General features: G+C 29.6%; 3 protein-coding genes and 1 long non-coding RNA gene across 19 annotated transcripts; 1 reads left to right on the top strand and 3 right to left on the bottom strand.

The window, feature by feature from the left end:
• Nucleotides 1–12,649: 12,649 nt before the first annotated feature.
• On the bottom strand, nt 12,650–87,917 carry LOC109604802 (uncharacterized). 4 transcript variants are annotated; one of them, XR_007547331.1, is made up of 7 exons: nt 87,778–87,917; nt 61,325–61,371; nt 52,429–52,453; nt 37,927–38,027; nt 20,697–20,730; nt 16,679–16,774; nt 12,650–13,537 (listed from the first exon to the last, which is right to left on the bottom strand). It is a non-coding gene; the product is annotated as an uncharacterized LOC109604802 (long non-coding RNA). The 4 variants fall into 4 exon arrangements; XR_007547330.1 differs by lacking the exon at nt 87,778–87,917 and adding an exon at nt 74,690–74,826; XR_007547332.1 differs by lacking the exons at nt 52,429–52,453; nt 87,778–87,917 and adding an exon at nt 74,690–74,831.
• Nucleotides 87,918–107,589: 19,672 nt separating this feature from the next.
• LOC109604458 (zinc transporter ZIP11) lies at nt 107,590–195,448 on the bottom strand. Of its 3 annotated transcripts, none has more exons than XM_049963841.1 (8): nt 195,309–195,448; nt 194,759–195,021; nt 194,470–194,704; nt 194,292–194,420; nt 192,731–192,953; nt 122,641–122,739; nt 116,309–116,467; nt 107,590–108,036 (listed from the first exon to the last, which is right to left on the bottom strand). In XM_049963841.1, exons 2-8 carry the CDS (start codon nt 194,864–194,866, stop codon nt 107,958–107,960), a joined length of 1,032 nt encoding a protein of 343 aa, XP_049819798.1. In that variant the 5' UTR covers nt 194,867–195,021; nt 195,309–195,448; the 3' UTR covers nt 107,590–107,957. The 3 variants fall into 3 exon arrangements, with proteins under 3 accessions (XP_049819798.1, XP_049819801.1, XP_049819800.1); XM_049963844.1 differs by having other exon boundaries at nt 192,731–192,898; nt 194,294–194,420; XM_049963843.1 differs by lacking the exon at nt 195,309–195,448 and having other exon boundaries at nt 194,759–195,229.
• On the top strand, nt 149,364–155,629 carry LOC109604457 (excitatory amino acid transporter 1). The gene is made up of 6 exons (XM_020020985.2): nt 149,364–150,314; nt 151,447–151,489; nt 151,545–151,581; nt 151,701–152,115; nt 154,493–154,822; nt 155,199–155,629. The coding sequence occupies exons 1-6, from the start codon at nt 149,839–149,841 to the stop codon at nt 155,380–155,382; spliced, it is 1,485 nt and encodes a 494-aa protein (XP_019876544.1). The 5' UTR covers nt 149,364–149,838; the 3' UTR covers nt 155,383–155,629.
• Nucleotides 195,449–196,066: 618 nt separating the features above from the next.
• LOC109604459 (sodium/hydrogen exchanger 3) lies at nt 196,067–229,362 on the bottom strand. 11 transcript variants are annotated; one of them, XM_049963832.1, is made up of 16 exons: nt 228,704–229,359; nt 219,729–219,995; nt 217,008–217,461; nt 214,960–215,177; nt 214,462–214,754; nt 212,580–212,650; nt 209,214–209,450; nt 206,780–206,924; nt 206,323–206,466; nt 205,039–205,108; nt 204,826–204,924; nt 203,892–204,041; nt 202,836–202,889; nt 200,404–200,568; nt 199,866–200,205; nt 196,067–197,985 (listed from the first exon to the last, which is right to left on the bottom strand). In XM_049963832.1, exons 1-16 carry the CDS (start codon nt 229,089–229,091, stop codon nt 197,766–197,768), a joined length of 3,315 nt encoding a protein of 1,104 aa, XP_049819789.1. In that variant the 5' UTR covers nt 229,092–229,359; the 3' UTR covers nt 196,067–197,765. The 11 variants fall into 11 exon arrangements, with proteins under 11 accessions (XP_049819789.1, XP_049819788.1, XP_049819787.1 ...); XM_049963831.1 differs by having other exon boundaries at nt 202,836–202,895; nt 206,786–206,924; XM_049963830.1 differs by having other exon boundaries at nt 202,836–202,895; nt 228,704–229,357.
• Between the last annotated feature and the right edge of the window lie 15,926 nt (nt 229,363–245,288).

Below are 245,288 nucleotides of genomic sequence, written 5' to 3'. Positions count from 1 at the left end.
GTCACTAATAAAGAAGCCCTCTGGTTCTTGGTGGAGAAAGCGAGAAATTGAATTCCCCAGGAAAGAGTTGATAGACTCGATGCCTCGTCGATGTTTGGCAATTATTAAAAATAGAAACTTAGCTCTTTTATTAATAGCGTTGCCATATTTGGCCTCAGCTAGGTACTTATCATACGACCCTCGTATTTTCGACGTTCATTAATTGAACAAAAATGCTTAAAATAAACGCAAATTGTTGCAGCCAACATCCTGATTACACGGTTCCCGAGTTCTCGAAACAATGCATCCCTTTACGATGATCGAATCCGCACCAAAAAAAAGTCCTACCATCCTGTGGCACGATCGCAGATCGAGCCGATTGCCTAATTAGACTCGTGCCCTTTCCGAAAATCTGCACTTAATTATAACTGACACAGATTTTGAGGAAAATCATGACAAATATTCTATGGAATTAATATACGAGATGAAAAAATAAAATAAAAAAAAAGTAAAAATGAAAAAGTTAAGAGTTGACACACGGCGACTGGCAAGCGTCCGAAGCAGCGTCCGCTGCTCGGGCACAGTGGCCGCCTGTTTTCGCTCAATGCCCCGTGAAAATTGCACAGCTTTGATGATAGCTCACCAAATCTAATTGCTCTGCGTTGATTTGTAAACCGTGTTTGCACCATTTCGCTTCCATTCGATGAACTAACCGCTACCTTATTACCGCGCTTTAGCCACTGAATTAGGCACAGCACATTTGTCATGTTAGACCAAACACTTAAATTATGTGTGACATTTTTAGTTAACAATTTATGATAATGTTTGCTAAAATTTAAATGGGTTTAAAAATGTTGACCGGTGAATATTAAAACATAGGAATTATTGGATTCAAGTGAATTTCTATTTTAATTGCGGAAGTGACGTGGAATATAATGCTTCTAAAGAACATTTTTCTCTCATTTGTAAGATTATATATCATATTCGATTTTAAAAAATTTTATTTCATCATGACAAGTTTATATAGAAAAAAATATGGTTAACATATCTATATTATTTGTCAAATATAAATTTGAAGACTAGAATATAAAATTATGAATCGAATGCAAAAATTTTACTTTTCAATTTGAACACGCCACTTAAATTAGGAAAAATACTAGTACCCTATGTAATTTTTGGGAATATTATTAATGACTTTTGATAGAATACTCTTTTGTTAACGTGTTTACCAAGTTTGAATTTTTCATCTTTACAATTTTTGATAATACAGTCGTTTTAGTTACTCTGTTTGATTTTTTTTTAAAATTTAATATGTATTTGGTTTAGGAAAAATCAAACGGAAATATTAAATAACCTGTATAATCTTTGGAATATTGTTAATAATTTTTGATAGAATACTCTTTTGTTAACGTATCCACCAAGTTTGAATTTTTCAACTTTACAATTTTTGATAATACAGGCGTTTTAGTCACTCTGTTAGATTTTTCTTTTAAATTGAAGATAGTAATCGATTCAAAAAGCAAAAAGTTCAGAATTTTAAGAAAAATAAAACTGTAATTATCCTGTATAATTTTTTGGAATACTGTTAATGATTTTTGATAGAATACTCTTTTGTTAACATGTCCACCAAGTTTGAATTTTTCAACTTTACAATTTTTGATAATACAGGCATTTTAGTCACTCTGTTAGATTTTTTTTTAAATTTTAATATGTATATATAAAATAATTGAAGATAGAAATCGATTCAAAAAGCAAAAAGTTCAGAATTTTAAGAAAAATAAAAATGTAATTATCCTGTATAATTTTTTGGAATACTGTTAATGATTTTTGATAGAATACCTGTACAATTTTTGATAATACAGGAGTCTAAGTCATCCTGTCTAAAATTTTTTGAAAAAATTATATATCTATAAAATAATATTTTTATTTTGAATAGAATTTCAATTGCAAAAACGAAATTAATGTCATTCCTGGGTGAATTCAATGCATTGAAGATAATTTAGAAATGTTCTCAATTCGGTGAATCACCCTGTATATACTTATAAATAGACAAACCCCAAACACTGGTACAAAAGCAAACGAAATGTCGCAAATTAAAATTATTTAGGAATTTTATAACACACAAGCACAACTTTTAGTAAATCCAAAGTAAATTAATATATGGTGACAATTCATATTACTGGTGTAGACTCCTTTTAACTAAAATCTATAGTTATAGTTAGGCATTAGAAGGAATACATTGTATGTTTTTTTTGTATTTTAAACCATTCAAACATTTTAATTAGTTTGTTTATGTTTCTGTTTTGTTGATTGGTAACAATGCAAAAATTTATGTCATTAGTTGATAATATACATGATTTGGCACACAAATTTAACTGATCATTGAAAACTACTACAAAATATTTTACACAACAAATAATGTAATAAACAAAATTTTATGCCATATCATGTATATTGGTAACAGGGGTTAAGTTTTACGATCGTGGGACCTGTTGCATGTGATACTTTAACAGCTTTACGGCTTTTGATTTGCCATAAAAATGTTTCAAAACCAATTAGCTACGAGACAGATTTATTTACCCAAGCCGTTTTAATAGGTTCATGTAGAACGCAGAAATTGAAGTTTATTTCATAGGCAGGTGGTTTGTGGAGACGCGCACGTGTGCAAAGCAAACAGTCAAATAGAATTTTATCTTGACAAAATTCTTTACTCAGCTTGCTTGAAGAAACACGGAAAATAGCCGTTTTCCACTGATTGTTTATAAATGTACAAACACGTAACTGGCGAAATAATTCTATTTTTAATGTTATTTGTACAAATTCAGCCGTCTTAACTATATTATCTACACTTAGGTGTTGCCATTAGAAACTCGTAAAAAACGACTGAAATAACGGTACATTCCGTTTCTAATTAACACTATGATCCAACACGTGTTAATTTTCTAAATATATAAATTTCACCATAAAAATATGTAACAGTGAGTAATATTCAGTATTGTTTCACGCGGCGTTTCAGTCTAATTTAAAATAATTAACAAATTAGTGTAAATTAATGAAGTGTTTTACGGTGATTTAAATAAATAACCGCGATGTGCACTATGGCAAACGGAAAAATTGTTTGTTTTTATGTCGGACCATTCCAAATAAATAACACGAATTTCAAAAGTTGGATCTATAAAAATTTTAGTGGGCATTTCCCTTTCAATCGTCAGTGGAACGAACGACAGTCGTAAAATCGAGCTGCAGCCGCCTTGTTGTCAACTTTATAAAACTTTACGGCCGATTTAAGAAAAGCTTTATGCACTTGACTTCCTCTGCCCATTCGTAAATATTTACACTATTTAAATAGGCGTTTAAATATTTTATGCGGCGTAATATAATTTGTGTTATCTGTTTTAGACAGATTTGAAAAAAAGTGGTTCTTAAAATTCAATACGACGGTATTCTGGGAAGGATCTAACTTGTTGCTACTGTGAAACTCGAACCAAGAGAAAAAAAAATTACGTTTTTAATATATTTTTTTAAATGTCGATATTTTTTTAGTTTAATAGCTTATTGTTAAAAAAATTTAATAATTGATTTTAATGAAATATCATTTATTTAGAAATTGATAACGAATAAATTAGTTATAGCCGCATTTAGCATGTTTTCAATTAATTTTTCTTGACACATGAAATGTTTAATTTAGAAGAAATTAGATGGATACTACAAAATCTTTTTATACAGTGGTGGCCAGAAAAATAACACAAGATTTAAAATCAAATATTTTGTCAGAGATTTTATAAAAATATTTAATTCAAATTGTGTCCAGTCATATAAAATATAAAAAATATTTGAAATTTTTTTCACATCTTATAAACGTCGGAGATATTACTTTAAAAATAGTCTGATTTGGTTGACGTATTTGTTAGAATTTATTCTTAACAGGATCTATAATATTTTATTAAATAAATTCACTTCCAGTGAGATGAAAGAGAGGAAGAAAATAATAATTAACATAAACGTCTAAACATTGCTGATATTAAAAACTTATGATGCTTCCGAAAAATGGTTTACAATGCTTATTGAAGAACACACTCAATTGAAAATACAATGTGAAAATGTCCTAACAAAAAACAACTCCTTTTATTGACAGACAAATTGGAAATCCTTCGTTGCCCTAAAATAAATAAAAATAAATTAAAAATAATTAATTGAGTCATAAAATATCATTGTGTCTAGTAGAACAATCAGACGTCAACTGGATGTACAAAGCACTTGCAAGAATATATTTTAGTAAATAAACCTTTGGAATCAAAAGAGAATATTTGAACAAAACTAAAAGTTTGTTTAAAAATGTATTAATTATCCTTTAGAAATTTAATAAAAAATACAGGGTAAATTGGGAAAAAGTACATTCATCGTCTTGTTTATAAAAGTTTGGATCCTAGATACCCTACAAAAACTTTCAATCACGTTGAACGTGTATTCAAATTTGTCCAAAGTTGTTTTAAAGATAAAAATGTTGAGATTCTCGATTGGCCAGCGTTCGGGATTAAATGCAATTTAAAACTTGTGGAACTACATGTAATCTCAATTAAAACCCCAAAAAGCAAATTTAGATGAATTGTGGTTATTAATTGAAGAATCGTTAAATTTAACGGTACTAAATAAAATATTCATAAAATATAATAATAGAAAAAAATATATTTCAAGTCTGTTACTTCTGTAATAAGTGACATTTCCCATTTATTTTGTTTAAAATTTAATTTAAGTAGAAATTATTTTGATTTATGTACAAACTGAATAATGGGAGAAAAAATATATTGTAATTATTTTGAATAAAATATTAAATATTTTGATTTAATTAGAGGTGTACATTTCCGAATTAACGTTAGTAATTAACATGTCTGTAATTAATTCTCAAAGAGAATAAATTAGTAGATGAATATTGGTACTGTTGACTAAGCAAACTAATATTATAAATTAAAATTTTCATTATATTATTCTGAAAAATTTTTGAGTGTAATTAAAATTTATAAATTTCTTTTTGAGTCTCTGTCATAGAATTCAGATAATAAAATAATTAAAATTTGTATAATAAAACAAAATGTATTAGAAAAATATTCAATTTAATATAAAATATTTTAATTTAATATAAAATTGTTATAATTATTTAAAAGAAAAATAAATTCATAATTTTTATTAAAAAATTATAAATTTATTGGATGTCTCTTTTAGTTCCTTATAAACATCATATATCAGTTTGAATTCTCAGTTAATAATGTTACCAATTAAAAAATTTAAGCCTTAATAAAAACACTTAATAATTTGTTTATACTAATTATGGAATCACATATTAGGTATAACATTTTATTTTGAGGTAATTTTACAAAAAATGTACTAACTATTTACACTCCTGGACAAAAGGTTGGAAACATTAAAATTGAATTGCTTATTATTCGTATAGTGAATGATTTAAATTAAATTACTGTTTTATCTCTGTTCTAGAAATTATTAAGATATTATAATGTAAAATAGAATTTTCAAACAAAATAACCATTAATATTCTGATGATTAACCATCAGCTTGTATGATTGCTGCACAATTTTTGTTCATGGAAACAACCAATTGTTTTGTAAATTCTGGAGATATTTTTTGCCAATGCATTTGAAGTCTTTTCAGTAGCTCTGTCTTATTTTTATTGCGTGCTGCCACATATTCCGTTCCAAATAATCCCAAAAATATTCTATAAGGTTTAGATCCGATGATTGTGAAGGTCATGGCAAAACTTACTTACTTACTCTGGAACAATCTGAAACAGATCTACAAGTGTCAAATTTATTCACAAAGTCTACAGTTTAATTTGTTTTTGTAAGGCCATTGGGATTTGCTTTCGCTTTGGCATGATTAAAACTAATATTTTTAATTCGCACACTACAATGAGAAGCTAAACAATACTGGTAGATGGTAAAAATAAATTAAATTTAAGGAATTTCCAAATTTATGTCTTGGTAAAAAACTGGGTCTTTGTCTACTTCTTATAATATTTTTTATAATACCGAAATAATACACTGTGTATTATTATTATTTTATATTTTAATATAAAGAGCGTTTATTTTAATATTATTGTTTATTACGATTTTAAACAATTATATCTTAGGGTTTCCAAATATTTGTCCCGGTGTGTATGTATTATAATTTTGGTTAAATAATTAAGATTACTTAAAACATCTGAAAATGTGTTATTAAGAATTCAAACGGTCTTATTAATCATATTTTTAAACGATTCTTGGAGTCCATTTGCAACAAACAGAAAATGTCGCTAATGATGAAATTTCCTGTTGTCGCATCGCACCGTATCAGCAATCTCGGAATCCGGCTCTGATTTTCGCATGCAGCCATCTTAATTGCAATTTTTCCGTATCTGCCTCGACCATCGGAGTGGACATGCACCGGCCTCGGCATATGAGCAAAACAAATTACGCGATAATTAAAGCCAGGCAATCAAGCCGGCGCGCGAAGATCTACCGAACGCGGCCTCCGGAATGATAGGCGGCGCGAGTTCACAGAATGCTTATCTGACGCACTTCCGGTCAGATGGAAAAATCGTACGGAGCAATTTTGCTGACCGAAGGCGATCGCATTACCTTCTTAACTTTGTAATTTTTTTTTAGTGGTTGGGGCACATTGTGTCCGCGTACATCTGTACACTGCTGACTTCCTTTACCATTATCATCTATGTAGGTTGTTTGTCGCATGCAGGTGTTGATTGCACTATCTGGGTTTATTAGGAGAGGAAGCGGGACTTTTAGCTGAGGTGGAAATTGTCTTGTTTACTTACTTAAGATGGGGAATATGACACATAGCTCATTGCAATTGATTTATTGTTTCAAAATAATGAAGGAAATAGAAAATTTGATTAATTATTTTTGTTACTTGTTAGTTTGAATCAAAATATCGTTGGTTTATATATACTACCTTTTGAAAATCATATTAATTGGTCTTCATTAGAATATTCTACCTAGATATTGAGAAATTCATCATTTTATTTAATTAATAATATCTTTCTATTAAAACCTAACCTAACTGAAAATATTACATTTCTAATCCCTAGCTTATCTTATTACTAATATTCAACGCCTAAGATTAAGATCGACAAAAGAAATAAAAATATTGTGACAGGAAGAAAACAGTGTTTGTTGGTAAATATCATTATGTTTCATATTTCTATAATTTAAATTATATACAATAAGGTCCGTTTAAAATTATACATAATTTTTTTGTCCGATTTTAATAAACTTTTTTTCAATTGTAAAGTATGTGGTTATAGACAAAATATCACTATTTTTGGCCCAAAACCAAAACCTACTGAGTAATTAATTTAGCCATAAAAATTGAAAAAATCGTACTTGCAAATTTTTTATAGAAAATATATAAATACACCATTGGATGTCTGGAAAAATGTACTGTAGACAAAATTTCACGTTTTTTGGGTAAAAACCAAAATATGGTAATTTTTATACTATACTTCTATTAAAACTGTTAAATATCAAATTTACTTGTGGCTTTTCCGTGGTAGAATTATTGAATAGTGTGTGCAAATTACCCCAAAAAAATTTATTGGGAAAACACCATCTTGGTGGAGGTAAAAAAATGGGTATTAAGAGTATTAATGTAAATATTGTATTGCTAATATAATATTCCAATATTGATAAAAAATAAGATAATTCTGATTGATTTAATTTTGATATTTTTGACAGTCTATTCCAAGTATTTAATTGATAAAAAAGATATAAATTCATAAAAATAATAAAGATTTTCAATTTTTTTCAGAATTATGAATAAGCATAATTTGTTTATGAGTTTTGGTGCAAAAAGCATGAAATATTGTTTATAAGTTTATTGTTTATTCATGCTTTACAATTGAAAAGAAAAAAATATCAAAATCGAACAAATTTTATGAGGGTGTCCAAGGTTTTGGCCATTTTGGACGCGCAGGTTTTAGTTGACACTCGTTTTTGTTAAAATCACCTATCTTATGGGGTGCTTCATGCAATGCACAGTCTCATATCAAAATTATTTAGTAATTTTTGATCTTAGCCAAAAAACGAGACCTCTTACATATGTATTAGTATTTTTATGCTTTAGAATTGAAAAAAGGTTTGACAAAATCGGACAAAAAATTTTATGAGGGTGTCTCGCTTTCAAAAGGGGTACGTTGTATATGTAAAACAAAAATTTCTACATTTTTGCTATAAACTAGTGTAAGATGTCCTTTTTCTTCTGTCACGAACACTAATTGGACCCGAATGTTTACCTCCAAACTACACTTAAGAAATAATACGTAAAAGTAGTCGTTATCACAATCCCTTCAGCTTAACGATTATGTTCTTGGTCGTGTTTAGAGAAAATTTTATGATTCAAAGGGCAAGTCGTAAAACTAAGTGTAGGTCTAGCACCAGACGTTACTTGTATGATTCTCGAGCATATTCCTACTGGTCTGGTGCGTGATTTATGGGTTCTTTTAATTTTATTATCAATATTAGTTTTAATGATCACCTCACAATTTATGTTTATATTATAGTCGATAAGATTGCATTGAAACCAGCTAAACGGTAGTCAAGTGTGCTTTTTAACTGCACCAGTTGCCCGTTGACCGATTTAACCACCCAAGAAGACCATAAAATTTCAGTAAAAAAGTCTCGCCACTTTTTCTAGATTAAATCCAATTAAAACGATTAAAACAACGACATATAAATTAGTAATTATTGGTTTTGTTAATTCTAAATTGATAATTATACGTCAATATCACATTTCATTCATTATCCTTCACTTCACATTAGTAAACAAATAATTTCGACCGCTTTCAATACCAAAAGTTGCAAGTCAGCCAAAAAAAAACTCTCTGACTCGACGTGATGTCATTTTTTTTATTTCATCCGAGATGAAATCGAATCACAATGGCATTTGATTTCTGTACCATCGCCGAAATGGTTTATTAATTGGCCGCGCTAAGGACAAACGGAATATACGCCCAAACACGATTGTTTTAGCGGCGTAACTAAAATTGTGTTAAGTGTGACCTCCAGATTAACGTTTCGTAACAACAATTTGGAAACAAATCTAATCCTTGGCGAATAATTGAAAATTCTGTTTGTGAAGTGCATCGTGCATCGAAACTGTCGAATTTGAATTGGAGCCAGAGTCAATGGCATCCCAATAAACGTTGGATGCAGGGTTTTCACCACATCGTTAACCTTGCCTACGAATCAATTGTGACTGGGTCTCATATTTATTTACCGAAAGATTCGGTTAACGTGTTTTGTCATCGCAATCGATGAAGAACGGAGAAAATGGTGGAGGCGTTGGATGATTGACAGTGGAGGATCTGGGGTCACACAAGTACTTTTTACCTCGAACAACTTTACAAATGTCCAAATCAAAATTATATAATTTATAGGTTTCCGAAACGTTGTTTATTTTCGTGTAAAAACTACATATCTTTGAACCTTTTAGAGTCGTTTGATGGATTAAATCAAATCACGATATGGAGTGTCTCGAAATTAACAGCACTTGAGTTTAATCTCCACCAAATGCTCAAGTAATGGGGAGTAGAATTACACTGAGAAACTTGCCGATACTCAAACTACTACGCACATATGCTTGCTACTGCAGCGGTTTCATTGTTCTTGACTTAAATTTCCTTTATCGGATAAGAAAATAACATTCTTCATTACAAAAATAATACTGATAATAAAATTATATCTAGTATTATTCTTAAACATTTGAAAGGTTCAAGTTTCCTATTTATATATTTATAAAGAGTAATTTTAAAAAGTAACGTGTGAATTTGATTTAAAGGTTTATCGTGAACATAAATTAATTTATATAAATTATCCTCCAGAATTTTGGCAAAGTGTACTTTGAAGAGATGAATCCATGTTCAATAGAACAAGATCAGATGATAAAAAATACGTTCATCGCCCTCGTAATAGTATAATAAGTTTGGGTCCCAGATACACTTGAGATACAATGGAGGAAATGTTTTGGTTTGGATTTCCTTTCCTTGGCATGGTAAAGGGCCGTCACAATAAATTATTAGTAAAATGGCCGTTGTCGTATACCGATAGAGATATCATGAGAAATGTAATGGAATTATTTGCCAACGATAATTTATCAATTAATACAAAGTTGTTGGATATTGGTTAAAAGATAAAAATCTTGATGTTCTCAATTGGCCAGTGTAAAATTCGAATCTAAATATGATACAATTGAAAACTTGTAGAACCACATGTAATCTCTATTAAAACACCAAAGAGCATAAAATTTATATAAATTGTGGTGATTAATTGAAGAGTCGTGAATTTTAATTTCAAACGACTATTGTCGATATTTCCTTGAATCTTTGCCTGACCGTTTACAGTGGTTATAGCTAACAAAGGGTATTCAACAATATATTAAAATTATTTTTTTTAAAAGTGTGCAATATCTGTAACGAACCACAATTCGCATAAGACTTAAATAGAAATTATTTTGACTTTGAATATTGTGTAATTATTTCGAATAGATTTTAAAGTATTTTCAATGCATTTAGTTAAAGGTGTTCGTTTCCTAACTAACGTTAATATACTGATGTGTGCTATTTCTAAGGCCACCACCGCAGATAATGAGATAATTTTGAGATAATTTAATAATCGAAACATTTTGGAAAGCTCAATTTTTGACAAACATTTTAAAGGCAAATTAAAATTATGGTTTCAATATAAAATATTATAACATATTATCTTATCCTAAATTTTAAATCAGCTGAATATCAATTTTCATATACATTTCGGAAACTGTGGGAGATCAAAATGAAATTGATAAAAGTTAAAAAATGAGCTCTGGTAATTTCCAATCAGTCTGGAAATATTCGTAATAGCCAAAGTCAACAGATTTGGGAGACCTAATATTTTATACATATATTAATTGTGTAAAAATGGAAAACAAGAAACCATTATAAAATTAGTTTCATCACAAATTTATTTTTGTTGATATGCACATGCTAAGTTACTAAATATTTCTTTGTGTATATATCGTAAATATCGTTTTGAAAAAATCTAAGATAATTTTATGAATGGATTTGTGTATGTTAATACACGTGTATTAGTACACGTTTAATACACATTATTGCAAAATATATTGCACAATTGTTTTAAAATTAAAAGTATTCATTAAATTGCACAGATACCATAATATTTGAAATTATTATTTACAGAAATATATTTTTAAAAATTTGATAAATGATTTGCAATAATTAATCATAAATCAGTTATTGCTATTAATTAGTCTCAGATTATGAAGACTAAACAAGACAATCAGAAAATATTTTTCATTACTGCCCTGCTTTCTACCTGACACCCTAGACAAGGAAAGAGTCTATCATTCTTGATACCAAATATACTATATGCAACCAAGTTTACAAATATATATAGTATTAGTGAAAAAATAAATTAACCACTTTAAATTTAAATATATTTATTTAAAAAATAAACATAACATTTGTATTATTTTTTACTTTATATTACAATTTTCTTAATATCTTAAATCAATATTAATTTTTATATACTTGATACTTCACAATTTGAAAAAGGATTTGAATTGTTTCCAAACGTTTGAAGTAGAATTATTAAAAAGTATAAATTAAAATCAATATGTGTTGATAAATTTTACACCATTTAACATTTAGCCAGGAACACTACAACCCTGATTATTTATTGTCATTGATTAATTACGCTACAGGTATAATGTTTTAAATACTTCTCACACAACTGAGATAAAATATTATTTTATTGAAAATTAGGCAAGAAAATAATAATTTTAAGTAGAAAATTAACAATATTTTCATGCTTGGTTCCTACCATCTAATATTTACACATAAATTACAGTTTTTGTGTTTATACTGGATTGATATTTTTATTTTGAAATAATTATTAAACGAATTAAAAAAATGCGAATGATTCTCTGTATTTATCGAAAAATTATTTAAAAGAATTGACATTTTATTTTTAAATCAAAATATAGTCTATTAGACTATATTTAATAAGTTTTTTGACATTGACTACAACTAACTTATATGTTAATTTATTTATTAATAACTATATTGACTGGCAAATAAAGTACATTTAAATTTAATCACAAAACCAGCTGCTGCAGTAACCAGTAATTCATTCATTTATACGTCCCTGTATGTTCTCATGTGATTCATTATTAAACGGTTGATTATATCTCCTTTCAAACTTATGGAAAATTCAAATATATACCTGGGATAATATTATATAATGTTGAATGATAAGAAATAATTGTAATCAGAATTATAGATTGCAAATTTTAGATAAACAAATTAGTTCATAATGCAAATTTCATATTAATGATTTTAGAAAATGTTACTCTAGCCTATGTAGCAGAAATTGTTTTAGAAAATATGTAACTGAACTTTATTATTTTTGATTAAGTAATTTATACTGTTACGATCTGTGAAGCAGATTAAAGGGATTGTTTGTTTCATTACTATTTTATGCAAATTGTAATATAATTTTAATTATTCAAAGTAAAATTATATAAAAAATAAATATAATATTCTTATTACCATCATATTATTTAAATAATAAAAATATTAATACATACAAATTTAAGAAAAAGAAACACATCAATTAAAAAATTTTTATTAAAACATTTTTACATACCATTCATACGACATACATAAAACACGACATAAAGCAAACACAATAAATTAAGTCGAAAGTAAAATATAAAATTTTTTATATTAATTTAATATTAATTTTATTATACCTAGATAACAGCCACATTAATAATTATACAAATAGTATGTGACTTAATTACAATGTTTAAATAAATCCTAGTAATTTTTTATGAATTAAATTAGTATAAAGTTAAGCCTAAACAATTTTTGTAGTCCTTGCTGGTTTAATTCTTCATTTCGTTGTGATGACAAAGCGATAACAAAATCAGCTTTCACAATGATCTCATAAATAAATAAAATTATAAAATCACTGTGAAAACCAATTTCGTCTGAAAATCCCACGCAGATCCTCCACCAATTTTCGCCGTCCTGCACATGCAACAAAGAAAAATAATTAGACATCTACAATCATTAAAATGTAGTTGAACATTTTTGTCAAACCTGTATACATATGAAAAACGATCCGCGATTAACACCTGTCAAACGATTAACGAATTGATTTTATCTTCACAATAACCAATTGAACTTATCACGGTATTTTTAACAAGTTGCTTATATAATTAGGAGATTTTTGGACAATTTTGCGTGCCTCACGGTGTGGTTGTGTTACACGTGCGACCACCGATGTTCAACTACATTAAAACAGCCAAATAATGTGATATTTAAAAAATGATAAGAAAAAAGTTATCAATTTAAGGTTCCTTGTAATTTTTATAGAGGACGTAAAAATGCCTGTGTGTCGCCGATCCGCAGGTGTTTTTTACTTCATTTATAATATGCCGACGTCATTCGATGTACTCTTCATTAAATTCATCGTCATTATTCGCAATTGATCTGAAAAATAAATAAAATATATTATTAATTGTTGCCAAAAATATAGTTAATTGGAACATAATTTATGGCATTTATTGTCAGGGCACGTGTACAGAACTTTTATTATTTTTTAACCGTAATATTAGGAGAAGGCCCAGAAACCCACAGTTTCTTGTTAGTTGTACAATCAATTAAAACTGCTTTCTCTTAAAAAGTTATCATTTGTATTATTTATTACAACTTGTTATTTTTGTTGTCGTAACCGTATTATTGGACTGGAATTTGAACCTTGATACCTTTTATTGCAACTTGTTCGACAAGCATTTAAACTATTTAAACGATAAAGAGCGTTCAATAAATTTCTCCAACCGCAACAGAGGATGTTCCGAACATAACTTCCGGTCGAGTGCCATTGAGTTAGAACTGCGGATGTGTGAATTGGAAAAAAAAGTGGGTCACCACCTATCGACTGAACGTTATTATAAATTCAAATTACGAGTATCAATCATTTCGTTAATTGACACTAGATAAATATTAGACGAAACAATGTAACTTGGAACTTGTACTTTGCATTGCAAACTCATTCATAACGCACATTTAACATACAAAATAGCTGACACCTCGTCACTGATAGTTACTTCCGGCTAAAGTAATTCAGACGTTTCCACGAAACTTACTTAAATATTAATGGGGCAGATAAACGAAATCAGAAAAAAAAATATTAACAAAGTGCAAGAACCCACACAAAACTACACATTCATTCACTGTTTATGCTGGCCATTGAATGAATGAACAGAGTCGAGTTGAAATTTTTTATCAATATTGACCAATAAACGCGATTACCATATCAACAGCGTTGGTCAAGAGCTATTTTGGGCCATTCGATAATCACGTTTGGCCGGTGTGACGCAGGGTGCCGTTCTGCAAATGTAGAGAGGATGTGGTCAGGATAAAAGCTAGGAAAAGCATTGGACGGCTAGCCAAACGCTCTTTGTCTGGCCACTAACGGTTTTATATCAGCGCCATTCTTATAACCACCGTGTTTATAAATATAATTATTTTTACCATGGTGATTTAAAATCAGCGTATTCCAGTTAAGTTAGAATCATCTACTGCATGTTAGCAATATTATTGGGGTTACATAGTAATAATTTAACACCAAAAATAACTTTAATAATAACTTAATATACGTACTTCCTTATCAGTGACGATAACTGACAAAATGCTTTTCGGTTTTTTTTTGAGAAATAGACAGTTTTATTTAATATTTTTTGATTGCATAAAACTTTTTTTCAGAATCCTTTAGTTTATTTCTTATTATTTTTTAATTTGATATGTTAATGCATTGAAAAATTTAAACAATTAAATATTGTTCTTGTGTAATGTAACACTCTCGACTGACAAAATGTTTCTTTTTGTTTCGAGATATGAACTCAAAGTTCAATTCAAAAAGTGTTTAATCCCTTTGATGGTATTAAAATTGTAACTTAACCTTGATAATTGTTTATTAAAATTAAATATTTTTTTGTGTTAAAACTTCCTTGTCAGTTTATTTTGAGATATGTGATCTCAAATTTTATTTTAAATTTTTTAATTACTCTAAAGTATATTATTTTATAATGATTTATTAAAATTATATAATTAAATGTTTCTATCAGTCCCAACCAACAAAATATTTTTCATTTTTTTTTAATTTGTCTTCGATTGTAAAGTATGAAAATATGGTATAATATTCTAAATTATTGAAGTATAAGATAATTTATTTTATTTTTGACAGTCTACTTAATTATATAAAAAAATTTTATAAAAAATTTACTAGTACTATTTCTTCAATTTTCATGCCTAAAAATTAATTACCCTGTAAGTTTTGGTTTTTGGACAAAACACGTGAAAGTTTATTTAAAAGTACATATTTTCATGTTTTACAATGCAATAAGAAGATTTAAATTTTCATTGCATAAAACTATACTTCTTTTGACGATTTGTCAGATTTTATTACACAAAAATATATTAGTATAAAGAAAATATTACATACCCCGCTATACAAGTTAATTGTTCATCACAAAATAATCGTTATCTTAGTGTCACAAGTTAAAGATGAATATAAAAATTCATCCATTTATTCAAACATAGCATGTTGAGATTATATTGGCGCCACTAGTAAATAGTGTTCGAAGAAAACACGGTCGTTCTACTACTAACTGATAACTTGATAATATAAAATTCCGAGACGATGTTATCTAATCGAAAACGCACGACTAACGTTCATAAAACTATTATTTAGAACAATTTTGAAGAATAAATCGTACTCCATACTTTCTCATTCGAATCAAGAATACACCATTTCATAACTTATCCAAACAAATGTCGCAAAGATAAATATGTAATAACCGTTTCCTGTTATTAAATTACAAAGATACAATGTCACATCATTAGCTGTTTCGCTCTAGATCAGCTGACAATCCGGGAAGCACGGAATACGGTACAAATAAGGTTGTAGGTCATCAAATCTAACTTATCGCATTCCATACATATTAGCAATAGCCCATCTTTGGTCACCCTGTAGTTTCGAATACGATTTTAATTAATTCAGCGTCATCTACTGAGGCCACACCGAAACCGTAAGCATATTGCAGGAATCTGGCAGTTGATAATCGCGCTTAACGGCACCGATGAACAGATGGCGCCGACGGCACTGTTTCTACAATCCATTTAAACGGGCAACTGTAAGCCGATTTCACGACGCCAATTGATCGGAATGTGGACAATAAGCTATTTATAATACAGGATATTGCGTTACCATGACATAATAATATCCGGAGTTGACATACACACGCTGGGACAACAATGTACTCGTGAGAAAGTTCGGCGGAGGTCGCAGAAATGCAAACGCTGCAACTGCGGTGGTTCCCCTGTGTTACTAACTCAAAAATATTTCATGTAATCTTTATAAAACAAATTGTAGTAAATTTTATTGTTAATTTTAAAGCTTCTAATAGTTTTATTCGATTGTCGCAGATGTGTGACGGAAGTTCTCAAGAAAAGTATACCGACTTCGTCAGCTAATTTACAGTTCGCATTCCTTACTTTGACCTTTGCAGTGACCCAACAAATGTCAATTTATCTATAAATGCTCTTCCTCGAAAATCAGTCTATATTTACCATTGGCGTTCTTCTATTATCCACATTAAAATTCCTCCTTCCCGTGCATTGTTTGACTAACGATTTTCGGTTACGTCTTGGTCTGCGCTCAGGAATCTGCAACAAAACAAAAAACGGTGCGTTAATGACGGACACGAAACGAAACACAAAAAGAAAAAAAAACCGTCCGATAAATTCTTCGCGGAACCGACAGACAACTGTTGTAACAATATCGGCTTTCACAACAACCGTATTGTTTTAATCGGGCGAAGCTTGAATGAACCGAGAGAGCGGCTCTTTAAAAAGAGAAGCGTTTTACAGTTACAGTCGAAATTCGTTATTTAAACAAATAGCGCTTGAGCGGTTGAATGAATTCGAAATAGGGCAAAGACCTAGACCCCGAGTAGCTGTTGACTCGCACGCATTCCTCCGTTGGTCGGTTTGTCAATGGGACCACTCTCTCGAAATCGGACCGACACCGAAAAATCATCCGTTACAGTGCAAACAATGTCCCAATTCGTTTTGTTGTTTTGATCAATTCGTATTTGTGTTTGTTTCTAACAGAATGGATGATCAAGAATGTATTAATTACTTGAATGAATTGGTTGGAATACCATCGAGATTTAGAAAGTCTTAATAATTTTAACGGAATATTTGGTATTAAATCCGTAAATAAAATGTTTGGAAAGAAGTTATAATTTCGTCCATCGATGAATTTTAATAAGTCTGTGTTCAAAAAAATGAAAAAATCTTTCTGATAACATCAGAAATTAAAATCAGAAAGTTAACATCAGAAATTTTGTTTGTATAGTGATATCAGTTTCTAAATGCTGATATAAAAAAGATATAGATGAAAATTCTTTCTTTGAAGTATAATCTGTTTTAATGTTTAACATGATATCATAGCTTTATTTTAAGAGATTATAATAAAAAATATGGTAAATATTGTCATGATAAATAATCAAATGCATCAAAAGAACCATTAACTGATAAATTAGAAAGAAAAATTGATTTTTTTTATGCTAATGGTGAGTTTCTAACATCGCAATGTTTGACAGTGTTTATATACTGTTGCCTCTTTCAAAATTATACTAGATAATAATTTTTTAATACTTTTGTTACCCATTCAAGGAATTTTTAAATAATGATTTTCTCATTGAGTATAATTATAACAAACATAAAATGGTCGTCAAGACAAACAAGTAACAACAGAGCATAAACCTAAATAAAGCGAAGAACATAAATGTTGGAAGATGCTGTAATTTCTCGGAGCAGTTTATTACATAAGCCCGAGAGTTAGTTCAGCGAGAACCCGTTCTGGAAAAAGATAAGTCGAAGAATGCTTGGAATGTCTCATACAGCTTTATACAAATATTTACCTTATAACAATAATCAGGTACATCAACTGTACCAAACAAGAAATAGTTTAGTTGAATACCACTTGTTTGACTGCATTGCATGCGCACATGCGAGTAAATTTTACTAATTACGCTTATTGGTGCGGAATGAACGACTATTGATTGATTTTAACACGGGAAATCGTGAGAAAACATCGACCAAGAAATATTCGCAGATGTTAACCTTGTGGGCAAACAATAGCACGGTGGTAATTTCTTTCCTGACCAACAATGCTCGTGTACGCGCATCTCAATTGTGCGATAAAACCTATTACATCTTTTATAAGAAAACACAACGGCAATGCTGAGGAGGAAGCTTTCATTAAATTGTTGCTAGCACGAAATACCAGAGCCAAAGTCGGTCAAGGTTGGTTTATGTGACCGCATTCCTCGTATTTGTCGTACATTTTTTAAGAAGGCAATTCTATTTGTACTAATCAGACGATAATGCAAATCCGAGCCCACGACCGACGCAAATAAGCGAACGACATTATAAAAACTTAAATAATGAAGTTGTTGTTCTGTTTCGTAACGACCAGTGCTGGGAATAAACACGACGATAAATTGCAGAAGCATATTTCTCGGTTTTTCAGAGGTCGCAAATTGCGAAATTCTTCGCCCGGAAACCGAGCCACCTTTTTGTTCCGGTTTCCAGTTCTGTTTGCGCCGGCACCGGACCTAAACAAGGTTGCAGCATGCCTAGACCGAACGGACTGTGGTGAGCTACGGTAAGGTGCCGCATCACATTTCCCAGAGTGATCGGTGGAAAAAGTGGCTCGGCACCGCCGCGAGGCTCTCCACCCAAATAATCCGGTGTGAGGCAGGAATGCGGCGGGCGCAGCAGTAGGTGGCATCCCCCCGAATCGGTCGCCTCTGATGTTACCGCACACCTTCACACACACACACACACACGGGCCCCCACAACTGCCTTCACCGCACACCGCAGTCGGTGAGAACTAATCACGGCAGGACCGGATTTGGGACCAACATGAATCGTGCCGAATTTTACTCGAATGCTTTGTTAAAACTTGCTTTTCATAAAGAATTGTTTACTATTATACGGTATTTTACCTCGTAATAAGATTATAACAGTATTGTTATAAAAATTATATGAGGTAAATTTTGTTGAAAACTTTAATTTAATTCAGAATTAATTTCGGTGCGTGCTACAAATAAAAAATTTACGCTTATTATTTATTCTTGTAATTAATTAATTAATTATTGTAATTAATTTTAACCGTTTCTTAATATAATTGAATAAGTTTTTTACGTCTTACATAAAGTGGTGCAAAAAAAGTATGAATTATTTAAAAAAAATGGATTTCTGTTCCCTGGGATAACAAGACAGGACGTTCACGAAAAACCACTTCCAAGGGAGACAAAATTAAAAAAGGCTCTCCCTCAAAGATTCAATTTAATCTATGATAATAACAGAACAGTGGGATATTGATGGCCAAGTTGCAGTGAAAAAAACCACTGCTATCATAGAAAAACGGAGCGTCCCGTCAAGTGAAGGGTAAAATGGATTGTTTTCACCACAGAAATTCACTGGAAAACACCATGTTTTCAACAGACAACTACCCCAAACATACGTCTAAAATTATAAAAGAGTAGTTTCTAATGAAACCACCAACCGTGTTTGAATGTCTGTCTTAGCCCACGATTTAAATCCTATTGAGCACTTTCTTCAAACTTCTTTAAACCACACAGGAGCAGTAGAAACAAATTTCTGTAGCAGAGATTGGTATATTCTATGCCTAAAATATGCCAAGCAGTAATAGATGACAAAATAATGAAATATTTGGATTATTGTAAAGACTTTATGAATATTAATAAAATATTCCATACTTTTTCCAACACTGAATGTGTGTATAATCAAATTTTGGTCATAAAAAAAAGTTTAATATATTTTATCTTAATATCCTTGACTACAACAGTCACAAATGTCTCTTAGGTTAAGGTCAGCAAAAAGGTTGCAATAAATTAAATTTATTCGTTGCGGAAACCATTTCGGAATCCGGCAATATCCATATTGCGTTACAACATATTTTTTGAGAAGGCAATATTTTTAATGCTGTACATAAAATCCGTCAACTTTGCCGCATCTAAAAGCCCCAAATACCATTAATTATGAATTGAAATTTGTGTCGAAGTATTTTGGTTACAAGATGCACGTAAATAGTCAATCAACCCCTGAATAGGACCAACACTCACACTAACGAAACACCCGGAATCCGGAGCGATACGCAATGTGGATCCGATAGACCTGATGTTTAATTTATAAACATTAATTGAGACCACACAATATGCCTCCACGGTCGATAACTTGGACCGGTATCTGTAACAGCGGCGATAAACATCATCGCACGACTTTTTTTTTTATTTTGTGCCGGACGCATTTTTTTCCTCTTGGCCGCTAATTAAATTGTTCGAAGGCTGTTTTAGGACTGTTGTGTTGCATAAAATTAGATACGCGACTTCTGAAACGGGTACGCTTAGTTTTAGATATCAGTTATTAAAATTAGTTTAAATTAACGAAGAACAAGCGAAAATCTTTAATTAAGCAGATGTTGAGACGGTTGTCTGTCTGGATTCCGAAGAATAGACGAACTGGCGCATTCGCCATTTTATTGACAACTTACCAGTGTACGTTTATTTTGAAGTTCCAAAAATCATCTGCAACAAAAATGACGTGAAATATTAGTAAAGTAGTAAGAAATGAATGAAATTTAAATATGGGGCAGAATCACAAGAACAAGAACACGTGATCATTGACCTTAACTTAATAAAACTCGATTATTTTAATAACCTAATCAACCAAATTATGTTCACTTTAATTCAATTAATCATTACACTCCCTCCTATCTATAAAGTTCCATATTCATACGTCAAATAATAGAAAATTATCGTTTACAATAATTAAAATTCACGATAAGGATAACAGATTATGTTTGAGCATTACGGTTTTTCGTTCTAAATTAAAATAATGGCAGTAGAAACATTACTAAATGCATAATGCATGCCTACCTAATTATTTTTACACAAATTTACTTTTTATCTTGAATAATTATGAAACAACAAATATTTAAATTACACATTCAAAATGCAATATACCTCAGGCGCCAACTTTAAATATTTATGGCTTCTGTTGCCGTTTTTTGCTTAACAAATCAAGGCATCATTCGTAGAAAACAATATTCAGACTACATTACGATATCAGATATTAAAATAGGCGTCGTCGTTTGTAATGTTCTTGGCATGAGTAGAGTTTTATGTAATTTCAATGTACCCACGACGTTTGTGTTAATAGGAAGACATTCTAATTAAGTAAAAGGTAAAATGTCATCAATCACGAAAAATTTTAACGTTCAGGGTGGGCATCACAACAGTTGCGCACCACAGAATATAAATAACGATCGGTCCTGACAGCCGAATTATTTCATTTCCGAGGAGAAAGCCACATTTCATTAATGTTAATTTTATTAATTTAAGATAAAATCGGAATTTATGGTATTCTGTTTCGATCAAAAACAAACAGGTTCGGCTTTTCCTATCAAAGACCCCGAAGTAACTTCGGTTTTAACAGTATTTTTTTTTAATTTAATGAGCTTTAATATGTTGTTTGAAAGGAACGGAATTCCAGATATCGTACCGAGGAGTGAGCAGCCCAACGAAAATAACGGTGCCGCACGAGACGAGCGTGAAACTCGACTTTTACACACAAAACATTTCGACATTTCGTCAAAAACGACAATGGGTGGTGCGACTGAAATGTACACAATTTCCCCCCTCGAATAAAATTGTAAATTTATATCTCGTCGCCGGTGGAATGCGACGCGTTACTTCTGACCGCCGCGCGTACGGTTTGTCTTCGGCGATTTACGAAGCACCGCTCGAGGAATGCGCTATTAAGAAATAACATGTCCAAAATATTAAATGCCCGACGATAATCTACTTCGTACGTGAAGGAAATACTTGTAGGATCGCTCTTGGCCGCATAAATATTTATGTAGGCTGGCTGCGAAGTACAACGAAAATTTTACTCTGGGTCTCATGCTGCCGCTGCGGTCTAAAAATAATTAATTTGTGTGTGTAATTTGTTTAAATGACATAACTTACTACGAATTTGCTGTGTACAAATAAGTGTTTTAAGAAGATTGAAAAACAAATATTTCCACTAAATTGTTAAATTTCTTTACGATATTATATATAAAGTCTGTATTTTTTTGTTATATGTATATACCGCGTGACAACGAATCCATAAGACAAGGCATAACTTCTAGGGTACTCGGTATGTCAAAATGAGATACCTATACCAGGTATATGGGATGGAGGGAGGTGAGTTTTCGCATTTTTCATCTTTCGGTCGTCCAAAAATGTAAAAATATACTGGGTATTTCTAGTAAAACCATTTTGATATATTGAATGTCCCAAAAGTTTTGTCTTGTAATAATTATTAATGGTTATAAATTATTAAATTTATGAATAAACGGAATTAGTAACAAATTAACAATGTCTAATTTATGTAGTTGTAATGAAAATATTTGAAACAATGATTTTAACATTGACAACATATTTTTAAAAATAATAATTAACAAAATTTTAATTAATTTATATATAATATTAAACAATTATTATAAAAAAATATATTTTTAATAAAATTTGTTTTGATAAATATTTTCCAAACTTCCAAATGTGAAAATAAATAATTATAATACAATATTGAATAATTATTATAAAAATATTTATTTTAGTAAAAAAATTTAATAGTTGAAAGTAAAAAATACTTTTTCTAAAAGAAATTGTGTATAAATATAAAAAAAATATTTTATTTTTTATTTGATTTCAAATATTTTGTGATAATATAATTAATAACTTGGTTTATTTTTATTAAATTTAAAAAATATATTAATATTTTGTAAAATATTGAAATTTCTAATTTATTATGTTGTTTTTAAAAAAGTTAATTTTAATTATTATTTACAAAATCTGTTAAAACTAATTTTAATATTTACGAATTAAACTCCTGAAGTTTAATTTATGATAACATACTACGTCAAATTTAAGTGAGATTTTTTTAGCAACAACCCTCAAAAATAAGATATCCACAGATACACACATAAAATTCTATTAAATTAGTGAATGACCAAGTGAGTGGTTTTGCTGCATTCTTCACATCCACCGTATAAATATTTAAACGGCCGATGGCCTCAATTGCCAACCTTGCGGTACATTTTATTGTCGCCTTCCTAAAAACTGCATAAATTGCCTTTTTCGGTTCGTATAATTAAAACCGACTAGTTAATTTATTATTTGTGAGGGAAACGGACATTCGGACGTAAAACTTATTTAAATCTAACGCATTGAATATTTTAGAATGGTTTGTAAGTAGATGAATAATAATAGGACCTTGTGTATAAATTAAACAAATAGGCATCGGGAGGGAACCTTGACTCGGTACTTGTGTGTAATGTTATTTATTTATGTACGATTTTTGGAAGAAATTAGGAACAGTGGTTGCATTTAAAAGTGGCTAAATAAATATTTACATTGATATGAAGCAAAAGTACGGAAACGATGTACGATGTCGTATCTCTTGTGTCGAGAATTCCTTAAATTCTACGTGATATTTAATAACATTTGAACAAGATACAACCATTTAGTCGACCATTTGTCATAGGTGCAGTAAATTTCTACTAAGTAAATTTATGACCGATAGACAAATGTATTAAATTCTTGTGTTCCACACATTCCTCAACAGTTTCCCAAGAATATTTCACTGAAGCAACATTTATTTTAAGATGAATAATTATCGAGGGACTTACAAATACCTCTATCTACAACCACCACCAGAAACTAGATCAAGCCGTTTCGATATTTAGCAATAGGAAATTGTTGCGCATCGAAAATAATAGGTCCGGAATGTGGACGGTGTGCGTTAAGCAGCGGTCCATCAAGGATTTCGTGTTAAAAAGTTAGAGCCGGCAAGTGCAATGATCCGAAGAATGGCCTGCGAAGAATGCAGCCTGCTGAAGAATGCAAAATCAACAGAAAGATAACTAAGACTCGTTCGAACTAATGTGCCGTCAGCAATAAACCATTCGAAGTACCGATCATGTGTCTTGGCTAATATCACTTCAAACAGCCAAATGGCAATCAAACCGTTCTAAAATCTAAATAATCGCCATTTTTATTGCGCAACGTGGATTCTTGACGACCGGCTTTTGCGAGAGAGAAACCGACGATGGAGTTCTTGTGGTCAACGCTTAAAATTGCTTGGGTTATTGGCTGGAAACTAATCACTATTGGAAAATGCTTATATTGACTAATCATAATAGCAACATTCATTTTCGCATTAATTCTAAATAATAAAAAATAACTTAAGACATATTTCATGTGAGAATTTATGGCTGTTACAAATTTTGAAACATAACAGAAACGTCCATAAAAATCATTTTAATTACTCAATCTCAATTCAAATACTTCTCAAAAATAATGATTTCTATACAAGAATATGAAGTAGTGACATCTGAAATAATCAATATAAAAACTGAAATTAGAATTTTATTAACTTTAAAAATGAAGTTATATTTTTACTTATTTGAACAACAAAAATAAGGAATAATTTTGTGATAATTACTGTAACCATGTCGAAAAACGAGACTTTGTGACTTTTGAAAATGATCAATATGCCAATTGTTATTTTAAAATTATTGCCTTTTAAACTATGATTTCAAGAAATGATCAAGAAACAAATTATAATTAAAAAAAAAATCAAAAAAAAAAACTCGAATTTTATTAAATTATAAAGGGAAACTGTATTCTTAATTATTTAAAAAACAAAAGCATATAATAGTTTAATGAAAAACATTTTGTGAATGATGAGTAGAAGAAATGATTAATATACAAATTATTAATTATTGAATTGTATTAAATTTAAGTAAAGCTTTTGTGATAATTCAATGATATTACTCTGTGACTTCTAGAAATTATCAAAATACAAAGTGTTATTGAAACATTATTGACTTTTTAAACTAGAATGTTATTCAATTAAAAAAATATGTAATAGTTTTGGGACAATCGCAATAATGAAGTTAACAGTCTATATAAATTCTAGAAATGATCAAGATTATAATAGTTTACTGAAAAAGACATTATGAAAATTCCAGAAATGATTAATATACAAATTATTAACTTATTATTAAATTAGAATTTTATTAAATGAAAAAGTGAAGCTATATTTTAAACTAAAATAAGTAATAACTTTGTGATTATAACAGTAATTATAATGAAAAAAGAGACTTTGTGATTTCTGGAAATAATTAAAATACAAATTATTATTGAAAATTTTATTTTTTAAACTATAATTTTATTTAATTATAAAGGGAGACTATTTATCTCAATTATTTTAACTTTGTGAATCCTAAATAGCATTAATTATTCATTTTTCTAACTACAATTTAATTAAACTAAGAGTTAAGAAAGCAAAATTAAATAATAGAATAGTTAATTTTTCTTGTAGGCAATTCTTCGTTTCCATATTTGTGTTTATGAACAACGAACTGCAGTAAATGAAGTTCTGGAACCATTAAACTAATTAGACGATTAGAATAAGCGGAACGATAACATAGTGACAATAAAATTTTCGAGTTAAATTCGTTAGTGCTCAAGTAGAGTTTCCCATTAGCGTCCAAACTTCAAAAAGACACTCATAACGATTATTACGGAGTATTTCCTTTCCCTTGTTTAGAGTCCTTAATTGCGGCGCGTTTCCCGTATCTAAATTACTAAGAAATGCACGTTCCTGCGCTATATTTTTACATTAACGTCTCATTTAAGTGGTAATTAGATTTTAGTTCGTTTCGACTATGTTATTAACCTAGGCTATTGACTGAAATGGTTTAATTTGTTTCAGACATTCGCCTCTATGAATAAACATAGTTTCCTAAAAGTCAACACTTAACGTAGATGTACAACTTATCCGTCTGTTATCACTAATTCCATTTACATAATTCGGTTACCTGGCGAAATCCTGACACTCAATTATTTTTAATTTATTCAATATTTACTGAAATCGTTGTTCGTACCGACAGCGTGACATCAATAGCCACTTTCTCAATAGAAAATTATTGTAACCTAATTGTCGCACTGTTTACAATTGCTAAATATAATTTATTAATGGTTTAATCAACTTAATTATATTGCGAACTTGTTTCTTGTGTTACATTGTGTGCAAACTGGTTATTATATTATTCATGTAAAGTTGTACAACAGATGAACAGTTGTAAAACACGTTGTGCGTCACTGTTACTTCAAATCGCAATGAGACGACAAAAGGAATTGACTGTAAAAACTTGAGATTCGCCGTCTACTAAAAATAATTATAATAATACATTTTATGGTAACACGTCTGGTCAGAAGTTTTTTAACCTCTTGTCCTTTATTTAGACAGGAAGATTAAAGATATCCGACTGAAAGATATTCAAATAATTAGTTTTTTTAGAATCTAGCATTTGTTATTAAATATTTATTATCAGGTAACGAAAGGTATTTCTTGCCTTTTACATTGTATTAAATTAAGATTTTACAAAATTTTATATTGTAGATAAAATTCAGTTTTTCCAGTAAGCAATATCAAAAAATCAGAACATAGTCGCTTGTGTTAAAAGGAGGAGGAGAAGGGTTTGATGTTCGGCGATTGGGGGGCCCGTCGGCGGCAGATCCGTCCCTGTTCCGTACGAAAGTCTGCGAGAAGGCGATTGTGTGGCCCCCGATATCTGGAGATATTTCGGAGATCGGGCGGCGCGCGTGCGCACGGACCGTGCGACTTTTTCACCGGCTCTTGTCCCACGGTCAGTGCTGCTCTCTCGGATCTCCCGCAATTTCTTCTTCGTCGGTGCCGCCGCGGCACATTCTGCCTCCTCCACCTCTTCGTCGGGGCCGAGCTCTCGCGATACTCTCATTCACTTTTCGACGGCGCCCCGTTGCCGCATCGCCCGCAAGGATTTCCCCGGCGGACTTTTAAATTCACCAGTCACGATGGATTTTGAGATATAATTTTTAATGTCTCCACGTGTTTGTACTAACTAGATTGTAAGCCAATACTGATCTGCAAATTAATATGCTCCACTTTCAGTTTAATTTCTTTGTTTTATACCGTTTATATTCTTTTAAGAAATACATTAAAGATGTTCTTCTATTTTAATATTATTTAGTTAGTTTATTTCTGGGACATTCTTAAAAATTGTTTTTTTCAGGATTTTTCATATCTGTTGTAATGGTAAACGCAATGTGACGTGGTAAAAACATTAAATATTACTTAGAGATTTTGATTTCTAATGAAAAACTTAACTGCACTTGAATGGCCGTCTCAGTCTCCCGATCTAAATCCCATTGAGCACGTCTGGGAAGTATTAGATCGTCACATCTGGACAAAAAACATCAAAAACAAACAAAAATTTTTTTAAATCATACAGGAGCAGTGGCAAAAAATTCCTGTTGACACATTCTTGAGACTGATAGATTCTATGCCTAAAAGATGCCAAACAAGGTTATGCCACAAAATATTCAAATATTTGAGTTATTGTTAATTTTTTATGAATATTAATAAAATATTCTATATTTTGATTTTGATAAATTGATTTTTTATTAAAAAAAAGGAAAAAATCTGTGAATATAATGATCATTATGATTAATTGACCAATGTTGCAGTAAATTAGATTTGTTCAGATTAGGGAAAACATTTGTAACAAATAAATAAATATTCTATACTTTTTTCCACTACTATATATACCTAAAAATCTTTTGAGCACACGATATTATAAAATGACATTTTAACTGTATCATATGGTCATTACTAATTATAAATATAAGTATTTTTATTGCTTATTCAATTTAGCTTATAATCTTCGACAAAAAATTATTAAAATTAATGAATTTAAAATTTTTTAATCTCCCACCGTTTTTTAACAAAAACTGAAAAGCTAATTTTATATTGTTTTAAAATTGTTTTTGTTTATACGTGTATAATTATAGATAATACTGTGTATGTAATTTTCGTAATTTATTGTGTATTTATATTTTTAATACGTATAGAGACACCAATTTATTTCTCAAAATATATATAAATCAACTTTTAATTCATGTTATATTTAGGAATTAATTTATTTTTTAATTTTAGTAAATTAATATTTAAAAATAACATTTTTTCTCTTTTTAACACTAAATAAATTTATTGATTATTACATCAAAATTTTTATATATATATTTTTTTAATTAATAAACTTACCTTTATGTAAGCTAATAATAATTATCAATTTACAACTTATAATAGTAATATGTATGTGTTGTAATATTTATGTCACACCATTAAAATTTACAATCACACAAAATACTTTTAAATCTTGATAAGGAAAGTAAAGGCTGGAAAAGTTAATCATAATTAGAATCCATTGTTTATCCTGGTATAAATTACATAAAGTTTTCTACACATAATCTAAAATTGTCGACCATTATTTGTGAATCCATCACTTTTTATCAGTCAGTCACTCAACTGCCAACCCATTCCCCCAAGTTCCTTGATCCCACGTCGGACCACGAACATCGACAACGCCGCATCGATAATTTTTTCATCGCCCACTTGAACCGGGCCGCCGCATGCCCGACTTTAATTATCGGCGAGTCCTGTTCTTCTTCTGGCACGACCGGCAAACCAGCGCGGCCAGAAACAACAATGCCACACTCGGCGTTTCCGCATTCTGGCGGACGGATCGCGGCGGCGACCCGTTGGCCACGCGAATTGGAGAACGGTTTTTCGGTCGGTGTTCTCGGTTGGCCGAAACCGGCCGCGGTGCGTTTCACCATTCATAAATTTTTGCGCGGAATGTGCAAGGGGGGACGGCGACGTCTTGAGCGTTCCGACCGAAATTTTGACGTGGATTAGAAAACGGTCCAATCGTAAATCGGAAGGAATAATTGTCCGATTAGCAAAAATGGCGAAGGAGCCGAACCTTTTGCGACACGAAAATAATTAAATAATTTATATAAATTGACAAATTCATGAGTCACATACGATTTTCTAGTATTAATTTACAAATTTGCGTCACCTATCAATAATGTCGCCACTATTATTGACGTGATAGAGTTGCTTAAACGGCGACTTTTAGTTTTTATCATTAAATAATTAATTACAATTTTTGTTGTTAAAAAACATGCACGGGTGATCTTTAAACTGTATCTAAAATATAATAATAAATACATTGGAAGTGTAAATGATGTAAATATTATAATTGTTTCATACGATATCTTTATTAAATTTTATTTCTATGAATCATACACTAATTAAATACATTAACTGACGTTTTTTCTTGATGTTGTTTGGTAATTGTGTTTACTATACAAATATTTTCTATAAATTTAAATCTTTTAATTGCCGATTTATTTATGAAAATATACACATTTCTTATCTGTGTCATGAAAACTGCCAGTTGTAAAAAGAAATTAATTTAATTTGTGATTTTAAACCTGGAACATTGGTTCCATGATTTTATAAAAAATAAACCTACTTTTAATATATAATTTTTGAATATATTTTTGATAACATTTTTTAATTTTCAATCTTATTTTATGAAAATATGTACATTTCTTATCTATGACGGAAAATTGCCAGTTATAAAAAAATTAGTTTAAATTATGATTTAGGATTCCTTTATTTTGCAAAAAATAAACATAATTCTAATAAATCATTTTAAAAAACAATAAATTTTTGTTAATATTCTAAATGTTTTAGTCCTTCAAACTGTTTATTTTTTATGAAAATGAATAAATTTCTTACCTATGTCATAAAATTGCTAGGTTTAAAAAAATATTTGGTGTAAGTTTTAATTTAGAATTTTTTTACTTTGGATTATAATTTTATTAAAAACGAATCATTATTTTAATAAATCGTTTTGAAAACCAATGAATTTCTGTTAATATTCATTCAACTATTAATCCTTAAACTGTTGATTTTTTATGAAAATGTATAAATTTCTTACTTATGTCAAAATATTGCCAGTTTTAAAAAATATTTGGTTCAAATTATAATTTAGAATTCTTTTACATATTAAAAATGAATCATTATTTTAATAAATAATTTTTAAAGTGCTCAAAAAAGTCTCTTTAAATTAGAAAAAGTCTCTAGAAAGAGAACTTTTAAATAAAATTATATTGGAATTTGGCAATACGCCTAAAAACCATCCTTCGTAATGTATCACGATAAATTTCTAAAAAATAAACTTTTTCGTTTATATAATTTCATGTTGCGTCTAGGAATGTTAAAAATAATTTCGGTACAAAGAACTTTGCAGTAAAATTGTTTTTCATCACTGAATTGAATACTGTTACTATAACTAGTCTTACTTTAAAATTGAACACTTCTAACTAAAAAATTGATCCAAAAATCATTGTTTAAATTAATATTTTTTACAAACATCAGAATTTTTTAATACATTATTTTTTTAATATAAAAAATATTTTATTGAGATAGAAAAATGTTTTTTATTACTTTAAAATATTGGATACTGCCTTAATATATTTAGCCGTACTTTAAAATTGAACACTTCTAACAAAAAGGATCCAAAAATCATTCGAAAAATCGACATTTTTTTATAAGTATAAGAATTTCTTAAATAAATTATTATAGAACATTTAAATCGACATTTTTGTTGTAACATTTCAGTTTTTAAATAAAAAAAAAATAAATGTCTTGGTGGGTAACTTGCAAAAATTCGTGATCACCGAACACCAAAGAAAAAAAAAAACAGTAAAAATCGTGTAAAACTTACGTCTTTATTGGATCCGTTGCACAAAATAAATAATAGGAAAAAATAGAAAATCTTCCCATCACTGCGAATATATAAATTTTCACTGCGCATTTACCGAACTGCGACTATCCAAAGCGATTTCCGCGTAGTAAAAAGTCCCGTCTGCTGGCACCAACACCACAAAAGCACACGTTCCCCGTACGGGTCGCGAACCGCCCGCATCGTCGCCGCCTAATAATTCCGAACCGGGGTAGCTGATGGTCGTGCCGTCCGGAGCGTCCGAAAAACGACGGCCGAGAGAGCCACCGCCGTCCGAGGCGACCGCTGGCTGCTCAACGATTTCCGTCTCTGCGTTCGGAGTTGGCGGAAACGAAATGCCCGAGACGGCGGACCCGGTTCGGTCCGGAATGCCACCGCCGACAGTCGGCCGCCGAATGATTGGCCGCCGGTCCGTTGGACTCGGCCGACCACTGATCCACTGCGCAACTGTGACGTGTGTATGTGTGTGTGAGTGTGTGTGTGTGGTGTGGTGTGGCGAGGGGGCGCGCACAGCTGATTCGCACGCATTGCCCACCGTCAGTCCACTACGCTCCGTGGATGCGGTCCATACTCTACGGTCGGATCGATTCATTAAGTTAAAAACAAAAAAAATGATAATAAAATATAAAGAATAATGCACGGCGACGGTCCAATGTGTTCGGGCCGACGTCGATTATATGTTTGGTAGCGAGAAGAAGGGGGACGTACACGGACTCGTGTCCAGCACTTCGGTGTCTCATCGTGCGACGTGGATCTCCTCTCCCGAGACCACACACCGGTGCTTTTCTGGGAGGCTGTAGGAAAAATTCCTGCGTCTGAACGAACAGTCTTTTGAATTTTGTTACGAAGGAACGATGATTTACAACTTGTTCATAAATGAATGGCCAATTTTATTTTTATTATTTTCTTAAAACTGATAGAAATTTGTAGCAAAAATATTTCTTTTCTAACAAAATCTAACAAGATTATTGTCAAAAAATAGTTTAAACCCATTTATATTTTATTTAAATAATAGATACTATTTTACTAATTAATAAGATAATTGTAATATATCAATATTGGAAAACGGCAAATCGAAAATTTTTAGACAATTTATAATGTTAAAAACTATAACAACAAAAAATGTAATCCATTTTTATATATAAGTAAATAAATATACAATCTGGTAGAACCTCTCTAGACATTTCAGATGTATTTGTCACTACTATCCATTGTGATCTAAACAAATCTTTTCTATTCTCTCTTAAAAGTTATTATTTTGATGTTCTAAAATTTATTTATTTAAAACATTCCCTTTCAATATTTATAATAAACTGCATTTTTTTAGTCGAATATAACTATAACCCTTCAAGAACTTAACTAGTTTTTCCAATTAGATGAGTCTACTACTCACTGAGGATTACCTAGTTTTATTAAAATTTCAACATACTTAATTTTTTTACGTCAGAGGAGGTAACCCCGTAAAGAAATATTTAATGAGGATGCTCATTAAAAATTTATGTTATAATTATTTTTTGATGAAATCAATTCTATTTTGTTCAGGTACATTTGTCAATACTCTTTATTATGGCTAAAGCTCTTTAATTTTTCTTTACGAAATTGTCCTTTCGAAAAAGATTTTGTGCTGTAATAATAACAAGCAATTGAAGTTTTCCCAAATAGATGTATCTCTAATATTCATTGTGGTCATTAAAACTCAAAAATTTTGCTCACTGGAGCACATTAAGACTCCTTCAATATTTATTATTATTAATTTTTTTGCTTAGAATATAAGCTAACCTAATCTAATTCCTCCAAATAGATGTGTCATCATCATTCAATATGACTCCGCTAAAGATTTTACTCATATATGTAATATATGCCATATATTTAAAAAATAATATTTAAAAATTTAATATTACTAATTAACAATTTAAAAACTATGAAAACGTAAGACATTAAAATTTAATTTCATTTTTTAATTTATAAAATCAATAAAAATGAAAGATAATTTGATAAATTCAGAAAATAAAAATTAGACATGAACGCTGCAATAATTTATCAAATAAAAATCAATTCAATATATGATTTATTTTAAACTTAAATTTTTATATAATATAAATCAGATTATTTATAAAATTTCTAAATATTTCTATTAAAATGTGTTCTCGATTGTTCAACACAAGTCAAAATTTTTATTTTTTTTATTTTATGTTTATTATAGATTTTAATTTCAATTAATATTAGATCGCCCAAAAGATAAATTTCTAAATATCCTAAAAATATCAATAGAAAAGTAATAAAAATCACGTGTATAATTGATAATAATAATAATAATTTTTTTTTAGCAAAAGTGGTGATTTTTTAATTACATTTTATTTTAATATGTCAATAACAATTAGAAATTAATTAATTAAAAATAAGTCCCCGTTAACGGAATTTCTGTAAATGCGACAAAAAAAAACAAAATAATAAAAATTGAACACGTTAAAATTTTTTGTTTTTTTTTATTTTACAAAGTAAAAAACAATTATGAAATAATTCGATTAATTTAAAAGTCAAAAAATATTAAACGAAAATCTATTTCATTTTTTAATGAGGTTCCCATATAAAATGTGAAATTGTTAGTAAGAAAATCAATCTCTTATTGAATTTAAAAATTTAAATGATCTTACAAATATCTTGTTTTCAAATACTTATACATGAAATCAAATAAAAAAATATAATTCTCATGAAAACCACCTGCATTTAATCCATAACAGTAAGGAAAACTATACAGTTACCAATTACTGCATTAACTAACCATACCCAATCCAGCTATATTAAACGTTCACTCCACTCGAAATAACGCGAAATATGAAAACCACATCAAAATGATAATCTGTATCGAACAATAAAATAACACATTTATCCATAATTCATCGTCGTGGGAACGTCCATTTACACAGATTGATACTATTTGGGTCGTTTTCTGTAACAATTGGATCGTGTTATTCATGTAATGATAAATATTTATGGCAGGGCAGTGATATCAGAAACATAACAAATAAGGGTTGTCAAACCTAAACAGGTATATTGTTTTTGCGTGCGTTTTATTATCAGATTGTAGCATTGTTTGGAAGCGGACAATTTTCATTCTGAATGACCGCCAGAAATGACGTATTGTCCACGTAGAAAAATGGACATTATATATGAATTAATTCATACAATGCACGTTTTATTAAATCGAGTAATCAGTTATTCTGTAACAACAATAACTGTGTGGCGCCAGTCGCCAGTTTCCGGTAAGTGCGTTATTTGTGTATAAATTGTGAAACACATTTCTATTACATAAGTATTATATTTACGATCGAGATTGATAAAGAATAATCTCACGTGCATCATCGATACGTTCACGTGTGAAATGGATGAGTTCATCACACTCGGACGTGTGTAATTTTCCGCAAACACAGGAACTGAAGTTTATAGAAGCGGTGATTAGTTATCGGTGCGATTTTGAGGCACAAGGACGCGCGCAAAATCCTTTTCAAGCGACGTGTAAATTTGCATAAATTACGTGCAAATTTAATCAGAAATAAAGGAATACCTGTCTACGTAAAAATTCGAAGTGTTTTCCCATCGCAACCCGATATTTCCGTCCGAGGTTTACTAGGAATTCTTAAAATAGTAGATTGTGATTTGTCAACAAATATTCATTCCCATGTAAATGCATTTATTCAAATATCTACAACGTCATCTGATACGATTCGGTGGTCAATGTATCTTGTTGTGTCGCTGCCTGTTTGGTCACTGACTCTTCGACTGTTCATCTTATCTCGTTGGAAAAATGATGATTCAGTTTGAATTTATCTCGGATTCAGAAGAAGGGCATTTACTTCAACGAGCCAACCATAATTACTTAATTGTGACTCATTTCCAATTGACTTGGCCCGAGAATGTCACTATTGTCATCCGGGACATTCCGATTTGCGGAAATGTGCAATTATTGATCTTTCTATCGTTACACATAAATATATTAATATTCAATTCTAAAGTTATTACTGTACGGGGAATTTGAATCATCAACCGTTTGATTTGTGGTGGAGTTTTTCCAACGTCCAACATTCTTCGCCGCATCGTTGGAGTTAATCAATACGGCTTCAACTTCTCTTCTCAGAGTTTCGCCCGATTCGAACTTTGTTGTCTTTCCCATAAACCTAGTTTACAACATCGTTAACATCTAACATTGTTCGTTATTAAGTGGGTCGGGCAACAAACAACAAACGACATTAATCTGCACATAGCGCCAATATATCGTAAACACTTTGTTGGCTTCCTCCATTCAGATAGGAAAAGGTGTGGAATGCATATCGGATTGGCTAACAACAGCAAAACAGCAACTAATCCACTAACGATTATGTTTACAGAGAACGAAACAATCCAATTTTTATCGCACATGACCGACAATAACTGGCAACAAATCAATCTCCGATTATTCACATGTCGGGAATGTGCCTAACTGTTGTTCCCGGACGCAAACGTTCCAGGAAAAACGTGGAAAGTTGTCGGGGGTTTGCTAATGAGGTATTGTTTGATTAAATGATGCGTGAACGTACTGCTGAAACGTATCGTTCGGAAACAATTAAGATTCCATTATTTCGAACCTTTGCAATGTTTAATCACTGACCATGACAGGGTTTCGGTTACACAAACCGAAGGATTGATCTGATCGTTTCCGCGTTCAAGAGCAAAACGAGAACTGGCCCAATGAAACCTTTTTTACCATTTCCTTTATTTGTTTTTAATAGACCATTTTTTGAGAAGATGAGACTAGAACTGATCTGATTTCTACATACAGAGTTATAAGAACTATCAATTATAACCAAGTTAAAACTATTTAACAATTTCTTCCTTTTTAACTTTTTTAGACTAAAAGGAGATATTAAATCAATAATTATAACTTTTTGCATTTATTTTGGAGAACATAACTATAATTCGAAAAGAACTGACAGTTTCTTCAGATAGATTTTTCACCATTTATCATCTATTATCCATTGTAACCCAACTGAACTTTTTCTTTCATTCTTAAAAAATGTCTTCATTAGTTGATTTTAAGAATGTAAAGGGATATTTAAAACATTTTGCTTTAATAATTATTAGTTTCTGCAGACTGATTTATCACTACTACTTATATTGTAACCCAACTAAAGCTCTATCTCATTTTTTCTTAAAAAATGTGCCCATTAGAAAATTTTAAGAGTGTAAAGAGTGTATATAAAACATTCTTCAATAATATCATATTACAGCAGAGAAATATAATTATAATTCATGAGTTTTTCCAGATATATTTAACAATTGAAGACCAGTTAAAGCTTTTTTAATATTTCTTTCTTAAAACGTCATAAAACATCCTCATTCAATAATTATCACATTTTGCGTTTTTTTAGAGGAATATAGCTATAACTCAAGAAGAATGGACAGTTTCTTCAGATTGATTTATCATTACTATCCATTTTACTTCAGCCAAATCTTTTTGACATTTTCTTTCTTTCCTAAATAACGTATTCATTAAAATATTTTACGAACGTAAAGAAATATTAAAACATACCACCTTTAATAATTATTACATTTTGCATGTCTTATGAATAAAGCTCAAGAACAACTAATAGTTTCTTCAGATAGATTTATCACTACTATCTATTGTAGTCCAGTTAAAGTTCTTTTAACATTTCCTTTTTTCTTAAAAAATGAGTCCATTAGAAGATGTTAAGAGTGTTATAACAGAAAGTTATACAGATATATTTAACATTTGCAGATTAGTAAAAATTTTTTTTCTTTCTTAAAAAATATGTTCATTAAAAGATTTTAACACTGTAAAGAAATATTTAAAACATTCAATGATTATCACATTTTGCATTATTTTGAGGAATATAATTATAACTCGCGAAGTACAGATACATTTAATAATACTATTCATTGTAGTCCAGCTAAAGCTTTTTGAAGATTTCTTTTCTTACTTAAAAATTATGCTCATTGAATGATTTGAACGCTGTAAAGAGACATTTAAAATATTATCCTTCAATAATTATCATAACTATCTGAAGAACTGATAGATTCTTCAGATAATTTATCACTACTATATATTGTGACACAACTAACGTTATTTTAACTTTTCCTTTCTTTCTTAAAAAGTGTGTTTATTAGAACATTTTAAGACTGAAAATATTTATCATATACTGCAACTTTATGAGGAATATAAATTTGTCACAACTATGCATTGTGACCCAGATAAAGCTCTTATTCATTGTTCATTAGAGAAGATTTTAAGACTATAAACAAAAATTTATTCATTCTTCTTCAAAATGTATATATTCGCAATTTTTCGCGAGTATAATTCGACAAGAATTGTTCTAGATACTCCACTTAGATTTGTCACAACTATCCATTGTGCAACACTCAGTTTTGAAAAGCATCGTTCTCCGGATATTTTTTTTCTTTTATCGCCGCAAACCTAAGGTCAAAGTTATCTATTCGGCAGATGAATTATGGCCTGTTTTTTGTCAAAACTGTATCTTGAAGCGCGATATATTTAGAACGGGATCGTTTGGAAATAACCCCGGGACACCTACTGAAGAGGCCCAAATTAAGGTTCGATTGACAGAAGGATTCGGCGTACGCGAGATGGAAAAAATTTTAATAATTGGCTCCTATTAATAGATTCCGAAATATCGTCGATAATATGTGTTAGCGGTTTGAACTGTGACCCCGTGTCCATTCAAATGTTGTAATTAATTCTTCGATAAACGACCATTACAAATTCCATTTGTAATTGATGTCATGTTTAGATTGCTGGTGTGAAAACTACACGTTCCGTTGTGTATTTCGTGAAATTATCAATTTGTTTATCAACTTTGACCATACCTTGCTTGTCTATTTTATAATGTGTATAATGTAATCGAGCCTGAGCGTCTTACGCAAGACTGAATTACAGATATTCACGTGTAACCGAATAACATCACAAACGCAATAATAAAACGATGTAACAAAAGCACTATCCGAAAAGTGTACGTACCTCTTTTAAAAAGTTATTCCGCCAGGTTCTAGATTAACGGGACAGTCTCACATGCTCGGCTGAAACTCGTGGTCTGGTAGAGCGGGCAGGTGAGCAGACAGCTGCAAAATAAGAAGTCAAATCTTAGATACTGCCCGTGATTCTACATCGTGCTTGCACAGGGGGAAAGCTGATAACTTGCATTACATGTTTTTATGGCATACTGATATTTTCATGTAATAAATATTATACAAATTTTTTACCTTTTTGAATATTATTAATGTTAAATTTTATTTGATGGAACATTTCGATTTATGCAATAAAATAATATTTTTAATAGTTTAATATTTTGGTTATATATTAACTAATTTAAAAAAATATATAAAAAACTATTTTTTTAGAAAGTTGTACTTTTTAATACATTCTTAAAATTAATTGGATAATGTTTGTACAGAATTATTAAATAAAATTAATTATTTTACAAAGTTATAAAAGAAACTTAAGTAAGAGTTAACAAAAAAATTAAAAAAAACTCTTAATGTTGATAATATTAAACACAAAACACTTTCGTAATGTTTAATATTTTAATAATGAAAATTAAAATTACGTATATTAATTAAGTAGTTTCTAAATGAAAAAGTATTATTATCTTATTTAAAAAAATATTAACTAACTATATTAAGAGTTTTTACTATAGTTCTAAAATGAATATAATAACTTTTGTAACATCAATAAAAGATGTCTAAGTTTGTATAAGAAATCTCGGGGTTCGTTTTGACATCAAATAATAATAATTCAGACGCATTTTCGGCTCACTACCTTAAAGGATTCTTGAGCTTTTTGGAAAAATCTCTTCATTCGTTTTTATTATTAGAATATGAATCTCAGGTGCATAAAAGATATTAAAGAATAGAAACAAAACTGAAATAAATTTTTTGATTTTTTTATGTCCACCGTCAAATTTTGTCGGAAAATGGTTTTTATACCACTTTACATTCAGGATTTTTTAATTTTTTGTAATTTTGTGGTTTTGTTTTTATTTAGTAACATTGTGAAAAAATTGCCAATAGTACACAAAAATTATACCATTTTTATTTCAATGAATTTTTGCATAAAAAATATTTTAAAGTAAATTAAATTCTCATTTTTGCTAAATATATTTACGAGTAAGTTGTATATTTTTAGTTGAAGCAGCAAAAGTTTTTGAAAAAACAAATATTGTTTTAATTTTTTTTCATACTGTTCCACAAAAAAAATGAAATGAATTTGGTGAACATTTTCTAAAAACGCATCCAAAAAATTTATTTTAGTTTTATTTCTGAGGTTTCCTCGAGGATTAATATTTAAATAAAGAAACTAAAAGAATACAATTTATAGTTTAAATCAATATTATTAAAAAAATAAAATATTAATACATATAATTTTAATAAGTATATAAAAATACATATTTATAAAAATTATTGTTTTTCCAGATATATAAAATAATTTAAAAACAATATAAAAAGTATGTATTTTTGGAGCTTTTCAAAATTGTTTTACATATATTATATACATATATTCTAGAAATTGAATAAAATATCCCTTTATATAAATTAAAAATATTTAAAGTTAAAGAAAAAATTGAAATTGCGCACTATTGCATCAAAGATCGGATGAAAACACCTTTCGATGCAAAGTTCATGTACGTAAACTTCACATTTTTGTAGTTTGCACATTTCCATACGCTAGTTGCAATTGTTGCTATGACAACGGCTTTTGCAATTGTTTATTAGAAACGACCAAGGCCAAGTGTTTATCAACACCTCCTCGAGTTACTACAACCAAAATACGAAATGAAAATGTCGCGCCATTTGCCATTATTTTTTCTATCCTCCCGATTTTCGATTTCTCTGACCCAAAACGCCGGTACCGAATTGAATAATATTAGTTACATACACGTCCCCCACTTCCCACCTGCACTTCCAAGACCCGTAATAATTGTACTTCCTTCCTCACAATATTCGACTGCACGAGGCATTTAAAAAACAAATTGTTTTAGAATAAATTACTGTGTAATTTAAATATCACCGTTAGCTTTGCATTCCGGCTCGGGCAAAAAAATACAAAACGACCGTATGGCAAAAAGCCCGAACAGGAAACTAATAATGACAACCCCACGGTTGTCACATTCCTTGAGATTATCCTCGGAATTACGCGAACGGCACGACGACAACGTAACCTATATATGTGACACTTTGATACCACGTAATTTAGCCTGCGCGCAATTTATGATTGCCTACCATTAAGCGAACGTAAAAATTACGATGTTCGGAATTCATTTCCTAGGATGACAATTCCAATGTCCACCGAAATGGTCTGCAATTAAAATCAGATTAACATCTCGGCAATGCAACGACGACGATGACTACGACCCTAGGCGAAATCGTTGCAGGTTTTATTTGCTTGTCGTCGCAAGAACATTCGCCGCCGCGAAAACTAAGAATGTCGAATGGAAGTCCAGTACGCCTTTTTTTCTAAATATACGTAGGTATATTAATCGAATTTTGGTCGATATATGGGTCGGAAGTGGGTCAGGATTTTGATATTCTATATTGTTCACTTATAACGTCTATTTACACTTTACTCGAAACGATACAATATTTAATTCTGTAACCAAAATGATATCGACAAAACGAAAATGTGTCCGTAGACCGCGACGATCAATTTCTAACTACCTCATCATTTCTTCACTGACGCACTTTTCTAAGAGCCATTCCATTATCCGGCCCACGGCTACATTCGGCTACCCATTGGTGCCTTCGTTTGGCTTAGTTTATTTATTATTTGTCTTAATACTAATTCTTCGACTCGGCCATTCAGACATAACACGCGTTCTCGAATGCCTCTAAAATATAAAACATAACATCTGTTACAAGACAGATACAGATAAAATAATCATTACATGTTTTACAACAAACTCTTTCCCAAAACAAGACACCCAATTCCCCCCAACACAGGTACTGTTTAGATCGATTTCAAAACATTCAAACATGAACATTGATAATGATTCAAATGCCTTTGTTTCTATTCAAAAGTAAACACAACACACAACGTCTCTACATTGCCGCATCATGATCAAAATCATCTAGTTTTGCACTTGTAGTTACAGATCGACACATGTAAGACAATACAGTCTCACTACTGGGATTCTACATACTGACGTCTCTTTCATCGCCTTCACAATATATGACGTCTCTTTCAACGCCTTCACAATCTATGACGTCTCTTTCAACACCTTCACAACCTATCACGTCTCCTTCAACACCTTCACAACCTGTGACATCTCTTTCAACGCCTTCATTTCCACTAACGTCTCTTTCAACCTTTTCAAGTTCACCTGGAATATAACTTTCAGGCATTTTCCACAAATTCTCATGGACTTAATGACTTCAAAGTATATCGATCACCATCCAATACCTCCGTTACCAAGAAAGGGCCTCCAAACTTGGGATCAAGTTTTGTTTGGTTCATTGGGACTGAGATGATAAGGTCTTCTTTGAACTGTTTTGTTTTGATCTGTTAGCCGAATTTTCAACTTACCTGTCGGAACACGTGGACACGGAATATGGTTTATAAACTTATTAGACGAGATTTTTTCTCTTTAACTACGTCAGTATCAATATTATTTAGATTAACAGAGGACTTTATTTTGCTTTCACTACATAAATTAACAGATGGATCTTTTGAAATATTAACACCCTTATTTGTTATGGCTATCTCAAATCCCTGACTTAGAATCCCACGACCAATAATAACATCATATTTTAAACAAATATTCGGTACTATATGAAACAAAATCTCGATTACGTTTCCATTTATTATCACTTGAGACAATATTAGCATTGTACTGCTAATAGAAGCGTTTCCTATGCCCCTTAATTTGACGACGTTATTTATTCTTTTTCCAGAAAATTTTGCAGATGTTTCCTCAACAATGGGAGAATACCCTTTTTTTATTTTGCACTTCCTTTCCTGATTGGACAACTCCGTTCTTGGTACATCCAGTCGAAATATGCCTAAATTCACCACACTTAAAACAGGTGACTGAAATCCTCTGCTTGTCGGTTGTTTGGGCACGTAAATTTCCTGGCATTTTTTCATCTCTTTTTAATCGGCAATCGACGATTTTATGGTCATGTTTCCCACAGTAATGACACTTGACTGTAGACGATTTCCATTTTTTTGTACCACCATTTTCCGATAATTCTGGTATCTTTCTTTTTCCAAATGAATAGGCTTTCAGTTCTCTTTGTAACTGAGCCATTGTTGTGATCTTTGTGGTAAAAGATGTACGTTGCAATCTTGTATCAAACTGTGCAATATGAGCCAAAACTGTTGCTACAACAATTTCTTCAGTATTTAGAGACTTTCATCTGATCATTAATCGAGTATCATAGGCGAAAAGGTATTCTCTCTCTTTTGGTTTACAATTAAGAACAGACGACAATGTCGCATCAGGGGTATGGCAGTGCTTGGATGAGTGCAATAATGAGTGCACTACCCTCTAGTAGATTTTCTTCCATACACATATCTACTGTTGCACAACAAGATACCGGATCATTTCCAAACATGTCAGGGTTAAACTTTGACAACGACACTTTTTGAGTTTGTTGGACTGGTCTCACTGCTTTAATCAGGTCTAATATATTTTTATTTTGTATATCCATCATTGCACGTCACATTGTTATTTGCACGTCAGATCCCACTTCTGATGTCGGGAAAGGGTCAGGATTTTGAGATTCCATATTGTTAATTTATAACGTCTATTTACACGATACACTATTTAATTCTGTATTACTAATTAACAATAATGATATCGACAAAACGAAAATATGTCTGTGGACCGCGACGATCAATTTCTAACTAACTCATCATTTCTTTACTGACGCACTTTTCTCAGAGCGATTCGATTATCCGGCCCACGGATACATTCGGCTACCCATTGGTGTCTTCGTTTTGCTTATTTTATTTGTTATTCGTCTTAATACTAATTCTCCGACATATATATTAAAAATCTTCCTAAAAAACATTAATTTATAAAAATTGGTTATTTTATAAATTCTTATACTTTATAAATGACGTCGACTTTAGTGTCCACAACGTAATTAACTAATAGAAATAGAAATAGAAGTTTATTAAAATATGCAATAAAAAATTTTCATGAATTTTAATTATTTTCCTTTAAAAATAATTTATAATTTTATAAGTTTATAAAAATATGCAATATATAAACACTTTTTATAAATTATTTTAAATTAAAAAAAAAAAAGAAATAATTTTTCGTCGATATATTCTAAAAAAAAAAAATAAATAATGAATAGTGGTAATAGTAATTAATATTAAAAACTTTGTCAGGTTCTTTTTACGTTAAAACATCTGTATTTTTTGCGTTTTTCTGATTACTAATATTAATTAAAAATTTATAAGAAATAATTTAATAGTTTTTCATAAATTTTAATTACCTAGGTTCATAAAATTATACAGTTATATAAAAATTAGAATGCAAATTAAAAATTTTTTGCAATTTATAAATTATTTGTAAAAAAAATTACTTATTCTTTATAAATTAATTTAAATTTTAAAAATGATTTTTGTTATATTAATTAAGAAAAATATGAATAAATAATAAACAATGAAAAATTTATTTATGTTTTTTAAAATATGAAATAATGTAAATAATGTAGACTGGGGAATAAATTGTTAAAAAATAGCGCAATTTATCTTTCAACAATATTGGAATATTATACTATACTTAGGTATACTAATATTCGTAATATTGCTCCATTAATTAGTACATTAATTAATGATTCACTGAATGAACAATTTTAAATAAAATAAAAATTCTTGAAATCAAATTTTTATTATTATAATCTAAAATATTTTCATTTAAATAAATAATTATAATAATATAGTAAAATTGTTGCACAATTTTTTTATTTATAAAATTAAAAACTTATAATTCTTTTGTTACTTGTATTAAAAACAAAATAATAAATGAACATTTATTTTTAAAATAAATTTGTCGTTATAATTAGAAATATTCTGAATATTTTTAAATTATAAAAATAATTTTCATATTTAAATCTTTTTATTTAATAAAATATAAGTTAAATAATAAGTAAATACTTATTATACAATTTTTTAAAATTTCATAACAAATAAAACTTCATCAACTTTTCTATAATTTTTCCAACCAAAGTAAAGAATATATAAAGCAGTCCAAAATCATAGATAACAAGATTGTAAATATTTATATTATTCAAAATTTTTCACAAACACACATTAGTTACACAAAGCCCCATTTAACTGCTGTTGACAAACTTAACACTAGTTAAAAGTTTCCCCATGGCAGCAAATGTCCAAAGCACGATAAGATACAGTTCAACTTAATTCTATACAACATTTATCTGTGACTGAAACAACCGGGACTTGACAGGCCCCGATTCCATTTATCTTTTTACACCTCATCGCTGCGATACATGCGAAACGCACTCTGTACGAAAATGTCGCGCCCTCCGTTAATTGCGTTAAGACTTTTCGAAAAATTATCTAGTCGTCGGGCACATGACACTGGAGTGACATTAATCATTCATACTCGAACGCCTCCGGTTATCCTAATGTTGTTTCCCATTCGGACAAGTGTATTCAATTAACGTTTACGTATCCCGTAAGCCGAAATGCGTCGGATTCACCAACCGGTACGTTCAATTATTTTGGGATTTTTTGCTTTTTTGATTAATGGAATTTCGTCCGTCGACGCCTTTTTCTGGTACCCGAAAACAATACTGTCACGGTACGTTCCAAGTGCCGGCGAAAACGTCCAGGATTAATTAATAATACAATGTAAGGTTGTCTTGCGTGGTGGAAACCTAGTCCGGCGCCTCGGAAATAGATTTATGGGGCTTCTACGGTGATCAATCAATAATTATGAAAAGCTGTCAAATAATCCTGTTTAGGATATCCCAGTAACGAAATTAGGTTTTCTATATTTAGTATTGATATTGTTATACACTTTTTGACGTTGCCATAAAATAGGAAATGTGCCCATGACCGACAATTAGTTAAAAGAATGATAAATAATTCTCGCAATCATCTACTTTTACAATTAGTGTAAAACTATCATTAGTCTCGATAAATAGCAATGTGAAAAATGTCAGAGCCATTTTTTTCTGTTAATTGGAAATAGCTGTACGAGTCAAGATAGACGTTACCAAGTCGGAAGTGAAGATTTATTACGTACGCAATTACCCACTTTTTTTACAGACATTTTATGTGTTGGTTATCTCAGATAAACATACTTGCGTCTAGCCTTCTTTCAATTTACATACTTGAGTATCAACTCCATTATATTCCTTTAAATTAAATCAATTATTACATGCATTACATTCTTGTCAATTTTGAATAGTACACTTGTAACTCATCATGATAACCTGGAGAACTCTTCTTCCACATCACAGTCCACTTCCAGCACATTTTCTGGTTCAAATCTTTTTAATTCTTCGCCATTTTTCGACCATCCAACTTCTGTTTCGGGTTAAACAGTAACCTCCGTTAGTTGACAGCGAGACCAGAGGACGATCTCGCAGTGAAGGCCCACCTGTCATCGAACATCTGTCCTGGGCGCGTGTCTTTTCCACCTTGCACCTTGCCATCCTGATTGGTAACGGAGTTCGGGCCTTTCGGTTCACCTGTTCCGTAATGAAACGCTGTTTTCCTCTAATTATGCCTCGTTAAGTGTTCTCCTGCTTTCGGCAGGAATCTGGCCGGTGGAATCGCAGCAGGAAACGATTGTGCAAGAAGAAGCTATATCATTTTTTCTTTACCTTGTATTTAGTTTGTGAGATTTTCTTTATTCACAATTCCCGGACTGATAAAGTTTAGTATTAAATCGGCAATTTATCATCCCTTAAAGATCGTTATTAACAAAAAGGAAAACACAATTTAAAAACAATTTCTTGTGCGAGTTGCGTCGTAACAAATAAGTTGACGGTCACGAGCAAACGACGCCGTTAAGATGTGAATTCCTAATTGTTCCTTTATGGTGTTTATGATGTTTATTTTGATTTAATGTGGGTAGTAATAGCTCTATTACAGACCCCCATATAATTCAATATGATTACCTACCACTTTTCACCCTTCCCTCCTTTAAATTAATGTTCTTTATCCGCCCCTATAATTATAATTTGTATTGTTGCCGTTTTGTGGCTAGTTGTCGACGGTTTCTGGTTATTTATCGCTGTCGATATCACAATGTCACTATCGATGCCCTTCTAATGTTAATAAATTATGCGTATTAATGTGATAGTCATTAGGATAACACAAATGAATTTTTCTTGAATTATTCATGCCACTTGCTGTGGGAAAAACACCACTTCGACCTAAATAAGATTATTAAAAGCGATAGTTAACCTTTAATTCCTGATGGCATTTTGTCCAAGAATTTCTTTGGAGCGTCTATTATCATAGAAGTCTTATTTTTATTTTATTTGAAACAACTAAATTGGGTTTTTAACCGTTAAATATTCGTACAAATTTTAATGAAAACTGGCGTCAATTTCGTCCAGTGATGGTACCCCCATTTTTAACAGATAAGTTTAAAAATTAATTACTCCTGGGAAACGGTTGAATTTCGTTGTTTGAACAATTCTCTGCAATTAGTCGCTGCAATTTAAAAATTAATTCGTCTAATATATAAATTAGATAATTGATATAATAATAAAATGGTGTAATTTTCTAAAAGAAGTATTAACGAAATGAAGAGAAAATAAAACAATGCACCGAGAATTACACGAAATTACATAAACTACTGCATTTACAAAATTACAGGTTGCGAACAATGTAAAATACATGGAAACACACGTTAATCTAACATTGTGTAATGCCCGTTATAACATAAAATGTTGTGCTTATCACCCGGCAACTACAAATGATGGGAAATTAAAACATAATTTTTCAACGCTTTATAACATACATATTGAATTAAATATTTGTGTTGAAACATCCACTATTGATACGAAGTTGCAACGATCAAATTTATTAAATAACAGCAAGTCGCGTCAAAAAAAAAATCTGAAATATGTAAAAAGATAACAAACGATCTGTTAATTGAGAATCAAGACGTAATTATTTATTGACAGTGAAGAGAACATATTAATAGCACAAAAGGACCAACGATAATTGCTGATGAAAAAGGTGTAATAACGTGTTAATAAGACTTAAGTAAATTGATATTCATGCTCAGAGCAAATCTGTCTCAGATATGAAGACCTCCCTGGTATATTGCTCAATTGCACCACTAGAGGCATCGAAGGAATCCAAAAAAGTAACGTTACACCACACATTTTATTACGTATAATTTCCTAGCAGATACACATCCTCCAGCGTATCGTAAATGTACCATTAGTGAGTGGCTTTTTGCTGCGATCGTGTCATTACCTTGCATGTTATGCAATGCATAAAATAATGAAGGATGCGTTGTTGCGGCTCGCAACACATTATCCAATTTATATTGTCATATCTTCAACCGTTCTCGTGACATCCTGAAATTTCAACGTCACTTCCGATACCGGATTGGGCAGTCTCTTTTCATTTTTTAGTGAATCAACCCCTTGCTCACCCGTGTTGTGGTCGTTATCTGGCCAGATGTTGCACCTGAAATTGTCGTTCGGCCGGTCCGTTACTTGGGGGGTTGTTGCACTTGCAACCCCACAAGGACCAGAAGCACCGAAAAGCCCATCGAGAAATTAAATTAGGGGCCGAACGGCCGCCGTGTTCTAATAATAGTGATGAGTAAAAATATTATTCCGATTCAAATTTAGATTTCACACTTTTGTATCTCATTTTGCATTCTTCACTGTAGTTAGGAAGTAATAAAATAGCCATTACGTATTTGACGGCTTATGACGTAATGACGCGCCGGTCTATTCTGAGCCGCGACGCTGCCTCACAAAAGGGGAATAACTTTCATTGACCCCGCTTTTCCGACCGTCTGCCGCGACCGATCACCTAAATATCGCCGCGACGCCTTGGATACGGACGTCTTGGGCTAATTGGACGGGCCAAATCGAACCGAAACTGTGACACACACGGAAACGTGCCGAAGTGACACAGAGACGGACGGAATCGTGTTAAGTAATTTACGAGGTCACCACGGTCAACAGGAAGTATGAAATTAGGGTTGTATTCCGGCCCAATACAAAGGGGTTTATTGATTTACGAGGGCCGTGTCATAATGACTGTCATTTCAGACACGTTCCCAATACGGGAAGACAACGAAGCCAACTTGCAGGTCTTTAAATTTCCACTTCAGAGCGGACAAATTGTACTAGTGACGAATGGAACATGGTACTATTAATAACGACTTAAAATGTGGCCTGTACAGTTAGTACTAGATGCTGTGATCTGTGTTACTATTATTTCTATAGTTCTCTGTTAAAACAATAGTAACAGGAGGAGATCTGAATTTTCTTAGAAACAGACAAGCCACTTATACACTAAAAAGTACGAAACCATCAGCGACGAAAGACGTCTCGTTAACCAATTCATTATTCCACAGGTATGTTTCCGATAAGCATGCTTGTCGAGAAGATGACCTATTTAAATAGAGCGAGAACGTGATATGTCCCCTTTAGACGGTACAACAAAGACATATAGGCCGGATGGAAGGCAGACAGCTGTTATGATGGAAGATAAAACACTGATTCTGCTTATTATTCAGTGTACTCGTACCACGCTGATACACATACATACACTCAAGTCCATTCAACGACTTCGTGAACTGCAAAAACCCTTCTACCTTGCAAACCAACAAAGTGTTCGCCTTAAAACCATTGTTTTAAACAATTTGGTTTGATAAAGCAATAAATAATTTCTGTAACCAAGACACCGTTAGGGATATTTAGTCGGTGATCCGGCACATTCATCACCGCTGAACTGATTCGGTTTTGAGAATGATCTCAATACAAGTTGTTACATTATAGTCCACTCCCATATATCCTTGAATGACAACGAGCTTTTTCCAATGATGAACTCATCTTTTTTAAGCTGTGTATTTCGCCAAAAACACACTCACTCCACATAAAATTAATTGGTATCGGATCGTCTGGATCTGAACACCTGTTGATTCGATTATTAATTCCGTGTTGATTAAAACTGATTCGGTCTTAGTGTGGGGAGTTTTTCCTTTAGTCCGGCAAATCCATTTCAGAAGCGGCGTTAAATTTTAAGTAGTTAATTAGAAAAATGCGTTTGATTTGTTTTGGGAAATTTACCGTGACCACAAACAAAAAAAAATCGTGTCGAAATTTGCAAATTTGTGACCCGTTAATCGAGGTGTGGCTAGTACGTCTCTGTCGCAGATAATAAACATTGTGGTTGCTAATGTTCTTTAAAAGTCCTGTATAAGTTGAATGACCTCCTATTAATGGCTAGACACGTGTGGAACGTATTTCATTCATACTTAGGCGAAACTCCATTCAGTACTCTGTTCAGTAAAGTTTCGATTTTTTTTATCGGCGATGATACTGGGCGATAACGTGCCCTAGATCAGTAGCGTGGTGTAGAACATTTTTTGAGCTGTGACGAATAGGACGGATTAAAGTTCGCGATGATTTTGGGTGTCGTGCGTGCGCCACTGCGATCAGAGATCAATTTCCAAAGGCAAGCGGAAATTACAATCTCATTGCCATGTGTGCGGTAATATATTGTGGGCAAAAGTTTTTTAAAACGTCCTATGTTTTTCCCACCCTACTGCGACCTACTTACTCGGGCCGCGGAGTGTGGGCAATTCGCTTTTGCTTTCATTAATGAATCTCTCCGCTAGTTCCTGCACTGTGCGGTGCCCATCCGACATCTGATTATCGTTTGTCATTCATTGAGTTTTTTGTAGTTTTAAACGCCGATTTACAATTTTAAACGATTCTAAAATCTATTCGAATTTAAAGAAGATTTGAACTTGAGAAATAGTTTTGACATCAAATAATTCAGCCAAATTTTGAGCCCTTTAACTTAAAAGGTTTTTGAGTTTTTCCAAATTTTTAATTTTGTTTAATTTTTTTTTAATAGTCAAAAGGTCAAAATTAATGGATGGTGATTTTTTTCTCAACTCTAAAAATAAAAAACAAAAAAAAATATTTTTAAAACGACTTTCAGAAGGATAACCGAATTTAAAGAAATAGAACTTAAATTAATTTTAAGACCCCTTTACATTTAAGATTTTTTTCTATTTATTTTTAAGTACGAAATATAGAGAAAACAATTTTTAATTAATAATACACAACACACTCTTAAAAATATTTAGAAAATCTCAATGATTTTTATTTTCTCTAGAAATTTATTAAACCTCGTTCACTCATATCATCTACTGGAACTTTCAGATACCTATTGTTAAAAAAATTAACGACCAGATCTTTACAACAATCCTTCCTCACCAGCACGTATCTATTTATGGTGGATGAAAATTTGACTGGCGATTTACGTTTGGTGTAACTTACAATAAAGCATTTCTTTACATTTCGCTGGAGGTTGTTACTCTAGCTACAAAAGTGTCAATACCACTAGAATAAGGGCTTGTACAATACTGTCGACTTGATAATATAGCGTCAGATTATCAGCATAGGTAAGACTACAGCATAAAAACAAACTCGACAAGTCGTTGATGAATAAAAGGAATAATAGGGGTCCCAAGTTAGACCCTTGCGGTACGCCAGTGGATGCAGTGTAAGTGTGAGATATAAATCCGTTGTAGTTGACGTAATAAGTTCTGTTTCGCACATAACTCTCAATTAAATTAATAAGACTACCGCTAAGACCAAAAGTATCAAGTTTGTTCAACAATATAAACAATGGTTTGAATGCACGCAAAAAGTATGTATAAATGATGTCCATCTGACTTTTACAATCTATTGATCTATTATATCATGAGTCATACATATAAAATTAGTGGTGGTGGTCCTGCCTAACTTACTGGGGTAATTTTGGCAGTTCCATATAGATGGGAAGGTATTAAGTTTATAGGGACAAATCATACTTCGCAGTTTTTTTGTTGGCCAACTTTTCGATACTATTTACTTTTGTCAAACTCATTTACTTCATTAAGTTGAACACACTGATGATTAGAAAACGCAAATTCAACGCGACGATTAGACTTACCACATTTATAAGTAAGAAATATTAAACATTTTTTGCGTAAAAAGTATTTATATTTATTTATAAAAAATATTATTTTTAATATAATAATAGTTTGCTTAGTTCAATATTTAATATTTGTTTATCTACAAACTTCTTAAGCAAAACTGAAATGGATAATTTTATAATGTTTTAAAATTGTTTTACCTGTAAAGGTAATACAAGTGTATTTTAATCAATTTCATGAAAATTATGTGAAATAATAGTTTGCGCATTTTATTGTACATTTATATTTTTAATTCATATGGAAGTATTAATTTTTCGAAAATATTTATTTAATAAAATTATGAAATAGTTACGTAGAATAAGTATATTTCCTAATTTATTGGCTATTTTAATTTTTAATTTTAATGTTAGGTATGTATTTTGTAATTTTAATACATAAATCTATAAACTTAGAGATAACATATATAAAAAATTAAAATTGGCAATAAATTACAAAAAATAAATATTTAACTTTTTGTAATCAATAATAATGCCTGTCTTTAAAACACCCACAGTAAATAATTTTATGAGTAGGTTGTGTATTTTTAGTTGAAAACTTATTTTCTACATACAGTCAAATTTCAACAACTCGAACCATGATTTGCCACAAAAAAATTCTAGTTATTAAATATGGAAAAATACATACATAGAAAATTATAATTGTGTATTTATCATGTAAGTGTGCTTTAATCTATGTACTACAAAAGATACTGAAGTACACACTTATCAAAAATAACATTTTGAAACCTATCAAATATGTAGTACTTAATACAATCATTATTATTATTATGTATTATATTATGTAAAGTTTTTATTTGAATGCAAAAAAAGTCAGATATTTTTATTTTCATTTTTATAAAAAGCTCCAATTAGATCATTACGAATAACTTTGTCGATTTTATCATATACAGGTTTTCTCATAAGAAGAAGTAAATTGTAAAAGTTTCCGGCATTATTATAATCAATCGATAATTAGTCTTAGAATTGTTGCCGACAGGGAATGTCGTTGGAGCATAAGGTATTATCGGAAAAGAAATACATCGAGAAAAGTTATTAAGATATTCGAGTAATCGCCATCTAATTTGCTTCGAGTTACCAAAATTTTGAGTTATCGAAGTTCGATATATAGAAGTTTGACTGAATCTCTATCAACAAACGAGTTTTGGCGCAATTAAACGAAATATTTTGAAAAAAATGAAAAATGTCGTGAAATGAGTGAAGGGGTCTAAAAACATTTTCTGACAAAATTTAAATATCCACTCCAAAATTGCTCCAGAGCAAACAATGTGTAAAACACTGATGGTTCGTATTTACCTGTTCGGACCGACGTTTCGATTATCTGGAAAAAATAAAAGAACGACGATTAGTTCCTACCATTCACACATTGAGGAAAACATGAACACAAACATGAACCATTTACCCGATTCGAAAATTGCCATCATTAGGTCATAATGACCGAGAAGTTACAAAACCCAAGACGCATGCAAATGTGTCTTTTAATACACGGCACTTTAAATGCCTTTATGGCGCGCTAATAGAGTAATAATAGAAACAATTTTTTTTTTCGCCAGCAACGATAAACATTCCAACTCGGGCCGCCATTAAGCGCGATAATCATCAAAACATTCAATTATTCTGGGTCCATGAACTGAAATCATTAGAATAACCTGTTGAACCTTAGATCGGGGGGAATAAATGGTTGCGAGCAATAAATTCATGTGTCTCCGGCATATCTATAATTTCTCTAATGATGTTATTATTGGATATTATCATATAATGGGATTATTAACAACCATACAATGTACACCTAACTCGATAACTATACATTAGCACATCCCCATTTTACATTAGTAGTTATGTACATTAATAGTTCCACAATGATGTTTGATTAATGTACCTAATTGGACGATGCACGCCTGTCCGAAAAATTTAAGTGTGCTAAATAATTGCCAGGCACCTCGACAAGGCCTCCGAAAAAAGGAAGGAACGAATGGGATTTGATTTAGCAGGATTTCCTGTCTTTGATTCATCTGATGAATGCATATTAAGCACTACTGGTGATTACTTCCTCGTCTTTACTGTATGGCCCGTTTTATTTGAGAACAGATAATCACTGTGAGACTGTACATTTTTTTTAAATTTTTTACGTAGACTTCGTTCAATTATTAAAATTATGTTTCGAGCAATCAAGTGCTTTATATGCAGACAAAAACTTCTTTTAGGTGAATAATTTTACGGACAATAACTTCGAAGCGGTTGTTGTCCATACCTCTTACATTTTCTTTCGGCGTTACAAAGTTATTACTAGAATTACAAAAAATAACTAGTGTCAATAAAGGTGCACATGCCATGACAGTATGAGGCTTGATTGATCACAAATTCTAGTTATTAATTGTTCTAATGATGTGCATTTACTGTCCGGAAGGGAATAAGTGCAGTTAAATTGAAAATGTATGTAAGATGTCCACTATTTTGTTATATTATTAACAAACAAATAACAATTATGGTTGTGGTGATAGAGTAAGTACACGTAACTGACGGTCACATATCAATTTAAAATATAAATGAAACATCTTCGTCCCGCTAGAGTTGAAGCGGTATTGTACCTAAAGTAATTATGTACGTCCCTTCGAAAAAAGGCGATGATAAATTGTGAATTTTCAGGAAAAAAATGCAAAATTAATCGTTCACAAATAATTAAGTGATTGATATATGGCGTTGGTTTTTTGTAAGAAAACCGTGGTTCCCAAGCCTGGGTGGGCGAGACCCTCGAAATTAACCCTCTTCTCGGAAACGCTCCGAAAACGGGACGCGACAAATTCCGAGAAATATTCGGCACAAGGACCCTTTAAAGATAGTCGTTTATTGAAAAAATTGTTTGCTTTGAATTTCCTGTTCAAATAATAAATCTTTCGGGCGAACGATAATGTCTTGCGCCTCAGATACGACCGATTTCACAAGAACTGTTGGCAAGATACCGATTAATCAGGCAAACGTCGAATATGCATCGAGTGCGATATTCGAAAAATATGACTTAAAAGTCGAGTACCGCGAGCCGCACACACAATGGAATTGTCAATTGGACCACGTTTTCTTTGAAATGTCCCTCGAAAACGTCAACTGTTCGTTTTATTCAATATCACACACAACCGTTTGAATTCACTTTCTTTATATTACCATATTTGTTATTCAGCATTGTTACCGGATTATAAATATTTAATTGCTTCTTGGGGAATGCTCGGTTTGATGTTCCTTTGTTATTTATTTCGAATGACCGACTGAATTCGAAACGCACACTTCCGCATACAAATTATTCGACGTGGTATTTCCAAAACTGTTCGCGACGTCTCGTAGGGTTGGTTAGCTGTTAAACTACAAGCGAACGTCCATAAACATTTTTTACGACACGTGATAATGTTTTATTTCGATGGCGACCTTAACACACGCATACTCTGAACTTCATTAAGAAAAAAACTATTTTCTGGTTTTTAAATACGGAATGAAATGAAAATGAAAAATAATTTATGGATTGTTCCAAAGTGGAATGAAAATTTATTCCTTTGTTGTTCTATTTAATTAACATAACAACTTTTGATGGCGATGGAAAACATCTGTTTTGAATGTGATTAGAAGATTTTTAATTAACTAAAATTAATGATAATTTTTTTAATAATAATTTTTTTGTTCTATTACAAAAATAATTAAATATGATGCAAGCAGCAACTTCTTTATTTCCGAAATTTCAACATTAATCTGAAGTAGTTTTCTAGTTAATCTTCACTTACTTCACTACTAAACTATTTTACAGTTTCTGAACAAAATATGAAAAAATATTTATAAATTGTTCTAAAAAGTAATCAAAAGTCATTTCTTTGTGCAATTTAATTAAGATTAAGATAACTCTTGATGGCGAGGATTTAAATCTGTCTGGAATGAAATTCAAAGGCGACTTTTGAACAATAAAAATTAGTATTTATTTACTTTTTCTGTTAGAAAAAGAAGCATCAAGCAGTAGAATCTTCATTATTCCTGAAGATTCAACATTAATCTACAGTTGTTTTCTGCTTAATTATAATACATATTCACATACTTCTTTTGTAGTCCTTCATTTTCACACATTATGAATATAGTTTACAATTTGTGATGTCGATTAATGACAAAATCCTACATTTAAGAAAAAAATTATTTTAAAGTTTCTGAACAAAAAATGAAAAGATTTCTGAATTGTTCATTTCTTTGTACAATTCAATTAAGATAACAACTCTTGATAGCGAGGATTTAAATCTGTTCTGAATGAAATTCAAACAAGACTTTTGAACAATAAAAATTTAATTAATTTAACAACTTAATTAAGTTAACAACTCTTAATGGCGAGGATTTAAATATGTTCTAAATGAAATTCAAAGAAGACTTTTGAACAATAAAAATTAGGACTTACTTATTTTTTTGTTATAAAAAGGCGCATCAAATATGATGCAAGCAGCAACTTCCGTATTCCCGAAGTTTCAACGTTAATCTACAATAGTTTTCTGCTTAATTTTAATTATACTTCATTTACTCCTTTATAGTCCTTCGTTTTGATGCATTATGAAAATAGTATACAAGTGGTCATGAGGTAGATTAAGAATAAAATCCTATATGTAAGAAAAAATGTATACAACTTGAAATGATTGTTCCAAAAAATGATCAAAACGCATTCCTTTGTACAATATAATTAAGAGAACAACTCTTGATGGCGAGGACTTCAATATGTTCTGAATGAAATTCAAAGAAGTCTTTTGAATAATAAAAATTAATAGTTAATTATTTTTTTTGTCATAAAGACACATCAAATATGATGCAAACAGCAACTTCTGTATTTCCGAAGTTTCATCGTTAATCTACAATAGTTTTCTGCTTAATTTTAATCATCCTTCATTTACTTCTTTATATTTCTTCGTTTTGATGCATTATGAATACAGTTTATAAGTGGTGATGAGGTAGATTAAGAGTAAAATACTATATGTGAGAAAAAATTTATAAAACGTGAAATGATTTATGGATTGTTCCTAAAAGTGATCAAAATTCATTCCTTCCTAGAACAACTCTAAATGAGTATTTAGATGCGTTCTGAATAGCATTCAAAGCAGATTTTTGAAATTACTTAAAGAGCCATCAAATATGATGCAATAAACAACTGCCTCATTCCTGAATATTGAACCGTGAACCTACAGAATTTTTTGCCAGCACATAAACTCCGTACGATTAACGTAAACGAACAGGTTGTCCGAAAAACGGTTGATCGAAACGCTACCGCATCTTGACAACAGACACAAACGGATCCCCGAAACGAGATCGAAAACCCGGTCCTTTCAATCCGACGACCATTGTTTGTCGCGAAAAGAAACACACGATGAGAAAAGCAAAAAAAAAAAAGAAATGTAACAGCTCACACTGGACCGGTAACAATGGCACGGAGCGGCAACAATGCGGACGTTACGCAAAATAAAACTGGTGCACAGGTAATCAGTGAGTGTGTATGTGCGTGTCGCACACTGAGCGAAACCCTTAAAAAGTGGACTGGTTTCGTTTGGGGTTCAGAACTTTATTTGGATTCTCTAAAATCATCCACAGAGAAGATTCATTAATATTATTATTGAACAATCATTTAAAATTTACGAGATAAATTTATTAGTCGATATGCTAAAATCAAAGAGAGGAGTAGAGGTTTTTTGGTTTTTGCATGGGGTGCGGCGTCGGCGGGCGCATTGGTCGCGCCGGACCCCAATTTCCGAGAACAGAATTCCGTTCCTGAGGGAACCCGACCGACATCGATGGGAAGATACCGTGGGAAGAAGCTGAGCGCCGCGCAGACACACTCGCACTCACACACACTCACACATCGGCACAAGGCTAAGTTCACAACAAATTACGGCGGAGTTCGCTCCTCTCGCACATACTCACGTATCGTGCTCGAGATGTTTTATGCATTATCTGGGATTTGATGAACAGATTGCCACCGCTCGGTTACGTTTTGGGACGTTCTCGTGTGAATGTGACACTATTAATAAATTCGATTGTTTGGCTGGCAAAATCCGTAATAATCGAAGGGGGGTGACTTTTGTTAGGTCATTCAGGATTGGGCCAAAGGTTCATGATTGTAGTTATGTATAATAAAACTAAAAGTCATATGATGACTTTCCACTTAAGAAAATTTCCAATTTAAATAAAATTAAAAATAATTTTTTTTTCGTCATTTTTTCTATCTAATGTTTTTGATTCTATGGAGTATACTAATAAATTTATTAAAGAAACCAGAACAATAATATTTAGATGTTTAAATAAAAATTTCATAAATAATTGTTCTTTAAAAGTTTTTTTAAAACAAATCAAATAAAATTTGTAAATTTTTTTAAAACAATATTTTAGAAAGTAAAATTTCAAATTGTTTTTTAAGAAATTAGATTAATAGTTATTTATTTTTAATTTTTGTATTATTCTTCCTTGTATATAAATAACCTATTAAAAATTCAAATATTTTAAACACATTCGCAAAAATTCTTCCTAAAATTGATTTATAAAACATAATTGACAACTAAAAGTGAAAGAATCGAAGAAAATATTAAATATCATAATAGCTTTGAATATTTAATAATTGTTAAAATTAAAATATTGGCCATTTATTTTAAATTTCTGTGTTATTCTCTAATTAAAAATTGATTTCTTAATATGTATATAAATAAGCCATTAAAAATTCAAAAAAATTAAAAATATTTGGAAAATTGATTGAAAAATAGTAACATAATTGTCAACTGAAAAAGGAAGAATTATAGAATATATGAAATATCATAATAGTAATCTCACCACTATAAGGAAAATTCAAATGGTTTTAAATAAATTAAAATATTGGTTATTAATTTGTAATTTCTGGTTAGTTCCACATTAAAAATTGATGTGCAATAAAAGTATAAAAAATATTTTAAAAATATTTGCAAATGTAATAACATAATTGTCAACTAAAAGTGGAAGAATCGAAGAAAATATTAAAGCTTATACATAATACATTTGAATTGTTTTGTTTTTGTTTTAAAGAAATTAAAATATTGTTTATTTATTTTAAATTTCTGTGTTATTCTCTCATTAAAATTGATTTCTAATATGTAAGCCATTAAAAATTCAAAATTTTTAAGAACATTTGCGAAAATCAAAAAATATAATAAAGATCATAATAGTAATCACACCACTATAAGCAAAATTACAAATTGTTTTAAAGAAATTAAAATATTGGTTATTAATTTGTAATTTCTGAGTTATTCTCCCTCTAAAAATTGATTTATAATAAATAAGTTATTTATAATTATTATTTAATATTTTAAAAGCATTTGCAAAAATTCTTCTTAAAATTGATAGAAAAATAAAAACATACCGATATAGACCGATAAACATTGAGTAATTTTTAAAAAAGAAGTACTTAATTAGATAAATAAATAAAAACTAAAGGAAATAATTAAAAATCATAACTGTAGTTGCTACAAAGAAAAAACTAACTTCATTTTCCATTTCATAAACCAAGTAATGGCAATTATATCATACTGTTACATATTTATAATTCTTTCCCTTTGTGTATCTCTTATTTTATAATAATTTATTGTTTAAAAGTTTTTAAAGTTTCGCTTTATCGTGTGGAAAAATAATCACAAAAAAAACATCCGAGTTTGTTATTAATAGTTCAATTTGCAATAATGTCACGAGTGTTACGCTTCTAATTTCAGTAATTCAATCCGATTTCGTAAAAATTTAATTGGGGACATTATCATTTCTCCTACTCTCCATCTAATGATGATTAATGACTTGAAGAAATTTGAGAAATTGGACAGCAATTACCTGTGTCTTTGTGCCACATTACGTAATTGTTGGTGTTTTAAAATGTGTTTTCTCACAAACAATTGTTTCATTATACTTTTATTATTCTCTTAAGAACGCCGTTTAACCGGCGACTTTTTGTAGAGGAAGTGGATTTTAAATATTAAATGCCACTTTATGCTAATGCGAACATTATACGCACTGAAATGGATACGCGGACCTTTCAAGTTTTTCCGCAATTAAAATATTTTCGGCATCCAATTTTATCAAATAAATTAGGGCAATCTTTATTATAATCTATGCAAAAAACAATTAAAGTAGATTTTGAATAATTCTTTGAATATTCCGTAGTGCAACATTGTATCTAGTCATTGAACAGTTGGTAGGATATCCTCTTACCAAATTAGACGAGGAACTTGGGTCATGTTTTATAATTTTATTATTTCCTTTGTTTTAATTAACGGTTCATGTATGGTACATAGTCATTTCGTTCCTATCTGATCGTACTAAATGTTGGAATTAATATCTCTATAATTAGGAGCTTTTTTAAGCGAGATTATTTAATTGGACATTCGGACATAATTAAGATCTACAATGGATAATTTTTATAAGACACATGAATTCAAATTATCCAAGTTGACTGGACACGTTTACTTCATCCGCACAATTATTAATTATATCGCTTTGATAAATGATCTGGTTAGTTTGGTGAACTGCAATTGTGGCATAAATCGCTGAATGTATCAGTTACAAATTACCGCAACGGACAATAATGTATTGCCTGTTGTAAATGTGTTGCTTTGATTAAATGGCCAATTAAATATGTCGGCGTAGTGACGAAAAATTAATCTAACTTTAGTTAACGAGCAATTAGTTTAGCAAATCCTCAATTAACCATGTGTTTTCTTCCCTCATGTCGTTCCAGTTTTGCGACGTATCGATTCCAGCGTTTTACTAAACAGGTACAAGTTTGCACGTTTTACTGGCTTTGTCGTGTAACCAAATAGTTTCCTTTTTATCTGATTTCACAAGTCGGAATTGTCATACTATATTGGATTACGTTCCCACAGATGAATTCGCTCGTTATTTTTTTTTATGTTAGGCGAATGTTCGATTTTGTTGTAGTGAAGGCGAAGTAATTATTAGATTCTGGTCCAATTGTGCGGAAAGTGGTTTGGGTAGTTATGATAAATTATAGTATATTAAATTAAAAGAAACAGTTTATGAATACATAATAAAACAATTCAATAAAAAGTTAAAATATGATTAACATCTTCCATTGTTTTGAGAATAAATATATTATAACAATATTTATTCTCAAAAGTATTTAAAAAATATTTTCAAAATTTACAGTTCATATATGTTCAATAGTTATAAATTGATAGATGATTTCGTTAAGATACAATCAACAACTTCAATTGTTTTGAAAATAAATTTAATATAAAAATAATTTTATTTTTTTTTTTTTTTTTCATTTGGAACTCAAAAAATGTAAAAATCTAATGTGTTGTAGATTGAAAATATATAATAAATTAAATTTGGAAACAAACTAAAACAAAACTATTTAAAAAATACTATAAAATGCAATAGACAATTTTTACGTTTAAATTTTATATAATTAATAATATATTTTCTGATTTTGAACTCAAAAAGTATACGTGATATATTACACTGTATTGGTTTATAAATATATGATAAATTAAATTTAAAAACCTACTAAAACAAAAGTATTTTTAAAAAATCCCTTTCAACTAATCACATTTAAAGTTTTAAAAAAAGTATCTATAAACTTAAAAATACGTTTATTCTTTCATAGGTTTGCTATGGCAGTTTGTAAATATATAAATTAAATATGTCAATCTTCTAAAACAAAACAAAAGTATTTTCAAAATGCCAGTTTAATAAATTAATTTTGAAGTTTCAAAAACAACTTGATATATAGTGTGTTGTTATGTTAAAACACAATCAACAATTCCATTGTTTTTTTAAAAATTCGTAGTATAAATATATAAATTATATCGTTCTTTTATATTTCACTTAAAAATTTTAAGTGATTTTGAGTCCTATCATTGCTACAAAATTTATATTTCGTCTTATTCACACTGTTTATTGTACACGTATTAAAAACAGGCTGAATCATATGTTTCGAACAAATAACATTCCGAGAGTGTTCTGCTGACTAAATGCGAATTCGATATTATTATTTTTCGCGATTCGACCGATAAATCCATTCACTTGCAATCCGACACGCCGATTGTGTCTTGTTGTGTGTGGTACACGTTGTGCAATAACCGATTAAGTCATATGCACGAATGGAATTTAAACCGATGGAATGAGCTAAATAAATTTAAATTTAATCAATACTCACTGCCGCGTAATGGGATCGGAATGCCATCGGGTCCATCGCCGAGATATCTGCAAAAAAAGACCAAAATATTCATTACAAATGCCAATTACGCAGATAATGTGGCGGAGTGCACCGGATTAATGAGTGGCCGCGACAGTGATTATTGTCGGTGATTTTGTCGGGATATGGTACGCAGTACCGAAGGGATTTTCGAGCCGGGGCGGCGATCCGTTGGCGGCAACCCCGACGGCGACGGAACGCGCGGCTCCCACGCCAATAAGTATTATTGTGTCATCGGCGGTTTATGTAGGCTAGAATCTAGAGATCAAGAGAGCCGTGGTATGCGGCTAGGTGGGTGTAAGTAAGGAGAGAGACTGCCGGAGAGTCTCGACCCCGCGCTGCCACGGCTTTGGACCTTATATGGCCTAGCGCCGCACACACAACGCAAGAACCGGCGCTATCGCCGGCTCCGGCTCCCGATCTAACCACATCGTACACATTTTTGGTTTTTTAAATATTTGAGTTCATTAAAAATCTAAAGGAAATTGAGTTAAACCTCTAAATATGTAAAAAATTCCATTAATCAGCATAGTAATTCATTCTTCAGTATCCTTGTTTAAAATATCATAAATGACTTTAATTTTAAATAAAACGTTATGCAAAAGATTATTAAAAAAGCATTTTTTTACCTATTAATATAGTAGAAGAATAATTAAACAGTTAATTTAACAATTATTTACTTATTAATCGATGATCTTTTACAAAATGTTCGAGCCTCTTACTGAAACTGTATCAATATTGAGAACTTGAACATTTTTATTAATCTATGAAATCTTTTACAGAATGTTCAAAAAATTCTTTGAGCATCTTTGAATTTTTAATTGATAGATGCTAAATTAATTTAAATCTAAAAAAACAACTTTTTTACAGTTTTTCTCCGATTTAAATAAGTTTCTTTTGAGTGTTATGTATTTTCAAAAACTTTTATTGTAATTCAAAAAATCAAAGAATGGAACAAAAAATAGGTTTATTGATTCTTTCTAAGGTGTTTAAGTGACATTAAATACTTTCTAAAACCTGAAAGAATCTTCTGAGAATCTTTAATTTTTTAATTAGTAGTTATTGGAATAAATTGAAACTGAGAAACGAACTAATTTTTATAATTTTTTTCTAAATACTCTGATGTGTTAACATAATTAAAATACATTTTTAAAAATTTTGAATAATATTTAATATTACATATCAAAAAAATCAGAATTATACATTTGCATATACTTGTTGTGCAACAAAAAATGAAAAAAAATACATTATCAGTAAAACTTCTAAAAAATTAAAAAAATAGTAAAGCTTATTATTTTTTGTAATACATTTCTAAAAACAAAAATTATGAAATATAAAAATAAATTAACGTTTAAGTTGCTTAAATTTCTGAGAATTTGAGAAGTGATTTTCATTATAATGATTTGAAAAAATATATAAACTGATAAAAGAACTAATACTACAGTTTTTCTCCAATATAAATGAGTCAACAATAACCGACCGACGAGACTTTTCTGTATCAGTAATTTAGAAATGAAAAATATTCTGATTAAATACGTTTTTAAATATTTTACTTATAAAGATGTCCATTTGCACTCGACTATTAAAAATTGCATTTAACATTTAAGCAACATTTAAAAATGTAAACACATAAATTATTTGAATTTAATTTGGTATAAACCCATTCAGAGGGTGCTTAATCTAGTGGTGTCATTATGTTAATAAGTACATATGTTTTATTCTTTAGAAATGAAAAAAAAAATTTAAAAGTAAATTTGTAAAAATCGCACAAAATATACAAATTATATAAGGGTGTCACAGAGAAATATATTTTTTACAAAAACTAATTCCTCATAAAACTAGAAAAAATAATCAAAAATAAATTAATATTTAGTTAGTTATTTTTTTTTACGAAACTCTTTCAGTCTTTTGCACTTCCAAGTAATAATTTCTATGTTTCTTCTATGGTTTGAACAAACAAAGTGTAACTTCTGGAGTCTTATTCTATAAAAATATTATATATATATATATATATATATATTATTCTGAATTGAGCTGGATATAAATATATCTACTTTAATTTTTTAAATTATTAAATCTCTATTATTTAACTTAATATTTATACTTTGTCCTTTTTGTTTTATAAATAATTAATGATAAGTTCATTTAAAATGTAATATTTGGTCAAATATGCGTATGTCCAATTCAAAATTGATAAAAAAATAATATTTCTGCATCTATGCATAATTGGATATACAGTACATTAAGAGTTTGATCCATCTGAATCCTGAAAGAGACATCCTGTGCAATAGAGAGAGGAAGTCTCCCATCATGGGATAGACTGTCTCTGTCATGCATGATGTCTTTCTCTAAATTCAAACGGGTCAATCGCTTTTCCTACTGTATAATTAGCATTGACGATTAACATGAGTATTATAATTATTAATTTAACAAAATGTTATTTAATATAGTTACCTTTACTGGACAAGAGACATAAGACTCATCAATTACAATTTGAATCAGCATTCAAAATATGAATAAATCTATACTTAAGACACAAAATTTCAATTCATGGCTTTTGACAATTAGTTTTCATTTAATGTTTGGGTTCCAAATAAAAAAATGAGGTCAAATTTTTCTCAAATAGTTGAGTGTTAGTGTATGTAGAATCTTATTAGCTAGGGCACTAAATAATTAAACCTAATTGGAATTCACAAGAAATTTATTCATAAATAAATTTCCTTAACAATATTTTATTATTTGATACACAATCAGATTGTTAGAGAGCAAGTGAGGGGATCGAATTGTGTATAAAACAAAGGTCCGAGTTTAATCCTGCGTATAGACAATTTGGTTATTTTAATCTCGATCCCCGTCTATTCTAAAACAGTGTTTGACCTAAAATACGGCATGGCAACAAGTTGCTTTGAGCATTGCGAATAATTTAGTCCGGCATTTGAATACAATAAAAAGAGAGAGAATCATGCACCTTAACAAAATGACTTGGTACTTTTGAACCCGACGGTTTGTTTCAACCGTAATTAAAACAAATGTGAAATTGCCTCATAATTGTGTGTTCAAAGTGCATAAAAAGACGGTAATTAATTATGGGCTTTAATCGTATTTTGTCGGAACCATAACCAACTGCTTTTTTGTGTGTTTCGTGGCTAATTTAATTGTCTGTCAAATTTCTTTCGTAACACAATACAATTTTGGTCGGGTTGCGCAGCCCGTTTCCCAAAACAAATCCGAAGGAAGTTCGTGCCTCCTTTCGATACATCCGTATCACCTACATTTTCGTTATGTAAAATAGGCATGTGGGTTGTCTATTTTGGCGCACCGTATGAATTTATAATTTATTGAAAAAAAATTGCGGTGCCACCCAAACAAAAAATGTACACACACATGTCTGTGTTGCTAACCAAATTAACAAACCAAATCAATAACATAACAAACCCTGCGTGTGTTTTGAAAAATATTAATTACTGCAATTTCAAACCGTAGAAATTGTGTACATTCAAAAGATCTACGTTAAATTTGAAATACATTTCGGTCCCGTTTGAAGATCATCGCTGTGACGAATTGTAACAATTGCCTTTTACGTGCACTCGTTTATTCGTCACAAAAACATTGGTTAAGCCGATTAGAATCTGGCCGATGTGCATCATATTGTTTCGGCGTTCTCGGAAATGGCAAATTAATTCTTTTCGACCGCATCAAAAAGGTAGAAACGGACACGGACGGAGTTGAATGGGCGAGAGAGCCCGAGATAAGTAATGTCCGCAATTTCGCAATGTGTAGGTGCCCGACAGCATCCGTTTGAAAACTGGACTAATTCAAGTCATTACTTCGTGGAACCGACCGATGGAATGGAGCTCTACGCCATTTATGGATATCTAGAAATAGATCATTTTCTAGTCCGCAAACACGTCTTCTATTTTTATCATGACCTTAAGGGGCGAAAACGCACGGTCGCTAAATAAATTGCGGACGGATCGGTCTCGGAAAGCGCATCGCCCATTTTGTCAACGTGTCGCGAAACAATTAACTTGCCCCGCTGATTTATCCGTTCGTCCCTTTTTTGGTCGCGGAGTGGCTCTATTCCTCTTGTGGTCAAACGCCGGAATAGCCGGATCAGCTGTATTAGCTTAAATTTTATTAAACAATATTAGGAAATTTTACTGGTCAAATAATTTTAGAAACTCATTGCCAATTCAAGAAAATGTTTTCATTTGAAACGTTAATATATTTTTTAAATAAATGTGTTCTTAATCGATTTGTTACGTTTTTAATTAAATTTTAAAGAACGAAACAATGTATGGGAGATAATACTCATTTTTAAATTGAGCACCATGATAATCATCATAATTCTGAATAAAATGTCTTTGAACAAAAAAGGAATGTACAACGCCCTCACAATCTATAACTTCATTTAATCGAGTGAAATTTAGACTAGACTAGACTTAATCTACTATACATAAAATATCTCATTTCTGAATAAAATGTCATACAGTTTGAACGAAAAAGTAGTGTACAACACCGTCATAATTTATAATTTCATTTATTCAAATGATATTTGAACCAGACTTGTTTTAACTAAACATAAAGATACGCATAAATGGGGAAACATTATTTTTCAACAATTTTTAAATAGGACATCATGTTAATCATCCCAATTCTGAATAAAATGTCATACAATTAAAACGAATAAGTAGTGCATATCGCTGTTACAATCTATAAGTTTGTTTAATCGATTGAAATTTGAAGCAGACTTGATCCAACCATACATAAAAATAAGCATAAATTGGGAAACGTTATTTTTAAACAATTTTTAAATAGAGCACCATGTTAATCATCCCATTTCTGAATAAAATGTCATACAATTAGAACGAAAAAGTAAATGTACAACGCTGTCATAATCTATAAATTCATTTAATCAAGTGAAATTTAAACCAGACTGGATCTAACTATACATAACTATATACATAAATGGAAAAATATTATTTCTAAATAATTTTTATATAAGGTTAATCACCTCAATTCTGAAAAAATGTCATACAATTTGAACGAAAATGTAATGTAAAACGATTTCGTGATCTAGCATCAATCAATCAAATGAAATTTGGATTAGAATTGTCCTAATTGTATACTCAATTATGCATAAATGCAGAAACATATTTTTTGCACTGTTCTGGATAAAATGTCTTACAATTTGAATGTAAAAGTAGTTTTCAATCATTCAATCGAGTGAAATTTGAACCAAAATTGTTCCAATTATGTATAAAGCAGATATTTCAGATAAATGAAGCAACAGCTGAAAAAATATTGTAAAATCAATCAAATATTGTTAAAAAACTGGCGTAAATCAGGAATTCTTTTGTACATGACTGTGGTCAGCTCAAGTAGTGAATATTAATGAACGTAATATAAATTATTATTCCTGTCGCGTATAACTCTAAATGCAGGAATTTAAAGAATTAAAACAAAATTAAAATTTATATAAAAGGTTACACTCCTGGAAACTTCAAGTTAGTTTCTTTCATAATTGTCCTCAGTTAACAGAAACACAATATTATATTCTTCTACAAAGTTGGTCTTTGAGACGGTGACGGAGGCGTATAATTATCAAAAAATTATATAATAGTGCGTCCATTCATAAATATCAGTTATTTACCTAATGTTGTACGTTTATTGGGGTCTTTTCTAAGCTAAACCGCCTTCAATATACCTACGACTTTCATTAGAATAGCTCGTTGTCGCCATTCTGTTTAATTTACACCTGCTATGAACCTACTCAACGTCTCTGATTACGAAATTATTAATGAATACCTTTTCGTATAAGTGTAATTTCATGAAATTTATGCTAAAGATAAAATAGTACATAATAAATAAATACATAATTTAATTCATTACCTTAGTTTTCTTCTCGTCAATTTCGAAAAGAGCAAATTCATCGATTCACGTACGAAACTTCAATCTCTTGTACACAAAGGGAAAATCCAAATACCATTGTTTACAATTAAAATACGTAAAACAAGGTACACTTCATCGAATGCCATAAACAAACTTTTCGTCCAGTCTAGACCACGTTTAGGTATTATTTTTATTGTTCGTAACGTCATTTGCGCACGTCATGTTCGTTTAAATCACGTTTGCACCTACTACGCGCACAAATACCATAATTGTACAAATATTATCCTTAATAACAAACGGGGCGACGATCTAAATTAAAACTGACGAATCCACACGCGGATGTGAACGATTCCTATAAATCTATGGTAATTGTGGACAAAAATTTCGGCAGCCGTTTAGTGTGTGTTTACTTTCGTAATTCATGGCATTATTCAAATAAGTTCCGGCCGAATTTATTTAACTGTTAAAATGTCGGACGTGCCCGGACACTGTCATCAAACGGAAAATGCATCTCCACTTTTCGTTGATTTATCGTTTTATTTCGAACAATGGTTTCGAAGGCGTGTATCAAGCAACTTTTTATTCTGGCGGTATGAATAAATCACATATCGGTTATCGATAAAATTCGATGTGTATTATGGGATAAGTAATTATTGGGTGGTACACAAGATTAATATTCGAGTACAAAGACAATATTGTTGAGTTTGGGAGTACACATAAAGAAAATTTAAACAACATAGTTTTTAAAAATATATGTATAGTATAAAGCGATGTAGAAAGGAGTGAATATATAAAATTTTAAACAAACAGTATCAAAGTTAAAACCAAATTTTTTATCTTTACAATAAATTTATTTTTATAATTCATTTAAATTTCGAGTAATACGACAAAGTTTGTAACGTAAATAAATATAAATTTGCTTTAATTTACTTTCTTTTTAAGATAAAATATTTTAATCTACAAAGTTTCAATTTACATATAACGATTAATCTGACACTTACAACTTTAAACATTAATTACTACATATTATTGTGAAATTTTAATCACTTTTATGCTAGTAAAAGATACAAACAATCTTGCTTATATATTTAGTTATTATAAAAAATGTGTATGTATTCAAGTTCAAAATTTATTAAAAATTTTTGTAATAAATTAAATTGTTAAATATAATCTTTCGGACAAATATGTCTCACAATATTCATATTAAGTAAATAATATGTAAAGAAATAAAGATTAAATACCATATTTTGGAAATATTTTTTTTTTAATTTCACGAGAGTAAAAAAGTATCTAGAATTTGAGGGAAACTTTGTAAATGATTAAATTTAATTTTAATTACTAAAATAGAATGAAAGTTCAGAGGATTTAATGGTTTTGTCTTTAATTATTATTTTAAGCTTTATATCTAGATTTGTACATAATTTGTAAGGAAATAATGTATAATTTCTATATTTTGAAAGTAATCCTAAAGCTTTAACCTTTTAATTAAACATTTATAATTTTTTTTGTTATATATAAACAAACATTTTTTTTAATATGCTAATACTCAGTTGATTTTATTTTTATTGACTATTGAATGAGTATTGCTTTAATTACTAAAATATAATGAAAATTTAGAAAATTTAATGGTTTTGTCAAACTAATTATTATTTTAAAATTTAGATTTGGAAATAATTTCTGAGGAAATAAGGTTTAATTTGTATATTTTGAAAGTAATCCTAAAGTTTTAACCTTTTAAAATTCTATAAACAAAAATAATACGTTATGATTAAAAAGAAATTAAATTAAGAAAATAAAGTGAAATTAACAAAGTTTTTCAATTTTTCAAAAACTTAAAAGGCGATTAAACATTTATAATTTTTTTTATTATATATAAACTAATATATTTTAATATACTAATAGACAGTTGATTTTATGTATATAGGTATTTAAAATTTCGAGGAAATTTTGTAAATGATTAAATTTATAGAACATAATACAATGTACTGTATTTTAATATTTCTTTTATTAGTTAAATATTTCAGAATATTCTCAAATATGTATTTACGTTCTTGAATTTATTAAGTTTTTAAAATTTTTGATAATTTTCGTTATAAATGAAATTGTTAAATATAATTTTGACAAATGTTTTTCACAATATTCTTAAGAATGTCTTTAATTCATCCCCTCAATTAATAAAACTAATTAATTAAGTTAAAAATATTATTATGGATGCTACAATTACTTTAATTAATTGTTATTTATATAAAAATAATATTGTATCATAATAATCAAATAATATTTTGGACGTAACTGTCTGTCTCAAATTACAAAGTAACGCCAAAAAATTTTTATTTTATAGAGTTTTTCAAATTGAACTAAAAAACATTTCGACTAATTTCAATATTTACTCTTTCTGACAAATATGTTTTTCAGAATTTCATTTTAGAATGTCAAATGCTTATTAAGCTTTCTGAATTATCAGTAAATATTTTGGATATAATTATCTGTTTCATGTCACAAAGTAAAGTTTGACATTTTATATTTCAGAGTTTTCTCAAGTAATCTTTAGTAGGTAGGTTTATTTAATACTTTCGAAACTCTTTAAACATTAAACAGTAATTAATATACGTCTGTGGTATATTAATATAATAAAATGATTAGATAAAATTTCTTTTGCTCAACATTAGTGGAATTTGCACAATATTTCAATCAATCATGCGACTTTGAACGTCATTCATTTACATGTGATGGTGCAACCCCGTCATATGATCGACATGTTTATCACTGATACTGTAACTCTGAATCACCATTCAATTTTTCAACAGCCAGTAGCAAACAATGTTGTGTTATTATTGATGTTAAAACGATAAGTATGGTAAGTTGATTCATCCCTGATCACGTCGTCACGCGACCGAAATTGTGCGTCGCCGATAAAACCGAATCGCAATCGAGGAAATTGCCAATACGTCGCGCTCCCCACATGCAAATGGAAGCAGATGAAGCAGATGCCATAAATGGTGGGCTTTTAAAATTTAAATGGCCAAGCGACGTCACAAAGCAGACGTAACTAACCTATATAGACCATGATGAATCGTCGCGATCGCCTCTTATGTTTGTTTGGTGCTAAATGATTTTTTCGCCTTGATCGGCATCGGCAACACTAACACATCAAACGCGCCCGATGTAAATTGATTGTCGGGTGCCAAGATGAAAATCTTACCTTCCTATACGCATATATACAGATTAAAATTGTTTATGTTTGTGCTATAAGGAAATATTTTCGAACGATCAATATTTGAGGCACGTTTTAATTACGACGACGACTGATCCTCGCTTTCTGATTCGATTTTATACGATATTTAGTAAAATCATCGCACTTCCATTATTTCATGTTTATTTTTAACTCGTATTTACATCATCAATGTTTATTGGAATAAGTATTGGTAAAATTGTATGATGATTAGGTTTATTTATGGTAACGTTCTTGGAGATTTATATTAGGAAATGTTGCGTAGATACAAAAACTTTTATCGGAACTATCGAGAATAAAAACAATGGACGAGAAATGTTCTGTTTACTATCTCGCAAAACCTTTCAATATTGGGATACGTCAAAGTAGTTGCTGGTAAAATTGGTTTATCTCAAAAATCTAAAAAAAACAATATAATTTAATTAATTCATACACTCATTTTAGAAAGTAGTTAATATTGGTCATTAAAATGCATTTTAATAACCGTTTCTTGAAGAATATTTTAGTAAATATTATTAATTCTATTAGAAATTTTTTAAATGATAATTATTATTAAAAAATTTTGATGTCGTTAATTGCTTTAGCTTTGGCTTTTATTTATATAAATATTTTTTACATTCAAACAGAATATCTTAATTTATTAATAGACTTATTTTAAATGAATATTTAAAATTAGTGAGAAAATATCTTTAACTTTAGATGATGCAAACACTCTTTTAACTATTAAAAAGTAATAAGTTGAATCAGGAAAAATAATTTTTAACTTATCTATTAATATGTATTCCCTTGTTAATAATAATTTGTGACGAAACCAACGCACATTCAAAGTATTTTGTGAAAAAATCTTATTTTAAAATTTTATAATAATAAGTAGTAAATTTTGACTATGTAAATTTAATTAAGAAAATAATCTTAATTTAATATTATTATAGCAACTTGTTTTATTAATAAGCAATTACTGTTCGTTGAAAATTTGGTAAAAAAGTAAATTTAATTTTAATTTAATTGAAAACAAAGAAACATATTTTCCCTATTGCTTTGACTTTAACGCTATAATTAAACTTGATGGTTTAATTGTTTTATCATACTTTAATCAGATATAATATTTGCTAAATTATATATTTATATCTAGGTATGTAAATAACTTGAGGAAATAAACTTTAATATTGTATTTTAGAAGCAATCTTAAAGCTTAACTTTTTAAAATTCTATAGAAAAAATAATACATTAGGATTAAATAATCTAAACAAGTTTTCTGATTTTACGAATATTTAAAATAAGAAAAACCGATTAAATACATTTTAGAAACAGTCCTAAAGTTCTAAATTGATTGATATATATTTAATTTTATTTAAATAAGTATTTACAATTTGGGGGAAAAAGTGTAAATGATTAAATTCAATTTTAATTGCTTAAAAAACAGAAAACAAAGTGTGTTTTAATATTGTTCTAATTATTAAAATATTTCAGATTGTTCTGAAATATGAAATTGAATTTATTAAAAGATTTTAAAATTTTTCGAAATTTGGGAAATGTAATAATTTTGTCAATCTTTAATTAGAAATTTATTTTTTAATATTTATATGTAAATTAATTGTGAGGAAATTAAGTTTAAATATTGTATTTTGGAAGCAATTCTCTTTAAATTTTATACACAAAAATTGATTAAAGAAACTAAATTAATAAAATAACCTGAAATTAATAAAACTTTTTTTTATTTCACGAGAATTTAAAAAAAATTGTAAATGAATAATTCAATTTAAATTGTTTAAAGAATGGAAAACAATGTAATGTGCTTTTAATATTGGTCTAATTATTTAAACATAATTAACATTTAGGGGATTTTTTATGATTTTATTAAACTTCAATTATTATTTTTATAATTATGCAGATATGTAAATAATACGTAAGGAAATCATAAGATTATAATATAGTATTTTGAAACCAATCCTAAAATTTTAAAATTTTCGAACAAAAATAGTAATTTTTTTAGTAAATTAATGAAAAAACGAGTAACTAAGAGTTTTTTGATTAAAAAAATTAAAACAATAAAAATCGATTAAACACTAGTACGTTATATATTGTTTTATTAAATACTGATAAAAATATTTCAATATATTAATTAAGAAACAATTTGTATTTAATTTAGTAATTAGAATTTGTGGAAAACATCGTAAAAGAATAAATTTAATTTTAATTATTTACAGAACAAAAAAGTAATGGGTTTATTATTAAAAAATAATTAAATAATGTTTAGTTTTGTCAAACTGAAATAAGATAAAATTTTTGCCATACCCATGTAATTATTTAAGAAATTTGTGATGAAAATATGGATGTCAAGTATTTCAAAGGATCTTTTAAACTTTAAAATTTCTAAAAAGTTATATACATAATTGAAAATTGAGCTCAAAATAACATAAAATTCGATATAAATTTGTAATTAGGTTAAACCATAAATTGTTCCTTGCACTTTTTGATTAAAAATCGGCGTCCATTTTTTCGGCTGTCCAGCCTTAAATAGAGCAATTGGAATCGGCTTATTTATGTGTGGCAAGTCCTAGACAGCAATAAGGTTCAACGACCTCGCGTGCATGCACATTCTTATTGATACTTCGCTTCTAATATCATTTAAATATTTGTACTGGCCTTAACTTAATTAATCCGATCTGAACGTTTTATAAAATCGTTTACTTAACGTTAATTTATCGCCTAATTAATGTTTGAATCGCGGTGTGTGCAAAGGAAAAACAAAAATTAATTGCCGACATTGTTGGCACGATTATTAATAACTTGTGGACGAATTCCCCCGTTACCACCACCAACGCGAAAACATAAACGCCACCGGTAAATCCCCCATTTTCAAAAAACAGGACGTTTTTTGTGCGGCCCCTTCACGAGTCAATTATTGCCGCAAGTAATTGGAATGGGTGGATTTTTATTTATAGCGATGCATAATTTGTATGTTTCTGAATCATCTTCTGTTCTGCATTCCTTTATTACCGTGTGACAGGACGATAAGTCGTCTTATTTGAAACTGGTTTGTGGCCGGGTATAAATCAAGGCGCTAAAGAAAATGCAGTTTTCCGTGGCTCGTGACCTTGACGTACCATTTTACATATTGATGATATTGGATTGGTTTGGTTATTTGTGGTGTTTTGTTATTTTTTCACGTTGTGAAACGATGATAGTAATATTAATAGTAATGATAATGGTGTTAATGAAGGGTGGAACGTGGTAATTAATGATTTGGTCGTGAGGTACATATTTGAATAATGTTTTCGACGCATAAACGGATACATACATAAAACGTTATCGTAATCTATGTCCTAAATTCCTAACAATGTGCGACTATCAACGTTAAGTTTGATTTTTTCCTTGAATATTATTTTATATTAATAATTAATGTAAATCGAATGCAAAGGCTCCGGATTTGTGTAAATATAAATTAACAACTACCACGTTACATAAGAATCGTCTGATATAAATAATGAATGAACCTGATCGGCTGTTTTGAAATAAACTTTAACAGTTTAGTGAACTGCTCGGCAACAAAAAATTTGCGAATGAATTCGGCAGTCAGACAGCTCCTAAAGTGAGCCCCAGGAGGCTAGACTATCCCCCCACATAGACACAATTATACAGTTTCAAATTTCTGCACTCGAACCATTCAATTTTATTGGATGACATGGCCGAAGCCGGCCTGCAATTACCTCATTATATTCTTGCTAATTAATTCGCCACCTCTTTCACCTAGTCGCACACCATTTCTGCGATCTACGAAAAATTAAAATAATTTAACCTCCGCTCGTCGACTAGTCGACTCGTCGTCATTAACGTACCTTCGAATTCACCATGGAACCAGCCAAGCAAAAAATATTAAATTAAACCACCACGTAATTAGTGGATATGAAGATGTTAATTGCACTAATAAGGCAGGAACACGGGCAGAAATTGTGCCAACGTCTCGATAGTCCAGTTCGACGATAGTGTCTACGAGTCGGCGATAAAATTTAAAACGCTTTTTATGTACCGTACGACTGTTACGCAAAAATGATTACGGACGGGAGTGGAGACGAAAAGCCCAATACATAATAAGTTGACACAGTTCACATGCAAACGGCCACCCTCTCGCTGTACACACCAGCCATCCATCCATCCACCGAGACCTTCGTGCAAATCAGAATGATAATTTCGGAACTTACTCTGTGGCAACCCCCTGAGTGTCCTCCTGCGTCAACATGCCAACCGCCCTCGCCTCAACCACCGCAACATTCGGCTATTGAAAAACACAACACATCTTATTCCCATACTTTACGCGACTAAGTCGTATCTTCTGGAGTTGTTCGGCCGGCGTTAAAACCACGACGGACGTCCGCGGTACGTACGTGCAACGGGTGCGACGCAGACGGAGCTATCGGCCGGCTGACGTCAGCGCACAAGCGCAATCCGCCCGGCACACAAGAAATACGGTCCGCAACCCCTTCAATGGAATTCCACCCCTGCGTTTCGGTGCGGACGCACACCTGACTGGGTCCATTCAAAATTACGCACCGTTTTCGTGCACCGTTTTCCATTGAAAACGTGCGAAAATCGCGGTGCAACGTGCCAATGTCGGAGACGGGCGGACGTAAGGGGGGTCGATTAGCAAAATGGCTGCTATCTTGTGTGCGAAATGCGATGAAATTTCGTCGATTTTTCGACGATACGGTGTCGTTTTTGCGTTGTTTCTTCGATTGATGCGGGTTATTGGGTTAAGGATTCGACGAATCGATTTTAAATGTTAACTTTATTCAAGTGTTGATCGTGTATTAATTGTCATTCACGTTCTTCGCATACATCCCTTAAATTAAGTGGTTTTTATTTGATTTTTTGTTGAATTTTTGTTATTTATGTATTTATAAAATTGTATTGAACGTTTTAACGTATTTTAAATTTTATTTTTTATCTATAAATTGGCTAAATAATTAATTTTAATTTTGATACAATAATTTTGTAAAATTTGTTATAATCCATCAAGATATATTTTTATAAATAATCTTTAAATGTTTGTTTAGATTTTAAATTAGATCTTAAATAAATATATAAAATTTTATTTACAATCAATTTAGATTTCAGGGTTGTGTTTCATAAAAAGAAGATTTCAAAAATGAAAATAAATTTATAAATTCTAAAAAATAGTATTAGATTTTTGTATAGTATAAAATTTATAATAAACTCGTTCTTGTAAAAGAATTAAATAAAATAACTAAAAATCGTTTGCAAACATTTGTACTTAAATTTTCAATGATCTTGTGAATTCTGAAGGGGAAAAATTTTTATAAAACCAATAAATTCTAGTAAGTCTAGTAAGTTTATAAAGAAATATAAATTAAATTTTATATGTACAATTTGATTTGTATTGGATTACTTTCAATTTCATTTACAATTTTTCAATTGAATCGTATGAAACGCCACTTCTTCACAAAAGTATTATACCATCTACTCAAAAATGAAAATAACTCAATTTAAAACAACTTTAAAATAACATTCAAAATGTAGCCTTTGTTTATTTTAGATCAAGCAAAAAATTTATTTTAATATCAAAAAATGAATTAAAAATAATTCCAAAGTGTAGTATTAATTTTTTGTAAGCACAAAATTTCATGGATAAAATTTGTAATAAATACATTCTTGTCAAATAAAATAATTAAAAATCACTTGCAAGCATTTTCAATAGTCTTATATTTTTTGTAAGATGAATTACAAGAAACCAAAAATTTTGAAGGGAAAAAAAGTTTTATAAATCCGAAAAATACTCTAAATCTTAACGACAACCCAATTACTATTTCTAGTTTATTAAGTTTATTAAAAAATACAAATTAAATTCTAAATGTACAATTACTTTCAAAATGTAATTTTTCTAATATATAGTTCAGTACGTACAACTTTCAAAATGTAGCTTTTATATATTTTAGTACTAGTAAATTTAATATTTTATTTTAAATAAAAATAATTTAAAATCTCTTTTAAGCACTTGAATTTAGTTATTAAACATAATTATTACCAAAATTTTAATTTTCTTCTTAGGTAATACATAAAATCATAAAAATTGATCCTTTACTTGAAAAAGTAAAGTAATTTAAAGAAAAAAGTTTAATTGAATTATAATCCAACACTAGTTCCAACAGAAAACATCTTCAACATTCAAATTCTAGATCTTATTAGACATCAAGATTTCAATAAATGAAATATACTTAAAAAGTTGATGAATAATACACTAAAATGTATTTATTACTTTCGTTAGATATTTTTATAAAAATTAAAATTATTTAATTTTGTTTAAAAATATATCAAAAATTAAAAAAAAATAACAATCATTTAAGATAACATATTTAATATTTATTATAGTTACTAATTTGAACTAAAAATTTATACTTTTAAAATAGTAAAAAAAATTCACACAGACAATCTAAATAGTATCTATTAATTTTGTTAAGGGCTTGTTAAGAAATAAAAATTAAATATAGAGTTTAATTATTATTTAATAAGTTTAATGTTTTATGATACTATATTTGTATAAAACATCATTTCTTACAAAACTGAAAATTTTATTTATTTTAATGTCAGTTTTTTCAGGATTACATATATAACAAATTTTATTCCAAACATTTTTTTAAAAGTAACTTAAAATCATTTTCAAGCATTAAATAAAAAAACTAAAAATATATATTTCTAAAACAAAAAAATATATATATATATATATATATATATATATATATATATATATATATATATATATATATATATATATATAAAATTAATAAACATTTTACATTGAAGTCCATTCAATAAGTATTTTTAGTATTTATTAAGGGATTATTAAAAAGTACAGTACAGAACAAACCAAATTTTAAATTTTTATTATACAGACATTAAAAATATAAAAATTAATTGTTACTTAACAAAATTTTCTTGTTTAAATTTACAATAAGTAGGTTTTTATAATAGTATTAAAAAATTAATTTAATATCACTTTCAAGCACTTGCATTTGAAATTATTAAACTTATTATGTTTTGTTTTTTAGATAAATTACATAAATAAGAATTGATAGGATCAAAATGTTCTTTAATTTAATATTTAATAAAATATTTTATATTTTCGGGAATCTTTTGAGACGTTAAGATTTCGATGAATAAAAAAAGTATTAATGATGAAAATATAATTAAAACTTTTTAAAAAGCTATTATTATTTAAAAATATATTTAGAATTATAATTTGACAACATCTTAAAATAATATTCATACATTACGATAATAAATACTTAATGCGCCTCATTAATCCATTTCTTTTCACCCCATTTTATTAACACACATAAAAATACATAAAACCGTTTTATTTATATTATATGTACAAAACGTGTGTAAAATGTCCTCGTTATTTCAGGACCGATTTTATGAAAAGGTTATAAAATTTAATATACTAGATATAGACTTTTCCACAGATTAATTTTAAGCTTTAGTGCCACATTAAGATCAACATTACAATAATGACAATAGTAAAACTATTAATATTAAGATTATAACAAACTTAAAAATAATTATCAATCATTTAGAAGGAAGAAATATGCATTTATGAATAAATTACTTCATTTTTCACCCGATTAGTATCTTCCATTGACAAATTGATTGTTTCTTAAACCAAACATTTTTACAAATTTTGTGAGATAAATATCGTGTTAAATTTTGTCAAATACTATCAGTATCAATAACACACAAACTTAAAATATTTCAATTCGCTATTTCAAATTTAAAGTACATGTTTTATTTGGTTGACACATAAAGCATTCTGACAGACGTTATGAAAGTATTTAAAGTGTCAACAACTCTTAGAAACATTTTTAAACAACATGAAACAAGTGTGAAAGAATTTTAAACGATTGGATCTATAAAAACCTTGTATGACCACACTAGTAAGTAAACCGAATATTTTAAGTAATTAAATAAAATTGATTGAAATTTTTTAATTATTTATAAAATAGTAAATGATCCACGAAGTGATATGCGTGGAATTTAGTTCGTTGTCAGATAAATAAACTAAATAATCCCAGAAAACTTTATCTTTGAATAATTATAATAACACAAGTTAAACAACCGGATGTCTTGCAATGTTTACCATTTTATCTCGAAGACATGATATGCAAAAGAAGCCAAACTAGGAGGATTACATTATATGATAATTAATTGAATTTTTAAAATTATGAATGTACAGTTTTTTCGTTTCATCTTTCCGGAATCGATCGGACAAAGTGGTGAATACGCAAAATCGAACAAAATCAATTTACCGCTTAATCAAGTGATATTCCATAAAATTTTACGACGCAAAACGCAACAAATAAATGCGTTAAGATGTAACAAGTTGACAGAAAATCCTTGAATTGATCCATCCAGAAGACGAACTCCTCCAATTGATATTTACTGAACAATTTCCAACAGTGGGATCAGATCGTAAACGGGTTATTAAACAAATTTATTACAATGAAAATGCATTTAACCTAATGCGTACGTACAAATATCTAAAGTGCACGGCCATTTCGAGCCTATTTACAACGCTGTGGTAAACATCAAAAAATAACAATAAATCTAAATAGAATGCTTCTAAATGGCGCCTGAGCTTATGCGAGGCAGCTTCGTCGTTTTGTCGTTTTTATAAATAGCTTTTGGCCTTATCGCTGTAATAATTAACAACGGAGATAAGATAATGATCTTCTTGAGTTCAATTCTGTAGTCTTGTATAAAAAAATCTATATATGTATAAGAGATTTATGTCGTTTGTTTATAAACAGTGTGAACCGCATGAAGGTACTATCAACTTTCAATGTATCATATAAAAATTAATTAAGGAAGTTATAATTTAGTTTTTTAAACCAACTACATTCCCCCTCGAACTGCAAATGGAATAAATAATTAATTATAGATACGACCAGTACAGTTAAATCAGATAATTAGCTGAAAAATACGGGTACATAATTTTCAACTAACTAAATTCGAGTAAGATACGTTGATTTACATAATTGTCGACAATTAATAATTGATTAATGAGGGATTATATTGGTCAATAAATTACGGTGCTTGCGATATTAACTTTCTTGGGAAAAGTGCGCTTTTCCAATGAAAAATAGTTCGTTCAACCAACAATCATGTGGCTATCATGTTGTTATGTACAGAATATGTAATTTTCAATGTTACGAGCTTTAAACTTAAATTTATTTACTCCTAAATGGATTTTAAATAAGCTGATATAAAATTTCCAGACAATAAAATATAAATTGGATAATAAAATCAAGGAAAACTAAAATTAATCTATTTTTATAAATAGTACCTTATTTATGTTTATTTTATTATTTGTAAAATTTTACAAAATAAAATTAAATGCTTTAATTAAGAATTATTACATATAAAATGTATAAGTATAAATATTTATTTATAATTATTATAATTATTAAATAAATGCTCTTGATAGGTAATTATAATAACTGTGTTTTGATTTAATAATTTCTTTTTAATTTATATTAATAGTTTTTATTATTCTCGGGCATATATTTTTTATTTAATCTAATTTTTATATGACCTTATAAATAATTACATTTTTAAAGTATAATTTTAGAATTGTTATTTTGGGAATTATTGCTTTTAAGTTATGAAAATCAACAAATTTAAATTCTAAATTTTTAATTTATTAAATACAGTAATACGAAAGAAATATAAGATCTTTTTTTTCAGAAAGAAGTATGTCTTTATAATACTTACTACTTAATACTGGATTGTAATTATAATAACTATTTAATTATTTTAGAAAAATTTTAGTTATTGAATTTCTAATATAAAATAATGTTATATTCAATTCAGAGAAAATCGATAGTTGGATACATTAAAATTATTAAAATTTTAGAATTAGAATAAATATAAAATTTATTATTAAAATTTTAGAATAAATATAATTTATTTTATAATAATATTATTCTTTAAAACAAACTATAGTTATGCCATTTCTGAAAATTAACAAAAATCATTACATATTTTCAATTTTAAATTATATGTATATATAGAAAAATAAAATATTAATATTTTTTTCAAAAAGAATTATGATTATTCATAAATTTTTCAAAATCTTTTATTAATTATTATTATTATTTTATTAAAAATTTAAAATATATTCTGTGTACGTAATTATATTAACTATTTTTAATAAAATCTATATTATTTCTTTTGTTTAATACATTAATTTTCTTTATATAAATTTTTACGAACATATTTAAAAAAATTAGTTTAATTTCATAATAATATATGATAAAAATTATTTAAAAATTATTTCTGAATCTCATCAAATTTAGAGAGACTTAAAGAATCAAATATAATTAAATAATCTGATCAATTAAACAAACTATCTAGAATATTGTGGGAATATTGAGTATTCGAGAAACTGGTATAGAGAAAAGCTTTTATTCTTAAAATAAAAAGCGGTCTTATAATAGATTTGGCTTTATCGTGTTGGATTTAATTTCCACATTCTTGTTGTCGCCGTTCCAAGCCCCGTCCGTTCCTTTTTTCACATCGCCCCCCCTAAAGACAGATCCGTAATGGAATGAGGAAGTACCCACAACAAATAAACAAAATGTCGTATTTTTAGATTTTTATGTCCTAACCTTAATTCAACAAGTAGGCAGGCAAAAGTTATATATAGCGCCAACTAGACGGGCCGTTCTTAATTTAGTTTATCGGGGCAATAAATCACTCAATTAATGGAAACACGCATCACAAAGGGGAAAAAAACGAATGGAAATTTGAATGTCATTAATCCAATTAATTTCGTGACACATGTGTGATGGGTGTCCAACTGTTTTCGCCATGACCATTGAGTTATTAATATTAGAGAAAAATCTCGTCTGGCTGAATACATCGTTTGAGGTGGCCGTGGTGTGGGTGTAGGTACAATGAAACTTATCGTATTTCGTCTGGAATCGACCAGAATGACTCAAACATATTTTATATATTTATAGCGGGATTATGATATTCTGTTCAGAAATAGTTGTCTGGCCAAGAGATGCCTAGACACAAACTCAACTGCATTGACATTTGGCCAACTTCTCCGGTTGTGTATGTACACATTTTTCACACCTCTATTACAAAAAAATAAAAATAGACGGGCTTGATGTTCAATTCTGTTTTTTTTTTTATAAATACACTTCCAGACTGTTTTATTGCAAACATAAATAAACACGAGACGGCACGGGAATGGTCCGTGTCATTTTCCCGATCCGTCCGACTAAATGGCGAATACCCTGTTAACACAAACGCTTAACCGTTAATTAAAATCTAATAACTAGCAAACGGACTAACCGCGCACCAACAACTGTACTGGGTCGGTGCAAACTTCCTGCACACACCAATTTCGCCATGCCGTTTCCGTTAATCAATTAAATGTGTGCTTAACTGCAATCATTGGTCTTTTTTCTAATATAATGTTTTAAAACAATTAAACTGATTACAATGATTAGATTCTGAAGCTTAATGAACTTCTGTCATGTATTAACTTTACTCACATGTGGCGACAACTGACACCTCTCGTTTAAGAATTGTTCTGTTTCATTACATTATTTTAGATTAATGTTTCATATTAAACACCTTAACCAATATAAAACTAGGAGTGGTTAATTGAAGCTTGAATGCAAGTTGAATTATACACATGCCTTCGTTTTAAAAACGAAAAGTTTTTAATATCCAGTTCCTGAATTTTTCATTTACTGGCTTTCTTATTCATGCTTTTACTTTGTCTTAATATTTAACAAATTCTTTCAGATGGTGTATAAAAAATAACAACAATAACACAAGTAATAACATGGTTGCATGTTGAATAATACACATTTCCTTCAAATTTTAGACAAACTAGTTTTGTTTCTGAGTATTTCAACATTTGAATTTCTTAATTCCTTTACTTTATACTAAGATTTGATGAATTCTAATAAGTAGTATGTACCAAATATAATTAGGAGTAGCCTATTGAATAATGGTTGCATATTGAATCATATATCTTCCCATGATTAAACTGTCTAATTTGTTTCATCATTTAAAGGCTCTCCTATGAATTCTTTTACTTTAGTAAAAGAAGTAGTATAACCCAAATATCACTTAGAAGTGGCCAATTGAAATATGTTTGTATGTTGAATCACCAACTTCTATCTACATAATTTTTTATCACATCTGAGGTCTTTATTATTAAATCATTAAAGGAGAAGCCAGTTGTAACTTTCTTGTTGAATCTTAAATGTTCCCTTTAAATTGAACACTTAGACTAATATATATTAGTTTTGTTTTAATTGATGTTTCCGCAAACGTTGCGGTGCCGGGGCATCGAATGATACAGTTGAGCGGAACGGAGAAAGAAGAAAGAGACACGTGTGGATGTGCAGGAAAGAAGTAAGGAAGGAAGGAAGAGTAGGCAAGGGTCCGTTCTTCGGAGATGATGACCGTAATAATATCGCGGGACGGATAGCGCCATGGATGGGCGCTCAAGCGCGCGCTTCAGACGCGCCAACGACCCCAGCACCACGCCAATACGTTCTTGAATCCCTGACATACACTCGCTACTCATTCCATGTGGAATATTTCCATCGCGCTCGTCGTCTTCGGTTTATAACAGTCACTCATCTCGTTTAGGTCGCCTTCCGTTTTCCATTTATTCGTTCATACATTATGTACTAAATTAGTGCAACGAATTGATTATTGAACAACATTATAATCGTATTAGACGGTAAATTGAAGAAGTGAATTTTTTCCATCGCCGTCAAGACAATAAACATAAAGAGATTGCATGTTGAAGGTCGGACAGATGAAAAAGTCGCACATAAAGATAACAGAGATTTAAAGATTGCGGATGAAGACAAGTGTGCATGCTTTGAAAACTTTAACTGTTAAGTGAAAGGCTCCTTCAGTTTTTCAGGAGGCTAGATTTATTTGATCTCTCTGCCATTTTTGTTGCCTGGCTTCCATTTACTGGTTTTCACAGTTTTGTTATATGGAAAAATCATTTTATTTATTCGATGTCTGGAAAATAATTGTATAAATTAATATATGTTAATAATAATATACATATATATATATATATATATATATATATATATATATATATATATATATATATATATATATATAACTATTTAGTGAAAATAAAACTAATTGAATTTTATGAATATTTTTAAAAATAAAGTAGATATTTAAATATAGGAAGAATATTCAAATGTCAGGTTTGATCTGTTGTAATTAAAACTTTATAATTAAGTAAATAAATTTAAAATGTATATTAGAATGTAAAGTAAAAATTAATATTAATATTATTTATTTTATTTATATTAAATTCAAAGGTTTTTCCACATTTAGAAACATTATCCATATATGAAATTATATTTTGTTTAATATAAACATTTAGATAAATTCTGTTTATAAATAATTGAATTATAAAGTTTATATTTAGAATGAAATGATACACTTTATTTAAGTAATAATATGTTTACAAATGATCTCAGTTTGACATTTTTCTTTATTGTTATTTCGTAGCCAGTATAAACAAATAAAACCAATTTATAAATATATAACTTATATAGAAACTTTTATATTATTATATTTATCATTAAACAACACCATTAGGTATATTGATATTGAAAATGAAAGATGGACGATTGCCATTAAAGAGAATAAAGAATGGAGCTTTTATGTAAATTTCATTTTATGAAGACAACATTTCCAATTTCTGCAAACTCTAATGGACAATAATACAGCCATTATCAATATTTTTACTGTTGGAACTTGTTTCATAAAAATGCTGTCACATCGTAAATGCATAGTAACATCTGATAGAGTGCATAAATTGAATACTAACGAGTCATTGGTTTCAATTAATTAACAGTATTTGCAAAATACCGTCAAACATTTTGATATTGCAATTAGAATGATTAAATTTATACGTAATGGACGTGATCAGAAATTAATGTGTAATTAAATATGGCAATTATTCATGAAACCCGCAACTATACCTGTCCGCTAATTGCTAATTAAATAAAACGGTTCTTTCCATGTCTAGAAAATATGAAAGACACGGGGTGCCCCTCACTCTTACTAAATGGTGATTAATGAAGGCGGCAATTAAATGGGAGATTTCCTGTTTTAACCCACTTAATCCAATTACCGCGGAATAACACAAAAGTCGATATATCTGGAAACCTGAGCTTCCAATTAATTTTTACATTCGTGTGTGTACACATCGCCAGCAACATGTGCCGTTTTCGAAACCGTAAAAACAAATTGTATGACCGACTGGAATCGATGAACCGTTCCGAGAAATATTACCAAAACGCCAGAGATAAATCACCTCTTCCTGTCTGGGTCGGAAGTACATTAAACAAAAGATTACGGCCTCCTTTTATGCACGTCCGTGTTTTAACCAGTGGCAAAAAGAGCCAAAATGAAACAAATAATCCGTCGATAAGATCCAGATGAAACGAACAATCCGTTCGGACGATGGTGCGACGAATCGTTTACAATTTCCCCTTATTAGAATTAATAAGGTGGACGATGTAATATTAAAACAAAAACCCACACAAAACGTTACGGTAAATAGAACACTAATCTAATTACCGATCCAATCTGCTTCTCATTAACGATTTTAGAACACGCTGTTTACGGGGGACGTCACTGAATCGCATTAAATCTAAATCCGTGCAACAACTTTATTTACCACAGACTCACGCATAAATTTGTTTATGCCCGATACGTTCTCGGCGATTTATGGCAAATAAGCGAAAAGTACGATACGATTCAGAAAAACGGTACGAACGATTTATTTGTTTCCTCCGTGTGTTTTGAATTCCATCCCGTTCGAGATTAGATTACGGGACGAATGTGCTTAGTGGAGAGACTCTCCGGTATTTTACCTACTTCGGTTTTAAAAGCCTTAGTTCCGAGAAGGTTTATTTTTAAACAAGGAGCTTTTCGATGTGGCTTAACCAAACACCTTCGTACCTGGTGTTTCAGATTCCCGTGTGTGTTTGTGTGTGTGTGTGTGTGACATAATAAAAGTGTAAAAATTTCTTCACATGATCTGAAACTGGTCGCCGAGCCGTATATTTTTAAGCTATTGCCATTATATTTAAATAAGCAATTTCTGTGAAGTCCCAAGTATTTTGTTAAGTAACCTTGATGCGTACTATCCCACATAGTTTAGCAATTTACTCTTTTATTAGAACGACACCTTGTGGGAGGCGAACGGTGTCAGGAATGTTGTCAAAATCCCAGAGAAAAATTAAAAATCCATCGCCGTGGAGCTAAGCAAATATATGCACGACATTGAATAAACAATTTTTCATCGAGTGTAAGATAGTGGAAATGGATTCACATCAAAACACAGACTTTGTTGTAAAAGATTAAGTTATGAGAATTGTATGTAAATATAAAGAGGAATTGTCTGCGACAGCATTTAGAAAAAACAGGTGTTTCATATAGATTTATAAACATTTAAATGTCTCGTACACCTGCTTGGGAAAGTACAAAACATCCTGCGAACTCACTAAACGAACCTTTTACCACATAATTTAAATTAGAATATTAATTTAAATATTCAAATTATACTATACAGGAAGATAAAAGTATATAATTTTATTGCTGGAAAATTAAATTATTCGATATTAAGCTCAGATAATATGTATAAGCGTATTATACGCCTTACTTCGACATAAAATATACGTTGACGAATTTAATTTAATTAAATTGTTGGCATTAATCAAAACATATTTGCAATAGATTCGTTATTAAATTATTTTCATGATAATTGAATATTTAATGTGTCCTCACACTTATAAGTAAAATAAATACATGATAATAATAATATTTTTATGTATGAATTATTTGAATTAATAGAATTTCATCGTGGCAATTTTTGATTGAACAAGAAGTAATTAATTCGTTACGTATTTAAAAGGAGTCGTAATTATAAGTTTAAATATACAGTGTGGTCCATTTGAAAGCGGGATATTCTTATAAAATGCATTTTTTTCGAATTATTTTTTTTTTTCAATTGTAAACCTTGAAAATTTGTGTTTATAGTCATTTTTTGACCCAAAACGAAAGCCTACTACTTTTTAGGCATGAAAGTTGAATAAATTATACCACCAAAACTTTTATAGGAAATCTCACTAGATTAAGCACCCCCTGAGATAGATACATACCAAAAAATTATGCATTTATTTTTAGTTTAGTAGTGTGTGAAATAAATAGTTAAAAATAATAGAAATTATTATTACAATATTTATTCTAATACTCTTAATACCTCAATTTTATTTACTTCTATAAATCCATCGTTCAATTTAAGGTATTTATTATATCATTTTCATAAGTTTCTGGTTATCTTTCTCAATTGTTCTGTGGTAATGTCTGTATATGATTCATTAAATTTCAGATATAACATATAATATTCCAATATTGTTGAAAAATAAGATAATTTTTGATATTTTTTGTAGTTTATTACATAGACTACTTAATTATAAAAATAAATCCAGAATAAGATTGTCATTTTTAGTTTTTCCTAAAAATTATGTATATGGTTCCAAATGGTTCCTAAAAAAGAATTGATCAATTTAATTGATAAATCATTAATTAATAGATGTATGGGTTCCTCATTTTAAATATTTAACTCTTTACATATTTTCATATCAAAAAGTTGTTCATTTTAACATAGTAAAATTCATTGGTATTTGTTCATATCTTATTGCAATTAATTCACTATAAAATTAGTTAGATAGAAATAGTAATGCGATATGAAGAATCAATTAAATATTTAAAGTCTACCAAAAATTTAAACCATAATATTCTTATGGAATGACGAATTAGTAAATTTAATTCATTAAAAATTTTGATAATCGAGAAGGGGGATTGTTCAAGAAGCAAACCCACCCGCTAAAATGTAGTTTTTAGGTAAAATTACCATGTAAGTACTTTCACTAAAAATGTAGAAACATTAGTGAATAATTACACATTATGTTAAGTTAGCCAGTCCGCCATAAAAGGCTGTAAAACAATTTAATTTCCACTCAATAATTAATACTGCGAGCAATAACTAATACCATCGGCATTTAATAACTCAATAAACGAGCACTGCATCGTAAATTCTCCCGACCGGTGCCATTTAGCGATTTAAAATTCCCCATCGGAGGAATTTCCAGGGAGCGACTGCACCAACTCTATCTGGTTTTCTACATTGACTTACCGAATGCGAACCACCAAATAATCTGAAGCATGCATGCACTAAACCACTTCACAGTTCACATGGGGCACAGTGACGCTGGGGTCAGTGGCAGAGTGGTGGATGGGACTCGATTTAAAAATAATAAATTGACTTAAATTCGCCCCGATGTGAAACGAATCGGTGGATGGGTTATGAATGTTTTTTTTTGTTTTGGTTGGAGGATGCATTGCAACAAAGCGCACTGCCACTATGCCCAGTGCCTCTGTTCAACTGGCCGTGCATGTAGGAGAGTATCGTATGAAGGTATGCCATTGAAGAATTCGACTTCTTGGAGAGGGAAACGCAAGAAGTCGATTTCGTTCTCTGCTGCTCTTCATTCACGTCTAAAATTGTCTAGGCTGTTACGGGTTTTATTTTTAGGCGGCGGACGTAACATTTATTTTTACGTGGATTGCACAAAGTTTATTGTGGGGTGATATGTCGCTATTTTTAGAAGGGAATATCTTTTAACGTAAATAAAATTGTCCTTGTTGGTTGTAAGATGTCATTATAGAATGGTCTACTGGAATCAAGGATAAATCTTAACAGGAATCAAATAATACAATGTACAATAGCAATGAAAAGTTTCCATTGAAAACTCTTGATATTTAAATTACAAGTACACGAGACAAAAAGTTATTTAATTCAATAATATACCTTTCAATTTTTTAATTATTTAAGCTTAAAATCATGAAAGTGCATATTTCAAGAGAAAATATTGAACACAAATATATATAAAAATATTTTGTAAAAAAATCAATAAAATGTCCAATTTTATTAGGACATTGATCATATAGAAGATTTAAAGTACCATATATGTATTTAAAGAATATTGAAATGTACTTATAATTTTGAAAAAAATTAACGAATTAATTACTCTTCAATTTACAACCATGATTCTTCCACAAAATTATTATTTTTTATATTTTATGGCCACTTTTTTGTTTGGTATTTATCAACTATATTTCCTAGAAACCCAAATTAGAACAGAAATGTATTTGTGTCAATAGACATTTGTAGAAACTAGTTTTATACTTATGATTTCGAAAAATTTTAAAGAATTAATTACTTCTTCAATTTGAAGTTCATTTATAACCATGAATATGTATATTTATTAATCCAAAATGATTCATCCATAATTAATTTATTTTTTTTTAAATTTATGGCTTCATTTTGGATTGGCATTTATCAATTTTTTTTCCTAGAATTTAGATTTAGAAGAGAAATATATTTATGTCAATGTACATTTTGAGATTTGCTTTAAATTGTACATCTTTATATTTAAACTAGTTTTATACTTGTGATTATGAATAACTTTAACCATATACCTCTATTAATTCAAATGATTCATGTACAACATTATTTTTCATATTTTATGGTTAATTTTTTGATTGGTATTTATCAACTCTTTTTCTCAGAAACCGCAATTTAAACAGAAATATATTTTGGTCGATGAACGTTGGAAAAATTTTACTTTTTTAATAAAAAATCAATTTGGTGTAAAAAAAAATTTGGAAAATTTATTAATATTCATAAAAATTAACAATGACTTAAATATTTCAATATTTTGTGGTGTAACATTTGGTTTCTATCACTGTTTGGCATATTTTTGGTATATAATTATCAGTCTGTACAATGTATCAACAGAAATTTGTTGCCACTGCTCTTGTATAATTTGAAGAAATTTTTGTTTGATGATTACTGTTCATATGTGACGGTCTAATTCTTCCAAAGCTGCTCAATAGGATTTAAATTGGGAGATTGAGACGGCCATTCAAGCACAGCCAAGTTTTTCATTAGATCGGGATCGTTGTCTTGTTGAAATATTCAACGAAATGGCATCTTTTCTTCGGAAAATGAAAACATGGTGCTTTCAAGTATGTCCTTGTACTGAAAACGATCTATTTTACTCTGTACTTAAATCAAGTATCCAATTTGGATCGAGAAAAGCATCCCCATACCATAATGCTTCCACCTCTATGTTTAATCATTGGAATTTGGAATTTAAAATGGTATCGTTGCTCCACTGGCCTTCTCACAAATGTTCTACCATCCTACTTAAACAAATTAAATTTACTTTCGTCACCTCAAAGGACGAGGATTTTGTAAATGCCAGACGGGACGCCATTTTTTTTTTTGATAACAGTGGTTTTTTAACTGGAACTTGGCTATGTATCTCCGCATCAATAAGGCGCTTTCTCACTGTTCTGCTAATAACGTCTGGATTAAATTGTGTCGAAATTTCCTCCGTGATTTACCTTGATATTTTGCGAGAATATTTGAAGGAGATACTTTTTATAATTTTGTCGATATTGGAAGTGGTTTTTGATGGACGTCCCGGTTTGCGTCAATTTTTAACACTATCTTGGGTACTGAATTTACACAAATTCTTCGGAACACTCTAAGTAATACTTAATGTTTTTGCCACGTTACATTACATTCTCACAAAGTTCAACTATTTTTTTAAATTGAATATATTATATTTATATAGTGTTAAAATTGTAATTATTAAATGAATAGAAAATTATTAATTTAATTTGTTTTATTGGATAGAATAATTTTTATATCTTATACGTAATATAGTGACATAAGAAAATACAAACTTTAAACAATTTTTTTTTTAAATTTTATTAGTTTGATATTCTTAAAATTTGCAAACTAACTTTAACTAAAATTTACTTTATTAAAAAATAAATAAATTAAAACTAAAACGTAATATAAATAACGTAAAAATGAATATGTAAAAGAAATATTTTCTGTTCTTTTGTTAATTTAAAATGTAACTAAATCAAATTCCACATCTAATCAAAAATAGAGCATCGCGATTTCGAAATGGTAGAAAAGAAGATTGCCCATAAGTCATAACGAAAAAATTCCCATTAAACAATTCACATCACGTCCGGGAATGTCTTGATGATACGTCATAATTAGACAATACGTATGCCTCCATGTGGCCATATATTTCTAACGGATAACTATCAGTTTTTAATTCGTGTAGTTCAGGTCCTTGGGATCGTTTTCTTTCGCGTAATTAAATATTTAGAACGGCTCCGCGATGCAACCGAACGATCCCAATTGATTCCAAGTGCAGTAGCTCATCTAGAACACGTGACAAATAAAAATAAATTAGTTGTGCAAATGTCCCTCCTTTCGTACTTCATAATTATGTAATTATAATTTTTATCGGGCGCGTATTATCTAATACAACGAAATTCCATTAGAAGACGATGTCGCGTTCTTTTTATAAGTTTATTACCCATTACACTCCATTATTGGCGATTTTTTTACTATGGCAATTTGCCCGTGCAATTGCAAAATTTATCGATACGTCTTAAGGCGCCAGTTAAATAAAAACATCGGTCGAAAAAACGAATTTACATCGTGTCGTTTTTAAATAAATTATTTCTGATACTTTATATAGTGCAATTTTCGTTTATTTTTACACTCATGTAATTAAATTCTCAATAAATTATTTTAATTGATTGTCTTTAAGGAACGTTTTCAATATATTTGTTAACAAAATATTGCCTTAAACATGATTTGAACATATTTAAAATTATGTTATTCTTAATTACATTTCTAAACATCGTAACATTTTTTTTATAAAAATATATTGTTTAAAGATAATATTGATAAAGACATAATATTGGAGATTTAATTTTAAACGTATTTTTAAATTTTCTGATCATCATAAAAATATGTTTTAATTTTTTTTATAAAAATATATTGCTATAGATAATGTTGATAAATATGTATGTATGTATTTTAATCATATTTTTTAAATTTAAATTTTAAAATAAAGAAACTATTTCTTTTGTATAAAAGTACTAATATAAAAAATCATAATATAATACATAAAATACATTTTAATTTAGTTTTTTAATTTTAAAATATATAATAATATAATTAGATAAATAACAATGTATATATGTAAATAATATATAATTTATAAAATATTTGCTACGTAGAATAAGTTTCAGAAGAATTTCATTGATTATACTGTATAAATTTAATTGTTATATATTATATTTAATTATAAAAAATTATATATTTAAATTTATTGGTATAAAATTTAAAAAATATGATTAAAATAATTTAATTAAAATTCCCTGAAATTATGTCTTTATCAATATTATCTATAGCAATATATTCTTACATAAAAAATTTAAAACGTATTTTTATGATGTTCAGAAAATTTAAAAAATAAATTTTAAAACGTATTTTTATGATGTTTAGAAATGTAATTAAGAATAACATAATTTTTAAAATATGTTCAAATCAATCAAATTTATTTAAAAATTATTCCTTTTAAATCAAATATATAACTTATTATATATTTTTTATAAAATTCAGTTTTATAGGCAAGTTTTAACATTTTAAATTGTAACTTTAATGACATAATTTTAATAATATGTTAACTGTAATTTTGATTTCACAATTTTTCACTTTATGTTATTATAGATATCAAAATAACAAACAAGTGCATCAACAAATCAGATTTTTCATAAAATACAAAATTAAAATGTAGATATTTATTTCAAAAATAATATTTTAAATAAAAAAAAAATTTTTAAATAAGTAAATTTGTTTATATAATAGTTGTATTTGTTTCCATATTTTAGGAATATGAATCTTAAAAATTTTGTTTAAATTTCTGTTATTGACTTACAGTTCATTTAATAATTGTTATTTTACTGACACTATTTTAGATGTAACTTTTTATTTTTATCATTGGTCATAATTTCTCAATATTTTTTTAATATAATTTTAACAATATTAATAAAATTCGCATTCTTCATAATTTTATAATATTTAATTTCAACGATTGGATCAGGTATTTGACAAAAATAAAGAAATAAATATTTTTTTACTTATTATTGTGAATTATTTATTTATTTTGTTTTTGTTTCTAATTTTATTATATGTATATATTAAGTAATAAAATATTATCTAAAAATATTTGAATAAGGTATAATTTTATTCAATAGTGATAACCTTATTTGTTTACTGTAATTTTAAGTTTATGTTTTTGCTACAACGTGAAAAATGTTTTTATGCCATATATGCCACAAAATAAAACATATAAGCTACATTGAGCCACTCAGAACTAAATTTTTTTAAATTTATTCCATCGTCTAAAAGACATGAGAGCATTGTATTCCACACGACAGAACGTTATTTTTGAGTTGAAAAATTTTTTTCGGTTCACATTGTACCAAATAACCCGGACAAGATTGTCGGGCGAGCGTCGCGGCGTGGGCGCCTTGCCGATGCGTGGCCAGCGTCGCGGACTCGGCCGGTGGCGTCGCGGCGCGAGAGCGAGACGCAAAGCGGAAATTGGCGGAGTTCGCAGGGGATCCGAGGGTCCGGCGCCTGTATACCGTCCGTCGTCCACCTAAAATTAGTGCGCGATAAAATAGACGCGACCTTTTACACAATCTCCGTCTGCATAGCTTGTCGGACGCGATGTGACGCTCGCCGTCCCGACGCACCGTGAACGGCCGCCCAGCCATCCACCCTAAATGGTTACACGCGATTTTTCTTTAAGTTTCACATTCTTATTTATAATTATATTTAGAAATATATTATTGAACGCAAATTACAATTTGCGTTGTTGTAACATGTTTTTAGTGTTATTACTTGATGTGTATTTGTTTCTTTATTGCTTTTCGATAAATTTAATGAAATCATTAGTTTTAAATAGTTTATATACTTTTCATTATTAAATTTTAATTTTTTAGCAAATTTCACTGTTTGTCAAAATACAAACCACTCAAAAATTTTTATTATACTTTATCTATCATCTTAAATATTTGTGCACTTTATTGTTTCTTTATTTTTTTCAAACTTTTGGCATTTTCTAGTTTCTTCATCTAATTTTATTTTTTACTACTTTTAAGTTAATTAATTTTGAGGATATTATAATTTTTTTTTAATATATTTACTAATAACTTTTACATACTTTTTTCTATTAATTGAATATTTAACAAATTTAAATATCATCTTTTCAACATTTTTATAATTTTTAAAACATTTTATTTAATATCGTACAGTTTTTTTATTAATAAACTCTTTTTTTATTTTTTAATTATTTTAAAGGAATTTATCTTATTAAAGTATTTAATATTTTTTAAAGCTCTTTAACATTTTTTTTAAAATTTGCATACTTTTTTTCTACTAATTGAATATTTAACAAATTTAAATCATCATCTTTTAAAATAAATTGAAAACTTAAAACGTTTTTATAATTTTTATAACATTTTTATTTCAACATCTTGAAAATGAAAGAATATATATAATATAATAGTTTTTTTATTAATAAACTCATTATTTAAAATATCTAACAAATTTGAATAATTACTCCGTTTTTAATTTTTTAATTATTTTAAAGGAATTTATCTTATTAAAATATTTAATATTTTTTATAATTTTTTAACATTTTTTTAAATTTATTTTCTATCAATTAAGACATTATTTAAATTATTTAACATATTTTAATTTTCATTTTTTCACTATTTCAGGTTATTGTAAATTTATAAAATACATTTTCATAACATATTTTTATTAATTAATTAATTATATTATTTAAAATTTTTAACAAACAAGTATTAAACTGTAAACTTTTTTAATTATTTTAAAAGAATTTATCATAATAATATGTTCAACGCTTTTATAATTTTTCTTCAACTTCAACATTTTGTAAATTTGTAAAAATATTTTTATACAATTACTTTATATTAATAAAGGCATCATTCAAATTATATAATAAATTTTAAAAATTATTCCTTTTTTATTTTTTAACTATTTTAAATGAATTAATTATAACTCTTTAACATATTCACTTCAGCAGTAACATTTTGTAAATTTATAAAATATATTTTTGTATAATTTTTTTATTAATTATTTAAAAATTTTGTCAAACAATTATAATCTTCTTTTATTTTTTAATTATTTTAGAAGAAGAATTTACCATATTAATATGTTCAATATTTTTATATACTTAAACATTTTGTAAATTTGTAAAAAATATTTTAATAAATTTCATTTCTATTAATAAAGACGTTATTATGTTTTTCTTTTTTATTTATTGTAATATTTTTTTTTATAATTTTTTAACATATTTACTTAAGCTTCAACATTTTGTAAATTACATTTTAATTGAAGCATTGTTTTTTACTAGTTTTTATTATTAAATTCATAATAAATGAAATAAAATAGCCATAACATATTTGTTATATATTAAAAAGTTACTTCTTCTTGGTTGTTTTAAACTTGGACATTAGTAACTCCGTATTAATAGGAATAAGTTTTCTTCCATATCCAGCAGGATTTTGTAATACACGCCATTGATTAAATGTGACCGTATAAGTACGTTTCAGTGTAGTTATTGTCTTGAACGTATCAATTCCTAATAAATATTATAGCTCGGTTAGACAGATTTATAATTGATTGTATAATTAAGCAGTTTGCATGATACATTTTATTGATTTATATTCATAATAATGTCAGTTCAATTGGTATGTGCGATTTGATCTGGCGTGTATCCAGGCTAGATCCATTCCTTTTGTGACATTGGAAAGATACTTTTATTTATTTTATGCAACACATTGTTCTAATTGCACGTAAATCCCAGTATTATGTGCATGCATCACAAATAGTGATTGTGGATGTTATTCACACAGTGCGACGGTTTCGCATGCTCTATTTCCACCAAAAATTCACGACAATTGTCACAATAAACGACAAACCATTACGTAGGACGAATAATATTTACCGCAAAATACGTGAGCTCATTATGTAGGCGCCGCCGTTTCGATTTCATTTTTAATCATCGATTACGTTTTCTATCGGTGCATTCAAAATTATCTTTAATTGCATCTCGTTCGACGCATTCAAATTCTACCGAATGCATTAACCAGTTAACAGAAACAATTTTCGGACGGACGCCAGTATTTGCGTCAACGATATATATTTTTCTTTTTTTTTTCGTGTGCAACAACGTTGCTTGATATGATATGCACACACACATCATTCTACATGTAATTGTAGTAAGTCATACGGCAAACACAGTGTGCGAGTCAGAAAAGAAATAGAGGAAAGGTAAATGGCACTCCGGGTAGTAACTGTAATTCGAAGAACCGGCAGACCGAAGTTTGCCGTTTGGCGAATAACCAGACAATTAAATGGAGATTATGAACGCTTTTCGGCGCTTGATTTATATATACCACTCGCCAATTATTAACGTGATTTTATTTGTGTTACTATTATTTACTCTATATTACTTATTTTTAATCAATTGTTGGGTGACAGGAAGGCAATAAGTGTTGATTACAGCTACCAAATCTAATCAACAGTCTACATAAGCTTAACAAATTTTTCAAATACCATTTGAGTAAAAGTAATAATTTGAACGTAACAATATTATAAATTAACTGTGTTTATACAGTGTGACCTATTCAAGATGGAAAACCCCATTTTATTATTATTAATGTTTCAGTTAATGTTATCTCAAAAGATAAATCAAAATAAAAAACTTTACGCACTAACCATATTTATTTAATCATATTTTCTCCCATTTATGGAGTATTGTGAATCACAGCACCCACCGGCGCCAGTTCATGAGCTGGAACTTGTTCATCCTTGAGTTAATTTAAAATTTTTGCAGGGTAAACCAACTATAATATGTAAACAATATAATATAAATAATAAATAGTAGATTTAGGGTGTAAGTCGAGACCAATTCCACATTACTGTGGCACGTGGCATCCGATATGTGTATGAATATTTCCAACCATATCAAAATGTGAAAATGTGAAAAATGTCTGTCAGCCTCTAACTTGAAGGATTAGTTTTCACAACAATCAGATTAGTGCTATTATTAGCATTATTATTTTAATTAAAATAATGTCATAAATCTATAACCGAGTGGTGTCAGAGACCAAACTGAAACCCTTGTTAAGATTTAAATAATTGTGAGAATTAAAACGTTTAGTTTCTCTTTGATATTCCTCGATGGTTTGAGAAGGAATAAATTCATGAGAAATATTTGATTTTTAATTTTACCACCGACTTATTAACATATAATATATATTTAGAGTCATTATTTATTTATATCTTATACTTGTATAAAATGATATATAATAATATAATCCTGCATTTTAATACATTTTTATATACTTTTTATAACATTTGTACTTCAACATTTGTAAAAAGATATTTCCATACAGTTGTTTTTCTAGTTATAAATGCATTATAGTAGTTTTTTAAATTATAAAAGAGTTAATCGAATTAAAGTCGGTACCTAATGTTTTTTAACATTTTTTCTTCAGCTTCAACAGTTGTAAAATACATTTTCATACATTTTTTTTATTAATTAAGATTATTTAAACAAATAATGATAATCCTGTTTGTAATTATATATTCATATTTCTTTTCTATTAATAAACGCATAATTTAATAAATATTAATGTTTATTCTCTTTTTTAACTATATTTATTTATCTATTTATATAGATAAGTCTAAATGTAAAATACTGTTGCTGAAATTCTTAAAATAAAATAATAAAATGGTGAATTATGATAATTTTTAACAAATTTTAATGATTATCTATATTTTTAAATCTACTTTTATTTTTTTAATAATATTTTAATGTGATTTAATAATTTACAGGGTTTCAATGTTTTTTTATGTAATTTTTTAATATTTTTACTTTAGTTTCAATAATATTGTATTTATGTACAATAATTTTATACAAATTATTAAAAAGGAAATTCATGACAAATATTTGATTTTAATTTTGCCACCGACTTATTAATATATAGTATATGGAATGTGTGTTACACTGTCTAAAATGTCATTTGAAGGTGGGAATTTAAACAATTTATTTATAATTCTGCACTTGCAATTTTGCCGATGCGTTTTCTGTCTACTTCTTGTTGCTATTACTTCTATTGCTAGTATTACTTCTTGAACCTCTAACAATTTTTATTATAATATATTTTTTTATTTCAAATTTGCTTTACACCCTTTTTGATAGATGTCATATTCAATGATTTCATATTTAAATGTCTCCTGAGCTATTATTGATTAAAGTCGATTTATAAATAAAAAGTTTCGAAGATTGTACATCTTACACTGAATAAATTTTCATTTGGAAGTTGGAATTTAAACATTTTTTTTTATATTATATAATACTAATTCTATTCTTTCTTCTGCTACTAGTATTTCTACTACTTTTACTCATTCTTTTACTACTATTGCTGCTACTACTTGAACGTCTTGCAATTTTTATAGCAAATGTAATGTTGCCAATTATTCTACCATTTCCTATGATTTTTAATTTTACCACAGACTGACAATATTCAATATTTTTTTATCAAATTTGATATTAACCATATTGAAAGGTGACAAATTTATTAATTTTACATCTTTTGAGCTATTACTCTTTTAAAATCGAATTATAAGTATGTGTGTCACAGTATAAAACGTTCTACTACTGCTATTACAATACTTCTACTACTTTTTGAACGTCTTGATTTTTAATTTAGCTAATTTAAACAATTTCTTATAATCTTGTAGTTGTAATTTTGTCGCAGATTACTACTATTTCTAGTAGTACTACTATTTTTTGAAAGTTTTGAATAGTTTTAACTATATTTAGTACCTGTCGTTTTTATGCAATTTTAAGGATAGCCTATTTACTTGCTGCATTCATAAATATAGATTCAGACATGGTGATTTATATTCATTATTTCTATTTGTAAATAATAAGTGAATTCAAGAAGCGCATTGGATGTAAATATTGCAATAATTATGTAAAGTGGTACTGATATTCATGAGACATGTGCAACCTATTTAAACCAAAAAATCGTAATGCCAATAAGTAGTTGTACAGCACAACCCGTTACAGTGTATTATGTTAAACGCATTTTAAAACAATCTAATTTATTATGAATTATATACATAAATAGAAATGTGAACGTCAAATACACGGCATATATTTTATTATAGATTAATATTAGTTTAATAAATGTAATTAGTACCCAACACCCAGTTGTTCCATTAGTATCAAAGTAATTTATAACTACTGAGAACTGCTAAGGAACTCGTTTCCACAATCCAGTAAAATATTGAAAACACATAAATTAAACTTTATATTATTTACATGTGCAGTTAAAACTTTTTAATGTGTTCCACCATACAAATATTGCAGCAAACGTATTTATATTTTAATGAGATGTTGTTTACTCAGTTTCAATGCAGATGAAGCAATATCTTTATGGACAAAGCTCGAAAGCGATATTAAAAAGCGGAGGAAACTATAAAGCAGCATTCAATATTTAGTGTTTTATGGATATTTTGGCCTAGTCATAATAAATACCATGACATAAAGTTCGCAGTGGCATTTAACTGAACTGAAAACTACGACCTAGTTTCTAACGGTACTGCATTTTAAATTAAATTTTCTTCTTATTAATCATCACTTACATAATGGATATACGTTTTATAGAACGCATGAATGAAAGGGCTCAGTTGCAAGGCTAAACTGCTAACAAACAGCGTTCGATGATGTGTTAAGATATACCTGTCTCACGTAATGCAAAAGCTAATTGATAAAATAAAATCAAATTGTTAGCAATTAAGGTCAGATATGTTTTAATGCAATCGATATTAATGTAATTGCAATTGCGATTGTTCTCGATAAATTAATGCAATTTATGAATGACACGTACAATCGCCCTTGATTTGAATAAAATGCACGGCTCATTTGCCATTTTAACTTTCAGTAATCAACGGGTTAAAAAAATGTTCATTCTGCATGAATGTGTTTACAACCTATTTTTTGAAAATATGCAGTCAGTGTTGGTGTATTATAGTTCCTAAAATAAAATTTTGGCAAATGATATTCCCGCCCCGAAGACACATTCATTTGGCGAATACACTCGGTTGGCTCTCGCATGAAATTTTAATCTCGTCAAGAGGAAGCACGTATAATCCTGGAAATCCCATATAGACCGTAGGGACTACTGTTGGGTATTAAGTAGTTGGAGGCTCATCGCCGTGGCGCACACAGGTCCCTGACTCCAAGGAGAGAAGGCCTCGCCCACCGACACCGAGATCTATTGCGAGGCACGTGTGTGTGTGCGTGTGTCATATTTCGTGAGTTCGTTGCGAATTCGCCACCACTTTGGACGTGATTTACGGCTATGGCGGTGACTGCGGACGAAATGTGAAAAGGTGGCGCTCGACCAATTATAATTTTAGATGAAAAGATTCCCGTTTTATCACCGATTTGTTGTTGCACCAACGACATCGATTTTTGGGACGCTCCACACAATTTGCGGAGGATCCCTCATTTCTTGAACGAAAAAAAAACAGATCCAGATTTAGATTGGAGAAAACTTGTTGCGAATTCCATCACGTCATTTCATCTGACGACTGATACGTAAATGTATTATTTTATGCATTTTACGGTTTTCGAAATGTTTCTGTGTGATGGACGATTACATCTAATGACTTTCAAGCTCCTTATCTTAACGCAAAAGTAACTTGTTTTTTAAAATCTTTATTAAATCTTCTTTTCCAAGTTTCGTTCTCGTGAATCAGAGGAAACATTATCGCTTTATCGTTCTGTTAAATTGCTTTCTGTGCGAGATTATAAAAATGTTTTAAACGAGTCTTTTGCCAAACAAATTCCCAACAGTTTTATTAAATTGTACTAATATGAGATCCATGTATTTTTATATTTTTTGTCATGACAGTGTTTTAGCTATATTTTGTCTCTAGATGGGAAATATAAAATTTCATGTTTTTTTTTCTAATTCACACTGCATTCCCCTTCTTATGCTCCTGATTTTCAGAGAAATCTGAATGATAAAATCAATGTTTATACTTATGACAAACCCGAAGGACAACTTTTTATTTATAGTCCTGTCCTGTGATAACAGCATCAGGTCCTAATGAAAGCAGGCCGGTCTTTAAACTATTTTAAATTAAATTGCAACAAAAAGTTGAACAAATAGATTCTAAATTAAGTGAGGATAACTAAATTAGAGGTTTGCCAATTCCCTTCTTGCATACAACGCAAATGAGCCTTTTATTGATCGTATTGTTCATTTCTCACTAGTTTGAATACAGTGTTATCTGGTTACTGTTGAAATGTATTTAAGAAAGATTTTGCTCAATGTATGATTATTTTAATATTAATCGTTAAAAAGGTAAATTAATGTTATACTGTTACTTAATATCTCGAATTTGGTTATTCAAAGAGACATTTACTTAAAGATTTTCCTCTAAAAAATTGGACAAGATATTTTCTTAAAAATATATATATAAAATATACCAATATATATTATAGAAAAGTTATAATGATCTTAAAGTTCCTTTTCACTATCACACATTCACATTCAGTTAAATTAATTTAATAAAAGTTGTTGCACAAAGTGTTATTTTTGGGTTGTGTACTCATATTTATCAAACTGTTTCTACTTCAGAAAGATGAAGCAGTGATAGACCAATCAAAACTACCTCAAATGAAGACTAGTATTCGCAATCTGGGACTAGTCCTGAACGGTTTTCGTTCACGTGCACAACTATGCACAAGGCTTGGATTTGACACAAGACCATAAGCATTAATTATTATAATGGGCAATGTCCATTCTACCATCTCTCACTTGATATTAATCTATATTTTTCATACATGAAAATAGAATTCAGTTCTATATTGCAGATAATCGAGTGCGAGTTTGATCCAGACGAAGTGTTCCACGATATCGTCGAATAACCAATACCCACTTTAAAGGAGTTCCATTATGAAATGGGAAGAAATTTGTTATAATGACCGACAGAGCTATACACATACATACATACTGTTAATGGTATACTAGTAATTTTTAAGTTGCTCATCTGCCTCGCTTAAGAACTGTACTCTAAAGACTCGACACGCAAGGTATTGAGACCTTACAAGTTCTCCCGAGGTCACCTGACCTAAATCCTATCGAACATGTATAGGATATGTTAAAACAGGCTTTCAACCCCTCCCTAATACTCTTCCAGATCTTCTAACTATAATAACATTGGTCAATATATCTCAAGAAGGTTCGAATAATCTCATAGAAAGTAAGCAGAAGAGGTGTCAAGCAATAATTGCCAATGGAGGATATATAATATACTTGTTGTGTTCATTTTTATTGAAATATTTTTTTTTCACTTTTAATTAAAAAATTGTAAAACAAAACAACTAAAAAGTCAATGAATTTTACATACTTTTTTCAATATCCTTAACTTGAAAATGAGTTTATTTTAAATATAAATACGTAAATTACTTTTTCTGCTATTTATTATTTTATTTGACATGTTTCCAAAAGCAGTTTTCAGCTACTAAATTCCCAAAATCTTCTTCCCTTTTTTATCGCAACCCTTTGGTTTGCACTATCAAAAAAGTTATGATTTTCGGATCGATACCCAGAGACGGGTTTTTAGTCGGTGGGAATCCGACACTGCCTCCAAATTCCAAATCAACATCTTTATTAAAAAAATATTAGTTTATAGAAGTTATAATAAAGTCGAATTTTGCATGAGATAAATTATTAACAAAATAAAATTCAAAATAAGGCAAAATTTGGCTGCAGCTGCTTTCATGAACTACACAATTACACAAGATTTTGCAGAAAATAAATGCATAATTGTTAAATAATTTATCTAGATCATACAGATAGAAATTTATATACATTTTAAATCGGAAACGGTAGAACACAAAACGGTGCAGGTCTCATGAATGGACACGGCATTGGCACCCGGCAATTCCCCGGAAACGCGTCATGCAGGAAACGGAAAACTTCGGTGATTACGGTGCTTAAAAGCGAACTTAATGAAGGTTGCTATCGGCATAGTAAGCTGATAGATTATCGTTGGTTTTTAGTTTTGCGGGGCGAAAATTGTGGTATGGCCCTTATCAATGGGCCGTTTTTATTAGTCGCAGATAACCGGATAATCTATGCATATTCGCTGTTGTGCCATTTCTCCGTACGGTTTCGTAAGTTGGGAAAAGTGTACGAGTCGTGCAACGTGTCGGTTGGCCGTAAAGCTCGCCGACTGCTGCACGCTAATTAAAACGTTCATAATCAATCGACCCTTCTCTTCTATAATTAAAATAGATAGTGTGTTTTATTCTAAAAATAAACACGAATTGCATAATCCGTGTGTGCGTGGAATTTTCTTCATTCATAACAATAATCAATGTCATCCAGTTTATTAAACATGAATGAATGTACATTTGAAAGGATATGCAATTGTGTGGAGCCGTAAATAGGAAGTTTGTTTTGTTCGCTTGTTAATGGATTCCTATCTGGTGATTTCATGAATGTACAAAAACAATGCTGAAATTGCCTCTTCTTCATTGCCACATTATCGCAAACGATGTTTTGATGTGATTTTCTTGGATTTAATAATATGCCTGTTGATAAATAGAGTTTATTGTAAATGTACAGTTTCTATTTTATTATTTACTTCTTTTATTTTATAATTGTTTTCACACTTCTAATTTATTATTTTTTTTTCTAAACTTTTAGATACAAGTAAGTGGCACACAAGTTTCTATTTTTCTGATATGGAACTTTCAAATATTTCGAGTAAAGAGCACTCTAGGAAAAACGATCCATAATTAATAGTACTAAATTAGTACTATTTCTCCTTCTCACAGGTGGAGTAGGTGGTGACTTTGAAATCTTAAATATAAACTTAAATCGATAAAATTTATTTATCCCCGTTTACTCCCGTTCTTCCGCCTTATCATTTTCCAACCACAAGATAGATCCACCTCGTCATGGTCCTTGGACTCATTACTACTCCACAATCCAGTGGCGGTGGGAAGCCTGATTGTGGAGCCTGTAAGGGCACTGGCGCCTGCTCTGTTTTTCGTCCTCTGAGTTCAACGTACTTATATATGCTCTGCATGCTTATGAAAGAGGGATACCTATAAAAAAATTTATTATTATTATTTGTCCGAATTTGACAAACTTTTCAAATGTAAAAATTATAGAAAAAATGTCACGTTTTTTAGACTTATACTTAAAACTAGATTTAGTTCTTCAAACTGAACATTTTTAAATTATTATAGATATGTCCAGTGAAAGTCACTGAACATTTGAAAAAATAGTTTTACTAGTTAATGGGTTTACTCTTATCTATATAAATTATAACAAAACAAGTAACAGTTCAGTTGGCATTTGAAAGATTTTGAAAAACAGTCGATAATATTTTAATATGCAATTATTTAAATACTTATGGAAATTTAATAGTTAATTAATTTCTCTTGTCAGGAAATTCACATATTTTTTTGTTTCTTGCAGCTGGAAACTATTTATGGAATTTTACAAAAAGGGGATTATTTAATTCCAATTACAATGTACATAATTGTAGTATAAATGAACTAAATACCATGGCATATATTAGAATGGTATGCACAATTGTTCAGTAGTTAATTTTAAACGACTCTTAAAGACAAATATTAGCGAGGAATGTAAATTGTAACAACTGTTTTTTAGAAATGGTGTTAGCGTTACGTTCTTACAACTTTGTCATTCTTGTTAATATTGTTATAACATAGTTTTCAGATATTTTTCAACAGTTGGTGCGTGTTTAACATTTTTTGACTTGACTTTGAAAAAATTGTTTGGAAATGTTGTGATCAATTAAAATTTTTAAAGCGAGCCAATTAACAATCTACATTCTTAAATAGTTTTGAATTCAGAGTCTGTTGGTTATTATTAGTTTCTAGAAACTTTAAGTACTTAATTTAAATAATTAATAATAGGAAAAAATTAGAATGTAGAAAATTCCATGCAGTCATAATTTAATTATTAATAGATTACTCATTTAAAGTATTTAAACAATTTTATGCATTTTTAATGAAGGTTACTTATTTCAGTGGGTTTGTGATTCATTGATAAAGTCATTTTCGAAAATATTTTTCTGTGTAAAAATTAATCATAGTTTTTTCATTGTTTCTCATTTGTATTCTGATAAAACTACCTACATATTAAAATTCAGATTTATGGTAATTAAAATCAATCAGTATAACCTATGTATGATTTTTTAGTGAAAATGAATGATTTTCCTGTGGAACTAATGCATGATTTTCATAAATTTCAAATTTTACTCATTTTAAAGGTTTTTGTTTGAGTTTTCATAAAAAAACACAGATAAAAAGCAGGAATTAGAACTATGACATTAAGCTAAATACAATAATTAATTCATAAAAAATAATTATATGTAGGTATTTTATGAATAAATAAAGCACAGGTTATATTAATAAGCTTAAAAATTGTCTGTAACTAATTTAATTATTCAGTAATTTATTGTGTGTAAAAAAACTGTAACAAAACTTAATAAAGGTAGATTTTTACCTGCAATTAAAATTCGATTATTTGCACTTAATGAGATTCCCTGGTAATTCTCCGTGACACTTAATATGCACGTCCTCGGAACCTGTTAAATTCTATAGTCTTCTAGGAATGTCGCGATATCCAACTTTTCAATTAATTACTGAAGAGAATGGGAGAATGGACAAAATCACTTAGTAATATGCACAAGAGACGCACCTTAGCACTGACTCACATGTGTAATATTAATGCCTCAATATCGTGTAATAAGCATGCAATTTAACTAACTAAAGACATATTTAACATAAATTTGCCGCAATCAGTTAATCTGTTTGCGGGTGTGACATACATACACGTCATATTAACATTTTGTTGTTGATAATTAATGGTGCAGAAATCTTTACCTCTGGCTGAGAATGGGAAATAAATGCAGATAAAGTCGGCGCAAATTTATCTTTATTATTATTCCTAAATTGTGCCATAAAGGAGCTTATTTACTACGCAATTTGACTGGGTATTGGATTTTATACAAATCGTCGATTGTGTCAATCTTCATTTGTTCCATGTTAAAACTCATTATATGTTTGTATCCAATACCTTCATAATTTGGTCACACCGCTTTGTTTTATTGCTTATTGGGTGTTGACGTCTTGATTTTGTAACACAAAATGAAATTTACCTAACACATCCATAAATTTCTTTAAAGTACAATGTAATTTTTCATCTTTATGCTGTGACGCTTTTTCCAAGGAGCCGTCAAAAATTTCAGGACGTAAATAAAGCAGATTTATATCTGCTTATTTATAATGTGACGTGTCACAATAAAGAAGACGAGATTTAAAATACAAAACACACCTAGTATGACTCATTAAAAAATAATAAGCGCTCTCGATTCTTTTATCTTTATCATTTTAATAAATTCACACTTAACATCGTTATTTCGCTCTACATAATTAATGAGAAAATTTCATTATTTACGGAACACAAATTGTTTTAGTAATTATGTTACACAATCTGAGTATTATAAGTGAGCAGTTTGTTAGTTCCTGAAACGTCGGTGGATTGTGTCTTTATTTGGCCAAATTCCAGATTTCTATTGATTTTACTGTCACTTATAATTTACGGTTCCAACATTGATCTTCTGGAGTGGATGTACAAAAATTTCAATCTAGATACGTATGGACTATTTGCAGGTCGTAAATTACTTTCTGTTTATCATAAATAGAAAAATGATAACAGTTCCTTCTTTAAAAATTTATAGTTTTATTTAGAGATTGTTTTTATATTTAAAGAAATAAAACATTTAAAAACTTATCGTAATTATTTGTACATTTCTGGTATTAATATATAAACAAAAATTTCAATAAATTTATATTTATTTTAAAATAAAATAAATTTGGTATCGTGTTTTACAATTTTCTTAATAAATGTTTTTAGATAGTACGTACTTATTTTAATTTTTTTAATCCTTCTAAAATTTTAAACATAAATATTTAATTTTAATTATTGCCTATATATTAAACACATTTATTTAAAATTTCTTAGTTATTTTACATTTCTAGTGTACTAATATACAGTTTATTTTACTTTAAACAAAAACCTTATTAAATTTATTTATTTCCTTTAGAATAAAATAAATTTGGAAGTCTAAATGTTTTTAAATGATACTTTTTTTATTTTAAACATAAATATAATTAATTTAATTTTAATTAATTATATAAAGTAATTAAAAATCATAGCCATTTTTAAGAATTATTTAAAATATCGTAGTTATTTGTATATCTTTTACTTTAAACAAAAATAAAAATAAATTTATTTATTTATTTTAAAATAAAATAAATTGGAAATAAAATCTTACAATTAATATACATATATTCTACAAAATGTTTTTATATCTTACTTACCTTAACTTTTGTATTATTTATAAAATTTTAAACTTAATTAATGTTGAATAAAGGTTCGATAATAAAAGTCGTATTCTGATTAAAAATAAAATTTCAAAGAATTCATTTATTTACTTTAAAATAAAGTAAATTTGAAATAAAATCATACAATTAGTATAAATATATTCTAAAAAATGTTTTTATATCTTACTCACCTTAACTTATATATTATATATAAAATTTTAAACTTAATTATTTTTGAATTAACATTACCTACTTAAATTTTTTTAAAAATAAAGGTTCCAAAAAAAGGCCATGTCTTGATTAAAAATAAAATTTCATAGAATTTATTTATTTATTTTAAGTAAAGTAAATTGGAAATAAAATTTTACAATTATTATAAATATTCTAAAAAATGTTTTTATATCTTACTCACCTTAACTTTTTTATTACTTAAACTTAAATTAATATTTAATTAACATTATACATACCTACTTACTTACATAAGGGTTCAATAAAAAAAAGTCGTGTCTTGATTAAAAATTTAATTATTTCTTAATTACAATTATATTCTATCACAGCAGTAGTTGCTAGGAAATTGAACTGATGAATGTTCTGACATGATTATGTACAATTTTACAATGCACGGTCGATCTAAGTACTATTAGAAAAAATGTAAGGTAAGAAACATAAAGTATCTTGAAAATAAAATTTAAGTACAACTACTAAACTGCATATCAATTAATATTAAATAAATAACGTAAACGTCTTTATGTACAGGAACAATACGTAGAATACTGTATACATTTTTTTAAAAAAATTTACTTATCGTTAACAAAATGTCGAATTGATAAAAAATCTCAAAAAATTGACTAATATCAGTTTCAGACATTAAACACTATCCAAGTCCTACATCCAGAGTCATCATCACCAGAAATCCAAGGACGGCACCCCAAGTGGCCAGTTTTCCGTTGCCACTGAAAAAGAGAAATAAAAAACCATTAACATTAATTTCCAATTGGTATCTCGAGTCCTTGATTTGTGTCACGTTGACCGAGACCTTTTCGAACGATCCCGAAAATCAACAAACTGATAAAAAGTTGAACAGGCCGTTTAACCACGTATGCTTGTATCTTAATAGTTTTCATTCATAAATATGGTCGTGTTAACGCCCACTGAAATATTTCTCTGGTAAATTGTGTATACGAGATGTATATGGATTTTCTGGTGTACCGGCATCACACCCAATCCTGATTGATATCGTTGTTTTAATATCGATTTTTTTTTCACTACAACATAACGATGTGGCGTGCACTACAAAATTCCATGTTATGTCAGTGAAAAGGGGGGGTTTTTAATGAATGCGAAATTCATCGCGTTTTGCGGTTTCGAAGGTCGTTTGTGGTTTTCCAAACTATTCGTTTTGTTGCGGGAATGTAGAAACTGAAATACCGCTAACTATTCGAAAATTGTCATTATGCTAAAATAGAGTCGTCAACGAAACACCGGCACGGTTTCTTTAAACTGGACCAAAAATGGAATTAATTAATGGGCGAATTTTTCCACATGCAAATATTTCGGCAAATTAAAATAAATTAAACTGTAATATTTGTGGTTTTTGAAATTTATTTGTTTAGTACGTCTACTTAAATTACATCTTTATAATTTCTAAATATTTCAAAATGTATAAGTAATATAGTTATCTTAACAAAAAATAACTTAATATATCACATATTTATGTTTTCAAAAACTAAATTTTATATCCAAACATATTCAAGCAAAAATGTTATCATAATTATTAATTTTCAACGACATCGATCATTAAGGTTTATCAAATATCATATTTACTAGCCCTTATTTAATCATTCATGAAAAATATTGTTTTCCGTATGTTGTATAGGCAACAATATTAAGTATTTCAAAATTTATCAGAAATATCATCATAACTTAATAAAAAATAAGTTAGTATATCACATATTTATGTTTTTAAATCTAAATTTTATATTCAGACATATTCATGCAAAAATTGTTCCATGATTACTAATTTTCAATGAAATTTTAGATATTTAAGATACATTAAATTTGTCAAATATCATATTTAATAGCTATTATTTAGTCAACCATGAAAAATAGTATTTTCCATATATTTTATATGCAACAATATTAAATATCTCAAAATTTATCATAAATATCGTCATAACAACAAAATATAAGTTAATATATCACATATTTGTTTTTAAAAAACTAAATTTTATGTCCAAACATATTCAAGCAAAAGTGTTATTATAATTATTAATTTTCAACGAAATTATCGATGATTAAGATACGTTAACTTTGTTAAATATCATATTAGCTTTAATATATCATCTATGAAAAAATACATATGTTTCATACTCAACAATATAAAATATCTCAAAATTTGCTAGATACATTGTTATATTTCAGTTGAAGATAATTTAATACATCACAAGTAATATATTTTTTTCGAAAGTTTAAAGGAAGTCAGTTAATTCCAATATATGTAAACAAAAAGTAAATAATTAAATAAATAACTACGTCAAATGTTACTTTTAACAAATATCAGACATGGTCAAAATCAATTAATCAATTCAATAAAAAGGTCTTTATCTGGTTTGAAAATACTCGTAACAGCCAAAGACAATTAATTTTGGGACACCCTGTATACACATTTTTAGATCAAGCAACAACAGTTTTGTCACTACATATTCTAAAAGTATATTTATTGTTGACTTCGTACAAAATTATATTTCATAGCGTTTTATTTAATTACAATTAAAAGAAATTCAAATTAACAAGTTCTTTAATAGATAACCAAATTGGGCACACAAAATTGCACTAATCTTAAACGTTGAACGAAATTGTTCAATTAAAAACCCCGCATTTAGTGTAGGAAGTTTTGAGTTACAATGGAGTTGCTCATAATTGCGCCATATTGATCGCACATTGGCAATTTTCCGAAACGGTGAGTCACGGTTTCCCTTTTAGCGCATCGTTGCAATTCCGAAATTTGTTTTTATGCGACAGGACCCGCGTGTGTTGATTCATATTTGCCGTTGGACTTTGTACAGTTCATTCATAACAACAAAGATTACTGCGAAACGTTAAATAAGATGCAAGGCTATCTTGTTTTCGAATTGTAACTGGTACAGATTGGCTTGGCGTTCACGTTTTAGTGACTTTCCGGGAAAATACGCTTAACAAATAGTTTTGGGATTAATGTAGAGGAAATGATTTCAGTAAATGACATTTGATATGAATCAATGACAAGGTCTTTGCAACCAGATTTAGTTATGTGGAAAAGTATGCGTGTGAGTCAGACATCTTAAATTATATTGCAGTAAACATTGATTCATCGATTATTCATATTGATAGTTTTCTTTCAATCTATTTGGTATGAATTGAGCGTGATCCAAGGAAGTGTCGGCCAACAAGACAACAAGATTATTGGCCTTCCGGTGGAATTCGTATCGAGACCCTCTAATAACCATTCTATAAATACAGTTAGGCTAAAGTTAATTGGGCAATTTTCGGTCGGAATCCATGGCTCATTAGACATGTATCGATTCGATTTATGTGATTAATATAATATACAGTTTAGATGCAATTAAGATTCTAATAAGGCTCTAAAGTTAAAAACTTAAAAAATAAATGTTCATACCGATTTGGATTTTAAATATTAATGAACCTAGTTTTAATTAAATCATAAGAATACATTAATAAATTTTGATTTTACCAAAAAACTTTCGACATTAAAACAATAAATTAAATTATGTGATACGAAGTTGGGGAGAGAGAAATAAAAAAATGTGAATTTTTAGAAATAAAATAATACACATAATTAAACTTTTCACTAAAATAATATTTCTAAAGTATTTAATTTATAAGTATTTTTAGACAAAAATTAAATGTATGAAATAAACATTAAACTTTAATAAACTATTAACTCTCAGAACATTGAATTCTTAATACTATTAATTTTGTCTTTTTCAGTTATGAAAAACGAAAAAAATAAGTCAAAATTAATGCGATGTGAGTGCGGTTAAATATTTTTTAAAACATTCATTGAATTTCTTATTTGACTTTTCCCTTCTCAAATAATTATTTGAAATTAAAATTTAACTTAAATAACTTTTGTCATTTTTTATTTTTGTGTTTTAGTAACAACTCAAATTTTCAGTATAATTCATATTTCTATTTAATTTTGAATTTTGATAGTTGCTATGTTCATCATTTTATTTTAAGAGATGTAGCAAAAAGAATTTGATAAAAATATGGTAAAATTTGCCAATCAAATATCTTAAATGCCTTTAATTGGTAAAGTAAAAAGAGAAATCGATCACTGATGTCAGTGATGTTAAACCCTCTAGCGGCCATATTAAAAACCAAAAAATAATTTCAGCTCTTTTCAGGACCACTTTTATTAATAGTATATCTTTACACCTATTCTATTAACAATTTCTAAAATATATATCCCATATCGAAGTTATCGAAGTTCAACTGTATGTAAAAAGTAGTTATTTTAATAAAATGATCAAAACTCTTGTTAAAAATATGAAATCAATATTGAATATATCAGAAAAAAATGTGTGCCAGAATTACTTTCACAATGTAGTAAGAATTTTGATCATAAATTTAATATAAAATGAAATCAAATCTATTTAATTTTTTATAGGGACTATGTTGGATGAATTTTGTCAGCCACAAAAAGTATGCATTATGTAAAATTTCAAAATTTCAGTTTGACTTCATAACTATAATATTTATTAATTATTTACTCCGAATTTGAATAACTAATTAAGTAATTTGAAGTATTGATATTTGAGTTTGTCAGTTATTAACATTCATTTGATAAATATGAGTCAAAACTAAGTACGATTAAATATTTTTTTAAATTACTGATTTTTTTGTCAAGAACTGTCAATTGATTGATTAAATAATATTTAGCTCCACAAAAAGAAGATGTGCCAAAAAATTATTCTAATAAAGTATTATTGTGCAAAATTTGGCCTCAAACATAACAAAATAAACCTAAAACACATTCCGATTTCTTTTAGATTTATGATTTATTTCTTCAAAGAATATCCAATAATAAAAAAATCTAGACCAAACAAAACACCTCCACCAAAATAGTTCGGTCAACTAGCCGCCATCTCCTTTAATTAATACATTCCATTTTATTAGATCATTATTGTTCGACGTCGAACGCAATATCCCACATCATTATTCCAATCGTAAATTGTTGATGTTTACATTACGGTTGACCAATGGGAAACGGTCGGTGTGTCAGAAATAGTTTTTCCTTGGTAGAACGATTTGGAAGCACGCCTATTTTTCCAAACGTCTGTTTCAAGATTAATTATTATTTACGTGGAGGTCGAACGCCAATTTTGAGACGCGTAAAAAACCTCATCCAATAACAACCAAGATGGAAGTTCAATTTTTTCCGTCTTTATCCAATGTACACACACTTACGGTTACTAAAATTTCTGGCACTGCGTTTCGGCGTTGCTTTGACGAGCCACGTCTTGAGAACAAAAGCGTAACGTGACAGTTTCTGTGACGTGAATTGTTTCGTGAAAATGGGATCGAAATCGGTCGGGCAATTTTCATCGGCATCACGGAGTGTGAATGAATTTCAAGTTGGTCCGGTGAAGCGTGCTTCGGACCATTGTACTAGATTAATCCAATAATGAAGTGCCGTTTACACTTCCCTTCCCAAACAGACGAAATCGTATGATAATAACGACCAGTTCTGGTCAAGAACCGAGGCCCTTTGTCGTACGTCAGATAGAAAGAAAACATGTGTCGAAAGGGCGGCGATTAGCCGCGTCACATAAAATACAGAATGATATCTTAACTGCAACCGATAAGTTTCATTCAACGGGTTCAGAGATTCATTAACGATATGGCGTTTACGTCGAGAATGCCTGATTATAACACATTTAGTCGCAGGAAACGCGATATCCGTTCCGATAGGCACACTCCATATTCCCATTACAATTCGCTTCCACCAAAGCAGAAAAAATCAACAACAACAGCAACAACGAAAAGTTCGCGATTAAATCAATTTGTATGTTAGGTTCTGGATCTCCGGCAGCATCCGAGACAACAACAATCGGCCGTACCGCTCGCAGGGCCCACCCAACGAGACGCTCATTGCGAAATTATAAACCGACGCGTAAAAACGAACCGCATTCCGGTCGGTTTTTCCTGGGCGATTTTCGTGCGGTTCGCAACGACGTGGAAACGTGCTTTCCCATTTGCTCTCGGCCCGGCACCCGGGGAGGAGTCTGTCCGTCGATACGTCGCGGATTTCTCGTTGTTTCGCAACCGCGATGCAATTATCAATTAGGCACGAGCGAATTGCCGCCTAATTACGCACACACCGCCATCGGTGTGGCGGTCAAAGTTCCCCCTGCGACGTCGCTTTTTCCACCAATAAGAGCTTTCGTGTCTATTGATTTAATATTTAATAATGAAGTGGACATTAATATAATATAAAAACAGTTTATAAAAATTTCAGTGTCCATTTAAGATGGAAACTTTTTTAATTATTAAACCCCTTTTTATAATAGAAAAACTATAGAAATGTCATAAAAAATGTTTTCTGTATCATTCGGTATAAAAAAAGTTTTTAAAATATGTTAGGTGATCAAAATTTAAATTTCAAAGATTGTTTTTTTTTCATATTTTCGACACCTTTGATACAATCAGGTTTAAATTTCGTTTGTTTTATCTTAAAATAAATACCTACTTTTTCCATATTCATATGGTAGCTTAGATTCTTGAGGGTTCCACTCTGTATCTCGTTCCATCTTTTATGTCACTGAATACTTTTTAAAATTGTTAAGCTCTTCATATTCTTGGTACAATTTAGCATTATTTGAGCTTTAATTCAAATTTATTATTTACCAAAGCACATTTAATTTTACGCCTCAGACAATTTTTATTTATGATTTTTTATTGCCTACGTTTTAACCCTTTGCACTCGTATATATGTCCTTTTCTGAGTATACTGTACTCGGACTGTTATTTTATCCACTTATCTGCGTAATCGCTGAGTAATATTCAAAACGCAAAAATGGTGCACATGTGAACTGAAATGTCCTCAACGAAGGTTCAAGAAAACAATTAGGAATATTAGAAATGAGCTTAGGGGATGATAGACCGGCCAACCCGCTGTAATGATAAGACATGGTGTGCCGCCTATACGGCGACATACGAGCGCAACGGTAAAACGCATCTTGCCGCTCATACGGCAACATACGAGTGCAAAAGGTTAATATTCATTAAAATCGAAGTATTATAAAACATATTGTTGTTTGAGAATAATTTGAAATTTTTATAGTCAACTTTTTTTGTCATTTAAATTTAAATATGAATAAAAATTTAGAGTGTTATTTCTATCTTCAATTGGCTCCACTATATATAGTTTTTATAATTATTATTATTTCAGTTTTAATTCAAATTTGTAAGCATTCACCAAAAAAGAAACATTCTTAATTTTTAACATACAACTACAGAAAAACTTCAATATTTTTATAGATCGAATGTAATTGGTAATAGCTTCAAGAACGAGATTTAAGTTAAATTTTTGACTTAATACAATTCGAGTATATGTTACTGGTCAGAAACAAAATACATGAACACCATGTATTATGATGTATTAATAAAAGATCAAAACTTTTAGTTTTACTTTACAGTTGCAACATGAACAATTATTAAAGTAAGATAAATTACATTTTTGATAATATTTCAATTGTGAAAGTTTATATGATAAAAACAAAAATGTATCTAAACCCTGAAGCCCTGATTGAATAAATTCATATAAAAATATGAATTTTAGTTGTTCAAATTAATAATGTACAATATTTTTTATTTTAAATATGTGAAATATACGAAATTCAAAAAAATTCTCTACTCAATTTTTCCTCATTTTTATCTGTAAAAATGTTATAAAAACATTTTTTTATGATATATATAAAATTTGTCTACTTTTAATATATACTAAAATTGAATAATAAATAAAATTTGATTTTTTGTGGTCGAAGACAATGTATATGAAAGAAACATAAAAATATATTTAACTTATAGTTTTATTTCACAGATTTCTTTCAGTTATGAAGGTTTATTTGACAAAAACAAACATATGTCAACAAACGTACTGTTATTTAAAATGTTCGTTGAATTTCTTGTTTGATTTTTTCCCTTCCCAAAGAATTATATTAACAATGAGCTAAAACTTTTTGATGATGTTTGTAGGAATAATATTCATGTCATAAACAAAATACGTCGAACTTCGATAACTCGAATAGTAAATTGAACAAAATATTTGAAACTAAATTAGATAAGTCATTTTTTTGTAGGGACTATGGATTTTGAGGGCATCCACTTCATCCACTTCTGTTCAGTCAAATTGAAGTTTTATGTTTCATCTTTTACAGTATTTAACGTGTTACCATCACTTTATTTTAACTTTACAGCTACAATAATAAAACAATATGGCAAATGTCCTTAAGACAAATAACATAATGTCTTTTTATTTGGTAATTTAGAAAGAACAAATGATTTTTCTGATGTCATTGATATTAGCCCCTGGTGGCCATTTTGGAAATAGTATTTTCTTTATTTTTTAGGACAATTAGATAAAAAATTTAATTAATTCAAAAAATTATTTAATAATAATTATATAATTATTTGTAAAATAGAAAATTTAAATAAAACGAATATTTCTAATTTTAGTTTTTAAAATTTTGAAATAATTTTCGTATTAAAACTATTTAATTACTTATGAATCCTTACTTATATTTATAAAAATATGCATTAATATAACTTAATTTTATTAATCATGTACTGGTGATTTAACACTAAAAACAATACATACGTATAGGAAAATACGATTTTAATTGGCTTTTAAACTGAGATGAATCACACACGCATTAAGATTAATCTCGGGTTTTCCAGCTAAAAAAACGATGGCAATCAGGCGTTTGCAATGTGATAATTGCACAGTATTAATAGATTACAATAAATGGTTATAATATTGTTTCCAGGATAGTGACTTAATCTATTCCATTATAATAATAATAACAATGGTATGAAAATAATCTTGAACACCTTGACTGAAAATAATTAACCAGTTTCGTGCTTAATCGAGATGGCTTACTTGAAATAACTGGACAGCAAAATTTTATTATTCACCGATGTACCTGCAAAAAAGCAACTTACTTCGTATTCGCTTCTGGTATGATGTCGTCGACGACGACGTAAATCATCGCACCCGCCGCGAACGACAGGGCGTAAGGCAGGGCTGGCTGGGCCAAACCGACGGCCAAGGCACCAAGAACTCCGAATATTGGTTCCACCATACCACTAAGTTGTCCATACCTGAAACATGCAAAAATTTGGGGTGAATGTAAGCGCGGAGGACGAGGAAGTGATCGAGGCTGTGCAAGAGTATCTTAATAAGTCCGGCCGAGATACATCATACCGTATATGTACAGTCACGACAATGGCAAGTGAACGGTTGCCGGTTTGACGGCGTTGCCGATGGTGAAATGTCATAAAAACCTTGATATGGGGGTGGCAATTACATGTGAGTGGTTTGACTAATCGGTACGTAGGTGTCGTGTAAAAGAGACGTTGGGGAAAGTATAAATTTGTTGTTTCTTTGTCATTTTTCAAATTTCTTAGCTAATCTATGTGGCGTAAATCATTTATGATGAAATTTGACCAAAAATAAATGCAAAAATATAAGATTTTTTCAATGAATCTTTTTTAACACAAAAACCTTTATATGAGGTGGTAATTACTTGTGAGTAGTATGACTAATACATATGAAGGTGTCTTTAAAAGAACTGTTTGGATAATTGGTATTTCCTTATCATTTTCCAAATCTCTCAGTAAGAGAAAATGTATATATATACAAGGTGTTTCACAACTTATCCGCAAAATTTTAACCACATACTCACTGTTACATAAGAAGTCCATTTAAGAAAAATATTTGATACTATGCGATCACTTATGCAACAATGAGTATGTGGTTAAAATTTGTCGGATAAGTTGTGAAACACCCTATACAGAAGGTTAAAAAGGTCGGTGTGCTAAAATTGTATTGAATTATTTTTTATCTCGTTTCCTGTTTCTCTATTATAATTTTTTTAATGGACTTCTTAGGTAACAGTGAGTATGTGGTTAAAATTTTTTGAATAAGTTGTAAATCACATTGTATAACATATAATTCATCATTTTTTCAAAATTGATCAAAACTAAAATTGTAATAGAGAAAAAATTGGTACTTATTTCACAATATTTTTTTGTAAAAATGAGATAAAATTGATACATATTGGTTGATTTGGTAGACTATTTATTTTTCAGTAATAATTCGATTAAATTGTCATATTGGTGTTTTGTGGTTGAAACTCAAACTTATATCAATTATACTTATTGGTAATTCGTTTCATTGTTCTTTATGTATCCCCATTTTATTATATATTTAATTTTTTACAGATGTTGGAAAGAAAATACACAGCAGGACTAAACAATTCCCAACAAATGATTGTTCCGCGTTGGTACGGCAACAACGTGTTGTTCGGACAGAGGCGGCCGACGAAGAGGGGCACCTAATGATCTGGGAACGACCTTGCAGGGTCGCAAATACCAGCGACCATGTGTTGCAACACTCTCGCCGGGGTACTCGGTTCTCTTATTATGATTGATAATTTCTAATTGTCGATTTACATGTGTGCGGCGCAAAAGAATCGCCGATTGAGTTTGAGGCCACGCCGATCGTACCGAATGTCCGATGGACTCCGGTCGAACGGCCTGAAATGAATGTGGAATTCGGCGCTGCAAACAATGAGGTTTTGTTCTGTTCTATTTCAAAACAAGGCCAAGTTTCATTTACTATCTTCCAGAATATTAAAAATTCTGTTTTATTAAGATAATTGTTTAGCATTTAATATATAATAACAATATTTCCTTTAAATTTATAATAGGTTTGTTTTCTTAATTAATTAAAATATAGTATAAAAATATCAAAATTAATATCTCTTTTTTCGAAAAATGGAAAATTCTTTGGACAGAAAACTTCTGAAGTTATTCAGTTAAGAATTCATAATTTTTCAAAAATATTTTCTAATAGATACAGGAAAAAGTAATTTACATTATTGGTTCATGATTTGTTTTAATAAATCTTTATATTAAATTTTCATATGTTTGTTGTAAAATGTATATCATTTTAAAGCTCTTTTCGTGCCCTTTATAACTAAGCTAACTAACTTTTTTTCCGAAGATGAATAATGTCAATGTCATTCAGAAACTGGTACCAACGGACAAATTAAGCAATACCTCGTGCAATATGCTTGAAGAGAAGCCAGTCAATAAATTGCAATAAGTCAATCATTAGAAAGGGACTCCACCTAAGAAAGATTTTAGTGACTGTACAATGGATGGAATTTTACACATTAACAACCTACCAAAAGTGCAAACGATCAAGACAGCTCATGAAAAATTTATTCAAAGACGAGTTTTTTTAATCAATAGTATTCTTCAAGACAACAGACCATATTATATTGTTATTATTGATTATTATTTATTTTTTGTCATCGTCGAAGATTTTGTGTAGAAATCGGTTTATTTCTAAGGAAATTAAAATCTTTTCTTCAGTTCCAAAAACCAATTTTTTTCTCAGGCTTGTTTGTAGAACAAAATTTTGCCAATTTTATTGCTGATTACTTTGTTGAATAAAAGTTATTTTAAAGATAGTTTTTTTGTTTTAAACTTAAACGTTGAAAACGTAAATTGTAAAATTAATTAATTGTAAATATTTTATAGTCCTTAAAGAACAATTATGTATTAAGTATTTATTTAACGAGTTAATTAACGTAAAACACATAAACGATTTTATAACAAATTAATGAGAATTAAAAACGCATCATTAATTTTGTTAATAATTAACATCTCTGATCCGTAAGGTTGACAAGTCTTTAAATAGGAAAACCTCGATATTTATAATTAATTCTATTTATTGTTAATGTTTGAATAACAATAAAAGAACATTGAACATTTACAATATTTTAAAGAAAAAAGCTTAATAAAAAATAATAATTTCCTAGTATAATGTGTTTATTAATACGTTTTATAATTATGTATTTACGTTTATATTATTGATAATAAAAAATCGTGTGCATTTAAAAATTGAATATCAAACACGTGCGAAACGCAAGTGATCATCAGAAAAATGGCAATAGTCAAATAGAAATTGTGTCGTCATTAATTTAATGATCATCTTAATGAATTATGTAAATAAAAAATGAATGAAATGTTTGAATAAATTATTCGCCTTCATAATTTTTTTAATGAATAAACTTCAATAATTCGTAACCGGACATTCCGAGAATTTATTGTCGAAATGTAGGTTTTCTAATAAAGTTAATACATTACGGTCTATTGATAATTCGTAATTAATTGTCACTACAATAAATTTCTATCTTTATTATGAACAGGTGCAATGTTAAAAAAAGCAATCACTAGAGTCAACGGCCATAACCGCCGAATTAAGCGATACCACGTGGAAATGTTGCTGTACCATTTCACAATGTTTAAAAAATTGTGACACGATTTACAGTTTAGTGGTACCTACGACTTTCCCGTGGGAGAGCGCCGACTTAATTACCGATCGATACTTTATTGAGTCTGATTAATACTTGCTTTGAACGCCGAACAATGTTTTTAATCTGTGAATTCCTTTTACCGATTCGAATTCATGACTGTATTGTCAGATTTGGACACAAGATCTCAGAGGCGCATACATCATATGAACCACGTCGTACAACAATGACCAACTGTTAGAAATAAACGGTTTTATTAGATATTTTTGTTGTGTTAATTTAACAGTTTTTATATTTTTTGCAATGTGTCGAAATTAATTACTGATTAAAATAACTCGGAGCGTATTAAAAGAAGCGTTTCCTTGAATTTCTATGTTGATTGTGGGAACCAAATGTTCAATTATTTGAGGTTTCTTCAAGCTTCAATACATTTTTATAAATTTTTTATATTTCTTTATAAAGTTGTTTTAACTAATTCTTTCCATAAAGTTTTAGAGGGATACGAATTGAATTTTTGTCATTAATGGTATCAAATTTGCCATATTTTAAGAAAATTTACATATTTTTGTAATTTCAATTTTTTTTCTCTTTAATACAAATAATAATTAATATATTTAAAAATAGTTAAAATAATTATTTTTTTAAAAATATCACGTTGAATTGTGGGAATTAATTATTCAATTATTTGAGGTTTCTTCAGGTTTCGATAATGAAATTTGGCATATTTTTATAAACTTCTTATATTTCTTTGTAAATTTTTTAAATTAAATCTTTTCATTAAGTTCTAGCGTTATTTGAATTAAAATATTGCATTAGTAATACCAAATTTGCCATATTTTATGAAAATTTATATCTTTTTGTGGAGTTATATTTTTTTTCCTAAATATACATTAATACATTTAAAATAATTAAAAGAATTATTTTTGTAAAAATTTTACGTTGAATTGTGAGAACCATTTGTTCAATTATTTGAGGTTTCTTCAGGTTTCGATAATGAAATTTGACATATTTTCCTAAATTTCTTATATTTCTTTATAAATGTTTTTTAAATTAATTCTTTTAATAATATTCTCTACTAAGTAGTAGTTATTTTTATTAAGTTTTAGTGTGGTAAGAATTGAAATATTGCATTAATAGTACCAAATTTGCCATACTTTATGAAAATTTACATATTTCTTTAGATTTATATTTTTTCTCTTAGATACATATGTTAATATATTAACATAATTAAATCTTTCAATATAAATTAAATATTATTTATTACACATTAGATTTAGGAACGTAGAAGTATGTAGAAAAGAATAAATGAAAAAATGACCTTGTCTTGAGTAGCACTTCAATTAGTCTCAACACAAAATTCATAAAGATATCAGAAGTTGCAAAAAACATGAATTGATTCTTGAAAAAAAGCAGGAAATGTTGCAAAGAAACTTCGTCGATATCATCGGAATGTTGTGAAACACAGTTCTATAAGAAAGCATTCAGGAATGCGGCCATCGATATGTTGTTGCCTTTACAGATTCTTTATCTAAATAAACTAACCGGTCGACAATTGAAAAAGTATTTTGTGGTTCTAATAACTTAATACACCATTATCTAAGGACATTCTTTACTTTCAGCTTTGGGTAACACCTTTTAATTTAGTTCAGGCTTAATTACAATTTTTAAATGAACATAAAAGTTTTTCTAAATAGCAATAAAATTGTAGCCACAGTTGAAAATTACATCGCATCTTACTTATTAAGCATAAAACGCAATAAAAAATAGAAAACGCGGTGCCAAAATACAACAACGGAGCGATCGAGTGGGCAAACGTCTGGGAAAAATGTATGGCACGTGTGTTATCAGTGATAACGTCATCGGCATGTGACCTGGAAATTCAGGTCAATGGCTTTGTTTTTAAATAGTCGCCAGGCTAGAAACGCCGATACTGTTTCTAAATTTATGTTTCACTTGAAATATTTATTCATTTTCTATCGGTAATACCTCTCGGTTTTAAAACTTATTCGAACGATAACCGCCTAACTCGCCAATTTAATTAATTTAAAACAAAATGAGTAATATGATGCCTATAATCAGAAAATGGTAAATATTATTTTAGTTTATTTGACATGAAATGATATGAAAATATTTATGCGTAGTACGTGATGAGTCAAAGATTTTTTTGTGGGTACATATTTAATTAATTTCAACAGAAATACTACACCAATAAAATAATATTTCCAGGTTAAAGTTACTTAAATAGCAAATCTACACGATATTATAAGCATGTCCAAGTAATAAATGTAATAATTCGTGTAGGAATCCATTCTAATTGTCGCGTGGTGTATGTTGATGTAGTTAAATAACTAAACATATATGTAAGACGCACCGAAAGAATTTATTATCTACTTCCGGTACTTTCTTTTAAATCTTATAGCTCCAAGAAAGTTTCCATTCATAAGAAGTCCATTCATAAAAGTCGAGGCGCAGTCGTGTACGCAAAAACAGATGCGTACACATGCCCGACACACATTGCCGCGTTTTTAAAAACATTTCGGTCCCGCACTGTGAAGAAAACGCACTGCGGTTTACACCATTCCGTCAATCACGGGGGAAAACAACCGCGTGTTTGTATCGCCGGGTGTATGCTGGGTGCACGTATGCGTGAAAAGATAGTCTGTGCGTGATAATCGCAGTTTGATTAGGGTCAAATTGTCGTAAACAATTTCGGATAAATTTTCTTTTCTTGTTAACCGTCACGTACAAATGAAATTAACTGCTCCAGGAAGACATAAAAGAAAAAAATTATGAAGTGGTTGATTGTCGAAAAAGGTGTGCAGGTTCATCTGAAGGACCTTTTTTAATCTTTAATATGAAACGAACGAAACAAATTTAATTAAAGCGATTAATAAATGTCAATGGGGAATTTAATTTTCGCGTGACTTCCTTACGAATAAAATAACTCACCATAAACTTCTTAAAGTGGAGAAACCGGCCGCCTGCAGGGGTAAACTCACGGCCAATCCCTCAGGAAAGTTTTGGATTCCTATGCCGATGGCCAAGTTTCTGAAACAATTAAAGGAAGGGTTAATTTACCGGAAACTCTTTTAGAAGCATTAAGATATATATTTTTTAATATATCTTTTACGGCATAAATTTTATTAAACACATTATAATAAAAAAGTAAATAATTTTTTTTGATACGTGATGACTTCTATTAAATTTTTCCATGGGGAAAGGTTTTGTGATTTTAAATACAATAAAGAAGACTTACCAACTTTTTTATTTTATAAACGCATTTATAATATTTTTATATAAACAAAAAATATTTCTAAATATTTATTTACGTTTTCATATTTATATGTTTACCTTTATATTTTTTATAATAATATACTTAAAAATTACATATTAAACGTCAAAATTGTGTGAAATGAAAATAATTTTCAGCAAAACTGAATAATAACTATTTAATTTTTTTTAATCTAACAATATTTTGTCATAAAGTTGACATGTGCCAATTATTAAAATTCAAACTTCTATGAAAACCAAATAATTTTCAGAAAAATTGATTAAAAACCACTTAAAATTTTGTTTATCTAAGTAAATTTTGTCATAAAGCTGACATGAGCTATTTATTAAATTTCAAAATTCTATATAAAGCAAATCATTTTTAGAAAAATTAAAAACCATATAAACTTTTATTAAGTTAATTATTAAAATTCAAAATTCTGTAGGAAGGCAAATAATTTTCAGATAAAAATTGATTGATTGAAGACCATTTAATTTTTTTTTAATCTAACTAAATTTAATTATAAAGTTGACCTGAACTTATTATTAATGAGAATTTAAAAATTTTGTTGATGTAATTAATTTTGTCTCTAAGTTGACATGAGTTAAGTGATCCCATACCTCAAGTACTTTTGAGTGGACAGTGTAATTTTCCAAGTAAAATTTATTTATTTATATATTTTATAATTATATATTTATATATTTTATAATTATATATATATATATATATATATATATATATATATATTTATATATTTTATAATTATATATTTAAAAAATTTGTATATATTTATAAATTGCTTATTTGCTTATATTATTAAACATCAAAATTTTGTGAAAGGAAAGTTATTTCCAAAAAAAGTATATATATAGACATCGAATAAAAATTTCTTAAAATTTTGTCAAATAGGATGAGAATTATTATTATTATTAACGCTTCATTATTGGTTTGACAAAATTCAAGTTTTTTATTATTATTTTTAAAAGTTCGTTTCTTTAAGTAAAAAAGAGATAATATACAATCCATATATAATATATTCAAATATGTATTAGAAATAGAATTGATATAAAAATGTTAAAATTTATATGTCTTAAATTGATAATAAAATAAAGTACAGCATAAATAGTTTTCAGTTAGTAAAAGTTTATTGTCCAATAAATATAAGAATCTATTAATTATACAAGTTATTTAAACAGAAGTAACTTTTTAATGTGAATTTAATACGTGCATTCTACAAGAAACGTAAATTCAAATACTAAATATGAATCTATAAATAAATAAATAAATAAATAAATTTCCTGTAAGCATTTTGAACTTTAAATGCAACCTGGATAATTCAGCTAGGACAGTTGTTTTATTAGTAGTGAATTATTAAATTATTAGACTTTACTGCTTCCTATCGACAATAAAGTTTCAATATTATTTTATTACATTCATTAACAGAAGTGTAAAATTAATCGGGTATCGCGATCTTTGACTGGCCTCTTTGTAACAATATAATTAGTTGCTGTTTGTTATTAAATGGCAAGTTAGTAAACAAATTAAGTTTCTTTGTGGTATGCAGGCATAACATTGGAATTTACTACAGCCAATTAAATTTTCATATTTCAGTTGGGAATTTATTGTTATGTAAAATAACGATAAATCTGTTTGAAGTCCGATAAGAAACTTGTTCCCAAGACTAAGTAATAGAAGCCAGGGGCGTCAAAATACTTAATTGTTTAAGGTACGAAACGTGTCTTTACAATATGGATGTTTGTTAAACAAACTGCAAACAAAAATAATGTGTATCTACCCTTCAGGAAGACAACAGTATTTCACACGGCAGACTCCGAGTCACGTAGGCGCCAAAATGTAATTAAATAAAAACTTACTGTTAACATGTGTTTCAAATGTCGAAAATGTAACAGTGTCATTAGGCAATGAATGAATTTAAGTTGTAGTTTAATGTGTGAATGACTGAGACGCTTCCTGTACAATATTATGACTAATTGCAAGTCGGCGAAAATTTCATACAAGATATGCAAAACAAACAAACCTAATTAAGTACGTGCTTTAATATTAATATTGACATGCTGACGACTGGACATCGATAAAAAATTGGTAAATAATCCGGTCGGTATTTTAGACGAGCGACGCCTATGTGAGAGCTCGTGTGGGTGGCGCCAAGTTAATCTCCACGAAAGCAATCATTTTATTATTGATATGTGGTTATTGCTTTAACCTATTCACTTTATTACGAATATTGAAAATTGTATGGCATTTCGTGGACTTTTATCTTTCATACATATAAACCGCTTCGGCCCTTCAGGATAGTCTTATTCGTCAGTTGTTTTGAATGACGAGAAAAAAAGTCAGGAAATGATTTGAATTAGAAGATTAAAAGATTTATTCAAAAATTTCAAATTCTAATAAAAGTATAAGTATTTTATTATAAATTAAATAATTCACCTGTTCTTAAATTATGATAACATAGAAATAATATGTACGTACGTAATTAATTTAGAAACTTCAATTTCAATAATACTTACTCCACTGTAAATGAACAATATAGCGAATGTTTAAGATGCTATCTAATTCACCAATTTCATACACAAATATTACTGTATTCAAAAGCTTCAGTACAAATAAGGAAATACATTTTTTATTAAATATACAAACGGTATTAAAAAGTTTTATTTATTTAGTTAAAAAAGTAATCTACTGCTTCAATTTAAAAGAATGGTTAAAGTTGAGATTCTATCTATTGTCTTGTTTTCAAGATTTGATTGACGTAGAAGAAAATATCTTGGAATCATTATTCAGATTAAAGTTTAAAAAATAACTTCGTACAAACATATTAGTTAATTTAAAAATTTCAATTCTAATAAGACAATAGGCATTTTATTAAATGTATTAATTCATATAAAAAATTTAGATAAAGATGTACTCTACTGTTATATATTTTAAGATACTAGCCAATTTATTAATTCTTAGAATATAATTGGTAGAGAAAAAACATGAAAACAACATTTTGAGATTTGATTTAAAGTTTAAAAAGTGACTTCATGAGCAAACATTACTCTATTGAAGAACTTCAGTATATAAAAGAATAAATATTTTATTAAATATACAAACTTATTATAAAGATTCATTTAGATAGTTAAAGAAGTAATTTACTGCTTCATTTTAAAAGAATGATGAAAGGTTAAGATATTACCTATTACACTAGTTTTCAAGATATCATTGATGTAATTTAAAAATTCCTACATAGAAATTACCCTTATTTAGTCAGACGTATTCTACTTCTTTTAAATTAAAAGGATAACTAAAATTTAAGATACTAGCTAATTCATTAGTATTATGATTGGTGTAGAATAAAAAAATAAAAGTCATAGACACTGTCGATAGAAGTAAAAACTTAGAACGTATTAAAACTTGAAATTTCATAATGTTTGAATTAAAATTATCAACATCAATCTGGTTTTCACATCTATTGACACTCCAAACAACAATTTTATCCATATTTATGTGGTTTTTTATTATTTAAATATATTATGGGCTCTACAAGATCATGACAAAATATACAATTAATATACAATCATATTATTTATGGATATTATTTGTATTTACTTAAATTTCAATGTACTTGATTTTTAATATTATTTTAATTGTTTGCATCATTGTCATCATTAATTTCAACAATACTTAGACTTTTTGTACTCTCAATTATTTCATTTTGTTCTAAAAAAGATATGATAGGCTTATGGTATAGTAAAAAATGAAAATGTTTCATTCAAATTTATCTAAGTATAGCGTAAAAGCGGCATCGATTGTCGTTTTATATTTTGTAGTACTGAGTGTTCGATGATTGGAAATGGTCATTCAACTAATAATCACACAAAACAATGCACAGTATATAAATAAATATTGAACTTTTCACTAAATCCATTCAATTTCACTTATAAGATATACACAGCCCTATACGTCAGCTGTATAGCAACAGAAATACTGGTATAAGCATGTCGGTGACGCGAACCCATAATATTTTCCCCTACCAAAAAGTGTCCAAAGTGGCAAAAGAAGTTTTCACTTCAAAAACATTAAAAATATTAAGAACTATAAAGATTAAAAAATAACTTCACTCACAAATATTGTATTCAAAAACACATCAGAGAACAAATATTTTATAAAATATAGAAATTCATATTAAAAACTATTTAGGTTAAGTCTTCTAATATGTACTTAATGTAATAGCAAAGTTTAAGATATTATTCATCTGTTGCTAGGATTGCTGCAGAAAAATGTGTGGAGCTTTCAGATGTTAATTAAAGACTAAAAATTAATTTTATACATATTTATAAATTCAAAAATTTCAGTATAAATAAGGGAACAAGTATTTGTTAATTATTAATTAAGAAGTTGATTTTATTTAGTCAAAGAAATAATCGTATGAAATCTTAACAGAATAGTTAAGGTTTAAGAAAAATAATTTAAAAACTTAATTTCTAATAATTAACTAGGTTTTTATTAAAATTTATTTTTATTAAAAATTATTTAGTTTAAGAATTACTCTAATGTTGAACTTAATAAAATAAAACAATAAAGTTTAAGATATTATTGGGAGTGAGGAAGGACCAAATTTTATCGCAGTTTATCGAAACGAGTTTCCGCCGGGCACGTACTTCAAACACACACACACGAACTGAAAATTGCGGAATGCAAGAGATCGGGGTCCCAGACGACAGACGAATTGCAGACGGCGGTGACGCTGTCCACCCACCGCCCCCGCCAGACCGGGAAACTGCAGCGATTCGGCGACCCACTGACCTGGATCCGGGCGGCCGTTTCGGCGCACACTGACACACGAATCGACGATTTTACGTTGGGGTATCAAAAAGTATTAAAATCTAGTACGATTTTGACATAAAAAGAAAAATTAGTAGGAATTATTTAAACCATGCTAAAAAGTTTAACGTGGCATGTCTTTATAAATTATTAAACATTTCCAGCAAAATCGAGTCGTTCGAGGAAGCCAGGAATTATATCCTATGTAAAATTCCAGTACACTAAATACACGTAACTAATTGCTGATATCGATGTAAACCTGAAAATTTTTTCTGTTCACGAACACGGTGCGTGTGGACGAGTTTGTCAGGCACGTCGCGAACAGCTGATCCGAATTGGAATTTTCAGGCGAGCCGCGACGTCGACGTTCGCCCATATATACACACATGCATAGGTTTTTTTTTACATTATTCACGCTGGCCGTAGGAAGAACATCCGCGTGGGGTCGCTCCGTCAATTAGGAAGGACACTTCCCGAGGAAGTGGCTCTAAACCGCCACATCCTTAGTTAGATGTGCGGTTACGGTAACTGTGCGGCCGGTTTGTTTGCTAATCGAGTGTTTCCCCAAAATGTTTATCCATATTCGGAGTCTGATATCAACGCCAATTCTTTAACGTTCTTTATTAAGTAAAAGTTAAATAAAAAATCAATATACATATTACGTTGCATCCATTACTGAACATCAAACTATTTTTTTTAATTTAGTAAAAAATATTATAGTCTTAATATAATGTTAAATATAATCAGATCAGGTTAATTTAGTTTAATTCTGTAGGATGGTTTCACTATTCTTCTCTTTTAAACACCTTAAGCATTATTATATATAAATTTTTATACTATTTTCCAGAGTTGAAACTAAAAATATAGAATTTATGTTGCAACAAAAGTAGAATTAAATGTGTGTTTCAACTATGATGATTTATGTAAAGTTTTTTTTTTTTTTGGAACAGAGAGGAGAAAATGTGCCCTCTCCGGGCACCGATCCGGAGATCATAAGATCAAAATGCTTCTCATATGCGATTACACACATATGGGGAAAACAGGGCGTATATTTGCATATACGGGTTTACTGAACCAGAAGACGCGGGACTGACAATGATGCCAGCCCCCTGTCAACTGGGTTCGGAAGAACAAGTCCAATCTGAGCAAGATTCAAGATCTTCCTGGGTATGGATTGGACTTGCAGTTAGATCCGTTGGCTTCCCACCACCACTGGCTTGTGAAGCGGTACTGAGCACCAGGACCACGACAAGGTGGATCCATCCTGGTGCTATGTAAAGCAACTTGTGATTTATCTTCAATCCTGATCCATGGCAGAAAATCAGTGACTTTTTAAAAAATGATAAGTATAACTTTACATATTTCTGTAATTTTATCATCAAACCTGGTTAATTTAATTTAATTCTGTAAGATGGCTCCACTGTTCTTCTCTTTTAAACACCTTAAATGTGTATGTAAATTTTTATATTATTTTCCAGAGTTGAAAGTAAAAATATAGGGTTTATGTTGCAACAAAAGTGGAATTAAATGTCTTTCAATAATGATGGTCTATATAAAGGAACCTGTGATTTATCTTTGTTTCTGATTCACTGCAATTAATCAGTGATTTTTTAAAAAATATTAAGTGTAACTTTACACATTTCTGTAATTTTATCATCAAACCAGGTTAATTTAATTTAATTCTGTAGGATGGCTCCACTATCCTTCTCTTTTAAACACCTTAATCATATTATATCTATATCTTTATATTATTTTCCAGAGTTGAAAGTAAAAATATGTGGTTTATGATGCAACAAAAGTAGAATTAAATGTGTGTTTTAACAATGATGATTTATGTAAATGAACATGTGATTTATTTTCAATCCTGATCCACTGCAGTTAATCAATAACTTTTTAAAAAATGTTAAGTGTAACTTTACATATTTCTGTAATTTTATTATCAAACCAGGTGAATTAAATTTAATTTTGTAGGATGGCATAGATGTTTTTCTCTTTGAAATATCATAATCATATTATATGTAAATTTTTATATTATTCTCTGGGGTTGAAAATAAAAACATGAGGTTTATGTTGCCATAAAAACAGAATTAGTATGTGTTTCAACAATGGTAGTCTATGTAAAGTGACTTCTGATTTATCTTCAATTTTGATTCACTGTATATATGCAGTGACTTTGTAAAAAAACGTTAAGTACTTAATTTTAGATATTTCTGTAATTTCATTATTAAACCATGTTAATCTAATTTAATTCTGCAGGATAGATCCACTGTTCTTCTCTTTTATACAACATAATATTATTATCAAGAAATTAATTTTGTACAATGGCGCCACCGTACTATTTTTTAGTCATCATAATTATATATATATATGCAAATATTTACATAAATTTTCAGTATTAAAAATATAAAATAGGTTTAAAAAGAAGCAAATTGTGGTTTATAATTAATATTAATTCAGTAATATTTTTAAAAAATATGACATACCCTTTATAAATTTTAATTAAGTTCATAAGAATAAGAACATAATTCTTTTTTTTTTTTTTTTTTTTTGGGTGACAGAGAGGGGAAAGTGTAAACCCCCCTCCGGGCACCGATCCGGAGATCATTGGAAACCATATGTGCTAGCACATATGGGGGAAAGGGCGTGTATATACATACACGGGTGAAGTTGAACCAGAAGACGGGACTGACAAAGATGCCAGCCCCCTGTCAACTGGTTCCCGGAAGAACAAGCCCAATCTGAGGAAGGTCCTAGAACCTCCCTGGGTAAGGATTGGGCTTGCAGTTGATCCGTCGGCCTCCCGCCACCACTGGCTTGTGGAGCGGGACTGCCCGAGAGATATAATTCTTCAATGTTGAAAGTAAAAATAAAGGCGAGCAAGTGTATCAATAGTGGTGAATTAATTAAAGCAAATTATGATTTATCATATACCCTAATTCAATGAGTTATTTCTAGTATTCACTACGAAATAATCGTTTTAATTTTAGTACAACGAGATGGGACTAATAAATATTTAAGTCGGTCCAAAGGGCATAAATCACGGCGGGTCAGGCGTCCCCTATGTACATCCTTAGCTCATATAAATCTTGATATACTTGAAGACGTTATTCGACTAAAGGAAACACTAAATTGTGGGACCATACCAAATGTTAAATTAACTTTACAAGGAGTGATTATTTAAGTTATTTTGGAATTATATGATAAATTATATCGTTAACGATACCTACACGATCGTGCGTCCAAACGAATACTTTGGATTCTCTACTTTATTACCGAGATTGATGTTTCTGATGTGTTTGATAATTATATACAGAATTACATTAAGATAAATGTAAACATTATGATCGTAAATTTCTTAAAAGTTTCAAACGCGTAAATACGAAACACACAATATATAGGATTTCAAACTATTTTTGGTTTATGAACATTCCAGGCTAGAGTATTCATAAACCAGCTGAATTTTCCATTAACCATGAACGAAAAAGTATTTGCATCTTAATTAATTTAATAATTCATAGACGTAACAAAAGAACCATGTAACATTAAATATCCAATTGTGAAGAGTTAGTTCGGAACGCGTGGACGGGACCGGAAGTAACTAACCAAATTGCCGGCACATGAAAAAGTGCCTAATGAATATATTTATAATCACATTACACGCCGGCGTTTATTGTGCCGTTTTCAATTCCGACATCGAATTCTTGGAAATTGGCCCTGTTTTTTCGGAGATTTACCATCGTACCGTCTAATTATCGAGTCACAACAACGGACGGGATTTATTGTTTCGTAATGTTTTTGTTTAAAAAGCTCCGGGTGGGTGCACTGTCATTTCGTCCGGTGCGCGTTTCTCATGGAAATAGTACGGGTGTCGTTAATGGGTGAAATCTAACGAACTGAAACTAGACGATACAGTTTCGAAATGCATTAGAATTGTAATGGGAACGGGTCCCTGTTCCGTGGTACCTTGCAAGTAAATTAATTAACGTCTGTGTTTTTTTGCTATTGCCCGAGTTACATGGTTATTGAAAGAAAAAAAATTACACCTGCAGTTTAATGACTTATTTTGACTGGGGAATAAAGCTTGGAACGGATAAAAAAATCAATTGCTTACGAATCATGATTGGAACGATCAAACAAAGCAATAAACAAATTTATTAAGAAACCGCCGAATTAGAAATTTTAATTTTTTGTAACACGTCGTAAAGATTATAACGGTTCGCGTCAAGGATTTTTTTTCGGTAATGATAAAATTTGATAATGGCTTTCTATAAACACGTGGGTGTTTTGTAAGTATTGTTTTCCATTACGCAAACTGTAAATTGAGATAGGACAAACAATAATAGGTTTTGGGGTTTTTAGGAAAAACACGTAGTGGTGTAGTGTGGAAATTTTAAAAATTGTAATAAAACTCAAATATTATACTTTTAGTATTATGTCAATAGAATTTTTCAATAATAATATAGAAAATTATTTTAAATGTTTATAAATATAATATTTTATAAGAAATTAATCATATCAAAGTAATTGAAGAAAATATATAATTATACATATAGCAAAATAGTGGTAAAACCAGTTTTGGTAAAAAACAAAATGTATAATTGTTAGAAATAAATGGTGTTATTTATGATTCATTGACTACATAAAAAAATTTAAATGGATCAATTATTAATAAAATGATTGACGAAAAAACTAAAAAAAGGTATAATTAAATAAAAAAAATCGACCTATGTGTGATTGTTTGTTTAGTACCATTTGGAAAATGCATAATTAATAAATAAATCGATGAAAATGTTTAAATATTTGGAATTAATTAGAATTACGGTAAAAAATCGTTATCTCTTACGTTAACATAACAAAATTGAAAGAAATAAAAAAATAAATAAATAAATTTTTAAATCAGAAATTTTAAAAATTTACAAATATTTTTTAATAATATATTAAACAATAGGTTTTGTTATTTGGATAGTTGTCAGAATCAAGTGGCTTTACTTTTAGTTTATAAAATTATGAAAAAAACTAATTTTTTCCATGATGCCACAAAATGTCAACAAATTGTAATAAAAATTAAGAATCATCATTTTTTCTGTTTTGTTAACAAACAAATTGAATGAATTAGAAAAAGAAATTACTTTCTTTAAAAATACACCAATAAATATTTTGTAATTAAATATTAAATGGTACCTTTTGTTACTTTAAAATGTTATTATTAAAATTAATAATTTTCAGAAATATATTGTTTTAATTATACTTGCGTTTATAAAACTTATACGAATATATACATATTGCAATTTTGGAGGTAGAAAATCTTTTTTACAGGTTAACAATAAATTGAAAAAGGCAGAATAAATAGTATTTCTTAGTTCCTAATTTTCTTTGAAAATCAGCTTACAAATAATTTGTTTATTATATAAAATGCATTATACAAATTATCATTATGGAAATCTTAACAAACAAATGAAAGAATAAAAAATGTAATTTTTAGGCTTTGAATTTCTTTAGAATTATACAAACAAATATTTTGTAATGAAATATTAAATGGCACTTTTTGTTACTTGCTTTTTACTTATTTGAAATGCATAATATTCAGAAAGTTGTTGTTTGTTTACAAACAAGTGGAAGAATAAATAAAAGTGTATTTTGTTAGGTTGTGCATTTTTTAGAATTATACAAACAAATATTTTATTTCATAATATTAAACAATATATATTGTTTTTTAATACTGTTAATTTGATAATAAAATATTACAATATTTTGTTATCTTAATTCTCTTTATTAATTTTCGGAAATAATATTTTTCACAATTCATAGAAAATTATTTTTCCAAAAAACACTATAAAAAAGATCCGGTTTGATCTACAAAATTTTTTTACATGATAAGAATGAACAATTAAAATATATAAAATATTACAAAAGTTACCAATGTTAACGTTTATTCAGTATCAAGAATGATAATAAAATTTTACAATCGCTAAAAATATTTAAAAAATAAATTTAAATTGTAATAAAAAAATCTTTTTTTAGGTGTTGTTAATTGGAAGATCCTTAATTACTCCAGAAATCAATAAAAAAAGTATTTTGTAATAGATTATGAAACAACACATCTAGTATCATTTAAATAATATTGTAGCCACCATTTATTCTTATCAAAGTAAGGGAAGGATTCTTCAGTGTTAATTAATTGGTTAATTAAAATTAGCTTTATCCAGAAGCATTAAATTTTCAATTTTAAAAAGTTCTTGCGTTTCTTACGGAAAGCCCAGAACACCATACCAATGCGCTGATTACAAAGTAACATTTTCTGCTGTAAGGAACCCATACCGTCCGCATAATAACACAAAACCAATTCCACGCATCGATTTGACATAGACGCATGCATGTCAGGAGCGTTTTCACGGCGGGTTTTGTGGCCGCGATGTCGCACCGGTACGAGTTCAGTAATGTGTCTAGCCCGTAAAACAGTGTGTGTGAAAATATGCAACAGGATGTTGTCGCTGCCTATTTGCATGGTACTATTGTTTTCCTCGGCTCTGACATAATACCGTACTGAAAACAGCCGTAAACCAAGGCATTCCGACCTCTTGTTTGTCTTCTTGTGTGTGTGTGCTTTTTACCAGTAGCGGCACCCGAACCTTTCACCACCCGCACCCATCCTTGAACACCTTTAACATTGGCAATCAGGTCGAAAGTATCGCCCCTATATAATTTTTAGCAAGTCGGTCCTCGGATCGTCCTGCAACAGGAGCCGGGAGTGCTGTGCTATGCGACAGAAGCCAGAGGCGTAGGGGGTCGTCGACCGCGGACATGTCATTCTAACTGTCCGCAAATCTACACTGCGGCTTCTGGGAACCGAACCCCACACTTCGCCACGGCGCATTCCACGCATTCCTGCGCCCGTCCCCGAGTCGTCCATGGTCTTGGGCGTTACCCGCAAACGGGGGCAGTTGCCAACCGCCACTTTCATCCCATTTAATGCAAACATTCCCTCTCTTTCAATCAAACACTTGTTAAAACAATTTAACAATTAACTAACAATTATCCCATTAAATTCTGATAACGAAATATTCGAATAGCCGAGATTTTTCTTAAAATTTTACAATTTATTATTAAAATGAATGTATGTATGTAATGCATTTATGCTTTTAATATTTGTCAAATAAATCTGCACTCATTTTTCTACTTAATAAAAAGCTAGGTAAAACAATATTATAAACTATTTTACATAATTAATGTTTATCCAATTAAATTCTGATAACAGAATATAAGAAATAATTAAGAATTTTTTTACATTTGATTAAAATTATTCATTTTTATTAAAATAAAAGTTATACTTAAGGCATTATTTTGCAGCCATTCCTTTTCTATTTCATATTGAAACCAGAAACATTTTATTGTCCTTAATTTTATTTAATTTATGTTTTATAAATTATATAAAAATTTAAATAATTTTTTTTTTTCAATTTAAAACAAAGGCTCTGCCTCAAAGGCTTGTTGAAACTTTATTATAAAATTCAATTAACATGTATCCCTTTAAAATTCGGATAATAAGGTATAGGAAATATACAGTTCTTTTCTAATTGATAAATATTTAATGAAACTCATTTTTTTATATTAGCATTCATTATTCATTATTCCATTTCCCACTGAACATCAAAGCATTTTACTGCCTGCTGATAATTTATTTAATTTTTTTTTTTAATTTTATAGGACTCTTGTGCCTCAATCAGAGGCATATTAAAACTTTATTTTAAAGTTTTTTACTCAATAAACATTTATCCCATTAAATTCTGATAATGAAGTATAAAAATTAATTAAGATTTTTATACAATTGATTAAAATTGATCACTTTTATTATAATAAATTTTATATTGCAATTTTTTTACTTTCACAATTTTTTACGACCCAATTAAACCTGCATCTTTTGCTCTTCTGTTTATTACACTTATTAATTAATTAAGATATTTCTTATACTCGACTAAAATTAATAATTTTTGTGTATTTTTATTTCAGTAAAATTTATACTTTACAATATTTTTGCGAGTTAATTATAATATATAATTATATATAATTATATTCCTCTTTGTTTAAAATTTGTAAAACAAAAACATAAAACAAACAAGATGTGAAATGAGAAATATTTTATTTTATATATACATACATAGTGTGTGCATATATACATAGTGTGGACCATATAAAAAGCCGGACACCCCCATATAATTTGTATTTTTTGTCCGATTTTAACTTTTTTTTCAATTGTGTAGTATGAATATATGTACAAAATATCACGTTTGTTGGCTCAAAATCAGAACTTACATGGAAATTATTATTAGAACTAAAATTTAAAGAATTAGAATTTTTTATAGAAAATCTAACTACACTACTGGATTCAGCAGCCTTTAAAATGAACATAAACGAATTCTCACAAAAAAATAAGCATATTCATAATATTATTCCTATTTTTTCAATCAAGTGGTCTATTGAATAAATTACCAATAGCACAAATTATTCTATATTTTAAGAATGTCGGGATATTATGGAATTAATATTGGACATTTAATACCCCAATTTCATTTGCTTCCACTAAACTACAGTTCAATGCGTTCATTTATTATATTTATTTTCGTAAGTTCTTGGTTATCTTTCTCAATTGTTCTTTAGTAATTTGTCACATGAAAATTTGAGTTTTAAGAGTAACAGTATATCATAATTAGTGTAGGTATTACAATATTTCAACGTTCGATAAGGTAATTTGTGTTATTATTGACAGTTTATTCCAAAGAATTATGAATATACATTTTTTTTTATAAAATTTGATATATACTCGTTTCAGGGGGTGCTTTATCTATTGAGTGTAGTTAGTTTTGCTATAAAAAAATTTGTATTTTATTAAATTCATCGTATTTAATTCTGTGTCCCAATAGAAATACTATTTTTTAAAGTATTTTAGTCTATTGATAATAATATATTTAAATTTAATATGTTCTATTATGTTTATTTAATTTACACTAGATATTTTTTTACTTTCAATATTATGTATTTTTTCGATGACATTTAAATCATCTCCTACTTTTTATTTAATTTTCCTTATAATTTTATTGGAAATTTCTGGAATGCATTAAAAATATTGTCAGTGTGTAACAACATTAAAATTTACAAGACAAATAAAATAAATGTTAAACACACACTTAAACACAAATGTAATAAAAATGATGAGATCATTGAAAACAAGTCGCGGTACGAAAATCCTTTACGAGTTTCGCTTGCACAAAATAACTCTTAAATAATCTCTGAAAATCATCGAACCAGAAGTCGAAGCTTGAAAGCGTTTGAAAGCTCGGCACTTTCCAATTAATTAATGGCGCGCCGCTCATAAACTCCGTGCGATATCATTGAAGGCAACGCGCCTAGGAGTTATGCCGAGATATGGCAAATGTTGATAAGAAAACACGTACATGTACACAGTTTTGCCTATATTAAACGTCGACCCCGATAAAGTAGCGCCGGCAAACTAGTTAATGGCATTTCGGTGTCTGATACGATGCGACAATGCGAGACGTGTCCCACAATTCCGGATCGAGGCACGAGCAGCTACCCCGAAAAGCTTCCACGCACAACAGGGCATACGCCGACAGCCGAAACGGGTACCCAGTTTACACAAAAATTAAGCGGTTCGTAGAAAAATCCGTGTCACGTTAATTAACACCCCGTGAAATTGCGTTCGAAAGAATAAAAGAAGAAAAGGAAGAGGCGAATAGACGCGCACGTGCGTCTCATTCATGTCGCTTGTTTGTCCGGCAAACATTTTAACAAGGATTTTTTGAACACCTCTCTCTCTTTCACCCGATCGTGTTTGCACAAATCGTTTGGTTCGGTATGTCAGAAATTCTTCGCTCTAATAGAAGCTCGGTCCACCGAACGGAATAATACTGTTAACTCGGTAGAAATAATTCAACGACTTAAAAGTACACGGCGGTTTTCAGAGAGAGAGAAAACCGAACGTAAGGCCGGAGAAAAATTTGTTTCGGACACAATACGCACCGAGCCGTTATTTATTGCGTACCGCTTTTTTTATTGAGTTTCAATAATATAATAATAATTTATCATCGATTTTAATTTATTTTTATTCTCTTTGAATATTGTCGGCTACTATCACGATTTCAGTGTTATTGTACTTTTATTGTACGAATATAATTTTATGGCAGATGGTATTTTTATTAAACAATACGCGATGTAATAATGTAAACTAATAAAAATATTAAACTTAATCAGTTCACACAATATAACCAGGGCAAATAAATCTGAATTTATTATCAAACCAATTAACTTATGTCTAATATTTAAAAAGCCTAGATAGGAAATTAATATATCAACTTCAAGTGAATTGAGTGTATTCGAATCATGTTTTCGGTTTTTACTAATTCATTACATGTGTGTTATTCATCGATTCAATAATTATTCAGCTGGTTTTTATGGACATCCGTAGCAATTACACATTCTAGATCAACACTAATTAAATTAAAAGGAAATTAAATGCCATTTTTAATTATAATTGCTTAAAAAATAAAATGGAAAATTCAATTTTATTTGAGTTAAAATAATCTTTTTGCTTTCAGTTTATTAGATCAAATTTTTAAAATCTAAAGTGATTTTTTGAATTAACTTCTGTCAAATTAATACTTTATAAAACAAAAATATAAGTTTTCAAAAATTAAAAATATTAAAATATTTTGTGGAAAATTAAGGAATTAATTAATTATAAAAAAATGGTTTGATTTCATATTGTGTGATTTTAGTTCATCAGATGTTCAAAATTTAATATGAAAACATAAACGTTCCAAAAATTAAAAATATTTTATGAAAATAATAATAATAACAATAATAATAATAATAGTAATAATAGTAATAAGAGTAATCAGAGTAATAATAGTAATGATAATTACAAACAGTAAAAATTAAGTAAATTAAAAGAAAATGGCATTTTTAATTACAATTTTGTAAAAAAAATGGAAAATTCAATTTTAATCGATTATAATTGTTGAAGTGGTTTTACTAATTTCAGGTTGTTGCCGAGTGTATAATTATTTTATCATATCTAATATTTAAAATCTAAAATCGTTTTTATATATCATAAATTAAAAATAGAAATGGATTCAAAAATTAAAATTATTAAAATTATGGAAAAAGAGAAAAAATGTATTAATTAGTTAGAAATAGAAAAATTGATTAAACTGTCACTGTTGAAATTAAAAGAAAATAAAATGGCATTTTTAATTTCAATGTTATAAAATATAAAAAGGGAAATTATATATTAGTTTTAACTGTTAAAAGGTCTTATTTGTTTGAAATTGTTAATAAATATTTAATTATTTTATTATGTCAAATTCAAAATTATTTTTGTGAAACTGCTTAAAGAAATTTCATATAAATTTTTGGAAAGATACATTTTATAAGATAAAATTTTCCTTAGAGTTGAAAATTGTTGGTATATTTATTTTTAAGTTAAGCTATTATTTTTGAAATAACTGAAATATTCACATAATGGTGGAATAAAAATTTCCATCTTTAATTATTTTTAGGGGTGTAGTACATAGTAATTTTAAAAGTTGTAAATTTTTAACAATTTTAACACAATTATCAACCATCTTGTTTCCGAAAAAAGAACTGAAGAACTACCTTAAATTACATACATAAATATGTCATTTTTCTGCATCAACTTACAGATTTAAGAGTTTTTAAATAAACGTACTTTAACACTTTCCAAAGATAGTTTCGGAAAAAATGTCATGGACATTTAAACTTTTTAATTTGACTGGGATTTATATGGGGATAATATAACATCTACTTACTTCGATGGGACCTGAATTAACATCATCATTTGTTTCAAATTGTTAATAAGTATTTAATTATTTTATTATATCAAATATTTAAAATTATTTTAGTGACACAACAGTGTCACATTTTTTAATTTTAAATTTTATAAAATGAAAATACAAATCGTACAAAAAATTGAAAATATTTAAATATTTTATAAAAAATGAAATAATTTTTTGTGAATTAATTAGAAATGGGAAAAATTAATTAATTAAATTAATTATTTATCACAGATTTAATTTCTTATTAATTATTTGTGAGTTCTAATGTTAATTATTGTTGTGGTGGTTTTAAAATGAATAAAATTGATCATCCCACAGTGCGACATAGACTGAAATCCTGAAACTGGCTTGGTCGCACACACACACAAACACATAGCGATAAAGAGAGAAAGAGAGAAGGGCGAAGAGAGAAGAATCTCCACGGCTCCCCATTATTTCTTTTCACTAATGGAATGCAGCATGCAGCATGCAGCAGTGCGAGTCCGTTCGCTCAATGGACCCGCGGTCGTCTCATCGCCTCATCGCCTCCTCTCCTTCTTCAACAACAGTACGAGATCTATTTGTCGGACTGTTTGACAATACGTGGAATTCGGCTGTTGAACAAATAGCCTACAACATAGAGTGTTGCACGCTCTTTCATATTGTTTACTTTGTAAAGTGATTTAACGGTAATAAAAATCGTTTCATTCCGCAAATAGCACGAGTCACGCGGATATATTTTCAAAGAGTGCTCGCTTAATGGTATTTATCTTTATATTATCCGTTTAATAGACGGCTGCGTACTCTGTACGGGATGAATAGGAAAATTATTTTAATGAAGTACGCCCGTTTTCTGATGGAAATGCATTCCTGCCATCGTCACATTTCGAATGCCACCGATACTATTCATTTGTTAACAAATGCAAATGAACGATCTTCCATCACTTTATATGATCCCAGGATTGTAATTTCATGAGATTGTTTGAAATTTATGTTTTGACTTTAATAAAAGCAATTTGATTTGTTTGTTTTTCAATTTTTAAATTATAGATTGGCTTGAAACAATTGATCTATTTATGATTTTAATTGTAAATGAGATCTTATAAAGTTTTCTTCGAAAGAAAAGTTAAATGAAATTCACACAATACTCTATTGTTATGAATTATATTTTTACAAAACTTAATTAGTAAGTTTTTTATTCCTGTCCAACAAAACTGAGTCCAATTCTAAATTAGAGCTAATAAAGTAGGTGATATATCCCAGAAAATGTTTGATGGTCTCTCATATCTTTGGCAGATCTAAGACTGTGTTGAATCTTCCTCGTTGGTATAAAAACAGTATGGCTGTTATATTTTAATAAGATTTTTCCAATTCCAAAGATAGAAGAGCCCATCAAATAGCTTCTCGGATATACCGCATATACCATGTTCCTGCGGGACAGTATATGTTACATCGGTACCACAAAACGAATTAAAGAATACAAATACAATACAATCCTAGGACAATCAGACAAGTCCGGTGTAGCTGAACATGCAATGTTAGATGGAAATCATAAGATAAAATTCCAAGATACACAGTTGCTTGTCTTGACAACTGGATATCGCAAGAGAATGATTATGGAAGCGATTGAAATCCATAAATACGGAAACAACTTCAACAGAAATGAAGAAGCATTGAAGATGCTGAACAGCTGTGCTCAATAACAGCAAATTCGCTAAGTCCAAGAAACACGAACCAAATCAGACCTCTGAAGATGTGAGCCACTTGTGCCAGCGAAACGTTGGGAAATAATTCCGACAAACGTCGAACAATAAACGCCAACACCTAAAAATATGGAAACAAGGATCACGAAAGCCTCAAACTTTAATAAAGATTTCTACGAAAGGAGCGTTAAAAACTCCCAATCAAAAATTCATACAATACTAATTATGATTTTTACAAAACTTCATTGATAAATTTATGATTTTTACGCTATTAAACTGAGTAAGATTCTAAAATTAAAGATAATAAAGTTTCCTTATAAAGAAATGTTAAATACATAACTAAAAATATATACATTACTTAACTGTTGTGCAATCAAAATGCAATTTAAAAAATAATCATAATGAACATATTTAGAAATTTCGTTTAAATTTTTGGAAAGATACATTTTATAAGGTAAAATTTTCCGTAGAGTTCAAAATTGTTGCTATATTTATTTTTAAGTTAAGCTCCTGTTTTTGAAATATCTGAAATATTCACATAATGGTGATATAAAAATTTCCAACTTTAATTATTTTTAGAGGCGTAGTGACAGAACATAGTAATTTTAAAAGTTTAACAATTTTTACACAATTATCAACCATGTTGTTTCCGAAAAAAGAACTGAAGAACCTTAAATTACATACATACATAGGACTTCATTTAGTTTCTGTAAAAAATAGATATTTTTCTGCATTAACTTACAGATTTAAGAGTCTTTAAATAAACATACTTTAACACTGTCCAAAGATAGTTTCGGAAAAAGTGAGATGAATATTTAAACTTTTTAATTAGGCTGGGATTTATATGGGGATAATTTAACATCTTAGTTCGATGGGACCTGAATTAACAACATTCATAAACTTATTTCGAATATTATAACGTTTGTTATAATTGCTGGTTTGCAAGGTAGGTTAAGAAGAAATTTTTAATGGAGATGGTTTCAGTTACACATAAAGTATGGAAAATGTATATACAATGAAAATACATTTACTTTCGCTGCCACTAAATGTTTCTCCTTAAAATATATATAAATGTTACATTTATTATAGTAAACCTCTCAGAAAAGAATGTGATTAATAATAATAATACCTATCTATTGTATAAATCAATGACATATCATTAAATATTGTTTCTTAACAGCGACAGCATACAAATTTGCATAGATCTCAGTAGACAGAACACAGTGGTCAAAGGAAGTAATATGTTATTAGTTAACAAAATTTAAATCCAAACTCTTGATCCTGTAATAACTCAAAACTTACAGGCATGAAAATAGAACAAATCATATTAGCAAATTTTTTTATAGAAAATCTAACTATATCTCTAGAATAATAACAACAACAATCATATTTGAACGAATACGTTTTTTAATTAAGTCTCTACAATAAAAAAAAATGCACAAAATTTTATATTTCTTCTAAGCAAGGCATTAGAAGTATGAATGTCCATATGTTCAAGTAATACATCCTTTACTTGGTTGATCTGTACGGTGAATATTAGAAAATGTGGAATGTTTTTGTCTATTCAATTACCCCTAATTACTAAGCTACCGTAGTTATATAACAATTAGAACTAAAATATTTTAAAACAAAATGATTTAGACGTGCATAGACCACATACTGAAATTTTCAAAATTATTTTTTTGGCTATATTTTAAAAGCGGAGATTAGTGTTACAAAAACACTAAGATTTTTGTGAAAACTTGTTTTACTATCTATCTAAATATAAAATTATTTAACAGCTAACCAAACAAACATATCTTTAACATTTAAAAATCTAATCGTAAATTCCTGGAAAATGCGCATTCATCAATATACTTGTTTACTTCTTTATTATCAAATATCTGATTTATTTCGATTATTATCTAAAATACCACTTATAAAAATGCACACCGCCAAAATTTGCCAGTATCATCAGCACTTATTAAATAACACGTCAAAAAATCCCGATTTTAAAAATATTTTTTTGCTGAACATCGTCCCATAGTGCATCGGTCCAATTACGAATCGAAAATAATAGCGGAAGTGATCGCCTTTAAGGCGAGATGCGGAGGAATGCCGGACCGCTGGTAATATCGGCGCGGCGAAAAAAAAAAAATAAAACGCTCGGCCGCATCGGTGATTGTATTTAAACTTTAAACGATCGATTTTTTTCGGTGCCAGTCAATAGTGATTAAGGTAAAATTTATTGTAACGGCATCCGGAGACCCGATCAAATGCACCTACGATAATTATCGGCCGGTCGGCGGGGTTTTCAATGGCCCGGCGTCGGTTTGTGAATGGGTATTATTATTATTATTATTAGTTTTTTTTTCGTGAGCCCCAAGTGTACGGATCCGTGTTAATTAATTAGCGTTCGTGAGTAACGATAATTACGTTAAGGTTGCGATTGTTGAGTACGTGATATAAAGTCGTCAGATATCGGCTAACCTTTTACGAATTTGATGTATGCCCTCGAAAACCCGTTGCAAAGTTAATAATAATAAATATGAATGGAGATAAAAATCTATTGCTCACGCAATCAATTACAAATAAAAAATTGACTGATATAAATTGTCAATTAAAACTATTTACGTTTCTGTGCAATTTAGGAAATGTATTGTACAGTGGTAAAATAAGTTACACAGGACGATTTTAGAATTATGGTGGATGCGCGAGGAATGTTTGACTAATTGAAAAAAATGAAGATGTGTATGATTTTTGTAAATATTAAATAAATATGCAATTAATAAGTATCAATATTTCTGATATTATTTATTACTTAGAAATCTGTTATCGAAAATATTATAAGAAATACTATTATAATAATACATATACAAAATATGTATTATAATAAATAATTAAATCTTAAGTGTTTATATGTTTAGTTTTTTATGTGTATGCGATAAAAATCTTTCCCAATTTGGTATCTATAAAATTCAATATTGAATTGAAATAATGTACCAATATTCTTTTAAATTGTATTTTAAAATTATTATCTTCTTATTCTATAAAATATTACATTTAATTTAATTTAATTTTTGAACTGAGTTGGAAATAAATAGCAATTTTTGAAAGGAGTTTTAATTGACGAAATGAGTAACATTTAATTTAACACTAATACAATACCATAAAACATCCTACTAATAATAATATAACTCTGTGAAGAAAACCCTACCAAGTATGGAAATGTCCGATTTCAATTTGCTTAGAATCACGTCCAATGAAACAATGGTGATGCAGTGATAAGTCTTCATTTAGTTTATTTAAAAAGGATGGTTTAGCTAATGTTAGGTATCTTAAAAGTATACAGAATAACGGGTCAGTATTTGAGAGTTCTGGACTCACAAGTGCAGAATAGTAAAGGGTCATTGTTGCAATATATGCCAGATTTAGGACCAGTAGACTTCTGGCTAAACCGCAAACTAAAATTGGTCATGAAAGAGGAGCATTACGAGTATTTAAAAGAGATCCCAAGTACAGTGACCCAGGCCCTAGAAGACATCCCGAAGAATGACTTCCAATTATGTATTGAAACGTTTTAAAGACGAGTCCAACATTGTATAAATGATGAAGAAGTGTACTTCGAATAACAGTACAGTAACTTTAGTTTTGAGACAGACCGTGTACTTTTTGGGTCGTCTTGTTCCTGTAGGACGAACGACATAAACGAGACTGTTATTGTTAAATAAATTAATTAATAAAAACTACCCATCACTCCTCTCTGTGCTTCATTGTACGTAGTGTTGGCAAATCTAAATCGGGGCTTCATATCCTTAATAGAAAGCAAAGCAGATCTGCGGCCAAACAAACCCCCATATACATACTAATCTCCTTCTCCCAATCCTTGAACTATAATAGCAAGTTAATTAATTTAAATTGACGTTTGAATTGTTTTTTTGGCATTCGAATTATCTCGTTTGACACAATATTTTTTTTAGCTACAACTTACCCCTGTTTCTCCAACCTTGTTAATAATACAGGAAATAATTGAGTCCTCTATTTGGTTCTCTCAATCTTGGTAACACTGAATTATAATTTTTCTTATTGTGAATGATACAGTTTCAGTACGACCCATAATTAAATAATTATTAGAAGCAAATGACCGCGAGTAAATAACGACTGAAAATCATACGCAGCAATGAATGTTATTGCTATAATTTCATCCACCATAAAATAAATAATGTTCGTAGTTTTCTAAAGAAAGTAATTATACTGGTTCTGTGAACAGAACAGAAAAACAATATGCTGACATCTAATTTCAATAAGTTTATATTTGTATTTATTTTTTCTGAAAAAATAAGTTATATTACTTTCTTTTTTATTAAGAAGCAGGAATGATATAGATTACTGATTGAATATAATATAAATGATAAAAATACAAAAGTTATATAAGACATGCGTTATTTTTTCAATAGACTGTACATTTTTCAAAATAATGTAATATTCAGAATTGATAAAAATAATCACAAATTTATATAAATCAAATTTTCAATAAAATTTTTTAAAAAAATATTTAGTGTTACATATATTTTTATGTCATAGTAATTTTAATTTAAGTTATGATACATGTAATTAAAATATAAAAAATAAATAATTTAATTCTTTATGAATTTAATTTTTAATTATTTTTGTGTGTTATTTTACAATAATGGATAACAAACAGAACCAACTGACGTTTCCATCCCCATCAAAGAAACAGGACGAGGGTTTAACAGCGACATCAACACGCGATGGCATCCAGCAGGATCCCGATTCCTGCCGCCCGGGCAGCCCGAAGAGCGGACCTCGCGAAGTAGAAGGGTCAACTCGGCTGTGGAATGTGGCCGGGCCTACCTTGACCAGACGATCGTGATCGCGCACCGCTCAGGAATGCGATCTGCACTCTCGCACCTGCACCACGGACGGAGAGGAGGCCTCTCGCTCCTCCGTCTCGCCGCGCGTCTCTTCTTCGGCTCCCCAGCTCCTTTGTGTTCGCAAGCGGACCCGCGAAATGCCGCTACCGCATTTTTGCCCCTTTTTCCACGTTCGTACCAACACCCCCCCGTACCCCGCACCCCGTCGCGCAATAACAAACACATTGACGGTGTTCGTCAAATTATTCCTGCACGCTGTATAATACTTTGACAAAAATTTGTGGCGATGTATTTGGTCACTGAAAAAATATATAAAACTACAAATTTTATGGGATCCATCATTTTTATTGTTTTTATGATTTTATTAATTTCATTTTTAAAATTAAAATATATCTAATATACACAAACTTTTTATAGAATCCATTTCATTTAGATAATGAAAAAATATACATTTTATAGAATATAATCCATTATTTTTTTATAATCAATTCATATTTAAAAATTACAATAAACCTAATATATACAAACTTTGCATAAGATTTATTTAATTTAGGTAATGTAAAAATATACATTTTATAGAATCCACCATTTTTATTTTTTATGATTTTATCAATTTAATTTTTAAAATTAAAATAAATTTAATATATAGGTATAAACTTTGTTTAAAATCTATTTAATTTAGATAATATAAAAATTTACATTTTATGGAATACATCATTTTTATTTTTTTATAATTTATCAATTTAATTTAGAGAATATAAAAATATACATTTTGTAGAACCCACCATTAATAAAATTTCTTCTTTTTAAAATTTTTAAATAAATTTTCATAAGTTACAAATTGTCCAATCTTATTTCTAAGAATTATATTTTTATGCTCTTATCATTTCATTTCTAATATTAAAATAAACTTTGCAAAAAATTATTAAATTTTAAATACAGAGCTCAAATTGTACTACAGGTAATCTTATAATTTAGTTTTATTTAAAATATTAAAACAAATAGAATATGTACAAATTTAATTTAATATAATTTGATGATCTATTTAAAATGAAGAACAAACAATATACATTTTATAATATTCACTAAAAAAATTAATTAGATATTTTGCCGAATACAAATTGCCCGACAATTTGATCAAATAATTTTATATTTATGATTTTATCAGTTTTATTTCTAATATATTAAATTTTTATAGAATCCACCATTTTTTAATATTTCTTGTTAAAATTTTAATTAAATATTTTGTAAATACAAATTGTTCTGACAAGCGTTTATTCAAAGAATTACATATTTATGATTTTATCAGTTTTATTTCTAAAACAAATCAAATATATACAATTTTTGACCAATATATATTTAAATCAATGAACGGAAAATTTTAATTAAATATTTTATAGAATATTGATTGTTTAGATAATTTTATTTCGGAGAATTACACATTTATGATTTTATCAACTTTATTTCGGATTTTAAAACAAATCAACTATGTATAAATTTTAGATATATATAACCGCAATAAAAACATAAACAATGTATTTAATTTCTAGCAGATAATTGTTAAAAAGTACACACCTTAATTGCAAAAAAATGTCAATTAAAAACAATACATCTTGGAAAATGACAAAAAAAGTCGTTTCATACGAAAGATCGAGCCGCACACATGGAGGCTTTGAGAAGTGCAGTCCAATGAAATTCACACACTTATTACGGAGTTATAAACGGTGTGAAATTATTTATTGCAACAGAACGTAATACAACTCAGTTACAATGCTTATTTCTGGGTTAAATCCATCAACAGTTATAGGCACACACACACACACACGATCTTTAATCGTGGAACGTTACGTAAAGGCAATTGAAACGGCCGAATTGACTAATTCGGTAATGGACAGGAGAATGGAGATTTCTGGTGTTGTCGGAAAATGCATATGAAAACGGCTGAATATGTTCAACATAAGTTCGCATAAAATTTAAAATATTACACATAATTTTCTGCCTTATAGACTGGTTTTATTAAATTGCAAACTAGTTTTCGTTTACAGTAAGTGTCCTTAAATAAGTAATCTTGATTATGACATTAAGGCAAGTAAGTAATATAATGCAATTCTTAAAACTATTATGTCAGGACACTGGCTTTTCAAAACTAGCTGCCAGCCTGGTGAACATTAATGGACTCGCTTCCGGTGTTTCCTGATTAATGCAAGCGTTCACTTTAGTCTTTTATGGAAGTTCAGGTGTCAATATAAATAAACGGACACGAAATCGTTTGCAACAACGTGAAAATTATCGTTGTTGCTTATAGCACGAACACAATAATTTTTCGATGATAACGAGAATAGTGCAATAATATGGGTTACTTTTTAATTCAATCAGGTAATCGAAATTATGGTAAAACATGCAATATATCAAGGAATTATATAATTAAAATTCACGTTGCAGTTTTTACGATAGGTTTCGAGGAACTGTTACGTTGAAAAAACCACATTTATAAGGAAAATAATTAACTAAAGTTTAATCAATTTTTTTATTGATAATTTAATATTAATAACTAAAAACGACAATGGTATAAAATTACGACAATCAAAGGATTGTTCGTACCAGGTAAAACCTGAATGGTACTTTACTTTTTTTACCACAACAACAATGTTAATTTATTTAAAAATATTTGTATAAATTATACGAATTTCCAACACAAAATTGTACATTCAACAAGCAATATGTCATGTGTTGTGGGTTTGGTACAACTTGAATTTGAATTGGTTGCTAAAATTTTTTTTTAAGAATTTTGTTAATAGAAATAAAAAATGTCTCAAAAAACTAACTAACTAATCATATAACAATGACCTATAAAAATGGTATAACTGGAAATCGCATAAATCAACTTCTGGGTTAAGTGTGTCAAATAGTGTGGAAAACAACATTAACAACAACTGTATCAGCAGGATTTTCTTAGTAAAGGTCGTTCAAGTTCAGTAAAATAAATAAAACAATGGGTTCCATTTTTAACACCAATAAAAATTATCAATATGTCAAAATTTTATGTAAATTTCGGCATAAAATCACAAACGTGTTATTTAAAATTGATAACCACTACAAACTTATAACGTCGTACAGTCACTTTGCTGGTTTCAACTCAGTACAACACGTTACATAACATAGCTCCAAGATATTATGGTGTCCATAAAAAGCGTGAACAAAGCGTCGAAATTAATATTAGTTAACCAATAGTTTTTGCAATCGCTGAAAAATGTCAAACGCAACAGTACTGCCACAAGTCGGTCGCAGGAATGGAATAAATTGAGAACCGAATCAGGATCAAACTGGTATCAGTGCTGAATGCGCCGCGTATTTCATTTCAGGTGGAATACCTCGAGCCAAGTCCGGAGAGATCCAAGTACATAGTCGGACACCGTTTTGTTTTCATAAATTGTTGTGTGCAAGTGCTGGGTAATTTTTCGCCGGCCCGATAAAGTGATAGTGGTGTATCATTATCTCATTTTACGGTCGATGCATGGAATAAAATAAGTTAAGCGCTCGTACGTAGTACACAGTCGGTACGCGCCCGCTTAATTGGAAGCGCACAGGTTTCGAGGAAGTGAATTTAAACAGAAATTTCGAGGATGCATCACCACATAGACATGGACCGGATGCCGGAGCCTAGAGATCCGAACGAGAACAGATGCGTGTCCTGTTTGAAAACCAACACGCTTACCATCGCCACAGTGGCCGGTGTTGTGATCGGTGCCGCACTGGGTTTCATCCTGCGGGCGACGAAGGACAATTGGACCGAGCGCGAGATCATGTACATCGGCTATGTGGGCGATCTGTTCCTGCAGATGCTCAAGAGTCTTATCCTTCCTCTCATCATCTCCTCCTTGATATCGGCCATAGCCAGTCTGGATCTGTCGCTGTCCGGCCGGATCGCCGGCAGAGCGATTGCCTACTATCTAACCACCACCTTTGCGGCCGTTGTTCTAGGAATAGTTCTTGTCGTTTCAATCAAGCCGGGAGTGGGGCACACCGGCGACACGGATGTGGAGGAGGACGAGGAGAAAAGGCACGTGCTCACCGTTGACACTCTCTTGGACTTGGTCAAGTAAGTAAAAAAATCATGTTTATCTGGTCAGGAGGGCGTGTTAAAGAGAAGAAAACTACATTCCAAAGTCAGAGTGAAGCTGAAGCCACCAGTTTCTCTGACCGACGATGGTATCTGAGTCACAGCATTTTGGATATTAAGTGACTTTTTAATTAACAAGTGAAATAAGATACGTTTTAATCAACATTGAGCATGATAAAAAATGGAACAAAAACCCGAGAGAGATCCTTTCCAAAAGAATATTCCGCGTTATGTCATAATCTTCAACGGATTAGAATGTAAACAAAGTCCGAACCAAATTACAAAACCTCCTTTCTATAATTGCCAATCTAATATCGGCATCTCCGATTTCTAAAGCAACAAACTAGGAAACAGAAGAGCGGAGGATCTTTTTGCCAATGTATGTGGGTCGCGCTTGCGCTAATTAACCTTGATGCGACACATCTGCATGTGTGCACAGAATTATGATAACATTAATTAAAGTGTTTTGTAACATACTGGGATTTTCGTATTTTATTAAACACGTTCGTGATATTGAACGGCCACCTTTTAAAGTGCACTGGAAGCTGGTCATTTGGGTCAAGAATACTCGGTTCAAATGTAAATATTGTCGCGCAATCTATTAATGGCTTTATTAAATTAATTGTCGTATGCGCAGTCATTAGCTTCGCGAGGTCAATGACTTTGGCTATTCGTTCAAATGCAAAAATATACAAGTAACGGATGTTAAATTAGGCGATTCATTGATTTTTGACACAGTTCTTTGTTTGTTTTTTCCACGATCCTTGTTTAACAAAATCTGATGTTGGGATGTGATATATTTGTTTTAAATGCCCCATTGTTAGTTACTCAAACTTAGAGTGGAGTAAAAAGTGACTTACGTTTTTCTAAATTTAAAATATCTCTAAAAATTGTATATTTTTAAAGTAGCTTTCAAGATTTGTTGATAAAATGAAGCGAAATTTACAACGCATTTTCAATAATGAAACACTGTATTCTCAAAGATAAGATTCCAGATGATATAAGGATCTTATCTATCTAAATGTCAAAAACTTACAGAAAATTCTAAATTTTCAATAAACTTTACGAAAACATGTACATACAATTAATGGTATCCAATTTTACATTACAGAAATATGTTTCCAGCCAATATCATTGAAGCATGCATCTTCCAGGTGTGTTAAAAATATTTTTAAACAAGCTCTGATACTAACTGTATTTATTTTTCAGCATCGCACTTTGCTAGTCAACGACACCAATGCAACAGGTATTGTCGCAATTAGCAATCATTACAAAATGGAAATAACCTTTGCAACACAAACTCGTTCAATATAAGCAAGATAAAGGTGTATTTTTAAAAGCATCAAAATTCACTCGTACTTTCAGAGTTGGAAGACTTCTCGATCACAACAGAAACGGTAACCGGAACCAACATCCTGGGATTGGTGGTGGCATCGGCGGTTGTTGGAATAGCCATCGCCCAACTAGGCGAGGAAGCCAAAACGTTGGCCAACTTCTTCCACAGCCTGATGGCCGTAATGATGAAGATCACCGGTTGGGTGATTTTGCTCTCGCCCGTGGGCATTCTGTTTTTGGTGGCCGCCAAAGTTTTGGAAATGGACGACATCGGCACGGTCATGAGTCAGCTGGGCTTGTACTTCGGAACCGTTTGCCTGGGATTGTTGCTGCAGGGTTTCGTGGTTTTGCCCCTGCTGTACTTCGCGTTGACCAGAAAGAATCCCATCCACTTCGTGTCCAACATTGGAACGGCCATCGCCACAGCGTTCGGAACTGCCTCAAGGTAAATGGTCCATCCGATTTTTAGTTCGATTGAACTTTCTAAACGGTTTGTGTGGTTTTTTTTCGACGCGGTTATATTGTTGTACAATAATGACATGCACAGTGATAGTTGTAGCTTGCAAAATCGCCTTTAACAAACGTACTTGACTTATCAATTTTTACGCAAGAGGCGGAGACTTAATTACGGAAGTTATTACTTCGCCGATACGCTGTCAAGCAAGTAATAAAGATATGAAAAAAGACCGTCAGTTAAAAAAAAAAACGGGTGACCCAGCACACAGTTTCTCTGATCTATATTTCGAATTGAACAGTGTACTGGGAACTGTAATAATAGCAAAGACAATTAACGTTGTAAACTAGTCCTCCATCACAATTAATATTTCTGTAAATAAATAATAATGACAGTTTTCGCGTGTTTTAGATGCATTTTTTAATTAGTCGTATTGTTCTCGGTGGACTTTTAATCATCTTGGCGTTTCTGGATACGGTTATTTATGAAAAGTTGCAGGTTATTACTGCAAACAATGCAATTTTTATATTTTAATTTCTTTTGACACAAGAAAGAAAATAAAAGATCCGTGGTTACAATAGAATTTTTGTTTTATCTGTTTCGTTGAAAAGCAAGGAACTGAAGTAAAGAATTTTTATATCAAACCACTGTTGTTTAGGAAGAGTAATTTTTTATACGAAAACACATTTTTCAATATTTACTAAAAAATTCACAGAAAATATGTAAATTAAGTTCGTTATTATAATAAAATTTTGTTTCTTTTTCGCTGGTCCATTGAAAATGGAAGAACTTATGTAAATTTTTTTTACCTCAAATAAGCATTTTTTATAGGAAAAAATATTTTCAATATAATTCATACTTTTTTATTTTTCGACAACATTTATTAAAAATATATAAAATTAAGCTCTTATTATATATTTTAATAAAAATTATTTTATGAGACATCAACATTATTTTTTCATTCATTAATACAATTTGAGAGAAAATATGTATAAATGAGGACAACGAGTGAAATTATTTTTTTATTTACTTCCACTTAAAGGATAACAGTAAAGAAAAAAAATTTATTTTTCGATAAAAAAAAAATATTTAAAAAAAAAGAACAAATATAAAATGTATTAAAAAATATAAATATTTTTTATAAAATCATTTTCAATAAATCAGAAAAAACATTTTATGTCTCTCTATTTCTATTTTGTTAATATTTTTTAAGTAAAAATTAAAAAATGTTTTTTTTGTATGGAAAATATATACATTTTTTCATGAAAAAACTATTTTTTTTTCTGTGAAGTGAAATGGAATCAATATTTGATAAAAAATAAAAATATTCAGTTCATTTTTTAGAACATACATAAATTCTATTATATTCGTGGTCCTCATTTTTACATATTTTGTCAAAATTAACAAATGAAATAAATTAATTTTGATCTCTAATAATTTTTTTATACAGAAACTTAAAAAAAAAAAAATTATATAGAAATTATTTTTATTTATATAATTATTTGACAAATTTTGGCAACAATTAATAATGTGTTTTTGTATAGAATTATATTATTTTTTCCGGAAAAAACACTTATTTGAAGTAAAAATTATATTGTCATTATAAAATTTTGTTGTTTTCCCTGTTATTGTATTTTTTTATAAAAAAATTTTCAAAAATTTGTCTGCTTTATTGAAAATTGTGTGTATATTTCTATTTATTACACAAGAAATTTTTTTTCTTTTTTATTATAAAGGAGGAGAATTTTTTTATGAAACATCTTTTTAAAGAAAATTAATATAATTTATTAAAACATTTTAGACAAAATTTATAAAAATAAGAATTTTTATCAGAGATAATTTTTTTCAGAAAAAAATACCATAACTTCTAACATCTATTTTTATATGTTTTAAAACAACATGTCCTAATTTTATGTTGTTTAAAAATTAGTACATGTATATTGAACCATAAAAACTTATAACCTGTTCAAAATATGTATGTCAAATTGCTTATCATTTTACGAGAAAAACAAAAGAACAGTTTAGTAATCCGATTTCGTTATTAGTTTACGACTATTATAAAACCTGTAACAAACATTTTTTTCAAATAAAACAAAACAAATAATTTAATTGTAACTAAATGACCTTCAGTCGATATAATATTGTTCCCATAAAAAATCACACGTATCAATAGCGATGTTGTGTGCTAAATCTTGACACAAAAATTATTCTACCTGTCGCAAATTTTTAAACACTTTCGCATGGCTCATTAAAAATCGAAACGCGAGTAGTAATCATTGAAATAAAACAAAACAATTTTACCATAATACATTCAATGACCTTCATCGTGATAAATATTCAGAAAAACATATTTGACTGTTTTTTATAGTTCGGCAACTTTACCATTGACGATAAAGTGCCTGGAAGAAAACCTGGGCGTGGACCCGAGGGTGGCACGTTTCGCCCTGCCGATCGGCGCCACCATAAACATGGACGGCACCGCCCTTTACGAGGCGGTGGCGGCGATCTTCATCGCCCAAGTGCGTGAGGTGGACATGGACTTGGGCACGTTGATCGCGATCAGCATAACCGCAACCGCAGCCAGCATTGGCGCAGCTGGCATACCGCAGGCCGGTCTCGTCACCATGGTCATGGTCCTGGACACCGTTGGACTGCCGGCCGAAGATGTCACGTTGATTTTAGCGGTGGACTGGCTGCTGTAAGTGTTTTCGAATAAGACAATCGACGTGGCGAACGGTTAATTAATCGACAGGCCGATTTATCATTTTGGCTTGTTTATACGTGTAGATTTGCTGGTTGGGGTGAAACTTCATTTCGTAGATTAGAGTTATTGGAATTGCATTCCGAAAACACAGATCCTTGGCGGCTTTCGTAGTTTCAGATTACGTAGATTAATGGATTATCCTAATCCATCAATAAACATAACAGCTTACAGATAATAGTACACGTCAATTATGATTTTATGAAGTAATTTGTGGTGCGGTGCATTGTTTTTCAATTAGTTGCTTTCATGGTGTGTTACCTCGTCAAGGCTACCGTAATGTCAAATAACCATAATTTTTTTTTAAATATAGGGATCGATTCAGGACGGCCATAAACGTAATGGGTGATGCATTTGGAGCTGCGATAGTGAATCATCGAAGTCAGAAGGAGTTGGCAGGATTAGGATCCGATAAAAAAGAAAGTTTTGCAATGGAAGAACTGGACAAAAATGAAAGAAGCAACTCATTACAAGACCAACAAACATTACAAAATTGAATGCATACTAGCCATAATAACACATGTTGTTTCTATAAATTATCATTGACATTTTTAAATTAAGTATGTGATAAATTTAAATTGATCGACGATCTCTTCTAATAGTATTATGCACATAAAATGTATAAAATTCAGAAATCCTTTTTATAAAAGGTTTTTCAACCAGCATACTTATTGTAAACATATTATTGTAAACATATTACACAATGGTGTACAAATTTACAAACAAATAAAACTGTTTCTTTTATTTTTCGACATTTCTTAGCTACAAGAATTTTAGGATGGTCCCCGTGATTCCTGGAACTAAGATTTTTGGTGAAGTGATATGTAGATAAAATCTAATGGGCCATAAATTAAAGGAATGCCGTTTATATAATGAAAATAAGGAGTCTGACGTAAATAAAAAACTGTAAAAAATGTGGCCTGGTATTTCGGATTTATGGACAGAAGACCTGTTACTATTGAAATTCAATTTCGATAATCCATTCCGAATAAACGAAAAACAATCACAATTAATCTAGTTCTGCTTTAGCTTTCCCAAATTTCTTTCAGAATTTCAGAGTTCATTCCCACACAAATTATAAAAATACAAAGATATTCATTAGTTAAATTAAAAGGTAAGTAGAATGTCACAAATAAGATTTTGGTGTAAATTTTATCTTAAGTGCTAGAATTTCCTGTAGCCAACCTGATCAGTTATCCGTAAAGCTTGTTGCTGGTGGAACTTTTAAAAAACACGTCAGGAAATGGTTATTTTCCTGGATGTTCCGTATCGGAAACATTCCGCGAACATTCCTTCATTTTGTCGATAAAAAGGCCAGCGCTTCGCGGAGCCCCGGGCCATAAGGCGTGACCGCCGCCAAATACGGACATGTTATGTTAAAAACATAAGTACTTGATTGTATCATTGGTGGCTTTGAACGGGTCGGATTCCGATAGTCGGACCTGAAGTTCTTTTTATTGGCCAAGGAGCGACGACGCATTATTTTCCTGCAACATCTAATGTCGATCTGTGCCTCGGCTTGAATATTGATCACTGCCAATTAGATAAGTTGGGGACAATGCCGGGAATTATTACATGGTTGAATTTTAATCGGGAACAAACCAACCTTCCTCGCTTCTATAAATCATCTACTAACTAAGCCAAGACTAGTACAAAAACTAATTTTTTTAATATTACTTACATTATTAATTTAAACAAAAAATATTTTCTATTTTTTTTTACTTCATAAATTTGAGGATATTAAAGTTTAATTACCACCTTCAAGTATATGGTAAATTAGAAAATAACAGTTAATCTCAAAAATATTATAAATGTTTCAATAATTTTCACATCCCAAAAATAATGAATAATAAAATGCTAATTTAAATATGTCAGATGAATAATTTTTCATCGCATATAAAAAGTCAATTCAAATCTAATAGCCACAGTTGAATTGATTTTAAATAACAACGTTCCGTTCAATTATTTTAACATTATGCTTTTTAAAATTTAAAAAGGGCAAATATAAATGATTAGGTCAACAACAAAGAACTGTAATTTAATACTTCCATAATTTACATAATGTATTCAAATAATGTGACGTTTTCAATAATTTTATTGAGATTGATTTCAACATCTCATTTAATATGCGGATAAATAAATGAAAAGTAATGGACACTATTATTAAACAAACGACAATGTTTTATTTAAGCATATTTCATTATTAACCAATGATTTATGAATGTATTTACGTACAGTATCTTATTTATAATTTATTGGTGACGTTTTACTCAATAACACACGTAGATTTGTCAATTTAGATAGGAATTCAAAATTAAATTTTGTAAATTGAAATTTATTTATTGTAAGTTCGGAATTGACGAAGTTAAGAATTTAGGACATTAAAACTCGATTTTCAAACTCACATGTTTAAAAATTAAAGATTCCAATAAATATTAAATACTGGAAAGAGAAATTTACTTTTAATTTGTCTTTAATATTCAAATATATATTTAATCTATGGTTTAACTTTTAAATATACTTTTTTAAAATAACTTTTACAAAATAATAATACTTATACTAAACAACTTTTCGTCAACTTTCTACAAACATATTCATCCCAAAATTTTAAAATTTATTTATTGTAGGATCAGAATTTTCGAATTTCAGAATTTACGTCATTAAAACTTGATTTTCATACTCAAAGTTTAGAAACTAAAAATTCCAATAAATATTAATTACCGAAAAAAGTAATTTATATTTTAAACGTTATTTAATCTATGGTTTAACTTAATATTATATTTTTAAAATAACTTTTATTCGATAAAATATTAATACTTATACTAAACAATTTTTTCCAACGTTCTACAAAAAAATTCATCCCAAAATTTTGAAATTTATTTTCAAGTACACAAGTTTATAAATTAAAAATTCTTATAAATATTAGATAAAAAATTAAATACATTTTTAAAGTTTAAGTATATATTTATTCTTTTTAACTTAAATAACTTTTTTACAATTCCTTTTATTCAAAAAAATAATTCTATTCAGCAATTTTTTGCCAATGTTCTACAAGCAAATTAATGCCAAAATTGTGGATTTTTAAAACTGAATCTAATCATTCTCTCCAAAATTAAAAGTCTATTACGTAAATATTTTGACAATCTTATGTGGAAAATTTCGAATATTTCTTTGACTTCCTATTGGGACTTCAGGTCTTGCATTGCTATGAGGAAGCAGAGGACCCGACCCTTCAACTAACTAAAGAACTAATTTTTTTCATGAACTTGGTTAATTTGCGAATAGTAGATAGTCTTATTGATCGTTTTATAAGTAGTCAATAACTCCACCACACAATCATCAAAATGTTTCATGGGTTAAAACACGATTTCATTTTATTGTCCGGAGTGTCAAAAATAACTTATTTTTTGACATATATAATAATACTATCAATAGAAAGCTCATTTGCGTTGCGTGCAAGGAATGAATTGGCTATTATCAAACAATTAATTTTGTTATCTTCACTTAATTTATGTAGAATCCATTTATCCGACTTTGATGAAATTCATTACACGAAGACTCTTTCTAATGGTTCATTCCCCGCAGTTTAATTAGTATCTTATTTCCAAACATGTTGTATGAGGATTTTGCACGAGATATTGTTTTATTTCTTCGTTAGCATAACATTCAGGATGGCCTTGACGTTGTTCATCTTCGATGCCATTCATTGTCAAAATCATGCGACTTCATCATTTACATCATCTTTTCCAAATGGATAACGAATGCAACATACTTCTCCTGCTTTAAGCAAATTAGCATAATTACAATAGTTTTTCAATAGTACATATATATTAATATGAAAATTTAAAAATAGAATATAAAAAATATTCAAATAAATCATGAATCAAGGACGTAAATTATTTTTTTGGTACCAAATAAGATTAACTTTTGGACTTCGAAATCGAATGTACAAAAAATTCATTAACAAATAATATTTAATATTAGGTACATTTTATTAAAAATTGTAATTGAGAAACTATTCATCACAATCAGCTTAATTAAGAACCTCCGAAACACAATAGCATAAAATTGTGGTGTAACAAGAGAAACTTTAATAACACAGTTCCCGTGATGGTGAAGCCCGAAGAAAAGACATCAAAAAAGAGCCGGGCGCTCAGTGCTGGGGCGTTTCATCAATCTCTCGTTGAACGAGCGGCGGCGGGTTACCTGTTGGTCGGAGGGAATATTTTAAAGCGTGCCATCGCGACCGGTTAACCGACAAGGTGCGAAATAAATAGTACTCGCGGCAAGCGACCGGCCCAAATTTTCGGTTTTATGAATGTGTGTGCGTCCGAACGAAGGGGGGTGCAGGGGGAGGCGAGACCGGGCGCCGCATTCTGATGGGATAAATGACCGCCGCACCGTTGCTACCAATGAGTCGTGTTGAATGGGGTTTTTATGGTCGTCGTTTTAGTCGTACATTTTTGACTATTGTTTTTATACTGTAAATTTTAGGACGGATATTTTATGAAAATTGCTAAAAACTGATTGAGTTACAACCAGATCAATGAAGTCTTCTTTACAAGTGCAAAATATGGCGGTCTCCATCCGGCCGTTCTTCGAATTCCACCCACGGTGTGTGTTTTATGCAACGGGACGAAAAAGAGGCGCCAGTGGCCGCAGAGTTCGAGACACAGAGGATCCCGGCAAGTGTGGACTGAATAATTTCAACGTGAGAGATCATAAACTGGGGTGATCGCATCGCTCCCCAGCGGTGGCATGCCATAATGGACGACGAGGTGGAATAAATGCCACGTAAAAAAAATCGCTGTCAAGGATTGTGTTGTTACTAGCGCAGTTCTGGGGCCCACTCAAATTCGTATGGCAATTTTATGATGTTAAACCCATTAACAGAGATGATAATATTGCTTTAAAAAAATATGTATGTGTCATATTTGAGTATGAAATAAAATATCCGAATACCCTTTTATAAAATGTGCAAAAAGATTTTAATATAAAAATATATAATCTATGTTGTAATCCTAAAAATATTATTTTTTAATATTATTATTGTAAAAAATGAAGATTTTAATCAAAATTATAGATTAATAAAATATGTTTTTATTTTACAATAAAGAACTAATTGAACGTAAAAAGTTTTCTGATTTTGTATACAAAATAATATAAATTAGAATCTTTTTGGATTAATTAAAATTGTAAATAATTTTTTCTATTTAAGTAAACAGTACATTGTTTATATTAACTTTGAAACACCCTCGTATATTACTTTTAAAAAGTGTAGTTGTTTAAACTTTTAAAAAGTGTAGATGTAGTTTTTGTTATTAAAAATATATACAAAGAGTGTATATATATATATATATATATATATATATCTTTCCCGTTTTCTGAGAACTTTCATAATAATCAATTATTATTGATGTAATGTGTTAAATTTTTTGAAAGCAGTTTTTCTTAGAATTATGTATATATGCACTACAAACTTATTTAATCAAATATTTTCAAAATGTAGCATACAAATTAGTATATTGGATATTATAAAAAAACAATTCTCATTGTTTAAATCTAAAGAGTTCTTATACGCAAGGAAAAAAGCTAAATAAAACTGTTTTTATAATATTTTGTTTTTAAAGAATAATTAATATAAAAATTTTATTGAAACAAGAGTAATGTAATTGTTTTATTATATTTTTAAGATTTTTAAATAAGTATAATTAAGTAATCTAAAATAATCAATGTTCTAATTACTAAAACTGAAGCAACATATTTGTTATTGATATTTTAAAAATGTTAATTTCCACAATTTTATTTTTTTTTATTATTTAAAGCCAAAAAATAGTTGTAAGTTCATGTTTACTTACTATCTATAAAATTATTTAATAAGCAAAAATAAACAATTTAATTTAATTTTCCATAACATTTAGGAAGCAAATTATTGATCTATACATATGTGAATTTATAACTTTATTAATCTGATGAAAAGAATGTTTTTTATATAAATAACAGAGTGGAAACTTTAAAAATATAAGATTAACTAAAATATTTTTGTATACAATTTTTTCACATTAAAATAGTTTTTAAATAATACCATAAAGAAGTTTAAAAAATGTTTATTAGAACTAAATTGTAGATAATTGTGTATAATATTTTAAATATTTTCAGTTCCATACTTTTAAAAATAGTTTTTTAAAACCAAAAGAGCTTTAACTAAAGTATTATACAGTCAGCGTCGGATCTGCAAATTGTTATTAAACTTAAAATTCTAATTGTCATTAATAACTACTATTTTGTTTTTCGTTTTTTGAGAATCTTGCATATGAGAAACTGTTATAATTTTAATATGGATCATAATATTTATAACATGAATTTTTGGGTGGTATTTAAACTTCTAAACAATAGTAGATTTGAATTATTTATTAAATTAATTTATTTACAATATATTTCGTGTATCTTGATCAACAAAAATAAACGATATAAAATAAAAAAATAAAAAAGTAGAACTGAACCAGTAATGAAAAATCAACATTAGTTATTTCAAAATATTTTCAATACTTCTATTGTGAGACTGTAGTTTTTTAATTCAAAATAGCTTGTCTTAATGGAACATTTTATTTAGTATATCCAACATCCAACCTCACTAAAATGTAAGATTTTTTTTTAATATTAAACAATACCAATTATATTTTATAATTTTGTATTTAAATATTATGTTTCATTTTAGTTGTTATTTATAGAAGTATTATACAATATATTTTGTTCAAATAGACATTTAATACTAATAATTTGTTTTATTAAATATATTATTTATTTTTGAATTTATTTGTTTACTTTAATTATACATTTAACTTTTAATACAAATACGATATGGTAAAAACTTTCGTATGATAGAGAATAATTCTTAATTTCCAATATATTATATGATAATTGAGTAAAATACCTTTTAGAATAAATATATTAGAATTAGGACAACAATTATTATACGAATTAAACAATAAGAACTGTAACTATAAAAAAGTTGTATACATTAATATTCGATTCAAAACACATAACGTGAATAAGCAATATTCTTAATTTGTCAAAAATTAATGATGCGAATCTGTTGCAATAACACATCTAAAAATATTTATTTACTGTGTCACAATTGAACACTCGCACACTTTTTGCTACTATCCCCTCCAATCTCACACACTCGCCGGAAGCGAATATAGCCTTTAAGATGTAACTGCAGATCTGACGCCGACCGTATGTATATAATATTATATGTATTATAAGTTCATTTAATCAACAAAAACTTATGTTGAATTCATTAAATACTATAAAAAGGATACAAATTATTAATTTATACTATGATTTATTAACATAATTTCATTTAAACTGATAAAAACAATGTTTTTGACTTTATACATAACAGAAAAGATTGCAATCTTAAAAATTGTATATAATTGACCCCAATAGTATATTATTGAAAACAATTTTCCTTAGATTTGAATCTAAATCGTTTTTAGTTTCCATAAAAAAGCTACATAAAACTGCTTTTGAATTATTTCCCTTTAAATAAAATATTAAACATAATCAAAAAATCCATATTCCAACGGTTTATTAAAATGATTATTATTATTAAAATTAATTAATTATTCATGTTTTCTTATACTGTTTATATTTTCAATTTTCTACGTAATTATAATAGTAAATTGACATACAAATGTTTCCGATTTAAGAAAATATGATACAAATTATTCATTTTAAATTAATACCTTCATAAAATCTGATAAAATGGAGGTTTATCAAAAAATAACACTAATATTATTTATCTAATAATATATAAAAAAAGTTTACTGAAATCACCAATTATAACAAAAACATACAGAGAAAAATGCCAGAAAATTTCAGTATCAACTTTCTTCACAGCGAAAAGAATCTGTTATGTTATAAAGTCGGCTTCGGTTCAAACGACTGATAACTTATGTCCCAACATCAAATGACAACCAACCATTTAAACCTCCTGCAGCGAATATGCATAACTTATAATTTTGTTTTTCGATACTGTTCTCCAGGCCTGTATCGAAAAAATTGGAACCGGAACCGTCCGCATTAAGACGAATTCCAATGCGTTCCAGGAAACTGAAATGGTCCAGATTTACCAGCGAATGTTCCTGTTCTCCTGACATTCGATTTCCCCAACTTCCGGGAAAATCGTTTAAAAAAAAAATGCATACCGGGACATCCTGGCAATTTGTAAACTCATATTAAAATTTACGATTTGCAACAGTTAATTATTAATGTAATGTGTATTTTTAAAAATTCATACACATTAGTGACGATAAAACGCAACAAGATAAGATAAACGTATTAAAAAAGGCGGCAAAATAATTACAATTAAATGAGATAAACATTTAAAGGGACGCTTTCTGTGCGAGGAAACGATAGAGTCGAATATTGCGAACTTCCGATATGGAATTTCATCAGGCTTCCATAATCTGGACGAAGGTCGTCTCGAATTTCCCTGAGCTGGGAAAATCCCCGAAACAACGCTCAATCGTAAGGTAACGGTTCAGTGTTAACGTCGCACTCGCATCAAGAGGACGATAACAAGGAAATGAAGTTGGACGAGAACGTACGGGGAAAACCTCCGGAAAATGCCGTTATCCGGCAATCATGAGAACACAGGAGGTGTGCAGTCTAAAGGAAAATTCACTTGGTGTAATGTTATGGATATGTAAATAATACGTCATGTGCATATATGAAATTGCGAACAATAACTGCATATGTAAACAACACAAAGTGCAATAATCCGATCGACTCGCTCAGGTAATAGTTAACGATCGCGATAAAAACGTCAACGTAAATCAAAATATTATTGACGTATTATTTTAAATAAATAAACTGTTTCGATTCGGTCGCCGATATACAAAACACACGTCCGTTCAATTGTAGTACTCGTGAAACCGCATTTCATGAACCGCGTGTCAAAGAGCAAAATTAGAAAGTCGTTTCAGGAATTCTGAAAAGCGCGACTGAAAAATATCCGTACCAGGACACCATACTGAGGAAAGAGATCGACAAAGCTCCTGAAAGCTGAAAGCTTTCCCCTCATTTTGTCCACTCACATAATCGCCGACCACACACACGGACCCTCATGAACCAATCCCGAATGGAAAGCACCCCATACGTGCCCGCATAACGATGCACTTCCCGGAAAACACCGGAAGGGGCCGGACAGGAAACCATAAACCCAAGGACTCGGAACGGCGAAGTGTCGGCTGGAAGTTTCCTCGCGGCGCCGCCGATGCCGCGACTCCGGAAGAGTCGCGGTCGAACAAAGAGCGTGGAAAACTTCCGGGAAATTTTTCAGCAGGAGAACAGAACGGAGTGAGGGTGGACGAGAAGTCCGGGCGCGGAACGTGATCCACCCTCTATATAAAGTGAGGGGGTGGAGACATAATCGAAGCGACAGGGGAGGATTGTGCTCAAAATGGAGCGTCACTGATTCATGTGCAACAATTATTATTCCCATTTGTTACCCCCACAATGACTATCATTTATGTTGTTCCCACTTCAATTTTATTAAATAATAAACACATAAAATTATTGAATACGCAGTAACAAATTTTAAAGCCAAAATTAAGGATTTAATACTCTAAAAAATCCAGTGCAAATCCGTGGAGTAGACTCCCGTATCAATGCACACTATTCTTCATAGAAATGGAACTTCTGGATCCCCTTCCAGACAAAAAGTATGGAAACTGGGAAATGTTTCATCAGGATAGCAGAAACGCAAGGAGCGAAATATGGAAAGTGACCCTTCGCTATCGAATCGATGAGGGTTGTTGCGGACTAAGGGGTGGAGAGAATGAAGCGGGACATGCAAATAAGGAAGGGGTGCGTGACGATTGGACGAACATGTCAACCACTGACCTGTGTTCTAGTTTAATCATCTAACCAAAGTATACAAGGGGAAGCGAAACAATGCTGGTTGATAACGTCAAGAGGGGTGAAAATTGTGTGTCGCTTTTACTCAATAAATGGATCTTGATAATTCTAACCAAATTTTTGGGACAGTTTCCATAGCTTAATTTTTTGTGGGTATCTGTTGTAAATAATTCAATGGATTTTAATGATTGTTGAAAGTGATAATTTAGAATAAATTATATTTTCTAAAAAAATAAATATAAACGTCACAAAATTTGTCAATATAATATGGCAATGTGAGCTTCTCTAACCGTTGATATAGAAAAAAATAAAATAGAGAAGGTAGACCAAAAAAATCTTTCTTTTAGTTTGTGATAAAAAATAAATTTTAATATAATAATAAAAAAAAATTTAATATATTTTCAGCAATTTATGAAGTATTTTATTTACAAAAATTTCATGATTAATTATCATGAAATAATTTGATTATTTAGCTTTTTTCAGTTTTAAATGCATATAGGTCTGATATGTAAGTTGTATTAAATTGTAATAGGACTCATTATTACATGAAAAATATATTATATATAGATATTTATCTCAAACTCACAAGAAAGTAGTAAAGGCATTAAATTTCATCATATAAAAAACAGAGAAAATAGACCAAAGAAAACTTTTTCTTTTTATATTAAACTTATCGACTTCTGATCATTTAAATTGTTATAGAGTTTTTATCTTTTTTAATGTATGAGACAAGAAGTTTATAATAAAAAATGTGACTAAAGTTCTCAAGATAAAAAAATAAATAAAAATAGAAAAGAATTTACTTTCCTCATATCAGGAAATTTAAAAATGTTCTCTCCGTTTTTTTTTTCTCAGGGGCACATATTTTTTTCCATTAGTAATTAGGGGTGGTATACAATTATAATTATTTTGTTATTTAATTGATAAATCGGAGTCTTTAACTGTTTTCCTGCTACCTCATGGCATGTCAAAGATTTTTAAAAAGAACTAAAATATTTATACTCATATTCATCGACTTTGACAAACTATTAAATTATTGTCAGTTAAATTTATTTTCGGTATTCACCAAAAATAACACCACGATTTTCACTTAACACAAGTAACTAGAATTATAATAATATTTTCATTATTCGGTAAGCTATTTAGTATTTATTATTGTGTGTTATGAATATTACGGAATCCTGCTGTTTATTTAATTTGTTAACAACTTCTTCCAACATTATTGTTATTATTATTTGATTATTTAAAGCAGAATTAGTCTCTATCCGTTATATAATAAGATATGTTACAAATTTTGATGAATATCTTTCTTTTTTTGAGAAAATATTCTGATAAATTTTTTTCATAAAAATTTAATCACATAAAAAATAGAAAAAATCCACTGATCAGCTAAATTGTTATAGAGTTTTATCATTACCACCACTTTTAAAAGATGCGACAATGTCTTAAATGGATCTTTAATTGGAAAATTGATTTTCCTCATACGTCAGTTGTGTTACTCCTGTTGGTGGCCAACTTAGACATTATTTCTGTTTTTTGGCACTTCTACTGATAATATATACTTTTCCATTAGTAGTTTATGATGGTCTGCGATCTCCACTATTTGGCTACCCAGTACAATAATATTTATTATGTTGTTTATTTGACCACTCTGAGTCTTCAATTTGGTTCGAGTAATCAAAGTAAGTTTAATAGTTATTTGGGGATACATTTTGATGGTACTGCATTGAAATCTATACACAACTTCTTCCAACATTAGATTTAGAAATCTTAGATATTTTTCTCTCTTTGAATATAGTTAGCTGTTCTTTATCCATTTTTACAAAACTCTTTCTCCCAATAACATCCACTAATTGTGTAAAAAATTCAACATGTGATTCTGTTTTCAACTGAGTGATCAATAAGGTCGTCCTTAGTCACTAGTACAGTTTACAATAATATTACAAAATGAATTCTGATGAAATTTATGAATTTATGCACCGTGATACTACAAATTTGTTATTTTACCTTAACGATATCATTGTTTAGTCTAAGGCACTCATGTGTGTTTCTGGTATCAGATACGTTGTCCTTCGGTTTACATTCCTGCACGAACTGAATTTCGCTGATGCGTTTGAATTAAAAGGAAACGACGCGCTTGATAAAGATTTCACAAAAAAAAGAAACAAACTCGCGGAGCACAGGGCATCGAGTTTCAACCGAGCAGGGTGGGAGGGAGAGTTCTTGTTTTTCGTTAACAATTAATGCCGATCATTAAGGAATTTACAATCTGCGAGTTCTTATTAATTTTATCGTCGAATACATCGTTTATGCAAATGCCGTACATCATGGGATCGCTAAAAATGTTCACTTCCCGATGTTCCCATTGTGGGCGTGTCGCCTCGATGCAAATGCACATCCATCGCGGCGCATCATAATTTATGTGCGAATGTTTAATTAATAATACAACGGCGTACTACACATTAATAAACGGGGAGGTGCTAAATTAGATTTTTATTTGATGATCATCTGTAAAAAGTTATGTACGTGCATTCATTTTCAGTCGACTCGTTGCTCATAATTTACGATTTGTGACTGTATGCGAGACGCTTTAATTAGACACCAATTAAAAAGCCGTATTTCATTCTCTGATATTAATAACGCAATTAATTTTTAATCAAATAATCGATAATTAGTTGGGATCACTGAAATTACGTTGTGGATTTTTCATAATATATTCAGAGGTGAAAATAATTAAATGAGACACAACTTATTACACTTAAAACAAACATTAATTAAATCTTAAAGGCCAGCAATAGAGGACAGTGAAGGAGAAAGAAGAGGAATCTTACCCCATAATTGGTTATTATTATTTAAAGTTTCAAGTTTTTAAAGCAAAGTAATATACGCACGCGTCAGGTCAACAACGAGCGAAAAGAAGTGCGTTTATTGGAGCGCCCAAAGTCGGTGGCAGCAGGAGCAGAGGCAACGGCAGCAGGAAGGGCGCTAGCCCGGAGTCTGCTGACCGTCTCTGACCCGTCCACGACGCACGTGGGGTCCAAAACCGATACGCAACGGACAAAATTCAACGACCACCGAGTCTCAATAACATCTAGGAGAGTCCTTACTAAGAAAGGAATATAAAATGTTAAAAAAATATAGTAGATTTGATTTGTTTAAGTTTTTTAGTGCATCTTCTTTTATTTTCCAACATTTTTGCTTCAATTATACAAGTTATTTCATAAGAAAATCTTTTTTTGATTATAATTACTTCAATATATCTTGACTGACTTTGGACTGATGCCCTTGAAGGTACTAGGAATGTAATCAATTCTTTAAACATACTAGTTTTTTAGTTCATCTTCTTGACTTTTCTAACTTTTGTGCTTCAATTATATAAGCCATTTCATAAGTAAGTCTTTATTTGGATTTATTGTTACTACTATACAAGGAATATGAAAAGTTTTTCAAATATAGTAGATTTAGATTCTTCAGTGCATCCTCTTGAGCTTTTCAACATTTTTTGTACAATTCATGAACCTATTTCACAGCAATATCCTTCGAAATATACCATTTGGACGTTAAGTGTGTTAATCTACCGACACAGGTGTGAAGATGTGAGAATGTCCGTATGGTTATTGCCGTTCGGCGACTTGTGCGTCGTCTCATTTCTAGGAATCGGCAACACACCGAGCGCGGAGCGGCGTTCTCAGGTATGCGCCATCAGCACGCTCCCGTTACGTAACCGTCGGCCCGTCTCGCATCCAAGCGCTGTTACTACCTCGGCACCCGGCCCGGAGAACGACCTGTCGGACCACTGTTCCGTGGTGGTGCACTTACATAACCTGCAAGATGTCAAGCTTCCACCGCCTCATCCCGTCGTTCAAACATCTGAACCGTGTTTCAATTTCACTCCCGGTACACCCGATGATGAAAAGTACCAGTGGATTCTTTCAGGGTGTTTTCTGAAGACACATTCGGTGGGTGGTTGAGTAATAAGAGTCATCATGACATTTTCATATTTTTATTCACGGTACTTGCGATTTCAATACAGTACCCAACATAAAAACTCATCATCTTATGTCAGAGAATGTGTGACAAGAAGTCATCCAGGACTTCATACGTTTGACTTATGAGTCATAATCGTATCGGTCAAAAAATGCGTTAATAAATTAACCATAAATCAAAACGAAAACGTTCCAATCTGTCGAGTGTGGCAAGTCCGAAACAATTAAGCCTGTGTATTTTAACAGTCACGAACCGATAATTATTATCATTTATAATGTTGGTAAGTGGCCGGCGAGGTTTTGCATATTTAAATTAAAATGCATAATGATACATTGTAATTTTGGGCTTTGATCCGAAATTGTTCCATCTCGTTTGTCATGTACTGTCGTGTCGATTTGCATGCGGCATCTATAATTAAAGACGGCCCCGCACTTTCCGGTCTCGATGCCTAGAATAAGCACCGTTTTCGTCCACTCCACCACTCTCGCCGTTCCGTTCCATGCAAATATTTGCATTTGCCTCGCCGCCAATTTAATTTAATTCACCGTACACGTCCGCTATCTACCCGTACATGCCATTCATCTGCTGATTAAATTAAAAAAAAAAAACGCCGACCAAACTCTCCAACGTGGAAAGTGTTTCCACGATCCCGCCGGCCGCATTCCAGGGACCCACGCCACCATCTCGTCCCGCTGTTCTCCTGCTCGAAGAATTCTTCATTTGGGGGTTGTTCCCCGGACTCAAAGGTCCCGAGTGCAGTCCTGCAGGCGTGACGTGCGCCTTCACGCGACACACCTGCTTGCAGGAGATGCGCTCCGGATCTTAATCTGGTACAATTCCTCCAAACTACACTTTTTACTGTGCCGGGTAAAAAGTTTAGTTCTCCAACACTACACTTCTTGTTGTTCTCGTTTTGAGATGCGCCGCTGCATGATTTCCAGGAAACTCCATCCATTTTCCAGATTGGATTTAATGATGGAGTCTTGATTTTATCGCCGACTAACTATTAAGTTACAAAGCATTAGACGTTATAATAATAGAAATGATATAATTTAAAATTAAACGAGAATGGAGTGTCCTAGTAAACGTTATAATGGATCGATTCCTCGCCAGGAAATACCTGTTGCGAGCACAGGACGATTAAAGGACTGCGATCTCCATACAGGCTCTGTTTTCCTGCTACGCCACTTCCTGGATCTTTCCAGGTAATAAGCGTTGCGAGGAAACGGAAAACCACGCCAGCTTAAGGTTACTTCCGGTGTCTGGCCGGCCTTCGAACGATAATCTGCCACGGTGATTTATTGGAAATCGACCTAATTACCGATGAAATTGCACTTATTTCGGCGAAAATCTAGTAAAAGCTCCATTTTTGGGAAATTTGGAGTAGGAGTTCATGACCCGCATGGAGGTCCGATGCCGTCAGCATCCCGGAATTTGGAGGAAACTTCCGCAAAATGGGAAACTGCGGAACGGGCGACAGGATTTCAAGGAGCATTGGAAACTGCTTCGAGCGGAAGGCACAATTGAATGTATTGATTTTGTCATAAAACATCAATTAGTGCTATATTATCGAGTACATCGGGAAAAGGAATTTATATTATTGGTTCATGATTTATTTGAATAAATCATGTTTTATTTATGTCTTTATTTAAATTGCGATAAATCTGCCATCAGGAAAAAGCTTCGTGGAGTGAATGTCATCAAAAAGAGATCCACATTAATCAAATGAGGATAACAAAATTTAGCGTAACAATGTCTTCATCCAAAAAAGAAATTTGAGGACTTTATAGTTTTAAGTGGAGTGAAGCTTATCAAAATCTAGACTACCAACCAACAGACCACGATCTGCTGACTGGTCTGCTTTAGACAAATTAAAAGTTTATGAAAAACCAATTCAAACACTGATTTCCTTATGCTACAGAAAAGGGTCTTCGTTTCTTAATGACTACACAAGAACACATTAGGCATTAGAGAACCAAAGGAAGCTTTAAAATGTTAAAAGTTCTACCTCATTCAATACATAGTTCACATATTTTGTGGCCATTTTTTAAGTAATAAACTGTTTAATTCTGAAGTGAAGATAAAAACTGAGGATAATCTTTTCTACAGTCTCAAGACCCAAAGCTTACATTCTCACACGGGCAAAAAATTGTTAATTTTAATAATGATTATTTCAAAGAATGTTACATTTAAAGTTGAAAACGTTTCCTGGTACCAAATATTTGAAAACAAATGTATCAAACACCTCATTTCTGCGTTGATTTCAACATAATTGAGTAAATTAACCAGCTTTCATAAAAATAAAGATACAATGAACTGATCAATCAATTCAACAAATCACCATTGATAATTGGACCAGAATTTTGCCAGTTAAATGAGTTAGGTAGCAAAGACGTCTCTTTTCAAACTGTTTTAGATTGTAACAAAGTCGATAACAATGAGAATAAAAACTACATTCGGCTGGTTCCTCGTATATGGGCGCCGAAATATCATTAAATTAACAAGGCCCACGGGAGATGGTCGCGCAGCATTGTGAAGACGGGCACCATTAAGAAAAAGCGACCGGAGAGTCGGTGGTGTTAAGCATCCGTGGTCCTCTTATTGAATGTAGATTTCGAATGGCCGGCGTTTCGTGGAAGGCGTCAAAGCTGCCGCTTCTTACCTCCTCGGTGCGGGGCCACTTTTAGCGGCTACGCGCCCGAATATCAGATTTTCGGTCGATTTGCATAAGATTTCAATAGAAAAATAAATAAACGATGGGAATTTTCGGGCGCTGCACCACGGTCATTACCTGCAGGAAAGCACTTAATTTATCACTGGATAGTTAATTAACCGATTTTACTCGATGTGTTTTGGTCTAAAATGGTGGAGTTTCATCACTCCGAATTATCTCGCTTTTTGATAACTTTATTAACATTTTGATGTTTTTAATTGCTAAAATTGTCGTTGATGCCAACACATGGTTTCTATTCCGACAACATTCCGTAATAAACTATCTGAAGCTTGAAAACACGCAATAAAACACCAGAACGACTTAAAACGGTAACAGTTACAATTTTATATCCAATTTACAATGTAACCATTTTTATATTTTAATTAACATTCAATCTACGTAATTGGGCATAAAATAAAGAAATGTTAAATAAAGAATGCGGGACTCATTTATGACTTTCCCGGCACCATTCACATCGATATATATTCAACAAGATGACGAGAGGCGCAATGCCCAAGAATGTGTGGGAAATCGACGCGCTGCGGCTTATCGATTAGACGGCAGGACGACGAACGTCAGTGGAATGGAGAAGCACGTGGAAAATTTCAGGGAAAACACCACACCAGGACAACATATTATTTAAGGAGGTTACCCAAGCTCGCGGAGTTTTCCAACGCGTAAAACGTGGGGTGAAATTGGTTAAGGTTAAGGTCGGGTTTATTCGTTACTGAATATGAAACTGAAATCAGTAAGTTTTATTACCACTTAAATAAAAACTATGAAACGTAACCGGAAAAGCGACTAGAAAATTAGATGTGGGACTTTTTCCTAAATTAAAAATGAGTTTATACACCCTATCGATCCGATCAATCCAATCGATGCGGAATGGAATTTTAAATATTTAAACGGCGCCTTCGGGCCCATGTGTAAAGAAATCACAAAAACAACGGAGCAGTTGCCACATTTATCTTCAGACAACTTTCGGAGTGTACGAGAACAAATAGATTTTGAACCACATTGTTACATATTTGATAATTTATGTTTAGAAACATTGAAAAATTGTAATGTTTCATGTTTCAGTATGGTTCAATGTTAAACTATTAGTTCAAAAATTAAATTAATAAATACGAAAATATATTAATTGTTTAATTATTGTATGTAACAAAAAGTATTAAGGAAAAGAAATATATGTAAAACATTTATTATCGAAAAAATATATATTCAAAATAATTCTTCTATTATATACTATCCACAAAATACTTAATAGAAGTGACAAATATAAAAAAAACACTTATTTATACTCAGAAATGCACATAATTAATAAGAAACTACTAAGAAAATCATTAAAATCAAATGTCTCTAATAATAAATAAGTCCTGTTGAAAAATGTGACAATTTTTAAGCATTTATTCAATATGCATAATTAACATAAAATTATAAAAAAAAATAAATAAAATTTATACACGTACAAAAATATTAAAAAACAAAAAAATATGTAAAATAAATGTATATATAAAAAATAATTATTTAAATGTTGAAAAACAATAACATTTATAATTGGAAAGAAAAATATTCAGAGAAATACTTTTATTATTTATTAACTACAAAATTTTTAATAGAAGTAACAAATATAAAAAACCGCTTTATATATACTCAGAAATGTACATAATTAATAAGAAAAAACAAATAAAATCATCAAAATCAAACGTATTTAATAAAAAATAAATCCTGTTGAAATATGTGAACATTTTGTTCAATTATACACTTACACTTACATACACACATACACACACAAAAATTAAAATAAATTATGTCTGACTTTTTGTGTACAGGGGATGGCACAAAATTTAAAATTAAACAGGTATTTCATAAAAGGATTTATATTATATTTCAACATTATATCTGTTTTTTTATTCTGGTCTTTTGTTGGATATCTCAGAAATAACCGATATATTATTTTAGAGACACCTATTTGATTGGATAAAGCATTTTCAAATATATTTAAGGTTTTGGGTACTATTTTACACATAATAAAAGCATTTTCTTAGAAGAATATTTATATTATTTTATTGAATTATTTATTTTCTGTGCACTCCAGAGGGCATTGAAATAATTGACTTTAAGGTCTAAATACTGAAGACATATCTAAAAACTTAAGTTGTTTATTAAGTTTATTAACAAATATGAAACAAAACGTTCAATTGAAAATACAATAAGAAAATGTTCTAACAAAAAACAACTCCTTTTATTCATATAAATTGGACAAACTAGTAAACAATTTCCTTTCTAGTTTCCTAGGTAAATAAAAAAGAATTAATTGAGTCACACATTCTCAGTGTATCTAGTAGAACCATCATATTAATATATTATTAATTATAGAAAAACAATTCTATAAAAGTAGTTTTACTAACTAACTGAAATATGTGTTAAATTTGTTTAAAACAGAGAGAATAAATAAAATAAATAAATAAAATTAAACAATTAACTTAAGTGAAATTAATAATATATATATATATATATATATATATATATATATATATATATATAATTATAATTATAATTATAATATATAATTATATATAATCATATTCATATAATTATGAAAAAACTTATAATAAATATATAAAAATTAACTATTAAATAAATAAATTTAAGTAGATTGTAAATAAGGATGACACAACGTGGCAACGTGTGAAGGTGCGAAGCCTCGTTGGATGAGAGCACGAATTCATTTGGAGCAGCGCCACAACCAACCCCGTCAATTAACGTTATCAGATCTCCGATCGCCTATAATCGGTGTTCTTTGTGCCGCTTTTAATTTGGTATTCGGTGTTGTTATCTGGTAACTACTAGATCGGTGTTCCCCGAAAAATCGTCGGACGCGAGCCACATTCGAAAACGTTTAAAACAAAAATATCAATACTTGCACTTGTGGCGCATCGGAAGAAAAAAGGCTATTTTGTTTAATGTATTTTTTTAATTAATATTATTTACTACGGTATTGGTTAAGTAATTTATAAGTAACTAAATCGTAATATAAATTAAAAGTAACGTTTAATAAAATTTTAGGACTTTAATTAAAAACCATCCGAATATGAATATATATATATATATATATATATATATATATATATATATATATATATATATATATATATATATATATATGAATATTGTCTAATTTAAAATAACCTGTTAATTATTTATTCCTTCTCTTAATTCCTTTAAATCTTTTTGCTGAAATGTTACCCTTACCGACTTACATATATAAATTACAACTAACCTAATTTTAGGTTTTTTACTGTTAAGTATCAAAGAAGAGGCACATTGTCGTATCAACAATTTCAACACATTAGTAAACATGTTTGTTATTAACTGTAGGTGTTAAAATGAAACGAATTCGACATAATATGTTTTCATGAAGGGGGAAATGAGCATTATTTTAGCTGAATGATTAATTATTTATAATTAATTAAAACAAACTGTTGAAATTTCAATATTCCCATGCGATTTAATCAACTTCCCCCACGTTTTTTCCTAAAGACACTTCCTTTTCGCCAACATTTATAGATGCAAAGAGGTCCGTTAATGCAAATACTCTTGTTTTCAAACCAATTACGTCTTAATCAGAAACAACAGGAAATTCAGCAATTTGTCACATCAATAAATAATTGATTGATCAACAAAAAGCAGCAAATTTAAAGCCATAATTGTTATGTACCCCGAATTAAATCCACATAAAACATAAATCATTTCCTCTTTGATCATAAAAATTAATCTTCGGTACGCACCATTTAAACATAAATAAACATCTGGCATTTACAAACACGGGGTTAATGACAATGTATAAAATACGGTGTGCAATTAACGTAATGAAACCAAACAATATGAATCGGTGTTTGTTTTTAATTAATTGGTTTTTAATTAATAGGAATTCAGGCAGTGTATAATTATGAGTCTTGCGAAAATATTTAACTGTAACTCGTCTCATTTTTTTTTTTCGATATAATTTCGAAATTATCCGACAACATAAGGTAGACGAATATATTTATAATGTATTAACAATTATTTATACTTTATTATAGAACTATGTTAATGATTATGAAAACTGAATGGAATTGAACTGCACGATAAGTAAATGCGATCACCGACAACATTTCATTATTTATTCCACATAACTGTTAGTAAATTATTCATCTCACTCGATAAATATTTGAGAAAATTATGTTCCAGTTAATGAATTAAGTCGAAATTTGTATATTTTTAGATATGATACAATAGATAAATGAAACTTTCTCATATAATATAATGAAATTAGCATAAATGATACAAAATCTACAATAATATTACCATATAGATGTGAGGTCCGTATATTTATTCCCAATAAATATAAATTACTCGATGGTTTTCCTTAATTGATCAATTTTGAATACCTGTATAAATTTCTAGTAGCCATCGGATCGCCAAGATTGTATCGAATTTCCTGTAAACGTTGTCGAACGACAACTGGTCGAGTAAACCACCACGATCAATTTGCATGATTTAAATAAACTCTCACGGCCAATTTATGTGTTTGTCTAATTTTAAAATAATTGTAATTAAGATAAGTTATTTAATTCTCAAAAAGATGAATTCATCACTAAATTCTGTCCAAATGCAAACAAACATTTTCAATAGTAATGTTCAATTGTTTATACATAATTACTTCATATGTGAAAGGTGAGTTAATTTTTCATAAAAAATTAAAAACAAACTTCAAAAAGTGTGCTTGACTTTTTGTGTACAGGAGCACAAAATTTAAAATTATTATAATAAAAAGATTTATTTCCAATCAATTGGCTCTATTGTTGAATTTGTCAAATTAGAAAAAGCATTTTCAAATATATTTAAGGCTTTAGATACTATTTTACTCATAACAGTATATATATATATATATATATATATATATATATATATATATATATATATATATATATATATATATATATATATATTTCTTAGAAGAATATTTATATTATTTTATTGAATTATTCATTTTCAGTGCACCCCAGTGAAATAATGATTAACATGACATATCAAGGTCTAAGTACTGATGACATATCTAAAAACTTAGTTGTTTATTAAGTTTATTAACAAATATGAAATAAAACGTCCAATTGAAAATAAAATAAGAAAATGTCCTCTTTTTATTGACTCAACAAAATTATAAATTATTATTTCAATCAAAAGGTAAAAAATACATTTATCCTCTTAATAAAAGTTTGGATCTCAGGTACACTACAAAAATTTTGAAACACGGTAGAGGAAAAGTTTTGACTTGGGGTTCTTTTCCTTGGTATAGGACGATTACAAAAAATTACCAGTAAAATGAACCGTTTCATATATAAAGACATCAAGAGACAATTTATCGATTACATGAATTTTTATTTAAAATATTAACAACTTTAGAGTAGAAATTATTTTGATTTAGGTACAAAGTGAATAATGGGAGAAAAGTATAATTATTTTAAACAAAATATAAAATATTCTGAATACATTTAATTACAGGTGTGCGTTTACCTAATAATCATTAAGATAATAATATGTGTATATCATTTCAGCCGTAGATCTTCATCGTTTTATAAGATACAGGAATTGAAAGCACGGATCGAATGTCCTGCAAACATCGTCAACCAACGACTGGTCAAGTAAACCACCACGATCAATTCGCATGATTTAAATAAACTCTCACGGCCAATTTATGTGCCTGTCTAATTTTAATATAATTGATTTTTATAATTGCGATCCGACAATGTAATGTTTACATTTATTCAGCGATTGTAGTTTTATTCTTATAACCGTTTTCCACGCTTAACCCTGAACCGCGGTTCACGATTAATTAATAGCGATTACATAACAATCCGGGGACGTTTTTCTGAATGTACCAACACGAGCTTTATCTGGATCGTCCCATGGAAATAGGCGAAACGGCGTACTTGGCAAGGACGTTGGTGGAAATGTCAACTGTACATGAATAATATTTAAATGTTAAATAAATTCTTACTGTCTTACCTAATATATTACTCATTATTAAATGCTTGCGGTTTTCTGTTTGTTCAAAACATTCTTTTGTGTGACACGTCAAGAATATATTTTAGAAATGGCATGTACTTATTTTAGATTAACAGTAAGCCGGAATTGATGTTTAGGAAATAAATAATTTGTCAATTTTTGAATTTATGTACATATATTTATCACAAATATTTTATAAAAATACAAAAAAAAAAATGATTTCTTAACTTAGTAAAACGCAATAATTTTAAATAAACAAACTTTAACAAATAAATTTATTTTGTTAAAATTAAAAAAAAGAAACAATAAAAAAATGTTCCAAATTTTAGAAATAATAACAATTTTTATGTTTGTCTACTATTTTTCGTTTCAAATAAATAAATAATTATTTATTAATTTTGCCAAACATACAAATTTTAAATAATTCAATTATAATTGATTTACTTGTTCCACATTTTTAAACATTTTAAGCAAGTAATTTTAAGATTAAAAAAATTGACATATTTACTAGTTAATGTTTAAGTTTATTTATAAAAATATCTAAATATCTATCTAAATCTAGAAGTAACTAACTTTTATTCTGATTTTTTTTGTTTCTAAATTACAACATGTTACCCTGATTTTTTTTAAATAAATTATTTCATATATTGATCAAATAGGAAAATTAAAATAAAGTTACGCAACTTATTTACTTATTTCTTAATTCTTTTTCAATAAAGATAAGGTGGAAAAGTCTTATCTTATATAAAAGTCTTATAAGTGATCTTATCATGATCAAATATGTTAATATAATATAAAGTTTTGACAATTAATTTCATTTATTTATTTATTTATTCTTTTTCGACAAACGTAAGATAGAAAAGTAATCAAATTCACAAAAAATAACAATGTTATCGTGAAATATTTTTTTGCCTTAAAAATAAATTATTTCATATATTGATCAAATAGAATAATTCAAAATAAAGTTAGACAACTAAACTTATTTACTTATTTCTTTATACTTTTTATGTAAAGATAACATGGAAAAGTAATTAAATTTACAACATATAACGATGTTATCCTGAAATATTTTTTGTTTTCAAAATAAATTATTTCTTATCATGTTCAAATATGATAACATAAAATAAAGTTTAACAATTATTATTTACTTATTTTTTTATTATTTTTCAATAAACATAAGCTGAAAAAGTAATTAAATTTACGACAAATAACAATGTTATCCTGAAGTGTTTTTTATTTTAAAAATAAATTGTATCTTATCTTGATCAAGCAGAATAATATAATATAAAGTTAGACAATTAATCTTATTTACTTATTAAACATAAGATAGACAAATAAAAATATTATCCTGAAATATTTTTTGAACATGGTCAAATAAATATTGTAATTAATCTGTTTTATTTAATTTATTTAGATATTTTTTAAAACTAAATTATTTCTTAACATAGTGAGTAACAATAATTATAAATAAATTATCAATAAAATTGTATTTGACCATAATAACATCAATTTATGTAAACGACACTGTTTAGAAAATAATAACAAAATCTATCTGATATCCTCTAATAATATATAAAATAAATACTTAAATCTCAATCAAGATTATTCTTACACATCAAAAAGACCGAAATGGTCATTAAATTAGTTAAATCCCCGTTTTCTAAGTGAAAATAGGCCGTCACGAAATGAGTGTATATTTATAAATAAAAAAATAACTCATGAAAACCGTTTGTTACGGAACTAAATTCCTGAGGAAAAAGTAAAAGTTTGACTAATTTTCGGGGCAAGCGTTTCTAGTGCACTAGACGGACGGATTTGAAAGCACATTGTTAGGCTGCATTTTTTTCCCACCGAATTCCATTCGTCCGGTCGGTCGATATGAAATCGAAATTTGGGGCCAGAATTAAGTCATTATTAAACACGTAAAAACAATTCATTGAAAAATGCACGTGCACAACGAACAAGTCAAAGTTCGACTGTGACACATCCATAGAAAATTCACAACCTACACGCCAATTGTTTAATTGTGCTAAAATAAGCGAAGAAAATGAAGTCATTGAATATTTCACTCGAGCGAATATTCTAAATATAGCTAATTGAAATGTGTAATTAAACTGTAAAAATAAATTAACGCGTTTTAAATTAGCTGTAAACGGCTTAAAATAGAACAATTTAGGAATGCAACTTGAACACATTAACGAGCCCCCAATTAGTTCGCTTGCAATCCGAGCCGGAGAACGATTTTCAAGAAGGCCCGCATGATTCTTTCAAGACGCTGAATTTACGTGTAGGGAAGAACGAAACAAAAACGTCCGAAGTATGCGTGGAATGCACGTGAAATTATAATTAATAATCCTGAATAAAACATGATAATAGAAACACCTTTCGCATTCTCCGTTCGGACTCCTGAATATTTAGCGTTTGAAGTGAGAGACCGGGGGCACCGTTCACCTCAAATTTCTATGCATTTTTGTCCGGCACACCGTTATACAAACACTGAATGGAAAAATGATCGGCCCGGGCCAGTTAGCAGCACCCGATAAACATGTGACGTTCACGTCGTCATGCTAAATAATTAGAGAGGAAAAATATCCGGGAAGTTAATTAAGACATTCTGGTCCATCGATGGATGGAATCGAGGTCTCAAACGTTGAAAATGGTCAATGGACCGCGGGTTTTAAGAATGAAAATGAAATAATCATGGCTAAGTAAACGTTCATACCGTGCACGGAGAATTCAAGAGGGTCCGGACATACCTGAAACAAAGAATGCGGATTTATTTGCAGGAGCAGATGTAGGTGGCATCTAGCGGCCGTGCCGGGCACCGGCACAGGAATGCGAGAACAATTAATGAAAAAGATATAGTAATCCACGAATATTTGTTTAAGATATAATTAATACAATTACGAGCGTGAGATGAGCTTTAAGTCAATCACAATCTCCTTTTTTTATTGGCCGCTTTTTTATGTTTATATGCCAGTGATTAATCGGGTTCTTAAAGTTCAACTTCGCCAAATTATTTTTCATTACTTAATGCCGTGATATTTAATTAAGTGTAAAAACCAAGTTCATGGATATATTTAGATTGTTAATTGCTGTTATATATTAAAAGTTTTATATTATTGTATTTAATTTTAATTTCTGGAATGTTTCTAGTTTAAACAAAAACAAATTCATTAAAAAAAAATAATAAAAATTATTATTGTAATAATTTTCTAATAATAATGGATATTATTAATATTTTTAAAATTAAAAATGATTATATATTTATATGTAATTTTTGGAAAACCCATTATTGGTTTCGAAGTTTATAAAAACATATGCAAATTAAAATATTAGAACTAAAAAATTATAAATATTTTAATGAATTTCAGTTTTACATATTTATAAAAACAAAAATTCAAATTTTTCTACTTTTAATAATAATGAAAATTATTAATATTTTTAACATTAAAAACGATTAAATAAAGTATACTATTATATATATTTTCTTAAATTTTGGAAAAACCATTATTAGTGTCTAAGTTTATAAATACATGTGCAAATTAAAATATTGTAATCAATTTCTGAGACTTTATTGGTTAAAATAAAAATTGAAATTGAAAATTGGAATATACAAAGCATAATTTTATTACAATATTATTTTGTATTGAAGAATTAGGGGCTTCATTTTTACATTCACAGTCCACTTAAAAGTATTGTAATAGTGAAACAAAAATCTTTTAATTACTTTCTAAAACTAACAATTCCCACCTTTAATAATTTCCAATAGAGTGAAAACGAGCATAAAAACCGTGAAAGTGATTAAATAACAATAATTATTTATTTATTGTTTGTGACACGAGTTCGTCAAAATATTCAAACAATCCGGAATTCCAGAGAATAAACAGTAAATCTGAAACTTCAACTCAAATACTAAACACCCGTTTCCTTCGCATCAAGTCGTAACATTTTTATAGTTCCAGAGAACTCCAATTGACGGGCATTGTATTTTCAAATTATTTATGCGTGTTAACAGTACAAATAACCTTAGTTACTGTTACATTCTGGCACCATCGTCGAACGGTTCCCGTATTCTGAATCCAAAATGTGCTGTATCGGTTGTAAAAAAGGAGAATTTCATTCTTCGTTCGTCGTTAAGAGGTGCGTTTAAACTTTATTAATCTATCGGTATTTGTTGCTCGGACTCCGTTACGTTCCAAAATCAAAGAGGCCGTATTTTATTACAGAATGTTGTTTATGATGGAATTTGTCAAAGCTGTTTGGTGTGTGGTTCTTTATAAAAGTCATTGAGGAATTCAGCCAAATTGATTCTGGAATTATAATTAATAAATTTGTATGCGACGAATGGAAATTATACGAGTCACATGTAACGTGATACCTGTGCCAAATTCAGACGTATAAAGTTTTTATAAATGTTGAAATTTACCGAAAAATGAATGTACTGGGTCTCTAATTTTGTGCTATTAAGAGTATTTCCGGTCCAGATAAAGAAAAACTGACTGTTTATAGTTCATTTTTTTTTTAAATGTTGATTTTACAAACTGCATTTTGACATAGATATGAAAAATTAATTAATTTTTTGACTTACTTAAAAAAACTATTTACAATTTCGACTCACATATATAATAATTATATATATATATATATATATATATATATATATATATATATAATTACAAAAATTTATAATTTGTCGTACAACAAAATTTCCATATATTTAATATTCTGGCCTATGAAGCAAAAAAGCACATCTAATAATTTATTTTATTTGTTTTTAAAAAACAATTTTAATATTTACACACATTATCTCTAACTAAGATACAACGATATTTCTGGTAAATTTTGAAATATTTAATAATCTTGCCTATGACATTATATCTCTAAGATATAACGATAACTCTAGTAAAATTAAAAATATTTAATATTGTCACCTATGAAATAAAGAAGACGAAACTGATAATTTATTTGATTTATATTATAAAAACACAATTTCAATTTTAACATACACTCGCACAAAAATTGTGACATTATATATTAAATATCATATTCCTTATGTTCCACAGATATCCCAAAATTTATAAGATCAGTGAGTTTTCGTAGATACTTAAAAATTATTTTGGACAATCAACAGTAGTTTCTCTCTGTCTGGTCTGAAAATGCTTTTGATATTAAAAAAGCCAACTTGGGACACTTTGTATGCAAAAATATTTTTAATTTTGTCACAAATATAATTAATAGAGTTGGAAAATTAGCAAACAGTCGACATACGCAGTCGAACCCCATTTCGAGACAGTGAATTGTCGTCACATAAAATTATTTATTGTGTTGTCTATTGCCCGGCAAGTTCACCAGAGTTCATTCATAACTCGCGAGGAAACCTAGAATGTGAATAGCAAAGACGTCCGGTTGCCATGGTTACGCATCTTATCGGCATTTCTTACATTCTAGGAGGAATATTTTACCCGAATCGTGTTCCAGCCGCATCGAGAACAAAACGAAAGTCAAACTCGGCTGGGGCCCCCGCGTTTCCATTTGGGTGAATTTTACGTGCCAATGTCTCGAAACATACTTTTCTTGTGAAATTTAATCAAATGAACCAAAAAAAAAACGGTTTGGTTATAATTTATTGAAAAAAACCTATTGATTAATAAAGAAAGATTATTACAAATTTATTGGTTGGCAATGTTTGAATTTGAAACGTGAATGTACGAGGAAGTGAAATAACCACGTATAAGTTACGCAATAAACCGTATCTACAAGGTTGTACTACATTTTAAAGGTTATTTTTATACGTAGTTACAAGGATAATTTATGAGGATGTAAAGATAGCAAAACCAGATATAATAAAGTTGTTAAAATATGAAAGATTTTGGAATTGGCTCACACCAGTTTAGAAAATGGTGGATGCGCCACACCTCACAAATTCTTCGAAATTATAAATTTTAATCTCTGAAATACAGATAGATATAACAAATATAAATATAAAACTTTATTTAAACAGATTTTTATACTTCTTGTACAGAGTTATAACAATTATTTAAATTTTGTAAATACTTCGTCACCAAACAATTTTTTTAATGATACAAAGATTTATACTCAGTGACAAAAAAATTGCAACACCAAGAAGGAATATTCATTAATTAATTACAATAGTATAATGCATAAGTCTATTACGTTAAAAATAATTTAGTAAAAGGTTAAATTGAAATGAAATTTTTATAAACTTCTTTATTAATTTCATGTAATAAAGAAATAGAGAAAATGATTATTATAATAATAATCTATTTTTTAATAATAAAAAATGTATTTTTATTTCAGGCTTTATAAGATTTTTAATTCTGGCATTGATTTTTGGTGTTAATATTTTCGAAAATGATTTAGTAACATTTTCATTAAACGTATAAACAGTAATATTACACTTTTTCACCTATTGATTAAAAAAGAAAAATTTTAATAAAATAATGATATTTTATAATTAGCATTTTAAAGTAATTTTATATTATAATTTTATCAAATTATTTATGATTAATAACATTTCAATATTGTAATTGTTTACAGTTTTTTGAATTTTGAAATAAGTTTATTAACAAATAATCTGAATTAAATAACTAGACAAAGATTCTATAGTTTGTAATTTATCGTCAATTTTTTTTAAATAGGAGAAATTTGAAACATTTCTTAATTTAAAAATTAACAATTTATTATAATAATAATATTATAATCACTTGCGATTAATAACTTTTCTGATATTGTCATTGTTATTTACAGTTCTCAGAATTTTGAAATAATTATATTAAAGATTGATAAGATTTTTAATTTTGGCATTGATTTTTAATGTTATATATATTATGGAAAATATATTAAATTGATTTAATAAATTTTTCTAATTAGACATATAAACATTAATATTAAACTTTCTCACCTAAGACTTAAAGTAGAAAAACTATAATAAAATAATGATTTTATAATTTTATTACATCAATAGTGATTAATAATTTTTTTTTATTATTTAATATATTTATTAGAATTTGAAAATAAGTATTAAAATTTATTAAAAAATTTTATATGTAAGTAACTAGACAGTGATTTTACAATTTTTATTTGAAACATTTTAGATAAATTTAAATTATAATTGGTAACTAATTGCTTAAAAGAAAACTTGTTCATTTCAAATGATATTTTATAATTCACATTTTAAAGAAATTTTATAATATTTTAACTTATGATTATTAACTTGATATTTGATATTGTTATTGTTGTTTACAATTTTAAAAATTTCGAACTAAATATTAAAATTTATGAACAAATTTTTCAATTAATTAATCAGATGATTTTACAGTTTTTATCAAAAACAATTTAGAGAAAATTATATCATTAGTTAATAAATTGAAATTCTTTAAAAAGGGAAAAATATTCAAAGCATTTTGACTACATGATATTTGACATCAGTTTTTTTCAGTTTTTAGAATTTCGAAGTATTCGAAGTACACAAATCTTTTTAAAGAACAGATAAAAAAATTTAAAAAAAAAATAAATTTCAATTTGTCCCTAGTTGCTTAAAAATGAAAAACTTTTTAAACTTTAATTTTTTTACTAAAAAAATTATCTTATCCTGAGTTATTGAATTTAAAAGGTTTTACAAAAACAACGTGACACTAAAAACAATATTCAAACAATTTTCAAAAATCATTTCGTTTAATAGAGACATTATTTCAACATAATTATGTGAACGTTCTGAAGAGCGAAGAATTCGCAAGCGGCCGGACAGTGGAAGCGACCGTTGGCCCCGCCGAAAACTGGTATGTGTCTATATTTATTACATGATTTTTTAATTACCGTTTTCTTTGTTTATGATAGACGGTGGGAACAGAGTGTCCTCGTAAGGAGACCCGCAGTCTGGCGAGAGCGAGCGGCGGGCCGGCGGGCAGCGGCATCCTGCAAGCAACGTTCGCCGGCGACCTGAATTCCTCCGCCGCCGATGACGACGGTACCCGCGCTTCTGGAGGACGGGCCGTTCTCGCTCGCCGACACGGCACGTGTGGCCCCTTTTTCCAGCCCGGAAACGGAGACAGAACGGTCGAAAAAAAATCACGACATTTCACGTTCGACCACCTTCACACTTTCATAATCGCGATAGGTTTTAGTTAAGGACACAAAAACTTATCGGAAGAAGAAAATTAATCGCCGGCAAATGGCTTGTGTCATATAATAAGAGTGCCACTTATTTCCGGGGCGGAAGAGTCCATTGTTTTTTAGTAGTAGTAACACTAGAATTTAATTAGTTGAAGTTAAGTTTAATTCGGACGTTTATCCATTAGATTCTTCACTGTAGGACCAAATGATAGAGAGAGTCTATAGTCTGCATAGACTGGTATGCATCAAAGAATTGAAAATTTTCATTTAATTTAATTAAAATAAGAAGGACTGGACCAAAATACTTTTAGTTGAAATAAGCTTTTTTAAGTATGAATAATATTTGTGTTTATACTTTGTTTACATTCTCTAATTATTAAAACTAATCAAAATTACCTTAATTACTTTCTTCGAACATTAAATCTGAAATATCTCAAAAGTAGCTGTGATAATCAAAATTAACCAAGAGTGTCATTTTTATTCTAAATTATGCAAATAATATAAAAAGCTTAATAGTTTAAAAAATATTCGGTGGCGTAGAAAATAGGGCAAGAAAACGAAAAGGACCCTCCAGAATCTATGTTACAGTACTGCATCATTATGAAAAAAGTTTATTCATTAAATTGTAAGTATGTATTTTAGGATAATACGTACCAAATTTAAGCACGATTGGACCAAAGGTTACGTAAATGTGAAAATATTAAATTTGTATTTAACTTTAGAACTTTAGAAGAATATTTTATTTAATCATTCTTTATTATTAGACGGATTGTTCCTTATCCCAAATTTCGATCTTCTATTTTAGAAATATCTTAAATTAATCACATTAAAAAAAAATTAATTTCATAATTTTACAAATTGAACAGATCAGTAAGTATTTGTTTAACTTATAGATAAAGCTTTATTTTAGCAGGAATTAATTCTTCCTAAAATATATATAAATTTAGATAAAACTGAGCTAATTAGAAGTTTGTAAATTTTCTACAATTTTATATTGGTAATGTCGAAATTTTCCATTAACTTTTACTTAAGATTGGTCTCGACGTTTAACCCTTAATACCTTTTTCAAATCAAAACATTAGACACACAAAGGAAAATCAACTGGAAGTTATTATAAAGCAGATCCAAAAGAGGTTTTTATCTAAATTTAAAAGAAGATGGATTAGTGCCCATAAGAAAAATCTGGCCAAAGTGAATTTCATCAAGTTTTCAGATGACAGTTTAACAGTCTCTTTATGGCATTTTAGTGCCTTCAAAAAATTATCCCACAAGTAGATGATACGACGTGTCGTCCTTTAATCCTGGCCAGTGACAAATCACAACGTCCTTCGGACCGGCACGCACACATGCATTAACATGGGCATTTCAAAGTTTCGTTGAGACTAGATTTTTTGATAAATTAATTTCACATCTCGTCTCAAACGAATATCAAAGCCGACTTTAATAACGTAACGTGGAAAAATTTTTCGACATTAGAACATACGAGATCTGGGTCGCTTAAATGCGTAGCACTTCCAAGCAAATTTGTGCTAGACATATTTAAAAATAACAACACGATCGAGCCAGACAGTTTTAAAAAGTGTTTGTTTTTGTTTTTACACGATTTATTTTATGTAAAGGAGAAACGGCGGGTCGACATTTAAATTTCTACGTGGGTACTTTCTCCTTGTGGATGAAAAATAAAATAATAATTCTACTTTGTTCATGTTAAAGTAACAGCATAATTAGAAACGTAATTGTTAAAATGGCTGTTAAAAGGTAGCTTTAATGAGCAGACTAAGCCGTGATACACATTTTTGCAGTTAATTCATCGTTCTTGGTATCTTCATTATAAGCAAGCGGTTAATTGTCGGATATCCTCCGGTTTAAATAATCTTGTAGCAACGATCGTATCTGTTTTCATTCATATTTTGAATATTATCTTAACGTTTTAATATGCACGTTTAATTGTGAATGAAAAGCGATATCCAAAAATGATTCATATTGTGCGGCATTTACTTCCTGGTGTTTTCATTAACATAAATTAACATTATTTAAAATAAGAAAAGTTAAGAGGTGTGAAATTTTCAAATTTCTAAACTAATGACAATTTTTTTCTTTAATAAAACGAATTTCGAAATATTGACATCACACGAACATTTATTTAAAAATGTGTTAATTCGTGTTTATTTACCACTACAAAGCCAAGTGTCTAATATCTAATAATGGTGTTAACAGTTATGCCAAGCAATTTCACACCGAAATTCATGCTTAGTAATTCACAATAATAAAGTCGTGTAAATTACTGTAAATTACATTTTGCACAGATTTTAGTTTAATATAATAAAGTCATTTTTATTCAGTAATTTCTTCTAGTAATTTTAACTAAATGTGCTCATTAAATTTTATTTTAAAATGTACTTTACTTTGCAGACCATTTTTATGTTTATTAAATATGTTAATACATATTAATAAAGGTACTAATAGTAAATATGATACGTTTGTCTTTTAATAATTTATATCTATATAAGAGTTTTTCAGTTTCAATAGGAACTCTATATACAAGGTTATTTTAAAACTGAGACCAGGTAAAACTGCAAAAATGAAGAAAATCTAAATAAAGTTTCTGCTGAAGAAAATATAGGTCCTCAAGATTGAATTTATTTTTATTTTTTTGTCATATTTCCATAGTATTTGGTCCAATCGTGTTTTATATTTGGTATGTACTCTGTTTTCTCCTTTACTCGTCCTATTTATATAATAATATTTTTTAAAATTATTTTTATATTCTTTAGAATTTAGAAAGAAGGTAGATACAACTAAAGTAATGAACTGAATGTGCTGATATGTTATTAACTCTGGGTGAATGTCATGGAAGCGCACGTGCTGCTGTAAAATGATTTGCAGAAAAATATCCTAGAAGACATTTACCTAATTACGAAACCTTTCTTTCCACTGAACGACTTTTACGTGAAACAGATATATTAAAAACTAAAATTAAATTATGAAATATGAGGAAAAACAATTTATGATATTAAAATTCTTCTTTGTACGTGTTTTACCTGCTCCCAAATTCTGACCACTTATTTTAGAATCACCTTCTATTAATTAATTAATGCTTCTTCCGGTTGAAATTGAAATAGTTAAGATATTCATTAATGAAGAAAATATAATTAGATTTACGCCATTATTAAACTTATTCCACCTGGTTCCACATTTTCCAATTCAATCGGCAGTTACATTAAAATTTTACATCTATTCATTTAAAATCATTTTCCGATCTTTATTTATTTCCAACATATTAAACAGCGTTTTTTATTTTCGTTTATTTTTTCCATTTTAAATAACATTCTTATTTCAAATGGAATAATAATAAAAATTTTACACAGTTAGATCTATTTCAAAAAATGATGTACATGGTAGTTTTTAATATATTTTAAATATTATGTAATATTATTATATATAATATATAATTATCATAACATGGTAGTTTTGCATAAAAATTTTCATAAAATCAATTTATACATATACATATTTGTCAAAAGCAAAATTTGAAACAATTGGAAGCAAGCGTTATATTTTTTTACATTTTTACTAATATTTATGTAAACATTCATTTTAGCTAATACAACATACTACAACATGACAACATATAATAAAATTCAGAATGAAAAGATTTAAAAATTGTGTGGTGATTCCATTCGAAATAGGAAAGTTATATGTAGGAAACAAGTTACTGAATAAATACTGAATAATATTTTGGAATATTATTAAAGGCTTGTTATATAATACACTTATAATATGTATATCAAGAATAAATTTTTGCACTTTATTTACTGATAACCCATTTTTTTTAATGGTCACTAATTGATTGAAAATATATTGAAAAAGGCTTAAAATTAAGAAATCAACAACATAGAATTGAAAAATATAATATTTATAGAATTCTATCTGGAAAACTGTATAGCAGGAAAACACTTCCTTGAAAATTCCCGCCGCATTTTCGGGACGTCCTACGGTGGAAGCAACGGCGGGCCACGCGGAGTGAGACGGAACGAGGGCCCGGTGGAGAGTTATGCCGCTCAACAGCTGTAAATCGGCGGGGGGAACGACGGTGTGCGGGGGACGCGGGGACGGCCGGTGTGAGGTCAGACGTCTTGCGCGGAGGAATGTTCGGTGCCGCGGGCGCAAAGCTGAATTCCTGGCCCCCTTGTCGAGCCCCCGCCAGCGCTCCGTTCATTCATTCACAACATCGGACCTCCTACCATGATACCTACGTGATAGTGGACGGAGCGCCGCGTTGCCGATGCCGCGACCAATTCCATCTCGGGACGAATCTCCTATACTCGAGTTTTTTCGAATTTTCAAATTGAAATTACAGATATTTTACCCACAATATATAAAAAGCGTCAAAACATTTTGAAGTATTCATTTTTTTCGAATAATTTTTACCGAATATTTGCTCTATTAATTAGCTGAATTCTCTCGAATAAGAATATTTCAAAACCTGTTTTTCAAATTTTACAAATTTACGGATTTATTAGAAATACAAGTACTAAAACATTTTTTTTATAAAAAATATCATAAGACCTCAAGGGTATTTTACCTAAAGCCTAACACATCTAGAGACATCTTTAGCTAAGCTTTGGAATCTACAAAAATTTAGTTTCAGTATAGGGAGCGCCATCTGTTTCTTTATAGCGCAAGTGACATCTTGTAACTGCAGGATATTATATTTTGTACAAACTATAACATATCTAAAAAGACGGTGGCGCTACTAAAACAAAAAGTAATTTTATTGTAGTACGAATTTTGAAGTTAATTATTTAAAAAAAATAGAACAAAATTAAGAATTTAAAAGGAGTTTGTCTGTAAAATATATAATTTTATACAGAATTATTTTAAAAGAATTAGTTATAGAAAACCTCTTTATTATAAAATCTTGAATGATAGAAAGAGCTTTAATTAACCAAATATAAGATAAATCTTATTTTATATTTGTTTTGCATATTTATATGCACGAAAAACAACTACATAAATAATGAACAGTCTGGTAAAAACAAAATTTTTATCGTAATCTAAAAATATACTAAAATCTTATACCTGGAAAGACCAAAAGTTTTATTTGGAATTTTATTTGACTTTGATAAAATTAAATTATTTATCTAAATTAAGCACTTCAACCAATTAGCCATTTATTATTGCTTACTCCCAATAAAACGATTAGATTACCGAATTATTTGCTCAAATAATTGTTGTAAAATCGAATTGTACAAATATTTATCAATATATAGACACGCTGAACGAATAGCTCTTATTATCCGGGTATCAATTAGTTGCAGCAACAAACGGTCTTAATCTACAAGCAGTCAGAAATGCGTGCATTTTAATTTTTATCTATTAACAACAGTTAAGCCTCACTCGGCTACTTGATGTGGTTAATTGTTGTCTTGCTTGCACCATATTTTTACACGAACTTTTCCACATTGGTATAAAATCATGTATGCGTATTCCTAGAATAAATTTCGCCAGTTATATTTTTAATCTGGCGTCTGTTCTATTTTTTGGACCGTATTGATCGTACCTATGCATCGGCATTGGAAATTTAGTGCATACGACCTCGCTTCAAGCTAAAATCTCGACATTCAATTACAATTTTTAACATTTAGAAATTTGGCATGGGCCTAAAAACCCCGTCAGTATGAGATGAATGAGGCAATAACGAAGAACTATCAAGGTCTATTTTGTAACAACTACAGTTGTTCACTATATCGAAAGAAACTGATTAATATTAATAAATTTCATTAGAATGTGTTATAATAATAACACGTGATCTCATCACTTTTAGTTAAATCTAGATTTTTAGTCGTTAACAGCTCTCTAAAGTTCTAGACATTTACATTAATTGATTACGTCACATCAATCACCCACGTCTTAATTTGTGTGACGCCTGCAATGTATTTAAGTAAATCAGATTAGTATTGAGGGGAGCACAACAAATATCCACCGTAAAATACGAAGTAGCATACTTGAAAATGCTACATAATTAAATTTATATCTAGACAGTAACGTGCTTTAAATATCAATATTTGCCTTGAAGATAAAGCACTTGTGGATTGCAATAACAATGTGCAAAAACGCAAATTGGAAAAAAAATTAAAAGAGGCGAAGGTGAATTTTAAATATTTTTTTTCTCATTACAGCAAGAAGGTTATCCAGAATCGGTAAATATGTGGGCCGAATTAATTTAATACCACATTTGTATTATCAAGAATTTTAGCGGAAAATATTAATTGTACAACAACGCATTTTAAATCAATCGCAATACCATATAAATGTATCCATGAGCATTTGTAATAAACTAAAACATTTTAGTGTTGATAATAAAAATTATTGTGACCTTTGTGAATAATAATTGTGGATTTTATTTAAATACAGTTACAGCAAATAACATTGAAACATTCCAGATCCATATTTAATTGGTTAATTAACACTTAAACAAGAAAAATTGTGCGAAACTATTGAAATAATCGCACTATCGATCGTCATCCACAAGAACAAACTCGATTGTGAGAACGTAATCAAACACAAAGCGAAATTCTCCACAAATTTCGTGAATCATTTGTTTACGTTATGTAAATTGGACAAAAGTAACAGTTACAGATGGAATTTAAATCAAACGAAGCGGTTGTTCTCTCGTTTATTAGCCGATCGGCCTTGATCGTCGCCAACAATTCTTTAATCAAAACAAAACGGAAAAATTAATTAGTCCAATCCAACTTGTTAGGGGTAATATTCGCATCAAGAGTCTCAGTATGAATAATTATCCGTAAACTGTTTAATCACACATAATTATAAAGAAATATTAAGGTTACCATTAATTAATCATTCAGGGATTGAATTAACGAAGCAACACATTACCTACTTTATCATGGCAATTGCTGGATCTGAATCAAGATCGTTGAAGCTCAATGTCTCGATATAATGCCTTCATTATTAAATAAGATTCGCCATCCTCCACAATAGAAGAAAGGGAATATAAAAATACGTACCTTGCACTTTCGAATGTGGCGGAGGCGGAGCTGCCGATGGCACCGAAACCGACGCCAACGGCCAGACCCTCCGGGATGTTGTGGACAGTAATGGCGACCACAAGGAGGATGATACGTTTCCATTGTCCGTGCTGGATCTCCTCGATGTTCGACGCACCTTCGTAGCTCTGAACGGACGGAAAAACGTCTTCATTTGCTCGCGAATTTTGTTCATGTTTACCTACTGCAATAGGCGAAACGAAAAAATGTCAGTTAATGTAGATATAAGTATTCAGTTTGGGGTATGATAAATTAATAGGTTTAAAAATGTTGTGGCAGAGTTTTAACAATGACTGATGTATGATACACCAATCATTTACACAGACTGATTTAGTACTTATTGTGTAGTACTACTTACTAATAATTACATTTGATATAATGAATCAAATATAGTGCTTATTAGTAATTACGTAATTTTATCCCAATCAAGTTGTTTTAACTACCTATTTAATTCTCAGTCACTTTTTAAAGTTCCATTTCATTTTCATTTAATCACTTAATTATTAAAATACATAATGTTGCTAAATTTGAATACTACAATTATATATCATTATAATTTAAATTTGATAACGTTAATATTATAATTTCATTGTTCACAAATATAACTAACAAATGTAAACAAACAAAAATTATGGCATTAACTAATTCTATTTAAAGCGTAATAAAATTATTTTATAAAAACTACCTTTAATATGATTCAGATCAGATTCCTTTTTCATTGAAGAGGTTTTGACTGAATTATTAAATAAAAATTTTAAATTAACAAGTTGGTATAAAAACGAAATTTTGAAACTGATTGTATTGTTTATTTACAGTTTTTAAACTACTCACTAATAGTGAAGTGTTTTGAAGTGCTCTATTTTAACTTTTTATTTGAATTCACAAACTGCCCACATATTCCTCATACATTTGAAAACTGAAAGTACTGATATGACACTGCCAATGAATATTTATTATCAAAGAAACAAATAAATTTGTAAAACAATAATATTTTGAACAATTTTAAAGATGTACTAATTTATCATTGATTTATTGTCTTTAATTTTTAATAGTGTGTAGGTAACCACAATAAAAAATTTACAAACAGCAAAATCCCAGTTTTTTATCTTTGTAAGCATTTTATAATTGAAATTATTCATTACATATACATATTTGTTTATCATATAAACACATGTTATTACAATAAATGGATTTATAAATAGACAACTAAATTTATCAACACTGTTTTTGTATAATAAATAATGAAATTTCAGGAATATCTTGACATTGACTTTGCAAAGTTCACATGTGTAGCAAAATTTATCTGTTTGTCAAATCTGCTCTGTAAGCCACACGCTTATCTTATCTGGTCTGTAATACCTCTACCATGCACCCAGCACAATCATTACAGATGTTAATCATTTCTAAAATGAAAACAAACATAGAAAAGAGAAGGTAAAACGTTTAGAACGTCATTTACCCTAAATCTTGTACCCAAAAAACCTAATTGGTCATTCGCAGAGTCAAGTGAAGATTAACATACCCCTTCTGCGTTGCACTGATCCAATATTATCAGAAAAACCGTCGATGGCAGTCGAGTCGGGGATAGACATGTGAGAGTCCCGTCTCACACTTCTGACACTGTCTTTTCGATTACTTGTGGCATGGAGAGCTGAAAACACACCGTTTAGCACTTTCATGACACAAACTGAACACCATACCTAGCATCATGTTAGGGGAGTGTACGCCCAGCACCGTTATCAACTTGTCAGCCCCATAAACGAACAGGGAGCCGAGCAGGAAGCCAAGACCCACCGGCAGGAAGGCGTACTCGCCTTTCTCGCCGTACAATTTCGATTCCTCGGCCATTTCAATGGCGGGCGCCAACAGGGACCAAAATGAGGCGGCCGTCATGACGCCGGCTGCGAATCCGAGGCTGGCGTCGAGCAGTTTCCTCTGAAAAATGATTTGTTTATATGGTTTTGTTTATGTTTGAGGTTAGGTTCTAACCTGCGAGCCTCGGATTACGATAACTAGCGCAGCGCCGGCCGCGGTCAGGCCCCAGGTGAACAGCGTGCCCAGGAAGGCCTGCATGACCGGTCCGTATCCCTGTATCATTTTGTTCCCGTTCGTTTGGTTGATGATGCCAGAAAAGCCCCCTATTCCATGCCAAAGTCGACAACTCACGCACGAACACCGACTGCCATGCAAGCGCGAATTCTTGAATATTTCAAACGTGTCCTGCTATCAGAACATGCGCGTTGCACCGCGATCTGGGGAACACACACAGTTTGTCACTGTTTATGAAATTATTAAAACAACAACGGTTTGTCTGCAACTGCACAACTTGCACGTAGAACAACGGCAGAAAGGTTCTGGATTTTGCTTGCTTTGGATGTGTTGCTTGGTTATTTTTTTATGTAATGTAAATCGACTGCCACATCTCAAGTGGTTTGCTTAACTTTTGAAAAATGACCTCTCGATACACAGATAAATTCGAATATAGATAACGAGCAGACAGGCAGTTGTGAAGTATAATGTATTAGTTAAAACATTTTACCTGCAGAAGGGTAGACAACACACATCGGTTGGTTGTTCTCAGCTGACAGTACTATTGCGCATCTAATTCGAAAACAATGATCATGAATACTTCATACAGTGGTCATCAAATCGGTTGTGTTGTGGAATACGTGCGGAAATACCACAGGTAGAATTAAAACAGATTTGTCCACAATTGAAGTACTACTGTAATTGCGGTTCCACTGGAGCGTCGATAAAACTGACCTCAATTTCTTGATATTTATTTCGTACACGTAAAACGACAACTTACTGTTTATTTTATCTGTTTAAGTGCACTAGTTCATGATAAAACATAATGACTGTTTTATTTGGTTGATACATTATAATTACTTAATAATAATAAAGATATATCGAAACGTTTTTTTAATTTAATTTCCAGTGGCGGCTATTCAGATAAGGCAGGTGAAGCAATGCCTCTTCTATGAAAATGACTTTTTCTCACATAACGTTATTATATTCCAATGAATATTTTGTTTATTTTGCAGAGGCACTCTTAAATGTGCCTCTTTATGTCAGTTCGTGTCACAAGTAAATCGTAAATATTTCTATTTCATTCCATCATTCGCGCATGCGGTTTAAAATCGAGCTATTGTTTCAGTGGTAGAGGGGCTGAGGCGTGCCTGCAGCCAATGAGATACCTACGTTTTTGTTTTTTTGTTCTACATATTTATTGTGCCCCACCAGACTCAAAACCTGTTAGTTTTATTCCAAATTTTTGCTAGGAAAACTAAAACAAAATTAAATTAGTTAGTGTGATTTATTAAGAATTCAATAACAAGTTGTTATTCATGTTTAACATTATAACCACGAAACTTAAATTACATATTGTCGGGATGTAAAAATAGTTTTCTACAAGAATTACAATATTTACAAGCACATCATTAATCCAATGTAGAAGTGGAATGTATTCTTAAGTACTTTGAGCACGAATAAATTAATATTATTATATACACATTTATACAATAAGTAAGTTGCGTTAAATATTGAAGTTTTCATTACTTTAGTGAGGAATTAGTCATTTACATATTGAAAGTTCATTGTTGTAAATATCTAACAGGTCACTATTATAATCAGATACATTGACATTATTGCATTTGGTACTTCTGCATTAGACGAATGGATGGTTCAACTGGCCGAGTTATATTGGTTAATCAATTAGTTTTTTACAAGTATAATGAACATTTTGCAAAAGTAAGAGTGGTCATATAATTTAGTGCTTAAAACTTAATTAAACTATTCAGGTCTTTTCATATAGGCACAGTCAATTTTACAATCCTATTCCACAATATTTGTTTATTATTGATAAAATAGATGAACTTTCTATTATCTACAGCCTTAATCGTCTACTGTACAAACTCGGACATTTCCAGGACCAATTGAAAACTGGCCCAAAAATGCATTTTTGAAATCTACATCCTACTACAACAATACTGATTGACTATTAACATAATTACCTAGCAACCTTTATTAATTTACTGTTTCATTATTTAGCACCTACTCGCCTCATTCATACAAAGTGCACATTTATGTATTGTCTATGTACTCATTAAATCTCATCAACTTATATTTCTGTACATAACAAAATACATTCCAGTAGGCAATACATAAATTAATAGCCTTCACCATGCTTAACAATGAACATACAAACTTAACTTAAACCAAATTAAAGTATGCATTTATAATAAATAGTACGTCTATGCACGTTTCTAACGAAATAAAACTTAAGTAAATGCGAAAATTAATTATTATTGTGAAATCGTTGTCATTTCACCACCGCTACATTAGCTCAGAAGCTTGCGATTTCTATAGACTTTTTGACACTACAACATTTATTTACTGTGGATGAGTTATAGATTATATTGTAGATATAACTAGTATGTGGAATATACACTAGTAATAAAATTGATCTATTCAGATGGAAGTGAGTTTTTGATCTAAGCCATCGAAAATGTATTGTCCATCGTTCAGAAGGAATGTTCTTTCTCTTTCTTAAATTTTTGTGTAAATGTTTTCATCATGAAAGCCCCAAGGCCAGTTTTTGTCTACTTGAACGCTTATATGCTTACAAAGATATGTTAGTACGTCTTTTCGTTTAATATAAGTAAGTGTGTGGTGAGAAACGATAGGCTTGAAAACTTATTCTGTATAACATGTGGGTACTGATAAACTATCACACGTTTGGTTGCTTAGATTTTGAATGAAAATTTTACACAAACTCCTTGAAACTTGTATGTTATAAAAATAATTTTGATTAACATTTTTATTCAAGTAATCCCCAAGTACAATTGTAAAACTGCAGAACGACGAATTCATTAAAACAAAACTATTACCTTACATAACAATAATGACACGGATCATTTGTATCCAGTAACTACTCAAATAGAGATAACAAGCTCAATTCCTCGCGATGTGAAAACGTTAAAATTCAGCGGTACTTTCAGAAACCCGCCTTCATCAGACATTCCACATCCTCATCCACCGAGGTGTCGGAATCCGTCGGGGATGGTGACGACACGTTGCCCATCAGCGCCACCCCCAGGGTCTGTTGTCGAGAGATGCTGGGACGTTGTTGACGTAACTGGGCCTGCAGCCACGACGGACGTCTCAGCGAGGACGTACCGTAGTATTCCTCCGGGATGGTGTCGCGAGTTATCGATCTGGAAGTAGAGTTATGGGATTACGGGGATTTTTCACTTCTGACGTGTTCCAGTGAACATTATTCCCTTTTGTTATATGTTAATGGGAAATGTATGTTAGGTGTAGTTATATTTCGTTATTGTCCACTGGAACACTTAGAGCTTAACAATGAGTTATTGTCATTAAGAACATGTTCACAATTAGTAGTTTTAGATTTTAATGCACATGTTTTTATTGAAAATAACGATGGGTGATAAAACACACAACATTAAAGTACTATTAAAGGATCTAGGATGACAAGTAGGGATAATTGTAGAGAAGTTAACACTTCTGATTTACTTAATTTAGTTGCCAATCTTCCATATTTTGAATAAGGCATTGTTTATAATCTTCAGGCTTCATATTGTTCCTAATACAATAGATTATTGTATATTAATAAAGGTTTCGTTGATTTCGTTCTTAAAACAAAAATTAGTGCATTTGATATTTTCAATGGATTCATAAAGAATGCGTCATAAAACATAATTAATATCCTCATTTATATTGTAATAAATTAGTTTCTGATATTGCTCATATTTTATAATAAATTACTGATTTTTTAAGGTCAACAATACAAGTTACAATAATATTTCTTATATAAGAATGGGAGTGTCTATTTTCATAATAAAAAATATTTAATTCCCAAGAGCAAGAAATCTTACTTATCATCTATATTTAATTCATAATGAGAAAAAAATTATTGCATTGAAATTAATTTATTAATCAATTCTATTATACATCTTTCGGATTGCGTGTTTAACTGCACATATTTTGGTATTCATCAAAATTGAGTTTTCAAAGATATTACCAAGATAAAATCTGACCCACATCAAGTGGAATATTAAGTATCACCATGGGAATGTTCGACGGCGTCTAATAATTTAATATCTACTGCGTGATAGTAATGATATTATAATAGAAGATACGGCATGTCAAAGCATAGAAAGATTTACCACAACCACATTCCAGAGAGACTGCTTTCCAACACCACTGAAATTTATCATCACAAAACTAATTAAGAAGGCGTGAAATCAAAAGCTACTGTAACAGCCTCGTATCTAGGTATAGTTCTTAAGTCTTCAGCACTTCATGCATTCTTATTTAGAATTGAGATTTGATAGGAATTTCAATTAAGCAGGAATTACCTTTAGTCGAGATTTATCGGTTGTTTAATTTAAAGATTGGATGTAAAGAAAAGGTAATTTTGATCCTTAATTGAAACATACTTGGGACAGTATTAGTTTGGCCGACACTTGGTGCTGCGGTCACTTTTTAATCAAAGATACATTCAAGTTGCAACTTACCTTTTATGCTAAATTATTTAAATATCTGAAAAATTGCATTACATCACATTATACAATTTTTTAAGAGTGTGTGCGTGCAATACAGTGGAATATTTAAGAAACACAATAAATGTGCAAAGATGGATATTTGTTGACCAAGTGTTGGAACGTGAGCCAAATCATTAACCTACCTCCAGTTTAATCACGAAAATTATAACTGAAAAATAAATCTGAAATTAGTTGTCTAGAAGTGGTTCTTCTGTAACAATTTGGTCAATGGAGTTAAATCGTAATAAATTTTGAAGGTTGTCTTTTCTCGGTCTAATTACAAATTAATTTTCAGACAAAAGAGAGTAGAAATTGTAAATGTGACAGTCAAATAATAAAACATAAAACGTATCTTTGTTAAAAAGGGACGCCATGATTTAGTTGCTGATCGTAGTCGTGCAGGTGTCACTGATGCAAAACCCAACATCCAGATACAGATCAAAGAACGAAACAAAAACAGAAAATAAAATTCCTTACGTTGCCCCGTGTGCAATTTTGTTCACATATGTATATGAATGTCATCAACACACCCGCTTAGCTCCAGCATGGACCCGCGACGCGCCTGCCGCCGCTGTCCCGGCGTCTGGGGCGGCTGCGGCAGCGTCGGGATTGTCGCGACGCTGGAGTGTCCGCCGCAGGGCGCCGCCGGTGCGCTAACAGTGCTCGCCTGTTTTTGCAGCACGCCGAGCGGATCAGTGTCGCCGTCCTCGATCAGGATGACGGCGGCGGCGCCGGATCGGCCGCCGGAACCGCCGGTGGAGCCGCGACGCTCGCGCTGCGGCGTCGATTCGGTACTGCTCATCGGCTCCGAGCCCAGGCTCTCGCGACGGAACAGTCCAATCACCGAGGAACGGGGGTTCTCCAATCCACCTGGAAAAGGTTCAGCAACGTTGAAGGCAAATTGGCCGGTTAGACTATTTTAGGAACTAAATATTCCATTACGGTTATTTATAACGTTATCAACGAGAATCTCGTAATCAGTTTCGGGCAGATAATCACGTGGAAAATTAAATTGGAATCGCCGGAGGATGTGACGCGATTACATGCACTGATTTTGATTAGCGTTACCTAAGAAGGTGGCCGAAGGGGAATTGTAGGCCAGATATTCCTTGTTGGATGCCCAGGCGGGAAACTCGGACTGCTGCAGGGGTGCTGAGCCTTCCTCCTCGTCCCGTTTCCATGGGAGCATCGTTTCGGTGGCGGTGGGCGTCGTGACGCGCATCAGATCACCCCCTGTGCAAAGATAAAACAAAAATTTTCAGAATTAGAAACGGAAAGGGAAATTACTGACAACATCCCAAGTGCAAGATAGTGTGCTCCTCGTTTTATGTTGAACAGTGCATTTTTGAAATATATATTCGAATATAAGTCATGGTAAATTTAAATTTAAATACATTACTAAACGATAAACAAACATAAATAAAACTAAATAAAACACTTTTAACAAACATTGGTGCGTTACTCGTTCGAACAAGTACAAAAAGTTAATATATATTGTAGAATATCAAAGAATTTGTATGCAACATATTTTTACCATTTTAAGTGAATTAAATTCCTCTAATGCAAACAGAATTTAGTACCCATTTCACTTTCGTTGTTATTAAAGCATTCTTTCATTCACTTCAAATACCATTAGTGTGAAAGTGAGCAAATTTTAGTCATCTATGTTAAGTGAGTTTGATAGAAGGCTAATTATTGATTTGACTTTCATTATTGGAAATTACCAATTGGTCGAAGCAAATCGTTGGAATTGTTGGAGACCCTGATCTGAAAAAGGTCGTAAATGACGTGCTTGAGGTTAAAAAAGACGCCGAGAGACCACATAATGCGCGACCTCATATTGCGAGAGTTATTTTGGAGTATTTCCAACATACCAAAGTTAAGGATATTAAACTTTTTGAATTAAAATGAGTCCACATTAATTGTATTTAAATTTTATGAAATTCAACACAGAAAAATAAATACATAAAATTTTATACGTTTTTAAAGTTAGTACAATTTACATTTAGTTTATAATAGATTACAGTAATATTTGCATGGAAATGTATTCAGATAATTATGACTAGATGTAAATTAACTCCGAATAAGAGGCATAGATGAAATTGAAATGTTGGAATCTGAAGTGAATCAGGACCAAATTGCATGTTGCAGGGAGTTATTTCTCGCATGTGTCCTCGCCTTCATCAAACTGGCTTGACTAAGGGAAACTACAACAAATAAGACTATTATTTATGATTAAGGAACAGTAGATACCCAACAGCGTTATCCTCGCAACTGTCTGGTCAGCTAGAAAAGATTATAGGAGCTTGTATTGCTCCAATTAAAGTATGGAGTCTCTTGACAAATGCAAGTTTTTGTTTATGAATGGTGGAATTAGGCTCTACAAAGATAATCGTTAAGTTCGAGTCTGGCCAAACCGAAATCATCGAGGGATTATAGACTCTTACCCATTTCAAAGGAGTTTCATTAGGGTCTAGGTAGGAATTTGTTACGATGGCCCTACAAAATTCGTTTTTGTTGAAGATAATACTTTCTCGTGTCAGCTGACATAAATCCTATCGAGTATGTATAACGGCAGTTTTCGAACCATCAACCTTCCCCAATATCCTCCAGAGCATCTATTTCACCGTCACGGTCCAACATATCCCAAAAAGAATTGAATAACTTCATAGAAGGTATGTAGAAGAGTTATCAGTCATCGATGCCCATGAGGGACATTAAATGCACTAAATGTTATGTATGTATAAATTTGATCAAAAATAAAAATTGCTGATCTATGTTAAATTTATTAGGTCGTATTAATTTTACTAAACATATTTTATTTCTTAGTTTCTTCACAATATAAAGTCAATGTCAACGCAAATTTTACATACATTTTTCAATATTCTTAACTTTTAAACATGAGTTTAAATTTTCCTCCAGATTTATCACCAATTGAACACATGGAGTACATAGGAAGGAGACTGAAATTCAGCTCTTTGAGGCTTTGAAGGACTTTCAACAATGAATGTTTGGATCGTCGTGGATACTTAATAATATATTAAATATTCTCGTCTGAAATACGAAAAATGGACGAAATCCGACCACCAGTTCAGGAGCAAATTTACACATTTAAATAAAATATTATGATAATCATGTAAATAAACTTCCACGCAGCGAAATTTTGCTGCATAAATATTATGTTTCAGGACTGCATAATTAAACAGTAGATCCAGTTGTTTTCGAAATAAAATTACCTAATGTGGTTGTGCGTCACGTTCACGTGCGTCACAGTTCAAAATGAGTTTGTTTTCACCGTAGGTGTCGGTTTCGCGAAATCGACAAACTAAATTGGGCGTTATTAATTTTGATTGAAATGTACGCATTTCCATGACTAGTAAATGAATCGGGGGACGAGATCACGTGGGACCGTTCAATTTTAAAAATTACCCACATTCGAATAGATACTTCAAATATTTCAACCAACATGACGGGAACATTCCATAGATAGAATTACTTACCGTCTATCGAACCTCTCGACATGCGTTTTCCTGTATCTGAGAAAATACTGTCATCTGTAACTGAACATGAATCATACAGTGCTAAAGATGTATATTTGTTGGTAACTGGCGGGTTTCGTAGGAAAGCCATGCGACTGACATGCGAAACTAAGACGGACGGGTTGCACAAAAAGATTCGATTTACTCACGTTACACGCGGTGATAATTTTGTTGGTTTTGTGTTTCGAAAGCTCTTTACCTAATTAAGTTCAATTTTAAAAATATACAATAACGAATTCCTTCGTTCCTGTAAGTGCCCTCTTTTAAAAGTAGCCTCGTTATTTCCAATTAGGGAGCAAAGCAAAGTGGAAGTAAAATTAAAATTATTCATTTAATTTGCTGAATAAGTAACTGTAAGAACGTCCTAAATTTAATTTCAGATATTGAATATACTGATGCAAGATAAACAAACAATTTAAATATTTTAAGGAGAAATTTGAACTTTTAAAGTTTGTGCTTTCAGCCAAAGCACTCCCTTATTTAAAATAAAATACGTCATTCAATCACATTAATGAAAACAGGAAAGGAATTGAAAAGTTTTATGTAAATTTTATTTTTATTAAACGTCAATTTTAAGTTTCAAGCAGCGAGTTTACAGGATTCTTGCCCACGACTTTTAATTACAGCGAAGCGTGCAAATGGAAATGTGTACACGTTTAATTTTCCGAATACATAAGAGAATAGTAAAATTCCTGGTTTCAGGACTCATTTTCGTTTAAGAAATAATGAACATATTTAATCTTTTTTGAAGTTTTAGTACGAGTGTGAATAATGGAGTTTCGTCTTGCGAAAAGCATTTTCTATTCTAGTTAAAGTGGAGAAGTTTCTATGAAATGAATTTACTTGGAATGAGAAAGGAATTGGAATAATATCAATAGGGTTGCCAAGTCAATAGTGTAAAGTTACATTTCAATTTCTAAACCATTAACATGATTAGATCTGTTATATTTTTAAAAAAAATATATATGTCTCGAAATAACTTGACAACCCCGTAAACATTTCATCTACATTTCGTACCGTTACAGCCGTGTCTTCTCCATGGGAGAGATACTTCGGCGGCGGTTGATTTTTTAAATTTAAGTCCCACCAAGGGAACCGTTTGACTAGCAAAGCTTCCGCTGTTCTCTGTTTCCGAACTCGCTAAAATATGAGCCCCATTAACACACCCTGTTTTCCCAGTACAAAGAAAAAACAACAATCAAATTCATTACGTACAACAATTCACTTCTATTTATTGTTTCATTTTAAGGCACATCAGGACATGTTTTTTTTTTCTTTAAATTTTAATTTCATTCAGTTTTCCTAAATGTGTGACTAAATTACATGGATCCTTTAACTGTTTTCTTGGGAATCAATTGAAGAATTGATGGTTGATTAAATATTCCTGCTGAATTTTTAAATTATACATATCTGACGTGCCATACTGTGTGTTTTTATTGTGATGTGTATTGCGGATGTACATTTCTAACAAATACAAATAAAATGTATTGCCAATAACGTGCATTAATAGAATACAATAAATAATGAAACAATTTAATAATAATAGTCTATTGACCCACATTCGACATCCAATAAAAATGCACTCCTATATTATTTAAAAAAATACATCGATGAACTGAAAAACCTGCGCTGAAGAACAAGCAAAAAAATCGGAATCACAAATCTGGAGTAATGACGTTAAGTAAGTAAGGTCATGCTTTTTCCTCAGCTGTGTTAATGTAATAACGCCTATTCGAAGCGAAACCACAAAACAATTAGCCACGAGTCTGCCACAGAAGACGGAGGCGCCTCGCTCTTGGAACGGATGGCAATGGACAAAAAATGTCTCGATGATGCCTATATCTAGTTCATCGATTTCTTTGTTTAGTTCCCGTGATAATTTTAAGACATTCGATGTCCATTAATCATCCGGATCCGTGGTGGGCCGTTCGAAATCGCGTGAAATACTTACGGGACGATTTGGCCGTGAACGTGATGGGACTGTCCCACTCTTCCCTGCTGGACTTCGGTTCGGTGTCCATGTCCTCGTTTAACACCTCGCTTATGTAATCTAGATGACAGACAGGTAATGATGTGAAAACTACGGTTGCCGGGGTGGGTTACGGGTTTGGTCGAACCGAAACAACTTTATCGCAAAAGGGGTCTGATTGAATTTGATGCTTACCGTGGGAGAACTGTTTGGCCGTCCCGTTCTGCTGGAACTCCGGAAAACTCACGTGATTCTGTTTTCCGTCCTATAATTGGAGATAACCTGTCAGTTTTATTATTATATTTATTTGATTTTATTTTTATTACTAAGGTAATTTTTTCTTCTATTACTTTTAGATTTAGATTTAATTTAAATTAATTTTTACATTTATTTTCAATTTAAAATATGTAGTACAAAATTTATCTTCACTGTTTGTGCTGAGAAGTGTCAGGGCTGAATTTCTTTGTGCTCTATCAATTTTTCGTGTCCAGAAATAATCACGTAGCTTGCTCTCTCTCATTACTAAGCATCACCCTTATTTTAATAATTATTGAAATAAGGGTTAGGATTATTAGAGGGGGAGCATGCTAGGTGAATTTTGGTGAAAATCAATCAAGGTGAGAGTGCAGGAATAATACATTTACATAATACATATTGCTTCGAAATAGCTGTGTTAGCACAGAAACTTCCTTCGAACTCTTTTCTTGTTGGCTAAGTTGAACATATACATTATTTTGATTTTGCTTGACAGTATATCCCAATGAAAAAGTAAGGAAAAGAATTGGCAAATCTATGATTTTTAACACAAAATAAAGCAAATGAAAAATTATAGGACAAAATTTGAGTGACATGATCTCTAATACTCAAAATATTAATAAAAAAGAGATTTTCGTACAACCAAGTAAAAGAAAATATTATTATATTTGGTCTACTTCTTGTAATAGTTGAATAGTTGGTACTAGTTGAATAGTTGAAACCATATAATGGTATAAAATGTTCGTCTTACTTTTCTGCACAGCCAGTATGCGTTCACTATGTCATCCAATTGTTGAAAATATTTTTGAATTGAATTATTTTACAAAGGAATAATGTAAATATTATTTATTAATATTAATTGAATAATTTTATATCATAAGTCTATTTAAAAAATTAGTGAGTAGATGACTTTTTAAGCTAAGGAATACACGTAGCATATAAAAAGATTTATTTTTAAACTTCTTTATGTCGTTACTGTGTATTATCTATTAGGAGCAGAAAAGTTACGTTAATTGGGGAGTTTACTTTCACCACACAATTTCCAAGCTTTCCGGCTACTTTCGGGACATCCATCAATCTTTATACACTTTCTCGGAGAATTAATTCCGAATCCAATTTACCAACAAAGCTTCGACGGATCATATATTACATTTATCAGAAGAAAAAAACGGTAACGAACGTAATTATGTATTGATCCGTGAATAAGTAGATCATTGTCGTTACCTTATTCATTTTCTTGCTGTGCCGTTTGTGATGGTGCTTTTTATCGGCCACCAATCGTCGCATGTTGAAGTGCATTCTATAATTGACTTGAGTCGACAGGTCGCGATCGTTCACTGCGTGCCTGCTGTAGCTAAGTCGACGGTGCTGAAAGGAAAACGACGCCGAAATATATTGTTTCAAAATATCATTGAGACAAGTCGCAATCCAATATTATTAAAAATGTTTAGAGCATGAATAACGTAGTATCGAAAAGGCCAAAGACGACATAATTAAACGACCACCGGGACGCAACCCGGTAAATCATTTATCTTCTTTACAAATATTCCATGCAATATATTTATTTTCAAGCGGACAAACACACGTACAATCCATTAATCATTAGATCAAAAAAAAACACATCGAAAACACGACACCGATGCTTTCCACGACAGCAATATGAAATTGTGATGTGACTTACACTCACCCGCCGGTAGGGTTTTACCAGCTCCTCGGCCAGCAAATGGTGGATTTTCGCGTCGGTCAGGTCCTTCTTCGACGGATTGTACTCCAGTTCCTGCATGTCGATGTTCCACGTGCTCGAATCTAGCTGACTGAAACTAGTGCTGAAAACGAGAGTTGTTAACTGTGTTTCGAATGTTTGAATTGACGAACAACATGTACTTCTATATTTTGAAGTACATGTTATTCATTAATAAATATACTTATTTTTAATAATATACTCTAGGTATAAAAGCTGAAGATGCTACTAAAGCGTAATAAATGACTGATATTTGTATATATGAATTTAAAATATTAAGCAATTATTTAATTACTTACTAATAACATTATTAAAATCTTATTAAATAAAGAAAATTTTAATTTCTAAAATATATTCCAAAATTAAGTGGGTCAATTATTCATATTTTTCCAATATTTTTGTTACAAAAGTCGAATATGAGCATAAACATATAAATGTAAGCTTTATTGTCTAGATTCTAGAATTTAGAATATTGTGGTTTGAGTATTAATCAAAAATCAAACAAGTTTATAAAATAATCTTAAGCATTTAGTCTAAAAACTAAACTACTAAACCTAAAACTATAGTGTGGCTCAATTAAAGTGAAAACACTCACTATAAAGTTAGACAAAAAGAATTCAAGAGCAATATAAAGGTGTTTGGCCAAGGTCTACTACAATTAAAATTTCCAACAATAAAGAAGTGAAAAAAAAAATAGAAAAAGAATTTCATGTGTGGCAAACCGTCATTCAAATGAATTTATTGTTCATTACTTCAAAAAAAGATGTCGTTTACTGATTTTTCCAATTTGTCTGTCAGTAAAAGGAGTTGTTTTTCTACTTAAATTAAATATTAAAAAAAATTAATTCTGGTCACAGAAATAGCACACTCTTGTAAATTACATATTTGTTAAATAAAATTGTTAATATTTTATTGAGTGCCCTTTGATCGTTATAACCACCTGTAAACGGTGAGGCAAAGATTTAATGAATCGCCAATGGTCATTTGAAATTAATTTCCACGACACTTCAATTAATAACCACAATTCAATAAAAGCTTTTTGATGTTTTAATAGAGGTTAGATGTCGTTTCACAAGTTTCCAATTGTATTTAGATCCGGACTTTACCCTGGCCAATCGAGAATCTCAACATTTTTATCTCTTAACCAACATTGGTTGAATATATAAATATCCATGTAACTGGTAAATTATTGTTGGCCAATTGTTCCATTACATTTCTCATGATGACTCTATATACGAAATGTATTTTTTACCATCTGATCTTGTTCTAATGAACATGGATTCGTTACTTCAGAAAAAGATGTCGTTTACTGATTTTTCCAATTTGTCCGTCAATAAAACGAGTTGTTTTTTGTTAGGTCATTTTCTTATTGCATTTTCAGTTGAGATTAATAAACATTGTAAAACATTTTTCGAAAACATCATAAGTTTTTAGTGATATCGGTAATATTTAGACTTTGATGTTTCATCTTAATTATCATGTTCCTCTTCTCTAGAGTATAATGCTTCTTTCTTTTCACTGAAAGTGCATTTATTTGATTTAAAAAAAGTAATAAAACCAAAAAAAAAAAAATGAAATATCTTACAAATTGTTTGATTTTAAATTTTGTGCTATTTCTTTGACTCCCACTGTATATGTGACTAATATGTTACACATTGAAAGAAAGTAGAATATCAAGAAAACACATTTAAGACCTTTTGAAAAAGAGTTATCTACCACATATTGGCCTTTATTTGGAAGACCTGAATACCTGTACATTGGATCACACATTTCGTATGTAAAACACATAGAGAATGGTGTCCAATCATCATCTGATGAAGATAAAATACAATGTTTAATCATTTTTATAAACGATAAATCAATGTTTCTCATATTTTGACTAAAAAATTTAAGAATAGACCTTTTTTAGATGATACACAAAATATTTTCTGTGGCAAGCATACGGTCTTTGAGGTATTATTTGTTTAAATAAATAAAAAACTTTGGAATTTTCCATTTTAAATGTTCCACACTACGTTTATTATAAAATGATATTATCAATTTGAGTTAATGAAGAAAAAAACTTTAGGAAGCAGAATAGAACAATTAATGTTAGTTCTCACTAAGCAGGCGACAACTTCATACTGTACAACGACCATAAATTGTATAGTAAGTTACCCACCACCTGGAAATGAGTACATGCATGGAAATCTAAAAATCCTGTTATAAATAACAGGTCATTAATTTTACATATCCAAGTAACAATAAATTAAAAGTTCTGATCTAAGCGAGAAAAGTAAATGAGCACAGCACTAAAATACCTGAGCGCATGCACAAGGGCTACTTCGTTGAAGTATATATGGTTAAAGTAGCGGTCAGTGCCGAGTTAGTTTACCAGGTGATTAATTTGGGGGCGCACCTGCCGTTCAGGTTGCCCGCTGTGTAATTCCTGAAGATCGCGGACATGCTCTCCGTGCCGGAAATGTTACCTATGGTGGAGGCGTTGCGGCGCATGTATTCCATGGCGTCGCGCATCGCCAACTTCGAATAAGTCTCCAGTATCTTTGGCTCGGCGCCGATGTGGTTGCGCAGCAAGTACGGCCTTATGAACTTGTTGTCGAAACGTTTGTATCTGTAAAAGGAAACGTGCGGATTTTAATAGGAACCCGTTGCCTTTCTGCTTCGAAACGAATGCCCCGAATTACAGTATTAACCTCGAGGATAAATGTAATAGTTTATCATGTTTGTGTTAATTACACAAACTTTACTGTCATTAATTCTCGTACAATCCAATAACAACAAAAACAACTGGGTTATTTGTATATGAAGTTTATTTATAACCCAATATAAACGAATCCGTTTTAAACGCGACCGTAAAACGAAGGAAACAAAACAGCAACGGGTATGTCGTTGACGTTTTTCTCAAAATTAAATTTCTCTGACCTTGCGGCCATTACACAGTTTGGAAGAGTTCACTCTTAGTCGCGAATAAAGAAGTTCAATGCGAATTTGGAACAAGGTTGCAGGGAACAATTTATGTGCAAAACGAGCCAGAAATATGAGCGTCGACGGAACGAAAGTTCGGTTTTATCTCGTCGCGCATTGATCTTGAGAACCATATTAGTCTCTGGGGTGTGAGAGTTGACGGAAAAGATTTTTGTTCTTTAGTTTTATGAAGCGTTTTTATGTAATATAATAATATAAATATAATCGAAGATTGATAACTTCACTTGCCATGACCAAAAAAATATATACTATCACTCATATGTTGGGCAACTTTAAATATCCATATTATTGTTTGTTATGCAGTATGTTTAATAACAACAATACAACCATATACTTGTTTATTAGTGAGTTTAGTTAGATATTTATTAATATTTGAAAAAAAAGAGTCAAAAGTCAAAACAACCTTATTTAGCCTTTTTTTATTCAGTATCTTGTAACATATCCACTAATAACTTCTAAACATCTTTTTTTTCATTGATTTCAGCAGATTTTCAATATAATCGTTCTATATTTCTTTCCACTGAGTTTGAACTTCTCAGAGTTGATACAGTCTTTTTGTATGGATGTTCCTATCAATTTCATCCCAAAGGTTTTCAATTGAATTGAAGTCTGGACTTTGTGCTGGCCAAAACGTTACATCACAGAGACCAGCTTTTTTTAGTCTTCGTTTTATGGTACTCTCCGACACACTGATGTGCTGATCGTGAACGGCTCCGTTAGCCTTGCGTTTTCTACCACTTTTAGGAACACCTTCCAGTGTATTCCTACTGTTAAAATTGGAAATCATTCTTGAAATGATCAATTTATTTAAATCTAAATCGATTGTAATTTAACTCAACTTTTCACCATATCGGAACTTTTCTACAATTTGTTGTTCAATTTGTATCGATAATTGAACACATATGGGTATTTTTAGCTTTAAGGAATGATGTTTGATATAGAAATAAATTATAAAATTAATTATATTGAATATACGGTTTGGTTGCTTTACTTATTAATCCTACTCGAAATAGAAAGTTATATAATTAATTTAAATTAAATAAAGTCGTTCTTTTAATAAAATGATTGTTTTTAAATTTGTTGCTCCACATAATATAAACCATAAAATAATTATAAATATACCAGGTGACCAAATAATTGTCATCCACATCTCAGAAACATCAATTCGAATAGGCAAATAACATAGATTGAAAGAATAAAATACGGAATATTTATTTACTTGTTATAAATGTTACTTAATGTTTTCCTTAATCTGTTGTAAATCTGAACAATTTACTGCAAGATGGGTCCATTAATCACAATGATTATATTCTCCGATTTTTACTTTTTTATAATAAAAAATCAATTTGAACTGAACAAAGTATGGAATATTTTATAACAACTCAATTATTTCAATATTTTGTGGGGTAACCTTTGACTTTTATCACTGCGTGACATCTTTTAGACATAAAATCTACCAGTCTTTTCACTATGTCAATAGGAATTTGTTGCTATTGCTCCTGTACGATTTGAAGAAGTTCTTGTTTTTTATTCGAATACGACGGTCTAATACAAAGGATTTAGATCGGACAACTGAGAGAGCCATTCACAGTTAAGTTTTTTATTAGAAACCATTCTTTAATAATTTTAGACGTGTGATTGGTATTATTGTCTTGAAATATCTAACGAAGTGGCATCTCTTCCTCGGCAAATGGAAACATGTTGTTTTCCACTATGTGCCTGTATTGAAAACGATCCGTTTTACTCTCCACTTGAATCAAGGGTCCAACTTTGGATCCAGATAAGCATTCCAAAACTATAATACTTCTACCACCACGTTTAATGGAAGGAATTTGATTTTTAAATGGCATCGTTGCCTCGCTCTCACAAATGTTCTATCATCCGACCCAAACAAATTAAATTTACTTTCGTCATTCCAAAGGACAGTGCATTTTTTCTGAGTCTATGACAAACGAGATTCTGCAAATGTCAGACGGGACGCCCCGTTTTTCTTTGATAGTAGTGGTTTTTTAATTGCAAGTCGGCCATGTAGTGCCCCATCAATAAGGTAATTTCTTACTGTTTTGCTACTAATATCTTGATTCAATTCTGGAATCTTGGAAGTGTTTTTTCGTGGACGTTCCGCCTTGCGTCGATTTTCAGTCCCACTTTGAGTGCGGAATTTACACAAAACCTTTGAAACAGCACTCTGAGTAATATTTAATATTTTTGACATGTTACATTGGGTTCGGCCACTTCCACAAAGTTTAACTACTCTTTTCCTAAATTGAAGTGAAAAGTAGATGTATTTAGGTATTACTACGTTGAAACCTACGGTAAACACAAACTAGCGAATTTGTTTATCACTGTTACAAGATATCGAAACTCCCAGGTGATAAAAATCGAATTTTTAAAAATATTTCACCACTGTATTTTTAAGTTTCTGAGATGGCTGCTAAGAAGCTTATCAGAAAAATATTTTTTTTTTCTATTTTACGAATAAAACGTGCTACTACTTAATTACCATTTTAAATTCAACAGTCCACTTTTCATAAAAAATTCGTTTTGTCAAATTTAGTGCTAAATATTCTTTTGGTTTTATACAGATATTTGAGTTATCGATGTTCGAGTTATCAAGTAAAATTTACACGTAATTGTCACTCCTGACGACATTACCAATCAATTGAAATCGAGTTAACAAAACTTCTAGGTATCAAAGTACGATGGTAATTGGTTTAAATCATTAAATCATTTTACCAACAATTTGTGTACTTACCTATCGCGAATGTGATAATTTCCGTGTTGGCCTAAAATGTCCTCAATTGCCGCCATTGTGTGATCCATTAACTGAAAAGAGATATAATCAGTTAAATATTATAATAAAAGTCGAAAGACATAATTTGGCACAAACTATAAGTTTTACAGTATTCCATTATCCTTATACAACATAACTTAAAGATGTTAAAATTTTATGTGGTCATTTAATAGCCACACATAAACATGGTCAACATAATCCTGCGGAAGCATTTTTCGTTTTGAATATAAGTTCTACTGATTATCGCAGTAAGTCAGATTTTAATTAAAAATGTCTATAGTCAAAAAAAATATTTAAATATTTAAAAATCTGTAAAATTAATTCTTTTCGCATTAAATCGGTGTGGATAATTTTGTATGAACTGTGTAAATATCTGTGAAATGCGTTGAAACCTGTCGGTAAATTAATCACTAATTAAACGATTCCACATGCATGCAGATAATTCCTATGTGATTCCATTTTAATTACTCTTTTCTCTTCTGGATTCATCCATTTTTTAATTTAATCTCTCAAATATTTTAATTACTTTATAATGACGTTTAACCATAATCTAAAATTATCGTATAAACTATCAATACATACATTAACAATTCTAAATATAAGTTTCAGAAACATTAAATCCATTAAAGTGGCTCTTTAATATTTATAAAAGTGGCGAATGCGTCAGTTTATACATTATTTACAAAAAACCTAAAAATAGAAAAAGTATACGAATTTTCTGTCACTAAAATTGACAGTATTTCATGTTAAACCAAAACTTCACACCACATTAGACGACGTACGTATAATTACCATATTCATAAATTTAATACCTCCACAAACCCATTTATCTTTCGTACTCAAGATGTATTTCGAGAACTCGCGAGAAGGCCGTTATTTCCATAAAAACTCGCTCACTCCTCGAATGCAAAGTAACATTGTTACACGACAAAGTAATTATTTGTTTTTTTTCCGCGACACGCCACAATACGAATTGGTCGTATTCCCCAGCCTCCTCATTTATTATTGAAAAATTACATTTACATTTATTCATACCATTGAATATGCGGGCCAACAAAATGATCTTTTCTTTTTGGTGTCGTAAAACGAAGAACTGATTCCATTTGAGGTCAAAATATAACTTTTATACTTTTGCTTTGTTTAGATTTTTGACATTATTTGGTATCACCGAGAAGAAGAAAACCTATTTCTCAGAAGAAGAAAACTAATTTATAATAGTTTTGGTAAAAGATATAAATAAAGAAATAGAAATATCTTTTGATGTTAAAATAGATATTTCATACCTAAAATTAAAATCCAAATTATAATACAATAGTTTTGATAAAAGGCATATGTAACGGAATAGAGATATATCTTTTGAAATCTGAATAGAAATATACCTAAAATTAACATCTAATTAGGCACATATATCTGTAATTGTTCGTGATTCTTATACCTAATTAATACTCCCTCTCTCTACCTCTGTCTCAACCAGTTCAGTATATAACTAAGCTTTTGTAGATAAAGTTGTAGTATTGTTTTGTTTAGATTTTTGATTTTGTTGAACACTGAGAAGAAGAAAACCTATTTTTAACTCTGTTGAAATAACTTTTCTGTCACACGCTGATGTTCATTTGGAAGAACAGACTACTTTTCATATGTAAAACTCCTCTTAACCATTTTGTGGCAATGCACGAAACCACCACAAGCACTACATTTTTGTCTCGTTAATAATAAAACTAGATCTAATGGACAAAATCTAATGGCTATTTAGGATTCCACAAACTTCACCCAAGGACAGTTGAAAAACCGTCGACACCAAAACGACTGTTGGTCTCACATTTCATTCGTAATCAGAACTCACCCTCTCGTGTATCCGCTCGTTCATGCTCGGCTTCCGTTTTTCGGCGGTTTTCACATTCAGAAACTTGACGAGAGGTTTTATGGTGATGCCCTGAATAAACACAGTAAAGTACACCACCGCAATGGTGGTGGTCATGAACATCGGCTGGAGCGGCACGACTTTCGGGTCAATCAAAAGGACGAGGGCGAACGCCACGGCACCCCTCAATCCGCCGTAGGACATTACGAATTTCTCCACAGTGCTCAGCTGGTGTAGACGGAAACGGTTCGCTATTGCTGTGAAAATTATTACTCCTGGAAATAACATAATAAAATGATTAAGGACTGGCGACTGGAATTCGACGTAAATTTGTGTTGTTGAGTATAGTAGGTGGCACACGAATAAAACTAATTATATTTCATGCTGATGGCTATTAGATTTAATGGTTTATTTATCGATTAATAACGCTATACGGACAGTTTTAGTCGATTTATGATTTATGTTACTTCCTACACTCACCTAATACCCTATAGAATGAGCAAAACAGTATTGTTAATATGACGAACCACGCGTTCCAATCGTGGTTCTTGTTAACAGTTGCCACTCCCAAAAACATGAATATAATTGTCTCGGAAGAACTGCTCAACATCTTCATTGCATACTTTATTGTGGTGTGGGATTTGTGGGATATGTTCGCCTCGACATAGTTTTTCATTGTGATTCCACAAAATGTTATCCTGAAACAATATACATATATAACATTTTTTCTAAAATGACTTCATATAGATGTTTCTTTGTATTTTTCCAATATTAGGGCAGGCAAAATAAATAGTAAGTAGTAAATTTAAAATCTAATATATTTATTGGAAACGACTAAAATATTACAAATAATTAGTAATATTTATAATATTTATAATAAAAGTTTAAGTGACTCGTTGTTTACTTTCATATTCTATTGCCAGAAAGGATTTGAAATAAAATTACATGCTCGTTAAATATGGCGAATGCGCTGGTATATATTTTTATATTAATTAAAAAATTTATGTGATTTCATAACTATGATTGAATTAAGAATTTATTAGACGTCAGAAGTATGATATCTAATAAATTTTATGACGACAGAATTAATAAAAGTTCATGTCAACTCCTAATTAAAAATACGATTGACATTGATTTGAATTTGTTTTGATTGATAAAAAACTAATTATAACTTTATTAACCTGACTAAACATCAAATTTTAAATTAAAATACTGATTTATATAAAATTAGTTTATTAGAATTTAACATTAATTACTTTATTCCTCTACCAAAACGGATAAAAAAGAATAACATAAAATTCGTATTTTATAAAATGACGTATGGATGTACATCTCAGTAAAAAGTCAAGTAAATAATTTTCAATTAAAGTTTTGAATTGCATAACTCGAATTAGTTTGTTATCAGTAAAAAGTTATTTAATATTGATAGGAAAAATAATAAATAGTTTTAAATCAAATAAACAGTTTGAAGTTAAAATGTTGATTGATATAACTTTTTAAAGTGAGTTTCGTTAAATATAAAACTTGGATTTTCTTTTTATTTTTTAACGAAACTTTAATTTATATTTGAAGTTTAATTTTTTACTTAATTATCCATTGCTAATCATTCTTTTATTAAAAGCATCACGTTACTAAAAGTACGAATTATTTTAAAATGATAGTTGTTGTAATCCATGAAAGTTAGTTGTTTATTTTATAATAAAGTTTATAGTTTATATATAATATATATAGAGACTAGAACTAATTTAATTTTTAATATTTTAACTATAACCTGCGCATTCACCAATTCTGTAAATTTACGAATTAATAATTTATCTCTTATATAATAGTTAATATAATATTTAAAATATTTTTATATATAGTACTTTCATATTACAATATAAAATAAATTAATGGTGCCATTATATGTTGTATACAAAATCAATAACTTTAGTTATTAAACAAATCAGATGTTTAAAATATCATAAAATAATCCATGTTCAGTGGTTTATTTTATAAAAAAGTTTATATTTTATATTAATAAACCTTTATATTTTTTAGAGTGTTATATGTAAAAATGGTGATACTAAGATATACAAAAATAGTTATTAATAATATTTGCTTATTATTTATATTATTCTTATTATTGTAATACTAATAATATTTTTTTTATTACTAATGTATTAAATACATTTAGTTATTGATAAAAATGCACAGAATTTTAGAATAAGCTACATAAGTATCTGTCCTTAACAAAATGTGAAATTTTTTTACGAAAAATTTATTTTATGTTTTATACATAATCAATCAAATGTGATTGCTCCAACGCCTCAAAATAACTAATTCGTGCTAATTTTGTGGCGGTCAACAATTTTTTCGTATTTAGAAATAGAAAATAATTAGTTGGTCCTAAATCAGGGCAATTATGAAGTGGTAAATCTCATTTGAAAAATCTGGATGAACTTCATCAAAAATATTTATATAGCATTGGTGCATAAACTTCGCTGATTATTGTTTCAGAACTATAGTTGAAAATAATTGTGACTTACGCAAGTATTCCAGACATGTGGAAGATCTCCGCGTGGAGGTACGCCAGATAGGCCATCACAAATATGAATATCGGTTCGATGACGCGCACTTCGTTCGTGAATCGCGTTACGAAACCGGTGGCGAAGCCCCACATCACCCCGATGACGGTGCCGCCGATCGCGACGACGAAGAAGTTCGCGAAACCGGCCAGCAGGTCGGTGTAAATGATGTTGTCGAGGCCCATTTCCGTGTAGGACTCGAACAGATGGTAAAGGACGACGGTGACAGCATCGTTGAGCAGGGACTCGCCGAACACGACGATGTACAGGATCTCGTTCACCTGGATCTCCTCGAAGACGGCCAGCACGGCCACCGGATCGACGGCCGAGATCAGCGATCCGAACAGGAACATGTCCAGGAGGGGCGTGTCGTGCGCGAATAGACCCGTTCTTCCCACTGCCCATAAGGAAGCACCTGAAAGGAGAATTCGTCCGGTTTAATTACCTTAAGATGCACAAAAAAAGACATCATATGAAAATGAAGGAATACGAAAATCATCCTTTTTAGTTACCCAACGGTTCCTGCACTGTCATCTGTATTAATTTCCCCTTAAAGATCTGATGATTATTGCAAGATAGTACGAGTATAGTATAGAAACCTCTAAAATATAGAAAAATAAGGCGATATTGTTTTATTGAAATAAATAACAGTTATAGTACAAAGTTTTCGAAAAATAGTGTCAGCAGTTTTTAGATTAAAAAAAAAAACTATTTATTGAGATCCTGATGCTAAATTTGTGTCTCAAGATGTTCGTATATAAAAAAGTGACAAAGAAATAATTATATTTTTACATTCAATTTGTCATAGTTATTCTAGATATGAAGTGATAGAATTTTAAAAATAGTCGACCATGATAAAAAAATAGAAGAAATTTCATTAAAAAGTACGTTTATTACAGATTTTCGAATTCTAAAAGAAAATGTTATCCTAAATAATTTGTGATTAGGTGATTGTGTATGCAATTTGTTAAAATTATTGTCAATTCTTTTTTATTTTCAATATCAAATATTAAAGTAAAATTGTGCTCATTAAACATAAAATAACTAATGTATAAAACTTTATTATTTTATAATGATCGATATTAAATTTATATTTAATATAATAACTGTACACTGGCGCATCTACCGATTTTATAATTCTGCGATATAAAAATAATCTCTTTGATGAATATAATATTTATAATAACTTTATATATAGTTGTTTTATATATAAAATAAATTGATGATGGAATTATATGTTATACATAAAATTTAATGACTTTAGTTATTAAACAAATCAAATAAAATATTAAATAACATAACAATAATATATTAAACAACACAACAATAATCATTTAAAGTGTTTTAATATAAAATTTTAATTGTTATTTTTAATATCATACTAAACAGAGGCATAACTTTATATTTAAGCCCATTTTATAATTATATTTAAAGTTAAAATTTAGAACGGTCCATATATGATGAAAACACCTCTAACTTTTTTATTTATAATTCGCTATGGATTAATATTAATGAAATCAAAGTCTACTAAGTAATTTTTCAGGCGTGTACTAAATTTCATAAAAAAATTATGCATATTCATAATTCTGTGAAAAAATTAAACATTATATTCTCATAACTTATTTTCTTTTCAACTTCAAGGACTGTCTAATCCAGTGGTGCAGTAAGATTTTCTAGAAGAAATTTTCTGGTATTAGAATAAAAAGTAACATTTTTCTGATTAATCATTTTTTTGTAGCAAACCATGGAAATGACTTCACTCAATTTTTAGACTCGTTTTATTTATTAGAGCCAAAAAGTTCAAAATTATCTCTTACAATATGTTCATTATGACACCAATTATACTTTCAAAAATATTGTCACAAGCATTAGTCTTATGAAAACCTACCCCTTATAAAAATATTAATTTGAAATTGATACAAAAATATTACTAGGGCATTACCATCACAAACAGACCACGCTGTATAATAATTAAATTTATTTTATGAGATGTCTTTAGTTGAAGGAGTCTGATATTGGGAATAGAACATAAAATTTTTATTCCAATGGAGTATAGTATTGATCTATCATTATTAATAGACGTGATAATCAAGCTTCTTCTACCATGCAACAATGTATTTTAAATTTTAAACCTCCATTCCTCGATACAATGTGGTGATACTGACACAAAAACGAAATGCCTACATTCTATATTGATTTGCACCAATTGTAAGTTCGCGTGCCTTACAAAATTATTTAAGAAATTTATCGAGATGACGACAATTTAACGTTTACGATCAATCGTAATTATATACGCAATAAAAATATTTGAACACAACCGAATTTGGGTCAAAAAGGAAGAGTAAAAGTTGAAGGAATTTTTCAGTACTTCCGATTTACTTCCGTTTCCAAATGGAGTTAGATGATGTAAAATCACCTCTTTCCAAGTTGCATTGAAGCCGTCAAAAGGGTTGGGAATATTTATTCATTGTCATTCATTTAATTAAATAATTTTAACCATTAATAGAATCAATTAACTCCTTGTTCAGTGATTCTAGACATTTAATACAAACTGTACTTAATTATTTAAGACGAATTAATTAAAATACATTTATCATCCCACGGCCTGTGGTTAAAACCCTTATAATTTATTTAATCATACAAACCTAGTTGTTAATGTTGGAATTTTAGTTCCATCCTTACCTATAGTTAACGTATTAAAAATAGTCCCAACCACCGCGAAAAGCAGAATAGTGCCCAGATGATCGAAGAACAGCCTGTTGGGCATAAAATAGCCCGCGTCCAGGATGATCGGTGGAAGCATGTAGAAGAAGAAGGTGTCCGGCGTAAGAGGGGACATATGGACGCTGTCGGTGACATAAACCAAGATCACACCAATTACCACCCCGACGAAAATTAGCAGGCACGATTCGGGAAATATCGCGCTTAGTTTAGGCGCCATGTGGAAACCTGGAACAAAGAATTTTTGTTAATTTAATTAGAACTGGCACAAAATCGTTTCTCGTTTTTTTTTTTGTCAATTTTAACTTAATTTAATTTAAATTAACAAGTTATTCGATAATAAACTATTGAAAAATAATCGAGTGTGAAATACAATTCACTATGGTCCATAGTTATGATCATCAGTAGTTCATAATATGAATATAATTGAATAAACTGATTAAATGATTAAAATTATTAATCGAATAATATCATTGGAATTAATTAATTAATTCAAGTTGGCTGTATTCATATAGTATTCGATAGTTCATAATATAAAATAATTTAATAAATTTACTAAATTATTAAAATCAATAACTCTTTACTAATAAAACTATTTGACTGTTTATTCGGAAGATGAATGTATTCATTATTCGTTGGTTAAAATCAATCGATAGTTCATGATGTGTATTTAATTGAATAAACTTATTAAATTATTAAAATTATTAAATCTTTGCAAAAAATAATATTAGAATGAATTCATTTTGTAATATGATTAATACTTTTCAAAGGGATTCAAAAAATAGTAGAGTGTATTAATCTACTTATTAATCAATAATCATTACAGAGTTTATGCTATAAATTAAATTAAATTAATATATTCAATTGTTAGAATTAATAATATTTTAAGAATAATCATTACATTCGATAATTCATGGTACATGAGACTAAATTAATTGAATTGTTAAAATAATTTCGAATGAGTTAATTTGGTTGTTGACCGTATTAATTTAATAATTATTCATTAGTTATCTTCATTCGATACTTCATAAATGAACATAATTCAATAAATTTATTGAAATGTTAAAATTAATACATTTTTAAAAATAATACAAATCAAATGAATTAATTAGATTTGTATTATTTTAATACAAATTTTAATTTAATTATTTGATGGTTCACAATATTAATGTAATATGATAAATTTACTGAATTAATCCAGCAAATATTCTATAGTTAGCGTCATTCGTTTTTTCATGATGTGAAAAAAATTGAATAAATTTATCAAAATATTAAAAACACTTAATTTTTTCAAATTAGAAGTTGGTTGGACTCATTTGGTACTTATTCAATAGTTTCCATTTCTAGTTATATTCTTTATATAATATAATATTTTATAAGTATGTATATGTATCTTTGATGAAATAATTGAAAAAATATAATTATTACATAGCAAATAATTTTAAGGAATAATTATCATAGCCCAAAAATAAATCAAATTCCTAATGGTTATTTTAGTATAATTACGAACATAATTTGGTAATTAAATTTTCCTGAATTTGTGCCAAATGCAACATATTTCTTTATACATCAATAATATTTAGTTGATGTTTATTAATTGTAACAATATTATATGTAAGATATATTTTACATACATTGAAAACTCTAATAAAAATAAAATCAACATTTTAATTATCAAGGCAAATTTAGTTTAGTGAGTTTATTTTAACCAATTTAAATATTTAATGACGCCAAAGCTGTAGTTTCATAAAACAAAAATTTCCAGGTTCATTTAATAATTTAAATAAACTAAGTACATATTTGATTGCGATTATTCAACCAATTTTTGGGGTACAATTTTCCAGTGGTTTAAAGTTTATTTAATTATCATAGCTCTGACGCACTGACTGAATTAATCGAATCGTAACGAACGTTACGAATTTAGTAACAAAAGTTTTATATTTATTTAGTTATTAACATAATTTATTGTTAATTATATCAACAAGACAATATTTACACAACCGCATGTACAACCTCAGTGTGGTAAAATTTCCTGTTACCACAGTTATTTAATTAAATCGAATTAAGGTACTTGTCAATTTGACCGCTGTACAACTGAAATTGTCTGCTCGCAATAAAATCGAATTGGACAAATTGCCAGCAGAATTTTTAGTTACTTGTCCAGGCAACTAGAAGTTACGTGTCTCGATTCACAGATGCACGTGCACAAGTCGCACGATAAATTTATTCAAATTGCTGGTTTTGTATTTCGTTTACGTCAGAAACTTTTCTCCATGTAAATTTGTTATCGTCAAGTTGATAGAGTTGCATTACGGAACTTCATCCGTTCGGCGAAGGCGATTCAACTTCGAAACGAAAATATTTGTTCTTCGGATTAATTGAATGATTTGCGAGTGACCTTTAAGAATCTAATTTTCAAACTACGTCAGATATTTCAGGAAGTACGCCTCACTTCCAGCGACACTTTATCGCTTTGCAAAATAAATTATGTCGACGTAAAAGCTAAACGTAAACAGAATTTTCTAGTAGGACTTCTCGTATCATATGCAAAAATACATCCGTAGGGATGAAGTCTGCATCTCGGGGAAAGTTATATCGCATTTTTATATTCGGATCAATCATATCTCTACAAGCGAACCTTTTACTCCCGACATGAAATAACAAACGGCTTTCAGAACAATTTTTCTCTACCTACGTCAGATTTGCAACAAAGTTATGAAATCACTTCCGTCAGTCTTGTTCTGTATAATAGTGAAACGACCCACTTATAAATTGTATTTTCCTTTTTCAAGAGCAAACAACGGTATTACGGGCTTGGAGGTCGATTCTAATGAGTTGTGGGAATAGGAAAATGGTTTTCCTATATGACTGACACGTTATAAATGTAGCCTCTGGACTTGATGTAGGTTAAACGGTCCGTCAAAGTTGCCGGAGTGTTTGTTCGGGAGTTCGAGGAATTCCAAACAATTGCTACCAATATCGATTAAGAACCGAATCTTCGAATCGCCACTGCTACACTTAACTGAATTAAATAATATTCACGTCGTGTAATTAAATTTTTAAACGGCGGTTTTATCCGGAATCTTAAGCAAACATTTAATTTGCATAGATCAATAAAGAGCGAGGAATTATCAATGTTTTCGAGTCATTTTCAGTTTCCCCCAATTATCTCGGCATATTACTCTCGTATGAAAGATTGCGTGACCCGTTTTCCGACGACAGTAAATTTATATTAAAATTTATTATCAAGATTTTAAGTTGCGAATTAAATTGGTTCTGTCAAATATCGATTGAGTTTTTCTTAGTCGTTTTGTGCAAAGAAAAACCATAATGTAATGATTGATCGATTGTTTTTCTCACTAGATAACATATATTTAAAAATAAAGGGCAATATAAAAATAAATGTAATAAAAATATACTATAAATTTTTGAGATTAGAATTTCTTGACAGAATTTACTTTTTCTTTAAATTTTTGTAAATTCAATAATTTTAAGAATATACGAATCATACAATACCGATAATTTCTTTTTAATTTTAGAAAATATTAATTTATGAAAATTAAAGGGAAGACTAGTAAAAGAAAGAAAAAAAAAAATAAAAGAAAAATAATTTTAAAAAGAGAATCGAAATATTTTTTCCACTGTGCTATAATTTTTTGTAAATTCTATAATTTTTAAAGTTATCTGTATTATTGAAAAAACCGTTTTTTACTACATGCATATGAATATATTGTTCTTTTAATAAAATGATGATGTCTTTTAGTTATATTCTTACGTTTTTAGTAATTTTTTGGGAATCCAGGAAGAATTATAATGATTTTTCAGGAAATTAAAAAATAAAAATCCATAAAGTAACACTTTACTTTTCACTAAACTATGTAATTTATCAGAATGAATTTAATCGTGTGGATTTTAATTGTATGGAAAATGATCATATGAATTTTAATCGTTATGGAAAATAATCGTTATGGAAAATAATCGTATGGATTTTGATCGTTATGGAAAATAATCGTATGGAAAATGATCATATGGATTTTGATCGTATGGATTTTGATCGTTATGGAAAATGATCGTATGGAAAATGATCATATGGATTTTGATCGTATGGAAAATGATCGTATGGATTTTGATCGTTATGGAAAATGATCATATGGATTTTGATCGTATGGATTTTGATCGTTATGGAAAATGATCATATGGATTTTGATCGTTATGGAAAATGATCATATGGATTTTGATCGTATGGAAAATGATCGTATGGATTTTGATCGTTATGGAAAATGATCGTATGGATTTTGATCGTTATGGAAAATGATCGTATGGAAAATGATCATATGGATTTTGATCGTATGGAAAATGATCATATGGATTTTGATCGTATGGAAAATGATCGTATGGATTTTGATCGTATGGATTTTGATCGTATGGAAAATGATCGTATGGATTTTGATCGTATGGAATTAGGACACTTTCAAACATTTGCAACGGGAAATTTTCTGCGAAACTAAATTGTTCGAGAAGACCGAATTTTGAATGAACGATTACAATTAGATAGAACGCGTCGTTCATTGTTAAGGGCTCAAGAATCTTTGGAATCTCGAGATCACCGGATAGAAAACGATCGTTTCAACACACTATCGGACGAAGTTGCGAGTACAGCTAGTAAATAATATAATTTTTAAAAATATTAGTTTTGCTTTTTAAAAAAAATCAATCTTGTTTTTTTTAAATTCGACAATTTTTAAGTATTTTAGATTTCGTAAAAACTTTTGTTTTTTTTTTCATTTAAAAAAATATTGGTTTTAATTACACTGAAAAGTACATTTAAAAAGAGTTTTTTAGTTATTTTACTTCTTTTTTAGATTTTTTACATAAAAATATAATTTTAAATAATAATTTTATTCATAAAAATTACACTTAAAAAATACACATAAAATTTTTAAAAATTACACATAAAAGAGTAAATTTTACAGTTTCCGAATTTATTTTGAAGGTAAAAGATTCATAATTTCTGCAGGTTTTTTGAAGATTCAGTTTCAAAATATTCTATACAAATAATAAATTTTACAGTTTTAAAACATATCCTGAAAGTAAAATATTAATAATTTCTGTAGCTTGTGAATATGTGAATATTTTAATTTAAATATCTAAAAATTAAGTTAAGTTAATTAGTTAATTAATTAAATATAACTAAAAAAGTAAATTCCACTGTTTCCGAATTTATCCTGAAAGTAAAAGATTCATAATTTCTGCAGCTTGTAAATTTTTAAAAAAAGTTATTATCAGTTTCTAAAAATTACTCATAAAAAGTAAATTTTACAACATATATTCAAAAATAAATATTCATAATTTTTACAGTTTTTTAAATTTTATATATATATAGAATTTTGTTTTAGTAGAAATCAGTGATTAGTGAGTTATATATACAACAGTTAAAATAAATTTAAAATTTAATAATTTATCACAAATAAAATTGAATTATGTTAATAATAGCCAAACTAATTTTCTTTTGTTTTTTTCAGAGTCATAAATGTAATACATAATTTAATGAACAACAACAAAACAATAAAATTGTTTTATTCATATTCCACATAAATGGTGATTGTCAATGAAATGTTTTAACAAAAAACAGATAATTTTACTATTCGTTTCATCAATCATTATTCATGTCCAATATGTTATTATACATTCAGGCAATTTTGTTTTGTGAGTTGTTTGTCCAAGGAATACATATTTAATGTTATTCACAGTCAATATTTCACCCACGTTTTGCTTGCTTGTTCTAGAACCACATCGACTCTCAACTAAATTCATCGTCGCTGTGAAAAACAGACGGTCGTAATCCTAGAAGGAAAGCATAAATGGAGACACGGTGCCCGTTGCCTCGTGGCGAAGTGGTGTTGAGCTTTGCAAGGGCGCTGCGTTGCCTGCAATCGATATTCCCTGACCCCAAACTCTGCAGTGGGAAACCTTGTCTGGCCACATGTACACGAGTGCCGACATTTTTTGGCACAATCTCATCCGCCACATCAACCTCAGTCAACCTCCCCTCAATCGGGGAGAAAGAGATTTCCTCAAATACGTCTCCCAATGTGCACCAGAACTTTTTCTGAGCATTTTAATGTATCTACTGTTTTAACTAGCATGTGACAAAACGGACGTAATTAACAAAACAAACGTGGCAATCGTAAATTCGATTAACCCCGGAACATGTCCACGAAGACAGAACTTTATCGATGGGATACTCCATAAGGGAAAATTAAAAGCAAACACTGCACGCGAGTTGGCCACTCATTAACCTAATGTTTACGATGTCAGTCATGATTTATACTTCCATTGCATTCCAATATTTTCCTCTGGCGCAGCTTGATTCGTTGTTCCAGCACGAAAGAAAATAAAAATCACAGTTTATAATTTTAATTGTCCACTCGGTTGCGAAGAGTTTTACGCGTCTGGGCTGTAAAAATTGCTCAACTCGTTTTTTCAGTTACATAGGGTCGTTCCCCCTTTTATTAATGTCTGAATAAATTCAGCAAGGCGATTTTGCAATGAGGGGACGGGACAACACACATACACTTGAATCGCATAACCAATTAAGTTCATTCCACCCTTACCGCTGTAAATCTAGTGAGTGGAATCGATTAGCTGCAACTACTGTTGTTGCCTCTGCAAACCAATACCAATGGGACATATTGGATTCGTCTAAATGCAGACAAATTGGAAATCGATTCGTTGAATAATGAGTGAACAGATAAATTTCGTTGTCAAATATAATGTTTTAATAAATTTTATGGTATAACGTGATTTACAGAAGTAATCGACAACTTTTTATCTCTAATAACCAAATGCACTGTTAGTGTGGCACATGCGTTAATTAAGAAGATTAAAATGGGTTTTTGGTGAACTTCTCTTTTATATGAGATAATTTATTCGTATTCGCAACGGACGTGTAAAAAAATCTGTCTCGCCTCGTTATTTCAATAAAGAGGTGAATAGCTCGTTCAGCAGCCGTTTTATGGGAGAAAAAAATACACTCTAGCCAGTCGCAAAACTTTTTTCTTGTGTACTAAATTATAATGTCTGTTGTTTAGCTATTACTATAAGTTACGTTGACTTTTTTGTGTACCGTGTCTAGCTCGTCCTGATATTTTACTGAGAAATATGGCATAATATTTTACATGTATGACTTTAGTCTTCTACTTACATGACTTGACGGGATTCCGTAAACTTATTATACAAAGTGTTTAAAATATGTTTCAAAATTTGGGAGCAGGTAAAATATATCGAATAAATATGAAAATCTACACAATTTTTTTTTTCTGAAGGTTCTCCTGAAATAAACACAAACTCTCAAATTTAAATTTAAAAAAAATTTCTCATATTTCAGTGTGAAAATTCACCTTTGGTCTTTGTTTAAAATTAAAAATTAGTAAATATTATCCACAGTACAATATATTAGCATAGATTCTGCAAGGTTGTCCTCTTTTTATTGCTCTATTTTCTCTTACTCAATATTTTTAAAACTATTAATTTATATATTCTTCACCTTAACTTTCTTCAAATGTTAAAACTGAAATATCACAAAATATAACTTAGCAGAAACCACGTTATTGAAATGAAATTGAAAAAAGTACATTGATTTTGAAAATATTCATAATTTTGGAAATTAAACAAGACAGTAATTGTTTAAACTATAGATGGATTGAATGACTATCACCTTTATTTTATGATTTGGCAGTCACTACTTTAAAATTTTAGACATTTTTGAATATTGGGATTAATGTTAATTAAATATGTTTCTATTTATTTAAATTTCAAAAATTGTTTTTTCTCAAACTTCCGCAACCTCTGCTCCAATTGTGTTTAAATTTGATATGTATTATCCTAAAATATAGTACCACTAGACAGTACCACAAATTCTGCAGTGTTCTTCTCTTCTTCTTGCTCTATCTTCTATGTCATTCATATTTTTGAAAAATATTAAGCTTTTCATACTTTCAACATAGCTTTCTTCAAATGTTAAAATTGAAATATCTCAAAAAACAGCTGTGATAATCAAAATTAATAAAGAGCTCCCTTTTTTCTAAATTATGTAAAGAATATGGAAAAGTTTAATAGTTTCAAAATTATTAACTGGTGTAAAAAATAGAGCGAGGAAAGGAAGAAAACTCCCCAGAAACCACGTTATTGCATCATTATGGAAGTTTATACATATATCCAAATTAGAAAAGTCTTATTTTAGACTTATACCATTTTTTTCTCAAAATCAATATATTAATACTAAATTTAGAAAAAGTTCTCTTTAGATTTTCTACATTATTAAACTGATTGTATATGCTCCCAAATTTTGACCACCTATTTTTGAAACATCTTTTTTTCATTCTTTTTTTTACAAAATTTTGAAAAAGTTCATAATTTTGGAACTTGAACAAGACAGCATTTGTTTATATTACAGATGGGTTGAATGACTATCACCTTTATTTTATGTTTTGATGTTTCTTAAAATTCTTAGATCTTCTAACATCTAATTTTTTTTTTTCATAACCAACTTATATCAAAGAAAAATATCACAGAAATATTTTTGTAACAATAGGAAGCAAAAATATTTTTTATCATTACACTTTATCACCTCATTTCCAAATTTTATTAAGCTCTTTTATAAATTTTATACTTTAGGAATGCTAATGATTAAATCTAGTTGAACACCTGTACTTCTGTTATAATTACTGGCCGCCTGCCAAAAACCTGAAGACCAGCTGATTGAGAAGACCAATCAATATACATAAGTTACCCCGTAGTATGTTACGAGGAACACAAACAGCATTGAGCACAACTCAGGGGGAAGCTCCTGGCGCGTTCCAAGCACCGTGACATTTAAAATAACGATTTTCCACCGTTGTGGCGGCCCGTGGCCTCAACAATGAATGAAACCTTACCTATTTTAGCTAAACTGGCACTTAAAATCCACAATCCTATGATGAAGGGGGTCTCGACCCGGTGGAAGGAGACCGACGCCACCGGATACCGTTCCACCGGCTTCTTGGGCGGGTGCAGGGTGGTGGGTGGCGGTTCCTCGGTGGGATCGTCCGTCGGCACCTCGTTCCTTTGCATGTCCACCTGCGGCGTGGGTATGCCCTTGTACAAACTGCTGATGTCCATCGAATTCTGCCCGTCGAGATTGACGGGCGGATGTTGCACGGTGTCGGACGCATGGTTGGGCGGTTTCGCGTGCACGCCGCACAGGCCCAGCAGCAGCGTTACGATGAGGAGGGCGAATCTGCAGGCCCGCCGCGACAAGTTGACACCGTGCCGCAGCGAATACATTACATATGGCCGTGTGGGTACGCGGTGACTGCCATCGGGGCAGTCGCTTGCAGGCACCGTGCACCTGCAGAGACTGGGCGTCAGATCCAGCTGACGGCGGCGCCACGACGCCTGGACATGCGCCCGCCGCGCGACCGCCGTCTCCCCTCGCCCCCGCACGACTTCGTAAGTTGTGTGTTTACCGGTGGCTTACCTGGATCAGAACTGTTTATCTGATAACGATGTATGAAAATCAGATCGTTCAGATTGTTGTCATCATTTTTAGATTAAGTTTTTATGTAAATTAAAGACTCAATCAGCAGGAAACTGTTAAATGAACCGCAAGTAAAATAGTACTTGTAGATACTTAGATATAAAAAATTTAATAAAAACTATAATCTATGCAATCGAATATTTTTTTAAATTTAATTTTTCTAAGAAAATATTATTTAATTAGTTATTATATACCAAATTAACTGACCATTAAAACAGTCAATTTAAATATTTAGAAACAACAATAAAAAACAATTTATGCAAATTAAAAAAAATCAACAACAAAACTAATTATTTGACTGGAAATGGTACTTGGAAGCATTAGATACAAATATGTGTAATAAAAATTATACTTTGAGTATTTAGAAAATTTTTCTAAATTAAGGTGCTGTGGGGCAAATCCGCACTAGGCCCTTATTCGAATATACGTTGGGTTGTATTAACTGTAAGGTAGACATCTTCATTTGGGTAGTATTTAATGATCAACATAGATGGCTATCATATATTCTGCGATTCCCCCGTTTAATTCGTTCGACAAAGTACAAAGCAAATGTTGAGTTAAACATTATAAAACATGATAATTTAAGCAATATGAAAAAAATCTTTCCAATGGTCAGTTAATCTTGGAAAAATATGGATTTGAATTGTGAAGAAAAGAAATGTTCTTGTCTGTTGGACAGTTTTTCAAAGAAAATATCATGTACCCAGAGAAGACTGATTTTTATTATTTATTTTTTTATATACCTATGTTTCAGGTGATTCGAAAACGTATCCAATAACGATGTGAGTTGTCAACTCGGAGTCGAAGACCTATGAAGAATATATATCCAGTTTTTAACCGAAAAATTGCTTCTTTTTCTAAAGGGTTGGTTGCTGCAAGCCGCAATTTAATATGTTTAATAATCATAGATATGTCAACGAAAGAAGATGTTGGAAAACTTATTCTTTTAAGAGGTAAAATTTTCTTTTCTTGATGATGATTCGTAATATTTAATATTAAACGTTGTAGGTTCCTTTTGACATAAGAGAGAAGTAAGTGGGTCCAGTGTATTAATTGTATGAACTGAGTTTGAAACTGCAACAAAGGATAAAAAAAGCAATAAGATTCAGTAATAATATGGCCAAATACTAAGTAGCGGAAAATTATTAAATTTTCTCTATATGCACACTCAAATTTGATATTTCATGACGATTATAATAGATGAAATGTTCATTTAAAATTCAAATTTTGTTTATTTTCCGGACGGCAACTCCGATGACGGATTTGTAAATTACTTTTTAGTTTAATACTCCGAAATCAGAGGGAGCCACTATTCAACTGCGATGACGGCGTTCTTTTTAACGGACTTACGAGTTGGTATTAGTTCATTGCATTAAACTTAGAGGGCGCAACCCAATAACGACGACTGCACTCCCTGGTGACGTGTTTGAGAATTATGTGGGATTGTACCAAAGATATTTTTATCATTTTATTTATTTTTTAATTTAAAAGTTTAAGTTCTGTTCATTTTAAAAAAGTGCTCATTTTATTTAATTTTATATGTTTTTTAAAATTTTTCTATTTTTATTGTTATTTAATATATTTAATTTAATCTTTGGACTTAATAAGAAAATGTTGTTTGAATATTGTTTAAATTGTATGGAAATAGCAAAGACGAAAGTTAGTTTCTTCTTAGTAGAAATTAGCAATTTTTGAATTTGAACACTTAATAGATGTTGTTCGTGGTATTACGAAACGTATTCCAATGGTGCGTTTCTCGAAATTCCAAATAACTAAGTTGTTCCCAAAACAGTGTCAGCCTGCGGCTACCGCAAATCAGTGGGGCCACTCAGCAAACCGACTTTCTGTGAACTGGTTATTTTCGTTAGACACGTTCGACACCTTTGGACTCGCCACGGTTCGGTTTCTGAATCAGAACGCAACTACAGTGGACACAGTCGTTGATATTTAAGTTATTAAAAATAATTTTATAATGTAACCTTTCTATTAGTCAGACCTATTTTCAAAAACTCTAAATGAATTATTTGGAATGTTCTTAATAAAATTTTGTTTTAAAAAACTAACATCCATAAAACGTTTGTTAATTTACATATGTCACAAAGGTTTAAAGTTATTTAAGAAAAAGGAGAAATTATACAAAGTAGTTTATTACTAATAATATTAAACAAAAGTTAAATAAAACACAATAGTACTAGATGCCTAAATACTAGGATTAAAACTAACTACATATGTGTCATATTCAGAATACTCTTATTGCAAATACATCAATTAATATAAACACTGTAAAAATGATATCAAAGAATTGGACAAATATGATAAATAATTTTAATAGTTTCTATATATATTAAAGTGGTCCAAAATAATAGACTACATTTGTTTAACTTCCGACACTGAAAATTTAATTCCTACGCCTAAAAATACTTTTCAAAATCCATATCTGTTTGATCGTACAGAAAATTTCTGTTTACATTTCTTGTAGGAAATTGAGTGCTCTACAAAAAGGGTATCTTACAATTTTTTATAACTTTTGCCCTTTAATAAATATCGGATGTCAAAGTTATTTGAGTTAGGTAGTTAATTTATTTTAAAATATGATTTTTTATAATGTAAATAAATTGAATAATAATTCATACCTTCATGTATCTGCAATTACATTGGTCGACGGTGGACGAAGGAATTTTTTATTTTGGTTAGAATAAGACGCGTCCACTGTCCCGTGTCTTTACTTAGATTTTCGTCATTTTTCCAATTTACATTTGTCCCCCAAGAATAAAAGAGAAACAAATACACAATCACGAGTGTAGGAGAAAGATGAAAGTAGCGGTTGGCGGATGCGCCGTCAAATGAGCCGTGCAATTTGTTCCGATTTTAAATTCCTTTAACATTCATGTATGTATTAGTTTCGTTTTTATTAATATTAAATTTTAAAATTTCAACTATGGATTTTATGAATTATACCCGAATTTTTAATTATTGTTGTCTTAAGTTTATATGTTAAATTATAATTTTTACTAATATAATTCATATAAACAAATAATAATAAAATATAAACAAATAAAACATTATAGTATTAATATAATTAATTAATATTTTACAAAACAATACCACTTAACTATTCATTTAAAAGGTTCTCCAAATGTATTCTATAAAATGACCAGGAATTGTATTGCGGACAAATTTCATTTTATAATATAATATTCAAAGAAAAATTTTAAATTAATTTGACCTAATGAAAACACAGTTAAATTTACTTTTATATTTTAAACTGTAATTTTTGCTGATATAGTTCAAAATAATAGAAAATAAATTAAATAGGTCACAAGTGCACGTATATTTCTGTTGCTCGTCGGCACACAAAACAATGTTTACTGTTTAAACGGTTTTAGATTTTGATAAGAATCAGACGCAGGCTTTCAATATTTTTCACAAATTGTTCGTCGAGGTAACTTGTGTCGTAGTGTTCCATATTTCTTAAAACTGGTTTTTGTGATTTTAATGAAGGATATTATTATTATATTTTGGTATGTTTTATTGCAAATTGTTTGATTAGAAGGGAAATTAAATACATTTTGGGACACATTGATATAATTACATTTATTCTATTTATATCTTTTAATCATTTAAATATATCTAAATACGATTACAATGAATAAAATAAAAATGAAAATTTGTAATTATATATTTTATATTTATTTTAAATAATTTTTACTATATAGTGTACTTATAGTGTTTATAGTTATAAATATATATTTTTGAGTAACTTCAATTTATTATTACCTATTCCTTAGCGAATGCACTGTAATTAGAAAAATGTTTCAAACCCACCAAAGGTACTAAAAAATTAAAAATTTTGTTATCAATAAAGTAATTAAAACATATACGTATATATTATATATTTTTTAATAATGAAACAATATAGTTTAAATTTTAATATAATACGAAATAAAGTGATTTATAAAGTAAATCTTTATAATCTACAATAAAACAAATATTTAATATTCGTATTAACTCAATTCTAATAATTTTTTATATTATTTTTTCTTCAATCGCATATAAAAAAATCTTAAATCTTTAATTTTGGAAAGAATAAGACAAACCTCTGTTTTTATTCGATATTTAGACCATTTTTTTGAAACACTAAAGAGTATTTATTTTTTAATTCTTAAACCGATTGCCTAAATATAATTTGAATAAAAAGGACAACTTAATTTTATAGGTGGTTGTCAATTTGTTACGGCCCAACAGAAATTATTTAATTTAATAATAAAATATTTAAGCAAAATTGTTTTTTAATTAATTAATTTGTTTCTATTCGATTCAAAACACGAACTTTTCATTTGTCTCTGTAAAAGTGCGAGAGGCAGATATTAAGGTGAATTAGAGAAGGAGGAAAGAAGACGGGACGAAATCTCGCCGGTAAACTATGTTGTGTAATTTTGTGTGGTCGCCGTTATTCAATTGTTTCTTTTATAATTGCAATTTCGGATAGGAGAAAGGGAAAATTTGCAATTTTGGGATTTTGCGATTTTGTGATTTTTGATGTCTGAGAAGCATTTAAATAAGATTAGAAGTGACAATTAATATTTTTATCAACTTGAACGAGGTGTTTGATAAGTTGAGCAGAAAGGTAAGCAAACTTGTAACTAGTCATTAATAATTCTAATAATTGAAAATATACATATTAATAAATGTTTTAAATATATAATATTGTAGAATACCCAAAATTATAATCCCGCTTGTTTCTGCATTTCGTGCGTCATCAGATAGGACATAATTCAAAATTGTATCACTGCAGTAGAAGTACAGTTTTGAAAATCCTATGACAAGCCTTACAATTTAAAAATACAATTTTGGGTTAGTAATTTGCAAGTGAATTTGTCGCTGCATTTACGGCCAAAATACTAATCCTTGCTGAGTAAATGCAGCCTTACTCTAAGTTAAAATTTACTAAAATTTAAATACTCTATTTAAATGTAAATAAATTAAAATTATTAAATATTCCTGCAAAAAAAATAATGATCAAAACGGAAAATTGTTGGTCAATAATTTGACGAACAAGAAGGGAATTTGTTGGTCAATAATATGACCAACAAAAAGGGGGAAACTAAATTTTCTTTTATTTATTTAAGCTGAAAGAGAGTGCCTTATTAGTATTGTTTAAAGGGCATATAAATGAATACAATACTCCTGAAAATAATAACAAATATTTAACACAACTGTGTCATTATTTTATTTGAGCTGAAAAGAATGTCTGATAAGATTAGACAAAGAAAATAAAAATAAACCATTCCTGAAAATCATAAACATTTTTCAAAAACTTATTTATATATAAATCAAAAGATCATGATGCAAGACGATTTGGAATTACAATATGTTCAAAAACTTATTTTGCGTTGCCAGTTGACAGGTTAACTAGTCTCGTTCTGGATCTACCTAAAATTAATCAAAAACCTTCAATTAATATAGTTTCATGGATAATTAAAATTATGAATTATTACCTTTAATGCCCTTTCCAATACTTGGTTGGGTCATCATGGTCCAGGAGAGTGCAGGTTTTGATGATCAACGAAGAAAAAAACAAAAAATCTTCTTTCAATGTTTTAACCAGAGAAAGAACTTTTTAAAATTCCAAATATGAAAATGCAAATATGATGCCATGCATTTATTCTTATTAACTAATCAGTGCTATACTTATCCATGCAAAGTTTTATCCATGCATTTATTTTTAGTTGAACTTAATCCAAGTGGAGTTGGTTTATTCTGAAATTTTGTCATTTAATGCATCTTATGAACTAATCCATGCAGAGTTTTATGCATGCATTTATTCTCAACTGATGTATATTCACTCCACTTAATCCAAGTAAAGTTGAATTATTGTCATGATCTTAACATTTAAAGCGTCCATTTATTCTTATGAACTAATACATGCAAAGTTTTTTGCATGCATTTATTCTAAACCGATGTATATTCACTTCACTTAATCCAAGTAAAGTTGAATGATTGTCATGATCTTATCATTGAAAGCATGCATTTATTCTTATGAACTAATCCATGCAAAGTTTTATGCATGCATTTATTATCAATTCATATTCACTCTACTTAATCCAAGTAAAGGTGAATTATTGTCATGATTTTATCATTTAAAGCATGCATTTATTCTTAGAAACTAATTCATGCAAAGATTTATGAATGTATTTATTATTTTAATTGTTATTAACCATTCAATTGTTTTTTCAATAGTTGAAACATTGAGAATTGATTATTTATTTATATTATTAGCTTCTGTAATTATAAAAACATACCATTATTATACTCTCAATTGTTAAGCGTTTATATCCCAAATATTTTAATAAAAATTAATATAAATTATTTTAATATTTTAATTATTACTTATATAACCCACATTATTAAGAAAATATATATTGATTATTGTATTTTAGTTTCAGTAGAATTAACTACATTTATATTTCTAGGTAAGAATTGGAATAAAATAATTTCAAAATATAATTGAAATAAAAAAAGAGCAACATTAATGTGCCGTTCAAATAAATTAATTGAATAACTCCGTAAACAATTGATTTGTAACAAAAAGGCACCTACCTTGCAATCCATGGTCGTATCCAATATATCCAATAGGGCACTAATCACAACACTAATTGAACACACGAGTCACCACACTAAACCGAACTGCACCACCGAATTAACTTGGAGAATATGGTGGCGCGGACCTCCACCCCATCCCACCAAACCGGTCGATACAACGGTCGATAACAGACTGTCTGGTCTGACTCACGCGGCGTCGAATGGCGGCTAATGGCGGCGACTCATCCCTTGCTTCTGATTGGTCGACTTCGACGTTATGTTCAATCATGCGTATCGAAAACTTTCCCAACAGAATTGAAAATTTTCCCATACAATATTTGAATATTTCTTTCATAGTTTAATATCTAATTAAAATTTCATAATTAAATAAATTTAGAAAATATTAATTAATTGGATAAATTTATAAATGGGAATAATTTTTATAAAAAATAAAAATCCAACAAGTATATAAAAAGATACATTAATATTATATCAACAAAAAAATATATTTATAAATTTTATAATAAAAAACATCACAATTAAAAGATATATAAATCTATTCCAGTGGATGTTGTTTCTTTATACAATTTAAAATCCTTATAAAACACATCGAGAATTTTATATTTATTTCTCCATATAAATAAATAAACAAATAATATTTATCAATAAATTGAAAATAAGTTAAAAAAGAATGAAAATACATATTTAAATAAACACATTACGATTGTCCATATAGTAAAATAAATTAAGATTTTGTTTACCAAAAAATAATGAAAATAATAAAAATTTAAGTACAGCTCTCGAATAAACTATAAAGTTAAATATCTAGCAATTTATTAAAAATGATCTCACCAAAGAAATAAAAATATAATGTTTTAAAAATGAAAATAATTTGTAATAAATTACAATTATTTTCTATGTTTATTATTATTTAATTTGTATTGTTTATTGTTTATAAATTATCAATTATAAAATTATCTTAATTTTAAAAATATAGTATATTAATTATAATGTTTATAATACCATATAAACAATTATTTATTATAAAACAATAGGTGATATTTGTTTAAAATTCAAGTGTTATATAGGAAAAATTTCAATTCGGTTGAAAACGTTCTCGATACGCATGACTTAACAATCACTCGGCGTCGACCAATCAGACGCAAGAGATGAGTGGCCGACAGTGGCCGACATTTGCCGACATTAGCCGCTATATAAGACGCTCTCGTGAGTCACCCCAGTCAGTCTGTTATCGACCTCTGTATCGATCGGATGGGGGAGCTGGGGTGGTGGTCCGCGCTACCATACCCTCCTAGTTAATTCAGTTGCATGGATAGTTTATAAGAATAAATGCATGCTTTAAATGACAATATTTAAGAATAAATCAACTCTACTTGGATTAAGTGGAGTATGAATCAATTAAAAATAAATGCATGGATAAAATTTTGCATGAATAGTTTATAAGAATTAATGCATGTTTTAAATGACAATGTTTCAGAATAAATCAATTCTACTTGGATTAAGTGGAGTTTCTATCAATTAGAAATAAGTGCATGGATAAAACTTTGCATGAATAGTTTATAAGAATCAATGCATGATTTAAATGACAATATTACAGAATAAATCAATTCTACTTGGATTAAGTGGAGTTTCTATCAATTAGAAATAAGTGCATGGATAAAACTTTGCATGAATAGTTTATAAGAATCAATGCATGATTTAAATGACAATATTTCAGATTGAACTCTACTTGGATTAAGTGGAGTATCAATCGAATAGAAATAAATGCATAGATAAAACTTTGCATGAATAGTTTATAAGAATCAATGCATGATTTAAATGACAATATTTCAGATTCAACTCTACTTGGATTAAGTAGAGTATCAATCGAATAGAAATAAATGCATGGATAAAACTTTGCATGATAGTTTATAAGAATCAATGCACGATTTAAATGACAATATTACAGAATAAATCAACTCTACTTGGATTAAGTGGAGTTTTTATCAATTAGAAATAAGTGCATGGATAAAATTTTGCATGAATAGTTTATAAGAATCAATGCATGATTTAAATGACAATATTTCAGATTGAACTCTACTTGGATTAAGTGGAGTATCAATCGAATAGAAATAAATGCATGGATAAAACTTTGCATGATAGTTTATAAGAATCAATGCACGATTTAAATGACAATATTACAGAATAAATCAACTCTACTTGGATTAAGTGGAGTTTCTATCAATTAGAAATAAGTGCATGGATAAAATTTTGCATGAATAGTTTATAAGAAACAATGCATTATTTAAATGACAATATTTCAGATTCAACTCTAGTTGGATTAAGTGGAGTATCAATCGAATAGAAATAAATGCATGGATAAAACTTTGCATGAATAGTTTTTAAGAATCAATGCATGATTTAATTTTCAATATTTCAGAATAAATCAACTCTACTTGGATTAAGTGGAGTTTTTATCAATTAGAAATAAGTGCATGGATAAAATTTTGCTTGAATAGTTTATAAGAATCAATGCATGATTTAAATGACAATATTTCAGAAAAAATCAACTCTACTTGGATTAAGTGGAGTTTTTATCAATTAGAAATGAGTGCATGGATAAAATTTTGCATGAATAGTTTATAAGAATCAATGCATGATTTAAATGACAATATTACAGAATAAATCAACTCTACTTGGATTAAGTGGGGTTTTTATTAATTAGAAATAAGTGCATAGATAAAATTTTGCATGAATAGTTTATAAGAATCAATGCATGATTTAAATGACAATATTTCAGATTCAACTCTACTTGGATTAAGTGGAGTATTAGTCGAATAGAAATAAATGCATGGATAAAACTTTGCATGAATAGTTTTTAAGAATCAATGCATGATTTAATTTTCAATATTTCAGAATAAATCAACTCTACTTGGATTAAGTGGAGTTTTTATCAATTAGAAATAAGTGCATGGATAAAATTTTGCATGAATAGTTTATAAGAATCAATGCATGATTTAAATGACAATATTTCAGAAAAAATCAACTCTACTTGGATTAAGTGGAGTTTTTATCAATTAGAAATAAGTGCATGGATAAAATTTTGCATGAATAGTTTATAAGAATCAATGCATGATTTAAATGACAATATTTCAGATTCAACTCTACTTGGATTAAGTGGAGTATCAATTGAATAGAAATAAATGCATGGATAAAACTTTGCATGAATAGTTTATAAGAATCAATGCATGATTTAAACGACAATATTTCAGATTCAACTCTACTTGGATTAAGTGGAGTATCAATTGAATAGAAATAAATGCATGGATAAAACTTTGCATGAATAGTTTATAAGAATTAATGCATGATTTAAATGACAATATTTCAGAATAAATCAACTCTACTTGGATTAAGTGGAGTATCAGTCGAATAGAAATAAATGCATGGATAAAACTTTGCATGAATAGTTTTTAAGAATCAATGCATGATTTAATTTTCAATATTTCAGAATAAATCAACTCTACTTGGATTAAGTGGAGTTTTTATCAATTAGAAATAAGTGCATGGATAAAATTTTGCATGAATAGTTTATAAGAATTAATGCATGATTTAAATGACAATATTTCAGAATAAATCAACTCTACTTGGATTAAGTGGAGTATCAGTCGAATAGAAATAAATGCATGGATAAAACTTTGCATGAATAGTTTATAAGAATCAATGCATGATTTAAACGACAATATTTCAGATTCAACTCTACTTGGATTAAGTGGAGTATCAATTGAATAGAAATAAATGCATGGATAAAACTTTGCATGAATAGTTTATAAGAATTAATGCATGATTTAAATGACAATATTTCAGAATAAATCAACTCTACTTGGATTAAGTGGAGTATCAGTCGAATAGAAATAAATGCATGGATAAAACTTTGCATGAATAGTTTATAAGAATCAATGCATGATTTAAACGACAATATTTCAGATTCAACTCTACTTGGATTAAGTGGAGTATTAATTGAATAGAAATAAATGCATGGATAAAACTTTGCATGAATAGTTTATAAGAATTAATGCATGATTTAAATGACAATATTTCAGAATAAATCAACTCTACTTGGATTAAGTGGAGTTTCTATCAATTAGAAATAAGTGCATGGATAAAATTTTGCATGAATAGTTTATAAGAATCAATGCATGATTTAAATGACAATATTTCAGATTCAACTCTACTTGGATTAAGTGGAGTTTCTATCAATTAAAAAAAAGTGCATGGATAAAATTTTGCATGAATAGTTTATAAGAATCAATGCATGATTTAAATGACAATATTTCAGATTCAACTCTACTTGGATTAAGTGGAGTATCAATCGAATAGAAATAAATGCATGGATAAAACTTTGCATGAATAGTTTATAAGAATTAATGCATGATTTAAATGACAATATTTCAGAATAAATCAACTCTACTTGGATTAAGTGGAGTTTCTATCAATTAGAAGTAAGTGCATGGAAAAAATTTTGCATGAATAGTTTATAAGAATAAATGCATGATTTAAATGACAATATTTCAGATTCAACTCTACTTGGATTAAGTGGAGTATTAGTCGAATAGAAATAAATGCATGGATAAAACTTTGCATGAATAGTTTATAAGAATCAATGCATGATTTAAATGACAATATTTCATATTCAACTCTACTTGGATTAAGAGGAGTATCAATCGAATAGAAATAAATGCATGGATAAAACTTTGCATGAATAGTTTATAAGAATCAATGCATGATTTAAATTTCAATATTTCAGAATAAATCAACTCTACTTGGATTAAGTGGAGTTTCTATCAATTAGAAATAAGTGCATGGATAAAACTTTGCATGAATAGTTTATAAGAATCAATGCATGATTTAAATGACAATATTTCAGAAAAAATCATCTCTACTTGGATTAAGTGGAGTTTCTATCAATTAGAAATAAGTGCATGGATAAAATTTTGCATGAATAGTTTATAAGAATCAATGCATGATTTAAATGACAATATTTCAGAAAAAATCATCTCTGCTTGGATTAAGTGGAGTTTCTATCAATTAGAAATAAGTGCATGGATAAAATTTTGCATGAATAGTTTATAAGAATCAATGCATGATTTAAATGACAATATTTCAGATTCAACTCTACTTGGATTAAGTGGAGTTTCTATCAATTAGAAATAAGTGCATGGATAAAATTTTGCATGAATAGTTTATAAGAATCAATGCATGATTTAAACGACAATATTTCAGATTCAACTCTACTTGGATTAAGTGGAGTATCAATTGAATGGAAATAAATGCATGGATAAAACTTTGCATGAATAGTTTATAAGAATTAATGCATGATTTAAATGACAATATTTCAGAATAAATCAACTCTACTTGGATTAAGTGGAGTATCAGTCGAATAGAAATAAATGCATGGATAAAACTTTGCATGAATAGTTTATAAGAATCAATGCATGATTTAAACGACAATATTTCAGATTCAACTCTACTTGAATTAAGTGGAGTATCAATTGAATAGAAATAAATGCATGGATAAAACTTTGCATGAATAGTTTATAAGAATTAATGCATGATTTAAATGACAATATTTCAGAATAAATCAACTCTACTTGGATTAAGTGGAGTATCAGTCGAATAGAAATAAATGCATGGATAAAACTTTGCATGAATAGTTTATAAGAATCAATGCATGATTTAAATGACAATATTTCAGATTCAACTCTACTTGGATTAAGTGGAGTTTCTATCAATTAAAAAAAAGTGCATGGATAAAATTTTGCATGAATAGTTTATAAGAATCAATGCATGATTTAAATGACAATATTTCAGATTCAACTCTACTTGGATTAAGTGGAGTATCAATCGAATAGAAATAAATGCATGGATAAAACTTTGCATGAATAGTTTATAAGAATTAATGCATGATTTAAATGACAATATTTCAGAATAAATCAACTCTACTTGGATTAAGTGGAGTTTCTATCAATTAGAAGTAAGTGCATGGAAAAAATTTTGCATGAATAGTTTATAAGAATAAATGCATGATTTAAATGACAATATTTCAGATTCAACTCTACTTGGATTAAGTGGAGTATTAGTCGAATAGAAATAAATGCATGGATAAAACTTTGCATGAATAGTTTATAAGAATCAATGCATGATTTAAATGACAATATTTCATATTCAACTCTACTTGGATTAAGAGGAGTATCAATCGAATAGAAATAAATGCATGGATAAAACTTTGCATGAATAGTTTATAAGAATCAATGCATGATTTAAATTTCAATATTTCAGAATAAATCAACTCTACTTGGATTAAGTGGAGTTTCTATCAATTAGAAATAAGTGCATGGATAAAATTTTGCATGAATAGTTTATAAGAATCAATGCATGATTTAAATGACAATATTTCAGAAAAAATCATCTCTGCTTGGATTAAGTGGAGTTTCTATCAATTAGAAATAAGTGCATGGATAAAATTTTGCATGAATAGTTTATAAGAATCAATGCATGATTTAAATGACAATATTTCAGATTCAACTCTACTTGGATTAAGTGGAGTTTCTATCAATTAGAAATAAGTGCATGGATAAAATTTTGCATGAATAGTTTATAAGAATCAATGCATGATTTAAACGACAATATTTCAGATTCAACTCTACTTGGATTAAGTGGAGTATCAATTGAATGGAAATAAATGCAGGGATAAAACTTTGCATGAATAGTTTATAAGAATTAATGCATGATTTAAATGACAATATTTCAGAATAAATCAACTCTACTTGGATTAAGTGGAGTATCAGTCGAATAGAAATAAATGCATGGATAAAACTTTGCATGAATAGTTTATAAGAATCAATGCATGATTTAAACGACAATATTTCAGATTCAACTCTACTTGAATTAAGTGGAGTATCAATTGAATAGAAATAAATGCATGGATAAAACTTTGCATGAATAGTTTATAAGAATTAATGCATGATTTAAATGACAATATTTCAGAATAAATCAACTCTACTTGGATTAAGTGGAGTATCAGTCGAATTGAAATAAATGCATGGATAAAACTTTGCATGAATAGTTTATAAGAATCAGTGCATGATTTAAACGACAATATTTCAGATTCAACTCTACTTGGATTAAGTGGAGTATTAATTGAATAGAAGTAAGTGCATGGAAAAAATTTTGCATGAATGGTTTATAAGAATTAATGCATGATTTAAATGACAATATTTCAGAATAAATCAACTCTACTTGGATTAAGTGGAGTTTCTATCAATTAGAAATAAGTGCATGGATAAAATTTTGCATGAATAGTTTATAAGAATCAATGCATGATTTAAACGATAATATTTCAGATTCAACTCTACTTGGATTAAGTGGAGTATCAATTGAATAGAAATAAATGCATGGATAAAACTTTGCATGAATAGTTTATAAGAATTAATGCATGATTTAAATGACAATATTTCAGAATAAATCAACTCTACTTGAATTAAGTGGAGTATCAGTCGAATAGAAATAAATGCATGGATAAAACTTTGCATGAATGGTTTATAAGAATCAATGCATGATTTAAACGACAATATTTCAGATTCAACTCTACTTGGATTAAGTGGAGTATCAATTGAATAGAAATAAATGCATGGATAAAACTTGGCATGAATAGTTTATAAGAATCAATGCATGATTTAAATGACAATGTTTCAGAATAAATCAACTCTACTTGGATTAAGTGGAGTTTCTATCAATTAGAGATAAGTGCATGGATAAAATTTTGCATGAATAATTTATAAGAATCAATGCATGATTTAAATGACAATATTTCAGATTCAACTCTACTTGGATTAAGTGGAGTATCAATCGAATAGAAATAAACGCATGGATAAAACTTTGCATGAATAGTTTATAAGAATCAATGCATGATTTAAATGACAATGTTTCAGAATAAATCAACTCTACTTGGATTAAGTGGAGTATAATTTGATAAAATTTTGCATGATAGTTTATAAGAATAAGTGCATGCATTAAATGACAAAATTTCATTGCATGGATAGTTTATAAGAATAAATGCATGTGTTAAATGAAAAAATTTCAGCATAAATAAACTCTACTTGGATTAAGTGGAGTATAAATGGATAAAATTTTGCATGATAGTTTATAAGAATAAATGCATGATTTAAATGACAAAATTTCAGATTCAACTCTACTTGGATTAAGTGGAGTATCAATCGAATAGAAATAAATGCATGAATAAAACTTTGCATGAATAGTTTATAAGAATTAATGCATGATTTAAATGACATTATTTCAGAATAAATCAACTTTACTTGGATTAAGTGGAGTTTCTATCAATTAGAAGTAAGTGCATGGAAAAAATTTTGCATGAATAGTTTATAAGAATCAATGCATGATTTAAACGACAATATTTCAGATTCAACTCTACTTGGATTAAGTGGAGTAACAACTGAATAGAAATAAATGCATGGATAAAACTTTGCATGAATAGTTTATAAGAATCAATGCATGATTTAAATGACAATATTTCAGAAAAAATCAACTCTACTTGGATTAAGTGGAGTTTCTATCAATTGGAAATAAGTGCATGGATAAAATTTTGCATGAATAGTTTATAAGAATCAATGCATGATTTAAACGACAATATTTCAGATTCAACTCTACTTGGATTAAGTGGAGTAACAACTGAATAGAAATAAATGCATGGATAAAACTTTGCATGAATAGTTTATATGAATTAATGCATGATTTAAATGACAATATTTCAGAATAAATCAACTCTACTCGGATTAAGTGGAGTATCAGTCGAATAGAAATAAATGCATGGATAAAATTTTGCATGCTAGTTTATAAGAATAAATGCATGATTTAAATGACAATATTTCAGATTCAACTCTACTTGGATTAAGTGGAGTAACAATCGAATAGAAATAAATGCATGGATAAAACTTTGCATGAATAGTTTATAAGAATTAATGCATGATTTAAATGACATTATTTCAGAATAAATCAACTCTACTTGGATTAAGTGGAGTTTCTATCAATTAGAAGTAAGTGCATGGAAAAAATTTTGCATGAATAGTTTATAAGAATCAATTCATGATTTAAATGACAATATTTCAGAATAAATCAACTCTACTTGGATTAAGTGGAGTATAATTTGATAAAATTTTGCATGATAGTTTATAAGAATAAGTGCATGCATTAAATGACAAAATTTCATTGCATGGATAGTTTATAAGAATAAATGCATGTGTTAAATGAAAAAATTTCAGCATAAATAAACTCTACTTGGATTAAGC

This window comes from Aethina tumida, chromosome 2, assembly GCF_024364675.1.
Source record: "Aethina tumida isolate Nest 87 chromosome 2, icAetTumi1.1, whole genome shotgun sequence".
NCBI classification, from domain to species: domain Eukaryota; kingdom Metazoa; phylum Arthropoda; class Insecta; order Coleoptera; family Nitidulidae; genus Aethina; species Aethina tumida.
The sequence above is the reverse complement of the archived record's forward strand: the minus strand, read 5'-3'. Positions and strand labels throughout refer to the sequence as shown.

Excerpts from the sequence above, each read along its gene's own strand:
- LOC109604457 (XM_020020985.2), top strand. The coding sequence starts at position 149,839 with ATGCATCACCACATAGACATGGACCGGATGCCGGAGCCTAGAGATCCG. Across the intron at positions 150,315-151,446 it reads ACTCTCTTGGACTTGGTCAA|AAATATGTTTCCAGCCAATA; the intron begins GTAAGTAAAAAA and ends TTTACATTACAG. Across the intron at positions 154,823-155,198 it reads TTAGCGGTGGACTGGCTGCT|GGATCGATTCAGGACGGCCA; the intron begins GTAAGTGTTTTC and ends TTTTAAATATAG.
- LOC109604458 (XM_049963841.1), bottom strand. The coding sequence starts at position 194,866 with ATGATACAGGGATACGGACCGGTCATGCAGGCCTTCCTGGGCACGCTG. Across the intron at positions 192,954-194,291 it reads ATCAGTGCAACGCAGAAGGG|TAGGTAAACATGAACAAAAT; the intron begins GTATGTTAATCT and ends CGCCTATTGCAG. Across the intron at positions 122,740-192,730 it reads GCCACATTCGAAAGTGCAAG|AAACTTGGCCATCGGCATAG; the intron begins GTACGTATTTTT and ends TAATTGTTTCAG.
- LOC109604459 (XM_049963830.1), bottom strand. The coding sequence starts at position 229,091 with ATGTATTCGCTGCGGCACGGTGTCAACTTGTCGCGGCGGGCCTGCAGA. Across the intron at positions 204,042-204,825 it reads GTTCACGGCCAAATCGTCCC|GGTGTGTTAATGGGGCTCAT; the intron begins GTAAGTATTTCA and ends CTGGGAAAACAG. Across the intron at positions 200,206-200,403 it reads CCCTTCGGCCACCTTCTTAG|GTGGATTGGAGAACCCCCGT; the intron begins GTAACGCTAATC and ends AACCTTTTCCAG.